This window comes from Falco biarmicus, chromosome 5 (assembly GCF_023638135.1).
Source record: "Falco biarmicus isolate bFalBia1 chromosome 5, bFalBia1.pri, whole genome shotgun sequence".
NCBI lineage: Eukaryota > Metazoa > Chordata > Aves > Falconiformes > Falconidae > Falco > Falco biarmicus.
In genome coordinates, this window is record NC_079292.1 from 79,455,856 (window position 1) to 79,658,718 (window position 202,863).

The 202,863-nt window shown below is 41.5% G+C and overlaps 7 protein-coding genes and 2 long non-coding RNA genes across 18 annotated transcripts; 4 read left to right on the forward strand and 5 right to left on the reverse strand.

Moving 5' to 3' along the window:
- Window positions 1-8,980: 8,980 nt before the first annotated feature.
- LOC130150585 (uncharacterized) lies at window positions 8,981-38,827 on the reverse strand. 2 transcript variants are annotated; one of them, XR_008822286.1, is made up of 3 exons: window positions 38,702-38,827; window positions 17,088-17,198; window positions 8,981-11,260 (listed from the first exon to the last, which is right to left on the reverse strand). It is a non-coding gene; the product is annotated as an uncharacterized LOC130150585 (long non-coding RNA). The 2 variants fall into 2 exon arrangements; XR_008822287.1 differs by lacking the exon at window positions 38,702-38,827 and adding an exon at window positions 17,369-17,922.
- On the forward strand, window positions 25,516-37,916 carry LOC130150586 (uncharacterized). 2 transcript variants are annotated; one of them, XR_008822288.1, is made up of 3 exons: window positions 25,516-30,528; window positions 35,342-35,491; window positions 37,653-37,916. It is a non-coding gene; the product is annotated as an uncharacterized LOC130150586 (long non-coding RNA). The 2 variants fall into 2 exon arrangements; XR_008822289.1 differs by lacking the exon at window positions 37,653-37,916 and adding an exon at window positions 36,061-37,643 and having other exon boundaries at window positions 25,517-30,528.
- A 384-nt stretch (window positions 38,828-39,211) lies between the features above and the next one.
- PPARA (peroxisome proliferator activated receptor alpha) lies at window positions 39,212-78,158 on the forward strand. 4 transcript variants are annotated; one of them, XM_056341674.1, is made up of 8 exons: window positions 39,212-39,462; window positions 41,857-41,983; window positions 63,870-64,114; window positions 66,814-66,974; window positions 68,298-68,436; window positions 70,971-71,173; window positions 74,101-74,548; window positions 76,292-78,158. In XM_056341674.1, the coding sequence occupies exons 3-8, from the start codon at window positions 63,907-63,909 to the stop codon at window positions 76,537-76,539; spliced, it is 1,407 nt and encodes a 468-aa protein (XP_056197649.1). In that variant the 5' UTR covers window positions 39,212-39,462; window positions 41,857-41,983; window positions 63,870-63,906; the 3' UTR covers window positions 76,540-78,158. The 4 variants fall into 4 exon arrangements, with proteins under 4 accessions (XP_056197649.1, XP_056197650.1, XP_056197651.1 ...); XM_056341675.1 differs by lacking the exons at window positions 39,212-39,462; window positions 41,857-41,983 and adding an exon at window positions 57,653-57,799; XM_056341676.1 differs by lacking the exons at window positions 39,212-39,462; window positions 41,857-41,983 and adding an exon at window positions 63,502-63,520.
- Window positions 78,159-83,433: 5,275 nt separating this feature from the next.
- On the reverse strand, window positions 83,434-105,944 carry CDPF1 (cysteine rich DPF motif domain containing 1). Of its 4 annotated transcripts, none has more exons than XM_056341681.1 (6): window positions 105,835-105,944; window positions 105,412-105,649; window positions 104,943-105,027; window positions 95,244-95,367; window positions 93,767-93,878; window positions 83,434-87,863 (listed from the first exon to the last, which is right to left on the reverse strand). In XM_056341681.1, exons 4-6 carry the CDS (start codon window positions 95,354-95,356, stop codon window positions 87,714-87,716), a joined length of 375 nt encoding a protein of 124 aa, XP_056197656.1. In that variant the 5' UTR covers window positions 95,357-95,367; window positions 104,943-105,027; window positions 105,412-105,649; window positions 105,835-105,944; the 3' UTR covers window positions 83,434-87,713. The 4 variants fall into 4 exon arrangements, with proteins under 4 accessions (XP_056197656.1, XP_056197657.1, XP_056197654.1 ...); XM_056341682.1 differs by having other exon boundaries at window positions 105,412-105,652; window positions 105,835-105,909; XM_056341679.1 differs by lacking the exon at window positions 105,412-105,649 and having other exon boundaries at window positions 105,703-105,893.
- A 240-nt stretch (window positions 105,945-106,184) lies between these two features.
- Window positions 106,185-115,258, reverse strand: PKDREJ (polycystin family receptor for egg jelly). Its single transcript, XM_056340811.1, has 2 exons — window positions 115,221-115,258; window positions 106,185-114,286 (listed from the first exon to the last, which is right to left on the reverse strand). Exons 1-2 carry the CDS (start codon window positions 115,256-115,258, stop codon window positions 106,621-106,623), a joined length of 7,704 nt encoding a protein of 2,567 aa, XP_056196786.1. The 3' UTR covers window positions 106,185-106,620.
- A 6-nt stretch (window positions 115,259-115,264) lies between these two features.
- On the forward strand, window positions 115,265-125,394 carry LOC130149628 (tetratricopeptide repeat protein 38-like). Of its 2 annotated transcripts, XR_008821966.1 has the most exons (6): window positions 115,265-116,147; window positions 119,289-119,366; window positions 119,831-119,912; window positions 120,250-120,421; window positions 120,669-122,657; window positions 123,728-125,394. XR_008821966.1 is itself a non-coding variant. In XM_056339467.1 (5 exons), the coding sequence occupies exons 1-5, from the start codon at window positions 116,124-116,126 to the stop codon at window positions 120,832-120,834; spliced, it is 522 nt and encodes a 173-aa protein (XP_056195442.1). In that variant the 5' UTR covers window positions 115,265-116,123; the 3' UTR covers window positions 120,835-125,394. The 2 variants fall into 2 exon arrangements, 1 of the variants encoding a protein (XP_056195442.1); XM_056339467.1 differs by having other exon boundaries at window positions 120,669-125,394.
- On the reverse strand, window positions 121,111-130,555 carry LOC130150160 (polycystin family receptor for egg jelly-like). Its single transcript, XM_056340812.1, is given in 4 exon segments — window positions 121,111-121,268; window positions 121,271-121,318; window positions 121,679-129,133; window positions 130,501-130,555. Coding segments are annotated over 4 exon segments (7,716 nt in total).
- Window positions 130,556-130,735: 180 nt separating this feature from the next.
- Window positions 130,736-151,116, forward strand: TTC38 (tetratricopeptide repeat domain 38). Its single transcript, XM_056339466.1, has 14 exons — window positions 130,736-131,001; window positions 134,168-134,245; window positions 134,710-134,791; window positions 135,129-135,300; window positions 136,295-136,468; window positions 137,533-137,608; window positions 138,737-138,856; window positions 141,863-141,922; window positions 142,987-143,025; window positions 143,870-143,951; window positions 144,875-145,040; window positions 147,818-147,977; window positions 148,264-148,337; window positions 149,163-151,116. The coding sequence occupies exons 1-14, from the start codon at window positions 130,978-130,980 to the stop codon at window positions 149,254-149,256; spliced, it is 1,401 nt and encodes a 466-aa protein (XP_056195441.1). The 5' UTR covers window positions 130,736-130,977; the 3' UTR covers window positions 149,257-151,116.
- Window positions 151,117-154,447: 3,331 nt separating this feature from the next.
- Window positions 154,448-183,520, reverse strand: LOC130150017 (zinc finger CCCH-type antiviral protein 1-like). The gene is made up of 14 exons (XM_056340484.1): window positions 183,166-183,520; window positions 180,383-180,515; window positions 174,785-175,040; window positions 174,565-174,681; window positions 174,126-174,200; window positions 172,541-172,642; window positions 169,613-169,736; window positions 167,506-167,671; window positions 164,767-164,887; window positions 164,127-164,223; window positions 163,610-163,688; window positions 159,011-159,141; window positions 157,092-157,243; window positions 154,448-156,412 (listed from the first exon to the last, which is right to left on the reverse strand). Exons 1-14 carry the CDS (start codon window positions 183,447-183,449, stop codon window positions 156,126-156,128), a joined length of 2,124 nt encoding a protein of 707 aa, XP_056196459.1. The 5' UTR covers window positions 183,450-183,520; the 3' UTR covers window positions 154,448-156,125.
- Between the last annotated feature and the right edge of the window lie 19,343 nt (window positions 183,521-202,863).

The window sequence follows — 202,863 nt, forward strand, 5'->3', positions numbered from 1 at the left end:
TCATTCTCCCACATGCAAAATGCACCAGAAATAGGAATCCTGTAAACCTTAAGGTTACCTTAAGACCAGAGGCATCAGATGTTATGTATAACCATCTGTATATATTTTGATTATACAGCATCTTGTTACTGTAGACTGGAGTGAAAATTTGTTAGTTGTAATCCTCTATCCCTGTCTCACATGCTACACAAAAGAAAGCCTTGCTCACCTAAAAAGCACTACCTTCAGATCTGTAGTTAGGCAAGCTGTGACATCCACGGTGAGAGCAAATGAAAAAACTGATGTTACATTTGACAGCAGAACTGGGTATTTTATTGCTTCTGTGGTCCAAAAATACCACAAGTATCTGGACGCAGATGGTATTTGAGGTCATTCAACACCTCAAAACAGGGCCTTTTATTAATACCTTTGATGAAAGGTTAGCAATGTTACTTGACTTGTGCTCATAGAGAGGCATAAAGGCAGTTGGTACAAGAGGAAAAATTGCTGTGTGTCTGAAAAACAGGAGAATAGGCAACACTGTGGCTGGTTTTAATCTTCTCTTTTCTTCTTGCTGTTTAAAGAGGATCACTTAATTTAAAACTGCTGCAAGGATACTTACCATGCTGGCCATGTTCGAGGGCTGCGGGACATGCATTGCAGATTCTGAACTCTCTTTCTTCTGCTGAAAATGCAGACTCACAGCTGCAGTGTAAACATCTTACATGAGTGTGAGTAGTGATTGCATTGTGTGTAGCTTAAAACATCCTGCTCCTCTCCAGGATACAAAATTGGCTGGAAATTTCTAGCTTGGTCTTACATTCAGTATATACATAGCAAATGTTCTGGATGGGAGGGAAGGGTGAACAGAGGGAAAGCACTCTCTGCATTCTACAACAGCCTGTTAGATCTCGTCTCTGAAGTCATTTTAGAATCTTTTGGCTCTGCCTGGGTCAGCATTTTGTCTTGGTAATGAGCTGTGCGTTTTCAGATTCTAGTCATTCTGGCAATCCCATTAAAACAAAAGGGCCAAAAAAAACCATAGCATTCTCTTCGCTAGGATTTACAGTAAATGTAAAAACATGTGCCTATATTCAGCAGTGTGCAAACCTGCAGTTAATCAGGTCTGTCCTTAGCAGTAGGTGTCATTACAGCTAATGGGAACTCCAGTAGAAACTTTAAAGCACGACTCGGTGGTACCAAGTATTTTCCAGAACTGTATCCTGAAGATGTTTGTATCAGAATGTAAGCAGTAGCTTGGGCTGCTGGAATCATGATGAAAAACAAGCTGTTTTTAAAACCCAGGTCAGCATTGCTTCTTCGTGGGGTCACGTGCTGTTGTGTTGCACACATTAGGTGTTGGGGGGAAAAAGCATAATTGTGAGTATGCATAACACGATAAGTATATACCATCACATACACTTTCATAATCTGTGTCTGCTTAAGCACACACCTTTTTCTTTTAGTGTGACAGCAGTATTAATCGATGAGCAGAAGCTTAATACATCTTGCTGGAGCAAAGCCTGTATGTTTGCTTGTAACAGACCAGATGAAAATTGGTGGGCGTGGGATTTTGTGAGGCCAGGGTTTCAGTCGCTAATTTCCCTTCTGTGCTCTGGAGAAAGTACGTGGTGCTTTGAAACAAGGTACAAAAAAGACATCAGGCAGATCCCTGACATGAAAGCCACTGTTGCTGAATTTTGGATCTCTGCTGCATGGATGCATGAAGCACTATACCTCTTTATACCTCTTCTTCCATGCCCCTGTTCAAAGCTGTTATGTTTTTGTTGTTTTTTTTAATGCCAGCAAACCTCCACATTCTCTAAAACCAGATTCCCAGCATGAAAATTTTTACTTAATTTGGCAAAACACTAAAGCAAAGGTCAGTGGTTTTAGACAATCCTAATAACAGGCTGTGCTACTAGCCCCACCTGTGACAATCCAGCATTGCATGTGTGTAGGTATCATAAAGTGCCAGCTGCTGGGGCTCTTCCTCCATGGCTGCTTTTAGAGGGCAAAGACCTTGAATGCAGAAGTAGTTCCTGGGCACTCTGCTGAGAGGGAAAATATAAAGGGGGATTTTTTACTGGGAGAGAATCCGAAAATGCAGTAAGATTGTAGCTGGCATGCCAGTCCATGCTGGTACAGATTCAACATGACACACTGCGTATTGCTCGACAGGAGGGGCACTTGCAGTTGCAGAGAGAGAGCCTGGTGCTCATGGGGAGGCAAAAAATGCCTGCCTTCCCTTGTGCCTGGAAAGGCTCCCCACGCAGGGCCTGGTCCCAGGACTGTGCTCATACTGGGACACAAATGAGTACAAAGCAAAATGTTAGCAGAAGTCATCTGTGGTAAAACAACATGGACCATTCAGAGAATCGGAGGTCTGAGTCTTTTGCTAATTACCCTGAATGTGACTGCGCACAGCAGTTACCTAGAGATGGTGTAGCTAAAACCTGCTGGGGCTTGCAAGGATTTTTTTTTTCTAATGCCATGCGGTTCTCACAATATGAATGTGCACTGGTTAGGGGAATAATGGTTGTCTGGATTACTGATGAAATAGTCGTTTCTGTCGTGAAGTGCAACAGCAAATTGAAGGTGGCAAGGGAGGGTATAGAAAGGGACTGGTAAAAGCAGAGGTTATACAAACTGGAATTTGAGCAGGACTCCACAGTTAAAACTACATACGCTTAGCAAAAAATCCCCAGGAATACCAACAAATAATCATCCAAGCAGGAAGAAGCTGCCTCTTGCACTGAACGGACTTTTCCACCAGACGCAGGCAGGTGGGCAGCAGCAGTCCAGCTGGGAATCCACCAAGTGCTTTGGCATGGTGGGAGTGCGGGAAGCAGCTCCCCACGGATGCTGCATCACTGCAGGCGGAGCAGAGTGACGTCAAAGTGCTACAAGAGTTGGACACCACAAAGTGTTTGCATCTTCAACTCTCCCTCTGTGTGAGATGTGTTTGCTCTGCTGAGCTTCTCCCATGTAGCTCTGTGTTGGTCTGAGTTGCTACACTAATTAATACACTTAATGGAAGGGCGAGAGCTGAAGCCCACCTAGACGCATATGGGGGCCAGCCAGTAACAGGATGCACCAAACTGTGCCCCACTTGCTGTTAAAGTTTGGAAGGTTTTTGAAGCAAAAAGAAGGGTGCCAACTTTACAAAAATTGACCAGGAAAAAATCTAAACAATTTGCTCTTGAGTTTCAGAGACTTCACAAGGATGTTAGCTCTAGGAAGGCAACAGCCTATCTGTCTGAACCCAGGAAATCTTGCTGGTGCTGTTGATTTTACACAGGTGCAACTTGGAGGGAAGGATGTAGCTCACACTGATAAAGGCCATTTAAGTACATGAAAGATCAGCGTATGTCTGTTCATATCCCTTATCTTGGAGCCCCCAGCCCAGCCAGACCTTTGGTACAGTTGCACTGACATCAAGATGGACATGCCTCTTCTTGGCAGAGAGGGATTTCCCCCAGGACCACCCAGGATGTGCTCCAGAGCCTTCGAGCACAGCCTGTAGCCCAGCCCTGATTAAATACAACTTCGGCTGTATCCCAGAGTGCTTGAACCCAAAGCTGTGTTCAGGTTTGGGCTGTAATACAACCGGGCTCCTTTATTCTAGGCTTATAGATATACCTGCCTGCAGTGATGCTGATGTGCACGGTCATGTCTGCCTGGGTTGTTCTTGTGCATCTCACCAAGGCAACATCAGAGAAGCAAATCTGGGTTCCTGCTGAAAAGCCTCCAGCACCGTGGGCTTTGCAGAACTGGGAGAGCTGTGAGCAGCTGAGCTGCAGACATCTTTGTTGCTGCAGTGCAGATGGCAGAAGTGGAATCAGTGGGAAAAAGGTAAAACTTAAACCAGTTGTAAAAGCAGCACACCAAACTTGAACGACATGTTAAACATGTGAAAGATGTATTGGGATGGCTCTGATCCATGTGGCTCAAAACCATCCATGAAGGTATCCAGGTATTAAAGCTTCCATTACAAAAGCTATGGGAGATGGGAGCCTTTGAAGATGTCTAGGAGGATCTGGGATGCAGTGACTTGGATGCCGAGATCTCACCAAAAAAGAAATCAGTGCCAGCACTGCTTAACAGAGGAATACAATGAAATCAAAAAACCTAGGCCAAAATATTCACTGATTTTCAAATAGATCTGTGTTCCTAAGTCACTTTGGCACTTTTAATTGTTTCACAATTAACAGTAATGATTACCAGTCGTGCTAAGCATTTGATGGTATAAAGGCTTTTGTCTGGTTGTGGAATACAGTTCATGCCTAGACTCCAGCACAAATCAAAACCATATGAGTAACCAGGTTAAGAGACAACCAAGTTGTAACCAAGTTCCCTGATGTGGCTTATGTTTGTATTCCAGCCAGGGCCCGGGGCTCTTACTTGAAATTTTCCCTCTCCAACTTGCATATGCAAATGTAAACAATGATATTTCCATCCTTGAGGAGCCCAAGTGAGACTTTATAATGCAAACAAAGGCATGTGTGTTAAAAAGTTCTCTCAATCAGCTGGAAGTGTGCAGCAGTTTACATATTAGTATATGTTTTTAATTAACACTTGGAAGAGAGCAAGAAACACTTGATACACTTAGAACACAAATAAAAATACCTTTCTTACATGTTTCTCAATGTGAACATCTAAACTGAAAATAAAGTAATTCCTGATAAGGTAAATTGGCATTTAACTTTTGTGGAAAATTGCAGCTTAATTCTTCCCTTACATGACAAGACAGGTCTTTCAAACATCTCGCTTTCGGTGAAGAAAACATCTCACTGTCTGTGGAATGTTAAGAGTAAAACATAGTTTGCAGCACTCAAAGGTCTGGGAGGTTCCAACCTAATCTTGGTCTTTACAGTCCTTCCTGAGCAGATTATTCCCATGTGGGCACATACACACTCGCCTCTCTGGAGTTAACCTGAATTTGGTACTGCCTCTCTTACATCTGTTAAAAAGCTACCCTGCAAGCTTGACAAATAGTGTTGCAGCAGTGACTATTTGAAAATCAGGTGGGGAATCCCATAGGTCCTATTTTTATTTAAGCTTGGCATGCTGGCTCATTCCAGTGAGCTTCGCTGAGTTTAGGCATGTGATATGCATGCTTACAATATAAAAACATTTTCTTCCTCTAAAGTTTCAACATGTCCAAAACTTTGGTTATATTTTCTTTAACCCCCTCCTTTTTTGCTGTTTACCATGGGTAAAACAAAATGATTGATGGCCTAGGATTTAACGACTGACTTACCTTTTATTTCGCCATCTTATCAAAACTGTGGGCCTGAGTTTGGAAGTCTGAATGGACAAATTAGTTTCCATTTTGTTTTCATTTGTAGTTTGATGGCTTTTCCAAAGCTGAAGAAGTTTCAACTAGCAAAAAAAACCCCTTATAAATACATTACATTTCAGACATCCATCATATTGCAGTAGCTGACAGAAAAAAACAAGAAGCGGTCATTCCCAAATTCTAATAAAATTTGAGCAAAAGGAGAATTAGGGAAATTTCCTTCAGAAAGTTTCCACACGTGAAAGAAGATTTTTCACACTAGAGCAAAGAAAAAGAGTTTGTATTATACAGTATATGTTGTATGTCCATAGCTCAAGCTATTCCCAGACTTCCAAGGGAGGATCTACCTCTACAGTAGTTTGGGTAAGAACACGAACACACAGTAAGAAATGGTCATTGCTCACATAAAGCTAGAACAGCTACAAAAGGAAAGGAAAGCTCCCCCGGCTGATGATGGCGTATCCCTGCCTACAGCTGCTTGACCCACGCTCAGCGTCTGCAGCTGAAAGTCAAGACGTGGTTTGACCATACGTAAGTCAAAACACGTGGTGACTTCATTTTTACAGATGATGCCAAGCGGAGGTAAACACCTCAGCCTACACGACGTGAGCAGCGTCTGGGCTTTGCTCCAACCTGCCAGTGCACAAACCCGAGATGCATGTTGTTGCATTCAGCAGGTTATCTCCCCCAAAAGTAGTAAGGTGCGGTTTTTCCTCAAAAATATCTAAAGCATTTTTATCAATGGTAAAGCCTGGACAAGCCTAGGAACTTGTTTTTTGTTTTTGTGTGGGGTTTTTTTTGTGCTCTGGGTTAATTGCAGACAATGCTTTCAGTTGTCAGAAACACAGAGTATGTGTTACTCATGAGATACCTAAAATTTCTACCTTAATTTCAGATTTTTATTACCGAACGCTGGCTGAGGGAGGGAAAGGACCAGGAGCCCAGGAGGGGCTGGGGCAGCCTGCGGGGATACTTGCTGGCACAGGGCGCAGGGTTTGGGGTGCAGCTCTGCCTGAGGGGCAGGGGCGAGCCCACTGCTGCATCACGGGAAGGAGGGACTGTGCCCCCCATGCCGGTTAGGAACCGCGGAGGCAGAGGGACTCGCCCCAGCCCAAGGGAGGCCAGGGTCCCACAGCTGCTGTGTGGCAGGCAGGGGCCAGGCTGCTGCCACCTTCCCGGCTTCAGCCCCCGCTTCTCCCGGCTGAAGCTCAGCCGCACTGATTTACGACTCCCCCCAAGTGCCTGGGATGGAGTTATAGCCCCTTGTATTACATGGTGCCTTCTCTGTTATTCTTACTGCATGCCACAGATTTATGACGGCTTTTAAGCCCCGCAGCATGTAAAGAAATATGATCTTAACAAAATATAGAAGAGACCAAAGGAGGTCAAAGTGTGGGAGCAGAACACTGTACGGTGATCCAGGATTTCCTTTTATTTACTGCTCGCACCTTTTCAATCTCAAGTGGATTTCGGCCATCTCAGGCAGCCCTGACCAGTGGCGGGGAGGAGTCTAATCTACCGAGGCGCTTCGCCACTAGCGGATGTCTTTTATTACGACTTAGCACACATAGGAAATCCAAAAATACCATTGGTGAATTAAATGAGTTTTAGACACAGAGTGCCAGAAAGACACATAGCACCAGGGTAGGTAAGAATCTCACATTCATCTGAACAAGTTTTCTATCTCATGCCATCTCTTACTGTGGCAACAACTTATGTTTTTCTAGGTCAGTGGTGTCCTGCAGAGCTCCTCAGCCTTCGGTGCTGAGGGAGAATAACCTGTGGTTGTCTTTCATGGAGAAGTGGAGCAAAAGCGATGCCAGATTTCTTTGATTTGATGGTGTGGTGAGGAAAGTAATACTGTAAGTAATTCTGCTTTATAACATTTTTTACATATATTCATCAATTATTGCAACACTGTAGTGCAGAGGAAAAATACAGACAGTGCCCTTGCCTTGCAGAGGGATAACATGACACCTTGCAGCACACGCGGGATGAGAGGAGCACAAGGGCAGAGCCACACTCACCTGTGGGACCACAGCCTGCATTAAGCATTCTACATCAAGATGCAAAGCAAAACAGCTGGCAAGAGGCAGGAAAGCTGTAATTACAGCCAACAAATTACTCCTGAGCCAACACCTTCTGCTGAGGCCCTGGTCTTGAAACATAAGCCAGGAACAGGAGCTTTTTCCCTCCTAGGTGAGTGCCATAGTCCCCTCCAGCTACAATATCGGTCCCTTCATTAATAAGACAAGCTCTGGTGTGCTCTCTTTCACTCAGATTTATTATCATTATTTCTCTATCTGAGGAAAGAAATTTGTCTCCCTTCTCATTACAGCTTAGGGCTATAGCAAGGCTCCCATGACGTGTCTTTTGGTGGAGGTTTTTTTTTGATGGTTTGTTTGGTTTTTTTAAAGCACCCAACAGTCCAAATAATAGTCCACCTGTGTTTCTAAGCTTCCAGAGCAACATACTCTCCAATTCTCCAGCTGCTTAGTGCTGGTCACACTGAAGCAAGGGAAGTAAAAACGGGCTGCGCCCTATATGCTCCTTGGTAATCTTGCAGGCCACTGGTCCACATCTGAAGCACCTTTTCTTTGGACATTTGGATTCTCTTGAGATGTAAGACAGACATCAGGACCGATGGACCCTGGGGTCCTCTGCAGATGAATTTTTTTACCTGAGTCCAGAGGTGACTCAAGTTTATAAAGTTAGCAGCACCTCTTTATTTTTCAACACAGGGTATCTTTAAAGACAAATAAACCAGTTATTGGAAAAGATTTGCAGGAGGTTTGTTACACTGCTCGGTTACCCACCACTGCAGCCGTTTCTTCCTCAGGTGTAGTTCCTCAAAGCCTGGGGCTTTGCCCTAGAAGGCTGCAGCTGTGGGTCTTCTCCTGAGATACGTGGTTTCCTCCAGAATGGCATCCAAAGAAGGGTGAGTGATGTAGCTTTGCCAGAAGGGGAGCTGCATGCCCCCCCACTGGCCTTGGGATCCTCGTGTTCCCCAGCTGTTTTTCAACTGATTACTGAATATCTCATACTTATGTTCTCACTGCATATGCTGTTTATCATGACATCAAAACCAGTGTCTTTTGGAAACATTAACACTACAGCACATGTTTAAGTGTAACATCTAAATCAATCAGTTCTTGTATATTTTGAATAAGCTGTATCACTGATAACGTGACATAATGACATATGGCAAGACCTCATACAATATGAACATGCTACCTCCTTTTTTTTTTTTTTTTTAATGTTGTTTTGATGACTTACCTCATCAGAAAGGTGAGCAGGGAACAACTGTGTCCTGCCTCATGCAGTAAGAGACCTAGGGAGTGGCAGATTCAAAATGATCAAAAAGAGATGCTGTTTCCCAAGCTGCTGTGGTTAACCAGTGGAGATCTTTTCTGTTGAGTGTACCATGGTGCCCTTTGGCAGCTCACAGAGCAGTAAGAGTGAGAAGCATACGTGGGTGACCACAGCAGATGTTAGCACTCCTGACTCACCTAAGGATGGATATCCTTGGAAGAACAGAGTCTAATTTTATGAAGGGACTTTTTTACTTAATTTTAAAAGTTGTGAAAGGCTTTTCTTGTGCTAGGAGCACTGGCTTGAAACAGTTTTGGCCAGAAGCTGCCACAATACTAAACTTGCTTTCATTTAGAAGGTTTTCTCTTTAATGTGCTTGCTTTGCAGTAGTGACTTGACTTGAAAAGACCATTGTGGAGATAAACAAATCAAGATAAATTTATTTATCTAAATTTATTATTTAAGATAAATCAAAGCTCCTGTATTTGTGTGGATCCCCCACTTTAGCCAGGGATAGACACCCAACTGAAAGCAGTCTTGAGTTGATAGCAGACTTTGCTAGGGGTAATTAGTTTGCTAGTTAGTAATTTTTGCATTACGTTTCACTACTTTTATCATATAATGAATTTGGCTTATGCAGGAGTCATGAAGATGTTCCTCAGATTCTGTTCCTCCTGTCAGGAGTCTCTTGCCCTTGCACTTGATTTGTGTGCTCAATTATGACCATTCCAGTGGGACATATAACTCTATTTACAATAGAATGAAAGTATAAAGTCATAGCTTAAACTGTATTGCACTTCTTGCTGGGCTGTGTTATGCATATTTAAATAAAGAAAGGTCAAAATGCTGCACCATCATAGAAAGGGACACATGGTGTCTTTATCTGTAGGACAGGGATAATACTGTATGCCTATATACCAAGACTTACTGCAAGTTTAAGGGCACAAAACCTGAAGTTTTTATTTAGCATGGCTAGGATATGTTGTAACAGCTGTCAGATGCTGAATGACTCTCAAACAGTAGCTGAGGGAACTGAACCTTTTACACTTGTCACTTCACGCTTAATGGTTACAGGTGAACACAGCCTCTTTTTTCCTGTGCAACCAAAAACTCAAATATAGACCACACTGCTGAAAAAGAAATAACAGAAATTACTGATCAGCTCTAAACTCTGAAAACAGTCATTCTTCTTTTGGTGGCAAATCTAAATCCAGATTCTATATGTGGAAAACCCCCAAAAATCCTAAATATAGCTTTAGTTTTCTACTTCATAGCTACAAGCAGAACATACCCATGAATCAATAACGAGGGCCTGTAAACACTCTTCTGGCTCTATAGCATGCTTAATCTCAACAAGGGGCTGTAGTAAACCACAATTCCCTAGCTGCAATAAATGCCGCAGACTCCAGAGCCAAGCAAAAAGTTTAATTAAAAGCAAATTGATATATATAAATCTGCTGATGCAATCTCTCACTCTTGCATCTGAAATATATATAGGCCTCTTCCTGGAGACACTGGATGATTTAGACTTCAATTTCACTTAAGAAGCCTTTCAACTGATAGTATCCAGCAAGTGCCTGTGCACATGCTACATAAAAACTTTCTGTTAACTCAATGCATTGATCTCCCATTGCTTTACATGCCTAGTGTATCAGTTGTTATTTGCCTAATTTAAGAGCCTCGGCAACATTTTCCTGTGCTCTATATAGCCAGACATCACTGAACTTTTAGGAGGAACTAAATTTGGCACTTAATGGGTATGACAGCACTAGTGCAAAAGATTATATTTTGGCTTTAAGTAACCTTGGCCACTTCGAGGAGATGTCGCACTGATGCTTTAGCGCCAGACAAGCTCTGCTCATGTTAGCAATGTTTGACAAGCTGTTTTATAAACATTTAGTGAAATGCAGTTTCTTGTTGATTTGTGTCCTAAGTCTACCCTAGCACTACACACTTAATGCTGAGCTCAGTCCTTCTCCCCCTGTACCCCCGTGCACTGTGGGTGTTTGCTGGAGATGACACTGTAAGCCCTGTAGTTGATTCACAGGGAAGTCTGGGTTAGATGGTACCTCTGGAGATCATGTGGTCCAAACTGTGATTGAAAGCAGCACCTTAGATTAGGTTATCCAGGGCATTATCAAGCAAAGTCTTGAATATTTCCATCAAGAAATGTCCCACCACTTCTCTGGGAAGCCTACTGCAATGCTTAATAGTTCTCTGGCTGAAGAATTCATTTTTTCTTATATCCAGAAGGCATTTCCCCTAAAGCAACTTGTGCCCATGGCCTACTTTTTGAAAAGAGTATCTCCATCTTCTCTACAACTACATTCTTTGGATGTTAAAGACACTAACTAGATCCGTCCTGAACCTTTTCTTCTCTAGGCTGAGGAAAGCCATTTCCTTTAGCCTTTCTTCATATGCCAGCTTTTCTAGTCCTCTAAACTTGGTGGCCCTCCAATGGACCCTCTTCAGTCTTTCAGCATCTTTCAGTGTCTTTCAGTGTCTTCAGCTGGGAGGCCAAAAGTAGACATTAAATTCCAGGTGTAGCCTCACAAGTGCTGGGTGGAGTTACGTATACATTGGCCTGCCTAATTAGCACATTCATGCAGACACTGGCAGTTTGCGTGACTTTGGACCAACAATATTTTGATGCTGATTTTTCTGAACCTGGAAAAGGAGGAGAATCATGACTGTTATGGGACTTGGGAATAATACAAGGCTTAGTTGGGTTTGCTTTCTCAGAAAATAAAAATACTTTTTCCTCAGAAAATAAACCTATGTAAAGTATATGTGACATTAATGAGTTGTGGCATAAAATATATTAAACCAATACTCAAAAGGCAAGACAGCTTCTGACAAAAAAATGAAATACACAGTTCTAACTAGCTCTCAAAAGTTAGAGGTCATGTATATTGAAGACCAAATCACAACGCCTTATTTCTTGGAGCAAAAATTAATCTGTTCATCTCATTTTATTTATAGTAGTCTTTGTTGATTTACTGTGAAAAAAAAAAAACCATATGGTGTTTTGGCTGTTGTGCACTCCATTGATGCATTGCTAAATGAGAGTGAACTATGGAATCTTCATAGCCAAAACTTTTCTTGCATTCTTGAGAAAACACAGTAATGTATCTGTTGCCAGTGTGTACCCAGCTAGATCAATAAAGATAAATCTTGCATTCATGTGTTGGAAGATTTCCAGAAGATTATTGAATTAAAGATATCCTAATCAGCTATTGTCAAATCAAAAGAGACAACAGCATTTTGTATTAAGGTGAGTCTTTGAAAACAAACAAAAAAAACCACCACAAAACAAAACCACTAGGATATCTGTTCATTAACTGAAGCTCTGTTTACTGCAGTAGTGATCACACAAATAAAAGCAAACAAAGATACAGTCTACAGTTAAAAGATTTATATTTACCTGTGCTTCAGATTTCTTTTCATATAGAATACTGAAATTCCAAATGTGTGGAATAAAAGAAAAAAAGATTTCATCTTAAAACATCTAAAACTCATCTTGGAAATACAGAACTAATTTCTTTCTGTACCAAGAATTTCAGAACCGTAGATTAACCCACTCCTGTTGCAAGGTACTAATAGAAAGATGAGACATAAAAAAACAAACAAACAACCACAAACCAAAGCAAAACAAAAAAGACCTGAATAGCAGTTATTTCATCAAAACATAGGCCTAAAAGCATATTCTGTCTTTTTCATCTTACTTATTTTGCCTGTTTCATCTTATTCATGGCAGTTGTCCTACCAGGAGCAGGATGACATGGAGAGTGAAGCAGAGGGAAATGAGTTCAAATCATATAATAAGAAATTCCAATATTCAAAGCATAGCAATATGCTATAAAATACAAAATTTAATGGAAAATTTTGGGAGAAAATTCTACTGTCTCTTCTTACATTCCTTCTGATTGAATGATAGAGTAAATGTACTAAAGTCCTTGTTTATTTTTAAGTTTGCATTATCTAACATAGACTAACTACATATCAGGAGTTCCTGAAGAGCAGAATAACATCTGGATATGTACTTGTTTGTGTTTGTAATTAATATGCCCTGGATTAATGTGGATCTGGTATTTGTAATTAATGCCCTGAAATGTGTCCAGCCTGATGCTAACTCAGATATTTAGTGGCTTAAAGTACTGTAAGCCAAGATAAGGTTGAGAGCCAAAATGATGATACTTGTCCATTTTCTCCTAAGGGAGGAAGGAATCCTGAAAGTGGAAAATCAGAAGCAGGAAAAAGGGGCGATGTAGGGAGTGACTCAACAGGTGACAGAAACACAACTGAGATTACGTATGTGCAGGAGGAAGGGACGATGTAGGGAGTGACTCAACAGGTGACAAAAACGCAACTGAGATTGTGTATGTGCAACATGATCAGGTTGGAAAAATAATTAATTGAGCTGGGAGGATGGCAAAATGAACCTGTAGTGGAAGAAGTTGGCTTAGTCAGGAAATAGAAATCTGATGCTGGAAGGGAGTCTGAAGCTGAACCTGGTCAGTCTGATGTGAGTTTTTCAAAATAAAAATTTTTGCAGCTCAACAGGCCATCATCTAGTGAACAGAGTGTACGTTATCTTAAAATAACTTTATTTGAATTGGTCTTCAAACTGAGAGTGTCTCAAAAAATGTCTGAACTCTCAAGTGTGTGAGATTCTGCAAGCCAAGCGAGAGCCAGAAGATCTCCTGCAATTCAATATTTAGCAGCTGTTGAAGCTTTTAAGTTCCTAATGTGCAAGAGGGAGTCATGGAAAAAAGAGTCAGGGGAAAAGAGACTTGTAGGTGTAAATGTCCACTGAAGATTGAAGTACGTACAGGGGAACGGGCAGAGAGGACTGGGAGAGACACACAGAAGCTGCTGAGAGAGATGTTTCAACACTTCTTAAACTGTCAGTGTGTGTATTAAAGATGGCAAGGATTAAAAATGAAATACTGGATTAATGTTAACACATTAAGTCAAAATAAAATGGATCTGAAGAGAGGCTGGAGAAAGATCAGACTGGGGCTTCAATGGTCACAGCAGGGAGTGGAAGTATTATATCTATAGATGGCATCAGAAATACAAAACTTTGGATTTTTGGACTTTGACTTCCAAACATTGGGAATCTAGGTTAGAGCTTCAGCTGCTAGACTCAGATATCTGAGATTCTGGGAAATGCACATGAAGCTCCTGGCAAAAGACAGAAACTGAGACACCTAAAATATTAGGAAATCTTATTTAATAAAATCTGTAAAGAAGCAGTAGAAATTATAAAGAAAAGCACTGGAACTTTAGTTATGGCTTACAAACCCCCAATATAAATCTGTCTTAACATCTTCCTTCCTCCCTTTGTACTTATTTACCCTGTTTTCCATGTACAATAGTGCTCTTATACAAAGCTTCAAAGCTTTTGCAGCAAGTATTACTGACTTAATATAAAACTGCTCTTTGAAAGAAGAGTTGCTTTCCCTTTTGGCACTTCTAAATATTTCTGTTTCAACTTTGTGTTCCTTTCCACCAAAAATCTGAGTTGCAGAACTGCTTCCTTCAGTCCCCGATGGAGACCTATTTGTATTGGCTTTGATGTAAGCAGTAAGCTGCTTGCTTTAATTTTAACTTTTCAGGGGAAGAGTTTATTCACAAATGAATTACACAGCATGAAATCTTAAAAGCTGCAGTTAGATGCTCACGGAAAAAATGCATAATGAGTTTGGTTGGGAAAAATGTTACAGAAGTGATGTTCTTGTCTAAAAAGACAATGTGTTTTCATGAAGAGAGAGTGGGCAAGATGGAAAAGACAGGCTTCAACACCAACAAGTAAGGGGCTGTGGAGTGACATTCAGCGTGCCTGTTAGGTGAACTTTATGTGCAGACTGGAATGAGAAGTGCTGTACAGGGAGAACAAAAATTCCTGATTTCTAAATAACACATCCAGAACATAGCCTGCTGAACTGGCCACCTTGATTTTGGGATGTTTAGCAATGCTCTGTGTGGTAGCATGATACTGAATAACTTGTAAGCATTATGGTTAATTTTTGTCATACCTTTTAAATCTCTGTGGTCATTTGCATACTGGCAGTGTGCATCATATTTTAGAGTGATAATAAATTGCTATGCTTGAGGCTGGGTAGCTCCTACACTAGTGTGTCTTTGATCCTTCGGAAGCCACAAACCTCACCAAAATTGTAGATATCACAGCTCCTTTCATCCATTTTGTTTATTGAGAGCTGAAGTAGTAGATGCTACCATGATAGCTGCAAATCAGCATGGCAGTACTGGGGTAGGTTGTAAGCTGGAGCCTCAAAAATAGACCTCCTGACTCTGAAAGCAGATGTGGGAGCCAGGTCCTTGTTTTGATGGAGTTGAGTGTGTCCAATAGAAAACCAGAAGCAGAAATGCAAGCAGAGAAGTGTTTTGGGGAAAACAGCATTCTGAGTACATTCTTTGTAAATACATGGGATTACATATATATATATATATAAAATAAGCACAGGTTGTATCTTTATCAGTTATTCTTCCCCATGGAAATAACATGCAAGATTTTGGAAAGCTGATTAACAGCTGGGGCTAAAGAGAATAAACTCTGACAGTCTAACAAAAATCAAAAAGACTAAAACAATAAAAGTAAGAGCTGGATGTTTTCTAAAAATATCTAAGGTAATAGCTGGTTGCTTCCCAAGATGAGTTTATGTGTGACATAGAACCTTTGGGGCAGCTACACAGTGCTGGGCAAATTAGGAAGCCCAGCTGCAATGCTGGCCGTTCAGAAAGACAAGGTGGATAGAGAAAGCATCCAGCCAGCTGGCTGCCACTGAACAGAAAATGTCCCAAGTATGGAAGATCAAAAACACTGAACTGCTTTGGCTCATACCAGCAGAGATAAACTGCAGCAGCAAAGAACTTGCAAAGGGAAATTAGAATATTGTCAAGAAATTAAAAGCTGTCAAGATTCCTTGATGTGGAGCCATGGGTCCTTCCAATATTTCGCATTTTCTTTTACTTTGGATACAGATACTAGAATTTACAGACCCAAAAATGAGTGTCATAAGACTGAGCGAAAGCTTATTACTATAAAATAATAGTATTTATTATTACTATTATTATTTATTTGTATTTATACATTTATATTCTGTATATTTATAAAAATAAAATATAATTTTATTATATTACTATAAAATAATAGAAAACTATAAAAAGTTTTCTAGGGACACAGCATCAGCCAAGACTGTAGAACTCTTCTGCTCTCTTGGTTTGGGAACAATAAACTAGAATAGGCCTAAAACATACAGAGCTGGGGTGAGGATAGGAAGGATGGAAGCAGTTGCTTTACTTCCAGATAACTAGAAAAGGAAAATATTAGCTGTGGAGGAGAATGTCTTATTCAGCACATAGGTAAAAACTTTCCCTGAAGTTACAGTCCCTGCCTCACTATCAGCCAGATCTTCTCCATAAAGGAGAACTCACCAGCAGTCTGAGTACTGCAGGTGTATGAAAAAGTCACCAATTTTATAGTGCGTGATTATTTCAAAATTGTTCCATAAATTCATTGTAATTAAACTCATCAGTGCTCTAAATGCCTGGGATGAGTAGGAGTACCGACGCCAGATAAAATCCAAGAAGGATGGAGACATTGCATTCCCATGCTTGCAAAACCCAGCCCCAACCCACCAGGTAGTGGCAAGAGAAGCTTCTGTGGCTGGTCACCACATACAAATCTTTTTACTCTTTCTTACAGGGTGTAGAGCAACAGGTATTAGGTTTCATTAGGGGCATTTATGAAGAGAAATCACATTAGGCCTGAATATAACAATGAAAAAATGGGATAACGTCTCCATGGGTTTCAAGAAAAATTGAAAGAAAGTACAATTTATGGAATCAGCAATAACATGTCAGCTTTTTCTGGGAGGGCTGCAAAGACATGTAAAACACAGATGCAAACAAGGACAGTGTAGTAAATTTGCTTGTTAACAAAGCAACACAAGATAAGAAAACGAGAGCTTGATGTGGTGCAAGGAGGGAAATTTGACTGTAAGTGCAGTAAGAATGAGTCTCTCAAATTGTGGTGGGTTATTTTTGGCCGGGTGGAAGCTATGCTTGGAGGAGGTTCTCAGAAGTGACTAAGTCAAAGCACTGGGAAATCAGTCTGTTAGAAAAAAAAATCTTGATTTCTGATTACAGAAGAGGGTTAGTAATCTATTGCAATGGGCTACAGTGGGGGAGAAAGCCACATATGTGCCCGGAATCAGCCTTCAGAAGAGCACACAGGCTGCAAGGAGGGATGGGTTTCTGCCGGAGGAGCCACCGCCATGCTCCAGGCGAGGCACGAGGGGATGGGTGGCTGTTCACCAGGCTGCACCAGGAGAAACCTGTGGTGTGAGCACCTGGCAGAAGGGCTGCCTAACTCTCGGTCCCATTTAGGATTTTGAGGACTTCAGTGAGGCATAGGTATGATGCCAACCACAGGCTGGACAAGCACATGTGTATGCACTTTACCCACCTTGCAGATGTTTGGGTCTGACAGTGACAGGAGCATTCAAAACCCTCTGGACCCATGGCCCTCAGCCAATGCTGTCACCTCTGTGTGCCACGTCACCTCTCTTTCTACACCCTGGGAAAAAAAAAAAAAAAAGAACCATATACACCTGCAGCTGCAAGAGTTTCTCAATGTTACACTGCCAGCTACACACAAGGACCATCCTCACCCACCATAAATTATGCCCCAACTAATACAAGTATTTGTTAATCTAGGGCCCTTTTAAAGCTGCGTTACAGCTTTACCTGTAATTCTCATTAGGCAACACTGGAGCTCGTATCTTCAGTAACATCTAAACCAGTCATTTTTCTGCAACATCTGTGTTCAGCTGGAGGAGGAGGGAGGGAGTCGTGCGGTCTTGCTGACAGAACCATGCAGCTAAAACACATTTCTGCCTTTTAAAGTTAGACAAATGACAGTCCTCTGCCAGCCCATGACCTCTGGATTGGTGAGTACGGACTTTGTCATGTGGAGCAGTCAGCTACAAATTAATAGAGAAAAAAATATTTTTTTTGTCCTGTGAACCACGTTAGCCACAGAATTACACCATTATTTCTTTCTTCATCTACTTTTCAGTTCCAGTTCAGCTCTGCCTCAGTGTAATCCCAGCTAGGCTGAATAGGAATTTCAGCTGAAGCAAAATCTCTGCTGGTTCAATGCCCCTTTCTTGTTGTGATGCATGTGTTATCTAGGAATCAGAACGCGATTAAGATTGATGAGTAAGAAGATTATTTTTTTTACTTTTTGTGACTCGTAGTTGTATCTGTTCCAACCTTTAAGGCTTTGTGGCTTTTGGAGCAAGAATGAGGGATGACCACAATATGTGTTCTACATAAGCAAGATATGACATAAGAAAGACACTAAACAACTCCTGCAAGCACCACTTACAAATGCGGGAGACACATATTACCAATATCAGAGGTGAAACAAGAGTAGATGCTATCAACTTTGGGTGTTTTGAAGCCAAGACGCTCCAATCCATACTGAAACTCTGACTCAAACCTCCCTCTATGGAGGTCAGAATTCATTTTGAAATTCCAGGATGAGATAAACCCCAATTTCAACTTACAAAAAATAAATTTAATTTTTCAGCCATCATCCTGTCACGTCAACAAAACTGGGAATGAATTATCAATTACTGGAACATGTAGTGAAGTGTCTTTTTAACTGGAAGAGGCCAACTTGTGTTTGCCCCAGGATCATTACACAACTTTGCAGCACTTGACCATATATGATATGAACACTGAATTTCTAAATAATATAGTTTCAAAGTGCTTGCCTTTCATATGCTGTTTTGCTGCAAGATAAAATGAACTGTAATATTGATTTCCTCTCAACTGTCTCTCAATTGCCCACATATAGATATACACATATGTACATATATACATAGTGAAGCATTGTATTGCTCCATAATGAAATGCCTGTTGTAACAACCAGGTCTACAGCAGAGAATCTCTTCCCCATAGCATTTCTTGACATTTAACTCTACTTGCAAAGCTAGTGAATAAATTCTCACAAAAATACTGTGGTGAAAAGGTAGGTATTATTACTACTGTTATTGATATGTTCTTTCTTACACAGTGAAACAAGGCAGAAAGAATTCAGCTAATTGACCTGTATTAAAGGTGTTACAGCATAGACAGATCCGACCTAAAATTCTCCATTCTTCCCCTCTCCTCCATCTGTTGGACCTTGAAACCTTTCTGCATATAGTAATTTTTAGCAAAACTATGATTTCCTACTGTCATCTGACTTCTGGGTTGCTTATACTATTAACACAGCAAGCATCTGGGTGGACAGAGAGACAAATAGCCAATGGTGCCACAATATTTTTGGTGTAAATCATTAGCTGGAGTATTGCTGTTACGTTGGAAGGACTGCAGAGTATTTTGGACTTAGGTAAGTTACAACCGTGAACTTTGTGTGCCAACTAAAACAGCACAAAAATATATTCCCTCCGTGCCTAGCAGTTGCAAGGCTTTCACAAGAGAAAACACAGTGATCTAACTATAAATAGCAACTTAACTAAAATTAGCTAGAACTGGCAGGCTCTCGTCTATGAATGGGAGCACTGTTAATATGCTCATCAGGTACTGGAAGGGCTCCAAACCTGACAAGGCATGCTACGGTGCAAACTTTCTGTGCCTGGAAAAATGAGCAGAAATGGCTGAATGAATAGGGCTAGGGATGTTTTCATAACTGGATAATAATGTCAGAGACTGCCTGACGATGCTGATTAAATTTAAAGAGTACTGCAAGAAGGGATAGTTCTCTGTATTCCTAATTGCATTGCTTTGTTTATGCTAACAGAAAATGCCATTAAATCTAACAAATAAAGAAATCTGGGAAATCATTTAGGGGAAAATTAATGCTGAAATACTCAGTAAAGTTAAACCAAGCTGGGTAACTGTGATTTAAAGTATATAGCTGCTTTTGGATGTTTTCATTCAGAAATGGTTAAGGCATACACCCTTAAATGATGAAGTTACTGAACAGCGAATAAAAGTATGAGCTGCTGGTACACTGAGTACTCGGTACTAATCTGCTGCATGTTTCCCTGCTATGGAAACACCAAAAATGCTATTTGGCTTTCTCCAGTTCAAAACAGACCCTATAGCATAGAAAGGGCCATTATGGGCACCAGTAGAGAAACTTCAACTGCACAGATGATAGGTGCTGACCTTCTTTCTACACGTAGCACCACTGAAATAAAATCACTTCTGCACCTGCTATCAATCAGCCTACACTTCCATATATAGCTTTTTTTCCCCCCTAAAAAAATTAAGTTACCTCATACAAAGGCACATTGAGGGCATGCTGTATTTCCACAAGGGAAGTCAGAGCAAAGTAGCTGATGAATTGTGAATTTACGCTGAGCTTATTGTACAGTGTCTCTCCCGTGTTGATAAGCCATTAGTTCACTTCAGTTTAATTCACTTTGAGTGTGAATTAAGTTAATTATGGCCAGCTGATTCCTAAATGAGTGTCCATGGAGAAATTACATATGCTTGAGTTATATTCACTTTAAATTCACATCTTTTTTTTGTTAATTCACTTTGACATCTTGTGTAGGACAAGCCATTGGGTTATCTTGGGCTCATGCCAAAGCACCTTGAAGATAAGGAAGGAGATTTTGAACTAGAAAAATCTGATTCTCAGAGGCTTCTAGATAAAAAATATTACAGAAATTTTTCTATTAAATAGAAAATATATAAATGGCCTAAGCATAAAAGGATGTGTAAACAGAACTATGATAATTTAATGCTTTTTAATGAGAAACATTAAAATTAAACAATGTAGTACATGGTCTCTGCCCTTCTCAAATCAGCGCTTGTCAGCCATAAGGAAAACACAAATTTACCCCTACTATGTCCCAAGTAATCTGATCATTTAAATGGGCTAAAATATTTGCTATCACAGCTGGTTTTACAGAAATCATATCTTCATATAGCTGTATCAACTTGTTCTTAATGTACAAAATTGTTTGACTAGTACATCATTTCATTTTCATTCTGTCCTCAGGAAATAAATGGAAGTTATTCTAACTCCAACTCAAAAAACAACGAACCTTTGAAACAGCTATTGCTCCACACCTCCTGCAGATTTGCCACCATCCCGTTAAAAAGACTGTATCAGTGGTCTGAAGGCTTCACAAAGCTGTAATGAAAAGTAAGTTTAACCTTAGCATGCAGATAATGTCTTTGGCTTAGGCGAAAGTTTGTGTAAACCAGCACTTTGAAATATAATCCTCGGGAGGTTAAAAACAAGGCTGTTGTTTCTCATGGAGGGGATTTAATATTTGGATTAACCACTTGATTAGAAAGGTTATGACCTTTGTTTACGGAATAGCTTCTGTATTTTTAGCCCAATAGGAATGAAAGCTTTGATGTACAGAGTGCTGATAGTGAAGTATGTATTTTTGCTGGGGAAATGTTATATGTCAGTTGAGGAGAAGAAATGAAGTCTAATGAGGATCCAAATGTGCTTGTTGAATAACCATGTGTGCATGGAGGGGAAACAAAGCAACAAACTTACCAAAAAATTCCTATATGAAGATATAAAATCTGTTAGAATATTGCTATATTTCTTTTAGAAAACCTCTTTTTGGAAGACCATACCCACACACACACATCTCAAACACAGAAATGAACCCTCAGGATTCAATAAAAGTTTCAGAAACAAAAATAGCTTGGATTCTGAACTGGAATCTTGATAGAAAAGATAACTAAATAGAAACTAAAAAAGCAATTGATGAAAGTTCAGACCCCACTTCACCATTCCAGCTTACTTTATAACCACATTTTTTGCTCCTTTCCAGCTCCCTCGCTTCTTCCACGAGGCAGGCTGTACAGTTACCGGTGAGATAGCTGCCACTAGAGGTCAGGTGTTCAACATTCTCTTCGGCGTCATTAATAACCGTCGGGGTTACACAGTTTGAACATAACGTCACTGCAGACCTCCTCGAATTATTCTCTTCCTTATGCATTTATATGTAGCAAAGCTGAATTGTGAATTGTGAATTTACACTGAAGCTACAGTTTGCGCGTCAGTGATGGTGGTGAAAACAGTTGTTAGATGCAGTACTTGTGCTTTTTTAATTGTGTACAGCAGGTTTTTACAGTAATTTGTAGCAGCCCAAAGCAGATGAATATACTTCTCATTTGGTGATGGATAGTCCTGTCCCTTGCATTTAGACTGGGTTCTGGTAGGTGAACAGTGTGATGATGAGGACCTAGCAATGTAGACCCTACAGTCTGACTTAAATCAAAATTGCCAGAGGGATATTAGGTTCAAAGAAAACAAGTCCTCAAAAATTATGTAAAAATTGGCAACTGAATAGTCAAAAGCAACATAGATTAGTGTCTGCCTAGTGATGTGGTCTCTTACTACTGCAAAAGCCAGTAGCCAGCTGAGCAGGCAGCACAAGCATAGGAAAAAATCAGCTACTTTGCCCCAAAATGAGGGATGCTGAGGTACCATTCAGTATAAGGCTGAAAACAAAGGACACAGAGCTAAAGGAACAAGGGGAGTGGAGATGACCAGCTGATGTTCCCATCACACAAAATGCATGGGAAATCAGGCTTTCTTTGTTTTCCAGCACACATACCATGTGTGTATATATAGAAATAGTTCTACTAAAGTAAGTCCTTAATTTTTCCGGCTTGCTTCCAACCTCTTTATTAACTACACAATCAGTAATACTACCTTGTTCAAAAATATGAAGAATGTAAGAAGTTTATTGGGTTTGATCTTTCCCAATGAATACAGTGACTGTTCATACAGCCTAACATGAATAGAACAATCATTCCAGGTCTAAATATAGAATCTTATCACAAGTCATGAATACTTACATATTTTTATACAGGATCATAGCACAATGATTTGCTGAGCAAGTCTCGGAAGTGCCTAAGGAAAATGAAGAACTTGATTTGTTAAAATAAGACGATATTTACATCAATTGACCAAAGCAGCACAAGGCGGTGACATCACCGTGACTGGCCGGCTCTGCAGAACCCCACCTCTGCTGTTGCATTCCCAACACCACCACTCCATAGGAATACTCATTAAATGGCCTTATGGAAGTGCCATTATAGGCCAATGGCCTGCGATAGCCTGTGCGACGGGTATTTAGTAAGCAGCCTTACAGTGACTTGAAAACACATACAGACTACATCCAACCGATTAATGGTGTTTCTTAAAGGACCAAAACATCTCAGCAAAACGAAAGAAACTCCCCACTAAGCCTTCTTTTTTGTGAAACTATTGTCCTGACATGCCCCTGTTCCACAGGTCTAAGCAAAAGCAGGTTTTTCTGCTTTTTATAGAAGAGATAAATAAAATCATCTTAGCTATCCTTCCTCTGTTAAATAAAAGAGTTGGGTTCAATATTTTGTCAGAAAACATTTTGTGGTTAAAAAAAGAGCTCTAGGCTATCTGGATGCAGCCTTTTGGATGTGCGCTAATCAGCCCCAAGCATCACTGCCATTCCAGCACTTTAAAATTCTGGTTTTGCTAGCTTTTCACTGGAGACACTTTTCCCCAGAAAAAAATTGGAGATAATCCAGCTTCTCTGTAAAATGTATTCCACCTGATATGCAGAATATCTCATGTAAACTGCACAGAGATGATCTTCAAAGCTTACTCTTTCCTTCACTACCTCTTTCAGAATGCAGTAAATTCTCTTACAAAGATTTCTGTGACAGGAACAGCAATCATTATATATGTCCCAGAGCACAGTCTTTTGTTTGTTGTCATCACTGTGTTTTTAAAATATTTTCCAGGTGTGTTTGAAATACATAATTTGAATTTGTAATTTAGTCTGTACCTCTGTGCAAAATTGCAGAACACCTTCGGCGCAATGTTTTAGAACCCTGACAGGTTGAGGGGTGGTATAAATTTCACCACTGAAAAATGTAAACCATACAGACTCTGAATTTCAGAGAGATTCAACTTTATGATCAATTAGATAAACACAATTATTGATCAAACAGAGACCTTTCAGAGGGCCTTACTCTCTTCCTAAGGCAGTTACCCCCTTCTCTTTCCTAGACTTTCTCCTGATTTGTGTTCTTTTTTGATTAAAGGAGAATCAAGCTCCAGATCAATGAAAGACATATTGAAATTACTGTGGAAAGCCATAGGCCAGAAATTAAACCAAACCTTTATCGTTTTCAAGACTATAATTCCAAAAATTGCACTTCTCAGAAGTGCAGGCCACTTCAGAATCTACTTGTAAACGCATCAGAAACATGTATACTTTTAACAACCTTCATCACAGCACTTGCCTAACCTCAGGGCTGCTCTAGAGCTCGGGGGGGCTCTGTAATACATTGTTCAGGTGATCGTTAAAAGGTGAACCTGTCGTTGCGCCGTTAGCCATGGTGACACAAGGGAACATACAGAAGTAGAAGTCCATTCCTCTTGATGGCTCAAATCTCTTCTAAGTTACCTGATTATATTTTAAAACTGGCTTTTCACTTGGTGGAAGGATTCCTGTAACTTCACTAGTGTTTACAGCGAGGAAAAAAGCATTCTAAGAGCAAAAATATAAGGCCCACCGTAATTATTTGATTCAGTACTGCATCTATAACAAAGCTGGGCTTTTCTTTTTGAACTTTACATGGAACTGCACTCTTAAAAGAAACAACGTGGTGAATATTCCAAGGGCCTTGATATTCACCAAATCTGTGCAATCAGTGAGCTTTAGAGACAGCTGTATATTCAAACATATTCACAGGTGAATTGTGATTTTTGTTAGAGATTTCAAGCCTTTTTCATTTAAAAAAAAAAATGCCACTTGGAGGTAGTAATTTCCTGGAGTTACAGTCCCTGGAAAGAAATGGAAGAGTGTTTTTTTAAACTGCAGAAACTGAATCAAGACATCAAATTCACATGGCTCCAACTTAACATGGGGAGACTGCATCCTAAATTTCTTTGTGCTGGAGCATGTTACTCTCCCCTCTCTTCAAGAGACAGATATACTCATTTTCTTCTAAGGGTTATGATCCAGGAAAATGCATTGTAGGTTCAGAACATCTCTCAGGATCTGCCCAATACAGAAAACCTGCAACTATGCCACCAGAGGTGGATTGTTGCTTTTTTCTGCTATAAAAGTCTCTTAGATGATTTCAGAAGTATAAAAATCACAAAGCTTGGAATACCAGCCAGAGAGATTAGGAACAGGAAGAACTGTGTTTATTTGGGGTTTGGGGGAGTTGGGTTTCATGGGGGTTTTTGGTAGTAGAAGTCTTTTTGTCTTTCTTCAAAAGACAAATGGATATTTTTATAAGCAGCAGAATGGAAAAAGCGTGCAAGTCATTTTAGGTCCACTTTTTTCCTAGTTTCTCCACGTTGTTCTTAACGTGGCTTGATGCAATGTAATCACCAGTACAAAAGTCCACAGTTACTCAATGTCCATTTACTTCATGCAAATATTTTTGTTATGATAGAATCATTATTTTAGAGGATGGCACAATTGTCTTAAAGCTATTCACAGAGTACAGTCAAAAACTACGGTTCGCTAAAACTGGATTGTAGGTTTTACTTTTGTGGTTTTGGTGACTAAGTTACTCAGATTCTGCTGTCTGTGCTATAAAGTTTGTCTGCTTCTGAGAACGCCCTTGAAAGAGGGACTGAAACATTTTGTTCCAACCAGAGAGTAATTTAAACAGAAAGTTTCATTTTTAGGTTTAAATAATTTCCAGGCGGGTATACTTTGTTATTTTTACAGAAGAAATTTTATTAGGATTAAAAAAATGTTAGTTTACAGGAAATCACCTATTTGTTTTCTTGTAATGTTATAAGATAAATGCAAGAAGTATTTTTCAATGAGAGAAAACTGGTTCTATTAAATCTGAAAGTCATAGCGTGCTTTCCAGCAAATCTGAATATAATTTCAGTAGGTAGGCACTCATCTTCATTTCATGCAGATGGTGCTTGCAGAAAAGTCATGTGAATATGCTGAATGTTAAAAAGCCATTCTAAAATATCACCTATCAAACTCCCACTCATTTGTCATCAGGCCTGGAATCTCTGCAATGCATACTGCACATAGGTTTTAATTTTTTTTTTAGTGGTAAATTTTCCTATAACCTGAACTGTTCCAGCAAGAAATACTTATCCTCATGCACAACTTTTCTGTTTGTTTCGTAACAGTACCAACATCTTTTCTGTATCCAAGCAGAAGAGCATTAAGGAAGAGAAAGTCGCTTCTCTTTCTCTGCTGTGGACTTGGCAAGAAGCCACCTCATTTATGGTGCCAGGACAAGGAAAATAGTAATAATACAGAGAAGAATACAAAAGAACTACCATTGTTTCACTGCAGTCCATGCGATAGATAAACACGACAAATTCCACTGGAAAGAGACAAAGTTGTAAGTTTCTGAAAAGCAGCAGAAGGTAAAGCCCAGTGAATATGAGGTAAAGAGAAGCTATATATCCTAATCAATAGAGCATTCATAGCTCCTGTTTTGTGCAGCTTCCAGGTGCTGGGGCGAGTACAACAATGTGCTTACAGCAGTATGTTACAACACTGTTTCTTTTGGTGTTCTGTGGATGTATCCATCCATGCTGTAGGGCCAAAAAAGATGTGCTTACAGATCTGTTTGGGCTTCAGCATGTACCATCTCATGTGGGGTCTGAGGACGTGTTTTGCCTGAGGTAAACACAAAAGGTGTTTTTATTCCATACATACAGTCCTTATAAAACCTGCAGTAGCTAAATTCACTTTGACTAGTATTTAGAGGAATGGCTTGAACAACTCGTGAGTACAACTTGTCAGTGTTCTTGGCAAGCTCTGCAGGGCTGAATTATCAAAAACAATTTTATGATGATGACTATACACTGACTATACACTTCTGAGTGTGACCGGTGCAAGGTTTCTTTGCAGGCTGGCAAACAGGAAGAATAACTCTGTTAACACTAGATGATTGCACTTCGGAAAGCTAAACCACTGCAGATAGTTTGGGGTGTGTGTGTGTGTGTGTGTTTGTTTGTTTGTTTTCCTGAAAAGCAATGTTTTTTAAGTCCATTTAATGCTGGAAAGGTTGGTATGAAGTATTGCATTCTTTGCTTCTGCCTTCATCTCTCTGTAAGTTTTGGCAGGTTTTTTGGAGGCATATCAGTAGAAGGTGAATATATACAAGAAATATATGCATCCATATATGTTACCCCTGGCACAGGGATTACAACTGTCTTTGTGATGCAGTCTGCACAACTGTCCTCCCATCAGCTGTTTTACAGGCTGTAGTTTTTGCTGTGTTGACCACTGATACTTTTAGGTAATGATATGAGAAGAAGACAAGAATGTAATTTTGCTGTTTGTTGGTTTGTGGGTTTTTTTAATAACTTTCAGGTTTTGTCTCTCTTCTACATCAGTGAATCTGGCAAGGGAAGAATAATCACAACACTTTTATCTCACAGAACCCCCCAAAGAGATAAAACCTGCTCACCGTATATGAGGCGGACAGGTTGCATGGCACTAATAGAGACAAAAGGGCAGAAGTGCCAATAGCTGTCCTACCTGCAGGCTCTGCTTAAAGTTCTTCACTGTCAACAAAGTACAATTTGAAGGTTTCCGTTTCTTTCCTCCACGATGTCTTTATACCTGCTACATCTCAGCAGTGCATTATTTTCCTTTTTGGCATACCAGCTTCCCACTCCTGAGCCTCAATCTTAATACCATCCACAAAAGTCGATGAAGCATGCCAAGTTCCAAAGCAACATTAACAAAATGTAAGTGCCACATTAAGCTTTCACCATGACCTTTATTGTGACCCTTGTGTTTCCCCACTCTTCCTGGGTGTTATCTCCTGTTGTAGTGTACCCTCCTCTGGGAGGAGCTATCCCTTTTTTTGCTGTAAAGCATTCTGCTCTGCCGTGATGAATAAAAAATAACAACAGTGGGTTACAGTATGCATGGCATGAAGGACGTGGCTGCCAAGAGCAAAGGCTTGATCCTCGTGTTCCACAAAAAGAACAGCTCAGTGTATTTAGCACATTGCTTCAATGATTAATCCAGTGAATAAAGGTGGAGGGTTTTTTTTCCTAAGGCACATGAATATTTTTTTAAAGTAAGTTCTAATTCTGCTGGAGCAACAAAGCCTTAGAATTCAATTACCTAATTTTTACTAGTCTTATAATGACAGGTGATCAGGAATGGAAAAAAAACCCCATAAAATAGTGGACTACTATATCAAACATATTTTACTCAAATAATCTTTTTGGTATCCAGGAGCTTATCAGAAACCTCGTATCAGGTACGGGCTGCTCTGGGCACAGCCTTTTGTTTCTTACTGGAATGGTATTCAATTCAGTTATCTGAATTCAGACGCTGCAAACAGATGTATATTGCAAGAAGCATTGGGTATAGATTTTCATAATTTGTATTATCAAACTTGTCTTTTAATGTAGGGTTTGTCCCTTCGCTACAGTGTAGCTCTACCTGGAGGCTATTTAGTAAACAGCTTTGCTGGACTCAGGCCCATTGGACACTATTTAACATTGTTTCAGAAGACAAAATCGGGGCCACCAGATGAGCAACCGAATCTAAAAGTGATTTCAAAGTACATTCTCTGGTGGTACAATACACATCTTTCCAATTTATGGTCATGAGTGGATATCAGAAAAACATGAAATCAACCATAATTTATCCAAAGACTGCCTGACTTTCATGAACCGTGGGGACAAATAAAATGTGAATACCTTCCAGAAGAAAACACTGTAGCTAGGTCTCAAAGGTAACTAAAATCTGACTAAATTGATTTAACATCTGTATAGGTCAATTTCTAAATCAAAGCATCATTAGTGTAATATATATAACAGCTGTGGAGTTTCTGTTTCTGGAGTGAAAGAAACAACGTAAGAGCTAGAAACAGAAAGAATAATGAAAAAGAGTTGTTCCAACTGGGCTGTTCTAGGAATTACAGAGTTTTAAAAAATCAGCATTGTATTAATATTTTATATTTAATCAGAGATAATTGGGTTTGGATTAAGTACATTTTTATTCCAGTATTCCATTCTGATCTTTCTAAATGTATGGTTCACCTTTATTTACTTAATAATACATATTTTCCTGTATATAGGTCATGGGATTGATAGTGGGATAATGACTGATTTGAGTCTTTGTCTCTTCTCTAAGAGCAAATAAAAGTTGAACAGTCTTAGGATTTTTAGCTATGTATAGGCAAAGAGCACTCTACAAAATTAAGTGAAATTATAAGACTTTGCCCCCAAGAACTGCATATTGAGGTAAACAGGAGCAAGAATTCTACTGCAATTATGTCAATAGCAGTCAATGAAGAGCTAACTAATTTAAAAAAAAAAAAAGTTTGCAAAAGAAATAGGGCTTTAAGGACTGATATAAAGATGACAGGAAAGGACAGTGGGTGCTTGTTAAGAGGGACATTGCCCCAGTCAAGGGGTTTGAAGACAGAGGGGAATAAAACTCATACTGGTGCTATGGGCAACCAAACAATCCAATAGTCATTGCAACCACTCCTCGATCTATTTTTAAATAACCAAAGTGAGTGGCCTCTACCACCTTCTTCCAAGGTGTGTTTTAACAAACAACTGAACTGATGTAACACCTTACAGCTGCAAGTGGGAAGATCTCACTTCTTCCTGCCCTCTGCTGAGGTCCTCCTCTCACCCTTGTGCCTGCTCTGGTGCTTGGTGGCTCCCGGCTGAGTGAACTCAAGTCACTAACATACAGAAAACTATCCAGTCTTTTTGGTAGGTTAGTGAGTCAAATGTTGACTCACTAGGGAGTACGAAAAATACCAAAGCCCAAAGAAGTTAAATGGTGGAGCCCATGCCTGAAGGAAGGGGTAGGAGGAGGGAATGGGATTTTCTGTTTTCAGCAATGCTGAGTGGCTACATCAACATCATCCCAAAAGACTACTCTGCTGACAGAACACCATAAAATATAGCTCTGTAGCCTGTGACACCTTGGTTTGAAGATTTCTTTCTGACTTAGTTTCCAGTCCAAACTTAGCCTATGGCATTACCCTTAATAAGAAAACCGATGCATTTTCACTTTGTGTTGTAATTAGAGCTTTACTGGATTAAAAAAAAAGGCTTGGATTTGTTTTTACTTACACCGAAGTGCTTGTCCTAGAGCACAGTAATATGTAATACTTAATCTAACTGTAAAATCTGAAGTGGACAGACAGCACTTGTAATTCTACCACCAAGTAATTAGGTGATGTCAGCACACTCACGCCCTTGGTTAATCTAGCCTCATTTACCCTATAATAACATAACAGTGCCTTGCCTTCAACCCATTTTATTCAGTGGCACAGATAGCTCACTCTGTGTATGTTGCATTAAAGGCTGTGTGGGGGGGTGTATGTGTGTGTGTGTGTGAGGTGACAAACCTGCTGACATGTGGGAGAGTGACAGGGCACTTTATCTTTTACATCGCTTCAACAGGTAAACTCCCAGAATGTAAATATTTCAAGACAGGACATAAAGAGTAGGTATACAGACAAGGTTTTTTTCTTTCCCCATTAAATTGGAGGTATAGTGAGCTATCAGATACATTTGAAAATCCTAGTCTGGACATGAAACAAACATTTGTAATGCTGAACCCCAGGATAAACTGCAAACATTTTGTGTTCTTTAGCAAATATTTGAAGAGTTACACACAGATGAATTAGGTAATCAAAGAAACTGGAATCAGTAGCATGACTCAAAATGGATGCAAAACCCTATGATATAGCTCTGATTAAGCACTCTTTTATGATGCTTCTTGTACTTAGCTTCTTCTGGAACAGCATCAGTGATCCACCTGGTGCGTTTCCCTGTCCTGTCATCCGTGTTTCCCAGTGGCTTGGGAACCTCTGGGGTCTCCAGCTGTGACTGTTGAAACAGGGAACCCAGACAACATGTATGCGAACCTTGGGAGGTAGGCAGCTGGCAGGACACCAGCTTTTAAGCATTTGCTGCTTTACATTCAAACATTATGAATTTTACCTGGCAGTTTCTAGAGCCAAATGTACCTTAACCCATAAACAGGAGGTAAAAAGGGAGAAGGGAAGAGAATTATGTTATTATATGCAAAAGTTAGTAACAATTTAAATAAAAAATGGGAGAATCCCTTTAAAACAACTCGGATTGTCTAAAACTAAACATCTGGTGACACTAGTATGCAGAAAAGACTTCAAAGGCCTGCTGCTTATGTAAGTCCTTGCTGTTCCCTTTTTTTAAATCATATATCCAGATTTTTATGTTGGCTCTTGCTGCATTTGAAATGAGTGAAAAGATCTGAGAAAAGAAGGTTTCTTTGTGTATTTTATTTTAACTGGCAAGACATTAGCTCAGGCATTATTATGAGGAAAAAAAAACGCTTGAAAAATACGCTGAATATTGCAAATATTATAGGAGAACATGCTGGATTTGCATCCAGCTCTGAATGCAACAATTTTATTTCTTTCAGGCTTGGTATCGAATTATTTCCATGAGGTTTCCAGAAGTGAATGGTGCATTTAAGGCACAGTTTCACTAAAGAGAGACAGATCTAGCTGCACAAGGATCTGTCATGTGCAATTTTGTTTACTTCTGCCTGTTTGCTAACCTCCAACTTCAGTGAGTCACAGTATTTTTACTACCATGCTATCCATTCCATAGGCTTTAACCACTCCACTTAATTATTAACAAAGTCCAAAGGTATCCACCCATCTCCCACACAGATCTACCAGCTAAAGACAGCTCTGAAACCTCTTCTTATTTAAAATTGTTCTTCACAGTTTGGATAAATACAGTGTTATTTGTTGACACTTTTTGTTGCTGAAATGACGCCTTTCCTCAGTTCTCCAAAGCTCAGAAGGCTTTCATTGTTATGGTTTCTGTCTCTGCTTATATTCATCATGTCCAAATAACTGGGACTTGCCCATGCTCCAGTCCTACAGATACGTCTGACTTTGCTCCTTGTGATCCAGTTGAAAATCACCTCCTCTTCCAGGATGCCCTATAGCTACCTTCTAACTAAAATATGCCTTTACTCTCTTTCCTTATCCCTCAGACCGTCTGCTACAGTCATCTTCCCTGATTCTTTGGTCAGGCTTGACTGTGGTTTGATGCCAGGCTGATTTCAGAAGTAATGCAGATGGAATTCGGCCATCACTCCTTTCATCACAGCACACCACCTCTCCAGAACATGTTGGGGGCTGCCATGAATTAGATCAGAAAATAATTTTTATTTCCTGGTGCTTTTTAAATTTTTTTTCAGTGTAACAGGTCCCCTGATCTGGTTCGCCGCATGGCCCTGCAAAGAGCTGGAGCTGGGAAAATTGAGGAGTGGTGCAATATTGCACAAGGACAAAAAAAGGTGGAACTGGGTATTGGGATGTTTCTGAGGCCACAGGATCAGAAAACTGTGGCCTTTCCGCTGCTGGCCTGAGAGGAACCTTCCCTCAATGCCTAGCAAGTAACAAGCTTGTTAATATGCCTTACAGTGCAGTAAATCTACATGTGTTTTCAAATCTTATCATCTGACCTCCCTCTTGTGTTACTTAATGTCCTGTTTGCAAATTATTTTATCAAACACTTTAAACAATTTTAGAAGTACAGTCTTGCTTTAATCTATCTAGGACTTAGTTATAAGCAGTTTCTATTCACACAGCAAAGCTGAGCAGTGTAAAGAACAGTGAGCAATACTTGAACAAGAATGTGGACAGTCAAAGTGTGAAGGAAAAACTGGTACCTCCAAAGCATCATCCCAACTATATGTATGTTGCTTTTGCTTAAAAATCTGACTTGTAGATATGCAATGATTGAGCAAAGAGCCCAGAGATTAAATATAATGATTGGTCCTCGTACAAGGCAGTTTTAGCATACACTCAGTGTATCAACTGTGAACGCTGGAAAAGACTGGGTGTAGCACAGTGTGTGTTAGTCATGGCCTGCAAACAGGGCAGGATAACAATTCAAGCTGAATCGTTACTCAGCTAATTGCTTTGAGTAAGTCTCAGATTTACACACCCTAGAATACAAACTCCACATAGTATGAGACAAATACTTGCCCTTTCTCGGGGTGGCAGGGTGGTGGGGCGAGGAGCATCTTAGGCGCTTTCTAAAACTGCATTTGCAGTAGTACAAGCAAACAGGAAAAGAAACTGCTTGCATTAAGGATCTCGAAGGACTGCAAAACTGATGAGATGAACTCTGGAAAATGGACTGGAGTGTATACAAAGTACCAGTGCCGCCCAGTGCATATCCTACCTGCTTGCCACGTGCTGCCACTCTGAAAGCAGCATGCAACCCGTACTTTCCGTTTAATTGCCGCAGTAAAAAAAAACAAACAACAAAACAGCTTAGCTTTAAACTCACCATCAAAAGCCACTGGACTTTGCACCAAAACAAATATACATGCACATGATTCACACTGACTCTGGGTGCTCTGGCAATAACACAACTTTTAAAACCACTGCATCTGCTTGCTAAATAAATGTGCTTACACCTTTGGTGCATGGAGAACTTGATCTGAAGTATACTTACTTAGTATGGGGGCAAACATAAGTTCCAACTTCAGTTTAAATTTCTGCACTTGGACTGAATTATTTACAAAGAGTTGAGATCACGGCCAGATGACATTTACATGGTAATTCCCTCTTGAAATCTCCATAAAATATGAGCAAAGGCGCAGAAACTACTGAAGCTTACATTATGACTACAACTAAAGCCAGACAAGAATAAATAAGTATTGATTGAAGCATGCTGGGGGAGTTTACTGGTTACAGTGCAAGCTAGTCTAGGCATGCAAAGGAATACACACATGCTACAGAGGTATATAGGAGAAAATATAAGGTATATAAAAGAAAAGCAAGCAGAAGTTGCTAATAATGGGACTAAGAAACACAATCCACCATATGTTCTTTCTTGCTTCTGTGTTCTATATGTTGTGCTAATATACAGGCTCTTCAGGGAAAGGGCCAATTTTCTGCATGATTATTAAAGGGTAGCAGAGACAGCACAGGGTATTACAGGAAAAAAGGGTTGGGAATTGGAAGCAGATGCCAGAGGGGGGTACAGCATTGACGTAAATGGTGAAGACAATTGAGAGGGACAGTGAAACAGCTTTAGATGGAAAGGAGGAAGAGTGAAGGCCAAAAGAAATGTTGCAATAGTCAGCTATGAATAAGATATGAACCACAGTTAAGGTGGTGATGACATGGAGAGATTTTAAAGATGTCACCCAATAAGAAAATCTCACTGAGACAGATAAAACACCAAATGTGAACTGAGATTGAGGAAAAAGAGGCAATGAAGACTTAATTGATCCAACAGAGCAGAAGTAGGAAGGAGTGAGAAGCCTGGATAAGAAAAGAAAGTCTTTGTTTAAAATGGGAAACATTCAAATAGTCTTCAGTTCAAAGGATTGGAAACACAGGAATCAATAAATTAAAACTCAGTAAGCAATTAAATTAAGAATTAATTAAATTTAGAATACATCTATTTCCAAGGATAACAGAAAAAACCCTTCCATATGGGAAGAAACTCTTATCCCTTTAGTCACACATCATGGCAAGTACCATGTGCATCAAAGGAGGGAAAGAGAAAAAAACCACAGTAAGAGAGTAACAAAATTTCTCCCTAGTTCAAGATACCGAGCAGTGATTTATTTTCTAAAATTGTGTAATTTTATTATACTAAGTCTAACTGATTTGTTAGCAGTTCTCATAGACGAAAAAAAAACCCAACCCATTAATAAATCTGCTAAATTCTGCTGAATATGGCAATAGTGTCCTGTACAAAAATAAATGTATAGAAAAAGAATCTTACACTGGAGGAAGAAACAATTCAGATGAGAGATAGGGAAGGATTTGGGAAAGAGAAGCAAGTTGAGTTTTAAGAGTAATTGCTTATTCCTATAAATTGTTTTCATGTTGATAATTTCCTCTGTGGTTCCTCCACATCCTGCAGAAGGCTTAAAGAAAAATCTTTGGGGCATAATGTTTTCCCGTTCTGTTTCAGTTCACCCTTAATGTGTGCATCCTGCATTACTGTAAGAAAGGTGCTTGCTCACTGCTAATAGTTTTTCTTAAAAGAACGTTTTTTATTAAAATGGAGAAATGAAACAGACTGTCAGTAATAATGATGGGGGGAAGAGAACTGTCACATTCAAAAAATCATTATCTCAACAGTTCTCAACATTGCTGCCAATCATGTAGCTATCCATAGCGATTACGACAGCACCAACACAAAAAGAGTATCAGTTATTAGAGAAATTCTATAACATTCTGGGTTAAGAAGAGTTAATTGGTAAGTTTAAAGCACCGTCACCTTACATGCAATTGTTCATAGTCTTTTTGACACCAGAGGAGATGTACGGACATCTGAAATGTTTGATCTTGACACACAATGACAAATAATTAATTATTTCACTAGTAAGTAAAAAGTAATGAGCAAAGTAACTTTCAAATATGGATAGAAATTATCGGAATGACTGAGTCCATACCTTACATTGATGGGATAGCATGGTAAACATCTCTAATGAAAATTAAATATAATAACAACTTTAATTGCTTATTTTGTTGGGAAGTATAACTTCAGCTTAGATTTAAAAAAATATATATCCAATGTCTAAATAGTTTTGTGAAACATTAGACTTGTGTAAACATGTAACTTGCATCCTGGTTCCATACAAAACCTGTCATATTAAAATGAAGTGGATGAGCCTCATATGATTTATCTTAAAATGTTTTTATTTATTACCTTAGACTTAGAGCTTTGTTCTGATCCAGGAGAGAGACGTTCATCTAAAACCAACCAACCCTCAGAACCAATCTACCCTAAAACCAACAAGACAAAGTAGCACAGACGCTTCCGAAACAAGACTGCTACACTGGGACAGAGCTTCATAATGAAAGGTCAGGACATAGATCTCACAGGTCTCTTCTGTTTCACCAGTTTGCTTGGTTGTTGTTTCTTCTTAAGGGGGTTGATTTGGTAGGAGAGAACTACGCTTTTAATAATAATTTGCATACCATATCTGCACGTAACCCACATATTAACTTAAATCAGATGTAATCATCTCCTGTTCATTATCACATGGGTCTTTTGGCTTTGATTTAATTTGACCAGGCACAAATGGGCAGGATTTACCATGCATAAAGTTATGATGCTTGGTTTCTGCAGTTCCTGTTCAAATAAATATCTAAATGGGAAGGCTCTGTTTTACTTATTATATTGACTTTGTCAGGAAAGTCTTTCACGATGACCCAGCAAAAATGAGGCACATTGTCTGTTAAAATCTCTATCATCAGATCAGCAAAAGAAACCACAGCAAATATTTGAGCACGGGGTCAGCCCACTTCCTGCATTTTACCCATAGTTGGAGGAGGTGGTGAAGGCGCTGCCAACTTTTGTTGCTATAGTTCATTTTCCAAACTTCTGAATGAGTCTCTGCTAACTTGGATCTGCTCATCTGCTTCCACAGAATTGCTACGAGACACTCTCTATCTGGCCTTGAAATATATGGAAAAGCTTTTTTATTTTGCAAATGAAAACATTTTGTGACAGTAATGTTGTGCATGACTGTGGAGACCTCTGACAAAGCCAGCTGGCTTCTGGAAAAGGAAAATCAGCGACTGCACAAGTCTGGCTGCTTGTTTCACAACTGTCACGCTGTTAGGCAATAGTAATATGGTTATTGCATATTAATAGAATATAACACTAATTAAAGCTTATATTAGCTAAAAGCCTAGTAAATAATCTAATTTCTGATTTCTAAAAGCTAGCACATTTAAATAGCTAATGGATGTTTATGATATTTAGTATGTTATTAAGATTTGAACTGTGATACAAATTTACACAATCCAGTCAGTAATCTACACTTAAAAAGCACTTTCAATACGAAAGGAATCAGTACAGTCTCCTGGGTAAATATTTTAATGCAGGATACACTCTCCTCCTTTACTACAGATGCTTTCTGCAACACCAGCCATTTTTATGGACAAAATGTATGCAACTTCTTTAGAGGAAAACACTTCCAAAACAGCAATTAAGACAGCTCTTCTCTGTGTCTGGGATAACACAGTGATGTTCACTGACAACATGGTAGATGGAGGCTGCTACAAGTTTGGTTTCCAGTAAGTGTGGGATGGGGAGCCCACAGCTCATAAACAGGAAACAGCCCACAACTCATTTTAAATTCCAATAAATATTTTGTGGTTTTACTGCCCTTGGGACAGTGTTAGTGTGTGAGCCAGGACAAGGTCTGTGAAACATCTATTTGCCCCGCAGAAAAGCTACCCGAGTTCGACAGCTAGGATAAAGCCTAGACAGCCTGGCACACCTCTCACTGGCAACAGTGAAGCCCCAATGTGGTGAATCCCTCAAGATGTGTATATTCCCAGGAAAAACCCCACAACCATACCAAGATCTTACTTTTGACAATTGTACTGCAGCACTTGTACAATGTCACCTCAGGGACCAGCAATACAAGTACACATGCAAACAGATCTCCTAAATCTAGTCTGAAAGTTCAATATGGAAACTCAAACACAAGTGTCCTTACTCTCCACAGCTTCCTTGCCAAAACAAGACTGGAAAGAGTTTTAAGAGCTGATCATATATCCAAAGAAACACAATATATATTTGTAACTGCACAGAAGTTTTTTCTGTTTGTGTGTATTTCAGGGGGAAAAGAAAGCAAGCAAGAAAGCAAGAAAGCAAACCAAACTGAATGGAAAACTAATCTGCTTAGATAACATCTTTTATGGAAATAGTCCCTGAACCTTTATCAGCTGAGCCCTGTTACACACAGACTGTGGGGAAATACGTAGGTGTTAAACCTGAGAATTAACTCACTAAATCAACTGATTCTTGTGTCACTGGGTGTTGGCCTGGCTTGGGACGGACCCATGGAGCAGCACTAATGGTTGCGAAGTCGGGCTGTGACCAGAACCAGCTTGAAACAGTCTGAAAAAGGTTTAAATAAATGTGAGGGGTTTCGTTAGCTTCTTTCCTGCTGTTAATACTGCCTTTTATTGGTTGGTATTGAAACATGCTTTCTGGTGTTTTTTTCAGCTTATAATACCAGTTGTTGCTGTACTGAGTGCTCTGGGGTCCAGGTCTATGTGCTTAACCAAATTTATGAGAAATTTATGAAATTAAATCTACTGCACACTGCAGTAGAGCCAAGCATCCAGGACAGCGCTGTCATTCCTTCCCTTTGGGGCCTGTGTTTCTGTTTTCAAAACAGCCACAATGTTTCCATCAAGTAAAAACAAGCAGAACCTGCATGCCTGTGTGTGTACACTTGGTGCCTGTAAAGTAACACTCCATTGGGAACATCCGATTTTTCTCCTCCTGGCACCCATGTTATTATGTGCCCCCCCCCCCAATAGAGTGAGAATGTGAAAGTGAAAATGCAATTGTATGATGAAAAAAAAAAGCTAGTGGTATTTTTTGGAAAGTGACGATCACAATCGTGAGGATCATCAAGAAGTGTAACGTAGATGAAGTAGTCAAAAGGGGGGGTGGGGGGAAGCTGACCCCCTTTTAAAAACCCTTTATTTATGCTTCTGGTTACTTTTCCAAGATTTCAGAGCCTCGGGAAGCCCAAGTCAGTCACAAAGCCCTGTTCAAGGGCGTGCTGGACTTTATTCAGGATTTCGGGCTCTGCTTTGTTGACGTGACCCGCAGCAACTTTCTGAACACGAGGATGCTTTTCTCAGCCAGCCGTACCCGGGGGAGGTCCCTGCGCCACGGCCCGCGCGGCTCCCCCGCGCCTCCCCTCAGGGCCAGGGCCTGACCGCCGGGCCTGTGGCCGCGCAGCCCCGCCACGCACGGCCCGGGCGGGGGGGCGGCCGGCTCGGGGAGGGGAGGGGAGCGCAGACTTTGTCCCCCGGCAGCCGGGCCGCCCCCCCGCCCGGCGGAGACCATACTCGGCCCCGGGCGCTGCCGGTACACCGCCGGGGCGCGCGGAGGCACCGCAGGGGGCGGGGGGAGGACGGGGGGGGAGGAGCGCGCGTGCCCCCGCGCTGCGCCCGGCCCGCGCAGGCCTCTCCCTCCCCGCCCAGCCAATCGCGCGCGGCCGCCGCGGGAGGTGTGTGCCGCGATCTCACTTCCGGTACCTGTCACCCTGCCGGCCAGAGTCTGTCAGGCGCAGCACCGGGTACTTCAGCGCTCCTCCTCTCCCCTCAGCGACCCCCGCCCCGCCGGGCTGGCAGCGCCGGGCGGTGCCGCCGGCCCGGGCTGGCGGCGAGGGGGTGCCGGCAGCGGTGGTTGGGAGGCGTCGGGCGGGCGTGTGGCGAGAGCCGGGCGCCCCGGGGGACCGACGGCAGCTGGCAGCCGGGGGCGCGGCGGTGCTTGCCCGACCCGACCCAGCCCGGCCCGCTGCGAGCGACGCGGCCGCGCCTCTGCGCCTGCCCGCGGGCCGGCAGTAACGCGCGGTGTCGCCTCAGGGGTGCCCCCCTTCCGCCCCCCGCGGTGCAGAGGCTGCCCGTAGCCCGGCTGGGGCTCCTGCGGCCGGGGCGGGCACGGGGAGGGGGGGGGGGCGGTGGGAAGGCGGCTGGGTGACGCCCCCGCCTTGCTCACACGGCGGCGGTTTTGCTAATGACCCGTCTTTTCTTCTCCTCCTCCTCATCCTCTCTATTTATTCTGTCTCTCTTTATGTATCTCGTCGCCGCGTTTTGAAGCCCTCTGCGAAAGTCCGGCGCTGGCGGAGGCGAGAAGGTGCTGGCTGGCCGGGGGAGATGCTTTAGCCGCTCCCGGGGCTGCGCTCGGGCTGGGCGCCAGCTGCCCGCCGTGCGGGGACCGCCGTGGGCGGCAGCCCGCGGTCAGAGAGGCTGCAGGACGAGCGAGAGCCGGCCCTGGGGGAGGCTGGTGTTTGTAGGTAAAGAGCGATCTTGGAAACTTTGTGGGGAGGCTTCAGGGTGCTGGGGGGTGGGGAAGAGAGGATAAGACAATGTCCTGTCATATAAGATGCTATTTTTCAGCTGTCATGTCTCTTAAATACATGAGTTGTCCTTAAACTGGTTTGAGAAATGAACTTGGGCACTAGGCAGAAAATACGTGCTTGGAGGTTACCTTTATTGGCTTGGCTTGGTCAGGCAGGTTGTGCTTCTACCCATCAGTTGTTCAGAGAAAAGTCCTATATCCCTGGAGTGATGAGCGGGTTAGTGGAAGCTCCCCCTTTATTTGCTTTTGTGGCTTGATGAGAAAACCACGTTTTTGATTGTCCCTACTGGTCTGTCCCCTTGCTTTCTGAAAAGCTGGTGAAAAAGATAGCACTCAAAAAGGAACGGAGTGCTACAATGTATTACCTTGCATTCATGTTAAGATTAGCATACCCTCACTGGCAGAAGTAGCTGTTCCTACGCTCTCTGGTGAAAGGAGTACAGGATTCATCAGACAGGATTATATAAAATAATGATGTTTGGCACTTTGGTGGCCTTGAATGTCTTAGTAGTACAGCACAAATAAAGACATATAAGTTTAGTTGGGAAGGAAAGCTGTAATCAAACTGTACTTACAGAACATGCGCTGACTTTCTTCTTGGCATGTAACACTGATTACTGGGTTGAAATTTGTGTGGCCTTTGCAGGTAGCCTAACTGATAAGCTATAAAAGGTGTTTCCTTTATAAATTCTGAATCACTGACTTAATATTGAGGCTACCTGGTCTCATGCTGAAACTGACGGCAGTTGTGGTTCATGTGATGTGGTCACAAGTCTACTCAAAGCTAAACCAGTATCATAACCTTTGTTATTTGGCATGAGCTACCAAGCAGTCATTGGCTCTTAGTTACTTTCAGTGGCAACTTTTTGGATTTTAAGTAGCGCAACCTAGTGTTTCAGAAGGATGAGAGTGTGCGCAGACCTTATCAGAGGTCTGTAGAACTGCGTAGCCAGCACGCTCCCCATGCTCCCTTTCTTTTCCCATGTTTGGAAGGAACACTTTGTGTAGTCCAAAAAAAAGTTCTTATCAGTCTGCTGATGCCTTATATTGACCGTCATCCTCTACGGTCAGGTAGCATAGGGAGTTACAAACCCTTATGTCCTGAAAACCTCATGGTTTTATTGCTTCTCTTCAGTAGTTCTTTAATGTCTTCATTTCTTATTCATGCCCCTCAGTACTGTAGTCTTCTTAAAGGGCATTATGAATTTTAAACCATGGAGAAAAGGTTGCATTTCAGCTGTGATTTTGTACCATTATACTTTTAATATTTTATGTGTTGAATGTTGTAAAAAATAGTAGAGAAGATAATGTCCTACAGGAAAGTAGGATACATGGCCTAGGATGTTCATCTTGTTTTGGAAAATAGATCATAGTGCTTACTGTTGACCTGAAGGGGTCAAGGAGGGCAGTGTAAATTTTCTTAGAATTATTTTAGAAGAAGCTCTTACTTCAAAGTGCAAATAGCACTGTTTTTCTCTTTACTTTGCCTTAGCTTACCTGCTAAGATTTGAGTTCTGAGTTTTGTTTCTCTTGCACGTGGCATATTTGTTGCAAGGGGGAAAAAAGAACACCATAATTGTCTTGGAAAATAAATGAAGTTTAATTCATATTTATTTTAAGTACAAACATATTTTGGTACAGCATTTTGGAATTTTAACATTTGTAATTTAATCTGATTTTTTGGCAAATCTCTCTGAATCTTTAATTTGTTTGGTTTTTAGTTGAGTGGACAGGGAAGTCAATTTAATCAAACCATTATTTATTTTTGTAACTATGTATGCTTTTTTTTTTTTTTAACAGGCCTTATAAAGTACCTAAAAGTAAAATCTCTAATTTTGGTGTATAAATGGTACTTAAAAGGCCAGTTGCAAAGACACCTTGTAGGACATGTATGTGTGTGTACCTTAGAAACAGTAACTACTCTTAACAATTTGTCCACAGAAAGACTTAGACATTTGTGAGAATGCTCATTATGAGGAAATGTACTTTGCTTTATAACAGGTAATTAAATAGCACAAGGTTTTCACTGTAGTGGTCTTAGTTGAGTGCTTTTGAATTTTTTTAGTATGAAGAAAAAAGGTCAGTATGATACTGGGATATACCAGTCATATACCCTAGTTAGCTAGATGTCAGTGTAGTCCTGCTGTAAAACTAGGTATTGTATTAAAAGCTTCAGTCATTTAAAAAATATTTTTAGTCCAAATGAAGTGACTGCATTTTTTTCTGAAGCATAGAGAAATATAAAAAAGCTTTATCTTACATGATATAAATATAAAGTTAGAATAGTAAGCTTTGGGAAATTTTGTGACTTTTTTTTTTTTTTTTTAAGAAAGGATGTCAGCAGCTTTATTATTAATGAAGAGACACTTGTTATCACCAATGTGCATGTGAAATGGAAAGGGAACACATTCTGGAAATAGCTTCTGTTTCAGCCTTGCAAGATGCTGCATGAAGTGGTGAGTACATATGTGGACTGGGAGCTGTCTTGGCATTGTTTTTGAACAAGTAGAGAAGAAAAAACATTTGAGGTAGAGGTAGAATTGCTGTAAAGAGTGATTGATGTATAGTCAACTGACAAGGGAAGTAATCTAAGCAAGCAATGCCAACAAAGAGTTGATAAATGGAAAACAGTAGCCCAATCAGGAGAACAGAGTAAGTAAAATTTCCTTATGTTCTGATATCTGTGTTAGACTTATACATGAAAGTTGCATAAAGATGTTATCCAGTAGACTTTTGAATTCTTAATATTTTGAAAGTAGAGTGCTCAACATTTCACAGGACCAGGTCTGTAAAATTAAATTTTGAATGTTTTATGAAGTAGAATGCTGAATATTCACTGAATGAATAAGTACTTACCCAATAAGGTTAAGCTCTAAATCATGAGTATCCTCAGAATAAAATAAAATCTCTCCATCTTGAAGAGTGTGATGTTTGGCATGTTTCACAAACATTACATCGATATGAGGAGATTGTTGTGTGACTAGATTGTATGTGGCATTGAGTTGTTGCCAAATCTGATTCCACTTCCTCATACCAGTTCTCATAGTTTCTGCTTATGAAACAATATTTATTTTTAAGTGCGTTGCATGTGTCTTTTAAGTATCTAGGAAGTATAATTTCTGTGTCCGGTGAAGAGCTTTTCGTGCACAGATTAATACAAATTATAAAATATAATTCATTGGTGTTCTAATCCTGATTGAGGCTTGAGTTGTTATATGACTGGTTTGTGTGGTTGTTTGCTGTGTTTTAAAATGCTTGTAGGCATAAGCTGTAAAAATGTGTTTTTTTTTTTACCTTGCAAATTACCTGTTTGGTAGTTCTCATCTTTCATAGTTTGTTCTGCGATACAATGTTCATCTAAATTTATTGGTTTAAGTTCAAGTTGGCTCATGCCTGTGGAAACACTAACCGTATGAGGTAGATTTGCAAGCATTTGACAAATTACTTATCCCTTTCTAGAAATGCTGATATACTTTCCTGGGTTTTTTTAAAAAAACTAGAAACTAAGAAATTATTCTCTTAATCTTTCCAAATAGTAAAATAAAGCTGTTCAAAAATGTGTCTGCTTTGGGGAACTCAGAATAGTTAGCAGCTACTGAAGTTGTAAGGTTCTTTGGCATTTGTTTCCAGGCAGCTGAAATACACATGAATGCGAGTTAGTCCAATATTTTTGTATTTCATACTTTTGTATGAATACTTTGGTCTGTTTTCAGTTTGTTGTTAAGTATGTAAAAGGAATCAGAACTGCTGCTCTTCAGTGTGCAAATTAACTGCTGGTTGAGTAACTTTTTACTAACCTATGAGTGTATAATATCCTGGAGCTGAGAGCATTTATTGTTGTGAATAGTTTAGAGTTTGATGTATTTTGCATTGAAAAATGGTACCACAATCTGTCCTAATGTTGTTTAGATTTAAGTAAAATGGATCATTTGGAATTATTCTGCAGCCTATGATTAATGTTTGGAGGCAGGGCTTACTGTTTTGTTGTATGTATCCATGCATCCAGCACAGTTATGCTGTCTGAGTAAGTTCTATTATCTGTAAATAGGCTTGTATTGATGTTCATTTTTTGTTACACAAGTAAGTGCTGCATGCCTGGTTTTTTTGGTTTGTTTTTGTGTGTTGGTTGTTTTTTTTTAAAAAAAAAATCAGTATTTTTTTACTGGGAACGATTGATGTAACAATTCACAGAAGAAACATTGAATTTAAGCAAGAACATGAATGTTCAGATGGTAAGAAGGACCATTGTCAATTTGTAAAATCTGTTCGTAAGTGAAGACATGAATTACTGTTGATGTTTCCTGGCCTCCTGTTACTGTTACTGCTTCAGCAAGAATGTTATAAAGTACATGGTATTGGAGTGCTGGTGCAGCCTCATGTTTAAAAAAAAAAAAAATCATCAACCTTCTCACATCTTTTGGATGCATATATGAAAGGTGTTCCCTGGAGTAATAAGGCTGAAAAATAGAATATGGAGCAGTTTGCATCTGAGGCAGGAGGGAGAGGGAGATGGTGAATGTTGTGTCAGAGACTGCTTTGGAGATTTCTGGATTTATTAGCAAGCGGTGCTTGATGGCATTCTTTACAATAGGGCTGATGAATTCTCCATTACAGCAGTTGATGAATTCACCCACTCTGATATTAAAATAAAATTAATTGCAGCCCACAGGTCGTAGTGAATATTGTTGGTTTGTTGGCAATTTTCAGGGGAAGGTTACAAGAGCTATGCAATGCTAGCATGAAAATTTTGTTTCTTATGGAGGCTAGAACTAGGTAAAGGTTAGGAGTCCTAAGAATAATTTTAAATACTAGCCAATGCAGGTATGTACAGAATATGGGACACTGAAGTTTACTCAGCAAACCTGAAAATGGTTAAGTGTGGTTTTTCAAATCTTTTTTTCTTAGTTCATAGGTAAACATCAGTTTGCAGTAAATGTGCTGCATTGTGAGGGGGTTTCAAGTGGGTTTTTTGTCAGTGTAAGATGCTGTATGGATGTAGTTTCACTATGTAGCTATGTAAACAGGAGAATGTTCCGTCTGTGGTTGTTTCTGACCAGTTGGTTGTTGGTAATTCTGCTCTGTGAGCATAAGGTAGACTTATGTTATTATGCTGTATGTATGTGAAATTTAAAAATGGTGTAATGTGTTTATTCATATTCCACATAGCTACCCACAGAGAAAAGCACATAAATGAATTTATATATATATATTAAAAAATATATATATTTTTATATATATATATAAATTTCAGAGGTAAACAGTTCAAATTTCTTATCTACTTCAGGACAAGAGACTGCTGTGTGCAGTTAAGCAGGCCAGTATAATTAGAAGCAAATCAGGTAGCAGATTTAGTATATATGTAACTAAGAGACAAGCAGCACAGGATTTTGCTTTTGAAAAAAGCAGCAGCAGTACGTTTTGGTACTGTGCTTCCGTAGAGATGTAACTGTACATATGAATAGGCCAATATTTTCAAACAGCTGTCAAATGCTCAATTTAAATGTGTGTTTTGGGCACTTGATTTTCAGCATATTGAGCTGCCGTAATTCTAACCAAATTTACAAGGAGTTGCATTTTCTTAAGATTATAAATCCTGTAATAAGTCCTGTCGAAATTTAATAGCGATTATCCTTTAAGCATATAGAATTGTTCAGTTTGCAGCTATCATTAATTTTGATTCTCTCCTAATGTGGCATGCGTACATGCATGTCTGTGTGTATATATACATGAATGAACACATAAATATGAGAATAAAAAAAACAGGATGTCCCTTTTCTGTGTTGTTCCTGATAGCCCTGCAAGTATGAAGCTTAGAGCAAAAGGTGTGGTTACACAGCATGGCTTGATCTGATCTAGCAACTGTTTTTAAAGATCAGTCAGGTTAGTTCGTCATGCTGCTTTCCTTTGCTATCATCCATGTGTTTCTATCCTTCCTTTTTGCTGCCCCTTAGAAAGTCTGTTCAGCTATCTCTTATGTTTTTCCTGTGTTACTCTTCAACCAGCTTAACAAACTGAATTGTTTCACTGAAGCTGTGTCTAACCTAGGTAATAAAATACACCAGGGACTGTTTTCTGGACCTGGAACTAAGTAACAAGATTGCACCTGAAACAGTACGGTTGCACCCAGACTGCCAGTGAAGAGCACTTTGCTGCTCTGCATTTGCTGTCCCCTTAACTGTGCCTGGGCATTTGTCTGGGAGCACCAAGTTCGTATGGGCCAAAATGGTGTCAGAGAGGATGCTAACAGCATGACTCGAGCCTGTGCTCTGGCCCTGTTTTATTTACTGTTACAGATGTGGCCAGAGAAGTCAGACAAGTGCAAAAGCCAGCCCAGGTGAGATGGAGCGGTATGGCTGAAAATTAAGAAAGGAGAAGGAAGGTGCAGGGCTGACAACGTCAGGGAGCTACAGAAGGGGTATCCTTTTGATGTCAAGGAGCTATTAAATTACTTAAGAGGTTTTGTCTGACTGTACCCTTAATGTAACATTATTTTGCTAACTACAGCTTCAGATTGCCTCTGTGGAGAGCTACAAGTGCTGTATCCCTATAACTGCTTTATCAAAGTCTGATTCAGTCAGCTAAAATGCCTCACAAGTGAATTAAACCTGGTATATGAAAGTACATATATGACATTTTAAACAGGTTTTCTTATCCTGGATGTTTCATTGGGGTATTGTTTTTCTTCTACCTTTTCTGTAATTCAGGTGCTTCCTTAGATAAAAGAAGTGGGGAGAAGTAGGGTGGCAGGCAGGAAGCAATGGTGATACTACTACTGTTAATATGGGGCTGTTGAACTGGTCAGTAGACACCCCTCAGGTCTTACGAAGGATGAGCAGAGAGCTTAGATGTCAGGAAAATAATTGGTTATATTTTGACATTTTTTGATCATGCAGGAGTGTGAGGCTTGTGATATCTCTACTGTAGCAAGTGACCTGATTTAGAACTGTGAAGTCATGTGTCCCAAGTATATCCTCTGTCTGATGTGTCAGTGGCTTGGAAGTACAAGTACTTTATATCCATTTGCCAAAAAATGTAGATTCATTGCATTCATACCTGTGGCCAAGACTCCTGTCAGCAATGCTAATTCAGTGTAAACTTTGGTTTTGTGTGATACATTTACACAAAGAAAAACTTTTTAAGGTAGGAATTTCTGAATTACCAGAACAAAACTGAAGTTCTTTTTCTTCACAAAAAAAACCCAACAAAAAGTGAAAGAATTTTGTTTTACATTCCACTCCGGGTACTCTGAGTAGTAGCATGCCATTAAATCAAAGTTAGTTCATTTTTATCGGGTTTTATTTGTTTATTTATTTAAATGTAATAGCTGAGCAACAAGAGCCTGTGAAAATACTGTGAAGGAATGAATAAAATTGTAGTACAATGACGAATACTACGTCCTTCACAGACTGGAACCCACCGCACTGGGATTTCAGTGATGCCACAAGGGCAGGAGGGATGAAAAAGGGGTCGGTAGAGCCCAGAAAGAAGAGAAGAAGGTGCTGTTTATAGAAGACATTAGATTTTGTCTACTGGTAGAAGAGTATGAAAGCTATACGTTGGGATTACTCAATTAATTTTCAAAAAGACACTTGTAAGTAGAAGGGGCCTAAATCTGTAGTATCTTGTCTGAGGGTTGTTCTCTTTTATAGGATATAAATACTTCCGTTAAGCTGAGTTTAGGTTATCAAATATGTCTTGTTAATTTGTCTGGGCAAGGGAATAAAGTTTATCAGTGCAATAAACCCACTGAAAATGCACGGTGGTGTTCTCTAGTAAGAAGGCAAATTCAGGCTGCTTGAATCTCTTCCAGAAACAGATGTAAATTCCACTGTAGCTTTTCAAATAGTGAATAATCATGGTCTGTTATGTTTGGTGATGAATCATGCAAAGGGTTGCAGATGGTGAGAAGAGTGCAGCTGTGCAGATACTAGAGGAGCGGAGATAGAAGACTAGAGGACCCAAGGGGACAGAGGTGATTTTAGGGAGGATTGACATGGCTTATGAAAGAGACAGATAAGAGAGCTGAAAGAGTATTGAAGCTGAGTGTGCCAGCCTCAGGGTAAAGCCAAAACTGAACCTGAGATTTGGGGATGGGGAGAATGCTGGAGACTGAAAAAGAGGTATACTAAGATAGAGAAATATTTTTTGTTGTTCTTTGAAGCAGAAGTTGCAGCATCAGCTACCAAAGTTACTGGACATTTGTGCCAAGCCAAAACATGAAGGAGACCAAGCTTAGGTGGGGAAATTCAAGGTGGAAATGAAAAGAGAAAACTAAGAGGCTTCATGTTCCTTTTAAAGGAATGCTGGTCGTTAGTAGGAGAGTTATTGTAGTAACAGATATAGATGCAAAGTTGTGGGACTGCTCTGAGCAGAAGTTGTGTAATGAGATCAGAGTGGCAAAAGTTTGCCAGGTGGAGAAGTTGTATCTGACTAGCTATTCTAAAAAAGGAGGATTGCAAGGCCTGGGTTGTGGTTGAAGGGCAGGTAAGATTCAAGTGAAGCTTTTACGATCTCAAATCAATATGCTAAAAAGTCCATCTGTCAACTTTTTGCATTAAGTAATTTTAATTTAAGATACCTTTTTCTTTTGTTTCCTCTCTTTTTAGATTAAAAGTATTGTTCCAAAATCATATCTTTTTATTCAGGAAGAACGTTACCATTAAGATGTTTGTAAGAACTAGTATTTTTACCCACAGGTCAGAAATCCTCAGCCAGAGTGAATATTTAACCGCTATTTCAAGGATATCTTTTTCTTAATAAAGTATGTGATTAGGGTTCAAAGTGAGGGACCCTGAAAAATTTTAGACTCCTCAGAGTACTGACATAACTTCAGGCACCCATTGTGCTGTTCGTGTGTTCTACAAACCCTAGTAAATATAAAACAAATACTGAAAGTGAACTGGGGGAAAAAAATGGGGGAGGGGGGAGCAGAAGTCCAGATCTGTCTTCTGAGAGTTATGCTCAAAAACTGCTATATTGAAAACTGGTTTCAGGATTGTTTTCTCATCTCTTTTAGCCTAGTTACCTAAAAGTCAGATATATGCAGTATGGTCTGCTATCCTCTACCCACACACAATAACTTTGAGCTGCATATTTATTTTTTTTTTTGCAAAAAATTTTAATTTTTATGAAGGTTGGTGACTGAGAAGAAGGAAAACAAATTATTGACCCTACTGAGGAAATGATGCAATATGAATTCAGCAATTATCTGTTTTGTTTGGCCTGTCAACTGCCAATCAGCACAGGAGCACTTGCAAGCCAGTTGCGACATGTAGCTCTGAACCAGCTACAGTGTGTTTGCTGTTTGCAGTCAGTAGTTCAGGGACGTTGTGGGGAGGGGGAACTGTAAGTATAGTGAGAAAGGGAAAGAACAGGAAGACATGATAGGGCAATGTGGGGACAATGGTATGAAAATCTTACATCTTTGGGAGCAAATCCATAGAATTAAAGCTTTTTTATTTCTTCTCCCCCAAGTTACCCTTTTCCCGGTGTTTTAATGCTGGTAATTGCAAATATCGATATGAATTCTACCTTTTGAATTTGTGTACTGTCACAACTTGCATACTGTCACCCCATGCAACACTACAGGCTTGGGGAAGAGCGGCTGGAAAGCTGCCTGGCAGAAAAGGACCTGGAGGTGCTGGCTGACACCTGGCTGACCACGAGCCAGCTGTGTGCCCAGGTGGCCAAGAAGGCCAATAACATCCTGGCTTGTACCTGAAACAGTGTGGCCAGCAGGACAAGGGGAGTGATTGTCCCCCTGTACTGGGCACTGGGGAGGCCACATCTCAAACACTGTGCTCAGTTCTGGGCCCCTCACTGCAAGAGGGACATTGAGGTGCTGGAGCGTGTCCAGAGATGGGCCATGGAGCTGGTGAAGGGTCTGGAGCAAAAGTCCTGTGAGGAGCAGCTGAGGGAACCGGGATTGTTTAGTCTGGAGAGGAGGAGGCTCAGGGGGTCCTTATCGCTCCCTACAGCTCTCTGAAAGGAGGTTGTAGGCAAGTGGGTGTCAGTCTCTTCTCCCAGATAACAAGCAGCAGGACAAGAGGAAACCACCTCAAGTTGCACCAGGGGAGGTTTAGATCAGATACTAGGAAAACTTTCTTGACTGAAAGGGTGGTCAATTATTGGAACAGGCTGCCCAGGGAGCTGGTGGGATCACCATCCCTGGAGGTGTTTAAAATATGGGTAGATGCAGTGCTTAGGGACATGGTTTAGTGGTGGATTTGGCAGTCCAGGTTTAGTGGTGGATTTGGCAGTCCAGGGTTAATGGTTGGACTGGAAGATCTCAAAGGTCTTTTCCATCTTAAATGATTCTATGATTCTAACTTAATGCTCTCAAGCTTTTATTATGTTGTTTAAATTCACAAAATTATATACAACTCTAAAAATTTTCATTAGCAGTCAACAAACTCAAAACTACTTGGTATCTGTACAATATTAGATTATATGACAGATTAGTAATATATATTAGTATTATATATAATATGTGGCCTTGAATTAGGTTGCATTCAGTTGAACTATTTATGTTACAGGAATGTTCCTTTGTTCTTCAGTCGAAGAGTAAACAAGGGTGTAATCACATAGGAATAATAAATATACTCACAGAACAAAAGATTAGTTAATTATTTCTTTTCCTTCATTTTACTATAAATCTAAACTTGAGGCAGATATTTTTATTTATAATACAGAAAGGATTCTAGGTTCTAAAGAGTATGTTACTACTAAGCCTGCTAATAAGGGATTATCAATACATACCAATTGCTATCACATATAAAGGTCTGTGGATATAAAACAAAAGGTATTCTTGTATCCTAGTTTATAGGAGTGCATTTTAAGGTATCCATACATATATGCAAATCTAAAGACTGTTGGAATATTATCAGTTTTAGAAAGTGCATCAAAGTCTTTCCTTGACTATGTAAGTTAGTGGTGCTTTTTTTATTTCTTTTCATAAATATAGTATGTTTACAATTTCATATTTGTTAGTAAGAGTTACTAGACAGCTTTGCTTGTAAAAGCTATGATGTCTTTGTGGATAGAACAGTCATGTATGTTATTTCTTTTTTGTTTCTTTTTATTTGGGTTTTTTGGCTTTTTTTTTTTATTTTATCAAGCATGTGAGCAAGTAAAACTTCTGAGTTAGAGGTTTACGTAACACATATCTGTATTACTGTATGACTGTAGTACAGTCAATATGTTTAGTGAAAAATGGCCAGAAATTTTGCCTGGCACTGCCTCTGTACACATTAGTTTATAATTTTAATTGACAATTTTAGTTGCACAGATGTCTTTAATTTGTTACCCTCTGAAGTTTATTTTTACCATGTGTAGTGAAAATGTACTCTGCAGGAGACTTAGCAAGAGGCTTACATTTTATTTACTTCAAAAATTGATTATATTGGAGACAATAATTTAGTCACCACACTAAAATGCAATTTCTATTTGCCTTTTACCCTCAGATATCTTTATCCTTCAACAAATGAAGTCTCTGGAGAGTATCAGGGTATAGTCAGAAAATTGTTGAGCAGCCACTTTGCATAATCTGAGATGCCGTAATCACATGTGTAAGGAAACAATTGCAACATTCCAATTTAGTCTTAAGGATCTAGTTTCCAGTGAGCAGCATGTTAGGACAGATGTGTAGGCTGTTTGTAAACGCTGTACATGTCAGAATCAACTTTGACTTCACCACTGAAACTTACTTTTACACATTATCTGTAGAAAAAACAAATTATAATGGTTTAGGACATCTAGTATGTGCATGCAGCTCATAAGAGTTTTTGTGGGATTTTTGGTTTGTTCTTTTTTAAAAAATTCTCTTAATTCTAGGCATACCGTACAATCAGATTTAGCCTCAATCTGAGCACTGATTTCTGAAGTTGAGGTATCCTTAACTGTTAATCAACTGAAAATCTTGGCTTATGTAATTAGCTTGTTGACTCCCAAATAAATGGGTAAGGAGTTTTGGGAAACATGGGGAAAGTGAGAGATCTTTGAATTTGTTAAAGGTGTAATAAATAATCATAAGTAATGAAAAAAATAGCAAATACTCAGATGATACATTTGTGTGAACGTGACCTTGGATTTTGGATCAAATAGCAAGTACATGAATGTCGTGTTTGTGCGAACGTGGCCGAATGTGACCTTGCATCGGTTCAAATATCAATCATAAATCAAATCCTAGCTTTTAACATACATGTAAAGAAAACATCCTCCTATATGGTGCATCAGACTTTTGTTTCTCAGTAGTTGTGGTCTTCACAGCGTTCAGCAAATGCATAGAGCATCTGTGTGCTGTACAGTATATTCTTTCAGCTTCATTGCCTACAAGATATTGTCATGAAGAATTTAGTATCTGTAAAAGTTCGAAGCACAAATTACTATGGCTGCTATGATTAACATGTGCAATCGTTTGAATCTTGCTTAAGTATGGAATAATTTGAGTGGAATGTAACAGTGACTTGAAGAGATACTGACATTGAAATGCATTGGATAAAGAGCAAAAGCTGAGATTCTTTGGAGAGAAAAAGAAAAAGGCAGTGTGTTGCAAGCATGAAGGTATATATATAAATGAAATGGGATTTTTTTAATGGAAACTGTGGTGAGCTCTGAGTAGTACTTGTGGAACTGTATTTGAACTTGAAAGAGAGCACATGTCAGAGAATACATAGTACTCTATAACATAGTGGTTGCTAAGATGTTGCCATGGCTTAGTTTCTTGCAGAAAAAAAAAATTCCTATTGTTCTTTTGAGTCTCTTGTTAATAAAATATACTTGCTTCAATGGTCATGCCTCAAGAATACAGTGTATTACTAACTCTGATCTGAATATTTGCTTTATGTGCATTAATAACTAACATAAATTGAATAAACTTCCCTCATACTGCTGTCCAGTATTTTTAATGTCGTGTTAATAATAGTATGTTTATTCTATAGGTTAAGCTTGTAGTCAATTCTTAACCATGTGTCAGAGCTCGTTATTTACTATAAAAGTGGAAACAGAGACAGGATAAATAGAGAAAGAAAAAAATAACAAATTGCCAATTTTTCAGGATTTGTAGGCATCTAGACAATAAAATTTGAAGCAAGACTAAAGACTTTAACACAAAGTTTTCCACTTAAGTCTTTGTCAGTTCTTGCTTGGTTTAGAGTCAGGATTCATCTAAACATCAGACTGGATTATAGTGTAGTTAAAAAAACAAACAAACCAAACAAACAAAAAAAAAAACCAACCAAAAAACCCCCACCCCAGAACCTCAAAAACCCCCAAACTAACCAACTGAAAAAACCCAACAAAGGCACTCCCAAACACATTTCTTGAAGAAAATAGTAAAGTGAAGGAGAACATTATAGACTACCAATAACACTAATATAATATGATACGGTTTGTTAACTAATATTACTATTGACTGATACTAAAGTCCTAATAGTCAACTGTTTAAGGGATTCAGCAAATGTAGATTTAAAAGAGAGATTTGAAAACTGTACTTGGAAATATAGCTACTTCTGACTTTAGTATCAGTTCAGCTTTCACTAGAAAGAAAAGTCAGGTCTTCCCAATTACAGAAACCACCAAAGTATTCACTTTTTGGATAGGAAAACTCACATTTGGAGGAGAAAAAAGAAAACAACAAACCAAAAAATCCCAATGTCATATTGTTATTTTGTGCAGACTTGAACATTTGAGCTTGATGGCAGTTCAAGCACAATTCAATTTGCACTCCTTACAGAAATCAGATAGGAAAAATAGATTTTTCTTTTAATAGAAGGACCTTGATGCAAATTTGAGTAATGTATTTGCATGTATATGATTTGGAAATAAATAAGTATTTGATGCATCTAATGTCCATTTATGTGGGAGAAAGCAAGCATAACTTTAGGTAGATGTAAACTTGAGGTGAGAGACCTGTAATTTTTGTCTCTGGAGCCTGAAGGCAAAGTTTACAAAACCTTTATGTGCCATTGCTGATGAAATCAAGTCTGGCTCCTGTTGTTAAAGGGGTTAGCAGTGGGTAATTTAAAGATGGGCTTCAGATCTTGTTGTATTGATAAACTAGAACTGTGGTATTTCTTTACATCTTAAGTTGATCTCTGTCTGCTAGAGGTTGACTAATTTTGTGGCTCAAATACGATAAAATATACTTTCTGGTCTAATATAAAGTCAGTGTAAAAGTCATGTATGTAAGTGTGAAGTGTTCTCAACTGAGTTCGTAGTTACCAAGTTCTTGAGGGGCTTGTTGAATTTAAAATTTCCCATTAGAAAGCTGTTTGATGCTAGGATGTTGTTTTACTCTTTACAAGCAGCTGAAGTCTTTGAGCTACATTCTACTTGAGTTTCCAGCATTGGAAGTATTATTTTATTTATTTATTTATTGGAGCATGTTGTTTCAACTCAGAGTAAATGCCTGTGTTTTCCATTTACTGGATTTCTGTGGGAGTTTTACTGCTGGAAGGATGATGAATATCTGGGATGTGCATGATCTCCTCAGCCTATATGATAGTGTCATAGCCCTGTCAAAAGATGATACTGCTTAATCTAACAGAGATGCTGTCTGATCTGTAGAGCAGTTCTCAGCTCTCACCAGAGACTTAAGAGGCATGGCTGCCTTACTTCAGGCAATGCAGGGGCCTGGTTTACACAATCACTGGATTCTTCAGAGGGGATACAGGCTGACATACACGTTTATTTGTTAGCCGTGCAGCACATGTATGCCTCTCCCCAGCTGCTTATTTCTGCTCCCTCCATTGAGCCAGCACAAATACTTGTAAGGCTTTGCTGTGAACTGGATCATGGAAGTGATCTGATTGAAAAGTACCACTTTTTGATTTGTGATCTTGGCCTCGAAGGTTAGCCATGGCCCTGGAAAGTCCATTGAGTTCAGCTCAACCCAACCATATGAGTGAGGTGCTTGATGTTAGGTGAGATGAATTACTCCTTTTATTTCTGTTTGCTGAAAATTAATTTCTGCTTTGTAATTATTTTTTTTCTCCATTATTAATTGTGTCTGTGGTGCGAAAGTGAGAGGGTATTATATTTGAGATAATAGTTTAATTACCTCCTGAATAGTTTTGTTGCTGACGTATTATTTGTTACTTAGACACTAATCTTGGCAAAACAATTTTTAGAAGTATTTAGAGTATAATGAATGTGTTACATAATTGAAAGAAAATATTGGAGGAAATTGTGAATATGTAATCATGAAGGTATAGAAAGCAGCTGAATAGATTTAAAGCAGAAATGTTGCATTTAAGAGGGGGATGAGTCGTCCTGCTCAGAGACATTTATCTTTCTTTAATATATTTAATATATTCTAGGCAATGAGACTCCACTTCAGAGAGTCAGGACCAATGAAGTAGCTACCCTGTGCCACTAAATCTTGGAAAGAAGCTACAGGGAGATGCCAACAGGGATTGAAGCTGGCTCAGTAACTGCAAAGTAGCTGAATAGTGACTGTTAGTGATTATGTCGTTGTTCTCTGTATTTTTTCAGTCTGTGCTTTTCCCCACCTTGCTTGACTGATTATTTGGTTTTTTTCCTTATCTTTTTCTGTCTGTTTCTGTGTAGGGTCTGCTCAAATTTTTGTAGCTGAGCAGTGTTAAGCAATCACTTCAATAAGTATTTGGGGCTTTTTGGTCTATGTAGGTAGTGTGATACCAGTGCAAATGCAAAATTTTTGACTGTGTCTTTGCATATACTGTAATTATAAGCAATTCAAAGTTCTCCTTCATAAGGGGATACGGTAGCATTTTGTGTAGCAATCCAAGATGACTTTATATGTCTTGCCTTTAACTGAGTGGTTTTGTAATCATATAGATTGAGGTTTTAGATTTTTGCTTGGGAGGCACATAAACATTAAACATGTTGCTAGACCCTTAAATTTCTGTTAATGCAGATTCTGCATTATAGCTGCCTTGCACTTGAATAACATGTAAGGAATCTTTCATGTTTAGTATGGCTACCTCCTCTTTGACAACCCTTGTTTGTTTTCTCTACAGAATTTGTATCATGATCTTATGTTTTACTGTTGGTAATGCTTTTCTTGCCACACAATGGGTGTTGCTTATGTTAGTATCTCCTTACATATGTTTTTGCTTTTAAAAGTGGTTTGCACCAGGAAAAGTGTGCATTTGTAGCACTGACTTGTAAATAACATTTTATAATTCTATTAAGTAATGTCCTTGTTTTTTTAGAGTAAAAATAACTGAACAACTAACAAAACAGTAATGTTCTAAGAACTGAGGGTTTTGTTAAATTAGTGGGAACCTGCATGCCAAATATCATGTATATTGTGTGATACAAGAGTTTCTGGCAATATTGTTATACTTTTCTATATAGCTGGAAAACATCTGTTCTGCATATGCCACAAAATAAACTTTTAAAATCTCAACACTTTGACCTTACTATATTTTCTTTAACTCATGGTGGACTAATAGGAGCTGGTGCTGCAACATAGAAGAATCATATAGGCTCCTGACAGTCTGACAGAGTACATATAGTTGAAGAATACTTCTGTTTAGTGTAACGTACATAGCCAGTTGCTGGTGTGGTACAGTTTGCACCTGACCTGTCATCAATCAGCACTGCTTTTGTGTGCATCTTCTTATTGCTGACTTCCTTGTTAATTCATCTGTTTTAGTCCCATCTTTAAAAGCACTTGTTTGTGGTGTTGGCTAATTACTTGAATGGAAAAGCTGATAAAAATTGTTAATTTTCAGTAAGAAAATCTTGCCTTTCCTCTCTTTTTTTGGATCATGTCTTTTAAAATCCAACGGGACAGAAGATCCTGGGACCAAAGAAATGCAGCTGCCTGGCTCAGTAAGTTTCTGCTTGGGTTTGGCAGAGTAATATAAAACCAAAAAATATTCCCATATTGGTTTTACCATGTTTAATATTAAATCATCTGAATATTTGCAGCGTTTCAAAGCTTTATCAACTCTTCCCATGTGAGAAGTGTGCTATCTCTGCGTCTTCTGATGCAATTAGAGAAAAGTTTTCAAGGGAGGAAAGTAAAACTTACTCATGGTCCCCACTTTCTGAAGCCAGTAGACTTGCCTCTGTGGCCTGTATTCTTCCTTCAAGAAACTCCTTAGTGTTCCTCCAACTCTGCAAGTACTTATGGATCTGAGCATGAGGATTGTCTTTTCTCCCTTTTTGCTCAGGCAAAGAATGATCTTCCTTTTTGATCAACTGATAAATGAACAGCTCTTTTCCTGCCGCAGACTAATATAGACCAGATTGCCTTACAAGCTATGTAATGCTGTTTAATCTGTTTAATGCACTGCCCAATTATAAGGGGAGTGATTCAGGGAAAGAAGAACACTGTGCAGTATATATGTATTTTCTACCATAGTGCATTAAAAAAAATAAGGTAGCATAATCGAGGTTGCAGAGAATTATTCACTAAATAACTTTTAAGAGCTTAACTTTGCAATGTTAGTATAATTTCTTAAAATTAGGGTATGTGAAATTTGGTTTGTTTTGAAGACAAGGGTTTATTAAAACTTGCATATGATATTATGGAGTACAGCTGTGTAGAGGGGAAAAAATATGACGTTATTCTATTTTGGGGGGTTTTTTTGGGGTGCAACTGGCAGTCTTCATGAAGAGGTGGCTCATGAAAATTTTTCAATTCATGCATGGTAAATTCTCTCTGTCTTAGGTTCTTAATACCTTGTAAAGTATAGAATATTACTCATGTGTAAGGTTACAAAGTATGAAAACTGAATCAAATGTCACAGGATAGAGGAGAAAACATGCGCTTTTTCCCAGATAGGAGATTGGACTTCATATTTTAGATGCCAAATTTTATTTTCAGTTGTTTTTTTATGTGTTGAATCAGGATATTGGAAATACCCTGTAGCTTATATATTTCAGGCTCCTCCTATTTACCTAAGTTTTTTATAAGTATCTACTGCATCCCCTAGTTTTAAATGTGCTGTGTTCTGCCACAGTATTTGCAAAGTGACCTAGAGGTAATGATTGTTTCAACTTTAACCTTGATATTGCAAGCCAGCCCTTTACACGATCAATGTGTTTATGCAGTAAATCCAAACTTTGTTACTGTTTCTCAGAGACCTTTGCATCTCGAAGACCTCTTTCCTTACAGGGATTATCCCTAGCGTGGCAAGTATTAAATGTGGAAGGGCCAGGGGTTTAGTCTCCCACCATCCCTTTCTAAAAATGAAGCAAATTACCAATTGCTGCATGATTAGGTATTTGTCTATGGTAATCTGACTGTGATTTCTTTAAGACCTGATTCAAGTTTATAGGTAAGTTACTCATTGGGTAATTGCAGTGTGGCAGTGGGAAAGGAGGACTTCTGAAAACATACATATTTCAGAGATAACAGGCTGTGAGAAAGCACCAGTAAAACCTGCTTATTCTCAAAATCATAATTACATGAAATTGTGTTCTTATTTTCCTATTTCATTCTCTCTTGTTTTCAGTTTTGTTTGTGTGTGGTTTTATGTGGGTGTAGGAAGGGGGGTATGGAGGCTAAAATATTGTATGAGAAACTGGGACAATCCTTTGCAAATGTCTTTGTGGCACAGAATTTTTCTAAAATCTTCAGAGTAAGAAGAAATGTTGATTTATGCAGATGCTTGAGTGGAATCCTCACGCTGCAGCTACCACATCTACCGTTGTAACATGTACAACTCTTTTTGTAAAGCAAAACACTCCCTGTGAATATTACTTAAATGAACTTCATACTCATTACCCTTTTTATATTAGAAGCTTTATTTTCATACAAGTAAGGTTCAACGCATATTAAGTGAAACCTGCCAATGAAAGCATATGCATGTGTAAACATGCACAAAATACAGCAAAGACAGAAGGCGAACAGTGAATGAATACTGGCACGAATACTAGACGTTTTACTTAAAGGTTTTCTGTGCTTGTAAAAAAATGAATTATAATGTTTTCAGTAACGAAAAGATTAGTATATTTTGACAGTCTTCAGAAATGGTGAAGTAATGGCTATGTTTGTTAAGGTAGCTAGTTAATCATCAGCAAGAGCTGTAATGATTAAACAGCTGTAATTTACTAGTAGCGTTGGGAAGTACAAAAGGGTATGTAATTTAATAGTTAAAACACTAAGCACTTCATTTATGTTTCACTAGCTGTTAGGTTGCTCTTATATAAATTCAGCTAAAAAGACTACAGAATTTTAAATATTTACTGCAAATGTGAAAAAGTATGGTGCAATTTGGGCAATACCAGGCACGCCGCTGAAAGAGCTGTTGCCAGCTATCAGAGGTCAGCTATCAAGCCTTTACTTTGCTTTCCTGCCAAATAATGCCTATTTTGCTTCAAGGTAGGCTTCAGTGTTCACTTAATCTTTTCCAAATACTTGTGCTGGATGAAGAAATGATACTTGGAGAGATGTACGTGATTGAGCAGGGAACATGAAGTAACGTTGGGTACGAGGAGCCTAGTGTCTCCTGGAACCTCCCCAGCTATCCTGGGGCAGAGTACCCGTGCTATGTATCTGCAGAGGAATATAAGGTTTCTGTGCTGTGAACAACTGTTTCAGCCTGGGAGAACTTCATGAAGAGCACACTGGAGGAGCAGTGCCGATCATATGCTCTGCCATTCCTCTCTTCCTTTTTTGTTGATGGCTCCTTAGGGAGACAGATTTGGTAGTCTCCTTTGGATTGCTGGAGAACAGTTATTATTCTCAGCTATCGTTACAAACCCAACATACATCAAAGGTTTCTTTACTCTTTTCCCCTCGTCACAAAATATCTACATCAAAGGGATAACAATTTAACTTTTTTTCCACAAATGAAATACAGAAAAGTGATTTCTTATTTCTCAGCTTGAGTATATTCCAGGTATGTCAGGGATGTCAGGTGGATAATGTAATGTTTTGGGCTCTGTGCAAACAGCACAGTTAATTCCAGGTGTTACTATGGGCTGGTCCATGCAGCCTCAACAGAGAAATTGTTCAGAGATTCAAGTTTGAAAGTATTGGCAGAGAATAACAGATTATGTTGACCAGAAATGTTTGCAGTTGAATCTTTTTCTTTCTTACTTTCTGAAAGTAATGTTTTGTGAGGCACTTCTCATCTTCAAAATTACTCTGTATCTTGAGCCTTCATGAGATTGGAAGTGTTGTTCTGAATATATGCGGATGGTCTAGCGTTAAAATCTTTGTCAGATAATCTGCAATAATCTGCTGTTTTCCCTTGGGGTGTGACCATACATTCCTAAAGCATTAGGCTAATTTTTTTTTGTTTTAAAGTAATCTTTTATTTAGAGTCCTCATTCATAAAATTTCTGATTTCTTTTATTTCTTCAGTAACTATGGTCATATATGTTACAATAATTTTAACTTCTATTTTATGTCTTTTGACAGGCTTCTGAGTATCAAGTGTAGATATTTCTTCATATTTTGTCAGGTTACAAGCTGGTAGGATTTATAAGAGAGACTAAGGTGATTCTTGGGGACAGGACAACTGTTGACCTTTAAAAGAAAGTGGCATTTGGAATTTATTTTACTAAATAGTTTCAGGTTATGGAAATTCTGTAGGGACTGTAACCGATAGCAATTACCCTTCAGTCCTCTATGTGAAGGAAGTTACTTTGTTTCAGTTTTCCAATAAAAAGTTCTGTTACATTGTAAAATAATTATGTATCACAATCAGTATTCTTTGGATGCACTTTAAAAAAAATAAAAAAAAAGCTGCACCAGCCTTTCAACTGATCCCTTCAGAAAGAAGTTGAGATGTGCATGAAAGCTCTTGTATTGCTTATAAATGTTCTTTTACAGTGCTAGCAATCTGGTACAATGTCCTAATGAGTATTTAATATATCAAATTGGATAACTCTAACTGGACTGTTATTTTAAAATACAGCCAAGCTGTGCAGAGTGATAGAGCAGCAATGCGACATGTCCAAGTGAAATCAGACTGGTTTGGGTTGGAAAGGACCTTAAAGCTCATCTAGTTCCAACCCCCCTGCCATGGGCAGGAACACCTCCCACTAGACCAGGTTGCTCCAAGCCCCATCCAACCTGGCCTTGAACGCTTCCAGGGATGGGACACCCACAGCTGCTATGGGCAACCTGTGCCAGTGCCTCACTACCCTCACAGTGAATAATTTCTTCCTGATATCTATATCTACCCTCTTAGTTTAAAGCCATTACCACTTGTCCTATCACTAGTAAATAAGCCTTTTAAAAACTAGCCTTGTAAAAAGTCCCCCTCCAGCTTTCTTGTAGGCCCCTTTTAGGTACTGGAAAGCTGCTATAAGGTCTCCTTGGAGCCTTTTCTTCTCAGAGCTGAACAACCCCAATTTTCTCAGCCTGCCTTCACAGGAGAGGTGCTCCAGCCCTCTGATCATCTTCATGGTCCTCCTCTGGACTTGCTCCAACAGGTCTGTGTCCTTATGCTGGGGCCCTCAGAGCTGAATGCAGCACTCCAGGTGGGGTCTCACAAGAGCCAAGCAGAGGGGGAGAATCACCTTCCTCAACCTGCTGGTCCTGCTTCTTCTGACGCAGCCCGGGATGTGGTGGCTTTCTGGGCTGTAAGCACACATTGGTGCATCACGTTGAGCTTCTCATCAACAAAGAGAGTTGGTACAATAATTGGTACAGTAACATACCTGTTGTCTGTAATTGGCATTAGAAATCATGGATAAATTCCCATACTTAGCCTCCTAGATATTCTTATTTGCCACACCATGTAACACAGAATGTATTTTTCTTTTCTAGTTAAAACTGTCCTAATTCAAAGAAAATGAGCAAATAGTTCTTTACTAAGGGTCCTTGTAGTATGAAATGCAAGTTAGTAACAGTGACAGCAACTGGTTTCTCAGGAAGACAGTGTGCTTCTATCTGGTTTGATTCATAACAGCAGATATTTAGAGATCTGATTTTTATAATTTGTCATTCCTTTCAGTCTTCAGAACTGTCTGTTGTATTTGGCTTAGTTTGAATAGTCAGAATACAATGAACCATCTGAAAACTTTGCCATCTCAGTTAGGCTGGACTGATTCTGAAATCTTCAGTGTTTACTTTCATAAAGAACTCCATTTTAGTGTGTGAACTGAGTAGAATGAGTAGAAGCTCTGCATTTTGCTATGTGTTTGCTATTCCTTTAGTTCTATCCTCCCAGGTACACGGTAAACTATTACACTTGGGGGGGGGGGGGGGGGGGGGGAGGGAAGGAAATCTCTACCTTTGCTCTACGATGGTATTTGTGTTGTAAAAATGTGCCATGAGCTAAATACTATAACTAGTATTTTTATGAACTGCAGGAAAGAGAATCTAACTAGACGCTGTTTAAGTAAACTTTTTTTAGCCTCAACATAGTTCATTTCAAAACCAGGTACAAGGATACACAGAGCTGTAATAAATTGCCCAAGAATATATAAAACATATTGTTTTGTTCTAATCATCAGAGTTCATGATCAGACTACCATTTCGTTAACCCCTCAGGTACGAGGGGAGACTATTTTTTATGTCTATTCACTTGGCTAAACATAAATAATGGGTACATAGCATGTAACGTTACAGCCATTTGGCATCACAATTGAAAAAAAAATTGGGTACTTTGAAAATCAGAGGAAATCTTTTGCCAAGTCTAATGTATATACCTTAAATAACATTGATTAGCTGGAAGGATGCAAATTGTGGAATATAAGGCCTCATGTAATACAGATATTTTTAAAAATTGCTTGTTTTGCCTTACAGTCACGTAATGAACACATTGGAATACCCTATAGGAGTGATATGTATATAGCATGGTTTTCCATTAAACAGGAGAAAGTAGGAGTGTATACTGATAAATGCACCTGAAAAGTAAATAATTTAAAAACTCTGCAGATATTGCCAGTTGTTACAAGTGTAACTTCTTGTCTTCTTTATAGTAGGTCATTCTGCCCTCAGTTACATTTGTGTAATACCTTGTGAAAATATGCAAATCTTATTGAAGGTGGCCTTTTGCCATCAGCCTGAGCAGAAAAGGCTTGCTTGTAGATAGCTTGCTTCAGAACTTTTTGAAGATTTTTTTTTTATATATATAACCAAATACAAGTGATGGCTGTCTTTCGTCGTTAATATGCAAAGCAGTAGTCAACACATTGTATTACTTTTAACTGTACCCTTTTGGTCAACTACATAGGCAAAAACACCTGTTTTTCCTCCAGATTCTGGAGAAAATTCTGTGAAAATGTGCCTGATGTTCATAGGATTAATCTGTCACAGATTATCAGATGAAAAGATTGATTTCTTAATATAAAATGTTTAGTATCGTAGGAATCAAATGAGTTGGTATCTGAAACCTTAAATAACATCAAGGAAGGCTTTTTTTTTTTTATCATAACAGCACTTCTCTTGTAAAATCGGCGTTTGTATATCCCCATATAGCTAGTTATTGGCAGTTTCAGGCTTCACAATGAACTGCAGTGACCACGTGTTCTTTGCAAAGGCCAGCATTGAGCAGTAACCACAGTAACAGCCAGAGCTGCTCCAACTGCCCGCACATACTCACTGCATGGAGGGGACTGCAGTACCATGTATTTGTACACATCCTGAGTACACTTACTCAGTGTAAAAGATGAGTTTCTTTTAGCAGAAGTACATCTGTGCAGCAGTAGTAACATTCTGCACTACGTTTATCAGTTCCTTTCCTGACAAGTCAATAGAAGAAGAATTAAAATTTGTGATATTTTCTTAGCAATCTGTGCTCTTACTCAGAGTTGATGACACTGGTGGCTAGTTTTGAAGGCAACATAAAAAACTTTACTGTAAGAAATAATACTAATTCTAGGAATTACAGATATATTGCATTGTCTGTGCTGGAGCATTCTTGCTGAAGGTGTTCTTTGACCAAAGTAGGTCAAAAAGTATTAGTTTGGCCCACTTCTACAAAGATTTTAGTATAAGGCAGTATTTTGTTCTCTACAGGGTTGTAAAACCTGTTGAACAAATGTAAAAGAGGTGAGAACAGAGGACCAAATCGATATATCTAAACCTGTTAGATAAGGTGAGAAAAGACTGCTCAAACACAATATGTATGCATATTGATAGTTTATTTTTCTCTGAGTTTTGATGGGAAGTGCATAATGCCTGCTATGGAAGCACAATATGTAACTCCTATTAGCAAAGGAGAGAAAACAGCAATCTACAGATTGATTTTGTTGTAACTTCAATTCATATTGAAGTATTTTGGGGATTATTTTTTTTCCCTGTCCTGTTGATGACTTGTGTTGCTTAAAGCTTCTAGAGCAAGTGAATGTCGTATATTTCACTGTAGAACTAGAACCCATGTATTCAGTATGATGTAACTGATTTAAATATTAAAACCATTTTTTTTTAAATTATTCTTTCACCAGTGTAAAGAAGTTTAAGTGACTGCTGTACTTGATCAAAATGGTGGACACTGAAAACCAGCTCTATCCCCTTACTCCCTTGGAGGAGGATGACATAGGCAGCCCTTTATCTGGAGAGTTCCTACAAGATATGGGGAACATTCAAGACCTCTCTCAGTCTCTAGGAGATGATAGCTCTGGAGCTTTAAGTTTAACAGAGTTCCAGTCACTGGGAAGTTGTCCAGGATCTGATGGATCAGTTAAAACAGGTAAGAGAATTTTGGTTTTCCATAAAACTTTATTTTATAAATACACAAATAGAAATTTACAACTTTTTTAAAGCAATAATTGTTTATGACTATGTAACACTAGAAATATAGAAGCTGATTATAGCATGGTCTTAAAATATTAAAGGCTAAAGGTAATTTATTAGACAGATGTCACTGCAAAATGACTGTAACATAAAGCTGCTGTTTTAAATTACCATTAGTATCAATGCCTTTTTCAAAATAACTTTTAAAAATCACTATTACTAGCAAAGTTACTATGTCTTGTAGTCATATAGGAAGTCACAATATTGCACTAAAGGAATTCCTCATTTTTTAGTTTCTTCAAATCACATATATTTGAAAAGTATTGTGAAATGTTTGCCAAAAAATTATAATCTAACCCTTAAAAGCTCACCTCGAATTCCAGTATATTTTAGTGTACTGATGCTTTGATCATGCTGTTTTCTCTCCCCCTCTTAGAAGTAGCGTTGCTCAGCTATTGACTTCTACCCAGTACATTACATTACATTGCATGTACATACATTACATAGTCTTTAGTCAGAAGATCTTGGTGAGAGGCTTTGTTTGAGAGATCAAAATGGGGAATCAACAAAGTACTATGGGACAATGCAATAATATCATAAGTTGTTCCTTTTGAATCAATGATTTTACAAATCTTTTAGCAGTAGAGCCTTTTTCAGCAGTTTATGATTAAGTTTCTGGTTGGTTTACACTCATTTGTTTTGGGGGTTTCTTACTTTAAATCAGTTCCCAGGATGTGATCACTATTCTACCTTACAAAAACTGCACTAATACAACTGAGGTGTGCCTCTGAGCTGAAGTGGTTGAAATGAATGGTGTGATTTTTGAATGGAGAAGGGAGAACTGCCTCTTGACGCTATTGCCCAAAGGAATGTTTGTAGAATTATGATTTGGGTCCCTTTTGGTTGTGGACGTTCACATTACAGAGATGCCTTCTACAGGAAAAGTTATTATGTGCTGAGTTTATAATGCAGTCCTCCCGAGACACAAGGGTTTTTTAATTATTTGTGTGTAAAAGTCATATAATAATTTAGATCAGCTTTAGTGTTACCTTATAAATTGAGTATTCAGTGTTCATTGCAAAATGTTCTAGTTTTGCTGTCAGAAAAGATAGAAAATGTAAACTTTCAAGGCTCAAATTCCATAAGGCAAGTAAAAAGAAATTAAAATCACACATTAAAAAAAAATCCTGGGTTCTAGGCTGTTCTTGATGACTGATGCCTGTGGGCTTGGCACTGCTCGCAATGCAGACTGAGTTCTATGCCAAGTTTTTTTCCAACATAATACTTGCTGACCTACATTCATGAGTGTTTCTTAATCTTTCTGTAAAATAAACACACCCATTAATTTGCTAAAGTCTTGTGGTGCAAGTTGCAAGATGGAAGATAAAAGAAATTCTGGCCTCAGATAATATTTTCGTCAAACAAGGTGGAAATATTAATTGAAATAATTAAGGTAGGAATGTGTTAGTTTTGTAACATGTTCATCTAGTAGTAAAATGTCTGGAGAGTTTATTTCATTGTACAGTTCAGGAATGCTTTTCCTATTATAATCAAAACGTAAAATACCTAAGCAAGGCTTCTGTTGCTAGATTATCTTACAGGCAGACAAGTGTTACCTTCCTTTTAAGATCTCTTCAGCCTTTGTACTGATGTGCAGGAGCATGCTTTCACTTTGAGAAAATCTCTTCAGAAAGAGAAAGTTTCTAACTGCTTTTTAGGGCTCAGTTTAGATCATCATTTAAAACTCTGAGTAGCTCTTCAGAAGTCAGGGGGACCTTAAGTGTAACTCAGCATGAGTTAGGAATATGTCTTTTGCTACACTATAGCAATAGATCTGATATCCAACACCAGGGCAAGGGAGATGGAAGATGTAATGGCAAGATGAGCTGCTAATAACCCTTCTGGAAAAAATAATTGACAGGTTGAATGGATATTGTGATACAAACTTGAAGTCATGGGAGGTTCTGTCTCATTGTGGGGTTGTTGGTGTTGGTTTTTTTTTTACATTTTGTACTGCTTGTCTTGAGCTGTAAAGATGTGTTTAATTTTTCAGTTTCAAATACACTTTATATGTGAAAATGGTATATGTGCATTTTTATGTTAAGAAAATTTCCTTGATTTAAATTAAATACTAATTCAGAGGTTTTTACTTACTTATTTTATGTGGTGGGATAAAAAAATTTCACGTTCACATCAAATTGAGAAACATTTGAAAAATTCAAAGTAAAAAATGGAACGCAGAAAAATCAAAAAAAAGCTTGGTTTTCTCTTATTTTGTTTGGTGCATATTTATTGAATCCTCACGAATCATTATCACCCTTCTAGTTCTTGTTATCAGTTACTTTAGTAAGGCTTTTTGTTTGCTGACATTGTATGTCTCATCAAAATTAGCAAGGTACACCCTGTATTTTGTGTGTGTTTGCACTGTTAATATAAATATGAATTGTTCTTCAAACACAGCCAAATTATTAGTTCAGTTACTGATTATTAACTCATGGTTATTTTTTAGAATAAGCTCTTTTTTTGTTTATATTATATATATATATTTATATATTTTAATATAGTATTTATATTATATATATAAGCTCATTTTATTATAGAAATGGTATCAGTCTTGACAGTATAGTATATATTAAGTGTTCCTTTTTCTTTTAGAGACCCTTTCACCAGCATCCAGTCCTTCATCCATTAATTTTGCCACAGCTCCAGGTAACATAGATGAATCACCCAGTGGAGCATTAAACATTGAATGTAGAATTTGTGGGGATAAAGCCTCAGGCTACCATTACGGAGTACATGCTTGTGAAGGTTGTAAGGTACAGTCATAATTTTCTTTTTAAGAGCCTAAATCACGTTGCTTTGTTTACAGGGTTATATGAAGATAAACATTTGTTACATAAATGTTTAATTAATCTAATTCTAGCCATTACTATTATTTAAATAATAAACATATCTGTGATCCTTTTTTCTGAAAAAAATTGTTCAGTTATCATAACTGGATACTCAATACCAGACCTTCATCAAGCAGGGGCAATTCACAATGATGATTTTAATGCTGCTTTTCTGGATAGTTAAACACTAAAACCACTAAACTGTGACCAAAAAATCAAAGCCTACTTGCTCCACTAGTGTTTTATTTGTGTTGGGAGTATGGCTGTGAGAAGCATGCCAGTTTGCTACACTTCCATTGTAACAGTAACAAATCCTGAATTTCTCATCTCCACTACATTCTGCCTGAATCACGTAGTATTGTACCTCATGTCATTTTGGGACCAGTGCATGTCTCTGGGGCAAATTAATTTTATCATTAATGTATAATTTTTCGGGATGATATGGCCCATGAATTATAAGATTCTTTTCTTTTTTCTTCTAATGTGATAGTTTTCCATTTTTTTATATATTATCATGTATGATATGAGAAATTGTATATGTGTACAATGTCAGAATATGATAATTCAAATATAAATCTCATGGAATAATGCTAGAATATCTATTAGAAGTGGGGAGCCAGTTCATAGTCAGACAGTCTAAATGACATGTTGTTATGTTGTGTGATGCAAAATGTTGCAATGTCTCTAAATCTGCTAACCCTACAGTTTTGTAGTATGAGACTAATCTTAAACTGCAGTATCAAGACATCATGCTAAGATCTGTTGAGGTACAGGCTTTTCTGTAATGCTTATTTTTGTGTCCTTGGCTTTTTCTATATACTATATATGCTATGTTGTCATATCCCTCACATTTTCTGGATGAAGAAAAGATGTGTTAAATCTGTTTGTTTGTGTGATTACACATATGAAAGATGAAGTTATTTCTGAGAGAGGATGCTGAGAGAACGCATACAAAAGCAGTATGTGTTTTGCTTAATCCTTAAGAGCAAATCTGCTTGGGTACTCTGAGCTCTTGGTCCTCTCCCAAGAGGGCTAAAAGCTATTTCCTCCTTTCCTGTTTTCTGTTCTATACATGGCTTCATAAACACCACTTCACTGTATAGATTCTTACCTTTAGACAGGTTATACTTTGTGTATTGTTTTGCTAGTGACACCAATAAACAGTAAAAGAAAAAAATTACCAGTACGATTGAAACTTAGTAGTCAACGTTCTTTAATATTGCTTATTGTTTTCTCAAACTTTTATAGGGTTTTTTTAGAAGAACAATTCGTTTAAAACTCATCTATGATAAATGTGATCGCAACTGCAAAATTCAGAAAAAAAATCGTAATAAGTGCCAATACTGTCGTTTCCAAAAGTGCCTTTCAGTTGGAATGTCACATAATGGTAGGTAAGAGTGCCCTGACTAATTTGTTTGTTCCTATCCAGGGTCTGTTTCTGGAAGCAGGCACCTGGATAGCGTTCTTACTTATACATATGAGTTGAACCTCACATTTTGACAGTATAGATCATGGCGGGGGACACCAGTTTCCCTAATGAATAGTTAATGTAATTGATACACAGCTGCCAGATGTACTGTTACGAGCTTTACACAATTGTGCTGCACGTCTGTTTGTCCATATGAATGTTCATTTAGTTGCTTTCTTCACCCAGAACTTTGGGTTACTATTGCCACCCATTGAAACAAACTTCAATACTGGAAGAATTCTGATCAAGGGCATTGTAGAGGAGTAGGAGGAGAAAACCAGCTCATTGTGGAAGGGAATGACGTAGGATAGGAACCTGTAGGAAACCAGAATTCATTATCTTTCAGGTTACAGTGCAGCAGCTCTTGGGCAGGTGGTTCAGGGAGTGTGGGGGGAGGGTAAAGATCTGTGCTGACTGTGGAACAGGAATCTGGTAGGTTGTTTGTTAAATGGAATGGTAAAAATTCAGAGCATTTAGATATCCAGTTTAAAAATTATGTTATTGTTTGTGCTAATGATTTAAGATAAGGCTGATAAGCCTGTGGCTTGAAGGCCAATTCCAACCCACAAGGCAGTTTTATGCACAGTATGTAGTTTGCTAAGCAACTTTGGTGAAGAGGGAGAGGCCAAGCCATGAGAAAGCACATTTTGGTTGGCCAGATGATCGTAGTTTGATTTCCTTTCTGATAGTGTCAAGGCTGAACTTGGGAGCAGGTGCAATTAGGAAGTAGGTGAAAAGTAGGCGAAAATGCTGGGCTACGTGAAAACCTGTGGGTTAGGAGACAAAATTCCAAAGGAAACTGTACAGTCAATATAGCTGGTGTGGGGACATGGCTGGGGAAGCTGCCTATGACGTTGTAGTCTAGACTTCTAGCAAGAGACATTGGGAGAGTTGTCTTTCTTGTTCAGGGGAAGTCTGGCTCCTTTGTGATGAACCTTGACAGAGATTAAGGTCTGTTGGGAGAGGGTTGATAGTCTCTGCAAGACTGGTGATAACCTTCCTGAAGCAGTAGACTTGGGGGGAGTGTGCCAGCCAACAAAGGAACATCTCTGGGGCAGGAGTTGAGAGGGAGCTGTGCTGGTTGGCAGGAATGTTAACATTCAGGTGGATCTGTTTCATCCTACTAAAATGCTGTGGGCAGCTGTGCTCCAGCTGAAGGGAGTAGTAGCAGTTGTACTGGAGCAAACACATAGGAGGCAGTGGGGGAAGGAGGTGGCTGCTAACTTGCAGGTGATGCTTCTCGGGCAAAGAGCTAGAACTGGATTTACAGCCACGATCTTAAAACTCTTACATTTCAGTTTAGAGCAGGTATTCTTCCGCTTTTTTGATAGACCCGTGGCCAGATTCCAAATAGGCCTTCCATGTTGGACTTCCATTGAAGTCCAAAACTGTATTTCAGATCATGCCTTGAGTCACCTCCTTAAGGTCACAAGAAAATTTCTTGGGCATGTTGAAGGGCTAATTCTGCCTATGTTCTGAATTGCTCGGTCTAAGCAACGAGGTTGTTCTCTCACTGGTTAGATGCTGAAATGTGGCAAGAGCAACCGGCTATATTAACCATCCCAAAACCTTGCACACCATCAGAGGGTAAGGCCCCTTTTAAAATGGAGCTGGTTTAGTTTTAAACTGAAACTGAAGAAGGATCTGGACATGCCTGTTTTATTGCTGAATGGCAAGACCACTTGCGCAAGAACTGGGAGATCTCCATATCCAGTGGTGTTTCAAATTTGCATCTCCTGTCTCTCAAATGAATATCCTATTGACTAGATTGGATACTCAAACTCCGTTCTCATCCTCTCCAGTCTTGAAGCGCTAGTCTATTGAAAAAAGAAGCATAAAATACTGGGCCTAGGAGGAGATTTTTTTACTGTAGCCTTTGAGCATAAATCCAGGTCCCTGGTCTGTTTTGTTCTCACTAGACACTACGGATATGTTGAACTGAACTTTCAGTGCATAAAGAACCGAATGCCCCAGCAGGGTCAGAATCAGCAATGGGATTTGGGCCCAAATCCGTTGCAGTGTTCCCTGTGGAGTAACTCCCCGGGCAGCTCTCCAGCTGGTGTGTGTGCTCTCTGCCAAGCTCCTGACAGGAGTTTATTCAGTTTTTTAGAATTCCCAAGCTGGACTTTGAGTTTCACGTTGGGATTTGTAGAACACAATAAGAAGAAAACAAAATACCACTACTTAGATAACGTACAAGGAAAAAGGTATGCGTTCTAGCTCATTGCAGAGAGCAGTTTGTGTTCTCAAACATCTGATTACCTTCGATTTAGTATATTGTCTTGATAATTCATCACTGACTGGATGAGATTTTTTCACCCATTAATTTATCATAATAAAGATACTACCACCATTTTTCTAGACAGAAAATCTTTATGCTCTAAACAGCAACAGTAAAAGGCATAGGTTTTTGTATAACTTGTGTTTGTTTTACAATTATGTCTTCCCATCAGCAATACGTTTTGGACGAATGCCAAGGTCTGAGAAGGCCAAGCTGAAAGCAGAAATTCTAACAGGTGAAAATTACGTAGAAGATTCAGAAATGGCAGATCTTAAATCACTTGCCAAAAGAATTCATGAAGCTTACCTGAAAAACTTCAATATGAATAAGGTTAAAGCCAGAATCATCCTGGCAGGGAAAACTAACAACAATCCAGTAAGTACTTCTGCTGTAACTTTAAAGTAAAGCTGGCAAGTACATAAGGTGATTATAATAATTTGTTAAACTCTTATTTTAGAAAATTTATTTAGAAAATAAATATCGTGCTAATACAGACATGAAATATGCAAAAAGAATACCTGTAGTAAGTACGGTTGGTTTTAGCCACTATCAGAGGAATAGGAAGCTTAAGGAAAATTGGGTGATTAACTTCTAAATGGAAGCTCATAACCTTAAATTATAGAAGACACACAAGGGAAAGAAAATCAGTTCTTAATCAAAAAACCAAAGGTGACATCTGAAGGTATGGGTGGGGGAAATGGTTCAAAATTAATCTCCTGTATGACAGTGAAAAACAAATAATAATGTTTTTCTGCCGCAAATGCCAGTATAAATACTGTTATTTTTTAGGGTGTATAGAAGCTCTGTATGACTTTTGTTTTAATCACAACAATATTACTGACAGGAGGAGAGAAAACTTGAGTTTGTAATTCTTTGTTTACAGTTCTGGCCGTTTCCTCACCCAGCCTTACTGGTCTTTACTGTATGGTTACTTTGAAAGGGAGAAGCAAGCAAGGTTGTGAAGACGTGTATGCTGTAGAGGTTATTTTTATTTCAGGATATTTTATCCAAGGTCTACATAATACTGTCAACTGCTTCTTGTTTTGTAGCAGATGAGATTGTATAACCATTGTAAGAACTAACTTGTTTCAATTTATGCGTATTGTTTTTAATTCTGTTGTGATTTATGTTAATTATATGTAGAAGATAAGTATCTTATTTTACGAACAATTTTAATCTCAGTAAAAATTTGCAGGGAAGAATTTTTAAATATGCTGTAATAAAAACCATGTAACTGTGGGGATGAGTATTATAAAAATTGTAGGCAAGCTGCCTTCTAAATTATGGAATTTGACATACTGTAGTCTAGTCTAGCCAATCATGCAGGCTTGTATGTTAAAAGGGAAATATATGAATAATACCAGATTTTTTTCATTGGATTAAAGAGATGCTTAAAATTAAGCACGGGCTTAAACTTTTTTTGGGGTACAAACTGTCATAAGCCTGCAAATACCATGCTTTAACACCTTACCAAGTAGGTAGCTGCATAAAGTCCTTTTCAAGCTTGTTACCACGTGCCAGAATCCTAAGTTACAATACGTATCACACATGCAGGGATCCTAGGTCACGGCATCCTAATTTTTGTGTTTGCATTTATGCGATCAATGCTCTCGGATTACAGTCATCTGATTGACTAGCTGATAGTGGCTTGCATGTGTCTTGGTAAATTTACAAGTAACAATTAATGAGGAACCAGATCTAGTATGTTATAAACAGGCTGCTTCTTCATTCTTCATTATGCAGGGAAGAGGAGAGATTTTATAAGCTATTTCATCATCTCTTGGGGAAAAACAAACGTTTTAATTTTCTTTTGACTTTTTAACAGGATTTTAAAAAAAAAAAAAAAAAAAGGTGGTGGTTGTGGGGAATTAACAGTCCACCTGTTTCTGAACAGTGCATTAACATCTGATTTTGCTGAATCCTAATTCTTTACACCACTGTAATTCATTTTGGAAAGAACTAGCATTTTTCATGATGACAAGGTATCCTTTTTAAGTTTAGCTCCTAAGTCCTTGGCCATACCTATTTTTTGAATAGTGAAATGATGATAAATTCCAAAAAGATTTACAGGATAGCTTACATGTTTTAAAGGGTTTAGAAGTGTGGTCGGTTTATTGCTTTGCCACTTTCTGCTCATATCTACATAGACAGTTCTGTGTACTAAGTACTGAAGTGAGACGAAATGTGTAGTTGCCATAAGCATTTAAAAAGGGGACAAATGTAGGAAATTAGCATGTTTGACAGTTTTCTAAGTGAAATAAGTGAATTCTATGAGTTTCTAACAGAACACCAAGTGTTCCTTGTGATATTTAATCTGCAATGAGCAAAACAGCACAGGGAAGGTTCTTTGCTTATCATTTATGGAAATAGATTTATGCTCAGGGCCCATCGCCATGACTTTGATAGGCTGGGAAGCACTGGATTTTGTTGTTTTTCTTTAGTGGATTGCCTTCTGTTTTGATTACTGGTCTTCAGATATGTATCAAAATATTTTTGAGTTCTGATTGTTCTTCAGAAAGTCCGAATGCTTTTTTTTAATATGAAGTTTTAAGAGACTGTCTCATCAGTTTGTAATGCACATAATTTTTTTTTAAACTAAGGGTGTTACGGAAAAGACCATGGTCAAGACTGGAAATTTGTGTTGTCTGACATTCTAGTGGGATTCCAGCTTTAGAGACGACTTGGCATTAACTGTAGCTAAAAAGATGAGCTGAGTTTCTGTGATAGATCATCTGTGACATAGTCTATGAAAATCTGGTAATCAGAGGAGCAGTACAGAGTTCACATTCTTGTGCAAATATGCTGTCCTATATTTAAATGACTGTCTGTATTCCCCCTAGGATGCCTCAGGAAAGCATCATGATGTGCATCAAGTGTAGTTAGTTTAGGAATCGATAGGATTTGTAGGCAGAATAACCTGGACTTCTGGAGAAGGTAATACAAGTCTTTTGTAAACCTTCTGGGACTTGCTCTGAGATGGACGTATGCATACTAAGCACAGTGCTTCTGGTTCTTCATTGTAACTACCACATAAAACTAGATTAAAGATATGTGATACATACTTACATCTTATTATTTGCATTGCCATTGGCAGCGCAGACCTCTTCTTAGATATTGCAGTTCATAGTTCTGTAATATGTGGTTTCTCTTTATGCAGAAATATGAAAGAACTCATGGTTTATTGATAGTTGAAGACTGATTAGCGTGAAAGCTAAAGTTTATCAAAATACATATTCTTTAGGAAACCAATGATTAATAACCATTATTTTGTAACTGAATTAGGTTGTTTTTTTTCTCTGTAGCCATTTGTTATATATGATATGGATACCTTGTGCATGGCAGAGAAGACTCTGGTGGCAAAATTGGTAGCCAATGGAATTCAGAACAAGGAAGCAGAAGTTCGAATCTTCCACTGCTGCCAGTGTACGTCTGTAGAGACAGTCACAGAACTTACTGAATTTGCCAAATCTATCCCTGGCTTCTCCAATCTTGACTTGAATGATCAAGTGACACTGTTAAAATATGGGGTTTATGAAGCCATATTTGCCATGTTAGCATCTGTGATGAACAAGGACGGGATGCTGGTAGCCTATGGAAATGGTTTTATAACCCGGGAGTTCCTGAAAAGCCTGAGAAAGCCATTCTGTGACATAATGGAGCCAAAATTTGATTTTGCAATGAAATTCAATGCACTGGAATTGGATGATAGTGATATATCGCTTTTTGTTGCTGCCATCATTTGCTGTGGAGGTAAGCATTACTTATTTGTTCTTTAAGGTAGTAATTTTTTTAATTTTCTTTACATAAATTAATAATTTTAATAGAAAAACTTACATATTTCTTTAAGATGCAATTCTACCACTATGTCATTTTCCCTTTTAGCATGTTCCGTGGAAGACACTGTGTAACTCTTAAGTCCTGAGCCTGTATTTTGCTTTGCAGAATAGTAGACGTGCTTGGAATTACTGTTTAGCCACAGAGAGGGGTCTAGTTACTCTCTGTTTTTAAAAGTGGGATGCAAAGAGCGTTAGTGTTTGTTTTGTTTGAGGTGTGGAGGATTTTTTTTTAATGTTTAAAGCTGGATTGGAAACACTATTTGTATCTGCCAAATGGGCAGGAAAAAATACTATGTAATAAGACTGGAGGCAGGTGCAGATTATAGCTTTGCTCATCTTTGACACTTGCTGATTGCATCATGTAATGGGTTCTGCACAAATGCACAGCTCTGTTGATGCCTTCCTATGTTCTGAGTTGAATATCGCTAACTGTTAAAAAAAAAAAAAGCTTAGCTAATTTAAAAAAAATTAAAAATAAAATGGCATTTTTAAAAATTATTTCATAGTACCTAAGGACATGGGGTTTGGCTTTCCTGTTTTTTGTTTTGTTTTGTTAATGCCTGTTGTTTGAACTCTTTGTGAGTAAAGGAACACAAATTTAATAATAACTTGTAATTCTTTCTTTCCTCCAAAAAGCAAGGATGTTCATGTTTAAGGTTAAATTCAAATCTATCCATAAGTGTTTTAAGAAAGGGAAAGAAAAGATCAGGAAAGTTCCAACAACTGCTCCCTCCTCCCTTTTTTCCATTCAGCCATATGCATAGGATGTTTCACTGCCCCGGTTGCGTCCTCAGCACTTACAAGAAGAAAGATACAATCTTTAGACTTTCAAAAGCTTCATGTGCTAGTTTAGGCAGCAAATTCCCATCAAATCTTGACTTGTGCACAATACATTGGTATTTTGACATTTTCAAAAGTCAAGGGAGTTCTTTGCAGGCAAAATGGTTTGGTTTGGTTTGGTTCCCCGCCCCCCCCCCCCCTCCCCCCCCCCAATCCTTCTTGAAACTAGCTTCAGTTTTAGCCTGATGTCCCAGAATTCTTACAGAGAAGCTCGATCTGGAGAGTAAAGGTATTATAGGACTGTAGGTAGCTGAAAATGAGATCATAGACTAGGAAGAGTGAAACATCCTTAATAGTGCTTCTCTGCGTCCTGTCAGTAACTTGTGCTGTGCCAATATACATATGGGAACCAAGAGTTAAAGCTTGTTATTTATGTCTTGCCGTATTGCTACCAGACTTCAAGAACTCTCTAGAAGTAGACTCATGCTTTCTTTTTCCATCCTTACTGTTTTAATTCTGTTATCAGGACATACAGAATATAGAACTGGATTTCTAGGCTGGATATCTCTGCTGGGTTTTGGGCTGAGAGAGTGTGTGTGTGGGGGGGGTTCTGTTGTAGCACAGGTTGTATGAAATCTCTGCTCAGGTAACTGCAGGCATTGACAAAACTTTGTCCAAAGGGATAGAAAGCTACTTTTTTTAAAAAAAAAATATTATTTTTTCTTTTTTAAAGATTCATTTTGAGCCTCATTGTCCTCAGTGTATATTGTGTAAATTGTAAATACACACTGTAGCCTACAATATAGAATCTATAAAGTAGCCTATTTTAAAGAACAATTATAAAATTATCACATGTATCATTTTGTTTTGAGAACAGATCGTCCTGGTCTTGTAAATGTAGGACACATTGAAAAAATGCAGGAGAGCATTGTGCATGTACTGAAACTTCATTTGCAAACCAACCATCCTGACGACACCTTCCTCTTCCCGAAACTTCTCCAAAAAATGGCTGACCTCCGACAACTTGTCACAGAGCATGCTCAGCTTGTTCAGATAATTAAGAAGACTGAATCTGATGCACATTTACACCCCTTACTACAGGAAATCTACAGGGATATGTATTAAGGATTTTTAGTATTTTTTTCCACAATATTTAAAGACAAAAGCAATACTAATAACAGATGGGAGCAAAACTACTTGCACAGTTATCTGCTGTTCACTCAGCTCAGAGCACGAGAAATCTAAAAGCTGGGTAACTGGAGTGTTACACTTCTTTCAGTTTGGGATCTTCTGTCTTTTGAAAGAGTTCTGCAGAAGAATACTGGTCATAGTGCTTATGAAGTGTTTTACAATGGTTCTTTTATTTGGAAATTTGAAGATTGGTAAGGAATACATATTTGTACAATAAATCAGAATGTTAAGTAACAGAAATGAACAAAATTGTATTTCCTCTTGGCTTAGTCATTTTAGAGTTAATATAACAACTTCAGCAAATTCTCTCCAGGTGTATGCACAATCATAAAGATTATGCACTTTTGGCTAATAGTAGTTACTGAGAACCAACTAACGCTTTTTCTTACAGCAGTCAGTCTAGGTGTATCAAATGGTTGGATGTTACTGTACATACACCTCTAAAAAAATCTGAAAGACCTTTGAACCGCTGCTGCTCTAATTCCATGAAATGCAGCACAGCTTCATATAGTATTACATTAGTATACCTTAGGATTAGCACGTTTAAAAGATGGTTCTTTTATGAAATGAAATAAAATCCAAAGAGCTATCTAAAATACAGCAGAGATGCTCCATTCAGGTGTTTTTTGAAGAGTAAGTGTAAGAAAGAGATGGAACCCTTTTTTCAAAAGTCTTTTAAGGAAATATAAAAATGTCCCTGGTGGAAAATATATCATACTTTATTATACATGTCTTTTTGAGAACTTTTAAGATGCAGTTTTGACTTAAAAATATTACTTCAAATTAGGTAGGCTTTTGGAGAGACTGAAAAATCTGATTCTAGCCCAAAAAAAAAGAATTTCAGCTGCACAGCATTCTAGTGCAGGGATAGCTTACTCTGAAGAAATGATTGTATAGGAAAGGCACCTTCTTTCTTCTTGGCAGTATAAGAATTTTTTGGACCCGTTGACTTTTCTGATGAATACACTATTTCTTTTTTCCAATTACCCACTCGGATATATTTCCTTCTATTATTTCTTAGGCCTTCTGAATAGAAGTATTAGATTATGTTGCCAAATTTTGTCCTTGTCCATACAGCCACAGTGGATAAGGTGACAATATTACCAAGAACAGTGTTTGTAGGTGTGATTGCATAATATTATGAAAGACAGCACAGCTGAGAGTAAGATTATCATGTTCCTGAGAGCAAACTCCTGATTTTACAGTAGTACTTACTCCTGATGAAAAATAAGCCATAAGGAACTGCTTGACTTTGCCATTTTACAGAATCTTTTATCAGAGTGCTACATTAAAGTGCTAGCTGCATGCAAGACACTGTGCTATTTTTTTAATATTTTTTTTTTTTTAATACAGTACCTTCACGTTATTATTTCTTTATTTTAATACTTCTTTCATAACACAAAGATCTCAGGAGCCAATCTTGGCATTTTCACGATAGTTTAGGTTTCAGTGGCACAGGAGGACACTTTGTACATTTTTACTGTAGCATGTTTAAAGACTTCAGAATCTTAAACCTTCATTACAAGAATTAAATAAGACTGATAAGGTGAGAACCTCACACTATGATTCTTATTTTAGTCACAATGCTTGTTTCTTTACAGGCCTGCTGGCATGGCTAGACATTGGATAAATTACACATTTAAAAGCAATTTGGTGTTTATCCAGGTGATGGTCATTAGCAGAGGTTTTAATGCCAGATATAGTTAGTGTAAAACAGTAAAGCATAGGCCTCAAATTTGGTAACCGTCAAGGGCAGGATAGAAACAATAAATGCATGAGCAGAAAATTTTCTCCCCTTTCCTGTCGCCTGTCAGCAACAGCAAGAATAGGCCTTAACGTTACAGCTGCTTCTAATGCCTTATTAAGAGAATATTGTTGGCCTTACCAGGAAACAGCAGATGAAAAATGGATTGTCTTTTGTGTCTTACAGCAGTACAGATAGTAAGCCCTCAAAAATAACAGAAGTATTTTAACAATGATGCTGCTTTATTCTTCCAGTCAGCCATGTTTCACTAGGGAACTGTGGCGTTCAGATATAAGATATTCAGCATTGAAATAATTGATATGCAATATTGTTTACTAAAAAAAAATTAAATCATAGCCATTCTGTGATGGCATACTGAAACTCTAATAGCAAACTATTTTAAGTTTATCTTCTAATAAAAGTATAAGCTGATTTATTTTTTTTTTAATTTTTTTTCCCCCAAAGCTCAGATTTTTGCAAAGGGCAAATTTCAATGTTGTGTTCCATAGTTGAGGTGTACTGAAATTTCTCAGGAAAATCAGACGTGGACAGTGTGGACAAAACCTATTTTTACTGCTCTTGTTCTCAAAAGTGGCTAAAACACTTTATTGATAATAAATCCTTAAATACTCAACAAAACTATAAAGAATTGAAAACAGCATAATTCAGCAGAAGGCATAAAGTTTTAGCTATATTAATAGCTGCTTGTAACAGCTTCCTATTATTGGTGTTGGGATTTTTGGCGTAATTTGCGTTTTTCCTGTTCCAGATCCATTTTGTTTTCTTATTTGAAAACCAGCAAGCATTTTTTGACTAGTTCTTTGGACACCAAAGTTTGATTTCTCTTTTAAATTAAATTGAAGACCTTTAATGAAAAAAAAAAAAATGGAAAGAACGCATCTCAGAATTACAGAAATATGAACAAGCTGTTAACATAGCCTAAAATTCTGGATGGATCCCACTGCCCACACTGCTGCACCGTGCACATACCCACAGTCTTGTCAAAGAATGACACAGGGCAGAGAAGTCACTTCCCAAGCATTAATGGGCAAAAGGAATTCTTAATCTCTACATTACACTTCTAACAAAGTACATTCGCTACTGCAGTAGATGACTGCAGCAGGCTTTTGCCAATTAAATTTCGAGATAACTCAGTTTGTGTTTGGGTTTTTTTGAAGTTTGGAATCTTAACTAGTATGAGATCTAATACTGAGGAGCCTTCAGCTTTTCCACCTTATACAGATCGTTTAATATTTTAAAATACCCATTCTATGGAGGGAAAGAAAGTGATCAGTGCTTTTACTATAGCACCGAAGAACTCTGGTTAGCAAGCAGTACCCGCAAACAGCTTAAGACAAGAGACAACAGAAGAATTGAGAAAAATCCTAGGAAACAATAGTATGACTTAAGTTTTCAACAAATATATAACGTACTCATTTTTGAGGGTTTTTTTACTTTATTTATTTATTGAGATGCCCTAGGTACTTTGACAAAGGGGAAGAAAAAAAAAGGAAAAGGAAGGCTTTGTGTCAAGTGTTACGGAAATCTGATGTTCATTTTTATCTCCTCCTTAAAGATTTTCTTTAAAGGTGTACTGTCTTCAGTGTCACAGCAAACAACTGCCATTTTAAAAAAAATCAGTTACTTTGTACCTTTTTAAAATTCAGAATCCCACTTTTATTATAAACACAAATTGATAGACAATAGATGGGAACGTTTTCCACTTACAGAAACTGAATCTTTCCCAACATTTAAAGAAATCTTTTTTACTTAATTGCCATTTCCATGTGCCTTTGCTTTGGTTCTAGCCAGCTGCTAGAAAGCTGAAGTGTTGCCAAAGAGCATATTTTTGCGTTATTTCTGGCCTGCGCAGATTTAGGAAATACCAGCAGTTGCACTAAGTCCGTTCTCATGAGAGAGCTAGCACAAGTTTGCGAATCAAAGAGCTTATAATAAGCATCTAAACATTTGTTTGTTTATTCAGACTGGTAAAACTTGGAGAGATTTATTCATCATGAGAGCTGGGTCACATACTATTTGAATCTCCTCCTTATTTCTATCGGAAACCCTGGATGACTTACGCACCATTTCAGACAAAGCAGTTAGCGAAGATTACACTGTAGCTGCCTGTACTGTGTCTGAAAAGGAACAATTCCAGCTCAGTCTCTCCTTAAAAGCATCCCTTTTAGTTGAAAATTTGCAACTATATTTAACAAATGCTTTTGCAGCAGTTGTGATACTGCTTAAGCATAAGGTCTTACAAATAATGGTCCTTCCCCCAAAACCCTGGTCCGTTAAGTGTTGAAGGTGTAGTGTGGTATCTGGTGCTTGCTTGTATCTCAAGTGCTTTCTTAATAATCTGCATATAATTTTTTTAAATCTAGGTTTAATCAGCTTTATTATCCTTCTTCTACTAGAGATTTAAATTATATGTGGGTTTGAGCTAAGATTATTGATATTGTTATGTGTTGTGGGATTTTTTTAATTTAATGTGATACCATTTCTTCATGTTTCAATTTGTAAAATATGAGAATATAATTGCAAGATATAAACTTTCACTAAATTATATTACAGAGGTGCTTTAAGAAAAATACGTAAATTATTTAATTTAAATATTTGTTTCATACTTTATCTTGTGACCCCTTTTGTACAGTGAGGAAAGATATACTTTTATGGGGGTAAGGATGATGGGCCTGAAGTCAAAGACAAACTGCTATTTATTCCTGTCTAGTCTTTATTACTGTATCATTTGTGAAGAAGTATCACAAATTCTGCAACTTCTCAGTGTTTGTTATTGACAACTGTAACAAAATTTTAAAATATATTTTCACATAGAACGTGGACTTCCTTTTATTTAATTTTAATAAAAGTAAGTCTAGGTGAAGAGCTGCAATTCCAAAACAGAGTTAATATTTTTAATGTCTTAAGTTCACCAATATGAAAGACAGTTCATAGAACTAAGTTCATCTTTGCTTTACAGCACAGTAGTTCATATTCCTTAAAACTCTGAAAAGAGCGCGAAAGAGAGCTACATTTTGTTAATACTCCATTACTGGTATTCTCCGAGGAACTGATTGCAGCTTACTAGGAATAGTAAAGTGTATTCAGGATCATTTCCTTCTACCTGCACTAGCTTGATTTGCAGTTTTTATAGATGTATTTTAAATACGGAATTTGGCAATGCAAAACAAAATGTTGAAATGCCGTTATTGGCATTTTCTATAGGAGCGTTCCCTTTATGATTTTAAGTAGAGGTGAATTCCGAATCTGTTCACAGCGATTCTGTGTCCTGTGTTTCAGGTGTGGCAGGCTGTGCCTACAGCATTCCAGCTAACGAATCCCGATAGAAAAGTTACCTTGTAAAGGTACACTTTTTATTTTGCTGTAGTCAAAACATAGCATCTAGTGCAAGCACAGTATGTTACAAACGTTCCAGCAATGATTTATACTTAGTGCATTATATAGATAAATAGATAAAATTCTATTTCCCCAAATCACTGCATCTTGAAATTTTCACTTGATCAGTGTGACCATACAGGTATATTGTCTACCAAGATGTTTGTGTCTTATTTATAAAAGCTCGACTGGAGTTTCTTGTGGTAACCTACAGCTACTTCTTTACTCAATTTCATAGCCAGCAATGAAAAAAACACCTGTAAAAGGTACTACCGGATAATGTCACTTTACACTGTAGATATGTGATACAAATTCATGTTAACTAAACCCGTCCTAGGGCAAGGGCGTTTCCTCTCTTGTTTTCTCTAATGTGCTTACAGGTTTTAAAAATATTTTTCTGCTCCTGAAGCTGTTGGTTTTGGGTTTTTTTCTTGAACTCCTTTATTGTGTTAGTCAATCTTGCCAGAGTTCAGTGCAAGGATGTTTCAAAAGAGAATTCCAATTGCAAGGACCTCAATTTCACGGGTTTCCTCTGCCCAGGGGATAGGCTGCATGCACAAAAGAGAATAATCTGATTAGAGGCTGGGCTTTAAATACAGACTGCAAGATCAAGCATAAGGTACTTAAAGTTGAAGTATTTTGGAATATTTTCTCAGGTTGGATATGCAGGTACAGTAATCCCTATTGTGGAAAAGACACCAGCCTTATGATCAATGCAAGAAGTTTCATGGCATTCTTTACACTTGAAAGAAAAAAAAAAACAACTGGTGGTACAGGAAAATACTAACTCCCGAAAAACTGGCAACATGCAGGTATTGCATTCTACTTCTACTGCGTAGGAGTGCAGTTTAATCATTCAAAATCTGTTTGTGATGTGCAACAGGAACGGTAAGAAGGTTAGCAAATTTTCTGGTGGATGATTCATGTGCAGATAACCAGGTTGAGTGCTGTTCAAATCCACTCTCCATTACCTCTGGGACATTTGCATGTCAAGGTGTATTTTGCCACGCGGCAGCACAGGGTTGCCTTCATGGAGTAACAGCAGTAACACAGCTGTTAGTGGTCCCATGTGCGTATGCAGAGCGGTATCTGTGGGCACTCACCAGCGGCGCCGTCCAGCACACAGTTACCAAGCAGACTGCTACGGCTCTTCTGTGGATAGCGGCAGGGAGCTTGCTTCTGATCAAATCATTCACCCCTCTCCCCTGGGAAACTAATCCTGTGGAGCAGGTGGATATGTGAAGCCCTGGCTCCATCTCAGTAGCCACAGATACCTTCCTCTGGCTTCAGAAGTGGAAGGAAGAGCATTTATGGCTTTAGTTATTTCTTCAGTAATCAATGTTCTAGTGTTATGGATTTTAACCAACCCACCCCTCTTAACTGTTTGACAAAGCCTGTTTTATCAGCCTCTCGGATGAGCTGTATTTCGTATTGCCTCTGCTATGTCACAGCTTTTACAAACAATCGCTCTGAATTTCCCTTAGGATTGTAACACAACAGTTTACCTACATCATAATGTTAAACCCCTTCATCACATCTTAAATTATCTGTTACCTGGTATGACCCAAAAAAGCACGTTTTTGATAACTTTGCCAAACCCTAATCACTAGAGCTAGCAAGTGTTTAATTAAGTCAAGATATCAATATTAAAGAGAAAAAACCACCAAATCATTGTTTCCAGTCATGTATGCTTTTAGGAGGTTCTGGGTACATTTTATTACAGTAAATATGGAGCTTAAAAGAACAGACATTTCTTGCAGGGAGTAGTCAAACCCAGTTCTCGTGGGATGCTTGTTTCCCAGTAAAATACCACTAATTCAAGCCAAGTTCCCAAGTTTCTTTCTGTCAGAACAATGCAAATGAAATTTTCAAGAAAGAATGGAAGCCCTGGTCTCACAGGGATTTACAGGAAAGACAAAGTCTCTTGCACTTGGGAATGTAAAAATTACACATAGCTAAATATGACAATGCATTCTCAGATGTTACCAGCCTACTGATCTAGGATGAAAAAAACTTGAACTAAACATTTTTTGTCTTTTTTGCATTCTGATTTTTCTGTCTCCTTTAAAAATAAGAGGTTGAATTCATAGTGTTTGTATAGAGACTGGTAGGAACCTATGTGCTTTAAAAAAATTAAAAAGTCATCCTTTAAGACTGAATGTAAACACAGTTAATTTGAAATATGGATTTGCCTTAATGGTTTTAAAAAAAAAAAAATAAAGTATTTTTAGAAGTGAATTTAATGACTTGTGCTGATCTTTTACTTCCAGGGAAGTAATTCACTGTAATGTCATGGTTTTGACACAAACACGCTTGCTAGCTGCCTCTTGTACATTACCCAAAGCAGCTGCCAAATCTTAAGAGTCCCTCCTTCAAAGACTCTGCACACATGAGTAACTTTTATGTACATGGGAGCAGTTCTGTTTGGTGCTCTTGAACAACCACTAACGATCGCAACTGATAGCTTGTGTAAATGTTTGCCAAATCAGGATCTGGGGAGTGCAGGGTGGTGGCGCAGCTGAGAACGGTGGCGCCTGTTGCTCCTGCCACAGTACCAGTGGCATGAATATGTGTTTTGTGCTGCTCTACTGTAGTTAAGAACTTGAATGATTTTGCCTTCACCTGATTTGCCTTAATTTGGTATACAAAGCCTGCTTCAGAAAAAACTTAGCTGCTTAACATTAGAGCAGGGAGTAATCATGCTGATTTCTAGCAGTGAACAAGAGTGGACAAGCAACCTTTGATGGAATTGGTGCCCAGGTTTTTTTGGGTTAGTATCAAATACCTGTTAACAAACTGTGTTAAGTACGCTTACTACATAATAAGATGTGAGTATTGCAAGGACGTTTTGAAGTTGGAATGATATTTCAAACATCTTTAAAGTGCTGATGCTTACAGGTTTACTGTTAGACACACCCTTTAAATTGGGAACGTGCGTGTAACGTACATACACACATTGCATACATAATATGTATTTACATAGCTATTTCATCAGTTTGTCTGCCGACCCACCGTCCTGCTGTGTCCTTTCATTCTCGTTGACTGTGACCAGGTTGAGACGTTTGTTGAATTCAACAAACACTGAATGCACTTCTCCATGAAGTATAGCACACTAATTTGATGAGCATGACTTCAATTAAATCTGTTGGAAGGATATATCACTGATAATTGGTTTCCTTCAAGAATCTGGGGATTTATTAAGCTGGTAAGAGTGCTGAAGCAAAATTTACAGCAGAGGGTAAAGAATCACAAGCTATGCTGAGGAGCATTGAAGGCCTGATTCTGAGCAGCAGAAAGTACTTGCAGAACCTGATGAAACCAAACTATAACGACTGCATTCCTCAAAGAGTAGGCCTCGTGGCTGGTAAGTTTGTCCATGACGGCATTTCGTCTGTGAAACCACATATATACCAAAACAATATACCAAGTCCATAATGCTTATGTTCAATGTGAATATAAGAATATGAAATACATAATAATGCTTTGTCATTCCAGAAAATACCAAGTTGTATGTAGGTCAACCTTCTTACCCTAAAGCATAGACCAGAGATGCCAGAACATATCTAACAGCCCTGAGCTATTGAGCCAGTTTGTGGTACTTGTTGGAAATACGATTTTCTTCACCTAAAAGGTATGTGTAACTAGGTAACTGTGAAGCAGAGGTACCCTTAACTTGGCTTTCTCTGTTGTGCTCAAGAGAAATAAATGAGCTGTACTGGACCAGATTAAAAATTCTGTAGTTACAGGTTCGGCTGCCTTTTAGTAACTGAGTCTACTTCCCCTCTGGTTCAACTGAACAATCACTTAAAGGTAGGGTCATTTCTGAGGGCTTTAAATGATGCTGCTATCATCTCATGATGGCAAAGATAATGATTATGAATAAATGAGTTAACTGCATTTTTCTTTAAGAGCACAGAGGAGGTTGAACAGGAGGCAAAACAGTTCAGAGACACCAGCTCCTTCCCAGCACATTAGTAGGCGCATCCCCCAGTCCCAAGACAGACTTGCATGTCATACAACTGAAAGACACACTCACGTTTAGATGCGAACTGCACTAGCCAGGCTTCTAAAACGTACTCTCAAGCTAAGAGTTGAGATATAACCTGTTGCATACAGGAAATAGTGTTTTACAAAGACATTTGCTGGTATAAACATATTACATGATCTCACATAACTATGTTGCTTTTTGTCACCTTGACTATAAGACTACAATTTTAAGACAGAAAAGCGCTGCAATTCTCTTTTTAGCATCTCTCGTTCTGTTTAAAGTTCTGGTTTTAGCACAGAGGTTTATGCCTCTGTTATTTGTACAGAGCTGGTAAGATACACTAAAACTTTTAAAGTCTAACATAAAACGGAAACTTAATACCACCTATTTTAAATAAATTTAATATCATTTTCTGTGAAAGTGTAGTCTCTTGTCACTGCAAAAAGGAATCTGAAATGTTGACTTCTAACATGTATCTTTTTTCCCACAAAGATGTGTGTATGTATATACACATATATATATATATACACACATATACATATATAATGTCATAAAGCACATAGAGCTTGAGAAGGGTACTAACAGGTCTGTTATTGCTCCTCTAGTAACCGCAGAAATTCCAGTCCTCAACAGAGGACACCAATATACTAGGGTCAGGGAAAAAAAAAAAAAAAAAAAAGATTGACTTTAGGACACAAACATCCTGAAGAACTAAAAAGAACTCGCTGAAATAATGTTCATTTCTTTTAACAGACATACAGATCATTCTACTAAAATGATCAAGTTTAGATGTTGACATATGACAAATTATATGGATAGGATAGTTGAGAAAAGAGGAGATACTAACAAGACATTAACTGGTTCTGAACCAATGACCAACAAAAGCTTGACTAAATAATGTGATTTGGTCATTCAGGAGCATTCTAGACATCTTCTTAAGGTGTGTGACTATTTGGTTTTACATAAATGTCACCTAAATTTTCCTTGTAATGAAGGCAAAATCAACACAAGTAATTGAGCAGCTAATTTTTTGAGCTAAACATATTGCTATTTGCCTCACAATTTTTTTACTCTTTTTTTGACTGAAACTGTTTCTGAAATCCCTGTTCTAGGTACAGTTTAATTGCCCAGTTCAGGTAAGAATTGAGCTTATTAACTGAACTTTTGTATTCCTTTTCAATTTAATATCAGTTAATCTTTACCTGTAAAGCAAAAACTAGATGTATTAAGGGTCCTCTCCTGTCACTATACTGACATGAACCAGAAGGCTGAGTGCCAAGTGAGTGCAAGTGCAAGTGACTTGTATCTTTTTTTTAATTATTATTTTATTATAAGAGCACCTACCTTCAGAAGTGTTAAAGCTGTGATAGTATTTTATAATTTTATTTATTATATATTCTATTTATTTTATAATTTTATTATAGTCTTGAAGAATGGAGATATTTCTATGGATATCTGTGACATTTTCTCATAACAGTTTTATTTTAGACTTTACAATAAAGCTTTGAACTCCTTGTCTATGGTAATACCTTATCAGGACAGCACTGTCAGGTTAACAATTGGTGTATACTGACTTTCTTGTATGTATATTGAATTAAGCCAGATACATCTGGCTCAGATTTTCGTAACACTGTAGGAGTGTCAAGAATAACATAATACATTAAAATAACAAATATGAAAATTTGGACATGGGCTCTATGCTATATGCTGTTTAGGTTTTTTACTATATGCGTTTCATGTGGTGACAACACGCTTGTCTGCTGTTTTTTCTGGCTCCTCAACACCTTAAGGACATACTGCTGGCACTGCAATCACTGGATGGTTATGTTTGAAACCAAGCCAATTGTAAGGAAATGTGTTACTGTGTTCTGTAGTAGTGAGCTGATGAAGGTCACTTCTTTAAAAGGAGCAACATGATAGTCTCCAAAAGGAGAGAAGAGAAACCCCTGCCAAATATCTGTCTCTCTTGGTCCTTCATATTTATGTTCCTGTATCCATTTTTTTACAGGGGAAGGATTTTTGTTGGGCCTTCCTTTTATCCATATCTTCTTGTATTTCCAAAGGAAAGGCCTTTAGGTTTTCATTCACACAGGGGAGGCAGAACCTTTTGGAGTAGAACAGACTACATTCCTGTAAAGAAAATAACATTATTAGCATGATACACAAAATGGGACTGTTAAGTTCCAGTCTCATTAAACATTTATATTTCAAATTTTTCTAAATTGAATTCTTCTTCTAGGTTGAAATATTCCAGCAATTTTGCTTCTTCCTGTTCGATAATTCTAACACCTGGTTAGAGCTAAATGGGTGAAAAATAAAAACTGAGTCTGTAACAAACACTAACAAATCAACTGTCATCTTGCTCCTTTAAAAGAATTTACCTTCACCAGCTCACTGCTACGGAGAACAGCAACACATTTCCTTACAACTGGCTTGTCCTTCAAGTATCATTCATGGTTCTCCTGGTGCGATCACTAATCAACAGGTTTTAATGGGTAAACTGGAGCCAGTGTTGCTGATGGATTATTCTTCAAGAGTTAAACATGAATAAAGGCATCAGTATGGATGGATCAGGACATCTTTTGGGGAGTAATGGATTCCATGGGTTTTACCTAAATAGCAAAGTGTTCCTCTAAAGCTAAATCTTAGCTTACAAAGATTCCTCCCTCCTGGGAGGATCTTCCAAGTTCCTGCACTGGTATGTGAGACCTGAAGTCTCAGAACACTCTTCCTTGCCAATCTCCACAAAAATGGCCTAAAGACCAGCACAAGTACAAAGAACGTAGGCATAGGGCTGTAAAGTCTCAAAGACTTCAGCTGCATCTTTTTCCATAACACTTGAAATAACCTCATTAACCTCTGTGCTTGTATTGCCCTAGGAGAATACTAAAAAGTATAAATATATCAGCATCACAGAGGTGTCCAATAACCAGAATGGCTGAACAAATTTAATTTGGCTGAGGCAATTCAACTGATGTTTCATCCACTACCCACCTTTACCCTGAATAATACTCACTGATTAAAAACTAAAAACACCCATGGTACTAAAGCTTGATGATGTCTGTTCCCTGAATTCTTGATGGCAAGTATAAAAGCTGTTGTGCAAAAAGAAGGTATCTTCCGTGTCCTTGGAATGGAACAATACTATGTTCTGACATGTTTCGTTCACAGTTGGTTTGGCTAGTAATTGTTAGAGGCCCAATATTAATTTTTCAAGCAGCTAGCTCTAACCAGATGTTAGTTATTGAAGAGGAGCAAAGAAGAGTTATTGAGGAAGAGCAAAATTGATGGTATTTTAATCTATTTGCAGTACAGAGTTTGGGCAATGGTAGGGAAGCTTATTAATGTATTATTCCTTTGCCCTGCAGTGAGACTGAAGTCCATGGTTCTCCTGGCATGCTGATCACTAAATTCCAAATAGGATTTAATGGGTAAGCTGGAGCTGGTGTTGCTGATGGATTATTCTTGGGGATTTGAGCATGAATAAAGACATCAGTTTAGATGGATCAGGACATCTTTTGGGGAGTAATGGATTCCATGTGTTTTACCTAAATAGCAAAATTTTCCTCTTGCCATGGTCATTTGCAGCTGGCCTTTCTCTGGGGGCTTCGCTTGGATATTCCTGTGTTTCTGTTCTTGCTTTTGTTTCCCACATCATTATCTGGACTCTAGTAGTAGATTCAGCAGATGATTATATCAAAATCACGATCAGCCTGCTGCTGTGTGACTTTCAAGCCTGAGGAACAACTTCTCTTCATCTATTGTCCTTTTCTGCACTGACAGCCAGGTGCCTTCATAGTCAGTTAGGGTGAGGCCTTGGTCTCTGAAAAGCCCTGAAACTGGATTTCAGTTGCACAACCTCCAGAGCCTATTGTTTTTTGTCTCTTGGTATCCTTAATACTTTAAGCTGCCAATTAAGAAGGGAAGATTAGAGTTTAAGTTGGCTCTGCTATTCTTGTTTGTATAGCAGAATGGCACACAGCCCACCTGCCTCCAGGTTAAGTTCATGGCTCCATGGTGATGGACACTGCACCACTGGGCAGTGGCAGAGGGGAGAGGCTTTTCCCCTATTCTGCAGCTGGGGAACTCTGATGTTAAGATGCAGCTCCCCACAGCAATACAGGTGCTCAACTTCCATTCTTTTAGCTGAAATGAGTTGCCAACTTTTGCTGATTTTGGCCAATGGGACTTATGCAAATCATTAGTACAAATCATTGTGCATCTGGGTCCACATACCCTTAGTCCTCCTCTCTCAGTCTTGGGGTTTTTCAGACTAGCTGTTGTTCTAAAGCCCTATGAATTACACTTATTATGTATAGTCAAGCCTTTCTTTGACCATTTCCTGATAGAGTTCTGTGTTTAATCGGTAATTCCTTAATATGTTTCAGCCCTTCCATGACCAAGAGAGGTGGGGGCCATTTCAATTTCAAACTTAATAGTCTAATTCAGGCAAAACTGAGCTGCCAAAGCATGCTGTCAGTGTTTATTTCTGTTTTGACGTGGATCATGTCTGAAAGTAATATATACAGGGACAGTATCTTTACCACACTTATAAAGGGAACTATGCAAAGGAAAGGTTCTGCCTAACTGTGTCCAGCACTGACCCCGCATGACTGGAAGCTGAATGGAAAGTAGCTATAGTATTACGTTTATCACTTAATACCTACAGTCATGTCCAAGGTCAGTTTTTAGTCACCTTCTCCCGAGGCAAGCAATAAGGCAGAAAACTTGTTCCCTTTCCTCCTTTCTTCTCCAGAAGCCACCTCTTTTCTTTTCCTATGTCTACCAAGTGTTGCAATAAAAAAGAAATAACTTTTAAATGACTAATGTGGTCAGATTATATAATTTCCTCTCCCCTTTTCTGTAAAGGAAACAGGAAGAAGGGCATTTGACATTCCTAAGGACTTTTAAAAGCATTTTTATTATCTTCCTTTTTGTGGTGTTTGACAAGTTTTAAGACATAACAGATAATCTTTTGAATCCAGTTGGACCAGAAAAAATGGCACTTACCAATATGCTGTGCTAAAGATTTTTTCAGTAGGATAATGTGTGCTGCAAGCTGACTGGAGTAAATCAACTGAGTGAGACTTCAGAGAATATTTGAAGTGAGCTTATGAGCATTATACAGAACAGTTGCTAAGTCTTGACTTTCATTGGCATAGCAACTGTAAGGAAAGACACTTCAGCTAGCATGGCTTGTCTCATGAAAAGCCTAAAATCTGATCTGCAGTTAAGCCTCCTTAGATACAAAAATCCTTTACCAAAGCTAAGGTCAGAAAAGTCTCAATTTTGCCACAGGTTCCAGACTAGTATTTGAATTAACATAAGAATAAAAGCAACCTGTCATTGGAAACGCTGCATCAAATTGGTCCACCTTCTTTGCCAAAGAGGCCCAGGAAAGCATGAGTTTCCTCAGCTTCAATTCCTATGTTATAACATTATGGAAACACTCAGCACATGGCTGAGTTGATCTACTTGGGTCAAGCACAAGGAGAAACCAAAATCAATCCACAGAGATATTTTCCTAACTTTGGCTCTCTCTACTGCCTTGGATAAGTTTTTACTTCTCTGGACTTTTAATTTTCCCCACATGAAAGAGGAATAGTATGTGTTTACCTGCTTTGTGCTGTGGGTGTTTAAAGCACTAATTATCATTTCTGCAGCTCTCTTTCCATGTTACTTAAGCGGTATTGCTAAATACATTTTGAAACCATAGTCATATGTGTGATTCACTATCTGGCCTGGCCAGTTTGGCAAGAAATTTATTCTCAATTATTTACAATCAAGGTTTTGCTTTGAGTCATACCATCAGGGGAATCTTGAAGACTCAGATAACAAGAAGTAAATGATTGACGTATTTTCACAATAGATAAAGTAGGCAGGAATGTCAAAAAGACTAGAAGAGGCTTCTATTAGTTCACTGCTAATATCCTTTATACATTGTCAGGCCCTAGATTAACTGCAACAATTAGAAAATCTTTGAGAATAAAAAGCCCCACCTTCATTCAGAAATGCACACTGTGTAGAAAGATACTGAGGCTGAAATGCTGTATTTCTGACAGATTTAACTGCCAGACTTGGAAATGCCTGTTGAATCCTTCGTAAATTCAAGATACTTCATTTGGGAATAAAAACAGCTAAATGTGCTCAAGTTTGCCCAAAACGTGTCTGAGTTACTAATCCTCTGCTGTTAAAAAGGAGGGATAAACCTGACATGTCAGGGCAGGAATCAAGCTTATAAACCCAAACTATCTGACTAGCTGCACTTGCCTCTTCTTCTGGCTGTGTGTGGGAGTGAATCAACTACCAGCCAAGACAGGGACATTGTCACTAAGAAGATCTTGCTCACATGTAAGCTTTGCCTCCACACAACTGCCTTGAGCTACTTGGCTCTGGAAACTGAACCTAACTATCAAAGATGTAACCAGAGAGCACTGGCACTTCATCTGACTCCCATGTAGTCCTCAGGTAGTTCCAGAAAGGAAAAAAAAAAATCTCAGTTGCAATGTCTAGTCTGGCCGCTTTGTGATTTTAGTTCATTCAAATGATAAAAGAGACTTCAGAAATAGGAAACAAACATAATCAGGAGAAAAGTGGTATTGCGTGCTCCTCTTAGGGTAGTGGACCAAATCCATCCTTGGTGCTAACTCCCTGCAAGTCAGAATAGCAGCTAAACTTGTCCAAGTGTGCCAATTTCCTTTTGGCTGTATCTGTCCAACCCTCTAAATTTTGTTAGTGTAATTTGACCCTTTGTTTTGCTCCAGAGAATTTCCTCAAGTCCCCACACAGAAACTGCCTGGCATTGGCATATGAGCAGTCCCAGTTGCCCAGATTATGTCACCTCACGGTCTGAGGAAGCTAGAGTGTTTGTCCCATCACAACTATAACTGGCCACCAAACATGAAAAAAAAATTCTACAGTGGGTCTGTTTGTTTTAAAACTCCCAGTATAGCTACTTGCAGTAAGGATCATGTCATGGGAGCTGAGCCCTAACCACTGCGACTGCAGAACGGGCTGAAAAGGCTGAATTTGAAAACTGCTAAAGCTGACACTTAAGACCAAGGTGTGCTCTTGCTAGTAGCTCACCTGTTAGCTGCACTCTAGATGTAAGCATGTTACTCTAGGATAGCAAACAACCACTTTGAAAGAGAAGGTCAGTATCTTGCTGCCATTAGGGCAATGGTATCTGGTATAACAAATACAGGCCGTTGTCTGTGTAAACCATCAGGTGATGTTCTCCTCATGGGTTGAGTCCTGCACTAGTCCTGACTACTGCATGAGTCCCAAGTCTCTTTCAACTGCAAAACTGGATTGCCGAGGGAAAGGAGTAGAACCTAAGTTTCCTCAATTCATTGTATTGCCTCAGAGAAGCACAGTACAGCCTCTGGACACTGATAACTAGGTAATAACCTGTCTTCATTTTTACTTTGAACTCACAGCAAACAAAGGGGCCAGTTCTGCACCGAGGAGAAGGCATTAGGACAACTGTAAATTTATGCCACCTTTCTGGACCACATTCAGACTTCATAGTTTTAAGGTTGACATACCAGCTGCTCTAAAATTCATTCTTCTTTAGAGACCTATCAAGGCATTGCATAACTCTCCCCTCTGCTCACTTTCTACATTAGCTTTTGCAAATAGGATGGCAGGCCTGTGCTGTAGATGTAAACTTAACAACCCGTGGACGTTTATACTCCCTTTATGGAAAAAAATCTACTGTTCGTATAGTACAATCTATTGAACCTTAAAGGTCTTGAAGTATCCTTTGCATTTCCTTGTGCTAGGAAAATGGAAGAAATGACTCATTGTGTTTGTGAGGCTGGACTGTGCTCATCTGTAAGTAGGACAATTAAAGTTGCTGACCATTTTCATTTAATACAACAAGCTCTATCTGGGGGTATCCATAAGAACACACAATTAGCCTGCCTTAAAAACAGACTGCTTGGATTTTTCTGTTTGGTCTTTCTCTAACAGATCACCAGGACTGGAACAAAAAGAAGTGACTGAAGAAGTTTGTTTTGCTTGTTACTTACTGTACCAACGCACACTGATCTGCTGCACAAACTGCAATGAGACCCAAGGATGAGGAATTTGTCCTTGTCAGGGGTGAAAGGATCCTTCATGACATAGCTTTCTTCCAAAAGCCTGTAAGAGAATAATTTCAGGCTTTTAAGGGTAGATTTCACAGCAGGGGAGAGTCAAAAGGTGGAAACTGTCAACATCTCCTAGGGTACAAAGACTGGATTACCTTTGCAAAGCTCCCCTTGCAAGACTCACAGTCTTAATGTAGTCGTCATCAGTGCAAAGAACTGGCCATTGTACAAGCCTTCATGTCTGGTGTATGTTTCCTGCAGCACTGCATTTAAAACATGTGAGTAGGCCAGAAAGCAAAGCCAATAAAGATCGTGTGTAAAACTATTTCTTATACGCATGTACAGAAGCGTTATGCTTCAGCATTATTCTTTTGCTTTTTGAATCTCAGCCGTCCAAATAAAGCTGAGATGTTAACACTGAGCTTGCATAACCTAAAGTTAAGATGCACGTTCAGCTTTGATTCAGACTCTTTAAGAATAGAGTTGATCAAAGGTGGGCCATTGCTGAGTGGAAGAGGGAAAACCAGTACCACTATGGTATTTGGAATGAGAAAAATACAGCTGCCTAAGGAAAACATCCCAAGCAGGTGGTGATCAACAGCTGTTTCCATTTTATAAGAAACAGAGCGGTCTTAGCGGGGTGAAATACTAAGTACATGCTTGACTTCCAGTTCTAGTGAGTTCCTGACCATGTTTGCCTGATGGATTCACTGACCAGGATGGCCTCAACAGAGCTACTCGTACATTTAAAGCTAAGTGCTTTGTTTTATGGGGAGTTTAATGTCTGCAGATAAAGTTATAACTGCATAGTTTCTGGTGAAACTATCCCTACTTAGCAGAGACAGAAAAGGCTTTGGTCTCCTAAAATGTAAATATGTACTAAATTTCCATACACTATTAATGTCATACTGTAATGTCAATCTGCCAAAGAATTGTGTCATGCTGAAAAGCATTCCTGTTCAAAACTCCATGTCATGTCAAACAGCTCTTAAAAAGTGTTTTTAACATATGTATTTAATTCATGCTGTGTTTACATGTTGCCCAGCTGACACAGCTGTGAGGAAGAGCTATTCCCAGAAATGCTAGGCTGACAGTCAACAGTATTCTAGTAAGAAAATAATGGTATAGGTAAATAGTAGGGTGGTCAGTGGGGTTAGGAAACAGGTTAAATACAAATCTTTGCGTGGTTATTGAAGCAGGACAGGAAAGTTGATTTTTGTCTTTCGCTATCAACACTAACAATTTTTAACATTTCTTCCCTCTGGAAAAAAAGAAGTTACTTTAAGTACCAAGCCACATATTCAGGGCCAATATGGCATGTTACTGGGTTCAAGTAGTGCATATTGTTACAAACAAAAAATACTGTTCTAATGCTCATTGCATAAATGAGATCTGTAATATGAAATGCTGTACTTACACAATAGAGCGTGTGTTGGGTGGCTTCTGTCCATAGTATATGTATGGAGCTGTTAAGCCACATAGCTGACATGTGAACTCTCCTGTAGGCTGAACTCCTTTGGAAGCATCCATCTTTAAGCTACCTATAAGAAACACAAAAAAACCTTTAGGTCCAAAGTGCAACACTGGGAACATGCCTGCAAGAAGATTAAGCTGATGTGGGACATCTGGCTATGCTAGTTAAAATGCAATGGAAAACTGACTATTCCAAACCTTAATCAGTAAATCTTTTTTCCCAGATCAAGTTGGTTTCCCATGTCCCATTTAAATTTCCAAATGCCTTAGACAGGTTCAGAAATTGCAGCCTGGGAGCCTAGCTATAAAGTTAATCTATTAATTTGGAACTTGATCATTGAAAGAATTTAGGTAACAAAGTACATGGCTGTGACGTGGAAAAACCTTTACTCAGTCAAGGCCTGTGCTCCTAAGAGCTTCCCAGAAAACAACTCCCTATCTGCTGTGCAGAATCCAAATCCAGTTCTGCAATGCCTGTCTCCTCCCACAAACTGCAAATTGAGTGTTTAAAGGGTTTGGGACCCCACTCAGAAGGCAGGTACCAGAAAGGTAAATGTTGCAATGATTTACTACCTCTTTTTCTTTGCTTCTGGTTCACCTTCGAATAGTTTTGGAAGCTTAACACTTGGTTCCCAGTTCTTATCTGGCTTCCTATGGAAATGAGGCTGATGTAATCAGCCTGTGCCTAGATAGAGTGCAGGCCCATTCAAGCCACACAGGACAGAGGAGGAACCTTTAAAAAAGTTTAGGCCCTTTAACTCGTTTAGTAGGCAGAAGAGGGAGACTCTGCTTAATCCCCATGAAGGATACCCATATACTTCTACAAATCAGAGAATCTGCACATAGGAAAGCTACTGTCACCTGTCTGAAAGACTTTAGCCAAGCATAACAAAGGTGTCGCTATCAGTTGCGAGACACAAAACATAGGAAGCCATGCTTCATCAGCTTTGGTCCTTACAAGATGACTGGTTTAAAATTTTGGCCGCTGATTTACATTTGGGAGCTTACCCTTCACTAGCACCACTTTAGCTGGGAGTCATGCCCTGAGTTTTTCAAAAGTGTGGTGTGGCAAGTATGCTTTTTAGGACTGATTTTGGTGTGTGTGCACAATCAGATCAAACACAGCTAACCATGTGCATGCCCAAAAATTGCACCATGAATGAAATGTGATCGCTTGTTTGCAAGTTGGTTATCTTTGGTCACCTGCACCATTTTCTTGAACAGACATATTCACCTTGCAGTTAGCAAGAAAACTGAAGCTTTTAGCTAAAAGCCCTCACACTTTTCACAGCAGCAGTTTTCTGCTGCAAACCTGTCAGCTTTCTTAAGTGAAGCAGGGCTGGCATCAAGCTGTTAGGAAGGTGATCAATAGGAGCTCGGATTTGGGCAATATCTCAGCAGTTAGGTTGTGTGTCCTCACGGCTGAGCAGACACACAGCCTGCCAAAGGACAGCAGGTCATCCCCACTCTTGTAGCTTTGCAGCCATTCCCTTCCCGTGCAGAGCTGATTCAGTTCACTAACGCCATGTCTCTATTTATGTTTTAGCTCAGCTTAGGTGTTTTCTTTGGGAACAAAATGCCTGACTGTCCTCACTTACCATGCTTGGTTTGCATGGCGGAGCAGTCTTAAAGCACACAGACTCGACAGTTGTAGATGAAACGGAAAGATGTACTCCAGAAGCACACCTAATACACTCCAACGTGAATGCCCAAATAATGGCCATGTAGTCTACAGGCTAGGACCAGAGGTAATCTGAAACACCCCAAAACACAGAGAGTGGGCAGCTGGTTATCCAGCATCAAACACCTTGGTCTATGGTTTCACTCTTACTGCATCACACTAGTTACTAATGTAGGAACAAATAAAAGAACTACCTTTTTTTTTTTTTTCTTCCAATGTCTTTTTTCCTCTTGTTCTAGGGAACTAAATGGGCTTGCAGAGGAATTCAGCAACTGCTAACAGTTGTACAAGGTAAGAGGCGAAAAAGCACAGCCAGGAGACAGAGCAGGCTGAGATGAGGGACCTGTATTTCCCTCTTTCAATGACAGTAAGCTGCTATTTCTGCTCACCCTGTGTGGTGAAACTGAATCCTTAGAGACATATGCTGCTAAGGTGAATTAGGGGCAAGGTGAAGCGGAGTTGTGACTACTTGACATCTAGTGTTCCAGAAAAACAGGGAGCCCCAAGATCCTCAGAGGTTACAGAGGCTTCATAACAGACACCCAGTTCAGAAAGTCCTAGCCTGTTAAATCCTGAACCTTAATTTTGGGAATAATCTCCTTTACCTAATCATTCCTTCACCACAGCCTTTCTACTGCCATTCCTGGCATTTCAGTAGTACAGGAAGCTCTTCAAATGTAACACAAATGGGGCTGAATACTGGTTTAATAAATAAATCCAACTCATTAATACCTTAGGCAGCTACATTTTTTTGAAAGTGATTGAATCCTTGGATATCATGTACTTTCCCTACCTCACAGGTAGGGATGCTTCAGAGAATTTAATTAACTAAAATGCCGTCAGATTTTTCAGTTAGACATAAGGCCTATTTCTCCTGGTATATTAAAACTAGGATTCTTCAAACTATACAGAAACTCAACTAAGAAATCTGCTTCCTGAACCCTGTGTTTTAGGATTACTAGGTAAGTCCCCAAACATACTCAAATTTACCTTTTCTGTAGGTCATCAGTAGCAATACCAAGGCACCCACCTATCTGAATGATATTCAGTCCAGAGCATTGTATGCAATTTTCTGTAATCAATCTTTTTTAAAAATGGGAAATAATTGTCCCCACAGAGGTACAGCATGAAAAGTCACTCAAATCAAATAGGAGAGGACTGCCATGGTGATCTTTTCTTTAAAATAATGCAAAACACTAAGAACAAGGGGCGGGGGGGGGGGGGGGGGGGAAGTATTTATGGCAGTGAGGATCATAGACTTTGGAATGAACGTGTCCTGATTCCAAGTCAAAATAACAGCCCTGGGTTCAGAGCTGAAGTACGTTAGATATAGAAACACCTGCTCTCTTATAGACCATTGGCATGTAGAACAGAATCTGTTCAGTGACTACCACTGGGAAGGAATGATATCTATGTACAAACAGATTTTTTGGCTATGCCAGTTGAAAAGCATATGATCCTGTCTGTAAAGCACAGATGAATTTATAATGCTTTCCATTTTACTCCCAGCTTACAAGTCACTGGTATCAGCTGTACCAAATTTTATTTCACTGGGAACATCACTTGTCCTGAGAGCTTGTCTACACAGTGGCACTTGGGAAAGTTAAGGTGTGAAGTTAATGAATGTACAGATTGCAGAGTAAATGCTCCCATTCAGAAGTAAGGTTTGCTACATAACAAAATCGAGACATTTTTCTTCTGAAGAAATAAATTTAATGGCAAATGTAATAAGCTTTTAGTTTATCCATGCACTTCATACCTTTAGTCTAAAACACCAAGCAGACAAATCCTAAGATGCACTCTCTCACAAAGCTTCTAGTACTTCCAAAAAGCTCATATGCAATTAAAAGAACTGCATCTTTATGTCAGACAGCAAATGCACAGAAGCAATTCTGGGATAAAACCACAGTCGAGACAGACATTGGTTTATCACAAAGTAGGCTCATTGGTTTGGCCCTACACACAGTCTTAGCAAGATGCCTGATATGACAACTATGACAAGGTGTGTGCCTCCCCTCCAATCAGACATATGAAGCACAAGTGAGAACTCATTTCTCTCTTGTGTACCAACAACAGGATAAAGGATCTCTTGGGGAGATAAAAGTCTAGGGCACTAATACCTTCACAACGATGACAGGCAAGTTTCTGACCTCAAGTGACTTAGATCATCACCAGCACTACTACTGGCTTTTTCTCTTTTCCTTGAAAATTTCTGAAGCAGCATCATGTCCCAGTAACATGTCAAATATCTGGCTGGCTGGTATGTACTGAAGAAGTCTTTTAGAACAGCTTGTTTAGAACTGAATTCTGCCCAAGCATTTGCCATTTTGGCTGGAAGCCGCAAGGTACTTAAAACACAAGAACATGCATAGCTCTTCTGAAAGAACACGGTTACCCGCACACGCTTGATTACGAAGCAAACACTGAACTAGCACACTCAGCAGAAACCTGCCAAGTCAAGCCCAGAATGCTGCAGGATGTGTGTGAGGCTGGCCCACGTGTCATGGTGAAAGGTAAAGTACAGAAATCTGAATGCCATACTAAGGAAATAATTGCAGTAAAAGCAAAGCATGGGTTAGATAGTGCTACAAGAGTGTTTCTGCATGCTGTCTGTGACTGATACATAATATAGATGTGGGGAAATGGCTCTCAGTGCTGTTCTCTGGGGACTCCTAAAAACTTCAGGGCAGTTCTGCTCGGAGCATACTGCTAACAGGCCTGGAAGGCATGCCAGAAATAATAAATCACCATTAAATTGTCAGGGTCAGTGGCAAAGTAGTGGCACAGATAAGTAACCTGATTTTCCTTGCTTGAAGCCTCATTAGCACAAGTCTTTACAATGCATAGGTTAAGCCCCTCTTAATACTCCACAGGAGACTCATGTATTTCTGAGTCACCGATAAACTAAGAGAAATTATATAAGAAAAAAACTGCCTACAAACAGACATAGACTTTGATTTAAAAGTGTGTCAGATAAAATCAACATTGACACACCTTTAATCCTCTCCAATTAAACCCTTGTTTATTTTACCTGCCAAGACTTTCCTGCAGTATCCACTGTTGATGACTATGACCTATTAAAATATTCACAGCTTGATTCTCCATGGGAACAAGCGCTCTCTAATAGAAGGGTAGGAGCCACTGAGTTCATAGCCTGGTAAATGCCAAGTTATTTTGCAGTGTTTAGTGTGATACAAATTTAAATACACTTCAGCAGCACCAGGAATGCACTCACCTCCTTCAGAAAAACGATCTGTTGCCTAATTGCTCTGGGAGTAGATGAAACAGCAGAACCTTCTTACTTCCTAGTTAATCCCCAGGTGAACAACTCTCTCCCTCCAGTTCCTTCATGTTATTGCCCTAAAGGCATGTTTAAGTCACCTGTTGGCTGCCTCCTTTCTCTTCCTTTGAGGTGACTTACCTTGGGTTCAGCATAACAAATTAGCCCAGGAATGCAATTTCGTGAAGTGTGGCCATTTGGAACTTTTACCTTTATTACCTCTCTCAAAGACCACTCGATTGAATTAAACCTGACTTGTTGCAGCAGCTTCTCCCTTCAGGCCGGGGGATTGTGCTGGTGTTGCTATGCTCCCTCTGCTCTGAAGGAACTGAGATCACTGCAGCACACAGGTTACCCTCTAGGTACGGGTCACATAGCAGGTGCCAAGCCCTGCTTTTTAACAACAGCTTACGTGGATTCCCCATGGCAGCAGGATAAGCAGCCTAGGTGGTCACAGATGTGAAAGTGAGCATTTTTTCTCAACAGTTGTAGGGGATGTTTGAACAGGGTGTGTCAGAAGAAAGAGAGGAGTAATACAGAAAAGCAAATCAAAACCCTTCCTAAGGTAAAAATGGCTTTACAAACACAAGATGAATCTTGAACAGGCATCTATTGGCAAGATGCACGATGTAACAAAGCTGAGAAGCCAACACTTACAAAAATCTAGTCCAAGTACTCCTTACTTCAATATGGCAGGCAGCCAGCTCTCAATTAGACAGCATTTAATAAGGCAGAATCTCAAATTAGGTGAGAATTTAACAGCTTCACACAGGAATAGGGCAAGGCGGCATTAACCCGTATGCACCACTGCCCTCTAGTGGGCAGAGCGGACCGGTACAGCGACGGTGACTGGCGGCACCGCTGTTACCAGCGGCAGCAAATTATTTCAGCGCTTCAGCTTTTAGAAGGACTCAGTTGTAAAAGCCCAGCTAAGTGGATCACACAGCAAGAGTGAATAACAGAATAAAATAAAAGCAAGCTGCCCAAGCATGCATGGCAGAGGCTATCTCCACATCTGGTTGCAGAGATCCAGTGGATAATGGATCTCTTTGCTGTGTGACAGAACAATCCTGAGAGGAAGGGAACTACAGCGTTGTTACTTCTTCCTTTCCCTCCTCCCAAAATTAATCTGTTTGTATCTGGTTTTCTGCTCAATCCCCCTCATTCTCGTTTCTTCTCCTTCTCTTCCAACAGGCATTCGTAAGCAGAGTACAAAGCTTATCACATCATCATTCGTGATGCCATTCGAACACTCTACGTAAAATGGCCTAGAAATTGAAGGAAGGCAATGCAAGCTCGTTGCTTTTCTCACAGCACAGTTACAGGTACTTACTGGAGAGGAGGTAACATAGGAGATACAGTCACTAAAATGTACGCTGAAATGAACGCCAGTTCTAGTGCAACACTTTCCAACAGAGTCTAAAAATAGGAACACCAAGATTTTGTGGAAATACACGAGGAGAGGCTAACACAGTGTTTGGGGAAATAAGACACTGCAAATTGACATAATCTTGAAAGAAATAAATATAGCTTCAGTGATTTATCTCCTTACAGAAAGAAAAGCTGGTACTGTAAGGAAACACTCAGCCCTGACTACGCGGGGCTGCGTGTTACAGTGTCCTTGCTGTGACAGCCAGCGCCCGCTTTCCCCGTGACCGGCAAGACGTTCAGCATTAATATACCTGGGGAAAAGAATTCTTTCCAGTAAAACGTGACTGAGGCTTTCAGGTTTTTAGGACTGAGCTCAAGCTGAGGACTGCATAATGCAGTAAAAGCAAAACCTTCAACAACAACAACAAAAAAAAACAAAATACAAAACTACTGCGGGGGTGGGTATGGGCTAAAGAACATCAGCTTCACAAAAGCCTGAGAATAAAGGCAGATCTGTACCTGCTATATATATAACTTTCTCATGCCCATAGCCCCACACACCTTCTCACAGGCATGCCCATTTCCTCTGAAAGACATGTTCCTCAAGTTTTGTACTACCAGCTATTGTGAAGAGCAAGGACAAGAAAACTCCAGAAAAGCATTTCCAGCATGTCTGACAAAGCAAAGTAGTCCACTGTCACTCAACCCTTAGAAAGTTTTCTTTTCCAGGGCACTCTCTGGGGCTTCTGTCACAAGAATTTACAAATTGGTGCCCTGTTTCACACCTGCACACTGAGGTAATTTCAGTTTTACCCCTTTGATTACACTTTACAGTGGAAATTGGTCCTTCAGTCAGGGGCTACCAGCTTCAAGACTTCATGACTTACACTTATGATAAATTGCTGTTTTCTAGCCATGTAGCAGTATGAAATAATGTGAATTCAGCTGGGTACAAACACTGTGCATTTTACCATGTTTTCAGGTTAGCCTGTTCGCTCCCCTCAGAAAGACTTTGCTTCCCAACCAGTACTTGGATTACTTTGCCTAAAAAACATGCAGCTACTAAGATTGCATTTACTTCTTTCAACACCTGATACTCTCATCAAATAGGTATCAAGGCACACACACAAGAACCACTTCCATAATTTTCTACAGGACACAGAGAAAAGAAACTTGGGACAGTCAGAGACGTACTTCACCATAGACACCCAGGCCACTTCTTTTCTGCATGCTCTGTAGTCTGCACAGCCTGTTCTCCAGAGCACATGTGCACATGCTCTTTCCTTCCAGAAGTTCTTTTGGACAAATCTACTGCTCCATTTATCACAGGCAAAACAGGAGGAAGGTGAGTTTTTTACATGTGATTTTTCACGTTTAATCATAGATGGAGATGTGTGGATCCTAGAATTCACTACAACCAGAGCAGACTGCTCCTACTGGGTCATAAGCTAGGAGGGCAGACATGCAAAATCTTTGCAGTTCTGTCTGTTTGCCAAAGAAGCTCAAAATTCAGTGAGAATTACCAGCATCCTCCATGTGACACAGATAATTAACTTTCCTTTGGTTTCAGATCTCCATCTGTTCAGCAAGCATAGATGGATCTGACTTACAATTTCACTGAGGTCTGACAGGAAAACGTGGACTGCAGAGTAGAGCTAATTAAGCAGCAGAGTTGATGAGGCCTTGACAGAAATTTTATATGCCATATGTTTAGGTTAAGAGTTACTAGCTATAGTTATAGGTAGATAGATAAGGCTTAGAACACTGTGATGTTTGTTACAGATTTAAATGCATTTTTCCTTTTTGTACATATGCATACCTCTAGGTGCAGTTAATTAGTAATAACTTTACTCAGTGTTAGAGAAGTTATAACAAAGTAATTGAATAGGTGAGGAAGAAGGCTTAGTAGAAAATTTTCACGGTATGTAGTTAGAAGGAGACTTTAGAGGCAGCTGTATGGTTCATAGGTTAGCTGGCGAATTAAAAAAAAAACAGAAAAGAAGATCAAAAACGCTTTCACCAGGCATTGAGAAAAGGAACAAAACAAAACTCTCACTTGCTTTATCCTGGCATAGAGCAAAAAAAGAACCCCAAACTGTTGCAACCACATAGATAACTAATTTCTTTTTTAATCCAAATCTCAGGTTTGTGCTTATCTATTGGGCATTTTGGGGCACTCTGCAGCTTCCCTGGTTTATTGATTTTTGTGCCACTAAAAGCACTGCTTTAGCAAACAGGCCAGTGCAAAGGTAACGTACAGGCTAGAAAGTTTAGCATGTCATCAAGCCAGGGGAGCAGATCTCCATTCCAAGTCAGGTTAACAGTGGAATCCAAATTTTTTCCTATCTTTATCATCAAATAAAACCCTCCTTTGGTCAGAACACTTCCAGGCAACGCCAGGTTGCTATGTCTGTGCAGAGTAAAACTTTCAGGGGACTCTCCACTGTTCTTCATGTAACCTTGCTGTATTTGTAGAGATCACAGATGTACATCTTGGCTCTATTTGAGGCTAAGACACAGTAAGGCAAGATTTAAAGTAATGCTCTTGTAACAGCTACTTTACCTGGCAAATGTCTTCCGTTCTGTGGGAAATTAAGACATGAGGAAAACATTTTTGACATGGGTTCCAGAAGCATAAAGGTCTTAAACTTTGTTTATATAAAACATACCATTTCAATTGTAAGGATATAGTTAAAACAGTGGAGCATTTTCATGTTATAATTAGTTATGCTAACAAAAGGAGATTCATATCAATACAACTTGTAAACTATACCAGTTAAAGGAAATTAATTAGCATATGATATCTTTGCACTGGCATACTTCTAGTGGTCCCTCCAAGGTGGTATATACCGTTAACATTACAGCAGGGAAAAAACCCTAACTGAAAAAAAAAAGTAATCAATGCACAAACCCATGAGTACGGGTATAACTAACTACTAGTAGTACATAAATCCAGATTCTTTACTCATAGATACGTAGAGATGGAAGACAGGTCAGGAGATTATTTAGTCCATCTTGCCCAAGGCACAACTGGCTTTATGTTGATGGCATTTTGCAGTGTTTACAGAGACTTCTGCTAGCCCTAGTGCCTTAGAGACAAGTAACAGGTCAGTGAGCAAGTCTGGATTAAGTGTGAAGGAAAACCAGATGATTAACCTCTCTCCTTAAGCAGAGAGACCATTTCTAGCATCACTGACACATGGAGATATTTATTTGAGTTCTCAGAGCAGATTCAGAGAGAAACTCTGGTACTCCATCTCTCATACCTCTTGCAAACTCCTTACCTCCCCCTCACTTTTCAACAGCAGTACCTGATTTTTTCCATGGCTCTATGGTCCTCCAAGCCCAAAGCTGCGTGGTCCCACCACCACCTCGTTCAAGTGCAACCTCAAATGCCTACAGACAACAGGAAACAAGGCTTTCCCAAAAGTACCCTGGACTCCCTAAAGCTCCTTCTTTGTGTATGTCCAGCAGCAGTGCCCGCAAACAGCAATACACTTCCCTAGAATCCTCTCCCCAGCCCCCTTCGAGGCTGCGTCCCGTAGCTCCAACCTCAGCTCACAAAATTCCTCAGAAAATTCAGTATGCAGCCACCACGTTCTATCTAAAAAAAGAATACACCAAAACCCATGTGTGGAAAAAAGAATTATCGCCAAGCTTTGGCGCTAGATCCGGACTGACAGTGCCTCCCGCCGGGCGGCTCGCAGCGCTCCCGCTCCCGGCCCGCTCCCCTCACAGGCTCCTGGAAAGGCCGCGCACCCTCCACCCGGTTTAACTCACGCTCCAGCCGGCAGGACTTCGGAGCTGGGACGGGCAGATACGGCAGGGTTTCAGCCCTCCCCACGCCAGGGGAAGCAGGGCTCGGAGCTCAGCTCGCCCACCGCTGCAGCAAGGGGCTCCGGCGGCAGCCTGAGCCTGGCTCCAGCCCCACCGAGCGCTGCCGCCACCCGTCTTCCAGGGGAGGATCCCGGCTCGCAAGGAGGAAACATAACCCTCTCTCAGATCCCAGACGCGCGGCCTGCTGAGAAGAGATTAACCGTTGATCCCTTGTATTTTTAACACTACCGTCACTGGCACCCGTTCCCACGGAGCTTGGGGCTCCCGCGCAGTCTGCACGCTGGGCCCAGGCCCTCGGCCCCTTCCTCGGGGCGACGGGAGGCCGCAGCCCGGGTCAGCTACAGCCACGGAACCACTGACTCGTACCCAGCAGAGCCGCGCGGCACCCGCCGGGGCCGACGCCGCCATCCACGAGTGCCGAGAGGCGGGCGGCCGCCGCGCCGCTTCCCGCTGGCAGGGCCAGGGCCCGCCTCCGCTCCGCCTGAAAGGGCAGCGCCGAAGGACGCTGGCCGGCAGAGGGCGCTGTGCGACAGCGCGGGTCCCACCGCCGCATCCCTCCGCGCGTCGGCTCCTGCCGGGGGGTGAGGGGCTTCCCCGGCGGCTACCGGTACCGGCGCCGCGGACCCGCATGTCGGTGCGGGCTGTGCCGATCCCGAGAGTCCCTGGAGTTCAATCAGGGAAGGCGTTCTGGCCCTGGGAACGACAGGCCGTGCCCATCTCAGTCAGGAGCCACGGGCTGGGGGCCGGTGAGCCAGGCTATCCCATCAGCCGTAAGGCTCCCCATAAACTCTCCGCATGGCGAAGAAAATGCAAGATTTAAACAAAATAAAGAAAAAAAGAACAATTCTGCGGTCTGCCTGTGATCAAAGTGAACGACCTGGAGGATGCCCCCAGCTTTATGAGTAAGAAATTGGGGGGTTGACCAAGCTGACCAGTCTTCCCAATTGACCTGGACATCTTCCCCTCGCTGGCGGCTAGTGTGCGGGCACGGCTTTACAGCGGAGAAGCCGACTAATCCCCTCGCAGGCCATGAAGCAGGATTGTGGAGACCACGGTTAACAAACACTGTTTATTTATGAACATAAATAAATAAACTTTGACAGGCAAATATTACAAGATAAAGGTGGTCGTGAATACTAAACCTTTTCTTGTTCATATGAGAAGATAAACCATTTTTCTTCCATTTATTTTTCTGATCTTGAGCCCTGAATGTCGCTGGTGTCTTCTCTCAGTCTTCCCGTAGAGTTCACTGTGGAAAAGGTCAAGTTCGCTGGTTCTGGATGTTTTACAGATCAGAAGATAAAATATCCTTCTGAGCCTTTGCAATACAAAAGTAACCACTTGTGCTTCCTCAGGTGGTTCTTCATATATGGGTTGTTTCACATCTCCATAGGCAGACATAATAACAGCTTGGAAAAGATTGATCAAGACATAGGTCATCGCCAACATGAAAGAGGCTAGGAAAAAAACACCCAGCAACTTGGATGAAAATGCAGTATCTCTGAAAGCTGAGATGCAGGAGAATATGGTCTGAGCTGAGTGAATCGTGCTATTGTAATTCCATTCATGCTGCCCAAAGACAAGGTAGCCAAAAGCCATAAATACAAAGAAGTAAACCACCACCATGAGAGCCATTGAGGACATTCCAGGAAGAGCTGCCAAGATACATCTTCGTGCCAGGGGCACACCATAAAAGAAGTGATGATATTTCAGAGTTTTCAAAATAACAAAAAATGCTAAAAAGCCCATAGTAATCCTTAACATGTGATCTAAATGAGCAACTGCATGAAAAGGAATGAAATCGTTTGGGTGAAGTAAGTAAAAGTTCACTATATCAGCTCCCACTTTGAACTTCATGACCTTTAAAATAACAAGGAACAGGAATACTAATTTTAAGCTGAAGTTTATCATATTGGAAATGTTTTTAATGTAATCAGTTTTTTCCTGGCCTATGATGTGAAGCTCTTCTGCAATGTAAATGAGCATAAAGGCAAGAACAATTACAAACACAAACATTTGAGCTTTAGTTTGCTGATGAAAAATGGGGAGTGCAAAAGAGTGTGCTGACAAACTTGGTTTTATGATCCCCAAATGAGACATCTCAAATATGACCGAGATGGTGCAAAAGAGGTCTGCATCTGAGTTAAATGTAGTTAGTTCAATGATCACCGCCCATGTCTTTTCATCAAGCCAGTTGCTCTGTTGTAGAGCATCCAGCCTTGTTGTTGAATTAGATCTTCCTTCTTCAGGGAAAAAGTAAAACGTGTATCCTGCTGGTCCATATGTGTGCAAATTTCCATATGAATAATATATCCATGGAGTCCTGTTTCGCTGGTAAGTGAATGCACCATCACTGCTGGCATCCTTGGAAACAGACGGGTTGGCAACCTTTGTCCAAGTGCCAGCGTAGTCACCTTTCTCTGGTATGTCATGGCCGTATTTGCGAAGACAGTGGCTTTCACTGATCACAGAGTTATTTGCAAAGCTGAGAGGATGGGAACATTTTTTCTCGGTACCTTCAGCCCGCAGTTGCCTCATCCTAGGCAAACCAATGATTTTGGACCAGCTCTCGGGAAGGAAGGTTGGCTGAATGTCACTGTGGATCAAAGGCAAGAATGAGTCTTTCACCCACACATAGATATGTTCTACCTTATCTACACTGGCGAGTCGTGGAGAGAATTGGTTATGGATGAACTGGTTGTAGTGGAAACTGTTGGCGTTCTCAGTGGAATAGGCAAAATTTAACAGCAGTGTTAGAAAGGCAAGATGACTGATGAAACTTTTGGCAAAAGTAAATGCCTTGCCTTTAATTTTTGCCCTTTTCAGCATGTTTGCAATTTCATCAGCATCTAAAGGTTTATACTGCTTGCTGCCTCTGAGTTTAGCAAGTTTCCGGTGCTTCTCTCTCATCTCATCAGCCTTCATCATTTCTGTAGCCAGCTTCTTCTCATAACACTTTTCATGAGTTAACCATGCGATGTTTTCACAGTATTTTGGATGAATTGTACTCATAGCTGAGAAAAAAAATATTTTTAGAATTGAAAGTAAAATGGTCTCAATAAAGGAGATTGCAGATGCTAAAAGCCACTCTAGTGAGGTCTGATAGCCGTAAGACAAACCATAGGACACAATGAAAAACGATGATAGCCCACTTATAGCTGTAAGTAGTGCGCACAAGACATAGTTGCACCACCAACAAAAAGCTATGCGTGGTCTCTTGCGAAAGAGCATGAAGGCACTGCTTAGTGGCTTGCTTTCTTTCTGAAAGTTGCCCCCTTCTTCTGTGTAATTATTACTAAAATTGGACTCTGATGGTGGCCTCCTCTGGCAGGCCTTAGCCATTGGAGGGGAATTTGTGGTTCTTGTCTGCTCCTCTGTTCCAATTCCATTTGCGTCTCTTTCAGAAACTGTACGATTACTCCACTTTGGGGGATCTCCCTCGCTTCTTGTCTTTCCGGAACATGACAGGCTCTGTGAGTTCCTGGGACCAGGAAGGTTTTCCAGCAGATGAATATTCGTCAGTTGTGCCGAAGTTTCTGGAAGGTACAATTTTTGCAAACTTTCCTCCGAGTTCTTCAGATTTCCAGACAGGAGGGGTGAATTTGCCTTTGGTTCCGTCTGAGCCACACCACGAGGAGAAGCTTTCTTCTGGGAATACTTCAGTAAGGCAATTATAATAATTTCCACAGGTTTGGTAATCAAAACACATTCAATTCCTACTGTTATTGCTTTCAAATACTGCAGGTATATTGGAGATTCTTCATCCTTGTCAGCATTAAAGAACATAATGCCAACAAGCAAGTTCGATAATAATACTGCTAAACAGGCAGACAGACGTTGGAGCCTGCTGAAAGTGTCACTGGCAACGGCAGAAAAAATGGAGATCCACAGATGGCCCTCTTTCAGGCTGTTGGCAAAATGAATAGAAAAATAGTCGATTCTGAGCAGAGGTGTCTTGGGGTCTGTGACGGCAAATGTCCTTTCTAGTACATGATCACTCTTGTCAAGAGAGAGCCATTTCCGGCACATGAAGAACCAGGTCTTCCTGGTGGACATATCCTCAACTTTGGCTCTGCTTAAGAACCAGCTTGGGGATGGGCCCTTGTTATTATGCCAGACCCTGAAGGAAGAAATGTCTCCCAAGTCTTTCTTAGTAGTCAACAGAAAGCAATCGGTGCTTCCTCGTTGGAAAGATGGAAAATGTGGGTGCCGTAAACAATGGACATCACTCCTGCCATTCTGGCTGATGAGCTGAAGAAAGACATCTGCTGTGGTTCCAGCTTCCCAGTGACTGCCTGTGTATAAAGTGACTAAATATCTGCCCTCATCAAAGGGGTCGTTGTCCGGCAGAACAATAATCTTGTCTTTCCTGTCCCTCTCAGCCCTGTCTTTTCTCACGGCCCAGAGGCACAAAAGAAAATAGACGGCAAAAATGAAGAGCACCGTTAATAATGTGACTGGGTTTTGAGGTATATCTGCTATCAGGATTTTTCCCAGATCTATTGCGTTGGGCGTAGCTATTACTTTGGCTGCCAGGAACCTGATGTCGTATGTGGACGCCTTTGACGCAGCGTGAACTGTCAGACTTCTGCGACTCTGCTTCATTTTGCAGACACAGTGTACCCTCTGCCAGTCAGTCAAGGAGCCAAGCCTGCACACGTCTTCTCTCCACAGACTTTGAACCCCGTCCAGAAATAAGCACTGATCACTAAAAACATGTATGCTCACCAGCCTCTGCGTTCGATACCTTACAACATACGATGTCAGCAAGACAATGGAGATGTTGTGAGGGTCTGTACCGCTTCCTTGAGCTGTGGTTGTCAACAGTGACTCTGGAAGACAGATCATATAGGGAGCCTTAATGTTACAGTCAGTGCTAGCGGTCTCATTTTCACTTGCCACTGTTGGCATGTTGTGAAAAGCAGCAAACGAGGCTGTGGGATGAGCGTGAGTGACGCTGGTGCCTGTAAATACTAGCACCTTGAAAGTAACTTGTAATTTTGTCAGGATCTGGATGTATATGCTCTTAGTGTTTCTGTTGACTTCAAAACTAAATCCTCCAGTTGTGTAAGTTTGTGTTTTATCGGGTCCCATTGCTAACTGAAAAGTTGAAGTTTCCTTCTCTTTCCTAGCAACAGTAATTTCTGCTCCTTCAGGCGTGATCCCCAGTAGATCTCCATTAGCCTTGCTCTCTGCCATTTTAAACCCCAAGACCATTGTTTTGATTTCTGATGTGTGACCTAACCAAGGGAAAGGGTTCTCGTCGAACTCAAAAAGAGCAGTGGATATCACGGCATCATGCGGCAATCCTGAATAATTTCCCTTTCTCAGTGATAGATAAAAGCAATTCCTGCAGGTGTTGCTGGTAGAGAAAGCATTTGCAATGTTCCAGGTTTCCTCTTTCTTCAGCGTGATGTTCCAGTGTTTTGTTTCCATTCGAGTCTCTGTTTCTCCAGGGACTTTGCCCTGGAAAACTATGTCCATTAAATTTTCCATGATGGAGAAGGCTTGTTTAACTCCATTTACGTTGACGTTCCTGCAATGCAGAAGAGCAGCTCTCAGGATGTTGGACAAGCATCTTAGTATTCCACTGGTCTGAATTTCTGCCTCCTCAGACCAACGGCTCTCATTCCTCTGTATCTTCAGCACTCCCGTCACCTCTGTCAGTTTCCTAATGGCAAGATCTTGTGATCTAATATTCACTTCCTCAGCTTCCTTTGTGGCTTGAGAAAGAGAAGCAACTACTTGGTTGATTTCCATTGTGCTCTCAACTGAAATATTCAGGGCTGTTTTAACCAGGTTTTCCCGAAACTGAGCCTTAGGGAGGTGGCGAGCTGGTGCTGCTTTAATATAGTTTAAGACTGAGGCTACCAGATAAGCCAAATAACCTGCTCTAATATAATCTCCAGTCTGGAGATAAGATGTCATCGGTGCACTTAAACCGCTTACTGAGGCCAGCAGTTCATGATATACAACAGCCAGTGGTCGACTGTTAATTGGGTTCCGCACACGGACATATAAACTCACTTGGGTAAATGCCCCAAGGGAATCACAGACTTGAACACAAAGTGTCAAGGTGTACTTCTGAGAGGGCACTCCAACTGGGAGAAGAGATGGAGGAGTTTTAGGCTGATAACCAAAGTACAGAATTGTGCCAAATGTATTTTCTGCCACAGAAGTTATTCTGGTAGTTTTGGGTACATCGGAAGCTACTATCACTTTATATGTCAGAGGTAAATCGCTGTCAGAAAATCCACTGCACTGAACAACAAATTTTGTCAGAAAGGCTGTGCCCTGGTGTGGGTTGATGGTACACTTGCCAGCCCTAGGAGGAGAATTTACCTTAAATGCATGTCTGTAGACCGAGGACCTACCATCCCAAGTAGTTACTTTGAATAGAAGTACGTAGAGTCGATGTGCAGTCTTTGTAAAAGTCAGAGCCCGTATAGACAGGTAAGCCCCAGACCTCCCTGTTGAGGTTCCGGAAGACCAGTCAAAGCTAATTTCTGTAGAGTTTTCTAAAAAAAGGGACCAGTAGTAGACTGGCTGGCTATTTCTTCTACAGTTCAGGCATTTTCCAGCCAAGGTAAATCTCTCTGTTGGAATTAGGGTGCTACCACAGTTTTCCAGGCATGCCACATCCAGAAGGAGCGGGGAGCCAGGCTGCACATCTACAGTTTGGTCAGCATAACTCTTCCTTCCATCCTTTTGAATCACTAGACGGAAGTAGTATAAAGCATTTCCTGGGAGGGATTCTGGTGGCATTGCTTGAACTGGACCTGAGGATGTTAACCATTTCAAATCCCTCTGGGATGGATGGCAGCTTTTTCCCGGGCTGACTTTCATGATTTTATAGTCTGACACCTCTTTAGTGCAGTACCAAGTAAATGTGATTCCCTGTAGTCCTTCCTGTGAATCAGGATCATGGGATGCGGAACCATCAAGAGTCCAATTATCAGAAAATCCTACTGTGCGGAACGTACCTCCTGCAATATTTGCCACTAGATCAGTGCTTTCGATCTGAACATAAACTTTATCTGAGCCTCTGAGAACTGTTGTGGTCCTAATTGGGGTTATTGCAACAGTGAAATAAAAGAGATACAACCCGTAATCTAAAGTAAAACTGGGAACAGTTAAGTGTATCATTTCTATGCCATGCATCAAGGAAGAGTTTAGTGGTTTTGTCCAGTCTGGAATAGTTGTTGTGTCCTGAACAGGATAGATTCGCCATAGGGGCTTGATAGATATACCAACGTTACAATCTACTAGCAATCTGACAAAGAGGTAAAAAGATGTGCTCCTTTTCTGGCGCAAGACAGATGTATGAAGAACAGGTTTCTGAATCTGCACTGTGTCTATGTAACAGGCTTCTTTCTGGGAAGACACTGGTGCTTTTATTGTTTTTGCAGCATAGCTGTTGACTCTGACTCTTAAAGGAGCTGGTGTAGGTGCAGTTCTGGTACCGTTCACCTTTGCCACAAACCCCGTGTATTTCTCTGCATCAAAGGGTAAAGCAGAGCGACGGACAAACCGTTTGGCATTTCTTCCATGATTGTTGTACGTGTCCGTGCTGTTCTGGAGAAGGTGGTCTTTTTCAAGGTCTCTTTCTGCCAGAGACCTAAACAAAGTCTTCTTCTGATTCATGTAAAGATACATACTGAATTTGTACCGCTGGAAGGCCACAAACTCTATGGAGAATAACTTGTGTTGGTAGAGCACAGCATGTGCGTAAGGGCCGTCTGTGGAAACAGGGCTACTGTTCTCTTTGGTTGTGTAAAACATTCCGTGGTTGTACCTGAAAATGCAAGTGCTGCTGTCGGTCTTCCCTGGTTGAAGGTAGACATGGGTGGGAGTCGCTCTGCCTGCAGTTAGGCTCAGGGTACCACTGAGTAGATGTAATTCTCCCATCAATTCTTCAGACCTCTTTCCATCAACATGGAAGCAAATTCTGGCCACCACTATCTCACTCAGGCTCTGAGGCTGGGGAATAGCACAGAAGTTGCTCGGCAGACTAAATGAACTGCAGAAACAGAGCCAACCTCCTACAGCCTGCGTGTCTACCACCAGTCTGTAGGCCAGTGTCCTTGGGCTAAGGGGCTGAACCTTCCTGGAAAGGCTGAGGGGCTGTTGAGAAACGCTAAGGAGCTTGGAGCTGATGCTGAGGACATGCAGCAAGTCAGGCTTTACCTTGAGATGGAGGCTAAGGCTTATGCAAGGCATCTGCTCAATGCTGACTGAAGCAACGTGGAGCCCCTGATGCCTATAGCACATGGTCAAGCTATAGCTGTAGCAGGTGGCACAAGTCTGTTGCAACTTGGCTGATGGGTAGATAGCAGGCAGTGGTGTGTCTTGGTGCTCACTGTGGGGAAGGAGGAGGCTAGATGGTCTGCCTCCCCGGCTGCTGAATTTCTGCCAGCTGGCACTCTTGAGGCGTGCACACCAGCCCCGCTCTGCTGGCTGCCACACATGGATCAGGTGAGTTTGCGGCCAAAGCACAAACAGTCGCATATCCTTCCCAGACATCTTGACGCTCACGTGGTGGTGAAAGCACTTGGGTACAGTGCATGACGCAGATGAGCATTGCACTGTAAGCGCTGTGCAGCCGAGCAGCTGGAGGAGAAGGCAGACCGCTGCCGTTGAGGCCCACAGCGGAGGTGGGCGCACTGCTGCTGGAGCGTGGGCTGCAGGAGGCCAGTGGCTGGCACGTCCCAGTGGCTGGGGCCGCTCTCCAGGGGAACCAGAACCTCCTCCCGGCACCGCTGGCAAGCACGGTCTCGAGCTGTGGAAACAGCAGAACGCATGTGGGTTACCTTTGTAACTGTGTTTCTTTTACAGTCTGTTTTAGCTTTGTGGCTCTGTTGTTTGTTTGGGTGTAATGGCTACGGAGAGACTGCTAACCAACCCTGCCTATGCAATTTTATGCTAAGAGGGTTGCAGATTATCTGAAAGTTTTACTGAATCTTTCTATATTTTGTGTTTGTGAGACAGTCAGCTATAGGAGCGTTCTGATTTTTTAGGAGTTAACCTCCGTGTTAGAATGAGGTTAGCACTTCTTAACCAATGACGGACGAGTTCCTATGCTGCTTGTTATCCGGGACTGTGTGACTTGAAGTCCCTATTCTATAGACCATAATAACCTTACTCTCTAGACCATAACCAGAGCACGTAGGTTCTGTTGCATACGTATAGGATAAGTTATTGGACAGCTTGACAAGGCCGATACCTAGCCGTCCAACTTGGCAACAAAACTTACTTTTGTAATACTAAAAAGCACACCCGCAGGTCAAGAGGACCCTTGCCCAGGTGAAGACCCTTCCCCTGCGCAAGCCTAGTAACAGAAGAGGATGACACACTGACGAGCGAGGGGAAGCACGCGGCCGACTCAATATGAGTGATAAAGCAAGCTTCGATTTATTACGGCGCGATTATGTCTTATATACAGTTCCAGTTAATTATGCCTACTAGTCATCTGCTGATTGGCTAAGCTCTAAAGGGTTACATTTTCATACGTCCTCCTACTTGCGGTTTCTGCGGATGGCTAGCTACATATTTTTTTTCCTCTCTTGTCTACGCGAATTCCTCAAAGTTATTTACAACATTAGGCACAAGGTCAGTGTTTTTCTCAGCTTCCTTATCAGCATGCCTCAGCATAGCTGCAAGGCCTGCTTCAGCTAACTTACGCTAACTTTGTTTCACAAAGATCTTTAAGGGAGTCATGGCCATGATCACACAGCCATTCTGCAACAACACACCACATATTATAATTATATGCAAATTGCCAACCAGTCATTGTAACTGGGAGCGTATGACCTTGTAATTTTGTGTATAAATGTAACAGTGCAATCTGCACAGGTGCGCTCGATTTATGGAGATGCCACCGAGCACCCAGTGCTGCAGTGAAGGAGGGCCTGCTTCTTAATACTGCATTGGTGTTAAGAGGTTTGATTCCCGACTTCGGTGACGAGAGGGAAAGAAAATCGTTTGACGCTCAGAGTCAGTGAGGAGCCTGTTGTATAGGGAGCTAATGAAACAGACTTGGACTCTCCTTGGGCTCTGCATATAGGGGAACTAAATGAAGGCTCAGCGGTGGGTCAGCTGTAACTACAGGGCCTGACTGTGGTTGGAGTCCTGGCAGAAGACTCAGATCCCTGTAAGGAGCATGTGCGATGCTTCATTACCGTAGTACGGCCTGTTGAATGAGTATGTTTGATTTTTCTGAGAAATGTAATGCATAATCCTCCGTGTAGCCTATATAATTTCGTTTGAGTGAACCATAGGGCACGCACCTTAGGTGGAACGATCCCCTGAGCATCCAGAGGTGCAATAACGAATGCCAGATTCTTAAAGCTACGTCGTTGTTAGGGCGTTTTTGTCGTTTCCGGTTTTGCTGACAGGTATACCCAGCGCCACAAGAAAGAAGTCTTTCGGGGCCGAGGATCGACACCAAGCATAGCCGCCGGCAGCACCGCGGCCCCCGGCGGCTCGGGAGGGCAGGCAGGCGCTGCCAAGGGGCCGGGCGAGGCCCAGCGCTCCCCGCAGGCCCCGCCCGCTGGCGGCCCGGCCCCGCTGGCGGCCCGGCCCCGGCCCCGGCCCCGGCCCCGGCTCCGGCTCCTCCTGGGGCGGGGCCGCCGGCAGCGGAGCGGCTGCGGGGTCTCATGGCGCCGCTGAGGGACTGCCAGGTGAGGGCCGGCCTGAGGCGGAGCGGGACGGCGGGCGCCCTGCCTGGCCGCCCGGCCTGGCCCCGCCGCAGCGACCGAGCGCGGGGGCTGTGGCCGCTCTGCCCGTGGGCCCGGGCCCTGCCCCTGCCCCGCCCCTGCCCCTGCCGGGCGCCCAGGGCCGGCGGGTGCGCGCCCTTGCCGTTGGGCCGGCGGGCCGTTGGGCCGTTGGGCCGTTGGGCCGTTGGGCCGTTGGGCCGGCGGGCGGGCGGGCCGGCGGGCGGGGAGAGGGGCTGCTGGCGGCGCTGGGTCTGTGCAGGGAGAGGAGCCGAGCCGGCTGAGGCTGGCGGGAGGGCGCCACTGGCGGGGCTCCTGTTGTCGCTCGTCTCCTTCAGCCCGTTACCGGCCGGGTTTCAGGTGGGGTGAGGCTGCCGTTGGGGTTTGCAAATGGCGACGAGGCCTCGCAGCCTTCCCTTCGAGCGGGGAAGCCACCCCGTGCCTGCGCAGGCTGAGTAATTGCTGTGCTTTCTTCCCGCTGAAGGTGGTTCTCCCGGTTGCTCCTTTTGTTGTCGTTTTGTAGTTAATTAGGCAGGGGGAGGTAAAAAAAGAAGTCTTGAAGGTCTTCTCAGAGTGTCATAGGTTCATGAGCGCCAGAGCTCTGGAGAAACGGAGGACGTGCTACGAGCAGCCCTCAGGAAAAAAACAAACCCTACAGATAGTCACCGGATCTCGGGACTAAAGTCGTAGCAGGAGAATGGTCAGGGCTTTGTGGCGAGAAGCGGTTAGAAGAGCCACGGCGACGGCATTGTCTCCAAGACGCATCACAAAGAAGGTTCCGCACCTGGAACTGGCGAGGAGGATTATGGGAAATGAGCGTAACAGAACTCAATGGTCGCCATACTGTGAAGGGTAACTGGTAGTTTACCTTCTGGTGGTAACCCTCCGCTCTGAGTTTTACCTACTCGCTCTCCTTGTCCCGTGGGTTTCTTCAGTCACAGTGTGATCCCTGAGTACAGACACGCCCCAAGACGAGTGTTCCAAGCAGCCTGGGCAGGACTGCTTGTGTAGGGCCCAGAGGACAAGGGTTACTGGCTCTTCTGTGCTCCCAGTAGCTCTTTGGTGCTTGGTTGACAGCAATAATTGGGTTTGGAGCAGCTCTGGTATGTCTCTGAGGAGTCAGCAGCTGTTACAGCGTTAGTTCTCTGCAGCCCATTGTCCTGGCGTGCTAACAGGAGGAGCAGTGGCATAACGTGATGGGATGCATCCTCCTGCTGCCATCCTCCTGTTGCCAGAGTGGGAGTCTTGCAGTGAGCTGTGAGTTATGTGGGCTGTAGCCTTGGCAGAGCAGAGGCTTTCTAGAGTGGGTCGAAGCAGCATGTACCTCAACTAGATCAGCAGAGTCCTTAGTGATGGGTGCAGGCCTTCCTAACCCTTGGTCTGCTGTTTTGTTCAGATGCTTATGCACAGACCTTTTTGTTCCTATGAATCTTAGCATTGACAAGTCTCAGAACGGGATGACATTTTCTATTTGGCAAGTACCTTGAGCTGTTGTGCAAAATCGGCGGTGGCAAAGAGAGCTGCTTGAAATGGAGCTTGTTTCTGATGACTGGTGATGAAGGTGGTTCCTGGCCTCTTTTGCAGGGTACCTTGAAAGGCAGCAGGCCTTACCTCACTACCCTCCTGACTTTTCTCTTTGCGCTGTTTCTGGATGTAGTATGAATGGTGAAAAACCCGTGCAATTTTATCTTCAGGTCTAGCCTTTCAGGCTTGTAGTTTTGAACACTCTAGTGCTTGAGCCGTTGGAACGTGAGCCTTTAATCCAATCACAGTGGGAAAGTTTTAGGACATATTGACAAAGATGTCTTTGCCTGGTGACTTAAAATTTTTGACAGTTGGGTCATTAGAGCTCGGGAATACATTAAGTTGTGAAATGAGACACAAGCTGAATTCTTGCAGCATCCACAAGGACTAGTCCCCCATTAGGAGGAGTCTGAATTGGCTTGCCCCCGGTCTGTTTTTATGTGATGCTGTACATTCTGTGTGCTGGCATAAAAGTGATGTTGAAGTGATTGGGGCAGCTCCTCAAATGTGTGTATGCTTAAACAGAGATGTATATGGTGTGCTGAATGTAAATGTGCTTGAGAAGCTCACAGTCTTAGAAGCAGTGATGGATGCAGTGTAGGAATGCTGAGTGGAGAGTACTTAGTAGAAATAAACCCAAGCGTTGTTCTAAATACCTGAATAGGTTACCAAGGGAAGCACCCCGGCTTGTGAGATGACTGGCTTTGTGGTTGTGTGGCCATCCCGTGGGGGAGAAGAGGCCTGCAAGCCACAGGAGATGACATGCCTGTTTGCTGTAGGCACCCACATGAGCAAGTTAAGCATTTTGAAATAGGCATTGGATTTTTGATTTTGTCACCAGAGTTACTTAGGAGAGCAGTCATGGAGACAACCGTGGAACAGGGTGCTGTAGCTGCTGCAGCTTAATTCCACCATTGAGTGAACTGTGCGTCTGCCTAATGGACTCTTTTTGCTCTCCAGCAGTCAGCAAGGAGATGTGGCACCTTGGTCAGTGTTACGTAGCTTGTTAAGAAACTATGGCAGCCTGATTCTGTTTTGCATTTTAGCTTTATCAAATGGCCATGTTCTTGCTTTTTGTAAGGCTTGTGTACCAATCTGTGGTCCAGCCTCTTTGTTGATTTAAGTCCAGTGGCCTGGTTAGTGGACTTGCTCTGCCAGGCTGTTTGGCCTGCAAGTTGCTTAAGGTGTCGATTTCAGTTATAAAAGAACGGGATTTTATTTAACCGTATCTCTACTTCACACGAGGTGTGTCTGCAGCAGTTGGGACTAGCCTGAAGGTGAGTTGTAGTGAATTAAGAATGGGTCTCATTAGGAGACCTTCTGTTACACTTTATAATTTTGTGCTCCTTTATTCCCACTGCTAGCCCCAACTAACTGAGTCTTCAGATGTAATACAACTGAACAAAAGGTTTGTGTGTCTGCCTGCATTGTCCTTTCAGCTTTTCTGTTTTTTTTCTTTTTCTTTTTTTGTTTAAAAAGCATAGTTGAAGAAAATGTCAGAACACCATCAATTTGAGAATCTGTTGATGTAGTCTGGAAAACGAGTGTGTAAAATGGGCGGGTTTGTATCTGCTTATTGTGCAGGCCTGGCAGGATGCTGGACTTGTCCTGTCCACGACTAGCAATGAAGCCTGTAAGCTCTTCGATGCTGCGCTGACGCAGGTATGACCAGGGGGAAGTAAGAAAATGTGATTTGAAGGGACTTGTGCCTGAAACAACCTTTGCTGTAGCTGATGTTTAAATTTCTTATCAACTGGGAGAGCGTCCAAGTCAGGCTGCCACAGGACTTCAGCCATCAGCAGGCAGCAGAAAACCCTGGTGGCAGAGGGCTATGCCGGATGCTGCAGCTGCGAGGAAACCTCAGCCAGCATGCTCATCCTACCTGACACTGAAGAGGCAACCAGTCGATATAAACTGCGCAGAAGTCCAGTTCTGTTGGTGGCCAAACTATGTTAAAGAAGATAACAGCTTTTCTGTTTCCCTACTACGCAAACCCTATGTGAAGGCAATGTTTGTCTTTTAGTCATTTGCCTTGCTTACTTTTGAATTTTAAGTGCCTGGGAGAACAGAAAGAAGCTCAATGTCATCAGGGATTCCTCGACCCTCTCTCTCTGTCTCTGTTACAGTACGCCACCTGGACCAGTAATGAGAGCCTTGGAGGTATTGAGGGACGTCTCTCCAGGTTAAAAGCAGCAGATCCTAATTTTAGTGAGTATAACCTTTAATTCCGAGCATGGAAAGTGCTGGATAATACTTGGTGTCGTGGTGTTTAACTTTGTTTACGCAAGGGGAAGGTGGTGGCTTACAGAATTCTGTAAAACTTCAGACTCTAGCAGGCTGGGATGATTTTGTGTGGTTTTTTCTTCTCTTCTGAAACCTTTTAAAATGGCTATCATGACAAGCCTCTAAGAACTTTAGGCTTATGAGACTTTTTGGACCCCTGTGTCTACAAGACAATCGTGCTTAAAATAAACAGCTCCCCTCATGTTTCTGTAGAGATGACTAATGCTGTACAGCTCAACCTGTAATGTGCTGTTTTCCGTAGCAATGGGACATGTCATTGCTAATGGTTTGGAGCTGATTGGCACTGGAAGTTCGGTGCGGCTCAGCAGAGAGCTGGACAGTGCGATGAGAACAATGATGATGCTTTCAATATCACAGCCACTGACTGAGCGGGAGAAGCTTCATGTAGCAGCGTTGGACATGTTTGCTAGTGGGTAAGTCCCCTGTCACCCCACTTAAATATCTGTGATGAGTTTTAGGTACCGCAGGTGGAAACAGTAGTAGGTCGTAGTGTTTCCTGACATTAGGTGACATGTAGCAAAGGATCAGGGTGAGGTGTCAGTGGTTGTTCTTGCATTTCTCTCTCCATACTGTAATCACCATGACTATCCCAGACGCGAGGCCTGCTGAGAAGAGATTAACCACTGATCATTGTATTTTTTTTACTACCGTTTTTAACAGTACCGGCAGGCCGTGCCCATCGCAGCCAGGAGCCACGGGCTGGAGGCCGGTGAGCCAGGCTATCCCATCAGCCGTAAGGCTCCCCATAAACTCTCCGCATGGCGAAGAAAATGCAAGATTTAAACAAAATAAAGAAAAAAAGAACAATTCTGCGGTCTGCCTGTGATCAAAGTGAACGACCTGGAGGATGCCCCCAGCTTTATGAGTAAGAAATTGGGGGGTTGACCAAGCTGACCAGTCTTCCCAATTGACCTGGACATCTTCCCCTCGCTGGCGGCTAGTGTGCGGGCACGGCTTTACAGCGGAGAAGCCGACTAATCCCCTCGCAGGCCATGAAGCAGGATTGTGGAGACCACGGTTTATTTATGAACATAAATAAATAAACTTTGACAGGCAAATATTTCAAGATAAAGGTGGTCGTGAATACTAAACCTTTTCTTGTTCATATGAGAAGATAAACCATTTTTCTTCCATTTATTTTTCTGATCTTGAGCCCTGAATGTCGCTGGTGTCTTCTCTCAGTCTTCCCGTAGAGTTCACTGTGGAAAAGGTCAAGTTCGCTGGTTCTGGATGTTTTACAGATCAGAAGATAAAATATCCTCTGAGCCTTTGCAATACGAAAGTAACAACTGGTGCTTCCTCAGGTGGTTCTTCTGTGGATAACTGGCTAGCTGAAAAGGGTCACATAGACATAGTCCAGCTGGCTGGACAAAAATGCACATGGCTCTCAGCTTATCTGAAGTAAAGCAAAATACACTGTCTTTGGCTGTCCTTGTTACACAGTAACAGGAAGATCGCGGTGGGAAAAGAATGTTGCAGGTGGGAACAGATAACTACAGAAGAGAAACAACGGGTGGGCTTGGTATTTAGGCAACTAACCCATAATGAGCTTAACTTTTGTAATATGTATGAGCTAATTATAACAAGGCATAAAAGGTGACTGTAAGGCACAATAAATGAAGTCTGCTGATCACTCATATTGAGTGACTGTGTCTTCCCTCCGTCACGACATTCTTCATATACGGGTTGTTTCACATCTCCATAGGCAGACATAACAACAGCTTGGAAAAGACTGATCAAGACATAGGTCATCGCCAACATGAAAGAGGCTAGGAAAAAAAAAACATCCAGCAACTTGGATGAAAATGCAGTATCTCTGAAAGCTGAGATGCAGGAGAATATGGTCTGAGCTGAGTGAATCGTGCTATTGTAATTCCATTCATGCTGCCCAAAGACAAGGTAGCCAAAAGCCATAAATACAAAGAAGTAAACCACCACCATGAGAGCCATTGGGGACATTCCAGGAAGGGCTGCCAAGATACATCTTCGTGCCGGGGGCACGCCATAAAAGAAGTGACGATATTTCAGAGTTTTCAAAATGACAAAAAATGCTAAAAAGCCCATAGTAATCCTTAACATGTGATCTAAATGAGCAACTGCATGAAAAGGAATGAAATCGTTTGGGTGAAGTAAGTAAAAGTTCACTGTATCAGCTCCCACTTTGAACTTCATGACCTTTAAAATAACAAGGAACAGGAATACTAATTTTAAGCTGAAGTTTATCGTATTGGAAATGTTTTTAATGTAATCAGTTTTTTCCTGGCCTATGATGTGAAGCTTTTCTGCAATGTAAATGAGCATAAAGGCAAGAACAATTACAAACACAAACATTTGAGCTTTAGTTTGCTGATGAAAAATGGGGAGTGCAAAAGAGTGTGCTGACAAACTTGGTTTTATGATCCCCAAATGAGACATCTCAAATATGACCGAGATGGTGCAAAAGAGGTCTGCATCTGAGTTAAATGTAGTTAGTTCGATGATCACCGCCCATGTCTTTTCATCAAGCCAGTTGCTCTGTTGTAGAGCATCCAGCCTTGTTGTTGAATTAGATCTTCCTTCTTCAGGGAAAAAGTAAAACGTGTATCCTGCTGGTCCATTTGTGTGCAAATTTCCATATGAATAATATATCCATGGAGTCCTGTTTCGCTGGTAAGTGAATGCACCGTCACTGCTGGCATCCTTGGAAACAGACGGGTTGGCAACCTTTGTCCAAGTGCCAGCGGAGTCACCTTTCTCTGGTATGTCATGGCCGTATTTGCGAAGACAGTGGCTTTCACTGATCACAGAGTTATTTGCAAAGCTGAGAGGATGGGAACATTTTTTCTCGGTACCTTCAGCCCGCAGTTGCCTCATCCTAGGCAAACCAATGATTTTGGACCAGCTCTCGGGAAGGAAGGTTGGCTGAATGTCACTGTGGATCAAAGGCAAGAATGAGTCTTTCACCCACACATAGATATGTTCTAGCTTATCTACACTGGCGAGTCATGGAGAGAATTGGTTATGGATGAACTGGTTGTAGTGGAAACTGTTGGCGTTCTCAGTGGAATAGGCAAAATTTAACAGCAGTGTTAAAAAGGCAAGATGACTGATGAAACTTTTGGCAAAAGTAAATGCCTTGCCTTTAATTTTTGCCCTTTTCAGCATGTTTGCAATTTCATCAGCATCTAAAGGTTTATACTGCTTGCTGCCTCTGAGTTTAGCAAGTTTCCGGTGCTTCTCTCTCATCTCATCAGCCTTCATCATTTCTGTAGCCAGCTTCTTCTCATAACACTTTTCATGAGTTAACCATGCGATGTTTTCACAGTATTTTGGATGAATTGTACTCATAGCTGAGAAAAAGAATATTTTTAGAATTGCAAGGAAAACGGTCTCAATATAGGAGATTGCAGATGCTAAAAGCCACTCTAGTGAGGTCTGATAGCCGTAAGACAAACCATAGGACACAATGAAAAACGATGATAGCCCACTTATAGCTGTAAGTAGTGCGCACAAGACATAGTTGCACCACCAACAAAAAGCTATGCGTGGTCTCTTGCGAAAGAGCATGAAGGCACTGCTTAGTGGCTTGCTTTCTTTCTGAAAGTTGCCCCCTTCTTCTGTGTAATTATTACTAAAATTGGACTCTGATGGTGGCCTCCTCTGGCAGGCCTTAGCCATTGGAGGGGAATTTGTGGTTCTTGTCTGCTCCTCTGTTCCAATTCCATTTGCGTCTCTTTCAGAAACTGTGCGATTACTCCACTTTGGGGGATCTCCCTCGCTTCTTGTCTTTCCGGAACATGACAGGCTCTGTGAGTTCCTGGGACCAGGAAGGTTTTCCAGCAGATGAATATTCGTCAGTTGTGCCGAAGTTTCTGGAAGGTACAATTTTTGCAAACTTTCCTCCGAGTTCTTCAGATTTCCAGACAGGAGGGGTGAATTTGCCTTTGGTTCCGTCTGAGCCACACCACGAGGAGAAGCTTTCTTCTGGGAATACTTCAGTAAGGCAATTATAATAATTTCCACAGGTTTGGTAATCAAAACACATTCAATTCCTACTGTTATTGCTTTCAAATACTGCAGGTATATTGGAGATTCTTCATCCTTGTCAGCATTAAAGAACATAATGCCAACAAGCAAGTTCGATAATAATACTGCTAAACAGGCAGACAGACGTTGGAGCCTGCTGAAAGTGTCACTGGCAACGGCAGAAAAAATGGAGATCCACAGATGGCCCTCTTTCAGGCTGCTGGCAAAATGAATAGAAAAATAGTCGATTCTGAGCAGAGGTGTCTTGGGGTCTGTGACGGCAAATGTCCTTTCTAGTACATGATCACTCTTGTCAAGAGAGAGCCATTTCCGGCACATGAAGAACCAGGTCTTCCTGGTGGACATATCCTCAACTTTGGCTCTGCTTAAGAACCAGCTTGGGGATGGGCCCTTGTTATTATGCCAGACCCTGAAGGAAGAAATGTCTCCCAAGTCTTTCTTAGTAGTCAACAGAAAGCAATCGGTGCTTCCTCGTTGGAAAGATGGAAAATGTGGGTGCCGTAAACAATGGACATCACTCCTGCCATTCTGGCTGATGAGCTGAAGAAAGACATCTGCTGTGGTTCCAGCTTCCCAGTGACTGCCTGTGTATAAAGTGACTAAATATCTGCCCTTATCAAAGGGGTCGTTGTCCGGCAGAACGATAATCTTGTCTTTCCTGTCCCTCTCAGCCCTGTCTTTTCTCACGGCCCAGAGGCACAAAAGAAAATAGACGGCAAAAATGAAGAGCACCGTTAATAATGTGACTGGGTTTTGAGGTATATCTGCTATCAGGATTTTTCCCAGATCTATTGCGTTGGGCGTAGCTATTACTTTGGCTGCCAGGAACCTGATGTCGTATGTGGACGCCTTTGACGCAGCGTGAACTGTCAGACTTCTGCGACTCTGCTTCATTTTGCAGACACAGTGTACCCTCTGCCAGTCAGTCAAGGAGCCAAGCCTGCACACGTCTTCTCTCCACAGACTTTGAACCCCGTCCAGAAATAAGCACTGATCACTAAAAACATGTATGCTCACCAGCCTCTGCGTTCGATACCTTACAACATACGATGTCAGCAAGACAATGGAGATGTTGTGAGGGTCTGTACCGCTTCCTTGAGCTGTGGTTGTCAACAGTGACTCTGGAAGACAGATCATATAGGGAGCCTTAATGTTACAGTCAGTGCTAGCGGTCTCATTTTCACTTGCCACTGTTGGCATGTTGTGAAAAGCAGCAAACGAGGCTGTGGGATGAGCGTGAGTGACGCTGGTGCCTGTAAATACTAGCACCTTGAAAGTAACTTGTAATTTTGTCAGGATCTGGATGTATATGCTCTTAGTGTTTCTGTTGACTTCAAAACTAAATCCTCCAGTTGTGTAAGTTTGTGTTTTATCGGGTCCCATTGCTAACTGAAAAGTTGAAGTTTCCTTCTCTTTCCTAGCAACAGTAATTTCTGCTCCTTCAGGCGTGATCCCCAGTAGATCTCCATTAGCCTTGCTCTCTGCCATTTTAAACCCCAAGACCATTGTTTTGATTTCTGATGTGTGACCTAACCAAGGGAAAGGGTTCTCGTCGAACTCAAAAAGAGCAGTGGATATCACGGCATCATGCGGCAATCCTGAATAATTTCCCTTTCTCAGTGATAGATAAAAGCAATTCCTGCAGGTGTTGCTGGTAGAGAAAGCATTTGCAATGTTCCAGGTTTCCTCTTTCTTCAGCGTGATGTTCCAGTGTTTTGTTTCCATTCGAGTCTCTGTTTCTCCAGGGACTTTGCCCTGGAAAACTATGTCCATTAAATTTTCCATGATGGAGAAGGCTTGTTTAACTCCATTTACGTTGACGTTCCTGCAATGCAGAAGAGCAGCTCTCAGGATGTTGGACAAGCATCTTAGTATTCCACTGGTCTGAATTTCTGCCTCCTCAGACCAACGGCTCTCATTCCTCTGTATCTTCAGCACTCCCGTCACCTCTGTCAGTTTCCTAATGGCAAGATCTTGTGATCTAATATTCACTTCCTCAGCTTCCTTTGTGGCTTGAGAAAGAGAAGCAACTACTTGGTTGATTTCCATTGTGCTCTCAACTGAAATATTCAGGGCTGTTTTAACCAGGTTTTCCCGAAACTGAGCCTTAGGGAGGTGGCGAGCTGGTGCTGCTTTAATATAGTTTAAGACTGAGGCTACCAGATAAGCCAAATAACCTGCTCTAATATAATCTCCAGTCTGGAGATAAGATGTCATCGGTGCACTTAAACCGCTTACTGAGGCCAGCAGTTCATGATATACAACAGCCAGTGGTCGACTGTTAATTGGGTTCCGCACACGGACATATAAACTCACTTGGGTAAATGCCCCAAGGGAATCACAGACTTGAACACAAAGTGTCAAGGTGTACTTCTGAGAGGGCACTCCAACTGGGAGAAGAGATGGAGGAGTTTTAGGCTGATAACCAAAGTACAGAATTGTGCCAAATGTATTTTCTGCCACAGAAGTTATTTTGGTAGTTTTGGGTACATCGGAAGCTACTATCACTTTATATGTCAGAGGTAAATCGCTGTCAGAAAATCCACTGCACTGAACAACAAATTTTGTCAGAAAGGCTGTGCCCTGGTGTGGGTTGATGGTACACTTGCCAGCCCTAGGAGGAGAATTTACCTTAAATGCATGTCTGTAGACCGAGGACCTACCATCCCAAGTAGTTACTTTGAATAGAAGTACGTAGAGTCGATGTGCAGTCTTTGTAAAAGTCAGAGCCCGTATAGACAGGTAAGCCCCAGACCTCCCTGTTGAGGTTCCGGAAGACCAGTCAAAGCTAATTTCTGTAGAGTTTTCTAAAAAAAGGGACCAGTAGTAGACTGGCTGGCTATTTCTTCTACAGTTCAGGCATTTTCCAGCCAAGGTAAATCTCTCTGTTGGAATTAGGGTGCTACCACAGTTTTCCAGGCATGCCACATCCAGAAGGAGCGGGGAGCCAGGCTGCACATCTACAGTTTGGTCAGCATAACTCTTCCTTCCATCCTTTTGAATCACTAGACGGAAGTAGTATAAAGCATTTCCTGGGAGGGATTCTGGTGGCATTGCTTGAACTGGACCTGAGGATGTTAACCATTTCAAATCCCTCTGGGATGGATGGCAGCTTTTTCCCGGGCTGACTTTCATGATTTTATAGTCTGACACCTCTTTAGTGCAGTACCAAGTAAATGTGATTCCCTGTAGTCCTTCCTGTGAATCAGGATCATGGGATGCGGAACCATCAAGAGTCCAATTATCAGAAAATCCTACTGTGCGGAACGTACCTCCTGCAATATTTGCCACTAGATCAGTGCTTTCGATCTGAACATAAACTTTATCTGAGCCTCTGAGAACTGTTGTGGTCCTAATTGGGGTTATTGCAACAGTGAAATAAAAGAGATACAACCCGTAATCTAAAGTAAAACTGGGAACAGTTAAGTGTATCATTTCTATGCCATGCATCAAGGAAGAGTTTAGTGGTTTTGTCCAGTCTGGAATAGTTGTTGTGTCCTGAACAGGATAGATTCGCCATAGGGGCTTGATAGATATACCAACGTTACAATCTACTAGCAATCTGACAAAGAGGTAAAAAGATGTGCTCCTTTTCTGGCGCAAGACAGATGTATGAAGAACAGGTTTCTGAATCTGCACTGTGTCTATGTAACAGGCTTCTTTCTGGGAAGACACTGGTGCTTTTATTGTTTTTGCAGCATAGCTGTTGACTCTGACTCTTAAAGGAGCTGGTGTAGGTGCAGTTCTGGTACCGTTCACCTTTGCCACAAACCCCGTGTATTTCTCTGCATCAAAGGGTAAAGCAGAGCGACGGACAAACCGTTTGGCATTTCTTCCATGATTGTTGTACGTGTCCGTGCTGTTCTGGAGAAGGTGGTCTTTTTCAAGGTCTCTTTCTGCCAGAGACCTAAACAAAGTCTTCTTCTGATTCATGTAAAGATACATACTGAATTTGTACCGCTGGAAGGCCACAAACTCTATGGAGAATAACTTGTGTTGGTAGAGCACAGCATGTGCGTAAGGGCCGTCTGTGGAAACAGGGCTACTGTTCTCTTTGGTTGTGTAAAACATTCCGTGGTTGTACCTGAAAATGCAAGTGCTGCTGTCGGTCTTCCCTGGTTGAAGGTAGACATGGGTGGGAGTCGCTCTGCCTGCAGTTAGGCTCAGGGTACCACTGAGTAGATGTAATTCTCCCATCAATTCTTCAGACCTCTTTCCATCAACATGGAAGCAAATTCTGGCCACCACTATCTCACTCAGGCTCTGAGGCTGGGGAATAGCACAGAAGTTGCTCGGCAGACTAAATGAACTGCAGAAACAGAGCCAACCTCCTACAGCCTGCGTGTCTACCACCAGTCTGTAGGCCAGTGTCCTTGGGCTAAGGGGCTGAACCTTCCTGGAAAGGCTGAGGGGCTGTTGAGAAACGCTAAGGAGCTTGGAGCTGATGCTGAGGACATGCAGCAAGTCAGGCTTTACCTTGAGATGGAGGCTAAGGCTTATGCAAGGCATCTGCTCAATGCTGACTGAAGCAACGTGGAGCCCCTGATGCCTATAGCACATGGTCAAGCTATAGCTGTAGCAGGTGGCACAAGTCTGTTGCAACTTGGCTGATGGGTAGATAGCAGGCAGTGGTGTGTCTTGGTGCTCACTGTGGGGAAGGAGGAGGCTAGATGGTCTGCCTCCCCGGCTGCTGAATTTCTGCCAGCTGGCACTCTTGAGGCGTGCACACCAGCCCCGCTCTGCTGGCTGCCACACATGGATCAGGTGAGTTTGCGGCCAAAGCACAAACAGTCGCATATCCTTCCCAGACATCTTGACGCTCACGTGGTGGTGAAAGCACTTGGGTACAGTGCATGACGCAGATGAGCATTGCACTGTAAGCGCTGTGCAGCCGAGCAGCTGGAGGAGAAGGCAGACCGCTGCCGTTGAGGCCCACAGCGGAGGTGGGCGCACTGCTGCTGGAGCGTGGGCTGCAGGAGGCCAGTGGCTGGCACGTCCCAGTGGCTGGGGCCGCTCTCCAGGGGAACCAGAACCTCCTCCCGGCACCGCTGGCAAGCACGGTCTCGAGCTGTGGAAACAGCAGAACGCATGTGGGTTACCTTTGTAACTGTGTTTCTTTTACAGTCTGTTTTAGCTTTGTGGCTCTATTGTTTGTTTGGGTGTAATGGCTACGGAGAGACTGCTAACCAACCCTGCCTATGCAATTTTATGCTAAGAGGGTTGCAGATTATCTGAAAGTTTTACTGAATCTTTCTATATTTTGTGTTTGTGAGACAGTCAGCTATAGGAGCGTTCTGATTTTTAGGAGTTAACCTCCGTGTTAGAATGAGGTTAGCACTTCTTAACCAATGACGGACGAGTTCCTATGCTGCTTGTTATCCGGGACTGTGTGACTTGAAGTCCCTATTCTATAGACCATAATAACCTTACTCTCTAGACCATAACCAGAGCACGTAGGTTCTGTTGCATACGTATAGGATAAGTTATTGGACAGCTTGACAAGGCCGATACCTAGCCGTCCAACTTGGCAACAAAACTTACTTTTGTAATACTAAAAAGCACACCCGCAGGTCAAGAGGACCCTTGCCCAGGTGAAGACCCTTCCCCTGCGCAAGCCTAGTAACAGAAGAGGATGACACACTGACGAGCGAGGGGAAGCACGCGGCCGACTCAATATGAGTGATAAAGCAAGCTTCGATTTATTACGGCGCGATTATGTCTTATATACAGTTCCAGTTAATTATGCCTACTAGTCATCTGCTGATTGGCTAAGCTCTAAAGGGTTACATTTTCATACGTCCTCCTACTTGCGGTTTCTGCGGATGGCTAGCTACATATTTTTTTTCCTCTCTTGTCTACGCGAATTCCTCAAAGTTATTTACAACATTAGGCACAAGGTCAGTGTTTTTCTCAGCTTCCTTATCAGCATGCCTCAGCATAGCTGCAAGGCCTGCTTCAGCTAACTTACGCTAACTTTGTTTCACAAAGATCTTTAAGGGAGTCATGGCCATGATCACACAGCCATTCTGCAACAACACACCACATATTATAATTATATGCAAATTGCCAACCAGTCATTGTAACTGGGAGCGTATGACCTTGTAATTTTGTGTATAAATGTAACAGTGCAATCTGCACAGGTGCGCTCGATTTATGGAGATGCCACCGAGCACCCAGTGCTGCAGTGAAGGAGGGCCTGCTTCTTAATACTGCATTGGTGTTAAGAGGTTTGATTCCCGACTTCGGTGACGAGAGGGAAAGAAAATCGTTTGACGCTCAGAGTCAGTGAGGAGCCTGTTGTATAGGGAGCTAATGAAACAGACTTGGACTCTCCTTGGGCTCTGCATATAGGGGAACTAAATGAAGGCTCAGCGGTGGGTCAGCTGTAACTACAGGGCCTGACTGTGGTTGGAGTCCTGGCAGAAGACTCAGATCCCTGTAAGGAGCATGTGCGATGCTTCATTACCGTAGTACGGCCTGTTGAATGAGTATGTTTGATTTTTCTGAGAAATGTAATGCATAATCCTCCGTGTAGCCTATATAATTTCGTTTGAGTGAACCATAGGGCACGCACCTTAGGTGGAACGATCCCCTGAGCATCCAGAGGTGCAATAACGAATGCCAGATTCTTAAAGCTACGTCGTTGTTAGGGCGTTTTTGTCGTTTCCGGTTTTGCTGACAGGTATACCCAGCGCCACAAGAAAGAAGTCTTTCGGGGCCGAGGATCGACACCAAGCATAGCCGCCGGCAGCACCGCGGCCCCCGGCGGCTCGGGAGGGCAGGCAGGCGCTGCCAAGGGGCCGGGCGAGGCCCAGCGCTCCCCGCAGGCCCCGCCCGCTGGCGGCCCGGCCCCGCTGGCGGCCCGGCCCCGGCCCCGGCCCCGGCCCCGGCTCCGGCTCCTCCTGGGGCGGGGCCGCCGGCAGCGGAGCGGCTGCGGGGTCTCATGGCGCCGCTGAGGGACTGCCAGGTGAGGGCCGGCCTGAGGCGGAGCGGGACGGCGGGCGCCCTGCCTGGCCGCCCGGCCTGGCCCCGCCGCAGCGACCGAGCGCGGGGGCTGTGGCCGCTCTGCCCGTGGGCCCGGGCCCTGCCCCTGCCCCGCCCCTGCCCCTGCCGGGCGCCCAGGGCCGGCGGGTGCGCGCCCTTGCCGTTGGGCCGTTGGGCCGTTGGGCCGTTGGGCCGTTGGGCCGTTGGGCCGTTGGGCCGTTGGGCCGGCGGGCGGGCGGGCCGGCGGGCGGGGAGAGGGGCTGCTGGCGGCGCTGGGTCTGTGCAGGGAGAGGAGCCGAGCCGGCTGAGGCTGGCGGGAGGGCGCCACTGGCGGGGCTCCTGTTGTCGCTCGTCTCCTTCAGCCCGTTACCGGCCGGGTTTCAGGTGGGGTGAGGCTGCCGTTGGGGTTTGCAAATGGCGACGAGGCCTCGCAGCCTTCCCTTCGAGCGGGGAAGCCACCCCGTGCCTGCGCAGGCTGAGTAATTGCTGTGCTTTCTTCCCGCTGAAGGTGGTTCTCCCGGTTGCTCCTTTTGTTGTCGTTTTGTAGTTAATTAGGCAGGGGGAGGTAAAAAAAGAAGTCTTGAAGGTCTTCTCAGAGTGTCATAGGTTCATGAGCGCCAGAGCTCTGGAGAAACGGAGGACGTGCTACGAGCAGCCCTCAGGAAAAAAACAAACCCTACAGATAGTCACCGGATCTCGGGACTAAAGTCGTAGCAGGAGAATGGTCAGGGCTTTGTGGCGAGAAGCGGTTAGAAGAGCCACGGCGACGGCATTGTCTCCAAGACGCATCACAAAGAAGGTTCCGCACCTGGAACTGGCGAGGAGGATTATGGGAAATGAGCGTAACAGAACTCAATGGTCGCCATACTGTGAAGGGTAACTGGTAGTTTACCTTCTGGTGGTAACCCTCCGCTCTGAGTTTTACCTACTCGCTCTCCTTGTCCCGTGGGTTTCTTCAGTCACAGTGTGATCCCTGAGTACAGACACGCCCCAAGACGAGTGTTCCAAGCAGCCTGGGCAGGACTGCTTGTGTAGGGCCCAGAGGACAAGGGTTACTGGCTCTTCTGTGCTCCCAGTAGCTCTTTGGTGCTTGGTTGACAGCAATAATTGGGTTTGGAGCAGCTCTGGTATGTCTCTGAGGAGTCAGCAGCTGTTACAGCGTTAGTTCTCTGCAGCCCATTGTCCTGGCGTGCTAACAGGAGGAGCAGTGGCATAACGTGATGGGATGCATCCTCCTGCTGCCATCCTCCTGTTGCCAGAGTGGGAGTCTTGCAGTGAGCTGTGAGTTATGTGGGCTGTAGCCTTGGCAGAGCAGAGGCTTTCTAGAGTGGGTCGAAGCAGCATGTACCTCAACTAGATCAGCAGAGTCCTTAGTGATGGGTGCAGGCCTTCCTAACCCTTGGTCTGCTGTTTTGTTCAGATGCTTATGCACAGACCTTTTTGTTCCTATGAATCTTAGCATTGACAAGTCTCAGAACGGGATGACATTTTCTATTTGGCAAGTACCTTGAGCTGTTGTGCAAAATCGGCGGTGGCAAAGAGAGCTGCTTGAAATGGAGCTTGTTTCTGATGACTGGTGATGAAGGTGGTTCCTGGCCTCTTTTGCAGGGTACCTTGAAAGGCAGCAGGCCTTACCTCACTACCCTCCTGACTTTTCTCTTTGCGCTGTTTCTGGATGTAGTATGAATGGTGAAAAACCCGTGCAATTTTATCTTCAGGTCTAGCCTTTCAGGCTTGTAGTTTTGAACACTCTAGTGCTTGAGCCGTTGGAACGTGAGCCTTTAATCCAATCACAGTGGGAAAGTTTTAGGACATATTGACAAAGATGTCTTTGCCTGGTGACTTAAAATTTTTGACAGTTGGGTCATTAGAGCTCGGGAATACATTAAGTTGTGAAATGAGACACAAGCTGAATTCTTGCAGCATCCACAAGGACTAGTCCCCCATTAGGAGGAGTCTGAATTGGCTTGCCCCCGGTCTGTTTTTATGTGATGCTGTACATTCTGTGTGCTGGCATAAAAGTGATGTTGAAGTGATTGGGGCAGCTCCTCAAATGTGTGTATGCTTAAACAGAGATGTATATGGTGTGCTGAATGTAAATGTGCTTGAGAAGCTCACAGTCTTAGAAGCAGTGATGGATGCAGTGTAGGAATGCTGAGTGGAGAGTACTTAGTAGAAATAAACCCAAGCGTTGTTCTAAATACCTGAATAGGTTACCAAGGGAAGCACCCCGGCTTGTGAGATGACTGGCTTTGTGGTTGTGTGGCCATCCCGTGGGGGAGAAGAGGCCTGCAAGCCACAGGAGATGACATGCCTGTTTGCTGTAGGCACCCACATGAGCAAGTTAAGCATTTTGAAATAGGCATTGGATTTTTGATTTTGTCACCAGAGTTACTTAGGAGAGCAGTCATGGAGACAACCGTGGAACAGGGTGCTGTAGCTGCTGCAGCTTAATTCCACCATTGAGTGAACTGTGCGTCTGCCTAATGGACTCTTTTTGCTCTCCAGCAGTCAGCAAGGAGATGTGGCACCTTGGTCAGTGTTACGTAGCTTGTTAAGAAACTATGGCAGCCTGATTCTGTTTTGCATTTTAGCTTTATCAAATGGCCATGTTCTTGCTTTTTGTAAGGCTTGTGTACCAATCTGTGGTCCAGCCTCTTTGTTGATTTAAGTCCAGTGGCCTGGTTAGTGGACTTGCTCTGCCAGGCTGTTTGGCCTGCAAGTTGCTTAAGGTGTCGATTTCAGTTATAAAAGAACGGGATTTTATTTAACCGTATCTCTACTTCACACGAGGTGTGTCTGCAGCAGTTGGGACTAGCCTGAAGGTGAGTTGTAGTGAATTAAGAATGGGTCTCATTAGGAGATGTGTAGCCCATCAAGACCTTCTGTTACACTTTGTAATTTTGTGCTCCTTTATTCCCACTGCTAGCCCCAACTAACTGAGTCTTCAGATGTAATACAACTGAACAAAAGGTTTGTGTGTCTGCCTGCATTGTCCTTTCAGCTTTTCTGTTTTTTTTCTTTTTCTTTTTTTGTTTAAAAAGCATAGTTGAAGAAAATGTCAGAACACCATCAATTTGAGAATCTGTTGATGTAGTCTGGAAAACGAGTGTGTAAAATGGGCGGGTTTGTATCTGCTTATTGTGCAGGCCTGGCAGGATGCTGGACTTGTCCTGTCCACGACTAGCAATGAAGCCTGTAAGCTCTTCGATGCTGCGCTGACGCAGGTATGACCAGGGGGAAGTAAGAAAATGTGATTTGAAGGGACTTGTGCCTGAAACAACCTTTGCTGTAGCTGATGTTTAAATTTCTTATCAACTGGGAGAGCGTCCAAGTCAGGCTGCCACAGGACTTCAGCCATCAGCAGGCAGCAGAAAACCCTGGTGGCAGAGGGCTATGCTGGATGCTGCAGCTGCGAGGAAACCTCAGCCAGCATGCTCATCCTACCTGACACTGAAGAGGCAACCAGTCGATATAAACTGCGCAGAAGTCCAGTTCTGTTGGTGGCCAAACTATGTTAAAGAAGATAACAGCTTTTCTGTTTCCCTACTACGCAAACCCTATGTGAAGGCAATGTTTGTCTTTTAGTCATTTGCCTTGCTTACTTTTGAATTTTAAATGCCTGGGAGAACAGAAAGAAGCTCAATGTCATCAGGGATTCCTCGACCCTCTCTCTCTGTCTCTGTTACAGTACGCCACCTGGACCAGTAATGAGAGCCTTGGAGGTATTGAGGGATGTCTCTCCAAGTTAAAAGCAGCAGATCCTAATTTTAGTGAGTATAACCTTTAATTCCGAGCATGGAAAGTGCTGGATAATACTTGGTGTCGTGGTGTTTAACTTTGTTTACGCAAGGGGAAGGTGGTGGCTTACAGAATTCTGTAAAACTTCAGACTCTAGCAGGCTGGGATGATTTTGTGTGGTTTTTTCTTCTCTTCTGAAACCTTTTAAAATGGCTATCATGACAAGCCTCTAAGAACTTTAGGCTTATGAGACTTTTTGGACCCCTGTGTCTACAAGATAATCGTGCTTAAAATAAACAGCTCCCCTCATGTTTCTGTAGAGATGACTAATGCTGTACAGCTCAACCTGTAATGTGCTGTTTTCCGTAGCAATGGGACATGTCATTGCTAATGGTTTGGAGCTGATTGGCACTGGAAGTTCGGTGCGGCTCAGCAGAGAGCTGGACAGTGCGATGAGAACAATGATGACGCTTTCAATATCACAGCCACTGACTGAGCGGGAGAAGCTTCATGTAGCAGCGTTGGACATGTTTGCTAGTGGGTAAGTCCCCTGTCACCCCACTTAAATATCTGTGATGAGTTTTAGGTACCGCAGGTGGAAACAGTAGTAGGTCGTAGTGTTTCCTGACATTAGGTGACATGTAGCAAAGGATCAGGGTGAGGTGTCAGTGGTTGTTCTTGCATTTCTCTCTCCATACTGTAATCACCATGACTAGTTAGTGAACAGCACTGTAGGAGGGGAAATGCTCTATTGCCACCACTTCATATCATTAAGCACTCTGTGTTTTAAATATGTCATAGATCCATTAGTGGAAAATTTGGTTTATAACTAGTAACCTAAATATTTGACTACAGTAGGGTCCAGTATATTATAACACAGACTGGGATTCATAGAAGTAAAGCTACAGACGTCCTGTCTGTTGTCTCCTTGTGTCAAAAATTTTTTTCGTTTGAAAATAAAGGCATAACAAAGTGTCCAAAGTGCTGTAGAAACTCACTGTTCCATGTAATGTGATGAATTTATGTGCACTGCAGAAAGTATGGGCTAATGTTTCAGTTTCATGATTTCTTTGTCAGACAAGTATGGATTTACCTCCTCTATTTCTTAGCAAAAGGAAGGAGGAAGCTACTGAAGCCTAGTTGTTACTGTTTGTGTAATGCCCACTAGAGGATAGGGAAGGTGTCTTTGTGCATGTAAAGTTAGATTAATAATGGTAGGCCTCTGTAAAAACTCTTCAGCCCTGTAGAAGAATCTTCAGATTTATGGTTTGAGCTTGTTTCATTTTCCTTGTGTGTTTACAGTGACTTCTTGTGACCGAATGACGTTTCTTTCAAAGGTTTCCTGCAAGGTGCTCAGTGAAGATAATGCCATGCCATTATTACTTTAAAAAGACTAAGAAACGGCTTCAAGAGGAAAAAAAATGTCATTTGATGTTGAATTTTCTGTTTTTCAGAATAGCATGAGCTTAGAACTAACAGTAGAGGCAGGTATGTGTGCCTTCTCTCAGCAATCAACATAATTCTTTTATTTCTAGCCAGCTTCCAAAAGCTTGCAATCTATGGGAACAGATTCTGCAGAGCCACCCAACTGACCTGCTAGCCCTCAAATTTTCCCAGGACACTTACTTCTACCTGGGATATCACATACAGATGAGAGATTCTGTTGCCCGAGTTTATCCTTTCTGGACACCTGATATTCCACTAAGCAGGTAGGTCGTCCTTAATTTTGAAAATTGCCTTTTAGCTGGTGTGCAAGTACTTTGTGGTTTTGAAGTTCCAAAACATCTAAACAGGATCTGTTAGAAACAGGCAGGTAGACAAAATCAAGGGCGTAGAAGTAGATCAAACCTAACCACAGCTAGAACATCTCTCCTGTATCCCTGTTGACACTGTTTTTGAGGGTTATTTTGTGAGCGAACCGTGGCTCAATCAGTAAATTTTGCTGTCAGATACAGCACGTGGCATATACCACAGATGATAAAATCACGTCCTCACTGAGGGCAGTGGCAAAACTCCTTGGGACTTTTATGGGTCCAGTTTTTCACTTGGGGCTCACCTTGTGGGTGATGGAGCACATCAGTGGAAGGAAGTAATTTGGAATACCAAAGTGTAGTTCTAAAATAAAATTTTGGGATATACCATAACAGCTAGTGCAGCAAAGACTGACAGGAAGGCGGTGCTTTTAAAATTTTTTTAGTTCAGTCATGGAAGTTTCAGTTTCCCAAAATGACTGCATCAGGTGTATGTGTAAGAGCCTATAACATCCCTAATTTTCCTTTATGTTGGGCCTTTATGGCTTAATGGGCATGCTGTACAACCAGTTTTAAAGGGCCACTTCACATAAAAGTACTCTCCTATGATTTTGTGGAAAATGCACAGAACGCTATGCTTGTGTTGCCTTTGAGATAGATGCTCAGGTAGCTTTGGTGACAGCATTATCTTGCATCTAGCCTTCTAATTCTGCATCTTGCAGCTATTACGGAGATCAGTAGATTGTTCTGTGCAACTCTTAATTCTAGTTTATCCAAAGATGTAAATGCCGGTTCTCAAAACACAGTGTGCATCTCATTACTGTTTCCTATGCTGGTGTCTCTGGGCCTCTCATTTCCTCTCAGAACTAGCTAGCTGTTCTGTATTCAGCAAGCTGGAACCCTTGTTGTAACTTGCATTATAAGGACTGTTTTGAGTTAAATGCTGTTCCTAGTATGTTTTTCAGTCCTAGATTAAATCTAGTTCTAACTGGACGATGTGTTATTTTTCCCCTTTTGCTTAGCTACGTGAAAGGCTACTACTCTTTTGGACTCATGGAAACAAACTTTTTTGATCGTGCTGAGAAGGTTGCTCGTGAGGTAAACTGCTTGCTATGGGTGCTAAAAGGTTTTATAATTCTAAAACATGGTCCCTGTCTCTGAGCGGTGATTTGTGTGAATGCCATGAACTGACTCTGTCCATCATTCCAGTTGTTAGTAGAAAGCTCGACATGGAGAGGCTCACAGAGTTTCCTAAGAGGCTGTTGGTGACTGTTCCTTAGAAAGATTCCCACGTCTATGATATACCATGGCAGTTTCATCTTGACTGTATTTCCTTCGCTTACTTATGAGCGTGCCTTGTCAGATGGTGTCAGAACACCCCTATAAAATCCATATATTACCACATCTGCAGTTTCCTCCACATATAATAGGCTGTTTACTGCTGTTAAAGAATGTTGGATTGGTTTGAGGTAATCTGCTTTTGACAGTCCATTCTGTTTGGGTTCCCCCCTCCCTTTTTTTGCCAGATGCTTGTTTCTGTATTGTACACAGTGTTCCTGGGGATCAGTATTAGCCGTGCTGTTTCCTTTTGATGAAGACAGTAATGATACTTGACTTTCTCCAGTCCTCAGGATTATCCTTGTCCTGCAGAAGTCTCAGATACACTTAATCTCTAATGGGTGTTTTTCTCAGACTTGTTACATCATTTTGCTGACAGTGGCAACAAAGACTAAGCACTGCCATTTAACATTTGCTAGGTTAATGACTAACCTCCCAAAATGCCTAAAACCTGCTGGGAGGAGTTGGAGGAAGGAAGAGGAATTTGCTGAATACTCAGAGCTGACCACGTTCTTGAAGAAGAAATGATTACCTGCAAGGCACTATATCATGGAACATACTGTGCCTATGTATGCAATTCTTTCATGGCTGCTGTTGACACATGTTTGTGAAATAAAATGTTATTTGATAATCTTCATCAAAGCCTACATTTTAAAGTGTTTTGCAGGTGTTCATCTCTACACAGTAGAAGCTGGGAAGTGAAGTCAGTCAGTAAACATTGTCTTCCTTTTCTGTCCAAATCAAACTTCCTGGTTGTGGTTAGTTGGGATGGTCCAGGGATGTACTTAACCTGCAGCAAGTAGTCTTTTCTTTCTATATCAGCAGTGATAAATATTGCTATTTGCAAGTTCATAAGCTTCATCATGTTTTCTCTTTTTTAACTTGCAGGCTTTGGCTATAAATCAGACAGATGCATGGTCTGTTCATACTATAGCTCACATAAATGAAATGAAAGCAGACGTGAAGAAAGGGTTAGAATTTATGAAAGAAACAGAAACCAACTGGAAGGTAAACATTCTTGTAGCATCTCTGAAAAAGCTCCTTCTAGGTTTTCTTGGATCTCCTGCAGCCAAGTTCTTGATTCCTCTGCATGCAGTTCCTTCCTATCTGTGGACATGTTGCAGGCAATGAGAAGTTTACGTATTGGAAGAAACCATCACTTGAGGTGCTGTTGCTATAGATGTTACTTTTGAAGCAAGAGACAGGGAAAAATTGCGTATTATAAGGGGTATATACTGTGGACCACTGTTAAGTCATCATTGCTACAACTGCTGAGGTTACAAAAATGGTAAACATGCCTGTAGGCCAGGATTCATACAAAGGCTGTCCTCTCACACTGCCTTATTTTAGCTAGTGTGTGGTTTGTCTGTGTGTGTGTAGTTTCTTTTTCCTGGTGGAGCTGATTAGGTATTTTACATCTCATAAAGACATGGCCGTGGTGGTCAGGTGAAACAACAGATGTGAAAATTGTGATTTATTGCAATGTGATTTATATATATGTGGTGTGTTGTGTGGTTATAAAAGTCAAATGACCAGTGCTATTTTCACAAGCTTTTTGCTTAGACTAAGATGGTCACTAAGAGTCAGTTGAGGAGCCTGACTAAATCTCTTCACAGGAACCTAACTGAGGTGTGAAATGCTATGGTCAAATGGAATGTTTTAGAAGACTCATAAAATACATGTTTGCTTCTGGATGGGGAAGGATTTTTAAAGGTCAGCAGTAAAGAAAAGATAAATGATGCTTTGGTCTCTTTTCTCGTATACTGAAGTTGCTTTATATATCCAATATATTTGAGTATCTCTCAGAGTATTGAATAGGTTAATTAGGCTATCCTATGGTCCTTCGCTGTAAGTGAAGCTTAATTTTTATTTGTGTTGGACACCATGTGTTTTCCCAATGGTTAAGTATGTTCTGTTTAGAGCAGAAAGCTGTGACCTTTGAATTTGTTACAGCCCACATGAGTCTGTTTTAAGAGTCTTCTGAGCTGACCATTCCACCTCACCCAAAGAACAAGGCTGGATCATGGGACTAGAATGCCTTTTTGTTTTGCATGTGTTTAAATTTAGCATTCAGATACTGCTAGGAAGTGCAGACAGAAAGCCCTTGCTTGAGGTTCATATCTGTCATTTCCCAAAAAGCATTTTGTCCTTGAATATATTAGTTTTATTAAAACAGTGATGCAGGGGACTGACAGTTTAGGTGATGACTTAAAACCCCCAACAGGTGACTTTTGGATCGTTAAGCTCTGTTTCTTAAAATAATTGCGTGCCTCTGTAATTTATACCCTTTATCCAAATTAAAAAAAGTGCAAGATCAGTAAGTAGAACTGACTAATGTACCTTCATGCCTGCCCCAGAATAGTTAGGGTTTGTAGTAGCTGGCATTATCATAATGATAATGTGCATAATCACTTCCTTTGTGCAGTAGTTTTTATTGTAAACATCTTGAAGGTGAAGTGTTAAACTCTAAGCATATGAAAATAAGCAGGTCTCTCTAAGGGCTTTAATAGAAATGCTTGTATTTGGCCTGGTAATTTGAAATTTTTATTTCTTTTCTTTTAATGACCAGGATCATCTATCTGTACTGCCACAGTATTCAGTCTCCTTCTGTTGTTTGTAATTAATCTTCCTCCTTTGCAGTTAGAGAAGCAAAGATTTTGTACCAGTTTTTTTACAGAGTACTTTATTTTGTTTGTTCCTCCACCTCCCAGAGAAAAATCAGATGCCGTTTGTTTTTTATGTATATTTCAGCACAAAATCAAAAGGGGCAAAATTATCTTACTGGGAGGGACCTCTCTGCCAGTGCTGTTTGTTATTAAATGGCAATGTTTTTTCTCCTGAGCTGTTGTGGTGAGTTTCCATAGCCTGCTTTTATTTAGTTAGCTACAAGCCCACTTCTCCTTTAGCAATTTAATCTCATTCAGAACTCAAAATCAGCAGCATCAAAAAGGTCCTGTTTTATTTAGTGAGGTAATGGCATGTCCTTGTTTGTATGACATCTGGAATGACAGTAAATGATATTATCAAGTTTACGTCAAGCACTTAATTAATACTTCAATTGCTGGGGTTTGGTTTGTGATTTAATATTAACTAAGTAAAGATTACCAGAATGTTTATCTTGGCACCATAAAGCTTGGACATTCACTGGGAACCTTTGTGCTTTCTGAAAGTGGGTGTTAACAGTTGTCACCATGAAAATGGAGATGCTTTTTCCACTTGTGAGAACAAAAAGTTTAAGTACAGCCCTGGGAGGGAATGGGAGGAGAGGGGTGAACCTTTCTGGTACTTCAGATTTCACCAAAGGCCCACCGAACCTGTATTCCTGTTTTGTCTATTCTCATTGCATTCACAAAAATGAACTGCAATGACATTGTCTTGAAGTGCAGGCTAGGGAAGAGTATTGGACGTTCTGGAGCCTGCTGAAAAGGGCAATGCAAAGTCTGTATAGTCCAGCAAATGATAATCTCATCTGGTGAGCTGCCAATGTGTTTGGTATCTAGTGCAGGTTCTGCAGTCTGTAGTGAAGCATGTGTTTAACTGATTCCTCTCGGTCTGAGATAGATGTCCAGGTGGGTGGGATGAATGGCCCTCATAAGGTGGGTATCTCTCTCCAGTCTCTGTCCAGGTTACTTTAGACAAGATGCCTAAATTTTAGATGAGATAAATCTTACTCATTACAGATGTGGGTTTTTTTCTCTAAGGAAAAATAAGTGCTGCAGAAGGGTGAATTCTGAAACAGATATCCAAGTGAAATTCTTCTCTGGAAAGTGACATGGGGGAAACCTTGTTTTTAAGGTGTCTCCCTGAATAGCTGCAAGGACAAATGTATCAAGTGAAAAAGCATCTTGGCCAGCTGATTTAAAATTCTTCTGTCCCTTCTGTCCCTTAAAGTCCCTTCTATCTCATGAAATACTCAGTTTACTGAAGAAGGAAACAGAAATCTGATTAGATATGTTTAAATGGGAAGTTAATTTGTAAATTATATTTTCTCTTTTTTTTTTTTTTTTCTTCCAGAACAGTGACATGCTTGCTTGCCATAATTACTGGCACTGGGCTTTATACTTTATTGAAAAGGTATGAGATATTTTCATACAGGTGTTTTATGTCCCAAATACATCATTTCTCTAATGCTATTTAAAAGGTAGACCACATATTTGTAGGGTTTTTTTCAGCTGTTTAAAGGGATGTTTTTATAAAATAACACAGTGCCATTTTCACAAGCTAGTCCTTTGTTAAAGTTGTTTTGAAAAGTTTCAATTCCATTGGTCAAGGTTCCCGGATCTTTGTTAGGATGTTGAAAAATTGCTGTGAGATTATTACGCATTTGAAGATCAGATGGTCTCACTAATTACACTTGGCACAGTTATTTAGATAGAAAGATGAACTTGAATCTCTAGTTTTCAGACAAAAATTAGACAAAATTCTCTTCAAATTCAGTAAGAGGAAATAAGTTTCGTTACCAATGGTATTAATTATTAAGGTTTCTAATTCTTATTATTAAGAACCCTTTGAAAATGGTTGCAATTTTACCCAACCTGTCAGGTTACAGCACTGAGTTTTCTTGGATTTAATAACGCTTTAGCACTTGTGTGGTTCAGTTCAATAGGGTTACAAACGTGACATCATTGAGAAGGCAGTGTACTTTGGTCAGAAAGCAGAGTGACTTGCTTGTGTGCAGTATTGTTAACATAGAAGGAGTGTAATTCTTGATAGCAGTCTAAATAGCTTGTTTATTTTGCCACCTTCTACCTATACAACTTTTTTGTAGCCTGCTTAAAGTGATTTTTCTTCCTACCTCTTTGCGTACACCGTGGGATGCACTAATTTTTGCCAAAATCTCTGAAAGGAACGTTAGAGTGAGAGGTAATACCTTGTCTTTCTCCTTCATGTGTAACTTTTACCAGTATTGGTACCTATTATTAAATGAAACCTAAACATAGTGATTGTTTTGCTTAGCAAATCCTGCTTTGTCTTAGTAGACTCCTTTCTTTTAATACTTCAAGGTTTCTTTGACATAGTTTGTTTGATCAAGTCATGAGGCAGTTGTGAAGTAATATTATGACATCTATTAATTAACACATATGCCTTTGGTTACTGTATCTGAATGTTAATCACACAGTCCTCGTTTGCCTTTACAGGGTGAATATGAGGCTGCTTTGACAATTTATGACAATCACGTGAGTAAGGGCCTTTTTTTCTTTACTGAGAACATGCTTAAGTCCATGAAATGTGCTTTCTTCCTTCTGTATGAGACTGGAAGCTATTACAGTGTGCCATATATGTATTATTTACATCTGTTACAGATTTTTAGGGAAACTTTCTCAACAGTTTTGGGTAAAATACCCAAAAGACTAGCATCTTATATAGTTCAGGTGTTTGTTACACTTGTGCTTGAAAGAGCTACAATGGCACTGTTGGTAGTGTTTTCCATTGTAAAGGTGTTTCTTACTGATGCTTTTTAAAAGGATGTAAAATAATTTTCCTATAAAGTCAAATTACCTTTACAAAGAAGTGATTTTGCATGTTAGGTACTAGGTCAACAGAAGCCTGTCTTTTTATGCCGAGTTAACTTACTATAGTTCTTTACTGTCTGGATTTCAGAACAATCTTTGTGAATAAGCAATATCAAATTAGATAGGATAACGTATCTTTGTAAGGATTATACAAATAATGCAGGCATTAAGAAAGCTTCAGGGCAGGCTCCTATCTACTAACCTTGGCAAAGTGAAGTAATGTGTATGGCACTATTTTGGAAAAAATAAAATACCTTGGTGACTCTCCATACTTCCTCAGTTTAAGTTCATAACAGGAAAAATAACATAAATGAAGCAATAGAAGTGTTTGTCATTGCAAATTGCTGTATTCAGGAAAGATGCCATTAGGGCTACTGGAAAACAGGTATTTTTGAATGATAAATTTGAATGATAAAATTAATTCTGTACTGTGGAAATAAGTTTGATTATCTGAAGAAGTTCCCACTAGCACATCAGTTGGGTAGCTTATGAATTCCTGTGATTACAGATTGCTCCCCGGTGTCTGTCAAGTGGAAGCATGCTGGACGTGGTAGATAACTGTTCAATGTTGTACAGGCTTCGCCTGGAAGGTAAGATATCCACTTGCCATTCTTTTTTAAAACTGTAAGGGGAACCGTTTTCTTTTTTCCTCCCCCTTTCCCCTGCCTTGCATGTTGAAGCATTTAAATATACTTACAGAGCAAGTTTGGTCAGTGTTACAGAGGAAATCTTCTGTTACAAAAGAAAATTCTGCTCTTGAGAAAAACCTCAATGTGAAATTCATAATAATGGCCATAACCTTTATTCTTCCCAAGAGCTGTGGGGTTTTTTCCATGCCAGTATGGTATTTCATTCAGCTCAGGGCTAGCATAGGTCACATATTTCCTTTTTGGCAAATTCACTTCTATTGTCCCTAGAGATCTGAGGCTGAACAATCAAGTACATAAGCCTCTCAAAAGCTGTAGAGCTTTCTTAAAGTAAATTTCAAGTGAGGTACTTAACTTTCTGGTTTAGTACTGATTGAAATAGCTGGTACATGTATATTAGCCTCTGGCTTTTGTGTGCTCTGGTAACTCAGTGGCGTTTCTCCCGAACTTCTTTAAGCTAGTGTTTATCCACTCGAGTTCATGAAGGGGAAGGGCAACAGACAGACATTATTTTCAGTTTTCTGCTAAAACACTAATGATGCATTGAATTTATATACGAAATCCATCTTTACAGTCTGTGTTTTGATTGCTACATTGTGATCGTCATCTCCAAGAAGGCATAAGCAATCTTGTAATAGAGCCAGAACCTCACATAATGCAATCTAGATTGGTGATAAATCACTGACAGTAAACTCTGCCCAGATACGGCAGGCTGCAGCTGAGTATTACTGTATAAATTTTGCCACATCAGGGAATGTTTTCTTAAGTTTAGTAGGAATGTTGTTTATGGTGGGTGACTGAAAGTATATTGCAAAGTCATGCTTTTCCATGTGGTATTTTATTGAGAAAAATGTTTTTACTTTTAGGTGTAGAGCTTGGAGACAGGTGGAACAATACTCTCAAGCTTACAAAGAAGCACACCAAAGATCACGTTCTTCTGTTCAATGATGTGCACATCTTGATGTCCTCACTTGGAGCCAAAGACCACAAGACCACTGATGAGCTTTTAACAACTCTTCAGGAACTTGCCAAGTAAGCCAGTGAATTAAAGTATTCAAGAAATATTTTGTCCTTTGAACTTCAAGGTGATGTCGTCTCTGGCTTGCCAAAGCACTACAACTCGCTCTTCTTTGCTTTAGCATGTCACTGGGACATGCCTGGTTTAAGCAGACCAATCTGCAGTTAGGAGATTCCTGTAATTACTTATTTTGTGAGTTAATGTCTAGGGAGGTTTCTAATCTTGTCCGGCAGAAATCTCTTGATGTCGTGGACACCAGCTGAACAGTTGCTGTATATTTTCTTTCAATGGGTCCTCACTAAGCTATGTTACGTACAGTGAATAAAATATTTCACTTGTATGTTAGTAAGGGCATTCTACAATATATGTCAGCTATCTATGGTGGTTCTTTTTTGCTCTGGATTAAAAGATTCTTTAACAATAGAGCATTAGTTGGTACTGATATTCTAATAGCTACTGTTTGATGCATTGTGAAGTACCTCTGCAGGAAATTGAATTTCAAATACTAAAGTAGTAATAGAGAATATATTGTGCTTTCAAATTTAATTACTTGAAAAATTTGAATATTTAAGTATTTCATCTAAACGGTGTGAGGGGTTGTGTTCCATTATGTGTTAAAAAACTGTAACTTGCCTTGATTTTTTGAAGAGGTTGATATATAGGTGCTTTAAACACAATTTCTCCCCCTCCCCCACTCTGTGTTTCCTCTGTTTCAGCATCTATTGCTTCCCTTGCCTTAAAAAATAAGGAAGGAGAACCTGAAATTGCCACTTATTTGTTCCTGACTATAATACCCCTCAATCAAAAATAATAAAAAAATAAATGTAACTTTCAAGAATACTTACAAAAACAAGTAACTGTCAAATCAAGCCTAAGCATGTCTGATTTGACTACAGTAGGAAATGGCGAATGTCTTTTGTAGAAGTATACGTAAGTATGTAGAAAGTATGTAAAACCGCACAGGCACACCACTTCAGGGAAGCTTTAATGAACATATGCTAGTTACCCTTTCAGCTGGTGCTTCCTTTTGCCTCTGTGTTCAGCCTTTCCCAGGAATACAACTGCACATTTTCTGCTGTGACGTATTACAAAGCTTGATTTTATTAGACTGTGAGATAAAGGGATTGTATTAATGATTGGATTAATGGATTAATTTATGTGTATCACAAATACGTAATAGCTAAATGATACCCAAGATGTGTTCTGTACGTGTTAAAAAAGCAGGCATAAAACTTTGGCACAAACAACAGTCATTCTTGGCTTTTCATTACTATTTTTCCCTAGGCTTTGCAATTTAAAGTCGACAGAAGTAGGGTTTTTTTTGGATAAGTATTCCATGGCATGCTCTGGTGGTTGGTATCACATGCTTATTTGCATGGATGGAAATGTTAGTTAATGCAGGGGTTATGTTGTTTGTCATGAATCGATAGTTCAGATCAGTTGCAAGAGGAAGGAAAAAAACCCCACCCTAACCAGTCTTCCATCTCTGTGCATTTTCTCAGAGAGCTGGAACAAACATTTAAATGAAGAATTGTTTCATCATTTTCATCATTAACTACTTCAGACAACTTAAAATGCACATCTGTTGTTGTCTTCTAACTTTCCAGGATGCCTTATTTTGTTTAAGGAATGGTAAACACATAGGGCAACGCTGCATATGGAAAAATCAACATTAACCTAGCGGAAGTAACAGGAAATTTGTAATACTGACTCAAGGAGAGCACAGGGTATGCTCTGTGTTTGGTAAATTTAAGGTACTAGTGTGACTCAGCTGTCGTTGCACACACTCAAACAGAAGCCAGTGATTAAGGCTCCTCAATGTTAAAAATTTCATTGGAAAATTTACAGGAAAAATCCATTTTAAAAAACAGATGGAATTTATAGTATTCAACTGTGCATTGTCTTCTCAGTAATTTATAGTGCTTGGGATAGAAAGCCCTCCTCTCCTCACATTGCCAGCCAAGCTTTTGGCACTGAAGTGGCACTACCTCCGAGGCCTGATTGCTGTCAGCTTCTCCTGTAGCAGTAGAAAACCACAATTCCACATGATCCTGTGCAAGTATTGCCTATAGACCAAAGGGCTACAGTTTGGTTACTTGTATTTTTACTTTTTTTAAAATGCTGGCAAGAATACCTGCTGGAATGTATATGTTCTTCTGCAGGCATATAGTTATGCTATATGGCTCTTGCACTCTTAGATGGGTTAGGATGCAAGCGCTAAAAAAGAGAAGAGAGGAAAAAAAAAAAGAGCTAGCTAAAATCCATTGGTGTTTGTGGGCTTAAAAGCAGTCTGTTGTGGTTAGAATAAAAGAGCAGACTTGAAGATCTGTCATTGGGAATGGGGTTTACATGACAAAGGTGGTGAGGCACTGCGCTGTGTGGGGAGCTGTTTTGCAAGTTTCTTGTTTAGAGCCGTTTGCGAAGACTGGTTGCCACTTTTGGCAGAGGGGAGGACAGTCAACTCGCAGTAGGATGTTCTGGTGAGATCATCAGAAGAGAAACAGTGCAGTCGTCTCACTTTTCTAGCCGAAACTGTTCATTGCAAAGGCAGGAGGCGTTGGGCTTGTGCCTTTTGTGGATATATGCAGAAGAATGAAAACTGATTGATTGATGGGTAACAAAAAGGTGAAAGTGATATAACCTCACCAAAAGGTATTGTCTAAATAAAGTACTTGAAACATCAGGCTTTGTAGGGTGAAGAAATACTCTGTCTGCGGGCAATGACAGCCTGGCACTGAAACACACATATTTATAATGACGTATGGGAGCTAACTGTTTTCTCATTCTACAGAGCACCTTGTGAAGACCATGAGCTTTCCTTGGCTCCTAGTTTGGGGTTGCCACTGTGCCAGGCTTTTGTAGAGTTTGAAAATGGAAATTGCGACAAAGCTGTAGACCTGCTGTACCCAATCCGTTATCAACTAATCCAGCTAGGAGGCAGTAACGCTCAGGTAAAGGAGATCAGTAAAAGACTTTTTGATGCACCTTAATCCTCTTTCAGTAGCTTTCATTAGGCACTTACATTATTAAAAACATTTCATTCTTAGAAAGTGAAAAGCTAAACTGTGCTTGTGACTGAATCCTGTTTGCCAGCACTTATTAGCAGTGTTAGCTGTTTAATTTTTCTTTTCAATATGTTTCCTTCCTCAGGGATTTTAATGATTTAGTAAATGAGACATTGTAACCAGCAGTACTTTATAGTTACTGAACACTATTTTTGCCGACTTTTTTTTTCAGAGAGATGTTTTCAGCCAATTACTGATTCATGCTGCTTTAAATTCTAAATCACAAGCCAAACAAAACCTTGCAAGGTGAGTATTTTTCCTGATAAATACTTGGGGAAGTAAGACTGTTACTAAAAGTAAGAAGTAGCAAGTGTACTGAAACTGAGAAATTAAAACTAAAATTATATGGCAGCATTTGTGTTAAATGTAGCAACATTTAACTAGGATAAAAAGTATAATAGCTCCCAATTCTGAAAATACACTCTTGCGGTCTGGATGAATGATCTGTGTTTGTTCAAGGGTGGTTGACTTTCAGATGGTTCTGTCTTAAAATGTGGCCTCCTTCATGTTGATCAGTGTGCTTAATGGACTGCTAAACTTTTGTGAACTGCTGAAAATCAAATTGCCCTAATGATGACATCTGCTTTATTGGGAAATAAGATTTGTGGAGTTTGGTATGTGAGCTTTCCTTAGTAGAAGTCACAAGAACCTTGTTTGGTAGAAATTGTAGCTGTCGCTTATTCGCCCGTATTGAATTCTGTTGAAATGTATGGACTGGGTCTGCCTGTGCACTTAAAAGAATGGATCCCTGGGACAGTATGAAGCCTTACGTGTTCCCCTCCTGAGGTGTCTTTAAAACATAAAAATTAAATACAATATCAAAATGCTTCTTCTGTGCGCTCTGGTCTCTGGGTGCTCATTTTCAGTCTCTTTCAGTGCTGAAACCACCACTGTTCTGCCTAAATTTACTGCCAAGGTCAAATGTTTCTGATAAGAGAAACCTGCACCTGAAGAGCAGGTCTTTATGTACCATTTTTCTCCACCACTCCATCACTGCTGGTGATCTTACAGGAAAACTGATGTTGTATTCATGGCCTTCCCATTTCTCTCTTACCTCTTCTCCTTTCTCAGGTGCCTCCTGAGAGAACGTGATGTGATGAGACCAAATTCACCGATGACGGAGCGACTTATTAGGAAGGCAGCAGCCGTTCATTCGATGGCATAAGCCTTTCTTCTGTGCTTCAGCTGAAATAGCAATAAGCTTACCAATTAAGTCTGGGTGCAGGGAGAGGAAGGGTGCTGTGCTGTAAACCATGCTAGAGGTTCAGGGTAGGTAAGAGTACCCTGTGAGTCAAGAGATCTGACTATGATTCCCTTTAAAAAAAAATACACAGCTGTTGCATTTCAGGAGGCTGTATCTGAGATGATTCCACAAGGAAAGAAGATGATAACCTGCTGTTAATGCACAGCTTTCTGAAGCGTCCTGGGATGCTGCTTTTCTGGTGTATTTTCCTGAAAGTTCCCTCTGACCCTGATCATATACAGTAACAGTGCCTGAATTTCAGTCATTCATTGGCCCTATTTGTTACTTTGTTAATGTTAACTGCTCAGGTAATTCAAATGGACCTTTTAAACACAGCTAATAGGAAAGTATGGGGCCAGAGCCAATACAGGCTCAAACTGAATTCTGTATCAAACTTCCAGTCCATTCAGGCACAAGTCACAGACTCTGGCATTACAGATCTGTCTGCATTCAAGATCTTTTTCTAGGTGCGTATTTTTAAACACTCTCATGAAATGTAAACTCTTCCCTTACAATATAGCACCTCAGAGCTTTCTGAAATTACTATGTGAATGAAACTAGACAAGATGGATATAGCTAACTGTGACTATACTAACACAAGTACTCCATTGGCACTTTAAATCTTTCATAAAAAACCCTGCATTTCACCTAGAACAGTACCTTTCAGAGAGTCACCAGTTTGGACTGGTGTCTTTGTGCTTTCCTGAGTATTTGGAAAGTCAGGTCTTATTACCATCTCAATAGCATGAGTCCTTACATGTTAGCAGAGTTTTTAAAATCAGTGTTAAAGCACACACTTTATCTCAGAGCAGGTGAAGACTGGAAGGGAGCTTCTGCCACAGAAAGAGCTAAGGGGAACTGACACAAAGCTTTGTCCCACCAGCGCAAGTGATGTGACAACCTTTGGTGCTGCAGATATGAGCCATGTACCTCTGTGAAGTTCTGATGCCTCTGTATTCCAGAAGCATAACAGAGCTAACGGGTTGTCTTGCAGCAGGAATCCATAAATCCCTTAAGAAGGGAAAGATGGTATTTCAAACCAAAATCGAACTAATGAATGCCACCTCTTTTTTTTTTTTCCCTGGATAGAAATCCCATACTCTTCAACTGCCCAAGTTTTGGCTTTGTATTGCCAGCTGCAAGCTCTCCTGGACACACATGCACCTGCTCCTCTTTCCTGTCCAGCTTGGGCTCTTCCCCACCCCACAGCAGCCCCATCCCACATAGTTTCCTTTTGACATAAAAAAGCACTTTTGTAGCTGCCCTTGCACTGCTGCTGGAGTTCCTGCTTAGAGGAATAAGACACAGAAGAGCCTTGCTGTCACCCTTCTTCTCCCAGCCCTCACCTGAGGAAAAAAGTTTATTTTTAAATCGATGGTAATTAGTAAAAGCAGATAAGGGTATCGCATCCTTGCCTCCAGTCTTTTGAATCCTGCAGACAGTTGTAGTTCCCTGTTCTTCAGCTTTGTCTGTCCAGCCATGACTGTGATTGACTCACTCTGTGCTAAAGTTATACTAGATCTTTACTATTGGTTTTGATCAGTGCATTTCAAGCAATGACTTTAAATGGATAATGTTTTTACTCAAGGAATATAACAAATCTTACTAAGGAACAAAAGCCTGAGAAATCTGCTGGCTGTTTATGAAGTGTGTGGTTTATATGATCCATTGCTACATAAATTTAAGAATGACATTTGTAGTGCTTCTGATACAATGTGACTGAGAACTTTGCTTCGCATCAATAAATTCAAAGATGTGCTCGGCTGAGCAGCAAGTATATGACTACTTTGTATGCATGGATGAAGCCTTAAATGGATTATTCAGCTTTAATTTTGTAAACCTTAACAGTATGGGTCTCCTTTGCTTCCATGAATGTGACAAGGAGCTTTTCCGTTCAAGCAGTACTACATATTTTGCCCATAAACAAAACCTAGTTTTCTGCCTTATTTTCCCCTGATTTTTTTTCTAAAATACTCCAAGCATTCTGTCTTGCTTTACCAAACTGAATCATTTTCAATTACCATTATGGAGAATAAGTAACAAGCAGGTAGCTCAGTGGGAAGAACTTGACCAAGGATCATTCTGATCCTAAAGCCTCACCTTTTTATATCTCAGCAGGAGCAGCTGAAGAGTAGTTGATACAAACTTTGTATAAATACCTGCTGCTTATAAAAAGAGATGTCGTTTTCGCACAGGTTATGCAAACACACACACATCTCCCTCCTTGCTTCTGTTCTGTCTTTGCCACACCTGTTCAAATTAGCAGGCCATCCCTTCCTGCCTCCATGGCACTTATTTTTCTGGATTAAGAGGGGCAGAGGTAATAGTCCTTTGTACCGTGCATCAGAATTTGAGCCTGGGCAGTAACTCCCCTGCCAGCACTGCATCAGAAAATGTCTACTTTTAACTTTGATGGTATTTTTGATGATCCCCAGAGTGGCTGCAAGGGCAATACCCTCTGCTTTACAAACCTTTTCTGAACTGCTTTCTTTGTCATCTCTGCTGAGCCCATGTACACCATTACCTTGCTTACCTCTAGCTCTTCTTCAGCGTTAGCCGCTTCTTGCAGCCCAGTGCAATAAAACAGGGAGCTGGTGATGGTCTGTTGGGCTTGACTACTGTCAAACCTGGTACTGCAGCATTTGTGACAATTCTGTTAACATCAAGCAAGCTGACCAGCTATCATAACAAGTACATTGGTTTTGAGTAAATTTTTTTTGTTTGCAAATCAAGACCAGATTTATTAAGCCAGGGTGACGCATGTTATTCTAAACTAGTTTTCAACCTGTGTTGTCCTGATAAAGGCATACATACAGGTCTTTTCAAATACAAAATGAAGGTCTCAATCAGCTGCAGGAACCTCTGCAAGTGATAGCTTCTTTAACTTGTTTGTACGCATAGCTACTGAGACCCTTCACGAGGATATTGTGCCTACCTGTGTACAGCCATGGTGCAGTCTCAAAGGACACAACAACACTTGGCAGCACGAATGGGCTTGTTCCGAGGCCTCAAGTCTTTTTCCTGAAAAACGGCGTTGCGTTTGTCTTGCAGACTCCCAGCCGCAGCTGCTGTATCTGTGAGATGTGAGAACCCAAAGAGCAGCTGTGCCAACAGGCTGCACGTTCACAGCTTTCACTTCTTCAGAGCTGTCACCAATGTAGTTTCTTTTTTTTTTTTTTTTGCAGATGCTTGAATGTGTCAGGAAGTAAAATAAAGCCCCAGGGCCTTGCAAGAACTAGGAAACTGGGCTCATACTATTCCATTTCACAGATACCTCAAAACACGCTCTGTCTTTAATACTTGAAGGGTTTGGGGTGGAGTGGAGGGAGGAGACAACTAACAGAGCTGCTGACCAGATGACTTCTAGGGTCACATCTGGCCTACACTTCCTTGGAAGTGAACCAGCTGGTTGGCACCCAGCTCATAGTGATAGACTGAAAAAAATTATATTCGGAGCTAAATGCAACAAACTTGCCAATATTTTTTTTTCCCCAAATAAACATTTATAAGGGTGCTGCTCACAACACATTCTGTGATACTATTCTATAAGCTTTTTCTTGTCTTGAAACATGAGAAGTAGTTACTCAGTTTAAAGACAGGAACCAAAAGAAGGTACCCAGAAGTCAAGAGCAGCAGTACCTGTGCTCATGAATAGCCTCTGTAATGCTGTGTGTAAAAGAAAGTGAAGCTACTGGACTAAACACAGAATGTGCTCTTAGCAAATGCAGTTTTCGCCTTTTCTGAACAACCTTGTTCTGCAACTATTGAACTCCCTGAAAGCCATTGATAAGATTGTAATATAAGGCTGGTGAATGAGGCAGATACACGAGGGCAGCCAACAGCCTGCTTTTAGCTGACCTAGAAATTCAAGAAAAGCATCAGCAGTGACAAATCCAAGTGCTGTTATCACATATAGACTATTTCAGACAAAAACCTGGCACACAAGTGGCAGTTTGAATAGGCAGTGCGAGGATTGCCAGAAAAAAAGCAGCGTGGTTTCTGCTCAGAGTCACTAGGAACAAAAAGAACTACTTCCAAAATTCTGTTGGTTATCATGAGAACACACTTTGATTTATTTGGCCTTAACCCCTTGAAGCTGGCTTGTTGCAGCAACAACTGGAACCATAACTCAGCCCAGTGGCTACACAGCTGCCACGCAAGGCGTTAGCATTCTGCCTTGCCTCCCACACGCAGCCTTTTGCCAGGCTCAGAGGGCAAAGGATCACTGTCAGCCTGTGGTGAGCACAGCGTTTCACCTTTGAGGGGTTTTTCTTAGCATCAGTTAGGAAGAGGCTGAGGTACCAGTAGGTGGGAGAGCTCCATGCTCCTGCATTCAGAGTACATTTTTTTCTAGCTTTCCTCCCTCTTCAACTCAGTTACCTAGACTGAAGTTCTCGTCTTCCTTCCGTCCCCAGAGCAGCTCTCGCCTACAGCGCAACCCCGCCACCAATTAAGTAGCCGAGATTCTGTGCATGGGAGACTTGTACCCCCATCTTGCAGCATTTTCTGCCAGACCTGTGGGAATGCAGTTTTGACATTGTGAAGCACAGCACTGGAGTTCCCGTTTCTTCCCTTCTCCTTCCTCTAGATGTTGTGAATTGGACTGATTTTAAGTTGTCAGCAACTCACTGGCATTTGCCATATACTTGCCTGTCTTATAGCTTACAGGGGTGGGGGGAAGTGCTGCACTGTCTTCCAGGTGCTTAGTTCAGATTCTTTAAAAGTTACTTATTTAGATACTCAAAAAAGTACATCCTTACAGTAAGTCAATACCTGACTACTAAAGCCAGTAGTTCTACTACTTCACCTTATTCTTTCCCCTTTTTTTAGGACTTTAACTGCTCAGAGCAGTTAATCCACAGCACTCCATATTCAAGGTATCTTGGGAAGTTCATTTACAGAACCATTCTCCACAAATCAGACTGTATTCTAGCCTTCATACTTGGCTAAGTGTCTACACTAAAATGCAAAACTGTATCTGTGCAGGTCCCTGGTTTAGAAACAGATGAAAGGAAGACACCGAGCACATGTTTTAAGTGGCTAGTTTACTAGGTCTGGTTAGTTGTGCTTAAGTTTACATATGGAGACAAAGTGCACACTAACAAGCAAAAAGTGAGTGAAAACATTTTATTTGCAAATATAGCAAAACTCGAATGATTCAGGAACTCTACAGGCAAATGAGTAAGAGAGAGTTTAAGAACTGCTAAAATCTTCCCCTTTTAATGCATTACTGATGCATGTCTGCATTTCATTCTAAGACAGTCATTTTAGTAAGATTTCCCAGTTTTATATATTTCCCCGTCATCTTCGTAACTTATAAACTTCAAATAGTACATGTGGTTTGACAGATTAGATGCAAATAACTGGGAGGCTGTTTGTGTTACTTTGAAGCATATCTGACAGCAAAAATTACTGCTGCTCTACCCTCAGCAACGCTCTCCCTCTTAACAGCTAGACTGCCTGAATAAGACATCCTGGTACAGAGGGTCTTCAGTTTGATTAACTTACAAACTCCTGATTAAAACTCAGTAGAAGCTGTATGTGAGCTTCTGTATTTTCTTTTGGGGACAATAAAACGTATGTAACTTAATAAGAAAAGGGCTTAATCACTGTTAGTAGGGTTGCACATCACTGACAGAGACAAAGGAAGTTTGTCAAAAGCAGACTCAGGGAAGCAGTACTAGGATCACCCCCAGCCACCTCAAAGCACAAAAAGGAACTACACTTGTCAGTGAGTTCTCAGCAAGTTGCCCAATGCAATGTGGGCAACAAAACGCATATACGAAGTGTCTTAGGACAGCAGTTCTACCACTGGCCTTGAGAGAACATAACTGGTCTCTTCCAGTCTCTTCCAGTCACGTCGTATTTCTGGAAAAACGAAAATTAACATATACAAGTAGGACAGAAAATATCAATGCTTCTTTTTTTCCTGTCCTACCACATTTGCTAAGCAAATGTTCACATTGAGAAAACACGTGGCCACATTGACTTGAAAGTCTGCCTTATTGTGACACGGCCTTTATACTCTTACAGCCATTAGTTGCAGCCAAACCACCACATCTAGTACTGCATATTCCTAGGCTGTGACTTAGACAATTTCACTCAGGCTCCATTTATGTATAGGTCACACAACAAGTTGCAGCAGATCTGCAAAAACACCTTGGTCCAACAATTTTCTGATCCAAACAGTAGCTGCCATGGTACAGATGAAACCTTTCCACTTGAGAACTTACGACATAGATTTAAAATACGCTTCATTTTTTTTGTTACACCATCTTAAACTTGAAACTAGTATCAGCGTTAACAAACAAGCTTTGAAAACAAAGCCAAGTTATTCTTACATATGCTGACTTGTGTAGAATTGTGATAGACAAGAGGATCAAGAACAGCCATATTCCGCACTGAAAAGAATCTTTGGCTACTAAAAACCTGACAGCTTCCTTAAAACCTACTGTGCTATAGGTTTTTCTTTTATCTGAACTGTTTGCAAAGAGAAATCCTCTCTACTCTATTTCTAAGAAAAAGCATTTACAATTATTTGCCCACCAAAGTTGTAACATTTCATTTCCTATCCCACAATTCTGATTTTTCTGCTATGGTTATCCAGATGTCTACGCTTCATTTAAGAGGAAGAGAAGAGAACGCAATTAGTCTCAACAAATGTAACATCTATTTTGCCGGCCCTCCTCAATACAGAAATTCTTTGGATTAACTTTCCAAATGATTCTATTAAAAAGAAAGAAGTCAGAGCATGGACAAGAAGATGAGAGATACAAACTGCTTGGATCCCTCTAAGATAAAACACAGTTTTTTTCTTCCTCCTTATACTCTATTACATACTCTGGGTAAATCTGGTATTTTTCAAAGACAACAAAAATGGAGGGATTTAACTCATTGTCCACACAGCTATCATAAAACCGAAGTCCGTCAACAGACTTTGCTGGGGGGCGAACGTAGGTTGCATTGCCTTTAACATAATCTCCAACCAATACACGAGCCACGAACATGATGTTGGTTGTTTTCACCGCAGACTGACAGTATGCATGGGAATAGGAAGCATCTCTAGCAAAGTAACTTCCTAGAAAATGATATGAAAACATGGTTATGAGGAATTATGTATAAAGCAACAGAAAAACCTGAGCATCCTTTTGTTTTTCAGGAGGTATCTGACCCAACTGTCGGGTCTCCTCTTACTCAGTTTACTTAATACCACAGAAGTTTATGTGGTGAAAAGGATTTTCACCACATAATTTCCATTCAGAATTTGCTAATCTAGGACTAGTTTCCAAAAAAACTGAAACACAAACCGCTACAGGTATGTGTGTTATGATGAGAGGGACAGACAAGAAAACATGAGGACCTTTCATGATCTTACTGAGGGAATGCACACCCTTCTTGCTCCCTGCTATGAAGACTAATGGCCATTTCTCTGGCAAGTTCAAATTATGACCTTGAGCCTTCAGAAGATCTATATATCTATATATATATCTATATATATATATCTATATATCTATATATCACCTATAGCAACAAAAGCTTTTTCAGATCCCTACATTAATTATCTTAACACCTTGCGAAAAGACTTACCCCCACACAAAGCAAATCCTTGTCCTCTCCAGAGGGAAGGAAGACTGTAATACCAATTCCTGCCTCTTTTTTTCAACTCCCTCTATAGTGAAAGACTTAAAAAACTTTGCTGGCTGCAGTATCAGGGAAGTCTAAGTAGATGTCTAACACACAGAGTACTTCCTACATACCCTTTCCATAGCTAGTTCCATTGCTTCCACAAATTCTCCAGTCAAAATTGTGAACGCAGATGGCTTTCACGAAGGAGACCTTGGTCCCATGGAACAGCAGCCTTTCATTTACATCCTTCCCTCCATTCTCTCTTTTCATGTGCTCCTTTTGCCTAAGAGGAAGATGCAGAGGAAGAGAACGTGAGCCGTGGAAGACAAGGGAGAAAGGTTTTTTTTTTAAACAAAGTACATAATGTACATATAAATGTCAGCTGGATGAGATTTCCAGTCTGCTTTCACCTCTCTCAGCTTGGAAGATGCAACAGACTGACAGGACAATGAACAGTTACAAGAAGAGCAATATAATGGTACCACTGCCCAGCAATTCTAGATAATTCTGGCTTTATTCAGCGAACGTAAGTGAGCATTGACGCGATTACAGTCCCCACTGTACCAGCCTTCTCCTCTGCAGGGTCCTACTAGTTCTGCTTTAATGTCTCTTGTTCCTTCCCACCACCATGCTCTGCAGAGTGGAGGCTGTACTAACCGCGCAGCCTCCACGCTCCAGCAGTGGGTAAAAGCCAGAGGCAGCTTGTTCTCCATGCCGTACACCCTGAGCTCCTGCCCCTCGCTGAGATCAGTGCAGCTGAGGAGATGGAGCCAGGAGAGAAACTGAGCTTCCTTGCACCACTGAAGACCTTACTGATTTAAGCCAGTCAGACTGAGCTATGACCAGTACCAAGAGGAATCAAACAGAAGGCTCAGCTAGGCTCTCCCATCACTCTTTCACAGCATCCAGGCATCCCACAGGTTCTCAGAAGCTGTTGAAGCAGACAAGACAGCAATATTCTTCAGGAGGAGCTACAAAGTAAATAGAGCCAGAGAGAGGGGAGAATCCTTCCAACTTGTAAACTGCGTAAATGAAAAGTTAAAAGCAATGGACTGAAATCTGTTCACTGAGAACTTGGCAATGTTAAACTCTGCGAGGTGAGCTCAATTATCTCACTGGAGGATGTTTAAAAGAAAAAGTATGCACTATTATGTGTTTTGAAGTGTCTTAAAGTTTTGCTAGATGAAAAGGTTTTCTGAAATTATTAGCCGACAACTTCCCGGGTTCAGTCACTTTGCAGGTGAGAATATTTGAGCAGTGTTCTTCTTCTCCATTACCATTCCATGCGGTGCTTGCATACTTCTATACTAAGTATCTCATACTACTACTAAGTATATTTTGATTTAAACAAGACAACTGTTCTATGCAACAGCTTAATCTGCTACCAAATTAACTGGAATATAGTCGTTTACTGTCACTAGCACCAGCTCAAAGCCTTTGGTACCTAGCTTGGCCTAAGTACCTGGAGTTCAGTAGCACTGATGCAGATGACGAAAACCAGAAAGGAGCTCTGGAACTCTGAGGTCACTTAAGTTAAAGCACAGGGATTCTTTCTCAGGGAGTACTGACTTCATTCAGCAAAGGCACTCAAACTCTTGAGAAAGCCTTAAATAAATCTGACTGGAGAAAAACAAGACCCAAGCACCCTTACCCTCACCTACTTCTTTCTAAGCAAGTATTTCATCTACTGTAACAGATAAACATTTGTAACAACATGTGTGCAGCACGTGTTGCTGTTCAATCCCTCAGACAATACACTATTCCACATCGCTCTGGGTATCCTCATCCCAATCGTGTCATTCGTGTCCTTCTGCCTGCACCCCTCCCTCCACCTTCCAAGGAGCCATGCAAAGGGAACCTCTCCCCAGGAAGCATGGCATTCTCTGGAAGACCTTAGACACTTATTTTCACTCCTGAAATTGCTCCTAAGAAGGAAATACCCATCACATGAAAGCACAGGTGGTAACGCCTCTTCTTTCCTAGGAAGTAGATACAGGACATCAGCTCTTGGAGACTCCCTCCCCATAAGGATGAGGAAACAAATACAAACCACTGAAACACTTTCCAGAGCGATGGATTCTGAATCCTCTGTATTTTAAGGATAGTGTAGTTTTTCATAGTCTGATGAAACAGCTGCTTTATTCCGTTGTATTCAGAGGTTGTATTACTGATGTCCACTGCCTATAAAATATAAACCAAAGCAAAAGACATGAGGCTTCAGTTAGCTCGTAACCTGCAGAAGCCTAATTACAGCAGGTACACTTTTGGAAGGGTCCCCAAACCCTACTTATGACGGTTAATTTAATGCATTAGATTAATGCATTAGATTATGACTATGGGAATAATTAGGACAGACACTTAATATGTAAATCAGTATATCACTCCTGCTTTGCAAGGACACCTCACCTCTCTTCAGGAAGGATGCTGACAGCAAAAGGATCAATTAAATGTTTATCATCTGCAAGTGAACTGACACTTGTAACTTTAAATCTCAATGAAACAGAAATTCCAAAAAGTAAAGTTGACTGATCATTCCAGATAATAATTAGTTTTATATATAAAGCTGATTAAGAACAAAAGATGTTAGATAACAGTATCATTTGTAACCGGATGTTTAAGGGACCTTCAGCTATTTAAGATGAAACAAACAAAATACATACAATTTCCCAGCATCATAGCTCCTTATCTTTTCAAAGTTAAAACTTGGAAAGTTGCACTGAAAATATTACATCTCCTCCTTTTCTAAAGGAAAAAAAGGCTATTTATCCATACTTTTCCTATTTAAAAAAAAATATCAAGAAATACATGCTTTTCCCAAAGAAAAGTTAATGCAAAATATAATTAAAACATAATTCAAGCTCTTCTACTTATGTCATGCATTAATTTTCCATTTTTTTCTCCAAAGTAATCTGTGTCTTTAATCTTCCAGAATAAACACTTATCTTCCATAAACTTGACTGAAAATGCATAATGCTGGCAGACTGATGTCACTTGGTAATACTTGCCACTTTGTTGCTGCCTAAGCCGAGTGGGAGCTCCAGATGACTTAAAGTGAAATGCCCAACATCCCACATATCAAAGTCATGTTTTAGTCATGAAAGCTGCGGTCATCTTAGAAGCTAATATGATATTAACATTAACCTGCCAGGCAAAAGCTCCACGTTCTAGAAGGCTGAGTTTAGAGAGAAGATAAAATCAGACTGCTATTTCACAGCTGCATATAAATAAAGTGTATTTTCTGGACACCATGTCAAGCTTGTGCCCGAAGTACACACTGATGAAGAGGCCTATCTCAGGAAAGTCCTCTAAGGATTAATAATGAAGTCAGCTGCAAAAGGAAGAATTATTCCTTTGAGTTCATTAAAAAGATTTTACAAGGTTGAATAAAACTTCCCATGTCTTAATAGAAGAGTGTTTTCCAAAGCTTCCCTACAACACAACACTTAAAACAATTTGGATGGGTGAGTATTGATTATCTGCATGCTCTCTGACACCACAGCTTAAGCTGCTCACCATCACCTACAAAATGACATTTATTTCCCTGTATTTCAGTACTGCATCTTTTATTTATGCATAATTCTCATTTAGACTACACGTATGCTTTTTCTACGTTGCATCTTTTACTGAGGAACCTTGCTGGGTAAAACTGAGGGTACCAAACACGGTACACAACCTAATCCTGTAAGAAAGGTACTTCAATTATTCTATCATATGACAGCCTCTAAGCAACAAAGCCAGTTCTCCCTTGCATAAAAACTGTGTGGGATTTTCCTGATTTCCCCAAAGACACTTCCTCTGATAATAAAGGGTAACACCACATTGCTATTGCAGGTTGATACTTTGTAACAGCATAACTTCTTCAGCTCTTTCAATCTTCAGACCTAAAAGGAAGATCTTAGGGAGCAAAAGCATTTGCTAACCCACTATCAAGAGGCGGAGTCTCTGACACAAAGGAAGAACCACTGCCCTGACAGTAATTTCTGTCGGTGTGTGCAAGAACAGTACTCTGTGATGTCAAACCTCGATCTCTGGTGAACTCAGGTTTTGGAAGCAGTTAGTGACCGTGACCCAGCTAGAACTAACCAAACACATACAGACTTTTCACGTTGCATCAGCTCCCACTGCTGTGCTGTAACAGCACAGCTATAATTACAAACTGTCATCTTTGGCATGTGTGTCAGGATTCAGCAACATAGCAGCCACACAAAGACTAATCCTCTGACATAAAACCACACATTCATTGCACACATTTCTCAGTTGTACATTAAAGTTTCCATTTAAAACCCAGCATGAAGTTTGAAGACAATATGTTTGGGGGATTTTTTTGCTTTGCCTTTAAAACATTTACCAACTACTAATTCCACTTTGTTAAAGACAGAAATTCACACCAACTTTCCAAATGGTTTTACTCATTTCCAATGTGCATTTCAGATACTCTACTTTCAATAAAACTATGATTCTAAATGACTTGCAGATTAAGACTGCAACACTCAAAAAATAAGCAATGTTACTGAAACAGAGCTGCTCTTTTTAAGCAAAGATGACTTTCTCCCTATCTCACATTTCTAAAACGGGTCACTCCTAGTGCAGCAAGTTTTGACAGGATTGTTTGTCAGTGTCTGAAGAGAAGGGAATTCATCAGGACGTAATTGTCATATCTTACAACGGTCACCACATACATGCAGAATCCCAGCCAGTCCCAATATTACCTACCGCAAAAACACAAGCTTAAAGCCCCACAGAAATAGTTCATCTAGCCCAGGCTTTTGCTTTTTGTGCCAACAGGTGCTTTGGGCTTTGTTGCTTTTTAGGTACAGAATTAATTTTTCCTTTCCTATAAAAGGCACTCAGTTTACAAGTTACGAGATGGTTTTCTTAGATGCCAACTCAGCAAGTAAACTGAGTTCTGGGGAACAAGATGATCCTTCTATTTCATGCATCCCCACAAGTACCACCAGCAATACCATGGATCTGCACACCACATTCCAAAACCTCTCAATGCTTACCTCAGTGACTCCAGAAACACCCCAACAAATGGACTCGACTAAAATTCAGACAGAAGTTTTCAGAGTAAATAAGAGAGGCAGTTAAGTACATACAACTGAGAGATCTAAAAAGAGTGGGGCTACCTGTCTTCTTGGCATTCGTTTGAAAAATTTAACCTTATGTTAGTCAGTGAAGCTGCTGGTAAGCCAAAGGAAGAGGTGATCAGCTATATCCTTCGTTATTTTGACAGAGCTCAAAATATCACAGGCCCAAATCTTCAAAAGATCTGGCTGCGTGACTCCCACACAAACTCATTATTAGTTCATTCAGCAGGTGCTAGACACCTTACACTTTTACAATCTTGAAAAATTAGGGCTTTTCACTAATTGTGAAAAACAGCTCTTTGGAGTGAGCTGTGTGCAGAGCAGTTGACGCTGATTTTTCATCAGAACTGTATTCAGATGAATTTACTGTATACACACATGGCCAGACACTGGTGTTACATTGAGTAAGGCATAATCCAACACAAGAGGGTAATCAGGGTAAAATAAAACATTCAGCACACAGTAACAGAAACCAGCCCACAGAAGCCGAGACACGTTATTTCTGTTCTCATGCCAGTGCCAACATAACTACACTAGGAAAAATAAAATACAAAAAGTGAGAATAGCAGCGGAGCTCTCTGTTCACTGAAACTAGCTATAAAGAATTCCCAGTCTGGAATTATGATACTACTTCTGCCCTGTCCCTAGCCATCAAAATATCTGTTCCAATACAACTTGGTCAGCATCATACATGATTCTGTGACACAGTCAACAAGGGAAATCTCTTATGCTCCACATTATGTGCTGTTCCTTAATCGGGTCAAAGCCACTATAAAAAAAGAACAAGTGTAATGCTGAAAAGCCATTTTTTCTAGCATACTGTAGTACTTCCACAGTCTGCATTGTTCTTCTAAAAAGGACTGCTTCTTAGTATCACTGGACCTAGTAATTTAAAAAACACCTGCACATTTTTGGTCTTGGTAGACCAAATAGGAACAGACTTTGGGCTGACAGGGGTCTGTTTTGTTTTGTTGAAGAGATCAACTGCAAATGTTTATTATTGGCTGTAATTCTTTATTTCTGCCATTTCTTGAGGCCATGGTCTGTGCTCAGATTGGTGATGTATGTGACAGTTCTGGGTGACTTGAAAGAGCACATAGAGCTTTCCTTTCCTACACCTCCAATCCAAACGTTATCCACCAACAGCCATGATGGTATCATTATTGGATGGCTTTTTAATGGCCTACACAGAAAGGGTTGGGTCTCAGCCCAGCTTCTAATGAAGAAATACACACTTCATAGAAGCCCGTTGCTTAACTGGTCCACTAAGGCACCGAAGTAAGCCATTTTTTCATTTTTAACAGTGAATCTTTTTGTCTTTGAGTTTGGTGAATTTTGTTTTGCGTGTCAGGCAGACAGATACCTAAAATGCAGATGAAGTTCGTGAGAGTTTGGCATCTTTTTCAGGAGATGCCCTAGTTCTTTAGCACAACCACCCAAGAAATCACTCCTGACCCTTGTTAGCATCTACCCAGTCACTTCAGTTAAGCAGCATGCTCTGAATTGTTCCTTTCCATCTGAATTACGGTGGTGGGGTGGGGGTGGGGGCAGGAAGGTACCTTGTATCCCAAGTCAGGCAGCGCAGACTGATCCCAATGGACAGGACAGACTTGATTTGGAATAGAAGAATCCTTCTGGCTGTTTGCAAACAGACAGAAAATGAGGCGTTAGTAATTCTAGTACTGCTCTGAACATTCAAATGGGCATCATCATCTTTGACCAATTCCTACATTGAAAAACAAAAACCACAGAGAAACTGGGAAATGGCTTCAATCTGTTAACTGGGCTTTGCATGCTGCCGCTCAGTTGTCACAGTCCTCTTTCACCTGCTTTTATAAGAAACCACTATCCATTGACAGTCCTGTGGATATGCTACCTGGAGTAGGATGTACCCCAGAAACCAGATGATGTACCAAGTTGGCAGTTTGTGAGAAAGCTTCTGTTCAGTCCAGTGGATATGGTTTCTTCTAACAACAGCTGCGTTCTTTGCACAATTACTGCCAGCACTGGCAGCCATTTTGCCTTCAAATTACTTCTGAAATATGAAAAAGCAACAATTTAAAGAGCATCATTTACCCTTTCTTTATCTTCTGCACATCTTCAGAAGACACAAACTTTGGTCGTCTGCGGACCTGTCTTTGAGTTTTAAATGAGATGTTTGTCTGGGTCATGTCTTTAGGAGAAAAGAGAAGGAAAAAGAAAGTAATGAATATATCTACAAGATGGGGTCATTAACTAACAGTCATTCATTAACGAAAAATGCATATTCATTGTCAATTCTACCTGCTGAAGAAATGTTGCACAAAGCCTATGTAAGTTTCTTGTCCTCCCTGTAACCGTTATTTAACCTCTGCCTATCTTGCTCCCTTGTCATTCATGATCTTTAAACTACTCCAGCAGCACAGAAAGACACTTTTCATTTTTTACCATCCACAGGTTTAACTCACTTTACTTAAGGTTTGCTATAACTTTATGTGAAGACTATGCACCCTTTTTATTTCTGATCCAACGTAAATCTGGATAGTCAAGGAATAAGAGGGAAGGTTACTTTTGTAAAGAATTTCCTCTGGGCCATCACTACCTTACTTCCCCTTCCAATAGGTAAATCCGGTACTGTTAGTAAAAGAGGTCATAGCTTCTAAAAGCTGGGAAAGCTTGCAAGTTAGTCTTTATAAAGCACTGCACAGTTGTGAATGAGAACCCTTAAAATGAGTACCTTTAAAATTGAGCTGGTAATGATGTGAGCCAGCCTGGAAATATATGGTGGAATCTGGATCTGCTAGATACAAATTCTCAATCACAGCAGAAGATGGCGAGTTCACACTATCCCCTTCTCCCTTTGGGGGGGGGGGGGGAGGAGGGGAAAGGAAAAAAATAAAAAAAAATAAAAAAAAGAGAGAGAAGAGTAATGAGTAAACAGAGTCAGGACTAAACCCTGGATAACTAGTTCGGGTAGAGGGAAAGAAGAGGCAAAGAGCAGGATAAGAGGAATCTACCCAGAACCGCCATGGCCTAAATTGAGATTACCGAACACTCATAACATACACACAAATACATAACTAGTAATGATGGACACACACGTGTCCCATCGAAATTTCTGTAACAAGTTGTACTGGTGTTGGCTGGGATAGAGTTAAATTTCTTCATAGCAGCTTGTATGGTGCTGTGTTTGGGATTTGTGCTGAAAACAGTGTCCATAGTTCAGGGATGTTTTCGTTACTGCTGAGAGGTGCTTAGACAGAGCCAAGGCCTGTTCTGCTTCTCACCCTGCCCCAGCAGCAAGCCGGCTGGGGGTGCACAAGAGGCTGGGAGGGGACACAGCTGGGACAGCTGACCCCAACTGCCCAGGTGGACATCCCATACCATATCATGTCAGCAATAAAAGCTGGGGGAAGAGGGAGGAAGGGGGGGGATGTTTACAGTGATGGCATTTGTCTTGCCAGGTAACGGTTACATGTGACAGAGCCCGGCTTTCCCGGGGATGGCCGAACACCTGCCTGCCCATGGGAAGTGGTGAATTAATTCCTTGTTTTGCTTTGCTTGCATGCGCAGCTATTGCTTTACCTATTAAACCATCTTTATCTCAGCTCCCAGGTTTTCCAGCTTTCACCCTGCTGATTCTCTCTGCCACCCCACCAGGGGAGGGTGAGTGAGCAGCTGTGTGGTGCTTAGTTGCTGGCTGGGTGCAACAGATATGCTGAGCTCCTTGATCAAACTTGTGTTAGTTTGGTTCAGGCTCCAAAGGAAGTAAAGGCCTAGCCCAGGGGTCCTTAAACTTTTTAACCAGGGGGCCGGCGCACGGATGAAGTGGCCGGCAGTCATCTGCGGCTGCTGGGTTTCCCCCCGCAACCGCCGGCGGGGGCGGGGGGGTCTGTAAATACCAGGGGCCAGACTGAGGACCCTGGGGGGCCGTATCCAGCCCGTGGGCCGTAGTTTGAGGACCCTTGGCCTAGGCCATGACCGGGCCATGAGCTTCTCTAGTTCCAGCCTGTTCCCTGAAAACCCACACAGGAACAGGGTGACATGGTAAGCATTGATGCATGACCTTGGAAACAGGAACACCGATCATGCGATTAACACATGAATAGCAGGTGGTTCTTCCAAAACTAATTTGTCAAGGAACAAAGAAAGTTGTGGGTACAAGGAGTCTCATGCTTACCTTTTCCATCACATGTAATCTGATTATGAGCCAATCACTTTATTCCATAAATATGACAGCCTGAGCAAGCTTTTTACGAGCTCTCCCTGCCAAGGAGCAGGCTGCATAGCAGTGATCTCCCCTTGAGGCTGAGAGATCCCTTACCAGCTGCAGATCTTTGGTGACTGATATCATGCATAACTTTGTATTATAGTGTATAGGATTTTGTATTTGTAACTGAATAATTATTACATCCTCTGTGCAATAAGTAATAGAGTGAACCTCACCATCGGACTTTGTTAAGTCTCACTATTACAACATCGTACTTCAATAAAACTACTTCTGCTGCTACCTTTGGCAGTGGTTCTTTAAACAGTCTAAAGTCTCCCCTGCAACAAACCGGTGTAGTTGATATTCTGTATCTGCTCCACGACACCGGGGTTGAACCACGATGCAAGTATAATTTTCTAATGTGTGAAACAATGTAAAATATGAGGGTATGCTGACAGAGACACTTCCCGTTTAAGCTGCCTACTGAAATCACGGCTTACCATTGCCAGAGCCGCTATATCCATCATCTTTCCCTGGGTACTTTTTCATGTCCCTGGATTACTTTTGTGTTCTGCCATTTGTGCAGCTATACAGTAAACCAGATGGGGAAAACTCATCTGCCTTAGGGGAAGGAGAGATTCCTTATGGATTTCTTTTCCTGCATTTTTCAGATGAACCACTCTCTCATCAAAAAGGATTTGGCCACCCAAGGAAAAATGTAACACTTGATCTCCAAGAGCAGAACAATCCTTGCATGGCCAAGGAAGCTGGATAATGCTTACAAGAGGGCCAAGACTAGTGCCTGAATAATTTAAAAGACAATGTATCTCAATGACAGTGTAATCATATTAAATCTCTGTAGCAGCCATGGACAACACCAAGAGGGGAACTGACTAGAGAATCCAGCACGCATCATCAAAAAAAGTCTGATCGACACAAGGTGAAAAAATGGAATTTTGTTTTCCTGCATTTGCAGGAAGGTCTTTGTCAGGAAAATAGTTATAACAAATCATCCAGGCACAAAGACAGATGACTGTACTTGAACGTCACTGCAAGGAGATAGGGCATGTTCCATCCCCTCGAGCCTGCAAATGATGCATTTTATTACATCATTTATGAACATCTGTAGTTTCACTCCCTTACTTGAAACTGTAAAATGCAAGCACAGGCATTTACTTAATTAGCCTTGCTGAGTAAAGGGGAGTAGGGGGAAGATGCTCCACACATCTATTCAGAGGAGATTCAAAGCACAGGATGCGGACTCACCTGTTCTCCATATTGAATCCACTGGCCTTGATCATTCTTCCAATACCAAATCCACTGTGTGGTCAATACAAATGTGGGTTTTGTGACTGACGATGGTGTGGACAGGCGTCGAAGCAAAGAAGAGCAGCAGGTCATTGCCTGGAAGCTAATGTTCTTAGCTGCTATGCTGTAATGACAAATTCAGGTTTATTGCAGTTACAGTACATATTTTATCCTCTAATTTCCAGTTTAAGCTCGTGCAATTTTCTTTAATAAAGTGTGACTACCTCAACTTAATTAGGCCAGCAATAAGAGTATTTCCCACAGTGTGCATGGCAGCTCTGAAAACTTTCCAGTTTTCAGAAAGGAATTGTGGCCTGTGAGACACTGAACGCCATCTCAATCACTAGCCAGATGTTGCACTGCCAGCTTTACAGACACTCTGGGGATACAGATTGGTATTTCTGCAATAAATAAGCATGCTCAGTTTTTCTCAGTACAAAAACAGAAATTGGTAAGCGTGTGACTGAGTTTGCCAGCAAAGACCTGCAGTTTATCAACTTTGTTCTTTTTCTGTGGTTACAGAGGGTGCACTCACAGCTGTGAGTTCTGTAAATAGCATTCATCACTGGAGCCACCTGGGCTTTTAACCCTGGGAGGCCTGAAAAAATCAACTCCCAGGCAGAAAGACTTTGAAAGCAGCCTCCTCTTGGGAATCTTGTTTGGGATTTGCACCATCCAGCAGTGTAAGCAAGCCATAAATCAAAATCATCTGCTGACTGAAGAGGCACAGGCCAAAATGACTATACCATTTTACTGGGGCCAAACTCTGGGTCCCAACTCTGGGTCCCCTATGAATCCAGGTGGCTTACACTGGGGCTTTCAGAAAGAAGTTAAATGCATTCTCTTAAAAAAAAAATAATTAAATTTGGGCTGCTTACAGAAGGGGCATTTCAGAAACTTTTTCTAGGAACATTATAGTTATTATTATAGATACTAGCTGTATTAGGAAAAGAATAGTCATAAAGAAGGACAAGCTTTGAAGGACAAGCTAAAAGGCCCAACTTAATTACTATAAATAAATTATGATTCACCATCTGAAATAAGTTTTAAATGCAAGATAATGTTGTGTTGGTTTTAGAAGACAAAAATGGGGTGATATTTCCATGCAATCACTTTTACTTTTCTTTTTAAAAAGAAAAACTCTCATTTGTTTGTCACATCCTCCCAGATTCTGAGAAGCTCACTAATCAGAAGTTATGGAAGTCAGACATCTTTAGGAGGAAAACAGAGTTTTCCCTCGGGGTCTTGTGAAGAACCAACATATTGATAATAGCCTTAAACATTGCTTAGTGCAGAAATTCAAGTGGAACTGGTGCAAACTGTTCTGCCCACATCGGAGAGGATCTAAACCGAGTGGTTGCTGCAAAGTGAGCTGCTGCAGCCTGACCTGGTAACCACAAGGTGGTACGGGATGTCACGGCTGTAGGTCTTGCGAAGGAGAGATCTAGGTAGTGCTCCCTGGAAGAAACCTGTGGTGACAATAAGGCAACTGCTCATGCACACAGCAGGCGTTTCCTAAAGCTTTTGGGAGCACTCGCCCCTCTCCTGACCACCAGTGAGGACCCCCTCTGACCACTGCTCACACCTTGAGCTTGCACAGACACAGACATGTACGTAGATGAGGCATCCTCTCAAGAGCATAAAACCTGAATCAGGTAGGACCACCACCACCAAGACACCCAGGGTGAAGAGGACCAACGGGACACTGCTGGATCCACAGGTGGTGATACCTCTTTTTTTCCCCCCATTCTCTTCTCCTCTCCTCTCTTTCTTTTTATTTAATAGTGACCAGATGTAAGTAAAAACATGTGGCACAGGACTCGCTTATACTTATACAGCTCAAGTAATCCCCATTGAGCTAACACGTTTAACCACATGCCTTGTATTTCGTATTAATAAATCATAAAACTGGCTGGTTGGCATCATTTCACCTTAATTCAGTCCAAGGGTATCACTGACTTGGTTGTTGGTCCCAAAGGGAGGGAGGCCATCCTAAACAACCCCTTTTGGATTGCAACAGTTCTCAACAACATTACTCTAAGCAAGCAGTCCAGCATCACTATACCTGAGGATTTTTGGGTCACAATAGGCCTTTTCAATTTCCTCCATCATGGAAAGGTCATTCCAGGCGATTCCATCATATACCTGCCATCGATATGGCAAATGATAATGAACAAATCTGCATTTATCTGAAATGAGATCAGACACAGTCAAGAGCTCTGCAACCATAACACAGAGAGCAAGATGAGGGGGGGAGGGGAAAGGAACAAGCATTTTTTACACTCTGGCTTTATCTCCTGGGATTTGGTATGAGCAATAAAGACAGAGTGCTGAAATTGAAATAATGTTGAAAAATTGGGTGTGTTTCTCCAGTCTTATCCAGAAAAGCAATATAAGCTTTCATACTGCCAAATACATTTTAAAGAAACCTTCCCTTTGCCAAGATACAACATCGGCAGCTGGGAGAGCAGTGCCACAGATAGGAAGAGTGTGTCTGTGTGTCACACCACCATGTTTCTCAGCTGTAAAAAGTCTAGTCTACACATCACATAAGCACTCTCATATATTTCGTTCTCTCTTTCCCTTAGAACTTCGGGGTGATTACCTGAATGTTTCTTTTAGGCTCAGCCCAACAAATAAGGCAGCATAAAGGACTGCAATACTCCACAGAACATCCCCCAAGAGGGACCCTACACTCACACCTGAACAGGTGGCACACTGCCCTACTAGCAAGACTCCTACCCTGTTGGAATTGATGCTTTGCTTCTCAGAAAATGGGAAGCAGCAACTTCTAATTGATTTGCATGCAAGACCTGCAGAGTGCTGTATACCCTTCACACAAGAAGAGGAAGACTTTGGCTTGTTTTTTTTTTTAAATCATCTATGTTTTCAATGCACATATATCTGCATGTTTGAGTTGAGACCTGCTAAACACCCAGCATGTGTGCATGCTGCTGGATACAGGCAGAGGCTGACCTCCAGGCCTCCCGGTCCCAGTACACTCCACATCCAAGCATGGACCAAACCCCTTATTTACAAGTTCTGAGACAAACATGACATGGCAAAGCATGTCAACTCTCCAACCATTATTTCAGTTTAGCTGTTTGGTGGTCACAGTATAGCTGCTTTGAACCTGACCTCCACAGCTAGCACATGGGCATACCATTCACATTATGCACGTCCAAAAGTTCATAAACTTAAGCCTCAAGCCTGGTCCCAAAGAAGCACAGTCTGAGAAATGTGATACAAGGCTAGAGTAGCTGCTGCACAGGCAGAGCCAAAAGGAGTTTCACCATTCCTGGCCTCTGATGTATTTGACTACAGAACACATGGAAACTAACCCTGGTTATGAAGACAACAGTGTCATTCACTCTTTTCTTCCTTTTTTTTGTAAACATGGCTGGAGTGCACCCATTTTGAAAGCACTATGCTTGAATTAACAAGACAAGCTGTAGACAAAATCACACTTGGTCTCCCTTGGCCAGATCTCATTTCTGTGATCCATAGAATACTCATAGAAGAGACAATTTACTTTTTGAAGTACTGTCTCTCTTCGAAGTAACAATTAAGAAAAGGTATTATCAACCCCTAAAGTAATTTACTCATCTGCCTTTCAGAAAAGGAGCTTCTTACAGGAGACCTGCACCAGAACACAGACCCCTCTACGGAAATGCTCAATACACACAAACAGAATCACCAGTTACCAGGCAACTTATTGTCCACATCCTAAGTGAAAGCAAACAGTCTGATCTAATTTAAGTGGATCTTCTACCAAGACCAGGTGGTCAGGTGCAGTCCTTTAGAAAGTGACTGGACAAGTTCAGTGATGGAAAATCTCATGGTACCTCCTCATAACCAGAGCCTAACTGTTAAGGAATATTGGACTGAAACTGTCTGGAGTTAACTGTTTAGCGTTAGCAGCTAGATTTGCAGAAGCCTTAGGCTGCAAGCTGTGAACTTTCACCTAGATATACTGAAACTTTTGCTTATTTAAGTAAAAGGAGGCCCCAGAGCTGGTTTGCGCCAGGAGATAAGGAAGTAAGGAAGGCAACTACCCCAACCAGCAGAAACTGCAACCTCCAAGATAACAGAAAGGCCTGCCTAGAGAGAATAACAAGACTCAACAAAGAACAGGGAGACCCAAGTCGCTAATATTATTATTGGACCAAACTGTCACGTGAGGTGGGAAAACTGAGATTGTAAGGGTATAATTGCCCAGGAATTTCTTTGTTCAGGGTCCCTGTCTCAAGACACCCAGCTCGAGCTGCATCTTGCTGCTGTACTGAATGAATAAATGAATTAAGATTTTGCCTGAGACTCTTCTTTGGGATACCCAGGATGAAGAAACTTCTTCAACATTAACTTGGGGGATTAAGCAACTGTTCAGTGACAGCCTCTCAATACAATTGTTTATACTTATATTTTTCTCCCAGACCTTTGTTATTGGCCACTACCACATAGATGATGGACTAGATTTATCTTTAGCTTAGCTGGTACAACTACTGTGTTTTCTCAAGACATTTTAACACCTTGGATCACTTTTTAAAGGACTTAATGGGGGAGAATATGGCTATTATCTGACGTACACAGGATACATCAGGAATAAAGGATGACATATTGTTAACAGTTGTCAATGATGACAGCAAAAGGCCAGCTCTTAAATCAACCTAATAGTTACAGAAAGCATAACATCTAACATTTGAAGGGTTTTTGCCACAGAAACATACCCAAAGCCCCCATCAACGGGGATGAAATAGGCCATGGATGGATCATCTAGAGGGGAAAGAGTTTAAGTGTATCCACTTGACTTTCCTCCGATTACGTTTGTAATTCTGAAAGTGTTTATTAGTGACAAAGTGAAACAAAGTGAATGAGTGAGAACACACAATTGCCACTGCCACTCCACGCGCCACCACCAGTCCGAGCTGTTGAGCGGGGAGTGCCTCTGCAGACACTGCTTCCCAAAGACAACGTTACTATTTACAAAGCTTACCTTTATGTTTGCAGTACTTCCAGACATAGAACACACATATGTCATCGTGCTTCTCTTCTTTGTCATCCTTTGAAGCTTTAACAGAGGAACTGTCTTTTTTACCTAAAGGAGAGAACACATCAGTCCTTATTTGCCTTACCAAAATACAGCTCTAAGAGAAAGACACTGCATTTGGTATTTCATCCAAGAAATAACAAGGAGTTGACTGCAGTAGCCAAGTCAAGCATTTTCAGAATCTATCTCCTGTACAGCTCACCACATGAGTTAGGCCTTTGTGGCTGACCAGTAAACCCTGACAGTGGAAGAAAACTCAGTGGAGATGGGCAAGGGTGATATACCCATGAAACTCAGAGACACGCTGTGTGGCTGACCATGGCTGTTGCAACGAAGTTGACTTCATCTCAACACAAAGGGGACCAGAGGGTGGCCTTTGCTGTAGATAAACGGCTATGTCAGTTGAATGGATCAGCAAGTGGTGTAAATGTTTCTCCCCAGGTCAACCAGACCAGTATGGGCAGAGCGAATACAGGGCGGCTCAGCCCAACACAGGGGTATAAAAACTAAGCAAGTAACAAAAGAGTTTTGAAGAGAGCAATGGGGTTGAGCTGACTTCAACCCATGTACTCCTTCCTGGGGATTGGGAACACCCAGTGTCACGATGGTGAGCATATTATACAGACCTGTAATGGGAATCACATTAGTATTCTGATTGAACTGTGTGTTGCAATTGCTATGTTTTGGTAAGTGTAACTTAACATTTGTATTTTTTCATCTGTGTATTTTGCATTAGCTTGCTATATCAGAAATCTCATTAATCTGGGCTTGGCTAGGATAGAGTGAATTTTCTTCATAGCAGCTCATATGATGCTGGTTTAGATTTTTGACAAAAACAATGTTGATAATATAGTGATGCCCAAACTTTTGCTGAAGTGTTTGCACAGCGTCAAAGCCTTTTCTGTTCCTTGCCCTGCTCCCCCAGTGAATAGACTTAGGGGGTGCATAATAGATTGGGAGGGGCCACAACCGGGCAGAAGACCCAAACTAATCAAAGAAATATTGCATACCACGTAACATTATGCTCAGCAATAAAAGGAATAAAAGGGAGTTTTAGGAGGGCTAGCTATCTTTCACTCGGGAACTGGCTGGGCATCAGCCCATCCATGGGAGGTGGCGAGTGATTGCCTTCGCATACTCATTTTGCTTTGTTTTCTTCTTTCTTCTTCCACCTCCACGACCCACCCCCCCATCCTGACCCTCAACTTTTATTGCTTCTATTCTGTCTTTCCTCTTCCCCTGTCCCACTGGGGGTTGGGAAAAAGTGAGCAAGTGGCTGTGTGATGCCCAAATGCCCACCAGAACAGTACAGAGATCAATCCCAGACTACTCCCCATTGTGCTGCACAATGTTTGGGCAGAAATCTCAACGCTCCTCCACAGGCTGTCCAGTACTACGCCTTTCAGCGTATGGTACGGAAAGCACATAAGCTGCACACTCTGACTGCCACAGGGAGCTGTAGGGTTCTGTGAAACCAAATTCCAACAAGAACCGCTGACCTCAAGACTGGAGGGTTAGAAACAATCCATACCTTTGTCTTTACTTCCAGTTCCTGCTGGCAACTGCTGTTGGCTCTGACCAGGTCTGACCACATTGCTATTGGAACCTGCATGAGAAGTCTGAATGAATAGCAGTGCCAGGCCAGAAGCTCAGCTAGCTGGCAACATCTTAATTTATGTGTTGATGATTATGTCCCTCACACATATAATTTTCCACTGGCGCTCTGCTGCCGATACAACAGATCAGCAACAACAGTTACAAATCCCAGCTAGTCACCATTATCAGCAGCCACTCAATAGCGATTTTGCATGCAGTAATACAGCTCTCCCTCGCACACAACTTGGCCATGACTTACTCCATTCCTGAAAGCAGATCAACAGCAGAAGGGAAAAGAGACATACTTGTTGTAAGAGGGGAAATAGGAAAGCTGATTCCACATGGAAACAGTTGGAACTCATCTAGATATTTACCTTCTAAAGGTGGCACATGCAGTGTGGAGTCCACTGTTTGTGAAGGTATCTTCAGTTCTTTACTCCTTGCAACTGCTGGTTTTTTCAGTAAGTTATCTCTTGGTTTGTGGTTGTGTGCTGAAAGCACAGAAAGGACAATGGGGTTTAGCTGCGAGGTAAGGAAAGAACAGCTTCTATCTCTATCAAATCTAGAATCCTATCAAAACCCAGTGTTTCTTACCACTTCTCCCCTTCTTCAGTTCCTCGTTGAATTCCACATGCTTGTGATCACATATAGTCTGGATGTTTGAAGCTATGTCTGCATCAATGCCTCCAGTTTTCAACACTCTCAATGCATCGGTATCTAAGAGGTTATGGGACCTCTTGCATAACAAAAATCTACATTCCCCTTGGAGAAAGTGTCGACAAATATGAAGCTTGTTGCAGTAGTTTTGCTGGTTGCAGACACCACCCTTTCTGTTGTAAAACTGGCAGACCTAGAAGTGGGGAAGATCGATAGAATATGAAATAGAAGAGCACATTAGAATCAGTAACTTCTGTTCTATAGGCATGCAGCTTTAACATCAGAAAAACTATGACTAAAAGCCATTCGTTCATTGTGACTTCTTCAATCTGGACAGGTTTCTTGCACAGAAGAGCAGGCATTTTCAGCTGCCTCATGCATTTTCAGTTTTCAGGTTGTGCAGAGGTCTTTTTCCAAGAAAAAGACAATCCAACAAGCATTCATTTTTGGAACTCCTCAGCAAGACAGCTGCACGACAACTGACTGTTTTACAGTCATTTTATTAAAAAATCCCAAAACAAAAGTGAAACAAAACCATAACAGAGAACAAAGAACAAGTGTCTCCATAAAAGCATGTATACTGTGTCAAATGAGATATTTCACGGAACTGAAACTGCATTTGCACTTCCTATTTATAAAGCTTATTTTGCATTGAAGACTTGGATGTCTAAAAAATGAAAAGAAGAATGCTTCGAGATTAGAGTGCATATGGAAAAAGAAATGCATTCTTAATTCCTCCGCTCACCAAAAAAAAGAGATATGCAGTGAACTGGATGCAGGGAACAAATCACACACCAAACTTTCATACTACCCACCAAGCACCACAGCAACACTTCTGCCCCCACAGCACAGAAGAGCAGCCTGTACCAAGCAAGCTGCTTGGAGGAGGACCTACAGCTCTCTGGCAGACAGCCCCAACATCACACCAGAACTGTCACAGATCCCCTTCCAATCCCTTTTCCGAGCAAAAGCGACAGTTTTTATTCCGTGTTGCAACTGAATATATATTTATATATCAACTAGGGAATTAAAGATTTCTGAGATAACAGTGTTTAAAAGACTGAAAAATCAGGCCAGTTTCAACTGCAAGACAACTCTACTGGATTCATACCCATTAATGATACCCATTGCCAAAGGCAAGTTCCTCATTGCTACTGGTCAGTATCATGTACAGAATGAGGTGGGAGCATACAAAGCCACAGAACTGATGTAATTTCAGCAAGCCCTGATGGCTACTATCCTTGATGATTTTTAGCCTCTGAGGGAAGCAGAAACCAAAGGGAAGTTGTCTTCTTTCTTCCCCATCTTCCTCTGTCATTGTGAACGCTTTATGCCCCAAAGAATGCTCTCATTTGCTTTTGACATCTTATTTTGAGGATCTGGACTTGTCCTGGTTTTATTTGTTCTACTGGATTATTCTGCTTCCATCACATACCCTTTCTGACTGCTCTGCATTAGTTTTAGTAAAACCTAGCTGATTTTGCTTCCACATGTTTTTCTGCGCCCTGTTGGTGCAACTGTATCACAACTTCCCATTTACTCCTCTGCAATTATGGCTATTATCTATCTATTTAAGCTTAGCTGCATCACAAAATGCTATCAGTGATGGTAGAATCTGTTACGTGCCCATGCAAAGTGCTGGCAGCAGCAATGGCCTCTGTGAGAAGCAGCCAGAGGCTGCCCCGTGCCGGACAGGGCCAGCTCCAACAGACCCACGGCAGGACACAGCCGAGCTCATCAGCCAAGCTGGTGGCACCTCTGGGAAAACGTATTTAGGAAAGGGCAAGATGCTGCATGGTATTGAGAGAGATGGTGTGGAAAGTGTGAGAAACAGCCCTGCAGACACCCAGGTGAGAAGAAGGAAGGGGGGCTGCACATGCCAGAGCAGATTCCCCTGCAGGGCCACCTACAGCCAGCTGCCCAGAACCATATACGGATGGCTTTTGAATATCTCCAAGTGAGGAGACTCCACAACCTCTCCGGGCAACCTGTGCCACTGCTCAGTCACCCACACAGAAAAAAGCATTTCCTTATGTTCAGAGGGAATCTCCTGTGTTTCAGTTTGTGCTCATCACCTCTAGTCCTGGCCAGCACTGAAGAGAGCCTGACTCTATCCTCTTTACACCCTCCCCTTCAGGTGTTTGCAAACATTGATGAGATTCCCCTGAGCCTTCTCCTGGCTGAACAGACCCATCTCTCTCAGCCTTTTCTCATGTGAAATACGTTCCGGTCCCTTCAATATCTTAGCGGCGCTTCACTGAATTCTTTCCAGTAGCTCCATCATGCTCTTGTACTGGCAAAATGAATTCTACAAAATGAATTTTGGACTCATTTTCAGCTAATGTAGTGGGCTGCTGTGGAAGACATTGTAACAAGGAGACAGCAAATCTAGGCAGTTTACCTGTAGGCCTTGGCTGCTGAGGCCCATACATTATCATTAGTGACAGCCACAGAATGACTGCACATACCATGCCATTAGCATGGACTGCCTTTAACAATACCATAATACTCTTTAATGGTAACTCTACTCTTTAACTGTTAACTGTACATACTCTTTGTAAGAGCTTGATCCTATAGAAATACAGAAAAGCACAGTGCTCTCAGTAAACTTCAATATACCATCAGAATATTTAGTTTTACACAGATAGAAGACAGATAGCTTGGGGTTTTTGGTTCAGGTTTGTTTGGGGTTTTTTTCCAACAGAATACTATCAAAATGTGAAGAACAACAAGGGTGCTGAACCTCACCATGGATGGGAATTATGCACAGCAAGCTATGGTCCTACCAGAGAGGTCTCACTGATACTGTGTTGTCAGAAGTTCCCACATAACATTTCTTCTCATTATAACCTTTAGTAGCAACAAGCTATCATCTCGAGCATCACATGCCTTTGTTGTGGTTTAACCTCAGCTGGTGACTAAGTACCTCACAGCTCACTCCCCACCCCCTCCACAGTGGAATGGGAAAGAGAATCAGGAAGGAATTTAAACCTTGAGGGCTGAGATAAAAACAACAATAATTAAAAAGAAAAAAACAACCACAACCCAGTAATAATAACAATTATAAGGAAAAAGAAGGAGAAGAATGAAATCCAAAAGGGAAAGGAGGAAAGAGAACAAGCGATACACAATTTCATTGCTCACCACCCACTGACTGATGCCCAGCCAGTCCCCAGGCATCGATCAGCAGGCACCAGCCAACTCCCCCCAGTTTCTGTACTCAGCATGACATTCAGTGGTATGGAATATCCCTTTGGCTAGTCTGGGTCAGCTGTCCTGGCTGTGTCCCCTCCCAGTTTCTTGTGCCTCTCCAGCCCTCTCACTGGCAGGGCCTGAGGAACTGAGAAGTCTTTGAGGTGGTATAAAAATTACCTAGCAACAACTAAAAACATCTGGTATCAACATTATTCTCACACCAGATCCAGAACACATGCAGCACTGCACCAACTACTAGGAAAAAGATTAACTCTACCCCAGCTGAAACCAGGACACTTTTATTAGTGAGACCCAACCTGCCAATGCAAAGAAATTATTCACCTACTCCATAATTTTGGGTCACTCATCTTTCTCTCCTTCATTTTCTGAACTTTGTCCGAGGAGAATGTGGAAAGGCTTATCACCTACAGAGCACTCTAAGATCTATGTATCAAGAACATATGCAAGTGCTAGGTGCCCTGTTTTGGGCTGGGAAAGAGTTGATTTTGCTCCTAGTAGCTGGTGCAGTGCCGTGCTATGTTTTGGATTTAGTACGAGAATAATGTTGATAACACACTGATATGACAGTTGTTGCTAAGTAATACTTTGACTAAGTCCAGGACTTTTCAGTTTCCTGTGCACAAGAAGCTGGGAGGGAGCAGAGCCAGGACAGCTGACCCAAGTATATAATACATGCTGAGTATACAAACTGGGGAGAGTTGACCAGGGCCTGCTGATGGCTGCGAAGGTGAAGGGAGAAGGTGAAGGAAAGTGTAAAACCTCTTGATTTTGGGGTGCTGTTGTGTTTTTTTCACCTTCCACCCCTGACCCCAGGACACAGAAGACCAAAGTTTCCTCTTGCTCGAGAGCTTTGTACGTGTCATTTGTCAGCACACACACAGCCAGTCAGCTTTTCTGAGTCAGAAACAGCCAAGTCTGCTTTCACACCCCTCTTCCCAGCTCTCAGGTTTATGAATGGCCTGCATCCATCACCATTTTCTGTTGTTTCTGCTATTTTACTCCATAATAGCAGTTAAGGTGCTCAATTAGAGGTAATTAATGATGCCTGCCAGTGGTGAGGGCTGAACAGATCTATAGATAAGAGCTTAAGAATAATAACAATCAATGACAGTTGCTACTGTCTGCTCATTACTGAAAGCAATTAAACAAGAAAAACTTAAGTTTTAGATGCAGCTGAGTTGGAAAAAGATATTAATCCTCCTTGCTTATCACCACCATACTCCTTGAATATGCCAGCAAAACATATTTTACGACACTAACAACAACAACAACGAAAAGATCTATTTTGTCAAAGCCCAGCACTGTCACAGCAGGGAACAAGAAAACAATAGAACTGTTATGCCAGCAGCTCTGTGGAGATTATAACCTCCAAAAGGCAAGAGTAATGGGCATTACTCTGGTAATTTCTTAACCAGGAACAGCTGTAACCATAACAGGATATTCTTGGCTTTGAAACAATCATACCTTGAAGATAGTATTGCCCTGATACACACATGCAGAACCAGAATGGATTGTTCAGCCAAGTTTAACAAAATCAATGACTTGCACATGAACCGGACAAAGGTTGCTTCACAGAAAATTAGTGCACAAAAACGCAGTGCGCTCTGGGAGGGGCAAGTCTTACACAAAACTGACTGCAGGCATTGGTCATTTTCTCTGATTTTTCTCATCCCCTATATCCTCAGGCACAAAAATGTGCAGGCCTGCGTAGGCTGGAAAAGGAAAACGGCCCTTGCTTCCTAGTCTCCATCATCTCTTGGAGAAGAGCCAACAAACTGTTTTTTGGTCAGGCCTTTCATCCTATAAGCACGTATAATTATTGTGATCTTTCACCTCCATCTAGCTTACCTCACTGTCTGTAAGTCTCCGGTGAAGTTGCTGACTTTTTTTGTTTGCTTGTTTTGAGCAACTTTATGGCTATCTTGTTGGGCTAAGAGGAGTGGCACGTAGAACAGGCTGCAGCCTTGCTGTCCACTTCCTGCTGTCAGGCGGCAGGTCTTCTGCTGACAAGTCATAGATGACACAGTCTTATCCAGGTGCAAGCCTTCTGGTATTTACGTAAGCAACACACTCCTCAGCATTTAACAGTTTTGTTGATGTTATTTCTTTTTGGGTTTAAGTACATGGTGCCTTCATAACCCTGGCTCTAAACTGTTTCTTTTGGTGCTTTCACACACAGCCTTTCCCATTCATCCTAATCTTGATAGTACCGTCACACATCTTAACAGCTTGAAATAGAGATCGAAACTCCACATTCTCTCTTGCGCTCTCCCATTCCTAATTAAGAAAAATTTCTCTTAAGAAATCAGTACAACTCACATCAGGGAGGAGGAAAGGATCATTTTGGAGGAGGAGGACTCGCAGCTCATTCTCCTCAAGGCCAGATAACTCATGGGTCTTTAGAACTTTTCTGTTCTCAGCACTGATGATGTCGTGCGAGTACTTACAAGACCTGCAAGAAAACACACAGAAATATCAATGTTTACTTCTTCAGTCAAGTTGATTTAAAGAAGAACCTCAAATAATGTGCAACTTGGGAAAAGACATGGAAAGAAAGGTACTTTAGCAAAAGTCCCTGTGAATATTTAGGTCTCTGTAACTAGCTAGAGAATGGACCAAACAGCACAACAACTCTGTGAAATATAGTTGCGTTATTATTCCCATTTTGAACACTGATGTGGCCAGACCACTTTTAAGAAAGCTAGGACCCCAGGTTTGAAGCCAAGTCTGTCTACCCCACACTTTCTTCTCCAGTAAGAGGCAAGTCAAGTCACACAACGTGAACAGCTGGAAGGAAATTTTAGAGGAAGACATCAACAATGGTAAAAGTTGCAACACCCTTGATTTTGTGAACACAAAAGGTTGTTGTCCCAGGGATTGCATGTAAAGAAAGATGCAAGAATCTGAGAGCAACAAAGAGATAACAAAGCTGAACACAACGTGATTTGTTATCTTTGCTGGCTGAAGAGTTAAAAAAAAAAATGCAAAGAACCAAAAACCAAACCACACCACCACCACCAAGAAAGTTCATTAACTTCTGAGTTTTGGATAAAGAAGCAATTCAACAGCAATAAAGAAGATACTGGTGCCACTTACTAACCCAGGAGAAATGTCTGAAGTGAGTATGAATTAGAGAGAGACATTGCCATTTTTTTTGCATCTATTTGAAATGATACTGCAACTCAGTAAGAGAGGAAACATAGTCAACCTGTGCATTAATTCAATGCAGCAAAATACAGCTTCCTTACATCTTGCTCTTCAGGAGCCTGATTTGATACAGCCTTAAGACCAGACATACTCAACCAATAGAAGTACCTGTTACTTATACTCAAGTCTCTGTTCTCTTTATCCTTTTAGCCTCTAGTTAACTCCTGAAACTCTCTGCATGAAAGCTTCTTTACCTCATGCCATGTCTGATCCAATCCTTCTGCACAGACCCTTGCATAGACGTTTCACCCCTGACCCCCACTACTTGTTGGGCTCATTGCTTTGTAAGCAAATAAACAAGAATGTGAAGTCTGAAGGACAGAAGCGTGCTATCAGTGGTCCTGAGAAACTATCTACTAAGCATATTAGATTCTGTAGGCACTCAAATAACAGCTACAAAGGTAGGTGAGCTACAGAGTATTTGAGGTGGGAGCCATCACCAGTGCTCTTCCACAGCTAACTTCAGATTCCAACAGTCCCATGATGTCTACATCACTTGAGTACGGATTTCTAAGTCAAAGGTTGAAACAGTCCACAAATACAATGATAACCTATCACCTGAGTTTAATAACATTTAGGAAAAAAAGCTGTGAAGAGTTACTTGCCAGATAAGTTAAAAACGGGTTTAACTGGACTAAAATCCTGATTCCACTAATTTGCACTAACATTTTTCTTTCCAGAGATTCTGAAACAAAAAGGATGCAAGATCTGGAAGCAAGGCTAGATTTTACTTCAGCAGTTAAAAAATATTCTGTCTTGATCTACATGGCCCACCTAGCAGTACTTCTGCCCGCTCATTTTAATCAACCTCCCTCCCACGAAAGGCATACTCTTTGCTTGATTAATTATGAACACATACTGAGGTGATTTTAAATACTTAGTGCTGTTGAGAGGGCAGAATGGTTTATCACCATGGGAATCACCTCACCAGACGTTTTAGTTCACACAGCATCATCCAGCCCAAGCGCCTACAGATGCCCGAAGGCATTTCCGACAGGGAATCGCACGGATGCTGATCATACCGTGAGTGAAGCATGAAACAGTAGAGAATCACAGCATCCTGATGCCAGCACCATTCTGAGCCAGGCAGGGCCCTTCCCTTCCATGCTCTCCAGCACCCCTGCGCACAGCAAGCTGTTTTGCTGGAGCAGCAGAGGCAGCCTCTGGTCAGGTGTCCGCATATTGCTGGACACTGCAACAGCGCATGGCCGGGGGGCTTCCATCACAAGTTCCTTTACCAGCGCTCAGGGTTGCCACGGATTGTCACTGAAAACCTGCTGAGTTTCGCTTCTGCGTGTGTTTTTTGTTTCCTTTCTCGTTCACTTTTTTCAAGGAGGTGGCTCCTCTGGCCCACCTGTGCCCGGCGAGGCGCTCCCCCCAGGGACGGCGCCGCAAGCAGCCCAGCAACTGACAGCGCACGCAGCGCTCGCAAAGCTTAGATTAAAAGCAGACGGCGGGCCAGCGCTTTGCTTTTTTCCGACTAGAGCCATATTTGTGAAATACTTCACCCAGAAGCCAGGGGGCTGAGGGACGGGCGTGGCTGCCCAGCGGCGTTAACAAACAAAACAACCAACACTGACAAAGAAAACCCGGCTTTAGCGAACGGCAACCCGCCGCGGCCGCTCCGGGTTTTTACCGAAGCGGGGCGAGCGGCAAGGAGCCCCTGGCCAGCAAGAACCGCCCGGTGCGAGACCGCACGGAGGGCGGGCGCGGTCTCCCCCCCGCGGGGCCGGGCCCGTAGGCACCCCCGGCAGGGCGAGCCGGCCACCGCGGCCCCGGGACGGGGGCGGCTGCCCCCCAGCCCCAACGGCGGCCGGTTCTGAGAAGCCCGCGGGGGTCGTGTCCGGGCGGGCGGCCCCCTCCCCTCCGCTGCCCGCCGCCCCGCCACCGCTCACCTGGGCCCCAGGTTGCACCTGCCCATGAGGTGCAGCTTGCAGAGGTGCAGCCGGTCGCAGCCCGTGCACTCCTTGCGGACGCAGAGGCGCACGGCCGACACGGCCAGGACGCCTCCGCCGCCGTCCTGCGGCATCAGGAACCGGTGGGGGCCCGCCGCCGACAGCGTCCGCTCCAGCTCCTGCGCCGAAAGGTCGATGTGCTGCCGGAGCTGCGGCAGCGTCAGCCGTCCGCCGTGGGCGCACAGCACCTTGGTGAGGAAGCAGCACACCGCCGGGTCGGACATGGCTCCCGCTTGGGCTCAGCCGGGCGGGACGGGGCGGGACCTCACAACCGCCGCGCGGCCAGGCTCCAGCGGAATCGAAACCGAAGGCGCGGGGCGGGCCGGGCCGGGCGGCGGGCGGGGCCGGCGGGGCAGCGCGGGCGGGCGAGGCGGGAAACGGCGCGCGGCGCCCCGCAGGTTCCCCGGCCGGAGCCGCTGAGGGAACGCGCGGTGCGAGCAGCGACGCGGAGGGCCGCGGGGCGGTCTGCTTTGCTTTGGGCCGCGGTTAGTGTGGGGGTTTTTTTCTTAATGCCAGATTCTTTTGGTGTTTCTGATGTTTGGATGTGGCGATGAGCTGCCGCCTGGGTGAAATTCCATATATATAATCGTCACTGGTCCCTATATATCAAGTATGGATCCAGCTAGTCCCTCCCGGAGCGTGCAGGTAGAGCAGAGCACCGGCATCCACCGAAGGATTTCCTCACCTCCCCACTCACTCCTGCTCTCTGCCTGTACCTGGCACTAACACAAATGTAGCACAGAGCGTTAAGCCTATAATGTAGTAGAAAAACTTGGCGTACCCAAAAAATTCTAGACTTTCTGTAGTGATGCCGTTACTCTTCTGCCTTCCAGAGTGGCCGTCAGCGTGGATCAGCGTCGGCTGCCACAGCGGGTGCCCTGGCAGGGGGTGTGGAGCAGGGCAGTGAGCAGGTCCTGTCAGCACTGCAGCAGGGCCGGAGGGTCTGTGGGCGGCAGGCAAGGATGGCAAATACTGCATCGAACAGGTGGGGACAGGGCTGGGCGCTAAATCCATTTGTGAGGAACTGTCCCGCTCCAAACTCGGTGGCAATGAGGACTTAAGGAAACGTGAGTGTCCACTGCTCCCTGTGGATTAGGAAGTTACAAAGCCAACGCCGAGCCAGCCTGTGTTGCCTGGTGCTGATGCCTGATTTGAGAAGCATGCAAAACTACATGGTCACAGTCACCATCACTCTTCAGGTCATCGAAAGAGAACCACCTTAAGGAAGGGAACCAAGGTGGTACAGTCTTTGGTTTTGTTCCTGCTTTGTTGAAGGAAAAGTAGTGGAAGGATCTTTTAATTGGGCATATTTCCCCGTATTTGCCTTCTTGCTCTCATACGTGAACAAATGAAATAATTTTTAAATAGCAATAGAAAAGGAGAGGTATAAGGAAGAGTTTGCCCCATCAGTTCTAGCTGTAGAAAAGCAAATGGATAGTTCTGGGCTGGTTTATGTTCTAGGCTTGCACACATGTATTTTCAACTTATCAAGGGTGATAAAACTCAGGTCCTTACTCGATGTAGTTTCAGGACTGACTGATAAGGTAGCAAATGATACAGTGAGTCAGCAGTGTATTGCCAACTCCAAAAAGCATATAATAATCATGAATCAGGGAAACCTTTCAGTCATTTGCTTGTACTTACTTATCTTCTGTTTTTCATCCACCTTCAATGAAGACATGGATTTGTGCATTAATCCACACAGAAATCTGAACTGTGCAGTTGGAGGAGCTTTACTCTGGATACTTTGTCGGAACAGTATTAACAGCATGGAGCAAGCAAGTCAAGTGAAACACTGCAAGCAGAAAGAAGCTGCAAATAGAATCTTGGCAAGCATGTTCTGTTCTACACTTCAATACACTTCAGGGTTTTGGATCAGCCTTGAGTGAAAACAAACAAAGAACTATTACTGGATTTATTCTGTTTGTTGGTATAACATTTTACAAAGCCAAATGCTCCAAAGACTTGACTTCCGTACCAAGTTCAAACAGAAACGGTTTATGTGAAACAACACAATCGGGTGAGGCAGAAGGGATCACTGTATCGAGGAGTCCCAAACTGGTATTCTTTTCACAGGGCAGTGAGTGATTCCAGCTTTAAATATCAAGCCATTTGCTTAAAATTAGAAACCACTGAAAAACTGGCTGGGTTGATGTAACCTCTTGCTGCTGCTAAAAATGTAATCCCTGTACATCTTTTGCTCTGGTATCCTCTACTTCCAGCTGAAATGGCTCTTTGTTTGCCCCTGTTCTGGTGTTCACCTGGCTCCTTAGTAAGCTGAATCAGCTTTCAGAGAACTGAAACTGAAATATCTATTGGTATGAGCAAAGTATGAACGGAAATGGGTGTGTGTAAGCAACAGAAGAAACAGCAGAACAAAGGTTAAAAGAATGGTCTGTGTTGATAACAAAGACACAGTTTAAGGCAGTAATAATGAGAAATAAATTGTTTCTTTCAAATCAGGAAGACTCACACTCTATAGCATAGACAACTTGTCTGCAGAAGACCCTACCGTCCAACAGATGGACATGGCAGGAAGATACAGCACATCACAAATGCCATTTATTTTTCTGTTGGTCCAACGGGAAGCAGACCATAGCCTCAGAAACTCAAAATGAAGAAACACAGAAAATGGGCAAATGAGTTGCCAAAAGTGTGTGTAGGCTGAAGTAGCCATACTGTGAAGCATAAGGATGCCACCATAGTAGCTGCTGGGTCCCACCAGCTTTCACACCTATTACTGGGCATAAAAGACCCATCCAAGGCAATTTGCCACTGGCAGTGAAGAATAACACAAGAGATGCCATAAGGGTGTGATAGCTGGTGCCCATCTTCCCTTACATTGCATGCAACACAGATCCTGGCCAGAGCCATTGGGCACACATGGCTAGGTGCTTGCAAGTATAGTGTTTGACAGTGTGAATAAATTGCATGAAAATGGGGGATCTGAGTGAAATGAATGCATACCTAAATGAGGCTTCTGCAGCTTAACTGGATGCAGCTGGATTTTGAAAAAAAAATTTGCCTTGCCTGATGATATACCTGCAGCCCAAACATGCAGTATGTTGTTATGCTCAGTCCTGTGGAACTGCTCTGCTGTATGTGAAGAAGAGGCTATTCCTCCTCTAAATAGCCTGTGCAGCTTGGCTTGTCTGGCAGCCCTGACCACATCAGCAGTTCTGTCTCTCTGGGGATAGCTAAAGTATGCGGAAACAGCCTGTGGAATGATGCTGCTAAACTGACTTCCCCTCTCATCTGCCATGTGGCTAGTTCAGTCTCTCCCATCGTCGGCCCCATTCTGCTGCTTGGGACCCCTCCTTCAGGTCTCATCTTTGGCTCACCTTCTAGTTATTCTCTCCCGCACAATCAAGTACTATTCTTGCTCTGGTTTCCCCAGACTGTTTCAAGTAGCATTTTGCAGAACAGGCCGGGACCTTTGCTTTCTTGTCCCTCCCCCGTTTCTTACACAACCTTCCGCTAGTTCTGTACTGTCTGCTAAATTAGCTAATGGCTGGGTATATATTTGCCTAAGGATTTCAAATTAATTTTGCGGTCTTTGTTCTGTGAAAACTGTTATGTGAAAAAAGCTTCTCTAGTGGGAGGTGGGAGCTCTCTTCTCACCTGACCTGTCTGCCCCACACACACCCAAGAACTGCAATCGGTTCAGAATGGTCTTATCCCCAGCAGAGGGACTGGGCTGGGGCTGTCACTGCTTTCACTGTAAGCCATAACCGTGACTGCACAGGTCCCTTGGCTGGCATGGGTTAGGGGAGTGGACTGGCTGGGCAGGGACATGCCTTCCAGGCACCTGTCCACAGTGGAGGAAAAGGGGCAAGATGGGAAAGGGGTAGGATGCTGGGGAAAAGCTATTTGGGATCACACAAGAGATTGTGAAATTACTATGAGAAATTCAGCTGAGGAACAAGTGTGGGAAAATAAAGGGGTAACCCACAATTGGAGTGAGGGCAGATGTGCCAGTGAGTGCGTGATGGGCCAGCCAGTGCACAGGTGAAGGGGCCTGGGAGCTGGGGGTGAGCCTATCTCTAGGGACCTGCTCTGGATGTGAGGGAACCTCTTTGTCTCTAGGGTAGAAAGCACAGGGGGGTCAGCTATGGGACCTGGAAAGCCCTGGCCAGCTCTGTGTGCACATGTGCATGTGTGTGTGTTTGGTGGTCTATACCGGCAATTGGAGTAGACCTGCACCCTAGGGGCTTGTATGTCCAGGTGCCAGCAACTGGGGAGACTGGGATCCAGTAGCAGCTACTGGACAGATGGAATGTCTGAGCCCACTTGCTGGAGTGATCCACTTTGCACACATGTAATATGTGTACATACATATATATACAATAAAATATTGTCCTGGTTTCAGCTGGGACGGTAGCTGGTGCAGTGCTGTGTTTTGGATTTGGTGTGAGAACAAGGCTGGATGGGTTTGGTTGTTGCTAGGGAATGTTTATACTAAGTCAAGGACCTTTCAGTTTCTCAGGCCCTACCAGCGAGAGGGCTGGAGGGCTGTGGGAAATTGGGAGGGGACACAGCCAGGACAGGTGACCCAAACTAGCCAAAGGGATATTCCACACCATATGACATCATGCTGAATGTATATAAAGCTGGGGGAAGAAGAAGGAAGCGGGGGGACATTCAGCATGATGGTGTTTGTCTTCCCAAGTCACTGTTATGCATGATGGAGTCTAGCTTTCCTGGAGATGGCCAAATGTTGCCACTCATAACACTCATCCTCTCTCTCCACTGACTCCTCCTCTTCCATACCCCTTAGTGCTATTTAACTACTTAGCAAGAACCAGCCACAGCTGCACCTTATCCACATCAACCAACCCACCGCCCCTGAAGCCAGCCCACAGCTGTATGTTATCAATGTTAATTAACCTGCCCTCATTCCTCTACAGCTGAACACCTGCCTGCCCATGGGAAATAGTGAATGAATTCCTTGTTTTGCTTTGCTTGCATGTGGGGCTTTTGCTTTACCTATTAAACTCTCTATTTCAATCCACAAGTTTTCTCACTTTTACTCTTCTAGTTTTCTCTCCCATCCCACTGCAGGGGGAGTGAGCCAGCAGCCGCGTGGTGCTTCATTGCCAGCCAGGGTTAAACCATGACAAATATGTGTATACATATACAAATTCCCACTAATGGACATCCACCCTCAGTCAGAGAGTGGAGCAGGATGAGGCTGTTGGTGCTGACTGTTCACGTGAGTGCTCTCAGTGTCTGATCTGTGTGGCCAGACATGAGTATGTGTATGTGTGTTGTATATGTGCGTCCCCTGTACTTGTGTGCCTGCTGGGAAGACACTTTCAGCCTTGCTACTTGTTGGACCTGGGGAGAGAGAGCTGCAGCAGCCTCACCTCTCTCAGGCTGTTGCCTCTGGCATGAGATGTACTCCTATACCAGAAAAAAATTCCACTGGTTACTTCAGAGGCTTTTGTTTCTGTGGGGTTTAAATCTGTGCTGGGGAAATGACTTTCCTTAAAACTAGAATGGCACTCTGACATTTTACCTCATAACATGAAAGTATTCCTAGATTTTTTTTCCCCTGAGAAGTAACTTTTCTACAGAGGGAAAATAAGCTCTTTGTATAAGGCTGGCTGTAGCTCTGTGTTAAAACTGTACCAGCGTAGCAATTTTAAACAGAAATACACAGAATGAATGGAAATATGTGTATGTGACAGCACCAGAAGAAATAGCAGAATGGCCTGTATTGCCAATGAAGACCAGTGCTGCAGGACACAGCTCCTGTGACTATCCTGGGACAATCCTGTCCCGTTTAACTCCACAGAGTATGGGCTCCTATAGCAAGCTTCTGCTTTTTGATTTCTTCATTGGCAAAAGGGTCTTTCCTGAAGCCAGACCCTCTTTCTCCAGTGTTATGGAGCTACCCAGCTGTGTTCCCTTAACCGTGGCAAAGGGATTAATGGCTACAAAGACAGATTGAGAAGTAATCTAGGACAGTAGCTGGAAATAAAGCTTTTTTTTTTTAAAAAAGGATATAAAGCTAAATAAAAGGCAAACCCTAATGCTGCTCGTCCTGGCTGATGTGGAAGTTCTCTTCCAAATATCCATAAAGTGGTAAAGGTGGTTGTGACTTTGTAGACAATTGCTGGTTTTCCTGCAGTTATGTGTCTATAAGGATATCAACAAATAAATATAAACACCTAATAACTCTCTATAAATAAATGTGTCACTTCTGAGCTTCATACCATCACCTCCAGGTGTCAAGGAAATTTATTGTTTTCCTGCTGTTCAGCTACCTAAATGTATTCTGTTAGGTGGCATTTTCTGTCACCTTCAGAAGCGTCAGTGTACGGCAGCCACTGTACCTCAGGATTACCACAGCCCAAAGAGAAGTGAGGGCACAAGGTTCAGAGTGAATGTCCTTGGGGGACAGCACACTTTCCTTGTAGAAGCAGCAGTTTGAGGCTCAGCTCTAATGCCTATACACATGGGCATGCAGTGTGGGGAGCAAACAGGAGTAGAAGTCCATGCACCGTTGACCTCATTGGGCCAATTACAATAGAAATTGTAATATAAAATAAAATAGGAATATAGAAGCTTTTTTAGAAAGATAGGGTAGGAACCTGAAGAGGAAGCTATACACCTGCTATACAGGTGAAGATGCTAAAGTTGAGAGCAGCTTTTTCTGCACCAAACATGAGACCGTGGAATTTAAGATCCCGAGAGGAGTGAGCAATATGAACAGTAGAATTAAAATCCTGGATTTCCCAAGAGCAGATTTTAGCCTGTTCAGTGACCTGCTTGGCAGAATCCCATGAGAAACTGCCCTGGAGGGCAAAGGAGCCCAGGAGGACCAGTTGATCATCAAAGACAACCTCTCCAGAACCCAAGAATGGTCCATTATAGTGTGCAGAAAGTTGGACAGGAATGGCAGAAGGCACATGTGGGTGAATGTGGAGCTCCAGACTGAGCCAAAACACAAAAAGGGAGAACACAGAAGGTGGAAGCAGGGACAGGTTATTTGAGAGCAATACAAGCATGTAGAAATGTGGTTACGAATGCCAAAGTTTAGCTGGAGCTGGAACTAACAAGGGAGGTGAAGGGCAGCAGGAAGGGTTTCTGTAAAGATACTGGTAACAAAAGGAAGGCCAAGGCGAGTGTGCACACATTGGTCAATGGGGAATGAAACCTAGTGAAAAGTGGTAGGGAGAAGGTGGATGTTCACAGTGCCATTTTGTTGCTTCGGTTTGCTCTGGTAGGGCTTGCCTTCAGGTCTCCAGGTCCCTGAGCCTCTAATCTAAGTCCACGGGCATGAAGCAGTAACCACAGCAGAGGAAGATGATGTTAGGGATCACTTAACCCACCTGGACATACAGGACTCTGTGGACTGGAGTGGATGGGTTCTGAGGTTGCTGAAGGAGCAGCTCTGTGTCACTGTCTTCAAAAGGTTGTGGCAGTTGGGGGAGACTCCTGATCACTAGAAAAAGGCAAATGCCACACAGCTTTGCAAGAAGATAGAAAAGTGGATGGTCCAGGTCAATCAGCCTCACCTCAGTCCCTGGGAAGGTTATGGAGCAAATCCTCATAGAAACCATTTCCAGGCATGAGAAGGGCAAGGAAGTGACTGGGAGCAGTCAACACAGGTTTACCAAGGGCAGGGGATGATGACTAGCCTCACTGCCTTCTCCGGCAAGGTGACTGACCCCGTGGACAAGGGGAGGCCCGTGGAGATTGTGTATCTTGCCTTTAGCAAGGCCTTTGATGCAGTGTCGTGGTTTAACCCCAGCCAGCAACTAAGCACCATGCAGCTGCTCGCTCACTTCCACCCGCCCTGCCGGTGGGATTGGGGAGGAGAGTCAGAAAAAGGAAAAACCTGTGGGTTGAGATAACAGTTTAATAATTGAAAAAAGATAAAATATAATGCTATTACCACTAAAATAATAATTGTAATGAAAGAGAAGATAACAAAAAGAGAAAGGCAAATAAAACTCACGGAAAAAAAACCACAAGCAATGCACAATATAGTTGCTCACCACCCACTGACCAATGCCCAGCCAGGCCCTGAGCCCCCCAACCCTCCCCAGCCAACACTGCCCACTTGGTATGCTGGGCATGACATCGTGTGGTATGGAATATCCTTTTGGCTAGTTTGGGTCAGCTGTCCTGGCTGTGTCCCATCCCCTCCCTGATTTTTTTGCCCCTCCAGCTTTCTTGCTAGCAGGGACTGAGAAGCTGAAAGGTCCTTGACTTAGTATAAACATTACTTAGCAACAACCAAACCATCAGTGTTATTAACATTACTCTCACACTAACTCCAAAACACAACACGGCACCAGCTACTAGAAAGAAAATCAAGTCCAGCTGAAACCAGGACACATGGTCTCCCTAAGTTTCCATATAAAAAAATATGGGCTGGATAAGTGGATAATAAGATGGGTGGAAAATTGGCTGGCCTACTGATGTCAGAGGTGTGATAAGTGGTGCAAAGTCCAGGTGGCAGCCAGCACATTAGTGGAGACCCTCAGAAACTGTAACTGACCAATAAACCCTGACAGTGGAAGAAAACTCAGTGGAGATGGGCAAGGGTGATATACCCATGAAACTCAGAGAGTGTGACTGACCATGGCTGTTGCAAAGAAGCTGACTTTGTCTCAACACAAAGGGGACCAGAGGGTGGCCTTTGCTGTAGATAAATGGCTATGTCAGTTGAATGGATCAGCAAGTGGTGTAAATGTTTCTCCCCAGGTCAACCAGACCAGCATGGGGGAAGTGAATACAGGGCTCAGCCCAACACAAGGGTAGAGAGTTTTGAAGAGCGCAATGGGCTGGGGGCTTGAGCTGGCTTCAACTCATGTATTCCCTCTTCAGGACTGGGGACCCACAGTGTCGTGAAGACATACAGACCTGTAATGGGAATCACATTGGTATTCTGATTGAACTGTGTATTGCAATTGGTATATCTTGATAAATGTAACTTTCATTTGTATTGTGTTGGAGGAAAAATGCTAGATCAATGGTGCTGTAGGCTGTACACCTCAGCTTTGTCCCCTGTATAGCCCCAGACCAGGACTACAAGCGTGGTCGGCAGATAGATGCTAGACAATGAAAGTTTAATATTAGTAAGACTGTACCTGACAGTTCAAAGAAGTTTTTAAGAACAGAAGACCCTGACCTCTAGGAGGCTGGGACGGTGGAGATTGTCCATGGTGATTACTCAGAACTGAGACGTGCAGAACCTGAAGCGATCATCCTTGAAAGAAAAAGTAAAATAGCAAAGTGGTCAAGATATAGAGCAACTTGTGAAACCAACTGTCAAGATAATGACTAAAAAAAGACTTGTTTGAAACCAATAGATTAGGTAATGCTTTGTAGAGACTATAAATGTAGAGCCGAAAAATCTTGTAAGCTTGTCACTCTCTGCAGAGGTGACCCAATGCTGCTGGACCAATTAAAACTGCAAACCTAGAGTAACCCATAAGAGTTCGAGTCTCTTCTTTTACAGTTTTGGCACCCCAGATGGGACTCTAGGTCGTGATGGGGAAGGAAGGATTGCGAGGATCCTTGCTTAACATCCTACAAAAGATGCCGGCAACAGAATTGGTGAGTTAGAGTCTCCCCACCAACAGAATTAGTGAGTTCGAGTCTCCCCGGCAACAGAATTGGTGAGTTCGAGTCTCCCTTTTCTTGTATTTTGTACGGTGTTAAGTCAAGTAGATACCTTGGAGTACCCATCGCGATTAAACTTGCAACATGGGAGGTTATCCATCGATTCCAAAAGGATCTCCTCTGGCAGAATTATTAAGTAATTGGAACAAACTATCTGGTACAGCAGGGTTGATGAAATCAAAGGTCATTACCTTGTGCCAAGATGATTGGCCGTTTTTGACAAGAATAAAAGGGGCTGGACCCCAAGAAGTGTGGCCACCTGAAGGAACTTTTGATGAAGTCAGAATGAGGTGTTTGAGATTGATATTAGAGGACAGGAATCCTCAGCAAATAAATTATTTGTTTTTATGGTTAGAATGGGCTGATTTAAGAAAAAGGCTGGCCTTTAAGAAACCTATGAAAAGGGAGGAATCATTAGCGTTTTTAGAAAAAAACCAGAAGTATGGTAAGAGTTCGAGTCTCTTAGAGAAAAACCAGAAGTATGATAAAGAGTTCTAGTCTCTTGAAGCTGGACAATTTCCTATGGTGGTCGAGTTTCACTCCAACCCAAGGGCAGGTCCCAATTCTGGTCCAGACGTACCACCTGTTGTTGCAGTCACTATTCACCAACCCTGGAAACCAGGTGATCTAATGTTGTGGCAAGAGAAAATGCCGCGCTTGAGAAATAATGCTGAAAAATGTGCAAAATTTTTATCTAGCATAATCCGAGATTATAAACCTAATTGGGAAGACATGCAAACCTTGTTGCAGGAACTTTTCACTAATGAAGAGCGAGAGCAAATTATGCAAAAGGATAGAGAAATAAGTCAAAACACCCCAGGTAGGCCGATATGGCCTCCGAATGATCCAAATTGGCAGATACATACTCAAGATGGGTTACAGGCTTGGCGAACTGCAACTACTTTATTAATAGAAGCGGTACGTCAATGCGAGGAAAGAATTATTAATTGGGCAAAAGTTCAAGAGTGTACACAGCAAGTCGATGAACACCCCAGTGATTTTTGGCAGCGATTGCGTACGGCTTTATTACAGTTTGGCAGGATGACAGAACAGAATTTTCAAGCGGCACTAGCCATCAATGTTTATGTCAATCAATCAGCATCTGACATTAGGAAGTATTTTCAAAAACATATGCCTGGATGGCAAAATGAGAATTTACCAAAGATTATTTCTGTAGCTACCTTTTTTTATAATGGAAGAGATCAAGAGAAGCAGGAGCGTCTTGAGAGAGAAAGAGAAGAAGACAGGAAAAAATTTGAAAAACAAAGAGAGGAAGACCGAAAATGTGAACGGAAAGAGAAAAGAGATGATATGATCTTTTTAGCAGCCACCCTAACTCAGGGTGTAAATGGTAGAGGGAGAGGTATTTGGTGGGTAACAGAGGTATAAGACGGGGTTTTCCCAGAGGTAGAGGAGATTGGCAACCAGATACTCAAATTCCGACTGAATGTTTTTGGTGTGGTAATTTAGGCCGTATGCAAAGAGAGTGTCCAATTCGCCCAAGACAACCGGTGGCCTTTCAGGAGCCAACTATACCGCCGTCTTACAGCGGAAGACCTCCACCTCGGCAGCGAAGTCTATCACAATAGTGTCAGTACCTTTGAATGCTGATGGACAGCTGATAGCTGAAGTGAATGGGTGGAATGTAACCTTTTTAGTTGATACTGGTGCAACTTTGTCTTTGTTAAATTTTGATGAATTTGAAAAATCAAATGAAACAGTAATAATAAAAGGGGTGATAGGTAAAAAGAAAAAATTTATGACTAAACCTTTACCCGTGTCAGTTGGTGATAGATATACGTGGGCAAGATTTGTAGTTTCTCCAGGTTCTCCTGTGTCACTATTAGGTCGAGACATTTTACAAGATTTAGGGACTCAAATAGCCCTAGGAAAAAAAGGTATCCATTTAGTTTTTATAGGATCAGTGGTGGTGGTTCAAAAGGAACCTACCAGACCACCAGTTGTACCCTGGGAACTAAGGAATGTTCCCATGGGACTTTGGAGCAAATCAAGTAAAGATGTGGGATTTTTAAAATCAGCAAACCAGTAAAAATTAAAACAAAAGGAGGAATCCCTCCAGCCATAAGACAATATCCCATAGTAACAGAAGCTATCCCCAGCATTCAGAAACAAACTCAAGAATTTTTGGATCAAGGAGTTTTAAGACCTACAATTAGTCCATTTAATACTCCAATTTTACCTGTAAATAAAACCTGCGTTGGTGAAGATGGAAATCCTGAATATCGTTTTGTACAAGATCTAAGAGCAATCAATGAATATGTGGAACTACCGCACCCAGTAGTCCCTGATCCATCAACCATTTTAACAAAGATACCAAATTGGGCCAGGTGGTATACTGTGTTAGATCTAACCGGAGCATTCTTTTCTATTCCCATTGACTCAGAGAGTCAAAATTTATTTGTGTTTACTTGGGAAGGTCGCCAGTACACCTGGACTCGCCTTCCACAGGGATTTACCACTTCACCAACTTTGTTTTCTCAGATCCTTAAGCAGGATTTACAAGACTTAGAACTGCCAGCCAAATCAATATTGATTCGGTATGTTGATGATTTACTTATTGCTAGTTTAACTTCTGAAGATTGTGTAAAGGACACAGAATACATCTGTAACAAGCTTTTTGAAAAAGGACATAAAGCATCCCTTTCTAAATTGCAGTTTTGTGAGCCTGAAGTTAAATATTTAGGGTTTATCTTAGCAGGGGGAACTAGGAAGTTAGATCCAAGTTGAGTACAAGCAATACAAGAAATAGCAAGACCACTGACCAAGAAACAAATGAGAGCCTTTTTAGGTCAAGCAGGATTTTGTAGGCCTTGGATTTTAGGATTTTCTGAAATTACCAAACCATTAATGGAAACCACCAAGGATGCGCACCCGGAACCGATACCCTGGACTGAGGAGCTAGAAACAGCATTTATGAGTGTTAAAACTGCGTTGGTAAATGCACCAGCTTTGGGACTTCCAGATTATGAAAAAACATTTAAACTTTATGTCACAGAAGCTAAAGGAGTAGCTAAAGGAGTACTGAACCAAGGACCTTATGAGAGACCAATAGCTTATTATTCACTCACCCTAGACCCTGTTATCAGAGGATCTCCACACTGTCTGCAGTCTGTAGCCGCAGCCGCTGAACTAGTAGAAAAATCAAAGAACATAGTCTTAGGTCACCGTCTTATTGTTGCTGTCCCACATGAGGTGGAGATGCTGTTAACAAGATATGCAGAAAAAGCGCTCTCTGCACAAAGGACACATCGATACAAGATCATCTTATTAACAGAAAATGTCAAACTTGAAAGATCAAAGACTTTGAATCCTGCCACCTTATTACCTGTGAGTGAACCAGAAAGAGCACATGATTGTATCGCAGTGATCAAAACCATAAGTAAAACCAGAGAGGACTTAAAAGATACACCTTTAACTGCACCTGATGTAAACCTCTTTACTGACAGCTCATCTTATTATCTATATGGAAAAAGGTTCACAGGTTTTGTGGTAGCAACTGAAAACCTTGTGTTGTTTGCCAAACCATTGTCTCCAACTTTAGGGGCGCAGGCAGCAGAATTAATTGCTTTGACTCGAGCAGCCCTATATGCTAAAGGATGACGAGTTAATATTTATACAGATTCAAAATATGCCTTTGGAATCTGTCATGCTGTGGGAGCCCTGTGGAAAGAAAGAGGATTTTTAACATCTGCAGGTAAAACAATTGCTCATGGTCATCTAGTTAATGATTTGCTTTTAGCTATACAGGAACCCGAAGAAATTGCAGTTGTTTATATACCTGCACACACTAGACGAATTGATCAACTTGCTGCAGGAAACTCACTTGCTGATGCCGCAGCCTGAGCAGCCACAATCAAAAATCAACCAACCCCTGACGTGGTGGTTGCTAATTTCTTTTCTATTCCAAATCCTGTTACCCTATATAATGATGTCCTGACCTCCGAAATGGAGGAATGGAAGAAGATGCAAGCTCTGCAAGATAAAGATACCTGGATGCTAAATGGTAAACCAATTTTACCAAGAAGATATATACTTCCTTTAGCCTGATGGTATCATGATAAGAGTCATGGTGGTCCTGAAGCTATTGCTCAGAAAATTTCCCAGTTATGGGCAGCTCCTGGACTTTTTTCAGCCGCAAAGAAAGTTTCTGAAGGATGTATTTTATGTAAGAAGTATGGAGATGTTTGGCCAAAAATAGTTCCAGGGAAAAGACAGCATTTCCTTTTCAAAAATTACAGATTGATTTTGCAGAAATGTCCCCATCAATGGGATATAAGCATTTATTGGTTATTGTAGATCAACTGTCTGGATGGGTAGAAGCATTTCCTACTAGGAAAAATGATTCTAAGACTGTGGTAAAAACTCTGTTGAAAGAAATTGTTCCTCGATATGGAATCCCTGAAGTAATTGATTCAGACAGAGGACCTCACTTTACAGCTGCGATCTTGCTTCAAGTTTATGTGACTTCAGATATTAAAGGTCAGTTTCATACTCCTTATCATCCTCCATCTTCTGGTAGAAAGGATGAATCGAACCATTAAGGAGCGTCTAGCAAAAGTTTGTGCTAGCACTGGTCTTAAGTGGCCAGAGGCTTTAAACCTAGTTTTATGGGATTTGAGAACAACTCCAAAACAACTACATGGACTGAGTCCTGCAGAGATTTTATTTGGATGAATTTTAGCAGTACCAGGTTCATATATTTCAGCAAAAACTGCATTATTAGATGGGGATGAGAATGTCACTCAGTATTTGTTATATTTACAAGATTCTTTTGATCGAATTCGGAAATATGCCTACTGGTATCAAGGGGTTAGTCCTGAAGTGCAAGTCCATAATTATAAAGTAGGAGATGAAGTGTTTGTAAAATCATTTAAACGTAAAACCAAAATGATGCCGAAATGGTTCACTAAGACAGTGAGTATCTTAAAAGAAAACGGGGGACTGTTGGAGGAAAAATGCTAGATCAATGGTGCTGTAGGCTGTACACCTCAGCTTTGTCCCCTGTATAGCCCCAGACCAGGACTACAAGCGTGGTCGGCAGATAGATGCTAGACAATGAAAGTTTAATATTAGTAAGACTGTACCTGACAGTTCAAAGAAGTTTTTAAGAACAGAAGACCCTGACCTCTAGGAGGCTGAGACAGTGGAGATTGTCCATGGTGATTACTCAGAACTGAGACGTGCAGAACCTGAAGCGATCATCCTTGAAAGAAAAAGTAAAATAGCAAAGTGGTCAAGATATAGAGCAACTTGTGAAACCAACTGTCAAGATAATGACTAATAAAAGACTTGTTTGAAACCAATAGATTAGGTAATGCTTTGTAGAGACTATAAATGTAGAGCTGAAAAATCTTGTAAGCTTGTCACTCTCTGCAGAGGTGACCCAACGCTGCTGGACCAATTAAAACTGCAAACCTAGAGTAACCCATAAGAGTTTGAGTCTCTTTTACAATTGTGTATTCAGTATATTTTCTATCTCCCTGTGTGGCAGCATGCTCACCCCTTCATCCTGATCTTTGTTCCCATGAGAATGCTCAAGTAATAGCCGTCTGTGGTGGTCATGATGGATGTATCTGGGTCACAACAGCTGTATCCAACTCAATTTGTATTTGGGGGAGACAACAACACAATAGCTAAGTGCTATTGTGAACAACATGCTTACTTAACAGTGCTGGTCAAGGTCCGACTCAGGCTAAGTGTGAAAGAAATTAACTTGTGTAGTCTGTATGTAAAAATGATTATGAGACAGTTACCTAACTCCACAAATAGTGGACAGCTCCAGAGCCCATTGAGCTCTCCTGCACAGCAGCGGGCTGCGTGGTAGGATGTCCATTTGAGTAGGGGTGTCACAGCACTATCAAAACTAGCCAGCTGCAACAAGGCTTTTACCATCACATTCCAGGTTAACTTCAGTAAGTAGTTAGCACACCTTGCCCCGGCACAGCCACCAATCCCCCACAGGGTTTCAACAGTTCATCTACTGTTTGTGCTGTTTCTTCATACTCTTCAGCCCAGTCCACCTGCTTCTTGCCTCTGCTGCATCCTTCTCCTTGTCTCTCCTACCTCCAGGGCGGGCGGGCGGGCGGGCATTCACTCACTCACTCACTCACTCACTCACTCACTCACTCACTCACTCACTCACTCACTCACTCACTCACTTCCAGGTCTCTCTCCATTGGCTTCTCCTCTTCCATACCCCTTAGTGCTATTTAACTACTTAGCAGGAACCAGCCACAGCTGCACCTTATCCACATCAGCCAACACACCGCCCCTGAAGCCAGCCCACAGCTGTATGTTATCAATGTTAATTAACCTGCCTTCATTCCTCTATGATTCCTCTACACAGGGACACTTCTCAAGATTACTCCTCGAGGCTGAGAGATACCTTGCCACAACAATTATCAGTAAGTGATTAATAGCATGCTAAACTTTGAAATCTTAGCTAGGTGGTATAAAGGTGATTGCACATAGGTAATCATTTAGATATAAACTGTTGACCAAGTCTGAGACTAAGTCTGGATCTAGCTGCACCTAAACTCCCCTCTGAGAAGGAGTTTAGAATACAAGGGCGACCTTCTAAACCTCATGACTCAACAAGAGGGTCTCCCTGACAGTTTTGTTTGACCCTGTCCTCTGTGCAGTAAATAATCAAGCGTACCTTGCCAACGAGTCTTGTTGAACCACCATCACATTTACTATCAAATGTTGTTAAATCTCTGTTTTATACAATAAAGATATTGCTAACTTCTCTCCTACGAGTGAAGTCTGTCACTCCGTCCCTGACACCCTGATAAATCAGAAATCCCATGTAACATCAACTATCTTCAAATAAGTAAATTTGATATTAAACGTTACATGCTCCACCCACACAGAATATCTGAAAGAACCTGATCAAAGAGAACTGGGCTCTGGCAGGGATCAGTACTGGGATCGTAGTGTTTAAACTCTTCATTAAAAACCGTGACAATAGGACAGAGTGCACTCTCAGCAAGACTGCAGATGGCACCAAATTGGACAAGTGGTCAGTATGCTGCAGGGCATGGCTGCTATTCAGAGGGACCTAGACAAGCTGGAGAAGCGGACTGATGGGAACCTCATGAAACTCAATAAAAGCAAATGCAAACTCCTGCACCTGGGGTGGGATAACCCCATGCAACAATACAGGCCATGGCAGACTGTCCAGCAGAAGCTGTGCAGAAAAAAATCTGAGGGTCCTGGTGAGCAACCAGTGGACCATGAGCTAACAATGTGCTCTTGTGGCAAAGCAGCCCATCAGTGTCCTGGCACGAGAGTAATGCAAGACCACCAAGCTGGCTGAGGCTCTGGCACACGATATATGAAGAATGGATGAGAGAGCTGGGTCTGTCCAGCCCAGAGAAGAGAACGGCAAAGGGGAAGCCTTGTGCTCTTCCCACCTATTTGATGGCAGGATGCAGAGAACGCAGAGCCAGACTTTTCTCTGAGGTGCACAGGGAAAGGATGAGCAGCAGAAGGCACAAGTTGGAATATGAGAAATTCCATTTAAATATTATGATTATTTTTTTTTTCTACCAAAGTGTGCTCAGACACTGGGGTAAACTGGCCCAGAAGGGTTATGGGATCTCCATCCTTGGAGGTGTTCGAGGCTCAGACAGACAAAACTCTAAGCAGCCTAACTTAATTAGACCTGCTCTGAACAGGAGATTGGACTAGATGTCTCTGGAGGTCCCTTGCAGCCAAAATTATTCTGTGATGTTATGATGTAATTTTTTGAAGTAGAGCATCTTCTGTCCTGGAAGAATTATAGAATTAAAGCATTAAACTCCATTGACTGTCAGATTTGGGAAGTGGTCAGGAAAAAGGAGGGAGAGGAATTTTCTCATCCCAGATTAGTTTGTTTGACATCTTAGATATTTGTTTGCTTGTGTATCTTGGGGGAGATTTGCTTTTGCCCACAGCCTGTTGTACAATTCTCATAGGTGTGTCTCTCATTTTCTTGTTCACTACCCATGGCAGGTGGCAGGCTTTGAATTGAGTCAACCAGCTTAACTAAAAATTCTGTGCTGAGTATTTTGGTGAAAGTGAATAGTCTCAGCATAACAAAAGGTGAGACTTATACAGAGGGAGATGAAGGTAAAGAGAGACCAGTTTGTTTTTTGGTTTAGTAACTAATATCCGCATACACAACAGTATTTTTTTTTTTATACTTGCAGAATAAAACAATGAGACGTAAGCAGTTTCTAATCATCCTGAAAGCTTTCATGAAATACCGAACCCTTAGCAGATCTTCTAAACACTCTGACAGACTTGACATATGTGATAGGACATATGTTGGAGCTTTCTCCTAAGGAAAGGAGATTCTCTCTTTAAGCATGTTTTATGCATTGCATTTGTTAACCAAATCCACTCTAGTTCCTTCACAGTAAGCTTGGAAATCTTTCTCTGTGGGAATACAAGTAACATAGGAGCTTTGCACTTCAGTTATTGTATCACTATAAGGCATGGTGTTGTCACAACCCAAACCTTTAGATATCTTGGAAAATGTACCCTATTGTGCTATTGCCTTTGAAGAACAGTTGATGTTAAAACATCTCCAGAACCCATTGTACAAGCTCTACAAGGCTGACTGCTCTTACTGCTCCATTAAAAGGGACCGTATAAGCTTTCTTACCTTAAACCAGTATACGCTTACTTTGCTCTCAGTTCAGCACCCAGCTGTACAACTTAAGGACAGTAACTTGTCAACAATTGACCTCTGCAGGTCCTTCAGCACAATCTCTCTCTAACAAAGCCAGTTCCTGTTTGCATAGCCATTAGTAAGTGGTAAACGCAAGAGTATCTTAATGCATTCTCCAGATTAGGTGATCTAACCATGCCCTCCATTACTCTGTTCCTGCAGCCATGACTGCAGGGCTAAAAGTGACTGTCAGGGCCCTGGCAGCATTCGCTCGTCACCTTGGGAAGCCGGGCTGCCTGGGCTCTTGGCCAGCACTGATAAGGCGCTGCCTGGCCTTGAAAAGAACTCTGTGAGACAAAGCTGGCAGGTGTTTCCATGGGGCTGGCTTCACTTCTCCTGGGAACTGTGTTTAAGCTGAGCCTCCTCCCTCAAGCCCTCCTGCGCTGGGCTGGAGCTGCATTGCAGCCATGCCCGTGCCTGGCTGCTGGCAAGTGGCATGCAGGGGTGGCTGCTCACGGGGCTACAGCTTCTCTTGCTCTCCAGCTGCTGTGCTGCGTTGCAGGCGTCAGGGAGCAGCGGGAAGGGGAGCCAGCAGTGCGGCACAGTAGCAAGGGGAGCCAGCCATGAGCGACCCACCAACAGGGAGCCCCGATGCAGAGTGGCAAGGCTGGGTCGGGATCAGGGCTGGAGGCAGCAATCAAGGTCAGACACAGCTCAGGGCAGGTGTCAGGGCAGGTCCAAGTTCAAACTGGGAAGCAAGAGCCACTGGGTCCGCAGCCAGACCAGCAAAGGTCTGGGACTGAGCATGGATGTAGCTGCTGCCCAGCTGCAGCATAGCACCAGCAGGGGTGGTGGTAAAGCTTCAGCTTAATAGTAGTTCCCAAGGGAAAAGGTGGGCAGGCTCTCACAGCCTGCATTCTTCAAAACAGCTCTGGCTGGTGAAGGAGCTGGCCTTGGACTCAGCCAGCTAAAGGCTTTCCTGTGACCGACTAAACACCCAGAAGGAGGATGACATCAGGATGCTGTTGCTGGTAACTTCATCCACAACGGTTCTGTGCTGGGAGTCTGTGCCATTCTCATGAGGGGTTTGTTTGTGCTCTTCCTTACTTGGAGGAAAAAGAAAATTGTGAACAATGAGGTGAAGCAATGGTGCCCCTCTACTCAGGTATATTCATATAGCATGGCCTCACACTAGCCCACAACATGAGAATCTCTGTTGCTGCCACTTGTTTCTTACTCCAGAGCTACTTTCACTCCTTTGACACTGCTCATGGATTATCTTTGCCTGGAGCTCTTGCTTAGCGTTGCCTGGGTTTTCTTGA

Bases quoted from the DNA above. Each gene is read 5' to 3' on its own strand.
- PPARA (XM_056341674.1), top strand. From the start codon at position 63,907: ATGGTGGACACTGAAAACCAGCTCTATCCCCTTACTCCCTTGGAGGAG. The intron at 66,975-68,297 runs GTACAGTCATAA...AAACTTTTATAG, and splicing joins ATGCTTGTGAAGGTTGTAAG to GGTTTTTTTAGAAGAACAAT. The intron at 71,174-74,100 runs GTAAGTACTTCT...TTTTCTCTGTAG, and splicing joins GGAAAACTAACAACAATCCA to CCATTTGTTATATATGATAT.
- CDPF1 (XM_056341679.1), bottom strand. From the start codon at position 105,876: ATGGCGGCGTCGGCCCCGGCGGGTGCCGCGCGGCTCTGCTGGGTACGA. The intron at 95,368-104,942 runs GTACTGCTGTTG...TGTTTCTTATAG, and splicing joins AGAGCCATGGAAAAAATCAG to GTAGCTTAAAGATGGATGCT. The intron at 87,864-93,766 runs GTAAGTAACAAG...TTTTCTTTACAG, and splicing joins GATCAGTGTGCGTTGGTACA to GAATGTAGTCTGTTCTACTC.
- PKDREJ (XM_056340811.1), bottom strand. From the start codon at position 115,258: ATGACTGGTTGGCAATTTGCATATAATTATAATATGTG. The intron at 114,287-115,220 runs GTGTGTTGTTGC...AAAGAAACACAG, and splicing joins GCATATAATTATAATATGTG to TTACAAAGGTAACCCACATG.
- LOC130149628 (XM_056339467.1), top strand. From the start codon at position 116,124: ATGGCGCCGCTGAGGGACTGCCAG. The intron at 119,367-119,830 runs GTATGACCAGGG...TCTCTGTTACAG, and splicing joins TCGATGCTGCGCTGACGCAG to TACGCCACCTGGACCAGTAA. The intron at 120,422-120,668 runs GTAAGTCCCCTG...CGTTTTTAACAG, and splicing joins TTGGACATGTTTGCTAGTGG to TACCGGCAGGCCGTGCCCAT.
- TTC38 (XM_056339466.1), top strand. From the start codon at position 130,978: ATGGCGCCGCTGAGGGACTGCCAG. The intron at 134,792-135,128 runs GTGAGTATAACC...TGTTTTCCGTAG, and splicing joins AGCAGCAGATCCTAATTTTA to CAATGGGACATGTCATTGCT. The intron at 138,857-141,862 runs GTAAACATTCTT...TTTTTCTTCCAG, and splicing joins AAACAGAAACCAACTGGAAG to AACAGTGACATGCTTGCTTG.
- LOC130150017 (XM_056340484.1), bottom strand. From the start codon at position 183,449: ATGTCCGACCCGGCGGTGTGCTGCTTCCTCACCAAGGTGCTGTGCGCC. The intron at 174,201-174,564 runs GTAAATATCTAG...CTTCTCATGCAG, and splicing joins GCATGTGCCACCTTTAGAAG to GTTCCAATAGCAATGTGGTC. The intron at 167,672-169,612 runs GTATAGTGATGC...TTGTCATTACAG, and splicing joins TGTGACCCAAAAATCCTCAG to CATAGCAGCTAAGAACATTA.